At 48.1% G+C, this 288,358-nt stretch overlaps 1 long non-coding RNA gene and 1 pseudogene across 3 annotated transcripts; one reads left to right on the top strand and one right to left on the bottom strand.

Moving 5' to 3' along the window:
* The first annotated feature begins 79,721 nt into the window (after positions 1-79,721).
* LOC140596077 (uncharacterized) lies at positions 79,722-194,677 on the top strand. Of its 3 annotated transcripts, XR_011998110.1 has the most exons (7): positions 79,722-79,960; positions 85,748-85,905; positions 93,833-93,893; positions 173,349-173,427; positions 174,123-174,199; positions 192,591-192,782; positions 193,127-194,677. It is a non-coding gene; the product is annotated as an uncharacterized lncRNA (long non-coding RNA). The 3 variants fall into 3 exon arrangements; XR_011998111.1 differs by lacking the exon at positions 174,123-174,199; XR_011998109.1 differs by lacking the exons at positions 173,349-173,427; positions 174,123-174,199 and having other exon boundaries at positions 79,727-79,960.
* Positions 170,683-171,333, bottom strand: LOC112910723 (ferritin heavy chain pseudogene; annotated as a pseudogene).
* Positions 194,678-288,358: the final 93,681 nt, after the last annotated feature.

Raw genomic sequence — 288,358 nt, 5'->3', positions numbered from 1 at the left:
CTGTGGATTTGTCATATATGGTCTTTATTATGTTGAGGTATATTCCTGCAATAGCCACTTCATTAAGAGTTCTTATGAATGGATATGAATTTTGTGAAATGCTTTTTCTGCATCTATTGAGATGATTATTTGATTCTGTCCTACATTTTGTTAATGTGGTATGTCACCTTGATTGATTTGTGGATATTGAATCATTCTTGCATCCTTGAAATAAGTCCCATATGGTTATGATGAACTACCCTTATTTTAATGCATTGTTGTGTTCAGTGTGCTAATATTTTGTTGAGAATTTTTGCTTCTATATTCATCAGGGATATTTGCCTGCAATTTTCTTATTTAGTAGTATCTTTTTCTGGTTTTAGTATCAGGGTAATACTGACCTTGTAGAATGCATTTGGAATCATTCCTTCCTCTTCAGATTTTTTGAATAGTTTGAGAAGGCTAGGTATTACTCTTCTTTAAATGTTTGGTAGAATTCAGCTGTGAAGCCATCTGGTTCTGGACGTTTGTTGGGAATTTTTTTATTACTGAACCAATTTCATTGCTAATAATCTGTTCAAATTTTCTGTTTCATCCTGATTCAGTCTTGAAAGATTGTGTTTTTAGTGATTTATCCATTTCTTCCAGGTTGTCCAATTTGTTGGCATATAAGTTTTCATAGTAGTCTCTTATAATCCTTTATATTTCTGTGGTGTCAGTTGTACCTTCCCCTTCATTTCTGTTTTATTTGAGTTCTCTTTTTTTTGTTGATGAGTGTGACTAAAGCTATATCAGCTTTGTTTATCATTTTAAAGAATGAGCTCTTTGATATTTTCTATTGTTTCCTTAGTCCCTATTTCATTTATTTACACTCTGACCTTTATTATTTCTTTCCTTCTACCACCGTTGGGTTTTGATTATTCTTCTTTTAAAAGTTCCTTTAGGTGTAAGGTTGGATTGTTTATTTAAGATTTTTCTTGTTTCTTGAGGGAGGCTTGTATAGCTATAAGCTTCCTGCTTAGAAGCTTAGAACTCCTTTTGCTGCATCCCAAAGATTTCAGAGTGTTGTGTTTTCGTTTTCATTTGTCTCTTGGTGTTTTTCTATTTCCTTTTTGATTTATTTTTTGACTCATTGGTTGTTTAATACAATGTTGTTTAAACCTCAATGTGTTTGTGTTTATTCCAGTTTTTTTCCTTGTAATTGATTTCTAGTTTCATATTGTGGTCAGGAAAGATGCTTGATATGGTTCAGTCTTCTTAAATTTATTGAGACTTCTTTTGTGGCCAAATATGATCTGTCCTGGAGAATGTTCCATGTGCACTTAAGAAGAATGTGTATTCTGCTGTTTTTAGATGGAATATTCTGTATATATCTGTTAAGTTCATCTGGTCTAATATGTTATTCAAAGCCATTGTTTTCTTATTGATTTTCTGTCTGGATGATCTATTCATTGATATAAGTGGGGGTGGAAAATTCCCTACTATTATTACATTACTGTCAATTTCTCCTCTTGTGTATGTTAATATTTGCCTTAGGTTTAGGTGCCCTATGTTGTGTGCATTGATTTACTTAAAAATTTTATTTATTTTTTGATGAGAGACACACACGGAGAGAGAGAGAGAGAGAGAGAGAGACAGACAGAGAGAGAGAGAGAGAGGCAGACACACAGGCAGAGAGAGAAGCAGGCTCTATGCAGGGAGCCTGATGTGGGACTCAATTCCGGGTCTCCAGGATCAGGCCCTGGGCTGGAGGCAGTGCTAAACCACTGAGCCACTGGGGCTACCCCTTCTTTCTTTTACAGAGTTCTCCTTAATATTTCTTGCAGAGCTGGTTTGGTGGTCACATATTCTTTCAGTTTCTGCCTGTCTTGGAAGCTCTTTATCTCTCTTTCTATTCTGAATGAGAGCCTTGCTGGATAAAGTATTCTTGGCTGCAGGTGCTTCTCATTTAGGACCCTGAATATATTCTGCCAGCCCTTTCTGGCCTGCCAGGTCTCTGTGGAGAGGTCTGCTGTTAATCTAATACTTCTCCCCATATAGGTTAGGGATCTCTTGTCTCTTGCTGCTTTAAGGATTTTCTCTTTATCTTTGGAATTTGCAAGTTTCACTATTAAATGTCGGGGTGTTGAACGGTTTTTATTGATTTTAAGGGAGTATCTCTCTATCTCCTGGATCTGAATGCTTGTTTCCCTCCCCAAATTAGGGAAGTTCTCAACTATGATTTGTTCAAATACACTTTCTGGTCCTCTGTCCCTTTCGGCACCCTCTAGAACCCCAATTAAACGTAGAATTTTCCTTCTGAGGCTGTCATTTATTTCCCTTTACCTATCCTCATGGTCTCTTCATTGTTTGTCTCTTTTTTCCTCAGCTTCCTTCCTTGCCATCAACTTGTCTTGTGTGTCACTCACTCTTTCTTCTACCTCGTTAATCCTCATCTTAGGACCTCCAGTTTGGATTGTATCTCATTTAATTGATTTTCAATTTTGGCCTGATTAGATCTAAATTCTGTAGTCATGAAGTCCCTTGAATCCATTATGCTTTTTTCCAGAGCCACAAGTAGCTTTATAATTGTGCTTCTGAATTGGCTTTCAGACATCGAATTGTAATCGAAATTCTGTAACTCTGTGGGAGAGAGTACAGTTTCTGATTCTTTCTTTTGTAGGGAGTTCTTTCTAGTCATTTTGCTCAGTGCAGAGTGGCTAAAAAGGAGTTGTACTGGAAAAAGGGGAAAAAAATAGAAAAAAAGAAATAACAAACAAAACAAGGAGGGGTATCCTCTGGTTCTATATACTGTAAATCCCTCGCCTTCCCCTAGAGCTTTCCAGAGCTGCTTGGCCAAGAACTTTCTCTTCCCCTGTCCTTCCAGCTGGTCTTCTGGGGGAGGGGCTGCTGTGATGATTCTCAGGTGTGTGCACCTGGGGAGCTGCCCCCAACCTCCGCCAGGTGCCGGGCTCATTGGGAGCTGTTTATGCTGTGAGGCCTCTGTTCCCTGACGGCCCTGCCTTTCCCAGGCACAGGGGACACCAGGAGGGACAACCCCACTGGCAGCAGCCAGCTCTCCAGCCCTGGAGTCAGCTCCCACAGTAACTACCGCAGCTCCCAGTCCACACTGGTCTGGATGCTCCGGGGGGCAAAGGGTGCTGGTCTGCACAGCTGGGGGCACCCGGCGGCAGGAGTGTCCTCACTGTCCTGTGTCCTCCCGGCCTCCGCCTGTCCCGGGGGGAGCACAGGATCCTGGGCTGTGTACCCCGGTGCCCTGGGCTTGGGGGCCTGTGCCGCTGGAATCAGGCCCCCGGGGCCACACAGCCCCCTCCACAGGAGCCGCCACCTGAGTTGCTCCCAAGGCCCCACCGGGTGCGTGCCCCAGCCCTTTAGGGATCTCGGCCCATGGGGTGTGGTGCTCTCTCCCAGGCGCCCCTCCTCTGTTAGTGACCCGGAGAACCAGGAGGCTCCACTGCCCCTCCTGGGATCCTGCCCGAGTTTCCAGCTGAGCGCCTTTCCATGCAGGAAGAATCTGGTGCGGATTTTTTTTTTTAGATTTTATTTATTCATGAGAGGCATACAGAGACAGAGAGAGGCAGAGACACGGGGAGAAGCAGGCTCCATGCAGGGAGCATGATATGGGACTCGATCCCAGGTCTCCAGGATCACACCCCAGGCTGAAGGTGGGCGCTAAACCGCTGAGCCACCGGGGCTGCCCCCGGTGCGGATTTTTAAAGTTCCCTCCTCTCCCGGGCTGGGCTATCTTGTCCTAGAGGCTCTCGCTGCTCCACCTTAGCCCGGCTCCTCGCGGGGCCCCTCCCCCACTGGATGCTTTTTTATTTATTTATTTTTCCTGTCTTTCTACCTTGTTAGAAGCACAAACTCTTCTCTCTGTAGCATTCCAGCTGTTCTCCCTTTAAATCTCAGGTCGAATCCGTAGGTGTTCAGGATGATTTGAAAGTTAACTAGGTAAATTGGTGAGGCCGGGTGAGGTTAGGACCCTACTCCTCCACCATCTTGCCCGCCCCCCTTTATTGCCATTTTCTTAATTGTTTTCTGAATGTTTTTGTAACTCTTCTCTGTGCCTTTCTTCTCTTCTTCTCTTTCCTTGTGATCTGATGGCCTTCTTTAGTGTTATGCTTGGATCCCTTTCACTTTCTTTTTTAGTTTATCTAGTATAGATTTTGTTTTGTGAGTATCATAGGGTTCATATATAACATCCTATGTATATAGGAGTCTATTTTAGATGGTCATATTAGTTTAAATATATTGTAGGGACACCTGGGTGGCTCAGTGGTTGAGCATCTGCCTTTGGCTCAGGGCATGATCCCAGGATCCTGAGATTGAGTCCTATATCAGGATCCCTAAGGGGAGCCTGCTTCTCCCTCTGCCTATGTCTCTGCCTCTCTCTCTGGGTCTCTAATGAATAAATAAACAAAATCTTTTTAAAAAATAAAAAATAAATATATTGTAAAAGTGCTACACTTTTAGTCCCCCTTCCACATGTTATGTATTTGACAACATATTTTGCAACTTTTTATTTTGTGTACCCCTTAACTAATTATTGTAGGTATAATTGATTTGACTACTTCTGTCTTTTAACTTTCATACCAATTTTATAAGTGATTGATGTTCTAACTTTCCTATATATATATGCTGTTACTAGTAAATTTTTTCATAATATTCTTATTTGAACATAAGGCATTTTCTGCTTAAAGAAATCCCTTTAACATTTCTTAAAAGGCTGATTTAGTGGTAATGAACTCCTCCAACTTGTTTTATCTGGGAAATTCATTATTTCTCCTTCAGTTCTGAAAGATAACTTTCCCATATAGAGTACCTTTGGTTATATGTTTTTTTCCTTTCAGCACTTTGAATATATCATGCCACTGTCTTCTGGCTTGCAAACTTTCTGCTGAAAAATCAGCTGATAGTTTTATGGGTTGTCCCTTGTATGGAACTGGTTTTTTTTCTTTGTTGCTTTTAAGATTCCCTCTTTATCTTTAATTTCTGACATTTTAATTATGTCTTTTTTTAATTTTTTTTTATTTATTTATGATAGTCACACAGAGAGAGAGAGGCAGAGACACAGGCAGAGGGAGAAGCAGGCTCCATGCACCGGGAGCCTGACGTGGGACTCGATCCCGGGTCTCCAGGATCACGCCCTGGGCCAAAGGCAGGCGCCAAACCGCTGCGCCACCCAGGGATCCCCAATTATTATGTCTTAATGTGGACCTCTTGTGTTCATTCTGTTTGGAGCTATCTTTGCTTCCTAGACTTGGATATCTGTTTCCTTTCCCAGGTTAGAGAAGCTTTCAGGTATTATTTCTTCAAATACAATTTCTGCCCTTTTTTCTCTCTCCTCCTTCTGGGACCCCTATAATGTGACTATTAATATGCTTATTGCTGTTAATATGTAGAAGTCCCTTACCCTATCCTCATTTTTAAATTCTTTTTTCTTTTTGCTTTCTAGCTTAGATTATTTCTACTACCCTGTCTTCCAGATCACTGATCTACTCTACTGCATCCTCAAATCTGCTGTTGAGTCTCTCTACTGTATACTCCAATTCAGTTATTATATCTTTCAGCTCTGATAGTTTGTTTTATATCTTCTCTTTGTTGAAGTTCTCGTGAGTTCATCTACTCTTCTCTCATATCTAGTGAGCATCTTTATGACCATTACTTTGAACTCTTTATTAGGTAAATTGCTTACCTCTGTTTCATTTAGTTCTTAGGTTTTATCTTTTTGTTTTGAATTCTAAATATGTTTAGAACATATTCCTCTGTCTCTGCATTTTTTTTTTTACTCTCTGTGTTTGCTTCTATGTGATAGGTAGGTCAGTTACATCTCCTGGTTTTGAAGGTGGTGGCCTTAATGTAGAAAGAATTCTATGGAGCCCAGTAGCATAATCCCCATGGTCACCAGAACCAGGTGTTGCAGGTGTGTCCCCTGTGTGGTCTGCATGCACTCTCCTGTTCTAACTGGGCCACTCATACAGGTATGCTATTGGCGGGGCTGGCCTCCAATGCAGCTGGCTAAGAAGCCAGGCTACAGCTGCTGCAGATATGCTGGTTGGGTGGGTTATCCCCTCACCACAGCATGGTTGCCTGTGACTTTTGCAGGTGTTCCACAGTGACTTTTGCAGGTGCACTGCTGGCTGGGGCTGGCTCTCCCTTTTCCCTGGAGCAGTAGTCACTTTACAAGGGGTGCCTGGCCCAGCCAGAACAGCCAACAGATTGTGGTGGTACAGTAGTTATGTTATGGGAATGCCATTCCTGGCCAACGCTACCCACCAGGTGTGGAAAGGCAGGAATCACTTTAGAGGGACACCTGCCAGGGCAAATGAAACAAACAAGCAAAAACCTGAAATTAATAAAATATTTTTTAAGATTTTATTTATTTATTCATGAGAGACACACAGAGAGAGGCAGAGACACTGGCAGAGGGAGAAGCAGGCTCCCCCTAGGGAGCCCGATGTGGGACTCAATCCCAGGGCCCCAGGATCATGCCCTGAGCTGAAGACAGATGCTCAAACATTGAGCCACCCAGGCATCCTTAAAACTAATATAACATTGTATGTCCACTATAATTCAATTTTAAAAATAAATAAGTAAAAATTTAAGATTGAATTATATTTAAAAATAAGAAAAACACTTGTAAAGGGCTGAAATATCAACCCAGGATTCTATATTCAGTCAAAATATCATTCAGCAGTGAATGTAGGGGTACCTGTGTGGCTCAGTCAGTTAAGCATCTGCCTTTGGCTCAGGTCATGATCCCAGAGAGTCCTGGGATCAAGCCCCGAATCAGGCTCTCTGCTCAGTGGGGAACCTGCTTCTCCCTCTCCCTCTGCCTGCCACTCTGCCTACTTGTGTACCTTCTCTCTCTCTCAAATAAATAAAGTCTTTAAAGAAAAAGAAAAAAGGAAGTGAATGTAAAAATGAAGGCATTCTCAATAAAGGAAAACTAAGAATTTATTGCCAGAAGACATACTCTAAAAGAAAAGCTAAAGGAAGTTTAAGGCTGAAAGAAAATGATACCAAAAGGAAACTTGTAACCTCAGGAATGAAGAAAAAACAAGAAAAATAGTTAATATCTTGTTTAATATAGTAGCCTATTTTTTCCTCTTAAGTTCTTTACAATATGTATGACAGTTAAAAGGAGAGGTATAAAATTGTACTGTTTGGTCTTCAGTATACTTGGATATAACATTTTAAAATTATAACATAGGAGGTGGGTGGGGGGATGGAGTAACTGGATGATGGGCACTGAGGAGGGCACTTGATGGGATGAGCACTGAGTGTTATACTATATGTAGGCAAATTGAACTTAAAACAAATGTAAAATTAATTAATTAATTAAAATAAATAAACTAAGTTACTATTACCAAAATCTACTTGTCATATATAACAAAACTAATAAAAATCAATTTTTATACATCATTTAAAAAATAAAATTATAACATAAATGGGAGTGGGTGAGGGAACCTAGATAGTAAGATTTCTACATTTCACATAAAGAGATAAAATATTTTAAGTACACTATGATCAGTAACTTTAGAAAAGTATAAAAATATAGCCAAAATTCAATTAATAAACTAATGTGGAAACTAATAAATATTGTAATAATCCAAAAGAAACCAGAAAAAATTTAACAAAGGAACAAAAACCAAAAAAGATAAATAGAAAACAAATACTAAAATGATAGCCCTAAATACAAACATACCCATAATGATGTTAAATGTAAATGATTCCTAGATACCACTTAAAAGACAACATAGTCACATTAGATTTTAAAAGATTTTAAACTATCTATAAAACTCACTTGAAATATTATGATACAGAGAAGAGGAATAGGAAAGAAAAAAATGTACCTTGCAAAAGCAATCTTAAATGTATAAAGCACCTAAAAACAGGTCTTTAAAATAAATAAAGCAAAAACTGATGAAATGGAAAAGAAAAATAGAAAAATCCATAAATATAGTTGGAGAGATCATGCTGTTATATCATTAATTTATTAAACAAATGGAAAGAAAATCAGCAAGGACATAGATCTGACAAACACTATCAACCAATTTGACACAATTTACATTGATAGAATACTTGAAACCATAACTTAAGAGTAAACAGTATTTTCAAATACAAATGGATCATTCACTAAGGTAGACCATATTCTGGGCCATCAAAGCACTAAAAATTTAAAGGAATTAAAATCATATGAAGTATCTTCTTTCACTATAAATAAATTTTAATAAGAAATAACAGAAATATATCTAAAAACACTTCAAACATTTGGATATTAAGTAATACACTTCTAAATAAACCAGACATTAATAAAAAATACCTCAAGGAAAAATAAAAAATGCTTTTAGCTGAATGGACAAGAAAATTGGGATATACTAAATTTGTGCAATTTGCCTGAAGCAGTGATTAGATTGAAATATATAGCATTAAATGCTTATATTAGCTTATATTAGAAAAGAGGAAATGTCTCAAATCAATAATCTATAAAAATAAAATCAAATTCAATGCAAAGCAAGCAGATGTCAGAAAATTAGAGACAAAAGCAGAAGTTCATGAAGTTAAAAATGGAAAAACAAATAGAAAATCAATGAAACTGAAAGCTGGCTCTTTGAAAAGATCAATAAAATCAGTAAATGTCTATGCTGATCTAAACAAAAAGAGATAAGACACAAATTGCCAATAACAGGAATGAGAGGAGATAGCACTCTAGTTGTGACACACATTAAAAGCATAACAAAAGAATATTAACAGGAATACTATAGCCATAAATTGAACATCATAGGTAAAATCGACAATTCTTTACAAGAGACAAGGTACCAAACTCGTTCAGAAATAGATAAATTGAACATTTCTGTATCTGTCAAGGAAATTGAATTTATATTTTAAAACATTTCAACAAACAAAACTTTAGGCCAAGATGTTTTCACATGTGACTTCCAGAAAACCTTTAAGAAAGAAATAATACTAATTCTACACAAATTCTTTCATAGAATGGAAGAAGGAAGAAGTTTTAACAAATCATTTTATAAGCACAGATTAACTATAATATCAAAACCAGACAAAAACATAAGAAAAAAAACTAGAAACCAATAATCCTCATGAACATAGACACTAAATCAACAAAATATTAGCAAATAATAGTGGAGTGGAGTTTATTCTAGCAAAGTAAAGCCAATTTAATGTTCAAAAATAAACCAATTTGGGATGCCTGGGTGGCTCAGCAGTTAAGCACCTGCCTTCTGCCCAGGGCGTGATCCTGGAGTCCCGGGATTGAGTCCCACATCTCGCAGGGGATCCCTGCGAGAAGCCTGCTTCTCCCTCTGCCTATGTTTCTGCCTCTCTTTCTCTGTGTGTCTTTTATGAATAAGGAAATAAAATCTTAAAAATAAAAATAAACCAATTTAATGCACCATATTATCAGACCAACTTTAAAAAGATACAATCATCCTAATAGTTGCAAAAATAATATATGCAAATTCACCATCTATTCATAATAATGATTTTTAGCATACTCAAAGCAGATGAGAATTTCCTTAAATAGATAAAGGAAATAAAATTAAAACCCTATAGCTAACACCATACTTGTGCCTTTCCCCTAAGATCATTAACAATGAAAGGATGTGTACTCATACCACTCCCATTCTAAAGTTTACTGGGAAGGATAACACCAAAAAATGGTGAGTTAGGGAACTCTAAAATCCAAGCTTCTACAAAAGTAATAAATAAACTGGCAAAAACTGTCAGGATCAACTTTTTCAGAACTCTGGAATCTAATAAAAAATTGACAATTATCAGAGGATCACTTAATGAAGAAAGAAGATTCTGGATCTTGGCAAGAAAAGTGCTGTGAAATTTTAACTTGCCAATTAACCACCCTTCACTCCCCAGCTTAGTGGCACCCACAAAACTAGCAGCTGCATTACTGGTGAAAGTTGTTGATATCAGAGCAATAAAGATTTTATTCTCAAAGAATTGTGAGTGTATGTTTTGGCCTGTCCTGTGGCTCCCTGACGAATCCTTTGAAGGGCTTGCCTTTGGTTCACCAAAGGCATTCTGGGAATGCAGAGTGTTCCCAGGCCCGAGGAAGCTTCCTGGGGCATGTTTGCTGAAAACACATCTAAAGGCACACATCTTGGCCATAGCAACCTGAGACAAGAGACAATGTCAAGACAATAGACCAACTGAAAATCCTAAGAAATAAGAGGCTGGAAAATGACCTAAGTGCAGAATAAGGGGTACTAAAAGCCCCAGGGAATCAAGATATCCATGCACATATCCAGAGTTGGCAGTATACTTAGAAAAGCCCTGATGAGACTTTTGGGCTAAATGGAAACAGAAAGTAAATGCTAAAGCAGAGTTGTAAATAGTCTGGCTAGTGTTGAAGGAGTATCCCCAGCACAAAGCCAGTCCATAAAAACAGAGATAGTTTTTCTTGGCCCCACTTGTTTAAGGAAGATCTTTCAAAACACTCTGTGTACATTAATGGAACAAAACACAAACTTTAGCTGCCACACATGTCAAAGAATACATACTTTACAAAAATAGTTTAAAATTCCCCCAAAATAAATAACAGTAATCCAAATGAGCCATATCAACAAATGAGGAAGGAGATCTGATCTCCAGAGGATATTCATTGTAATATTCAAAATGTCTAGTTAGCAACAAAAAATTATGAGTCACATAAAGAAATAAGAAAAATATGGCCCATTCACAGTAAAATAGGAAACATTTTCAAAAATACAAGAGAGGTAAATACTTCCTAACCCATTCAATGAGATCAGTATTATCCTGTTACCAAAACCAGGCAAAGACATTACAGGTAAATAAACTATAGAACAATATATTTTATTTATGAATATAGGTGCAAAAATCCTCAACAAAGTATAAGCAAACCAAATCCAACAGCATATAAAATGATTATACACCATGACCAAGGGGGACTTTTCTCAGGAATGCAAGGTTAGTTCAACACATGAAAATTAATCAGTGTACTACACCATATGAATAGAATAAAGAAAAAAAGCATGCTCATCCCAGTAGACACAGAAAAAGTTTTTTACAAAATCCAACATCTTTCATAGTAAAAACACTCAGAACACTAGAAATAGAACAGATTTTCCTAAACCTGATAAAGGGCCTCTTTAAACCCACAGCTAATACTCTTAGAAAAAAACCTAAGTGTAAATCTTCATTAACTTGCATTGGCCAACAGTTTCTGAGACATGACATAAAAAAGCACAAAAATATACATAAATTGGACTTCACCAAAACCAAAATCTTTTGTGTGTCAAAGGACACTATCAAGAATGAAAGACAACACACAGATTGGGAGAAAATATTTGAAAATTCTATGTTTGGTAAAGGTCTATATCCATAATACATAAAGATCAACAGTAAAAAGACAAACATCACAGAAGTGGGTAAAAAATTTCCTTCTTTTTTAAAGCTGAATAATATTACATTGCATGTATATACCAGAGTTTCTTCATCCATTTGTCCATTGGTGGATATTTAGGTTGTTTCCATGTCTTGGCTATTATGAATGATGCTGCAATGAACATGGGAGTGGAAATACCTCTTTGAGAACTTGTCTTAAAAAAACGCAATACTGTCATTTGAGACAGCATGGATAAGCCACTAAGTAAAATAAGCTAAACACAGAAGGACAAGTATTACATGATACAATTTATATGAGGAATCTAAAATAGACTCAAAGAAGCAAAGAGTAGAATGGTGGTTCCCAGGGGCTGAGGAAGGGAGAAAAGGGGAGATGTTAGTCAAGAAGTACAAAGTTTCAGTTATGCAAAACAAATAAGTCCTGGAGATCTAATGTACAGCAACATGACTATAATTACCAAAACCATATTGTATCCTGAAAATTTTAAGAGTGTAGACCTTACGTTAAATGTTCTTATCACAAACATTAGAAAAAGACAAAAAATATCAAAAACATAAAAATATAAGAAAGAGGGCAGGAGAAAGCTTTTCAAGATCATAAATATGTTTACGGTATAGATTATGGTGATTGTATCATGGAGGTATACTTATCTCCAAACTAATCAAATTGTATACCTTAAATATGTACAGCTTTGTATGTCAAGCATACCTCAATAGTTTTTTTAAAGTGTGCCAAGAGGGGCACCTGGGTGGCTCAGGTGGTTGAGCATCTGCTTTCAGTTCAAGTTATGATCCCAGGGTCCTGGGATTGAGCCCTGCCCTGGGCTCTCTACTCAGTGGGGAGCCTGCTTCTCCCTCTCCCTCTGCCTGCCCTGCCACTCTGCCTATTTGTGCAGTCTTTCTCTGTCAAATAAATAATCAAATATTTAAAAAATAAATAAATAAAAATAAAGTGTGCCAAGGGACCCCCAATGTTTACAGCAGCAATGTCCACAATAGCCAAACTATGGAAAGAGCCCAGATATCCATTCACAGTTGAATGGATAAAGAAGATGTCGGGACACCTGGGTTGCTCAGTGGTTGAGCATCTGCCTTAGGCTCAGGGTGTGATCCCAGGATCCGGGATCAAGTCCCGCATTGGGCTCCTTGTGGGAGGCCTGCTTCTCCCTAAGCCTGTGTCTCTGCCTCTCTCTTTCTCTGTCTGTGTCTCTCATGAATAAATAAATAAATCCTTTTTAAAAAAAAAGATGTGGTATATTATATACATAATGAAATACTACTCAGCCATCAAAAAATGAAATCTTACCATTTCCAATGACATGGATGGAACTAGAGGATACTATGCTAAGTGAAATAAGTCAATCAGAGAAAGAAAATTATCATATGATTTCACTCATATGAGGAATTTAAGAAACAAAATGGAAGAGCATAGGGAAGTGAGGGAAAAATAAAATAAAACAAAATCAGAGAGGGAAACAAACCATAAGGATTCTTAAACATAGAGAACAAACTGAGGGTTGCCGGAAGAGAGTGGGGTGGGGAAATAGGGTAACTGGGTGAAGGGCATGAAGGAGGATATGGGATGGAATGAACACTGGGTGTGATATGCAACTGATGAATCACTGACCTCTACTTCTGAAACTAATAATAAACTATATGTTAATTAAATTAAAAAAATAATGTGCCAAGGGATTTAATAGTTCTCCAAAAACAATATAGAAATGGCTGATAACATAAAAAAACTCAATATCCTTAGTATTTTGTGAAATACAAATCAAAACCACAAAAAGATACCACTTTACACCTACTACAATGGCTATAATTAAAAGGAAAAAAACATAATAGCCAGTGCTGATGAGGTTGCAAAGCAAACAGAACTCTTACACATTGCTGGTGGGAATGTAAAATTGTATAATAACTCTAGAAGCTAGTTTGGTAATTTCTTAAAAGTTAGACATTCATATGTTCCAGCCACTCCACCCCTATATATTTATTTACCCAAGAGACATGAAAACTTATATTCACACACAAAAAAAAACCTTTATATGAATATTTATAACACCTTTATTCATATTCACTAAAATTGAAAACAGTCTAAATGTCCTTCACATGGTGAATAGGCTGACAGACTGTGGTATACCCATACAATGGACTACTACTCAGCAGTAAATAGGAGCAAGTTATTGATACACTCAAGAACAGGAATAAAAGGGCAGCCCAGGTGGCTCAGCGGTTTAGTGCCACCTTCAGCTTAGGGTGTGATCTTGGAGACCTGGGATCGAGTCCCACATTGGGCTCCCTGCATGGAGCCTGCTTCTCCCTCGGCCTGTGTCTCTGCCTCTGTGTGTGTGTGTATGTCTCTCATGAATAAATAAATTCTTCAAAAAAAAGAACAGGAATAAAAGCCAAATGTTCTGTGCTAAGTGAAAGAAACTGGACTAATAGGCTACATATTATAGCCCTTTATATGACATTCTAGAAAAGAAAATACTATAGGGACAGATTAGTTAGTGTTGGGGAAAAGGTTTGATTATGAATGAACTCCACAAGGAAATTAGGTGGGTGGGTTATAGAACTATTCTGTAGCTTGGCTGTGGTGGTAGTAACATAATTTTATTTTATAATACTCACAGAACTTTACATGAAAAGGAGAAAACTTTATCGTACATGGTTTTTTTTTTACTTTTTATTTTTTAAGAGAGACTTAGGGACCATAGCAACCAACTATAAAATAGCAACCTATTTTTGGATCCTGATTTAACCTAACTATACAAAAATTATGAGCTTGATGGAAAATGGGAAATATGAATACCTACTGGATATTGCCTGAAATTAAGGAATTGGTGCTACTTTTAAAAGTATGATTATGGTATTGTAGTTATGTTTTATTTTAGCTCTTACCTTTTAGAAGTACTGAAATTTATAGATTCAATATATTAAAGATGCACTTCAAAATAATGGAGGTATGGTGAGTGAGAGGAGTTCAAATGAAACAAGATTGATTGTAAGTCTACCTTTGTATCTATTTGAATTGTTCCATAGTAAAAACATGGTTTTTAGATTTTTACCTATTTATTTTAGAGAGAGAGAGAGCTAGTGAGGGTAGAGGCAGAGGGAGATGGAGAGAGAGAATCTCAAGCAGACTGCGCTAAATGCAGAGCCCAATAAAGGGTTCAATCTGTTTCCCTAAAATAAATAAATTTTGGGGCACCTGGGTGGCTCAATGGTAGAGCATCTGCCTTTGGCCCAGGTTGTGATCCTGGGGTCCTGGTATCAAGTTCTGCATCAGGCTCACCACAAGGAGCCTGCTTCCAACCTCTGCCTGTGTATCTGCCTCTCTCTGTGTGTCTCTCGTGAATAAATAAATAAAATCTTTTAAAAATAAATTAATTTTTTTGAATGAGAACCAGCAACTATAGCCACATTTTGCTTGAGCTGATAACAGGTAAATAATCAACATAGTTCTTTTTGCTGTGAAAGGAAGAGAGAAAATCTTCCAGTGGAGAAGTAAGGAAAAGCAAACTATTATTGTGTAATAACAGCTTGGCAAACTTAATTTGATCACCTGCTTGCAAGAAGGGGGACTAGGTAGCTGGCTAGGGGACAGAAGTTATAGAGAAATTTCACTGTATAGTCTCTTGTGCGCTTTGAACTTTGAACTCTAAGAAACCATTTCTTGTTCAAAATTAAATAAAATTTCAAAAATGAAGAGCAAAAATAAGTCAGAGGCAGAAAGCATTGCAATGAGGTAAATTAAATATGCTGACATCTTCATCTTATATAGAATATAATAGAAAACTTTTTATTCTTAAAATTGACACTTAAGAATTATAGCTACAAATATGGTGTTATTGTTTTAAATAGGAATGAGAGCCTTTTTTTTTTTTTGGAATGAGAGCTCTTAACATAGTGATATAAAGACCAAAAGGAAACAAAAATATTCAAAAATATTTAACACATAGTAGAAAACTAAGATTTTTTTTAAAGAGAGGAAACATTAAACAATATAAAATTTCAGAAGCAAGGCTAATTGTAATAATCATGACAATAAAAGCAACGAGAAATTATTTAAACTTCTTTATTAAAGTCAAAGAAACACAGATTGGATCAAAACCCAAACCCAATAAAAGGACTCGTAAAAGAGATACACATTAAATAAAGGGATTTAGAATAAAACTGTGTCTATATCGACATCTTTATCTACATTTACATCCAAATCTATATCTATCTACAACCATACATACATGAAAAGAAACCAAAAATGTTTAAACAAGCCAAATGAAATCTTTGTCATACACTAAATATTAAATGTGGGGGGGGGGGGGAATGTGTGTGGGTTATGTGGAGCATTTTTTCTTCTGTATCATTTTTCTGCCTATCTATTTTAACACCAGCATATATGTATCATTGTAGCTTTGGGAATTTTGATCGGAATTGAATTAAATATGTATATGTATATCTATATCTGTATCTTTTGGGAGAGAATGGGCATCAGCACAATATTATCTTCCCACCCAAAACACAGAATCTGCATTTACTCATGTATCTTTCAATGTACATTCACAAAGTCTAAGAGCTTTCTTTATAAAACTTCCTGCACATTTCTTGCTATATTTATTGCTCTTGTGAATAGAATTTTTCCCATTATATGTGCTTATTTATTATTGTAGGTAGATAATAAAACTTACATTTTGTCCTATATTTTGCAGTGGGAAGCATTACTGAATTCCCTTGTTTATTTTTCAATAATTTTTCAGATGATTCTCTTGGTTTTACTAGGGAGCAATTTTACAATTGTAAATAATGATAATTTTGTGTTCTTTTTTCTGACATACATACTTTTCTCTCCTTTTGTCACATTAGCTAAAACTTCCAGAATAATGAAGAGAGAAAATGAAATGATGATAGTGATAATAGATTTTAATGAAAATGTCTTTAATTTTTCACTATCAGATGTAAAGTTAGGTATTGACTAGAGAAAATGTTATCATATTACATAAATATACTTGCATTCCTAAGCCTAGAGTTTAGGTTTTTTTGCTTCATTAAAATCAGGAGCAGGGACGCCTGAGTGGCTCAGTGTTGAGCACCTGCCTTCAGCCCAGGGTGTGATCCTGGAGATCGAGTCCCATGTCGGGTTCCCTGCATGGAGCCTGCTTCTCCCTCTGCCTGTGTCTCTGCCTCTCTCTGTGTGTCTCTCATGAGTAAATGAGTAAAATATTTTTAAAAAACAATAATAAATAAAATCAGGAGCAGATGTAAATTTTCAGCTATCTTTTTAATACATTTTGATATAATTATGATAAATGTTATTAATAGATTTCCTAACTCAAATACCAATGCCCTTCATAAATACAATCTCCTCAGTCACATGTGTCATGCTCTTCAAGTAACACTGGAAACCATTCACTGATAAATCATTTGGGATTTTTCCATATATACTCAATAAATAAGATTGGTAAATTGTTTTGTTCTGCTATCTTTGTCAGCATAAATTAAGAAGCTTTGGCTCTTGTTCTTAACCCTGAAATCACCTATTTAAGACAAGAATTATTTGTTCCATGGAAGTTTACGAGGGTTAGGAGAAAGCCATAAACCTGTGTCAGTCTTTTATGAACATGGTAACTTGACAGCTTATCAGTATTGTCAACCTATCTACTGTTACAGAGACAGCAGTGAGCGTTTATATTTGTTTACAACATTTTTTGTTTCACCAAGATTTTCAATTTTAAAATCTTTTCAGAAATACTTACCTAGGGATGACTGGCTGGCTCAGTGGGTAGAGTGAGTCCCATGATAAGTGTTGAGCCTAGATTTTTAAAATTATTTTATTTATTTATTTGAGAGAGAGAGAGAGAGCATGAGAGAGCAGGAGCAGTGGGGAGGAGCAGAGGGAGAGGGAGAAGCAGACTCCCTGCTGAGCAGACAGCCCAACGTGGGACCCTGAGATCATGACCTGAGCCAAAGGCAGATGCTTAACTGACTGAGCCATCCAGGTGCTCTGTGGAGCAGAGCAGATTTTACTTTAAAAAAATCAGGGCAGCCCTGGTGGCTCAGCAGTTTAGCGTCACCTTCAGCCCAGGGTGTGATCCTGGGCTCCCTGCATAGAGCCTGCTTCTTCCTCTGCCTGTGTCTCTGCCTCTCTCTCTCTGTGTGTGTCTCTCATGAATAAATAAATAAAATCATTTTTAAAAAATCAATAAAAATTTTTTAAAAAGAGAAGTATTTACCTATATTGATATGCCAATGATAATTCCTAATCTTATAAATTTCTTTTTTTCTTGATTTGATCTAGTTAAACTTTGTATGAGTGTGTGTGCATGTGTTTCCCTGCAAATGACTTTTGGCTATTTCCTAATCTTTTTTCTAAATATCAAGATGTTTTTCCTTTTTTTAAAAGATTTTATTTATTTATTCATGAGAGACATAGAGAGAGAGGCAGAGACACTGGCAGAGGGAGAACCAGGCTCTATGCAGGGAGCCTGACGTGGGACTCGATCCCAGGACCCCGGGATCAGGCCCTGATCTGAAGGTAGACCCTTAACCGCTAAGCCACCCAAGCGCCCTTTTCTTAATCAATCTTAACACTTGTTTTCTAAATTATAATTTCAAAGTTTAACTTGTTAACATTCTTTCTCCTACATTCCATACATTTGTTTTGTTCATCTCACTTTATGAGTTGAGTGCTTTATTCATCTATTTTCTTTCCTTTTCTGATTGAATCATTTATAATGATGAATTTGAGTTTGGCTTTCATGTTTCCCATAAATTGTGACATGCTGCATTCTCATTATTGGTATTTTCTAATCACTGTAATCTGTGATTACAGTTATAATTTTCTCTGTAATTTGAGGTTTATATATAAATAAGCAGTTATCATGTCTAATTTGTTGGGCAATGGAAAAATAAAAAGGGAGATGTGAGTTATATAATTTATTGCACAGTGATCAGAGAATGTGGGGGGCATAAAGTGTGCTATTTAGAATGTGCAGGGGTTTATTTGAAACCTACTATATCATCTCACTTTGTAAATGTCCCACGGACATTTAAATATTAGATTTAGTCCATGTAGCATATTAATATCATTATACCACATTACTACAAAATCATGCACTGCATAATACCACACTAATTATAATATGGCATATTACATATATTAATCAGAACTTCTTTATTTGTATTTTATTTTACTGTCATCAAGGTAGATCCGGGCTGGATGGCTAGGAAAATAAACATAAATTGTAGGTCATCAGCATGTAGTTAGTAATCAAAACCACATAGGTAAAAGAAGATGTATATAAATATGGTGATTATAATATTTATTTATAATAGCAAAATACTGGAAACAACCTGAGTGACAAGAGTAGGGAAAATAGCTAAATATGCTATATTCAAATAGTCTGCTTAAATAAACCACAGCATTTCCATACTGATAAACTAAAACTACAGCATATTACTACATAGGGCTTATGAAGAATAAGATAGATCTATGTGTTCTAACATCAAAGTGCATATGACATAATTGGGAGAAAAAGAGTAATTTGCCTAATTATATATATACATACATATATTATGATACCAGTTATGTGTACATATATAATCATAATACTGTATATTTTCTATGGTGATACATATAAATATTGATAAGGATAATTGCCAAATTGATAAATGTCGTCACCTCTAGGGAGAGAGAACAGCATCAGATTTTAGGGTGATGCCAAAAGGACTTTAGCCTTATCTTTCATGTTTAAATTTTGCCTGATTTGTAAGATTAAAATTAATTTTTAATATTAAAATACATTGGTTAATAAATATTTTTAATTTTTAATTGAAGTATAGTTGATACATAATGTTATGTTAGTTTCAGGTGTACAACATAGTGATTTGACAAGTCTATACATTATGAAATGGTAACCATGATAACTGTAGTTATCATCTGTCACCACTGCAAAGTTTTTACAGCATTATTGACTATATCCCTTACAATGTATTTTTCATCCCATGACTTACTTATTTTTTAATTGGAAATTTGTACCTATTAAACCCCTTCGGGGCGCCTGGGTGGCCCAGTTGGTTAAGTGTCCAATTCAACCTCAGCTCAGGTCTTGATATCAGGGTCGTGAGTCCAAGCCCCACATAGGCTCCATGCTGGGCTGCCCATCCCTCCACCCCCCTTCCCTCTGGCAACCACCAATTTGTTCTCTGTATTTAAGTGTCTGTTTCTGTTTGTTTGTTCATTTGTTATGTTGTTTATATTTCACATATAAGTGAAATCATATGGTATTTGCCTTTGTCTGATTCATTTCACTTAGCATAATACCCTCTAGGTCCAACCATGTTGTTGCAAAGGGCAAGATATTATTTTTTTATGGCTGAGTAATATGCCATTGTGTGTAAATATACCACATTTTTTAAGATTTTATGTATTTATTTACTTATTTATTTATTTATGAGAGACACAGAGAGAGAGAAACAGAGACACACACAGAGGGTCCTCAAAGGGAGCCTGCTGCAGGACTTGATCCCCAAACCAGGATCATGCCCTGAGCCAAAGGCAGATGTTCAGCCACTGTGCCACCCAGGCATCCCTATACCACATCTTCTTTATTTATTATCTATTAAAGACACATAGGTTGCTTCCATATCTTGGCTATTGTAAATAATGCTGCAATAAACATAGGGGTTCATATATTTTTTTCAAATATGTGTTTTTTGAGCAGCCCAGGTGGCTCAGCAGTTTAGTGCCGCCTTCAGCCCAGGGTGTGATCCTGGAGACCTGGGATTGAGTCCCATGTCAGGCTCCCTGCATGGAGTCTGCTTCTCCCTTTGCCTGTGTCTCTGCCTCTCTGTGTGTGTGTGTCTCTCATGAATAAATAGATAAAGATGTTTTTAAATGTGTTTTCATTTTCTTTGGGTAGATACCGAAGAATTACTGGATTGCATGGTATTTCTATTTTTAATTTTTTGAGGATACTCCATACTGTTTTCCATAGTGGCTGCACCAGCTTACATTCCCACCAACAGTGCTAAAGGGTTTCCTTTTCTCTATATTCTTGCCAAAACTTGTTATTTCTTATCTGTTTGATATTAGGCATTCTCAATGGTGTGAGGTGATATCTCATTGTGGTGTGAATTTCCATTTCTCTGATGATTAGCAATGTCGAACATCTTTTCATGTGTCTGTTGGCCATCTGTATGTCTTTGGAAAAATGTCTATTCAGCTCCTCTGCCCATTTTTTAATTGGATTGTTTGTTTCTCCATGTGTGTTGAGTTGTATGAGCTCTTTATATATTGTGGATTTTAATCTCTTATTGGATATCTGATTTGCAAACATCTTCTAAAATTCAGTAGGTTGGGCAGCCCCGGTGGCCCAGAGGTTTAGTGCCGCCTTCAGCCCAGGGTGTGATCCTGGATACCCGGGATCGAGTCCCGCGTCAGGCTCCCTGCATAGAGCCTGGTTCTCCCTCTGCCTGTGTCTCTGCCTCTGTGTGTGTGTGTGTGTGTGTGTCTGTCATGAATAAATAAATAAAATCTTTTTTAAAAAGTGGATTTAAAAAATAATAATAATAAAATAAAATTCAGTAGATTGCCTTTTCATTGTGTTGATCATTTCCTTTCTTGTGCAGAAGCTTTTTAGTCTAGTGCGGTCCCAATTGTTGAATTTTGCTTTTATTGCCCTTCCCTGAAGAGACAGACCCCAAAAAATATTGCTGAGATTGATGTATAAGGGTATACTGCCAATGTTTTCTTTTAGGAGTTTTATGGCTTCAGTCTTACATTTAAGTCTTTAATCTATTTTGAGTTTATTTGTATGTATGCTATAAGAAAGCAGTCCAGTTCCATTCCTTTGCATGTAGCTGTCCAGTCTTCCCAACACCAATCATTGAAGAGACTTTTTTTTTTTTTGCTTCAAAGGATGCCATGAAGAAATTTATTTATTTTTATTTTTTAAAAAATTTTTATTGGAGTTCAATTTGCCAACATATAGCATAACACCCAGTGCTCATCCCACCAAGTGCCCCCCTCAGTACCCATCATTCAGTCACCCCAACCCCCTCGCCCACTTCCCCTTCCACTACCCCTTGTTCATTTCCGAGAGTTAGGGGTCTCTCATGTTTTGTCCCCCTCACTGATATTTTCACTCATTTTATCTCCTTTCCCTTTATTCCCTTTCACTAATTTTTATATTCCCCAAATGAATGAGACCATATAATGTTTGTCCTTTTCCGATTGACTTATTTCACTCAGCATAATACCCTCCAGGTCCCTCCACATCAAAGCAAATAGTGGGTATTTGTCGTTTCTAATGGCTGAGTAATATTCCATTGTATACATATACCATATCTTCTTTATCCATTCATCTTTTGAAAGAGACTTTTTTTCTACATTGTATATTCTTGCCTCCATTTTTGTAGATTATAGTCAATAAATATTTTTTTTAATTTTGACAAAAATTCAACACTTCTCACGATAACAATGCTTGCAAAACTAAAAATAGAAGAGACCTTCCTCAACCTGATGGACATCTATGAAAAACCACAGCTATTGTCATACTAAAAGGTAAAAGCCTGAAAACAAGTCAAGTAAACTCAAATTAATACCAATATTTTAGCTTATAGAATTAACATGATATTAAAGTATGATATCCTATTTTGTAAGGGCAAGGGATATACAGGCATTTTAATACCTTGCTGGAGGAATGGAAATCTATACAATCTTTCTCTTCTAATTATATCAATTAAAATAATCACACAGTTTGACACATCAATTCTATTTCTTGAATTACCAAAAATAAACAGTTATAGACATGTCTAAAAATATATGTACCTAGATATTTATCTCAGTTTTATTTATACTAATAAATTAAGAAACCATCAAATATCTAAACTTGTGGATAGGTTAAATAAAATATAGTACACAATATAATGTATCTGTATAGAGCCATTAGAAAATAATGTTTCTGAAACTTTTAAAATATTTTATTTATTTTGTCTCTTAATTAGAGACATAGAGAGGCAGAGAAATAGGCAGAGGGACAGCAGGCTCCCCACTGGGAGCCTGATCAGGACTCGATCCCAGGATCCTGGGATCATGACCTGAGCCAAAGGCAGACGCTCAACCACTGAGCCACCCAGGTGCCCCTCTGAAGTCTTTTTAATGACTTTAGAAATGTAGAAATGTAGAAATATTTATGATGTATTTAGTAAAAAGGGCTATAAAATAGTATGCATATTATCCCAAATTTATTTACATGAGAGGAGAAAAATACTAGAATAATACTGATTATCTTTAGAATTATATATATTAATTTCATTCTATTCTGTTTGCTCTTCTGTGTTTTCCAAATTGTCTATAATGAATATGTATTAACTTTCCAATGAAAACAAACATGTTAACTCTAAAAAACAATTTCACCTAGAAGAATAAAAACAAAAAGTCTTGAAAATGTTCATACACTTTGACCCAACTGACCCAGTAGTTGAACATCTAAGAATATACCCCAATCAGAATTTAGGATCTGCTTATCTAATCAGAGTAGACCACAGTGATTTATGGACAAGGTTGATTATTACAGCATATTTTATAATGGAAATTTAGGTCTAACAATTTAAAGTCTAACCATTTAATGTCTAAATTTAAAGTCTAACAATACAGTATTGATTAAATTAATTATATTTTATCTTATTCATAAATTGTTACAAGCCATGTTGTGGAAAATATTTAATGCCATTGAAAAATATTCCTCTCATATTAAGTGAAAAAGTAGGTTCTGAACAATATATATCAAGAACAAAATCATTAATGTTAAAAAAATAGTTGACATTCAGTAAAGTTAGGTGGCTACCTACAGATAAATGTGAATGTTTTCAAGCTAAAGCTACTTTTGGGAATACAAGAGAAATACCATCTTACTCCCAGAATTGCCTGGCACATAAGAAGTACTCTGTAATCTTTATCAAATTAGATTACTTTCCATTCTTCTCCTCCCATCCCCATGTGCTAGTCCTTATAGATATCTATTGTTGGGAGTTTCTCATTTATATTTTTCAGAGAGTTAATGGCCAAGTTGAGGGCAGCACTCCCTGAAGAGGTTTAACATGTAAGAGACTCATTGATCATGGAATAAGGATTTAGAGGGCAAATTTGAAAACATTGGGGCAGGGTCAGCAATAGAAAGTGAAATGTAGGGGGATAAGTACAGCATAGTGAAAAGAGAGCTGGATATTTGCATTTGGAACAATGGTGGAAGATAAGATGGACTGATTTAAGTTGTCTCAACAGGTGAGGATTGTCAAAGACCTAATGAGGTTGGTACATTGTCATCTTTGAACAGCATTCAACTGGGATGTCGCAAAGTTCTGGGTTTTCCTCAAGGTTAAGCAGCAACCCTACTACATAAGAGGCCTCAGTTGAAACCTAGTGGAACTTAGAAATTGGAACATTTGAAAAAGACACTAAGGATGAGATCTTGAAACATAAGAAGATGTATAAGAGAAGATAGTGTCACAAAGGACAAGAAGATCTTCAAGGGAAGAGTGGTCAACTCCGTCAAAAACCACAGAAGTGGACTTGAATTGGGGCTAAAACTAGGCCACAGAAATAAGGACAGTAAAACTAGTTAGTAATATAAAATAAAAATTCCGAACTCTAGAGAATAAGCTATCACATCTAAAATTCTACGAAAACAGTGAATTCCCAAGATATTGAAGTCAGGAAGATGTGTTTTGTGTTTTTATGATTTCCCTATCTGTTTGAACCAAAGGCCTATCCAAAAGAGCAAATACAATTGTCAACCTTTTTTTAGAGGTTTGAAATTATTTGTATTTTTAAATGTGCTTAGTCTCATTTTTTCACTGAAGGTCAAACAAATAAAAGTCAAGCACTGACAAGGTTGAATTGTCCCATCTTGTAAGCAAACCTTTGCCTGGAATTTTACTTTGGCAAGCCAGAAGGTCTTCTTTTGCAAAGTCGTGGGTCCCCTTTCTAAAGAAGAGAGGGTCATCCTGAGTATGTTTCTCCCACGGTCATTTATTTCCTCTCAAGCCAACTGGATGCTTCTCTGTCAGAGGGCTCTGTATTTCCATCCAAAGGAATTATAAACACATTTTAGGGGTAAAGCAGATGTTACTTTGTATAAATGCAGATGTTACTTAAAATCAATGTGCTTATAATAATTATAACTTTCATTTGCATTCTCAAATTCTGGATCACAATTATTGAAAGTCCCATCAGAGATCACTTTATTCCTTTTATCATGGCCTTTCTACTTCTGCTGTTAATTTTACTATTTCTCATCAAATGCTAAGATTTGGACCAATAGACTTTTTATATGAAAAAAAAGGATAACTCTAATCTTTAACTAACAAAGTTTAGCATCAACCTTGCAAATAATTATACACAGATTATATTATTAAGGATACAGATTGGCCCTCAGTCCTCACACGTCCTTTCCAAAGAGATCAATCTCCAATTCTTTAATGACTTTAATATCTGTGTTTTGTACAACATAAAATGTCCATCTTCATACAGCCACCCAGTTCTGACCTTTCTCTTTAGTCTGATCCTGGCATCTATTACACGAGCATCTTACATCTCTCTCAAATGAAGCTACTTAAAGCTCCACAAGTATGATATTATCTCTCATTCCTCTAAACTTTAAACCAACTACTTTCTCAACCACAAATGCTCTTTCACAAGGTCTTCACCTGACTAATCTATACTCTTTTACTAAAAGTCTGTCAAGGTATCTTGGGAAATCAATCTCTCTCTCTCTCTCTCTGTCTCCCTCCCTTCCTCCCTCCCTCCCTCCTCTCCCTCATCCCTTAAATTGAATTGTATCCCCATGTGCTCCTATTGCATGTGTCATACTGCATTGGCATTTTTTAACCCACCCTATTGAGGTATTATTTACAGAAAATAAAAGACACTTTTTAAATATACGGTTTGATGAGTTTTGACAAGTGTATATGTCTGTGTAATCAACACCTTGATCAAGACATAAAACATTTCCATCAGCAAAGAAAATTCTCTCATGCTCATGTCCCTCTGCAGCCAATCCCACCCACATGGGCAGACACTAATCTTATTTCTGTAAACATAGCTTTTATTATTCTAGAACTTAGTATAAATGAAATCACATAGTATGTGCTTTCTTTGACATTGGCTTCTTTTGCTTAGCACAATGTTTTTAAGACATTCATATTATTGTATGATTGATGGTTCATTCCTTCATATTGCTTCAGGGATATACCATGCTTTGCTTATCCATTCGCTTATTGATGGAAATTAGGATTGTTCCCAGTTTGAGGCTATTATAAAAAAAAACTGCTCTCAACATTTGCACACAAATCTTTGTATAGATTATGTTTTTGTTTCTCTAGAATAAATAACTAGGAATAGAATTGCTGTGTCATATGGTAGATATATTCTTCATTTTATAAGAAACTGCCAAACTGTTTTACAAAATGTGCTCCACACTGGGTGTTATGCTAAATGTTGGCAAATTGAAGTCCAATAAAAAAAAATTTTTAAATATGCTCCACTGTACATTTCCACCAGCAGAGTATGAGCGTTTTATATCTGAAACAATACTTGGGATGGTCAGATCTTTCATTTTTGCCATTCTAATTAGTACGAAGGGTTATTTCTCTGTGGTTTTAATTTTCCTTTCCTTGATAACTAACAACATTCAACATCTTTTCATCTGCATTGGAATGTTTGGAGAGTCAGCACATTGTCTCTGAAAAAAATCTGATTTTGGAACCAAAAATCCACATTTGAATTCCAGACCTGCCATTTGCAGTTGTTTAATCCCGGGCCATTATTCAACCAGTCTGAGCCACAGTCAATTTATCTGTAAAACAGGGATAATGCTATCACACAGGTAAATAATGTATGTGAGATGCCTAGCACAGTGCCTTTTATGTAATAGATCTTAATAAGTGGTAATTATGATTATTCTTCTGGAAACTGGTTTAGAACCCTTATCAGTTTTCTTCTTAGGACATAGTCAAAGCTGCAGGAGGTTATAAACCTTACCTATTCTCGTGTTTCTGTAATTCAGGGACTTGCTCTATAGTCCCTTATCCCTTGATTTCCTCTACAGTTTTCTAACTTCGAGTTTTTAATTATTTCCCCAGCTACTGTCCCACTGCCTCACTAAAATGTAAGTTCCCTGAGGAAAGTAATATACGTGTATTATATTCCTCTGTATTCTGAGCAACTAGAATAGTGCAGTAAGTACTTGCCTGATGAAGAAAGGAATGAATACCTGCATCCTCCCTCTCTGCCTCACTTCTATGCATTGATGCACACATTGGTTGATCTGCCTGGCTTTCAATTTCAATTTCTCTCAGAAGGCATAAGATGCTTTCTTTTGTAATTACCCATGGATAAGTCTGCCTCACCACCACCCAGCCTCAAAACTCTTAAATGCTGCATGCTAGCCTAAATCAACCTCCCAGTTTTATGCTTACCTGGAAGAAGGTAAGATCTGTAGCCGCAATTCTCTGATCACCCAGTTCACAGTATCTTTTGCTCATTCCTATCACTGGGCTGCTGACCATCCACAAGCTATAGTAAACTCATAAGCATAATTAACCCAAGTGCAATATAGCTTTGTGGTTTGTTTGTGTTTTTTTAATGTAGGCTATGGTATAGGACAAACCTATGAAAGAGACCAAACTCTACTGTTTATTTTCTATGTGACTTTTGGCAAGTTACTTAATCCCTCTAAGTTTCAAATGTCTCCTGTTCTATGTAGGTAAAATAATTAGGTGATGCATATAAATAGCTTAGCTAGTTCCCAGGTCCTAAGTAAGCTGTCAATGAGTGTCAGGGATGACTTCTCTTAAGAAGAAGTGTTAGAGCTGAGATTTCAAAGATGAAGAATAATGTTTGAGCTGAAATTTGGAAGATGAGTAGGAGTTAGCCAAGAAAAGAGTTGAGGAAGAGTACTACAGGCAGGGGGAACAGAATGTGCAACAGTAAGTTTGGGGTGACTCTTCACCAGTATAGTCTTTTACCAGTGCTAAGTAATATTTGACAACAGGTAGTTAGGTATGTTGCCTATCCTAAAAGAGTTTCTTCAAATTGAGATGATAATAGCCATAGTATCTGGCAACTTTGTGAAGCAAGCCCCCAAGCCAGTATACCTGAATCAATCCAGTTATAAGTATTAAACCCTTTGGGTGCCTGGCTGGCTCAGTCAATGGAGCATGTGACTCTTGATCTCCAGGTCATGAATTTGAGCCTCACGTTGGGTGTGAAGATTACTATTTTTTAAAAAAGTATTAGACATTTACTAATAATGTCAGTAGAGTCCAGTCCCCTGAGAACACTTTGGTAGAGTATGACTTGGTAGTACTTTAAAGAACCTGAAGCTATCCATTACAAATTGCCTCTATTCTTAATTCTAACCTCTTTTAGCCAGATACTTATAGTCACTTCCTGAAAAACCTACACCTTCCACTCATATCAGAAATCTGTTACTAGTATAAACAATATTTCACAAATGACACCAACATTCTTGCCATCGCTAGGGCAAGGCTCCTGGGATCTTGGTGATGTATTCTCATATGTGAAGGTCAGAGAGTATCCCTAAATCATATGTATGATCATAATATCTCTCTAGTGCAAGAGCCCACACATTTGCCAAATGGGCCTATTCCATAGAACTGATTTCATGGCCAAGGCCCTTCACTAGTATATAGACACCAACTGTTCACAAGAATCGTAATCATGCCATAGGAAGGTCATTTTCTTCCAATATTATCTAGATTATCATGAAGTTATTATTTGAGAATGACAGCACTTCAGATGATTTATTCCCTCGTGTACAGCACTTTTATGAGTCTCTACAAAATTAGACTTCTGAAGTGTCTAGCCTTGCCAATATCTGGAAAGATGGCAAGTAGGAAATGGTCTTCCACACACACTTTGGTAATGTGAATATTCTATAGTGCCATTTTACATGTGCAAAGTCCCAGTCTTCTTTCAGAAATTAATCAAAACATTCATGTACAATCTCCTGGTCCAAGCAGGAGTTCTATCAAAAGAAGTGAGCCCCTGAAGATTTTACAGTTTTACTCTCTGAAGATGGGAAAACCTTGCTCAGGGAACTCAATATAGGTTTGCCAAATGAATCAGTGAATACAGGGTGAATGAATACATGGATGGATGAATCAATGAATGGAAAAGAGGAAAAATAATTAGAGTATGACTATAACCTGAAATGTTTAAGCTATCCATAAATCAAATCTCAAGTTATTTTTGAGCACTTATTATATGCAGGCACTATTGCAAGTACTTTATATGTATTATCTCATTTAATCCTCACCACTACCAAATGAGCTTAATGCTGGTACTAGTTATATAGCTAAGGAAACTGAGGCTCAGAAAGTAATTTTCTCAGTCACACAGATATTAAGTGGCAGAACCAGCATATGATCCCAGGTACTTTGGCAATAGGCTTTAATCTCTTCATTTCTAGTTCAACCCCCACTAATGCATAATACATTTGCAAGCATGTATTAATTTAGTAGGAGGAGGTAGTGTATCTAAATATGATAGGGTGAAAGAGGTACTTAAATTTGAGGGGAAATGTTGAAGCAAGGAAAATTTTTAAAACATAAAATTATTCCTATGAAATGGTCTTTGGTGATGTTCAGGGCCTCAGACTTTAGGATCTTTACAAACTTGGGTTCAAATTCTGGTACTAACTTGGCTTTGCAACTATGAATAAATTAGCAATTCTCTCTGTGTTTCAGCATGTTCAACCGTAAAGTGTGGGTAACATTAGAACCCACATTATGTGGCAGTTGAGAAGATTAGATAACACAAACAAAGCCCATAATGTTGTGTCTAGGACATAGCAAGAACTCAATCATGTTAGCTAATACTGTTATCATCATCATTATTATTAATATCCTAATGGCCCAACTGTATAATACAAATGGAAATGGCAAATTACTTTGACATTTCAAGATATCGATCGTATTTGGCACGGTGTTGACACACCCTAAAATTCAGACCACATGAAAATGAATTCAATGGCAAGGAAGACAAAAAGCAAACTGTTTATGATGATCTAGTGAGGATGGAAATATTTTCATTCATAAGTAAATAGGCAATAACAGTGTGCTATTTCTGAAAACAAAACAAAAGTGGCAGATGAAAATTCAGCATATTTATCCAAAGCCCATTGATTTGTTAAGGGACCATCATTCCTTGAAGGTATGTCTTCTCATCCCTCAAGGACTACCTGCTTACAAAGAAGTCTGGGATGCAAACTATCATCTACAACAACACACAATACATACGTCCCACTGGAACTTAGAAGATGGCTCCTCACCTATGAATCCTTGTAACCAAGAATGCCCGCTATGTCCAGGCAAGTGCTGCTCTATCCCTTCACCAATCTTAACCGTGACTCTGGCATTGAACTAAAGTACAATTTGCTTCCTACATGGCAAGTTTAGTTTGAGATTTTTGACTTGTAACATCTAACAGGGAAAACCGGGGAGAATTTTTCGGCTTATATGGTTTCAGGTACCACAGAAAATCAGCAAATTCACGACACACCAGGCAGGAAGGCAGTTAGTGTCAGGCAGGCAGCCAGAGACAGGAATGGGTGGAGGGCAGGTCACGAGCCGATCAGGCGGCCTCTTAGGAGCAAGTGTGAGCATGATCAGGATAAGCAGTGAGTCACAGCAAAATAGGCAAATTGGAAGCCCTACGGGGTCAAGCAAATAGTCTCCTTCAGGAACCAGAGGAAGGAGGGGCGGGGGGGGGGGGGAGCGCCTGGGGGGGGGACGGGGGCGGGACAGGGGTAAATGCTTAAAACCAAAAGCAGAACAGGAACAAATTACAAATGGAGAATGCAGTCGCATTGCGTCAGAATCAAGTGGACTTTGGCAGCTAAGGCAGCTCCCTGTTCCAGCTTCAGCTGTGCTCCTTCTCCTCCTGCCACGTGAATCTGGCCTGGGGGTTTGCAGCAGAGGCCACGGACACAGCTGGCTAAGGGAAGAGCGTGGGGGTGAGGAGCTGAAAACAGTTCCTGCAAAGAAAGAGTGGGTTTTGCTTTATAAAGGAAATTAGAAATGTGCTAAAGGAGGTATTTGACTATGAATGAGGTATCTGGGTATTTAAATACCCCCAAAGAAAATCACTCAATAGCAAGAATGCCTAAGCTTAGAAAGATTTAACAGAACACAAGCACACACTTCAGTAAATGAGTTAATAAACCATATAGCTAAACATGCATGGCATTTTCGATTCATGCCTCATCTCCTACTCTTTTCAAAGGGCAGAGAGCTGTTTAACAACCCTTCAGTGTTCCAGGCAGCAAACAGGCTCTCAACTATTAATGGCAAAGCTGCCAGAAGCCAGACATACCTGGGAACAGATGAAAGGTTTCGTTTGTTCACCTTCAACATTACTCTAGTTCCCACTCAGGACTTCTGAGCACATTACTGGAAATTTTTTAAACACACAGTTACTGGTGTGAAGAGGTTTCTGAGAACATACAAAGCATACATTCAACAAGAAAGTCCACCTGAAAATCCTGTGAGGGCAGAACTGGATTGGAACATTACAGCATTGCCTGTTCCTTTTACAAAGACCAAAGCAAGTTCAAAGGCTCAGAGACTTTCTTGAAAATGATACAAATGTTATGGCTAATTAGGTTTTACCTTGCATGCCAAATCCAACAGATTGGTAGTTGCTTCCTGAAATCCTGTCGTATACCTGATAAAATTAGTAATAACTGCCGTGGCCTGGGGACAGGGGAGGGGGCGGGCGGGGTGGGGGGGTGGTAGATATTCACCATTGTTTAAAAGTCTGCTTTGCTTGGAGTCTCATTCCTTTCTTCTATCCTAGAGATGCAGACTGGCAGCTTGTACACTGGGTTCACACTAAAGATATGCTTTGGTGCTCACGGTATTTTTTAAAAATTAGTTGCCAATATTGGAAAATGAGAGATTTCACGTTTTTGAGAAAGCATTTGAAGTTTCTTTTCAAAATGGAAATGTCTAGCAATTTTAGGCCTATCTTTTCAAATGGCAACAATTCCTAGAGCTGAGTAGGGGCTGCTTCCTCTAGATGGCATGTGCTATCTTAAATTTGCCTTCTTTCACTCATAGACATTGCCTGTCTGGCCTCTGTAGGATAGATGTGTGCGACCCCCGCACACCTGTTCCTCTGTATTTCTGTTGCTTATCCAAGCTCCTCCACGTTCCTTAATGAGAACTTGGAGGTTCACTGTTGCCTTTTTTACTTCAATTCTGTCATGAAACCAGAATGACTCTCCTTGGCCTCACAGTTGCTGAACTTGCTCAGCCGCAAGATGTCTCACCTGCATCTTGGCAACCCACTCCCCAGAAACAGAAATATTCTACCTCCAAAAATTTGGAGGGGGGTGTTCCTGGCTAGCTCAGTTGGTAGAACACACGCCTCTTGATCTCAGGGTTGAGTTCAAGCCCCACATTGGAGGTAGAGATAACATTAAAAAATAAAATAAGGGGTGGGGACGCCTGGGTGGCTTGTGGTTATGCATCTGCCTTTGGCTCAGGTCATGATCTCCAGGTCCTGGGATCGAGCCCCACAACAGGCTCCCAGCTTGTGGGGAGTCTGCTTCTCCCTCTGCCTCCGTTCCTCCCCACCCACCCCCTGCTTGTGCTCTCTCTCTCTCTCAAATAAATAAATAGACTTAAAAAATAAATAAAATAAAATTGCAGTGCCAATATTCTGCTTTTTCTTATCATGTTTTGTTTTACCATACGCTCATATTTGTACAGATGTTTCTTTTTTTTTATTGGAGTTCAATTTGCCAACATATAGCATACACCCAGTGCTCATCCCAAGTGCCCCCCTCATTGCCTATCACCCAGTCACCCCAACCCGCTGCCCACTTCCCCTTCCACTACCCCTTGTGTACAGATGTTTCTACCTTTATTTCAAGAAATCTACCATCATTTCTCAGCCAGATATTTTTTTTGTTTATGTTTTTATTGGAGTTCGATTTGCCAACATATAGCATAACACCCAGTCTCAACCAAATATTTAGTCCCTTTACCTTTCCCATATTTTCCATATCTATCAGTCCCTTTCTGGTCTACTTTGTTTCTGTGGCCCATCCTGTCACTTCCTCTCTTGAAATTATTTTCATGTTTTTTCTGTTCCTTTGTTGTTCTCTTAAACTTGCTCATCAAACCACATCCCTGAATCCATCCCACCACTCAGCTTCTCCAGGATGATGAAGGCTGCTGGATAAAAATCACACTACAAAGTCATTATCTCTGGTCTCGGTGAACCTTATATCCCTAAATATCACCCTCTCCTAGTCTCATCAATGGCTATGTCATAGCTGCCAGTTCCCTCAAACTATAAAACTGCTTCCTCTTGACTCACTTTCAGAGGCAACTTTTGCTTTCTACTCTCTGAGAAAATCAAGGCTATCCAATGAGAGGTTCCTCCGCTTGCTCCTCTACCACCTGCGAAATTACTTGAGCTTCCATGCATTCTGACCTCATGTCTCAGGGACAGACATGTACATGTTCCTCCTCCATTTGAAGCTGATTCTTCTGCCCATCTCCTTGACATTAGCCCATTCTCCTATTCCTGAAGGCCTGACTTTATTCCATTATTTTACCCCTTCTCTCTCTTATCTTTGATAATTCTCTGTGCTGACTTACTCTTTCCTCTCAAAATATGAATGTGCTCAAGTGTTTCCCATCACAAAAACAATTCTCCCTCAACCTCAACTACCCCTCTAGCTGTAGTCCTGTTTACTGCTTCTCTTTTCCCACCAAATTTCTTGAAGAGCAATCTCTACTTCTCCTTGCTTTCCATTACTCCTCTATCTACTGATTTTTGGTTTATATCATTACCTCTTCATTGAACCTTTTTTAAAGGTCACCAGTAACCTCCATACTTCCAAATCGAGTAAGGATTTTTTTGCCCTTATTTTGTTTGATGTCTGAAGCACTTCCCCAGTGTTAACTGTTCCCTCTGCCTCCAAACTCTTTCTCCTTGCCATTGATGGTTTTGCTGCTACCTGAATGGCTATGTCCTATAACACTTTTGAAAGTGCTGCTTTTGCTTCTCAGCTAAATGTTGTCTTTACCCAGGACTTGGATCTCAGCTCTACGCTCTCCCATGTTATGTATACTCTCCCTTGTGATCCCATGTGCTTACATAAAACTTCAACTAGTATCTGTCAGCTGCAGCATCCAGTCCAGTCACTTCTCTCAAACTCAAAACCCACACATCCAAGTATATCCTGAATATTTCTATTTGGATCATCTAAAGGTACTGTGAATTCCACATGTCTCAAACTGAACTTCTCCCTCTCCTGATTTCCTTCTCTATTAATGACATTAATATCTACCCAGTATCTCAAGCCAAAAATTTCTGCATCTTTCAGAAGATCCATCCCCCTCTTTTTCATCCAATTCCTATAGTTATAGATTTTAAATGTTTTCTTTAAATATTTATTTATTCATTTTAGAAAGAGAGAGCATGAACAGGAAGAAGGGCAGAGGGAGAGGGAGAGAAACCCAAGCAGACTCATGCTGAGCATGAAGCCCTACACAGGGCTCAATCCTATGACCTGAACCAAAATCAAGAACCAGACCCTCAACTGACTGAGCCACCCAGGTGCCCCATAATGACATATTTTAAAGGTAAGCAGTACAAAGGAGAAACAGTGAAGACACCATCTTGATAATAAGAGAAACAAGATAATCCCATGAGACCCGATTATAGTTTGGACCTGGGGAATTTGTCCTTCCATAGAGCTCCTATTTGAAATTGCTGAAATACAAATCTGATAATATCACTTCCCTTCAATGACTCCCACAGATTTCAGAATAAAGGTAATGCACTAATTTAGAGCACAGGCCCTTCCTGAACCAATCCTTATCAACCTTGCTAGTCTCATTTCCTGCCTCTCCTCCATCTGCCCTATGCATTAGCCACACTGAACTGCTTGCACTTTCCTGAATGTATTACACAATTTCGTATCAGTATTTTATTCATGCTGTTCCCTCTGCCTAGAATTAGCCCACATTTCTAATCTTTCTCTTTTTTCCCTTGTCTGCTTAGCTAGCTTTAACCTTTCCTTCAAAACTTAACTTAAACATAAATTTCTTCAGGAAGCTTTCCCTGACTCTTGAGTAGGAGCAGAATTTGCCACACCAAAATATGCCTCTTTGGCATAAGGATTATTTTAGGCTGATTATTTTTAAGAAACAGCAGGCACAGTAAAAGCCTCTGAAAACTGAATAGAAGTTACCATTTTGTAAGAGAAATGAACATTTACAAGGGAAATCGCCATTTGGAAGGGTGCCTTCCTGACCGTACCAGAAAGAGGAGGATGGCTCTAAATCTCTAGAAACTCTTATCAATGGAGAAGACAAAGACAATAACCTAAATCTGCATAACAGCTATACCCTTGTTTACTGTGCTTTTCCTGGAAACTTCCCATAAATGGCCCCCATCATTATTTTTTTGTCTTTAGCTTGAGATGGTATATAAGGTGATGGCTTGAGCTATTTGGAGGAGTTACTCAGTTTTCCTGGCTATGTTCCATTTACATAGGAGGTATACATCTTATTGAACTTCTGTTTGTTAATCTCCTGTTAATCTTTTTATTACAGAGAGGTCTCAGCCAAAAACCTAGAAAGTTAAGGGGAAAATTACTTTTCCTCCCCTACACAATCCTTTCCTGCACCCCCAGTATTCAATGTGTATCTTTATCGTAGCACCTTATCACACTGACATGCATACCTATTTACTTGTGTAATTTTCCATCAAGCAATAAAGTCCAAAAAGCAGGGATTGATTGATTATGTATTTATTATTCTGTCTCTCTATTACATGATACATTGTTTAGTATGTAGTATATGCTAAATTAATATTTGATTTAAAAACCAATGAAGGAACAAATGAATGGAAAGTTAATTAGGGAACACAAGAGACTAAAAATCCATGCTGCTATGATTTCCTTTTTAACACTAAATTCAAATTTATATTTAAATTAGGGGCTTTCATTTCAGTTATGTATTTATGGGAGAGAATTCAGGATTTGTAAGAATTCATACTTCTGGTCACCTTTGTGTTACTTTATCATGAGTAAGTTAGACTGTACTTTGCATGATTGAAGTGCTACCTGGCTAGATGCTGGTGGGTCCTGTTAGGGTAAATAGGCTATATATTATGTCACCAAGGAGTTTTCTTTTACTTGCCAAACCTCTAGTGTCTTACAAAGAATGTCTATGCAAACCGTGCCCCAGCCACTATGCCCCTGGGACTCTTCTGCCACAGTTTTGCCTGCCTTGCCTCGTCTTACTCATACTTGCTGCTGTTTAACACTGCTACTTTAATAGAATAAGCCAACCAGGCTCCCCTAGCAAGGTGAGAAAATTTTCCCAGAAGAGCAAAATAATTGTTAAATCACAGGCTTTGTCGATCCAAATTGCTTCTAACCTCACTCAAAGCCTCCTTTTGTGCCTAGAACAAATTTAAATAGTTGTGCTTTTGCTCCCTTTACTACAAGCTCCCCTCATACTCCACCTCCAAAATCAACACCTTCTTGCCAATGAATAGCCTAATTCAGACCTCTCTTTCCTTTTCAATGAACGGGTCAGGAGGTATACTCTGTTCCCTTCCTGCCTGTTCCAAGGCTGGTATGCCCTGTCCAATTATGCCATGGGCCCTCCATAGGATGAGAATGTGCGAGAATGTGGTATCTGTCTAGGGAGGGAAGCTTACCACTACTATGCAGCCAGTAAGGACAATAATAAAGGAGCCTTGGACTACTCCTCTGAGCTATCCCTTGTGACACAGGTGAGCCTCATCAGCCCACAATAGGCACAAGCTACATGTCCCCAGTCTAGTGACTCAACCCTTCAAACTATCTTGGCTTATCATTTCTGCATTACCTTGGATGTGATACCTTCCTACATTTATTTATGTGTCTTTAACTGTAACACAAGTATTTTTAGAAGGTATTGCTCTCTCATTAAAAAAAAGTTAGGAATCCTGCTGTCCTATTAGTCATATCTACTATTTCCATTAATCTCATTAACAATTTTGCCTGTTCTTTTTTTTTTTTTTTTTTTTTTTTTTTGCCAGTACATTCTTCCATCTAACTCCCCTTTATAATCTTTGGTTAGACCACACTGTGTTGATATTCTTTTACTCTGGATTATATAATGCCTTCAAGATGTCAAGAGTTGCATCTGAGCAAAACATCCCTGTTGACGTACCATCATATTAATACGTTAAATGATCTTTTTAAACAAATCAAATTAATTACTCTGGTAATCATGAAATCTTTCTTTTTACATTTTCAAATCTGTTTCTCAAAACTTTTGAATTAATCTCTACTCAGATATTAATCTCTACTCAGACATTCCCCTGAGTCTTCAAAATTCTCAAATATCACCAGTGTCTTCACAAAGCCAATCAATTACATTGAAGCCATAGGGAAACTCTTTTTTTTTACGACTATCTGTAAACATTCTCTCAAATGTTCCTGAATATATTTAGATCTAGATAATTCAAACTGAAACATGCAGTCTATTAAAGCTCAATGCTTTTCATGTTAAATTTAGGCCATGACCAAATCACCAAGCTTGCTAATTAGATTTTACTGTGATTTGATCTGTATGTTGGCAAATTGAACACCAATAAAAAATAAATTTATTATTTAAAAAATCTTTAAAAAGCTAGAGAGTTCAAATCTTAATGCTAACTAAATTGTCAGAATCCATTCCCTTTTTAACAATTTGATTGATGTGAGAAATTTAAATCTGATCAGAAATATTAGTTCTGAAAACTCCATTTTATGTTTTTCCATGTTATAAAAATCACGTGTCTCCTCTTTAGGCAGAAGTAACTAAAGTGGCTGCCCAAGTCATCTGACCCCCAAGTTTACCTAAGCAAAGCTTTTGAAAGCTCCAGTTCCTGTAACTATGTCTGTACATTGGCTGGGCTGTGTCACTGGAAGAAAGGCATAGGAAAGGGATTGTCCTGAGCTGTTCCATGTCAACCACTGGGTCTGGCTCAGGACTTTATCGGCACCTTGCTGCCTTTCCAACTGGCAAATTAAGATGAATAGGAGGACATCTACACAGCCATGGCTTCCATTCTACCTGCTGCTGCTGACAGATTATTTATTAATGCCTTCAACTGGCATATTTGGTATTAGGGCTGAGATATGACAAGCTATCTCCTGCATGAAGATGACCAACTTCAGTTGAGTGACAAATATTTTATAATTTCTATATTTCTTTAAGAAATCACTAGGAAAATACCACCACTGCCCCCTCCCTCCAGAATTCTATTTTTATAATAAGATGCTTTCTTGGGTAAGGAAACTTAAACTATTTGAAAACTATCTGTGAGTAATTTAGGAACTCTTTATAAATGTTGGCTTCCAAGATTCAGTTGTATCACACAGTATTCATATCTGCAACAGAATGTATTTGAATGGACCCAAAGCAAACGGTATATAATTTAACCCATGGCCCATTTTTGTGCTACAAAATACCAGAGCTTGAGTAATTGCATAAATCATTAGTTAAAAGAGGCATTTCTCCCTTGTCAGTTATAAAAATGAGAACTTCCAGAGAGGCATTGAGAGCATATACTGCCTTCATAAGATCCCAGGAAGGAAGGCTAGAAACACCCTGAGAAGAGCAGAACCAGAGCCAAGAAAAATTGGGGCTTGGCACTGAACACAGCCACTGAATGTAGGGCAGTATATTACTATTACTCCTAGAAAAAAGGAAAAGGCATGGTCATCTTACAGGCTCTGAGTTTAGTTAGAGCAAATCATATTCTGTCCCCCTGCCCCCACACTCCTACTTCCATGTGCCTCCAAGTGAGATTGGACAGTTAAACACCAAGGCCAACTCAAAGGAAAGGCACTATCACGATCCATACCCTATAGAAATATGGAGAAGGCCTCTAATGACTGGTAGCCTCAGGACCTTGGGGGGGGAGGCTTAGAAATCTTCATCTGTCACAGATTCTAGATGATCCACATGTAGGGGTCCACAGGCCGTTCTTTAAGTAGCACTGCCTCAGAGAATAATAAAACTATCATCATCATAGAATCCTAGAGCTGGAAGGCCCCCAGAGACTATCAAATCATTTCCAACAGTCAAAGTCAGGCAAAAAAATGGTGTGGACCACCTCTGGGAGATAGTAAACTGCCCATCACTGAAGGCATTCCAGCAGAAACTCAATAAATCGTGAGCAGGAATATTGTAGTGGGACTTCAAACACCACACGGGGAAGTTAAACTAGGTGATCTTTAGGACAATTTCAAGTCTAAGATCATATTATCTCTAGCTCTGGGAAAAGACAGAAATCCCATTCCCAGAAGTAGAAATAATACTAAGTTCCAACTTATCAGATCATGGGAGCGATGTTTAAAAAAGCAGCTTAAATGCAAACTAAAACAATGCCAAATGTTCTGAGAAACAAAACTATGTGCTCAGAGTCCATGGAGAGTCTAGAGGGCAGAGGTCGCTTGGTCTAACGTGGAAGGGGCAAGAGGAGATAAGCTACTATGGATGAGTACTTCTGACCTAGATCTGACCAGCTTGCTATTACTGTTTGATATTTGTCCTTTCCTGCTTTCATCATGGGGCAGAGGTTAGAAAACAGGATGGCAGTGAGATAGAGAAGGAGGAGTGGGAGCAGGGAAGAATAACATCGTATTCACGGAGGGGTGAGCATGATAAGGAGCAAAATGTCTGAAAAGGCTCCCGGGGGGTGATAACCAAAAAAGGGTTGAGAAAGACTGATTTATATCTAGGAGTGAGATTGCAGTGTACATGTACATTCAACTTTATATATACTGCCAAAGACTTTTCCAGAATGGTTATATTTTTAAAAGTACCAGAGACTACTCAATGTATACCCAGGGCTGAAAACAACCCATTCTGCTCCACAGTTCATGGTAGGCAAACAAACAATATCACCAGTCTGAATATTCAGGTCAGTTAGGTTCTGTCTCTCCTATCCCTTGGTCACCACCACCTTCCCTAATCAGCAGCTTCTCCCTCAGGTTTTGGAACTAATTTTGTCAAGAATGATACAAAGAGCTCTAGGTGATTTCATCAGTAAATAAATATCTAGTTGTCCTAACTATACATTCTAACTCTGACTCTGTGCCCCAGTAATTAACAGCTGCTTTAAGACTCGTTAGGTTTTTTTGGTCCACCTTTTGGGGCCTATTTTGCTGAACCCATGCTTTCTGTGTCAACAGCTTGCCTCGATTACACATATCTGTCACTGTCTATTCTGCAAATCACACTCTTAGAAACTCAGCTAGGGAAAGAACAAGTCACATTCTGAACATTTCACATTCTCTGAAAGTGATGCTTTTTCAAAATGTTTAAGTTGCTGCATTGACATGACTCTTTTTAATACTTGAGGTAAAGGGAAAGTAGTCAATAAGGGTCTTTTAAAAAGAAGGGAGGATGCCTGGATGGCTCAGTGGTTGAGTGTCTGCCTATGGCTCAGGGCATGATCCCAGGGTTCTGGAATCGAGGCCCGCATCAGGCTCCCCATGGGGAGCCTGCTTCTCCCTCTGCCTTGTCTCTGCCTCACTCTGTGTGTCTCTCATGAATGAATAAATAAAATCTTTAAAATAAAAAATAAAGTAAAAATAATAAAAATTTAAAACGTGCAAAATCTTCTACCAGCCAATACCATAGCCACAATCATACAAGTCCACCCACCCTTTGGCTTCCTCCCTCTCAGGTTAAATATAAAGCAGTCCTCTGTACCTCCTCCTTCCCAGCCAGGCTTATTTTTATCACCTGAAGTTGGGTCTTCCCTCCAGCACCTGGCCCATTCCAGATGTCTCAGATTCTAGCTTCACCTAAGTGTAAGTTAAACCTGTTTGTGTCCCAAGGTTTCTCATTGGTAAAAAGATCAAAGGTCCCTACACTTCCTGAGTCTCAGACCAGTTATCTATGTAAAATACTGTCCCGTTACTGAATTGTAATTTATATTCTTAATCTAAAGGTTGTGAATATTTCTTTTGGATCTTCCTATTCTCCTTACTTTCTAGACATGCCTACATTTAGATAATCAAATAATACCCTCAAATATCACAATTGTAAAATCCTTATTTAAAAAAGGAATTGGTCTTTGCTTTCACATTGCATTTAGAAGACTACTGAACTCTGGCAGATGTTGAACTGAAACAGCATTTTTGGGGCAGTAACTGGAAAAAACAAATTTTCCTTCACTGCTGGCTGCCTCACTAAATCCAAGCTACAGAAATAATAGTGGGGGTTTGGGGGGAGCAGAAGGGGCCTCTGCAGCTCAGATAGCCAGCCAGATAGCACTTCCATTGCTACAAGCTTAGCAGGACTCTAGCTACAGCAAAGTCATTTAGCATCTCTGGTGACTCAACAATCTAGGAAGATATGTAAACTTTGTTAGCTTCCATTACGTCCTGGGGTGCAGATTAATCCTCTTAAATATATCTAGACTTCCAGAGCCCCTGGACCAAGTAGAAGGACAGTGATTCCCTGGAAAGAAAATATTGGCTTAGAGTAGGAAGAAGGGAAAAAACAGGTTCATTTCTTGAAGAAGTTGCAATTATGTATGTTCAATCGGGTAAAAATGAATATGAATCGTGATCTCCCTCTAGTGATCAAAAGGAGAGTAGCCACAAGACTATCTCCTTGAGTTCCTTTTTTTAAAATAAGACTTTATTTTTTGAGATCCCTGGGTAGCACAGTGGTTTAGCGCCTGCCTTTGGCCCGGGGTGTGATCCTGGAGACCTGGGGTTGAGTCCCATGTCGGGCTCCCGGTGCATGGAGCCTGCTTCTCCCTCTGCCTGTGTCTCTGCATCTCTCTCTCTGTGACTATCATTAAAAAAAAAAAGACTTTATTTTTTCATAAGCAACACAGAGAGAGAGGCAGAGACACAAGTAGAGGGAGAAGCAGGCTCCATGCAAGGAGCCCGATATGGGACTCGATCCCAGACCCTGGGATCATGTCCTGAGCTGAAAGCAGATGCTCAACCACGGAGCCACCCAGGCATCCCTTGAGGTTTCTTTTTTCTTTTCAACAGGCTGTTATTAAGTATAATATGTTCATATTTACCTTTAGCAATTAAACATACACACACAGAGATATATATATGTATACATATATTATGTATATATACATATATGTATATACATATGTATATATGTATATATACATATATTAATATATATACATATATTATGACCAGAGCATAAGCTGCTTAGAGCAAGGATCAGAACACAAATTGTGGATTATTTGGTTACCAACTACATATGCACTAATTGCTTTATAGATAAGCATAGCAACCTCATAAAACATTAAAATCTTGGGGACTAGAAAACTTCATGTTAAGGGACACCTGGGTGACTCAGTGGTTGAGCATCTGCCTTTGGCTCAGATCATGATTCTGGGGTCCTGGGATGGGGTCCCGCATCAGGCTCCCCACGGAGAATCTGCCTCTCCCTCTGCCAGTGTCTCTACCTCTCTTTCTGTGTCTCTTCTGAATTAATAAATAACATTGTTTTAAAAAAAGAAAACTTCATATTTAATAAACTGGTGTCTGAAAGAAGAGGAAACTTCACTTTCTTAAGGTTGGACTAAATGAATTTACATTGATGAATAAGCTTTTATGAAATGACTAGAATCAGATTATATCACAGATTTCCTTTTCATTTCTCCTGTATCCACTAAGTGCTTTCTATAACAGTGTTTTCTTCTCTCTATTGTTCTAAAATTTGTGATGTTTTTAGTGTTCTGAGGTGTTTGCCCTTAACTTAAGAATTACACTCATGGGCCAGCATTACCTTGATCCCAAAACCAAACAAAGACCCCACCAAAAAGGAGAATCACAGATCAATATCCCCGGTGAAAATGGAAGCAAAAATTCTCACCAAGATACTAGCCAATAGGACCCAACAATACATTAAAAGGATTATTTACCACAACCAAGTGGGATTTATTCCTGGGCTGCAAGGGTGGTTCAATATCCACAAATAAATTCAATGTGATACACCACATTAATAAAATAAATGACAAGAGGGGATCCCTGGGTGGTTTAGCACCTGCCTTTGGCCCAGGGCACAGTCCTGGAGTCCCAGGATAGAGTTCCACGTCAGGCTCCTGGCATGGGGCCTGCGTCTCCCTCTGCCTGTGTCTCTGCCTCTCTCTCTCTCTCTCTCTCTCTCTATGTCTATCATGAATAAATAAACAAAATAAAAACAAATCTCTGCAGTGTAGGGATAAAAGGAACATACTTCCATATCATGAAAGCCATATACGAAAACCCCACAGCAAATACCATCCTCAATGGGGAAAAACTGACAGCTTTTCCCCTAAGGTCAGGAGCACCACAGGGATGTTCACTCCCACCACTGTTCTTCAACATAGTACTGGAAGTCCTAGCCTCGGCAACCACACAACAAATAGAAATAAAAGGCATCCAAATTGGCAAAGAAGTCAAACTCTCACTCTTTGCAGATGACATGATATTCCAAATAGAAAACCCAAAAGATTCCACCCCAAAGTTGCTAGAACTGATATAGGAATTCAGCAAAGTCACAGGATATAAAATCAATGCACAGAAGTCAGTTGCATTTCTATACACTAACAATGAGGCAGAAGAAAGAGAAATCAAGGAATCTATCCCATTTACAATTGCACCAAAAACCAGAAGATACCTAGGAATAAACCTAACCAAAGACGTAAAGGATCTGTACTCTGAAAACTATAGAATACTTATGAAAGAAATTGGAGAAGACACAAAGAAATGGAAAAATATTCCATGCTCATGGATTCAAAGAACAAATATTGTTAAAATGTCTATGCTACCCAAAGCAACCTACACATTCAATGCAATCCTTATCAAAATACCATCAATGTTTTTCACAGAGCTGGAACAATCCTATAATCTATATGGAACCACAAAAGACCCCGAATAGCCAAAGGAATCTTAAGAAAGAAAATCATCAAGCTGTATTACAAAGCTATGATCATCAAGACAGTATGGTACTGGCCCAAAAACACATTGATCAATGGAACAGAATAGAGAATCCAGAAATGGACCCTCAACTCTCTGTCAACTAATCTTTGACAAAGCAGGAAAGACTATCCAATGGAAAAAGGACAATCCCTTCAACAACTGGTGTTGGAAAAATTGGACAGTCACATTCAGAAGAATGAAACTGGACCAATTTCTTACGCCATACACAAAAATAAACTCAAAATGGATGAAAGACCTAAATGTGAGACAGGAATCCATCGAAATCCTGGAAGAGAACACAGGCAGAATCTTCTTTGACCTTGGCTTGCAGCAACTTCTAGCTAGACACATCTCCAAAAGCAAGTGAAATAAAAGCAAAAATGAACTTTTGAAACCTCAACAAAAAAAGACACTTTTACACAGCAAAAGAAACAGTCTACAAGATTAAAAGGCAACCTACAGGCAGCCTGGGTGGCTCAGTGGTTTAGCGCTGCCTTCAGTCCAGGGCATGATCCTGGACACCCGGGATCAAGTCCCACATCGGGCTCCCTGCATGGAGCCTGCTTCTCCCTCTGTCTGTGTCTCTGCCTCTCTTTCTCTCTCTGTGTCTCTCATGAATAAATAAATAAATAATTTTTTTAAAGGCAACCTACAGGGGCACCTGGGTGGCTCATTGACTTAAGCGACTGCCTTTGGCTCAGATCATGTCACAGGGTCCTGGGATGAAACCCCTCATTGGGGGTCCCTGCTCAGCAGGGAGTCTGCTTCTCCCTCTTCCTGTGCTTGTGTTCTCCCTTCTTGTGCTCTCTTGTTCTGTCAAATAAATAAAATCTTTTTATAAAAAAGAAGAAGTTAAAAATAGAGCTACCTTATAACCCAGCAATTGCACTACTAGGTATTTATCCAGAGGATACAAACCTAGTGATTCAAAGGGGCACATGCACCCCAATGTTTATAGCAGCAATGTCTACAATAGTCAAAGTCTGGAAAGAGCCCAGATGTCCATCGATAGTAATTGATATATATCATGGAATATTACTCAGCCATCAAAAAGAAGGAAATCTTGCCATTTGCAACAACATGGATAGAACTAGAGGGTATTATGCCAAGCAAAATAAGTCAGTCAGAGAAAGACAAATACCATATGATTTCACTCATGTGGAAACAAAACCAATGAACATAGGGGAAGAGACGGAAAAATAAAATAAGATGAAAATTGAGAGGGAGGTAAGCCATTAGAGACTATTAACTCTAGGAAACAAAGTGAGGTTTGCTGGAGGGGAGGTTAGTGGAGGGATGGAGTAACTGGGTGATGGGCATTAAGGAGAGCACCTAAAAATTTAAAAAAATTAAAAGAAAGAAAGAAAGAAAGATGGGCACTTGATGGGATGAGCACTGGGCATTATATGCAACTGATGAATCACTAAATTCTACCTCTGAAACTAACTAAATAAATGAATATGTAAATACACAAGAATCATATTCCTGTGTTTTTACTGTTCTTAATTTCTTCAAGATATTAATATCTGTAGCGTCTCCCTAATAAAACTAGAAGTTCAGCATGCTCCTAAATTAATCTGGTCACCTGTCATCCCCATTATTTTAATATGGTCTGTAATTTTAGCTATCGATTTTTTAAAAGATTTTACTTATTCATGAGAGAGAGAGAGAGAGGCAGAGACACAGGCATAGGGAGAAGCAGGCTCCATGCGGGGAGCCTGACGTGGGACTTGATCCTGGGTCTCCAGGATCAGGCCCTGGGCTGAAGGCAGCACTAAACCGCTGAGACACCTGGGCTGCCCTTAGCTATGGATTTTGATGAATATATATTCACTGTTGCTTTTCTTTAGTCCTGAATTATTTTTATTTTATTTTTAAGGCATCAAAAACTTAGCAAAGAAATTTGATTATCCTAACTTCCTATATTTCTAGAACTATGATTTAGATTTGTTTCTATTTTCTTTTGAGTTCTTCTGTTCTAGTTTCAAAAGGGGGCTTGTGTAACAAACCCCCTAAGGCCTAGTATCACAAAAACTATTTTTGTTATTCCCTCACATTTGAATAACAATTTAGCTAGATAAAAAGTCTAGTCTCAACATTCTTTTCTTCAATATTAAAAAAAAAAATAATGGCTCCATTGCTTTCTTGAGTCCAGAATACTACTGAAAAGTTAGATATCAATCTAACCTTGATTCTTGTATTGTTTTTTTTAAAGATCTTATTTATTTATTCATGAGAGACACAGAGAGAGAGGCAGAGACATAGGCAGAGGGAGAAGTAGACTCCATGCAGGGAGCCCGATGTGGGACTTAATCCTGGGACCTCAGGATCACACCTTGAACCAAAGGCAGACGCTCAACCACTGAGCCAGCCAGGCATCCCGATTCTTTTCCTGTTGACTTATTCTTTCTTTCTGACTCATTTTTAACCTTGATTCTTTTATTGTTGGTCTTTGTTTCTGGCTCATTTTTAAGCTGGTTGACTTTAAAAAAAAATAAGTACACTTTACTTTTAAGAACAGTTTGTCAAAAATTGAGCAAGATGTACAGAGTTCTCATATATCTCAACACCCCCACTCACCCACCCACCAATATACACGCGCGCCCGCACACACACACAGTTTCCCCTACTATTAATATCTCGCAATAGTGTTTTACATGTGTTATAAGTGATGAGGCAATATTGATACATTATTATTAACTCAAGTTCACAGTTTACATTAGGGTTCACTCATCTTAAACATTCTATGGGTTTGGATATTATCTACCATTACAGTACTGTACAGAATAGTTTTACTGCCCTAAAAATCCCCAGTCCTCCACCTATTCTTCCCTCTTTCCCTCTCCCCATTGCCATCATCATCACTGTCACCATAATTATCAATATCATCATCCTTACCAGCATCACCATCTTCATCACCATAAACATCATCTTCATCATTATTACCATTACCTACACAATTATGAACATCCATCTACATAATCAAAAGAATCTTCAAAATAATCAAAATTATCATCTTTATCACCAGCAGCAGCAGATTACCATCATTATTCACATCATCAACCTCACCATCATTGTCATGATCATCAACATCATTGTCATCTTCATTATAACCATGGTCTTCCTCATCATCATCACCCCTCACCATCATCTTCATTATCATTGTCACCTTCTGTTATGAACTAAATTATGCCCCCCAATTCATGTGTTGAAACCCTAACCTCAAATGTGACTGTATTTGGAGATAGGGCCTTGAGGAGGTAAAGTTAAGTGAGGTCATTCATCATTTGGACTTGTGTCTTTATAAGAAGAGAAAGAGACAACCGAGCTCACTGTTCTCTGCTCATCCAAAAAGAAAAGGTCATGTGAGGACATAATGAGATATCCATCTGCAAGCTAAGGAGTGAGATCTTGCCAAAAACCAACCCTGCTGGCACTTTCATTTTAGACTACCAGTGTCCAGAACTGTTAGAAAATAAATTTCTGTATTTAAGCCACTCAGTGTGTAGTATTTTGTTATGGCAGCCCAAGCAAACTAATACACAATCATAACCATCTTTATCACCTAAAGCACCACAATTGTCACTTTCATCATCAGCACCATCACTGTTTTTACCTTCACCATAATCAAAATCACCCCATCATCAATCACCCTTCGCATCATCACCCCTCACCATCATCTTCATCACCATCATCTTCATCACTGGAATTATGACCATATTTTTCATCTGTGTTAATACTATTTTCAACATCATCATTATCAGTTACCATCATCATCATATTCATCTTCATCACTATCCTCATCTTCACCATTATTAGTATAGTCATTATTACAATTAGCATTATTTTCATCTCCATAATTATCACCATCATCACCATTATCATCAATATCATCAAAATCATCATCATTACCATCATCATCATCACATCACCATCTTCATACTGATCATAAGATTCAACATCATCAGATTCTTATCATCATCAAAATAATCATCAATATTATGATCTTTACCATAATCACCAAAATTATTTTCCCCATTTCTTACCATCATGGCTATCATCACCACCAATGTGTACATTGCCATCATTTCATCATCCTTGCCATCATCCTCATTATCTTCACTGTCCTTATCATCATTACCAATAAAATCACAATCATCAACAACAGCATTATCTCTATCACTGTGATTATTTTTTTAAAGATTTTATTTATTTATTCATGAGAGACACAGAGAGAGGCAGAGACATAGGTAGAGGGAGAAGCAGGTTCCCTATGGGAACCTGATGTGGGACTTGATCACAGGACCCTGGGATCTCAACATGAGCCAAAGGCAGATGCTCAACCACTGAGCCACTCAGGCACCCCTATCACTATGAATATTACCATGCCCACCACCATCGCCATGTTCAACATCATTGCCATTATCATCTTCCTCATCACCATCATCATAACATTAACCATCAATGTGATCATCACCATCATCCTCACCATTAACATTACCACCCTCAATGTCATTATCATCCTCATTATCACCATTCTCATCACAATTATCCACACCATCATCATCATCATCTATAATATCTTCATCATCATTGTTGTTGTCCTCATCACCAGGATAATGAAAATCATCATCACTTTCATCATTTCCATATTCTTCACATAATCATCATGATTATTTTCCTATTCAGCACTGCCATCATTTTCATCATCTTTGTAATCATCCCCATCATCATAATAGAATACAAATCATTATCTTTATCTGACCGTGATCATCAGCTTTATCTTCATCATCCTCTTAATTATCATTTGCACTATCCCCATAACTATGGCCATCACAATCATTGCTGTTATCATCATAATTGTCACGATTATCATCACCATCAAACTCAAAATCATATATTTTTTAAAAGATTTTATTTATTTATTCATGAGAGACCCAGAGAGAGAGAGAGGCAGAGACACAGGCAGAGGGAGAAGCAGGCTCCATGCAGGAAGCCTGATGTGGGACTTGATCCCGGGACTCCAGGATCTTGCCCTGGGCTGAAGGCAGGCACTAAAATGCTGAGCCACCCAGGGATTCCCCTCTCATAATCATTATAATAATCATTTTTATTACTACCACGATCATTTTCAAAGTTCTCATGACCACTAGCTTTACCATTGTCATTACCATCATCGCCATTATGAACATCATCATCATTTCTACCATCTTTATCTTCTTCATCATAGTCATCATTTTCATTATATTATCTTTACCATTGAAACCACTATCATCATCATCTTTATCATGAACATGTCATCTTCATATTCTTCATCAGTACCCTTATTTCTAGTATCTTCTTCATCACCATCATTATCTATATTATCACCATTATCACCACAATCATCATCACCATCTCATGACCATTATAATAATTATTACAGTTATCATCCATTATCTACATCACTACTGTTATCACATCATCTTCTTCGCAGTATCATCTTCATTCTCATCACTGTTCTCATTTTCATCACTACCATTGTCTTCAGGCAGCTTTGCATTCATCATCATCATCATCATCATTCTTAGTATTCTCTACATCATCACCATCATGATTGTCACCATCATCTTAATTATTTCTATCATCATCATCATCATTATGTCATTATTCTCACCATCATTATTTTCATTATCATTACAATTAACATTACCATCATCCTCATCTTCACCATCATCCTTCTTTTACCCTTTTCTTTACCATTATCATCACCATCATATCCATCATCCTCATATATATTATCATCGTCATCATCATCATCTTCAGTATCATATTGCCACCAGCACCACCTTTACCACAATTAGCATTATCATTGTCAACACTATCATTGTGATTATCTCCATCATTACCATATCCATTATTATCATCACCTTCATCATCACCATTATCACTCTCATCATCCTTAACAGCCTTGTCAGCATATTCATTAATATTCATTGCAGTCACCATTATTACCACCACCAGCAGCATCAACTTTTTCACCATTTTCTTTTTTTTTAATAAATTAATTTTTATTGGTGTTCAATTTACGAACATACAGAAAAACACCCAGTGCTCATCCCGTCAAGTGTCCCCCTCAGTGCCCGTCACCCATTCACCCCCACCCCCCGCCATCCTCCCCTTCCATCACCCCTAGTTCGTTTCCCAGAGTTAGGAGTCTTTATGTCCTGTCTCCCTTCCTGATATTTCCCACACATTTCTTCTCCCTTCCCTTATATTCTCTTTCACTATTATTTATATTCCCCAAATGAATGAGAACATACACTGTTTGTCCTTTTCCAATTGACTTACTTCACTCAGCATAATACCCTCCAGTTCCATCCATGTTGAAGCAAATGGTGGGTATTTGTCGTTTCTAATGGCTGAGTAATATTCCATTGTATACATAAACCACATCTTCTTTATCCATTCATCTTTCCATGGACACCGAGGCTCCTTCTACAGTTTGGCTATTGTGGACATTGCTGCTAGAAACATCGGGGTACTTCTTCATCATTTTCATCCCATCATAATCACCACCATAATCCTCACTATAATCTTTATCATTACCAGATACGCAGAAGATAAATCAAATACAGAGGAAAACTTGGCAGACAAAGGTACCAAAGTCAGAGTAGTTGCATAGGTTAATGGAACAAATTTTTCTTAGTTCTTTAAGATCTTGTACAAATCTATGTAGTTGGCAACCATCTTTATCAAATTTAATTTCCTTCTTTATTGGAAACAGGAGTATTGCATGGTAAGTGCCTTTTGAAAGTTATCTCTTCTTTTATTCTAATTCTTTTTTTAAAAGATTTTATTTATTTATTCCTGAGAGACACACAGAAAGAGGCAGAGATACAGGCAGAGGGAGAAGCAGGCTCCATGCAGGGAGCCAGATGTGGGACTTGATCCCAGGACCCTGGGATCACGCTCTGAGCCAAAGGCAGACACTCAACCACTGAGCCACCCAGGTGTCCCTTATTCTAATTTTTTTATAATTATTTTATTCCTTCCAATTGAGCTCTTGACAAGGGATATTATTTTACACATGGCTATGGCTTATCCTTTTGGTAAAATATTTTTATTGGCTCTGTAGTTTGGTTATAACAAATATCATTACTCCCTAAGGACCAAAACAATGCATTGATTTGTTTCAATTTACAATGCTTTTCTACCATGTTGTAAGACTGCCACTCTACCACATATCTCCTTTCTTTTGGTGGACACATAGTAACCAATTCTGATACTGCCTTCAGAGGAGCTCCACAGACACTCCATTTGGAGTACAGATATGGCAGCCTTTAAGTTGCACAGCTGGACTCTTACCAATAGGTGTACAGAAGAATCAGGAGAAAGTAAGAAAACATTCCCCAGCCAGAGGACCTGTCAATATGGGAACATGGATGAAATGGAACAAGTAAGAAAAGGTAAAAGTGAAAAGGCTGATCCAACCTACCAACATCCTATATCTATCACCAAATGGAATATGAGAAATTTCTGAGAAAATTGCAGAATAAGTAGCACCAGTATCTCCAGTTCCCAACTCAGATTCCATAAATCTGTCCATTTTAAGTCATTTACCAATTATTCCCTAGCTTTCTGGGCTTTTCTACTTATGTAACACCTGCATCCTCTAGAATCTCTTTCTATAATCCCCCTTCTAATATCCTGACTTCTGGCAATATTGATACACAGTTTCCCTTCCTCTTCTGTTCCTTTCATAGGTTGTTCAGAGTAAGGGTTATTCCCTTTAGTAAATAGTTCTAACTGAGCAAGTAACACAATAGTTTTTTAATTTTCTTCATTTTTTTTCTTTGTCTTCTCTGGAATTTACCAAAACTGAGTAGCTGCAGCTAAGATTTGAGTAAGTCTGCCCTTGCCTAACTATAGCATTTTCCCCAATATGAATTTAGAGAATAGCAAAGAGCCAAGACAAAGGTGATTAGGACCAGAGGGTGAATTGATCTGCCCTCAGATCCAGGCCTATAAACATAGAGAAAATGTCTTCAAATCACTTTAAATCAATGGGGGACTCACCCATCTTCTTTTGCCACTACTGCAACCTCTGTTGGCTTACCTTTAATGGAAAGGCTTCATATGCGATCATTATCAACCCTTCTTGATGGGTCTCCAAAGTCCTTAATTCTTTCATACTTGTGGGGTGACAATAAACATCTTCCCTTGTCACCATTAACACTGGATGCGATCTTCCAGACTCCAAAGTGTTTACTAGAACACATGAACAGCCTTCTGATAGCAAGATTCCATGCAGCTACCAATTGCAGAATTCTAGGAAGTAGACAGTGCACAACACCATGCACATGGTTGTAAACTGAAAACACTCTAATTCTGGGTTCTGGGGAAAAGATGACATGAGCAAGAAAGGAATGTGCATTACCTGGGTGTCTGGGTAGCTTCTCAATGACATCACCTTTGCTTCTGATCCAACTAGGAAGGCATGGGGTTTTTTAAAAAAATTTTTTTAGGTTTATTCATTTATTTGAGAGACTCTGTGTGAGCAGGAGGAGAGGCAGAGAAGGAGGGAGAGGGACAAGCAAACTCCACGCTGAGCACAGAGCCCAACAGAGGGCTCAATCCCACGACATAGGGATCACAATTTCAGCTGAAATCAAGAGTCAGACACTTAACTGACTAAGCCATCCAGGTGCCTCAAGCCTGGGGGTTTTTTTCACATTGACAAGAAAAATGTAAACTATATAGAACTCTGGTCTGCTTTCCTGTGTTGACATTCATCAGCTTAACACCTTCTTTGTTTGCCTTTTTCCAAGTAGCCAGTAAAACTACTGTTCATATTTATCCAAGTTCTCAATTACTTTCAGATCATGTCCCTTTTATCATATCTGCTTTTCTAACTGCATGGATGATAAGGGACTTTCTGAGGTGTAATCTGGGATAAGACATAATGTGGACATAGGGCCAAGTCTTGAGGCACACAAACATTTATCTTCAAATATCCACTGCTGTACAGAAAACTACAGTACAAAGTCAGCAGATTTCATCACTGATGAAGCCAACAGCTGGCACAGACACCACAGATATCCTGAAGACATTTTGCCACCTTTTTTTTTTTTGCATTCCAGATGCCTGTCATCCAAGACCCTCCCCCCAAACGCTCCAGGCTATGCACCTGTGTATGTCCAGCCCCGAGTACTAGCCTCCCCTGCTCTATGTATGCCCAGGGAAAGTGTGTAGCAATAGGAGCACATGCCAAAAGCCAGGGTCTCCACAGCTGCCAGTGAGCTCATAGTTGGCCATGGCTACTGCTGCCTGCCCTCAGCCCCATTACCACATGGGTGTCTGCAACTGGACCCTGCCACAACACAGGTATTTGCAGCTGGCCCCTGCAGCTGAATGTGCACATGCCATTGGCTCCAGCCACCACTGCTGCCTGTTCTGGTCCCTGGCCACCAGAAATGGAGGTGCTGCTGAAACAACAGCCCTTGCGGCCACTGCAGGCCCCGTGGTCCTTCAAAGGACCATTCAGTTGTTGATGCTATATTCCACAGCATTCTGAGCTAAAGAGACATCATACTTGATTAGACCTGGTGCTGCCACATGCCTCTGCACTAGGTGCCCCACACCTATAGACCAGGGGTCACAGTATATTCCAGCATATCCCATCCAAAGGCAAAAGGCTTCACTTATAGAAGTCAGTCCATAAAGTCTGGAAGAAGTAACTGCTTACTCAAATGCACAGACACCTATACAAAGCCACAGGGATGACAAAGGATCAGGGAAACACGTCTCCACCAAAGGAACACAGTAAACCTCCAGTAACTAAACCCACCCCCCAACAACTGGAAATCCAGCAATTGCCCTGTAAAAAATTCAAAATAATTGTTCTAAAGATGCTCCAAGATGTATAAGAGAACACAAACAAACAATGATATCAGGAAAACAGTACAGGAATAAAATAAGAAGTTCAACAAAGAGAAAACATAAAAAGGAAACACATTTATGAACTGAAGAATACAATAGCTAGACTGAAGAATTCAAAAGAGAGCTTCAACAACAGACTTGAATGAGCAGAAGAATCATTGAGCTAGAAGACAAATTAATTGAATTCATCCAATTAGAGGAACAAAAATAAAAAAGAATGAAAACACGAGAAGAAAGTCTATGGGACTTACAGAATACCATATACAGAAATATTATACACATCACTGGAGTCCCCATAAGAAGAAGAGAGGGGGAAAGGGATAGAAAGCTTATTTAAAGAAATAATGGCTGGGGCACCTGGGTGACTCAGTTGGTTAAGCATCTGCCTTCAGCTCAGGTCATGATCTCAGGGTCCTGGGATCAAGCGTCTCAGGCTCCCTGCTCAGCAGGGGTCTGATTCTCTCCCTCTCCCTCTCGCTCTCCCTCTCCCTCTGCCCCTCCCCCCATTAGTGCGTTTTCTCTCTCTCTATCTCTCTCTCAAATAAATAAATAAAATATTCAAGAAAAGAAAGAATGGCTGATATACCCAACATAAGAGCACTTAAATATTTAAAAAAAATATTAACAGACCTAAAGAGAGAAATAGAGAGCAATATAACCATAGTAGGGGACTTTAATACTCTTTCATCAATGGATAGATCATCCAGACAGAAAATCAATGAGGAAGCAGTGGCTTTGAATGACACATTAGGTCAGATGGACTTGACATATATAGACAATCCATCCTAAAGCAACAGAATACACAATATGCATTTTTCTCAAGCAGACATGGAACATGCCCCAGGATAGATTATATGTTAGGCCACAAAACAAGTCTTAATAAATATAAGAAGATTGAAATTATATCAAGCATGTTTTGTGGGATGCCTGGGTGGCTCAGCAGTTGAGTATCTGCCTTTTGCTTAGGCCGTGATCCCGGGGTCCTGGGATGGAGTCCTGCATCAGACTCCTTGTGGGGGGTCTGATTCTCCCTCTGGCTATGTCTCTGCCTCTCTCCTTGTGTCTCTCATGAATAAATAAGTAAAATCTATTTTTTTTTAAAAAAAAGCATGTTCTGTGACCACAACAGTATGGAACTAGAAATCAATTAAAAGAAGAAAACTGGAAAATTCACAAATACATGGAGATTAAACCACATGCTATTGAACAACTAATAGGTCAAAGAAGAAATCAAGAGAAATAAAAAATATCTTGAGACAAATGAAAATGGAAATAAAACATACCAAAACTTATTGGATGTGGTAAAAGTGGTTCTAAGAGAAAAGTTCATAGGAATAAATGCCTACATCAAAAACAAGAAAGATCTAAAGTAAACAAACTAACTTTATACCTCAAGACCTAGAAAAAGAAAAGTGAATGAAGCCCAAAGTTAGTAAATAGAAGGAAATAAGATCAGAGTGGAAATAAATGATATAGAGACTAAAAGTACAACAGAATAGATCAATGAAACAAAGAGCTACTGTTTTTGTTTTGTTTTGTTTTTACATAATGTGAATATCATCTTCTATCACATTCTATCATCTATTATATGTATCATCTTAACTCCTCTCCTGGAATGTAAGCTTCATGAATATTAATATCTTTGTTTTATTTACTTGTGTATCCCAAGCCCCCAAATTGGTCCTGGCACAGAGGAGACATGTAATACATATTTGTAGAACAAATGAATGGAAGTTCCAAAGAAGGGACACTCCCCCTGCCCATCAACCTAACTTGGAGTTCTGCATATTTCTTTAACTGGGAAAAGCTGTAACTGTACTGGATAAAGAGCTCAAGAATTTCAAATTTTCCAGTGAGTCTGCTCGGCTCATGGCATGCGTGCTAGGGATCCTGAATGTCATTCCACCAACAGCTCTGAGGGCTGGTAATACAGGAGCCCTTAGCAGTTAAAAATTCACAGCATGTTTGGGACAATCTGCAGTGTGGGCAGCAGCTGGTTTGTCCCACAGGCAAATCCTTCAGGACAGGACAGTTGCAGCCCACATCATTTTCAGAGGACTTCTGATTTGGTGAGAAAACCTGACAAGAGGTTTCCCTTTGCAGCTTGTTTATATTCCCTTTCAAGAGAAGAAAAGCAGGCACTTTTGTGGCTAAACTTGTGCTGTAACAAAAATCTTCGTGACATTCCGAGCGAAAATGAATGATAAAGTAGCAAAAGGGAGCATTTCTATCTCCTGGACAGGTAAGAGGAGATAGGACACTATGCACAAGACAAGGGGTGTCTTTTGTGGGTATCACAGCGTGTCCCTATGTGATCATTGGAAGGAGGGAGGTGCGAAAGTGATACAGCCACAGGAAGGAGGTAGGTGTGTCAGTGGGAAGATAAGGCGAAAAGATATGAGTCATTGTCTTGGAAAGTAGAAAAGTGAGTTCATAGGGAAACCCAGGAGGTGTGCCCTACTGGGTTCAAGGTCAATGCTGGTGCAAATTCCTCTGTGTAAAGTGTCTATTGCAGCAACTTTGTTTAAAAACAAAGAAATACAGTAATGCCTAGAAAGGAAAATAAAGATGCTAAAGGCTTAAAACATAGTCTTAATAAAAATAGTCTGTCCACCAATATTTAAAAAAAAAAGAAAAATAGAGCTGTTTTTTTTAATAATAAATTTATTTTTTATTGGTGTTCAATTTGCCAACATACAGAATAACACCCAGTGCTCATCCCGTCAAGTGCCCCCCTCAGTGCCCGTCACCCATTCACCCCCACCCCCCGCCCTCCTCCCCTTCCATCACCCCTAGTTCGTTTCCCAGAGTTAGGAGTCTTTATGTCCTGTCTCCCTTCCTGATATTTCCCACACATTTCTTCTCCCTTCCCTTATATTCCCTTTCACTATTATTTATATTCCCCAAATGAATGAGAACATACACTGTTTGTCCTTCTCCGATTGACTTACCTCACTCAGCATAATACCCTCCAGTTCCGTCCACGTTGAAGCAAATGGTGGGTATTTGTCGTTTCTAATGGCTGAGTAATATTCCATTGTATACATAAACCACATCTTCTTTATCCATACATCTTTCGATGGACACTGAGGCTCCTTCCACAGTTTGGCTATTGTGGACATTGCTGCTAGAAACATTGGGGTGCAGGTGTCCCGGCGTTTCATTGCATCTGAATCTTTGGGGTAAATCCCCAACAGTGCAATTGCTGGGTCGTAGGACAGGTCTATTTTTAACTCTTTGAGGAACCTGCACACAGTTTTCCAGAGTGGCTGCACCAGTTCACATTCCTACCAACAGTGTAAAAGAGTTCCCTTTTCTCCACATCCTCTCCAACATTTGTTGTTTCCTGTCTTGTTAATGTTCCCCATTCCCACTGATGTGAGGTGGTATCTCATTGTGGTTTTCATTTGTATTTCCCTGATGGCAAGTGATGCAGAGCATTTTCTCATGTGCATGTTGGCCATGTCTATGTCTTCCTCTGTGAGATTTCTCTTCATGTCTTTTGCCCATTTCATGATTGGATTGTTTGTTTCTTTGCTGTTGAGTTTAATAAGGTCTTTATAGATCTTGGAAACTAGCCCTTTATCTGATACGTCATTTGCAAATATCTTCTCCCATTCTGTAGGTTGTCTTTTAGGTGCTGTGCAAAAGCTTCTTATCTTGATGAAGTCCCAATAGTTCATTTTTGCTTTTGTTTCTTTTGCCTTCGTGGATGAATCTTGCAAGAAGTTACTGTGGCCGAGGTCAAAAAGGGTGTTGCCTGTGTTCTCCTCTAGGATTTTCATGGAATCTTGCCTCACATTTAGATCTTTCATCCATTTTGAGTTTATCTTTGTGTATGGTGAAAGAGAGTGGTCCAGTTTCATTCTTCTGCATGTGGCTGTCCAATTTTCCCAGCACCATTTATTGAAGAGACTGTCTTTCTTCCAGTGGATAGTCTTTCCTCCTTTAAGAATATTAGTTGACCATAAAGTTCAGGGTCTACTTCTGGGTTCTCTATTCTGTTCCATTGATCTATGTGTCTGTTTTTGTGCCAGTACCACACTGTCTTGATGACCACAGCTTTGTAGTACAACCTGAAATCTGGCATTGTGATGCCCCCAGCTATGGTTTTCTTTTTTAAAATTCCCCTGGCTATTCGGGGTCTCTTCTGATTCCACACAAATCTTTAAATAATTTGTTCTAACTCTCTGAAGAAAGTCCATGGTATTTTGATAGGGATTGCATTAAACGTGTAAATTGCCCTGGGTAACATTGACATTTTCACAATATTAATTCTGCCAATCCATGAGCATGGGATATTTTTCCATCTCTTTGTGTCTTCCTCAATTTCTTTCAGAAGTGTTCCATAGTTTTTAGGGTATAGATCCTTTACCTCCTTGGTTAGGTTTATTCCTAGGTATCTTATGCTTTTGGGTGCAATTGTAAATGGGATTGACTCCTTAATTTCTCTTTCTTCAGTCTCATTGTTAGTGTATAGAAATGCCATTCATTTCTGGGCACTGATTTTGTATCCTGCCATGCTACCAAATTGCTGTATGAGTTCTAGCAATCTTGGGGTGGTGGCTTTTGGGTTTTCTAGGTAGAGTGGTAGAGTATCATGTCATCGGTGAAGAGGGAGAGTTTGACTTCTTCTTTGCCAATTTGAATGCCTTTAATGTCTTTTTGTTGTCTGATTGTTGAGGCGAGGACTTCCAGTACTATGTTAAATAGCAGTGGTGAGAGTGGACATCCCTGTCTTGCTCCTGATCTTAGAGGAAAGGCTCCCAGTGCTTCCCTATTGAGGATGATATTTGCTGTGGGCTTTTCGTAGATGGCTTTTAAGATGTTGAGGAATGTTCCCTCTATCCCTACACTCTGAAGAGTTTTGATCAGGAATGGATGCTGTATTTTGTCAAATGTTTTCTCTGCATCTAATGAGAGGATCATATGGTTCTTGGTTTTTCTCTTGCTGATACAATGAATCACACTGATTGTTTTATGAGTGTTGAACCAGCCTTGTGTCCCGGGGATAAATCCTACTTGGTCATGGTGAATAATTTTCTTAATGTACTGTTGGATCCTATTGGCTAGTATCTTGTTGAGAATGTTTGCATCCATGTTCATCAGGGATATTGGTCTGTAATTCTCCTTTTTGGTGGGTCTTTGTCTGGTTTTGGAATTAAGGTGATGCTGGCCTCATAGAACGAATTTGGAAGTACTCCATCTCTTTCTATCTTTCCAAACAGCTTTAGTAGAATAGGTATGGTTTCTTCTTTAAACGTTTGATAGAATTCTCCTGGGAAGCCATCTGGCCCTGGACTTTTGTGTCTTGGGAGGTTTTTGATGACTGCTTCAATTTCCTCTCTGGTTATTGGCCTGTTCAGGTTTTCTATTTCTTCCTGTTCCAGTTTTGGTAGTTTGTGGTTTTCCAGGAATGCGTCCATTTCTTCTAGATTGCCTAATTTATTGGCGTATAGCTATTCATAATATGTTTTTAAAATTGTTTGTATTTCCTTGGTGTTGGTAGTGATCTCTCCTTTCTCATTCATGATTTTATTAATCTGAGTCTTCTCTCTCTTCTTTTTAATAAGGTTGGCTAATGGTTTATCTATCTTATTAATTCTTTCGAGGAACCAACTCCTGGTTTTGTTGATCTGTTCCAGAGATCTTTTGGTCTCGATTTCGTTGAGTTCTGCTCGAATCTTAATAAACTCTCTTCTTCTGCTGTGTGTAGGGTCCATCTGCTGTTTTTTCTCTAGCTCCTTTATGAGTAAGGTTAGCTTTTGTATTTGAGTTCTTTCCAGTTTTTGAATGGATGCTTGTATTGCGACGTTTTTCCCCCTAAGGACTGCTTTTGCTGTGTCCCAAAGATTTTGAACGGTTATATCTTCATTCTCATTAGTTTCCATTAATCTTTTTAATTCTTCCTTAATTTCCTGGTTGACCCTTTCATCTTTTAGCAGGATGGTCCTTAACCTCCACGTGTTTGAGGTCCTTCCAAACTTCTTGTTGTGATTTAGTTCTAATTTCAAGGCATAATGGTCTGAGAATATGCAGGGGACGATCCCAAACTTTTTGTATCAGTTCAGACCCAATTTGTGACCCAGTATGTGGTCTATTCTGGAGAAAGTTCCATGTGCACTTGAGAAGAATGTGTATTCAGTTGAGTTTGGATGTAAAGTTCTGTACATATCTGTGAAATCCATCTGGTCCAGTGTATCATTTAAAGCTCTCGTTTCTTTGGAGATGTTGTGCTTAGAAGACCTATCGAGGGTAGAAAGAGCTAGATTGAAGTCACCAAGTAGAAGTGTATTATTATCTAAGTATTTCTTCACTTTGGTTATTAATTGATTTAAATATTTGGGAGCTCCCACATTTGGGGCATATATATTGAAGATTGTTAAGTCCTCTTGTTGGATAGATCCTTTAAGTATGATATAGTGTCCCTCTTCATCTCTCACTACAGTCTTCGGGGTAAATTTTAGTTTATCTGATATGAGGATGGCTACCCCTGCTTTCTTTTGAGGACCATTTAAATGGTACATGGTTCTTCAACCTTTCATTTTCAGGCTGTAGGTGTCCTTATGTCTAAAATGAATCTCTTGTAGACAGAAAATAGATGGGTCCTGCTTTTTTATCCAGTCTGAAACCCTGCGCCTTTTGATGGGGTCATTAAGCCGATTCACGTTCAGAGTTACTATTGACAGATATGAGTTTAGTGTCATCAAGGTATCTATTCAGTCCTTGTTTTTGTGGATTGTTCCACTGAACTTCTTCTTAAAGGGGAATTTTAAGAGTCCCCCTTAAAATTTCTTGCAGAGCTGGTTTGGAGGTCACATATTCTTTCAGTTCCTGCCTGTCGTCTTGGAAGCTCTTTATCTCTCCTTCCATTTTGAATGAGAGCCTTGCTGGATAAAGTATTCTTGGTTGCATGTTCTTCTCATTTAGGACCCTGAATATATCCTGCCAGCCCTTTCTGGCCTGCCAGGTCTCTGTGGAGAGGTCTGCTGTTACCCTAATACTCCTCCACATTAAAGTCAGGGATTTCTTGTCTCTTGCTGCTTTAAGGATCTTCTCTTTATCTTTGGACTTCGCAAGCTTAACTATTAGATGTCGAGGTGTTGAACGGTTTTTATTGATTTGAGGGGGGGATCTCTCTATTTCCTGGATCTGAATGCCTGTTTCCCTTCCCAGATTAGGAAACTTTTCAGCTATGATTTGTTCAAATATATATTCTCGACCTCTGTCCCTTTCGGCGCCCTCGGGAACCCCAATTAAACGTAGGTTTTTCTTCCTCAGGCTGTCATTTATTTCCCTTAATCTATCCTCATGGTCTTTTAATTGTTTGTCTCTTTTTTCCTCAGTTTCCCTCTTTGCCATCAACTTGTCTTCTATGTCACTCACTCGTTCTTCCACCTCGTTAACCCTCGTCGTTAGGACTTCTAGCTTGGATTGCATCTCATTTAATTGATTTTTAATTTCTGCCTGATTGGATCTAAATTCTGCAGTCATGAAGTCTCTTGAGTCCTTTATGCTTTTTTCTAGAGCCACCAGTAGCTGTATAATAGTGCTTCTGAATTGGCTTTCTGACATTGAATTGTAATCCAGATTTTGTAACTGTGGGAGAGAGGACTGTTTCTGATTCTTTCTTTTGAGGTGAGGTTTTCCTTCTAGTCATTTTGCTCAGTGCAGAGTGGCCAAAAACAAGTTGTATTGGGAAAAGGCGAAAAGAGAGAGAGAAAGAAGGAAAGAAAAGAGAAAAAGAAAAAAGAAAAAAGGAAGAAAAAAAAGAGAAAGAAAAAAAAGAAAGGAAAAAAGGGCGGGGGAAAGCAAACAGAAATAAAAAAAAAAAAACCACGGGGGAGTATCTTCCGATTCTGTATACTTTACGTCCCTTGACTTCCCCTGGAACTTGTCCGTCTAGCTGGTCTTCTGGGGGAGGGGCCTGTTGTGCTGATTTTCAGGTGGTAGCACTTGGGGGAGCTGCTCTGCCCCCTGCCTGGTGCAGGGCTCAGTGGGGGTTGTTCACCCCGTGAGGCCCCGGGAGGAAGCCACAGTGGCGGGGCCAGGTCTGGGGCCCTGGATTCAGCTCCCGCAGTAACTCCGGGGCTCTCCGTCTGCAGGGCCTGGAGGCTCCGGGTCGGGGCCGCTGATCTGCTCAGCTCGGGGCAGGAGCGTCCTTGCTGTCCTTGGCCCTCCCGGCCTCTGCCTGTCCCGGGGGAGGCCGGATCCCGGGCTGTGTCCCCGGCGCCCTGTGCTCCGGGGCCTGCGCTGGTGGATTCGCGCTCCTGCCGCATAGCCGCCTCCGCGGAGCCGCTGCCCGAGCCCCTCCGAGCTGCTCCGGTTCCAGCCGTGCTCGCTGCAGTCTTTTAGGGAGCTCGGCCGCGGGGTGTGGCACGTTCTCCCCGGGGGCAGGTGTCTGTTAGTGTCCCAGGGAGCCCGAGGGCATCCCCTCCCTCCTGGGGTCCTGCTCTAACTCCCTGCGGGCACCTTTCCGCCCAGGAAGGTTGGTGCAGCTCCTGCTTCTCCAGGACGGAGCTTTCCTGTCCTGGGGACACTCGACCCGGCCTTAGCCCAGCTCCTCGCGGGGCCCCTCCCCCTTGGATGCCTTTTGTTTCTTTATTTCTTTTTCCCCGTCTTCCTACCTTGATAGAAGCACGAACTCTTCTCACTGTAGTATTCCAGCTGGTCTCTCTTTAAATCTCAGGCCGAATTCGTAGATTTTCAGGATGATTTGAATGTTTTCTAGGTAATTTGGTGGGGACAGGTGATTTGGGGACCCTACTCTTCAGCCATTTTGCCCCTCCTCTCTCTCAAGAGCTGGTTTTTTAAAAGATAAACAAAATTAACAAACCTTTAGCCAAACTCACCAAGCAGAAAAGACTCAAATAAGTAAAATCAGAAATGAAAGAGATGTTACAACTGATACCACAGAAGTACAGAAGACCATAGAAGACCACAATGGAAAATTAAATACCAACAAATTGGATAACCTAGAAAAAATGGATGAATTCATAGAAACATACAATCTACCAAGAGTAAATCATGAAGAAATAAAAATATCTGAACATACTGATGACTAATGAAGAAATTGAATCAGTAATCAAAAACCTTCCAACAAACAAAAGTCCAGGATCAGATGGCTCCACAGGTGAAATCTACTAAACATTTAAAGAGTTAATACCAATTCTTCTCAAACTCTTCCAAATAACCATAGAGGAGGGAACACTTTTAAACTCGTTTTACACGCCGGGACACCTGCACCCTGATGTTTATAGCAGCAATGTCCACAATAGCTAAACTTGGAAGGAGCCTCGGTGTCCATCGACAGATAAATGGATAAGGAAGATGTGGTCTATGTATACAATAGAATATTACTCAGCCATTAGAAACAACAAATACCCAGCATTTGCTTCGACATGGATAGAACTGTAGGGTATTATGCTGAGTGAAATAAGTCAATCGGAAAAGGACAAACATTATATGGTCTCATTCATTTGGGGAATATAAAAATTAGTGAAAGGGAATAAAGGGAAAGGAGAAAAATGAGTGAAAATATTAGTGAGGGGGACAAAACATGAGAGATACCTAACTCTGGGAAATGAACAAGGGGTAGTGGAAAGGGAGGTGGGCGGGAGGTTGGGGTGACTGGGTGTTAGGCACTGAGGGGGGCACTTGGCGGGATGAGCACTGGGTGTTATGCTAAATGTTGGCAAACTGAACTCCAATAAAAAAACTAAAAAAATTAAATAAATAAATAAATAAATAAATAAATAAACTCGTTTTACAAAGCCAACATTATCCTGATAACAAAACCAGACAAGGATACCACAAGCAAAGAAAATTACAGGCGAATATTCCTGATGTAAAAATCCTCAACATGTAAAAATCCTCAACAAAATATTAGCAAACCAAATTCAACAATATGCTGAAAGGATCATATACCATGAACAAGTGAAAGGAGGACATTGAGGACTCTGAGGTGCTTGGTCCTGGCCAGGCAGCTGCCTTTTGGCATTTCAGGTCAACATAGGATATCTTACAAAAGCCAAGCCTTCATCTGGGGGAGGGATTAATGCTGGGCCATAACTTCAATTAAACCTCCTTAATCCCTAGATCTAAGTATTATGACTATAGACCAGAGTGTAGTGAATTGGGACCAGTGATTCCACCTATCATAGGCATTGCCACAATTGTTTTCATTTCTGACTTACTCAAGCCTGCTTCCCTATGGCATGACATCATATCAGATGTTTTGATCACCTGTAATTTATTATTTGCCTCACATTTGCTTTCCCATCCCCTTTCATACATACCTTCCATTGCTGCCTCTTTTACCAAGGAAGGCTTTCTTCATATGCAGGTCAACACCTTGTTTATTTACCATGTCTCTCAGTTTATTCCTAAACATAGTGTTCATTACCCTGTGTTTTCCCATGTGCACTCACCACTGTGTACAGGTGAACAGAGGAATACTTTATCTTCTACTTTTATACGGTTCATATCTTTGACCATTTTCCCATGACCCAAGGACTGACTTCAGCAGGCTTTCAAAACAAAGGTAGTTACTGATAAAAGACTTTCTCTCCTTGACCAAACAGGCTGCCCTGAGCCCTCTTTCAACTAGGCCTTGACCTTGGCCCCAGTCCTACCTTTGGCCTGCCTAGCCCAATTTTAAAAGAATCCTGCTAAAACAGCTGAGATAAAATCCCCCACCCTGATCAACTTCATCATCCTCTACCTTTGATATATAAGTCCTTGGCCTGCCTTTAGCAATTCTTATTCTACTCTTGGGGCACCTGGCTGCTTCAGTGGGTAGAGTATGTGATTCTTGATCTTGGGGTTGTAAGTTCAAGCCCCACACTGGGTATAGAGACTACTTAAAAACTAAATTTTAAGGCTTCTTGGGGATGACATTTGAATAGAAGACGCTTGATCAGACAGAGCAATTCACTTGTGCTATGTTAATAGTATTTTTCACTTGAGATTTTTCTGGTTCTTTGTAGGACAAGTCATTTATGATTGTATCCTGGACATGTGGGTATTATGTTCTAAGTATCTGGATCATACTTACATCTTATACTTTAGCAAGCAGTTTAGATTTACCCCTCAGGTAGGTCATGGTGTATCTTTGTGGTCTGTGTTTTGAATAACAATTTGGTTTTCAGAGGCCTTGAAAAGCTATTCTGCTCTGCTTTATTTATGTGCTACTCACAGGCCAACCCAAAAATCTAGGCAGGATTTCAATTTCTTATACAGGTTATTTGGGGGGTTTTGCCCAGGATGTGATATATATTTAAAAATTCCTTTCTCCAACTCCTTCCTTGACTTTCTAGTTTGGAGGAGGAGAAACATCACCTCATCAAGCTTGCCCAGCTCTCTGTCCTAAATATCACCTCATTAGTGGAAGGGGAATGCTGCCTCCCAACTACCAACCAGGGCAAGGTATACTAGTAATTTTTAAATGGCAAGGAATTTAATGTTGAAAAACTTTCACTCTCTGTGATTCTCTAGTAGGAAAAAGACACAGATATTCATTCATCATCTTAGCAAAAAACACCGAAAAATCCAGATAAGATAGATTTATTGAGTGGAATCTGAGCAGGAAGGCAGAAATGTGTAAGTAAGGAGAATATCCTGAGATCTATGCTTTATTAGAACAGAGACCAGAAAGGCTATGTACAGAACCAAAATCAATGAAGAATGATAGCAAGGAAAAGGAATCTGTTCCTACTTCTGATTATACAATAAAGTTAAATAAACTGAGCCGTCAGCATATTGTGACATTCATTCACAAGATCTCCTTTTTGCTGAGTAAATATTCAATAAATAAACTAAATTCAAAAAATAATGACATGATTTTTTTATACACATAGATGAGTTATTTCCCCATATAGTGCTCTGGGTAAGTGCATTTTCATTAAAAACTTCATTCTTGGGGCACCTGGGTGGCTCAGTTGATAAGCATCTGCCTTCAGCTTAGGTCATGATCTCAAGGTCCTGAGATCAAGCCCCGTCTCAGGATCCCCACTCAGTGGGAAGTCTGCTTGTCCCTCTGCCTCTGCCCTTTCCCCTGCTCATTCTCTCTCTCTCTCTCAAATAAATAAATGCTTTTTAAAAATGAAGATTTGTTCCTAATTCATGGGTGTTGTGTAATTTTTGTTTTTTTTTTTTAAGATTTTATTTATTTATTCATGAGAGACACAGAGAAAGAGCGGCACAGACAGAGGCAGAGGGAGAAGCAGGGGCCATGCAGGGAGTCCGATGCAGGACTTGATCCCAGGTCTCCAGGACCACACCCTGGGCTGAAGGCGGTGCTAAACCGCTGAGCCACCTGGGCTGCCCTAATTTTTGTGATACACTTTTTATTTATTTTTATTTTTTATTTTTTTGGATTTTACTTATTTATTTGAGAGACAGAGAGAGCATGAGCAGGGGGATGGGCAGAAGGAGAAGTAGGCTCCCCACCAATCCCTGGGATCATGACCTGAGCCAAAGGCAGACACTTAACTGAGCCACCCAGGTACCCCATGTGATAAGTTTTTTAAAAAATACATTGTTTGGGGGCACCTGGGTGGCTCAGTCAGTTTAGCATCTGCCTTCGGCTCAGGTCACAATCCCAGGGTCCTGGGATGGAGCCCCACATCTGGCTCCCTGCTCAGCCTGCTTCTCCCTCTCCCTCTGTTTGCTGCTCCCCCTGCTTGTGCTCTCTCTCTATCAAATAAATAACATCTTTAAGATAAAAACATTGTTTGATGATTAAACAAAACAATAGTCAGGAAAAAGGCACTTTCCTATAACACACACACACACACACACACACACACACACACACACAAATGAGGTTATTATCACCACTGAATGTTGCTACCTATTCCACATGATAAAAAAATTTAAATCTCAATAGAAAACATTGTCTTAACAAAAATAACTAAGATAACCTGGGTCAATAATTTCTTTAAATATTTTATTTATTTATTCATGAGAGACAGACAGAGAGAGAGAGAGAGACAGAGAGAGAGGCAGAGACACAGGCAGAGGGAGAAGCAGGCTCCATGCAGGGAGCCCAATGTGGGACTCCATCCCGGGTCTCCAGGATCACGCCCTGGGCTGACGAGGGCGCTAAACCGCTGAGCCACCCAGGCTGCCCAGGTCAATAATTTTTTAAAAGCACTTATGTTTATATTTAGGAGAGTTATCATACTTAAAGATGACAAAAGATTCAAAATTGCTTTTCATTTAAGAATGTGTTTCCTAGGGACGCCTGGGTGGCTCAGTGGTTGAGCATATGCCTTTGGCTCAGGGTGTGATCCTGGGATCAAGTCCTGCATCCGGCTCCCTGCATGGAGCTTGCTTCTCCCTCTGCCTATGTCTCTGCTTCTCTCTCTGTGTGTCTCTCATGAATAAATAAATAAAATCTTTAAAAAAAGATTGTGTTTATTATATTACTGTAGTGAGACAAAAACATGTGCCCATGTCATAATCCCCAGAATCTATGACTACTTTATATAGCAAAAAATGGGATTAAGTTAAAGATCTTTTTTTTAAAGATTTTATTTATATATTCATGAGAGACACAGAAGGAGAGAGGCAGAAACATAGGCAGATATAGAAGCAGGGTCCATGCAGGGAGCCCAATGTGGGACTCAATCCCGGGACCGGGACCCCAGGACCCCAGGATCACGCCCTGGGCCGAAGGCAGGCGCTAAACTGCTGAGCCACTCAGGGATCCCCTAAGTTAAAGTTCTTAAGAGGAGGTACTTATTCTGGATTATCTAGGTGAGCTCTGAATGCAATTACTTTGTGAAAGAGACACAGAAGGAGTTTACAGACACAAAGCGGGGAAGACAACATAAAAATGTAACTGAGGGAGATGCTGCTGAAGAATGCCAAATAGCCAATATTAGAAGCTGGAAGAGTCAAAGAAGAGATTGTCTCCTAGAGCCTTCAGAGGGTTGGCTCTGCCAACGCTTTGATTTTAGACTTTTCGTACTCCAGAACTCTGAGGGAGAAGTTTTTGTTGCTTTAAGACACCTAGTTTATGGTAATTTCTTATGGTAGCCCTAGGAAACTAATACAATTATCCTTACACAACTTTGTTTCCTCTTTGCCTTCTACATGAATTTCATATTCTCTATGGAGTTTCCAATTATGGAGATACTGTCTGAAGAAGGAGCATATAATGGTGAGCTCACAAAGGAAAGCATAAGAGCCAGCAGTCTTGTTCACTAACATTGTACCTTACTCGGCTACAGCTATGCAGTATTTGCATGTTAATGATCGCCAGTGGCTAGAAGATGCCATAAACATTAGTCAAAGTTTTGCCCTTGACCATTTGATTCTCTTCATGAAGAATTGAGTCATAGGGTTAAGAATTGATCCATGAGGGACACCTGGGTGGCTCAGCAGTTGAGCATCTGCCTTTGGCTCAGGGCATGATCCCTGAGTCCCAGGATCAAGTCCCACATTGGGCTTCCTGCATGGAGCCTGTTTCTCCCTCTGCCTATGTCTCTGCCTCTCTCTCTCTGTCTCTCATGAATAAATAAATAAAATCTATCAAAAAAAAAGAATTGATCCATGAGGTTTAGTTTTATACATTTATTTCTGCTTCATTCTTTAAGTTAGAGCAAGTGATGATCCTGGAGCGAAAGGTCCCCCAACAAAGGTAGTGATGGAGGAGGAGGGCCTTGAACAAAAATGATTGTGGTGGTGATGATGGTTTACCATTTATTCCCGGTAAAGGAAGTGGAAGAGGAGGAACAACTCCTTCGCATAGAGGTGGCACTGGTAGAGATGATGGTGGGCATGGCCCTCTATCTGCCAGTAGATGCAGTGGAAGAGGTCCTGAAATTTATGAGTAACTTGACGACCAGTGTTCCTGTAATATAAATAATCTAATGTTCAAATGCTTGCAGTAGACATTTGTGGATTTTTTAGAGATTATATACTATTTATTAATTTATCAATCTTCAAAGACTTAGTACAGGCAAGAGACTTGTATAGATATTTAATAAGCATTTTTTAACTCTACACAATGAGTGTACTTTTGCTAACACTCTAATGCTAGAAGAGTTGGCATCCTCATCAAAAACTTTGTGAAACAGTACTCCAAAATAATGAAAAATTAGATTTCATGATGAACATATGCAAAGAAGTATTCTATCTGGCTTGGGCCTACTAAACTAGTTTGTTCAAATATGGATAATACAAGGTTATGGTTTGATCTCCTTGGGAGCTAATTAGCTATACACAAAGAGTCTTAGAGTGCCAGCGATCTTGCTATCTTCTAATAACATAAGTAACATCTATTTGTATAGTAATATATGCTTATCAAAGTTTTTACATCTATTATCTCTTTTGAGCCTTGTTATAACCCTGTAATATAGGTAGGGCAAGTAGTTTTATCTCACTGTTTATAGATGAGACACTGAGACTCTAAAAGCTTAAGTGATTGGTCAAAGATCACAAATTTAGCGTGAAACATGATTAGGATTTAAATGTAGTTCTTCATACACCTAATTAAGTTCCTTTTCTATTATAACAGATTACCTCCTCATGCCTGCAAGTCATTTGTCATGAGCTGAAGACAGAACCTAGGCAAATGCCCTAATTTGGGGAGTGAAAAAAGGAAGAGTAACCAACCCCAAAAAAGCAAAGTAGGATAGAAAAAAAAAGTCAAATATTACAGGTACAGTAAAGCAAAGTGAGACAAAGAAAAGGCCACCAGATTGGGTCACTTGGAGTTCACTGTTGAGTTTTTTGGTAAATTTTCAGTAGAATGGTAGAAAGAGACCAATTCAAACAACAAACACCTATTGAGGATTGGCTGTTAAGATACAATCTTCACATCCTGAATATTCCCTCCAAATATGAGTTGTCTTGAGGAGAGTACTCAATCAGTTGTAAAGTGCAGATCACCTAATAAAGATTTCAAGTATCATGAGAATTTTCCTCAAAGATAATATAGGTGGGAATATAAAGTTGACAGATTTTGAAATGATGGTAGTCAAGATTATAGAGGTCTCCAAAAGGTTTGGAGATCGTTAAAATAATTGAAGATTTTCTTCATGAAAGGAAATGTGGTCCTGATGGTTAATGTTATGTGTCAACATGACTGGGCAACCGGGTACCCAGATATCTGGTTAAACATTATTCTGGATGTTTCTGTGAGGGTGTTATTAGATGAAATTGACATTTGAACTGGTAAATTGAATAACACAGATTGCCTTCCCTAATGTGAGCAGGCCTAATCTAATCAACTGAAGGCCTAAATATAACAAAAATGCTGATCTTCCAACTAGTAGGAAAGAATTCTTACTGCCTAATTGCCTTTGAACTGGGACACTGGAATTTTTCCTGTATTAGAATTCAAACTCAAACATTGGCTCTTCCTAGGTTTCAATCATGCTGGCCTTCCAACCAGAACTACACCATTGGTTTTCATGATTCTAAGGCTTCTCTACTCAGACTAGATCTAAACCAATGGTTCTCCTATGCCTGAAGCTTGCCAACTCACCCTGCAGATCTTGGAACTTGCTGCTACCATGATCATATGAGCTATTTCTTTATATTATGTATATTATATTAAGTTATATATTATATATGTTAAATATAAAATATATGCATACATATGAAATATATGCATATTTACATATGAATGTTACACACATATATAAAATACATACAAATGTGTATACGTGTTTGTATACACACACATAATATAAATATAAAATCCCTGTTCTGTTGGTTTTATTTCTCTAGAACCCAGAGTCATATAAAAGTAGACCCAATTCTTCAAATAAGAATGAAAATTTTCTATCAAAAATAGTTTTTGCTTGTATAATATATGCTATCACAAAATATGTAGAGAAGCATAAGAAACTAATGTTTGAATCTTTTCCACACATGGAAATGATTTGTCTTGGGAAATCAAATTTGTAGAGTTATTTAAACTAAAATTTTAATTTATGAGAAAGTCTGTTTCTGTTCATATTTTCCTTCTGTTAAACTAGATATTTTCCAAATTGGAACTCATCTTGACATGATACAATATATATGTAGTTTCATTACCTGTGTTCAATTTTGCTGGAATTCTGTTCTAAGCTCTTTGATCTTTTCTTCTGGCATCTTGTTTTGAACTTGGGTTCAGGCTCTGAGTTCTTCATTTATCTACAATGAATATCACCATAAATGCACACTTAATAATATAGCTTCCAGAAAGCTTTTAAACAATATTATGTATTAAAGAAGTGGAATACCTTTTACTTCTTTAATTTCAGGGTCTTCACTCATGACTATTTTCATGACAATTAAATACCGCTATGTGGGGGGTTGGGCTGGTGTTGGTGGTGGTAGTGGTGGTAATGAAGAACTATGCTCTCAAATTAAGCAAACAAAAGCATTTTTACTCCAGAAATAAAATGCTATAAAAATTAATGCTATAGGGATCCCTGGGTGGCGCAGTGGTTTGGCGCCTGCCTTTGGCCCAGGGCGCGATCCTGGAGACCCCGGATCGAATCCCACGTCGGGCTCCTGGTGCATGGAGCCTGCTTCTCCCTCTGCCTGTGTCTCTGCCTCTCTCTCTCTCTGTGTGACTATCATAAAAAAAAAATTAATACTATAAAATACTATAAATAATATATATAATATAAACATAATACTATAAAATACTATAAAAATTAATACTATAAAAATATAAAAATACTATAAAATACTATAAAAATAAAATACTATAAAAATACTTTAAATGTGTGAGCCACATTTTTCTTCATACATCATGGGCATTTTTTTGTTTTGCTATTCAAAATCTTTATAATTTCATCCTCAATGGGGAAAAACTGAGAGCTTTTTTCCTCTACAGTTAGGAAGAAGACAGGGGTGTTCACTCTCCCCACTTTTATTCAACATAGCACTGGAAGTCGTAGCCATGACAATCAGACAACAAAAAGAAGTAAAAGGCATCCAAATTGGCCAGGAAGAAGTAAAACTTTCACTATTTGTGGATGACATGATACTCTATATAGAAAACCCAAAAGATTGCCAAAAAACTGCTAGAATTGATAAGCAAATTCAGTAAAGTCACAGGATACAAAATCAACATACAGAAATCTGTTGCACTTCTATACATCAATAACGAAGCAGCAGAAAGAGAAATTAAGAAAACAATCTCATTTACAATTGTACCAAAAACTAGGAGATTCCTAGGAATAAACCTAGCCAAAAAAGTGAAAGATCTGTACTCTGGAAACTATAAAACACCGATGAAAGAAATTAAAGATGACCCAAAGAAATGGAAAGACATCCATGCTCATGGATTCAAAGAACAAATGTTGTTAAAATGTCTATACTGCAAAGCAATTTATACATTTAATGCAATCCCCATCAAAATACCACCAGCATTTTTCACAAAGACAGAACAAACAATCCTAAAATTTGTACAGAACTATAGAAGACCTCAAGTAGCCAAAGTAATCATGATAAAGAAAAGCAAAGCTGGAGGCATCACAATTGCAGACTTTAAGTTATATTATAAAGCTGTAGTAATCAAAACAGCATGGTACTAGCACAAAAACAGACACATAGATCAATAGAACAGAATAGAAAACACAGAAATGAACCCACAATTATATGGTCAGATAATCTTCAACAAAGGAGGCAAGAATATGCCATGGGAAAAGGACAGTCTCTTCAACAAATGGTGTTGGGAAAACTGGACAGCTGTGTGCAAAAGAATGAAACTGGACCAATTTCTTACACCATACACAAATATAAATTCAAATTCAAAATGGATGAAAGACCTAAATGTGAGACAGGAATCCACTGAAATCCTGGAAGAGAACACACGCAGAAAACTCTTTGATATTGGCCATAGCAACTTCTTTCTGGGTATGACTCCTGAAGCTTGCTTTCCCTTGGGAAAGAAAAGCAAAAATAATTTATACTGTTTTTAAGCTGAGTTTTTAATTTATTGAAGTTTCATAAATTAGAAAATGAAGTATAAAAACAAGCTGTCAGAAGGACACCTGGGTGGCTCAGCGGTTTAGTGCCTGCCTTCAGCCCAGGGTGTGATCCTGGCATCCGGGGACCCAGTCCCACATTGGGCTCCCGCATGGAGCCTGCTTCACACTCTGTCTGTGTCTCTGCCTCTCTCTCTCTCTCTTTCTCTCTCTCTGTCTCTCATGAATAAATAAAATCTTTTTAAAAAACCAAGCTGTCAGATAGTTCTACTTCTTAAATATATTTCATCTTGAAATGAGATCACACTTCTAGAACATTCAAGTTGATTCACATTAATACAAATAAGAATCTTTCTATTGCATCTTTAATTGCTTGGCATTCTAAGAGATGTGCTCCACAAAATCAGACAGTAGAATGATACATGTCATAAAGGCATTCTCCTTGAGACAGTAAATCAAAACACTTGTATAAAATGTTGCGAGGGAATGTGAGAGGTTAAAATACAGTGCTAAGCCAGACAGACCATCTAAATGGTGGACATTCTGCTGTGTCCTTGCCACAGCTCTTACTTGCCTCTAAATAAGACCAAACAAACCTATCTAGTGTGGATGTTGCATGGTCCAGCTAAAGAGAGACCATATTTACATCTTATTTCACCTTTGTTGAAATGTCACTTCAAGTCATTTTAGAAGGCTATAAACAATGCTACTCCTGTTTCTCAAAGTGATATATCTTCTTGTCTGGAATTGTCTTTAGCTTAAATGGAACAATAAACACTTTTACTGTTAATCAATATGCATTCTCAGAGTATATTTGACCTTTAAAAATTATAAAAGGCATTCAGATCCAAGTCTGAAGGAAGAGTGGGCGAGCATTATGGACAATAATAATGGTTAGGGTCAAACCTAAAATACTACTTAATAGTTGTTCTCTCCATTGATATCTGAGTCCTAGAAAATGTCCCACAGTAGCTAATCTAAATCTCTAGTATCTTTAAATTTCAATCCCTCCCCAAAGACTTTGATCAATCAATCATCTGATAACTCTATATTTTTAAGTAATCTCTATATCCAGCATGGGGCTTAAACTCTTAACCTTGAGATCAAGAGTTACATGCTCTACCAACTGAGCCAGCCAGGCCCCTGGATCTGATATCCTGTTTTGTTGAAAGATATGAGCTTGTTTGACTTCACTACTATCCATGTTAAGGTTTCTTTGAATCCAGGCATACCTGGTTGTCTCAGTCTGAAGAGCATGGGAGTTCAAGCCCTATGTTGGAGAATAGAGATTACTAAAAAAAATAAACTTTAAGACTTTTCTGAATCCACACTCCCATACCCTCTCCTAAAATCAGCTTCTCCTTGTGTGCTTCTGAGCATGTGCCCACACAAGACAACATCCATAATTTCCTTCTGCAAATGGTTCATTACTACATTTGCAGAGAGGTATGTGATCTCTCTACTTGTAATTTAAAATTAACCACTTGTAGAATTCAAATCACACAAGTTTAAAGTGTGTGAGCAGGTAAGTGCCTTCTTAGAAGCCCACCAAAGAAGACATAGACATGGCCAACAAGCGCATGAGAAAATGCTCTGCATCACTGGCCATCAGGGAAATACAAATGAAAACCACAATGAGATACCACTTCATACCAGTGAGAATGGTGAAAATTAACAAGACAAGAAACAAATGTTGGAGAGGATGTGGAGAAAGGGGAACCCTCTTGCACTGTTGGTGGGAATGTGAACTGGTACAGCCACTCTGGAAAACTGTGTGGAGGTTCCTCAGAGAGTTAAAAATAGATCTGCCCTGTAACCCAGCAATTGCCCTGCTGGGGATTTGCCCCAAAGATACAGATGCAGTGAAAAGGGGAGACACCTGGACCTCAATGTTTATAGCAGCAATGTCCACAATAGCTAAACTGTGGAAGGAGCCTCGGTGTCCATCGAAAGATATGAATGGATAAAGATGTGGTCTATATATACAATGGACTATAACTCAGCCATTAGAAACGACGAATACCCACCATTTGCTTCGACTTGGATAAACTGGAGGGTATTATGTTGAGTGAAGTAAGACAATTGGAGAAGGACAAACATATGGTTTCATTCATTCGGGGAATATATAAAAAATAGTGAAAGGGAATAAAGGGGAAAGGAGAGACAATGAGTGGGAAATATCAGAGATGGTGATGGAACATGAGAGAACTCTGGGAAATGAAGAAGGGGTAGTGGAAGGGGAGGTAGGTGGGGGGATGGGGTGACTGGGTGATGGGCATTGAGGGGGGCACCTGATGGGATGAGCACTGGGTGTTATACTATATGTTGGCAAATTGAACTCCAATAAAAAAAACACATACACAAAAAAAAGAAAATGATAAAAAGAAAGAAAAGAAGTCCACTAATCTTATCCTCCGCTTCTAAAAATGAAGAAGCCAAGACCCAAGGAGTATGACTTAACGCTATAGCCAATTAGGAGCAAAGCTGAGATCTCATCTTATTGCTTATCATTCTACAAATGAGTTCATGGGTGTTAAAACTTACCAGATAGGTTAAGAGTTCTAGTTTGCCAGGTTAAATTCTCATGATCATCACGATGAACCATTAGGGAGCCCGAGCATACACGGCCACAGTGCTAACCAGATATATACAGAGGAAGTTCAGGGAGAGGCCTACTTTGAAAAAGGAGCCTATGGAAAGAAGAGGGTAGCACAGAATCCAAGTACAACTGAGCTAACTTACATATCAGAAGTATGAAATCAATGCCTGCTCTTTGTGCTTGAACTCTGCGTCCACACCCCTGGCAAGCACCTTAGATCACATTCTTTGGTTTTCTTCTAAAACTGTGACTTGAGGGGCAGCCCTGGTGGCTCAGGGGTTTAGCACCGCCTTCGGCCCAGGGCCTGATCCTGGAGACCTGGGATTGAGTCCCACATTGGGCTCCCTGCATGGAGCCTGCTTCTCCCTCTGCCTGTGTCTCTGCCTCTCTCGCTCTCTCTGTGTGACTATCATAAAAAAAAAAAAAAAAAAGAACAGTGTCTGGCACACAGTAGGTGATCAGCAAAAAATGAAAGTTACCTTTGGCCTAACGTTCATGCCATTCCTAGAGGTGACCCTGTATTGTATAGTGTGTATTTTTCAGGATTTTCTTCCACATATTTATATTCTCATATAAAAGCCTATTAAAAATAGATACTAATCACCTCAATTTAGCTTTGAATAGTTCTACAATATATTAAACAAAAATCACTTGTTTCCACTCCTAGTCGGATACAACTACAGCTTTGTAAACATAACCAAAATTAACTTAAAATTAGCTTAAACAATATTCAACATTTTGTTAGTTACAGGTTTTTTTTTTCTTTTCCTTTTGCTTCAGCATTTTATTTTTTTAAATTTTTAAAAAGATTTTATTTACTTATTCATGAGAGACACCGAGAGAGAGGCAGAGACACAGGCTGAGGAGAAGCAGGCTCCCTGCAAGGAGCCCGATGTGGGACTCGATCCCGGATCCTGGGATTATGCCCTGGGCCAAAAGCAGTTCCAGGTGTCCCAGCTTCAGCATTTCAAAACAGATATATGATCTCACACATAAATCTTAAGCTTTACAATCCACACACTCTACTATAACAAAACTCTAACAGATAAGGGCTTTAAAAGACCCAAATATTATCATTGCATCTAAGAAATTATAATTACACTCAACCCTTGAACCAAATAGGTTTGAACTGCATGGGTCCACTTATACACAGATTTTTTGGGAAACAGCACAGTACGTAAATATATTTTTTCTTCCTTATGACTTTCTTAATATGATTTTCTTTTCCCTTATTATAAGATTATAGCATATAATACATATACAAAATACGTATTTATGTTACTGGTAAGGCTTCTAGTCAACAGTAGGCTATTAGTAATTAAGTTTTGGGAGAGCCAGAAGTTATACTTGGATTTTTGACTGCATGAAGTGGTCAGTACCCCTAACTCCTCTCATTGTGCAGGGTCAACTGTATTCCCTAATACCACATGATAATATCCATGTCCAATATCCCTGTTTGACCTAAATATTCTCTCAAATTTGATTTGCCCTTGTTAGGATCCAAACAAGGATCATCCACAGAATTGGCCGAATTATGATATAATACTCTTTTCATCTATACATCCCCGTAAACCCTTTTTCTTTGCCATTTCTTTAATGACAATACTGTATTATTTGTCCTGTAGAATTACTCATATTCTGGATTTCTCTGGAGGCATCCTAACCCTGAACATATTCCATTATAATCAGAATATCTTGTAGTGAGATCTATAGACTTGGTTAGATTCAGGCTAAATTACCTTAGCAAGAATGTTTTATACTTGATGCTTTGTACTCCTATTACATCATATCAGAACACACACTGCTGATACAAAGATTGATCAGTGGATCATAGTATTCTTACCTTGATTCACCCACATAATAACATTTCCCATCATTCTTTTGCTTAAATTTTATTAAATTTATGTGTGGGCTTACCTTTTTATTATTGATATGAAATTCATACTCTATATAATTCATTGTAAAGTGTACAAGTAGGTGTGCTTGGGTGGCTCAGTCGGTTAAGTGCCTTCAGGTCAGGTAATGATCCCAGGGTCCTGGGATCAAGCCCCACCCTGCAAAGAGCCCCACATCAGGCTCCCTGCTCAGTGGGGATCCTCCCTCTCCTCTCCCTCTGCCTGCAGCTCACCCTGCTTGTGCTCTATTTCTGTCAAATAAAATCTTTAAAAAATAAAGTGTCACTTTTTTTAAGTATGTTCACAAAATTGTCCACCTATCATCACAATCATTTTTAGAATATTTTTATCATACCAAAAAGAAAGTCCATACCCATTAACAGTAATTCCCTATCCCCTAGCCCCCAGCCCTTGACAACTTCTAATTCATTTTTTCCTCTATGGATTTGCCTATTCTGGACATTTATTGTGAATAGGGTCATGCAATATGTATTCTTTTGTTTGCTTTCTTAAAAGTACTATATTTTCAGGGTTAATCCATATGATATCATGTATCCGTACTTCACTCCATGTAATGACTAAATAAAAATCCATGGTATGGATATAGCACATTTTGTTTAAATGTTCATCAGTTGAGAGACATTTGGCTGTTTCCCCTTTTTATCTTCATGAATAATGCTGTGATGAACACTCATGTACAAGTTTTTGTTTGAATATCTCTTTTCAGTTTTCTGTTATATATACCCAGGAGTAGAATTGCCAATCACCTGGTCACTGTGTAACTATTGGTGGAACTGCCAAATGGCTTTCCCAGGTGTCCATACCATTTTACATTCCCGCTAGCAGTGTATGTGAGATTCAATTCTTGACATCCTCATCGCAAATTGCTATTTTCCATTTTTAAAATTTATTTTTATTTTTATTTTTTTAAAGATTTTATTTATTCATTCATGAGAGATACAGAGAGAGAGAGAGAAGCAGAGACCCAGGCAGAGGGAGGAGCAGGCTCCATGCAGGGAGCCCAATGTGGGTCCCGGATCCGGGACCACAGGATCACACCCTGGGCCGAAGGCAGGCGCTAAACCGCTGAGCCACCCAGGGATCCCCTCCATTTTGTCTTTAATATAGCCGTCTTGGTAAGTAGGAAGTGGTATCTCCGTGTGGTTTTCAGTTTTATTTCCCTAATGACTAAATGATATTGGACATCTTTTCTTGTGCTTATTTGGCCATTAGCATGGAGGGACCAATAGATACGCAGCATGAGAGCCCCGTGTGTGAATACATCCTCTGCAACACTGGTTCACAATGGCAAAGCCATTTAGACCTCGGTTCCCTGGTACAATGAGTAGGTAATAGTTACTGAATCTGTGTCTGTCCAGGGAATGGGGACAGAAGAAAACGCTTTGACTTGTGCATCTGCGTGAGGAAATGGCCACCGCTCCCTAAAGTGAGGGACAAGAAACACTGGGAGGAATCCAGAGCGGCAGCTGAGATCCAGAGCCCAGGGGTAGGTCAGGTAATTCCACCGGGGGAGGAAGTGGAAGCTCTTTCACCTTCCACTCTACCTGGTGGGAAGGAGTGGCAGGGAATTAACTCCTCCCTGCACCCCCTGGGAGTGGAAGGCAGCTGGGTTTTATGAGATTTCCTGTTGACCTGAAATGCAAAAAGGCAGCTGCCCCACCAGGACAAAGACCCTCAGGGTCTTCATTGTCTTCCTTCCTTCTGCCTTAGAAATTCCCACCACTTCTGCCCCAACAACTGGGAAATGGGTGAGAAAAAGGGTCTGGGAGTCAGAGCCTGAGCCAGGCTGGGAGTAGCAGGTGATCTTTGAAGGGACAATACAGGTGTGGGCAGGGGTGCCTTCAGTTCTCCCTTAAAGTATGTCTGTATTCCTGTATTTGTGAAGATTTAAAAAAAAATAATAATCAAGAAAAGGCTGCATTTGTCAATGGAAATAAGAAGAGTCAACAAAAATATCTTCAGTCAACTGTTGAGTAACCAAATAGCTGGTGGTAACCCATAGGCCTAGGGAGCTCCTAAGACAATTGTTGGGTTTTTCTTATTTTAAGATTTTATTTGAGAGAGAGAGAGCACGTGTGCTCAAGGGGGGGGGGGGAGGAGCAAAAAAGGAGAGGAGAAGCAGGCTCCCAACTGAGCAGGGAGCCCTAGGGGGTCTTGATCTCAGAACTCTGGGATCATGACGTGAGCCCAAGGCAGATGCTTAACCCATCGTGCCACGCAGATGCCACTAGACAGTTGTTTTTATTTGCATTTCTCTCTCTCCTTAGATTAGAACTTGCTGGGAGGATACAGGACCAATTAATACCCCTCATCTCGAGTGGCAGCGTCACCTGTTAAGTTCCTTTTCCTCCCATAATCTACACGTGTCTCCATTATGGGAGCATTATTTTCCAGACCAACATGTTCCTCTTTCAACAGTTAGGAAGAAATCGTTACTGGCCAGGCAGGAGAAACCTGCCAGTCGCTGTGATTACTTCGGACCCAGGACATCCCTATCCACCTAGGCAGTGTGCAGTAGTTATGCAAGAGCGCCGACTCCCTAGCAGGTCCTCGGCAAAGAGCGGGAGGGAGGCGATGGGGAGGAAGGAGTGCCTGCATTTTTTCGGATCCCAACACTCATCTGGGGAGGAAGCAATAAAAGTTTTGATAACTTCATGCATATGAATGATGCAAACTTGTTAACAACGTTTGGAAGTGTATTTGTTTAAACTTCTTTTCCCTCTAAATAGTTTTGGGACCGTTGAACGGTAAATTTTGTTTCAGCACATTCACCATTTGGCCGGCACGGACCCTACAAGGACAAATTGATTTTCCAGAGCAAATGCAAAAGACGGCTTTCGGCTCTTACCTTCCCACGCCCACCTCTCTCCGCCCCTTCCAAGCGCGCGGGAACCTTCCTAAGCCTGCCCCTCCACTCCCTTGGGCGGGGCCAACGCCGAGGAACCCGGATTCTTACCCCTCCCCCCCCGGACCCCGGACCTCCATCCCCCACCCGCTCCCGGGAGTGGGAGCCGCTGGCGCTGGGGGAGGGACTGTGGCTTGCCCGGGCGACCAGGGCGCTGCTTTGCGGCAGAGGTGGCCCGGGGCCCAGTCTGACCGTGCGACCCCGCGCGAGCGTCCCAACTCCCGGGCTCTGTTCCTCCGGCGCGCGGCCTCCGCCAGGTGGGTCCTTCGGCCTCTGTCCCGCTGCCTTTCCTTCCCTTCCCTTCCTCGACCGCGAGGGGCCCCGGGGCTGGGGGCCGGGCTTGGGCGGCCCTTCCGAGTCCCGGGGCCTTCCCGGTCCCGCAGCGTGCTGGCAGCCTGTGCCCGGCGCGCGACCTCGGCCGGTGGTGGCGGCCGCGGGGACTGGCATTTCGGCGATGCGGGTCGGGTGTGGGCGCCGGGAACGGACCGCCGCCGCCTAAGTTCTAAGTTGTGCGCCCTGGCGCGGCCCGGGGAGAGCCCGGTAGCAGCTCCCCCGGACGGACGCCCCCCCCCCCCCCGCCCCGCCCCGCCCCGCCCCGCCCGGCCGAGGGCCCGGGAGCGTTTCCCTGTGGCTGCGGGGGGTCCCCCGGATCCCTTCTCTCTCCCCTGTCCTTCCTCCCCATTTGCGTGGCCGCGGGAGGTTCGGCTTGGTCGGTTTGGATGGAGGGCTCCTCGGAACGTATCCTGAGAGAAGTAACTTATCGTGTTATACTCTATGTTGGCAAGTCGAACTCCGATTAAAAAAAAAAACATAAAAATCGTATTAAGAAACATGCTGCTTCTAGGGAATGAGAGAGGAATAGATGTCCTTGTTGGCCGTGTTGGGCTCAATCCTCTCTACTCATTTCTGACAAACTTTCCTGAAAATCTTGCGAGAAACCCGGTGCCAGTGACTGGCCTGGGAAACTATTGCGTCCTGTAAGTTGTTTAAATCAGGGAGGGAGACAAACTATAAGAGACTCTTTTTTTTTTTAATTTTTTTATTGGAGTTCGATTTGCCAACATATAGTATAGTCATAGGAAACAAACTGAGGGTTGCTGGAGTGAAGGGGGATGGGATAATTGGGTGAGGTAACAAGCACTGGGTATTACGTGGTACTGATGAATCACTGACCTCTACTTTTGAAACTAAAAATATACTATGTGTTAATTGAATTTAAATAAAAAAAAAGTAAATAATTTAAGTAAAACCATTAGATTCACATAATAGGTCGCAAGAGAATATGAGGAGATGTCATCCATGATGGGACTTGGTGAGACCAGGGTTAATTTTCACAAGTAGTTTGTGCTCCTCCTGATGTATAACTTAGCAGGGGGGCTAAATTTGAAGAGGTAAAATGACCTAAGTGAAAGAATCTAGTCTCTTTTAATTTAAATTCAATTTCACTGACATAGTGTATTATTAGTTTCAGAGATGATTTTAGTGATTCTTGAGTTCTGTATAACATCCAGTACTTATTCAATCACATGCCCTCCTAATGCCCATCACCCAGTTACCCTAGATCCCCACTCACCTCCCCTCCAAGCAACCCTTAGTTTACTATAGTTAAGATCCTCTTATGGTTTGTCTCCCTATTTTTGTCTTCTTTTATTTTTCCTTCCCTTCCCCTATGTTTATATGTTTTGTTTTTTAAATTTCACATGAGTGAAATTATATGGTATTTGTCCTCCTCTGATTTATTAAGTGTACCCTCTAGTCCCATCCATGTTGCAGATGGCAAGATTTCATCCCTTTTGATGGCTGAGCAATATTCCATTTTCTTTACTCATCTGTCAAAAGACATCTGAGCTCTTTCTACAGTTTGCCTATTGTGGGCATTGCTGCTATAAACATTAGGGTGAGGGGCCCCTTCTAATCACTATGTTTGTATCCTTTGGGTAAATACCTGGTAGTGCAATTGTTGGGTTGTAAGGTAGCACTATTTTTAACTTCTTGGGGAACCTCCATACTGTTTTCCAGAGTGGCTGCACCAGTTTGCATTCCCACCAACAGTTCAAGAAGGTTCCCCTTTCTCTGCATCCTCGACAACATATGTTGTTCCCTGTCTTGTTAATTTTAGCCATTCTGACAGATGGGAGGTGGTATCATTGTAGTTTTGTTTTGTATTTTCTTTTTTATAAAAAAAAATTTATTTATTTATTTATTTGACAGAGATCTAGAGAACACAAGCAGGGGGAGCCCCAGGGGGCAAAGCAGGCTCCCCGCTGAGCAGGGAGCCCTGTGCAGCGCTCTATCCCAGGACCCTGGGATCATGACTTGAGCCAAAGGCAGATGCTTAATCTGAGCCACCCAGGCACCCGATTTGTAATTTCTGGATATTGAATGATGTTGAACATCTTCTCATGTGTCTGTTAACAATCTGGATGTTTTATTTGGAAAAATGTCTATTCGTGTTTTCTGCCCATTTCTTAACTAGATTATTTGTTTTGGAGTGTTGCATTTGATAAGTTCTTTATAGATTTTGGATACTAACCCTTTATCTAATAAGACATTTGTAAATATCTTCTCCCATTCTGTAGTTTGCTTTTTAGTTTTGTTGATTTCTTCACTGAGCGGAAGCTTTTATTTTGGTGAAGTCCCCATAGTTCATTTTTGCTTTGGTTTCCCTTGCCTTTGAAGATGAGTCTAGTGAGAAGTTGCTGAGGCCAAGGTCAAAGAAGTTTCTGCCTGTGTTCTCTTCCAGGATTTCGATGGATTCCTGTCTCACATTTAGGTCTTTCATCCATTTTGAGTTTATTTTTGTGTATGGCGTAAGAAATTGGTCCAGTTTCATTCTTCTGAATGTGACTGTCCAATTTTTCCAACACAAGTTGTTGAAGGGATTGTCCTTTTTCCATTGGATAGTCTTTCCTGCTTTGTCAGATTAGTTGACCAGAGAGTTGAGGGTCCATTTCTGGATTCTCTATTCTGTTCCATTGATCAATGTGTCTGATTTGGGGCCAGTACCATACTGTCTTGATCACAGCTTTGTAATATAGCTTGATGGTTTTCTTAAGATTCCTTTGGCTATTCGGGGTCTTTTGTGGTTCCATATAGATTATAGGATTGTTCCAGCTCTGTGAAAAACATTGATGGTATTTTGATAAGGATTGCATTGAATGTGTAGGTTGCTTTGGGTAGCATAGACATTTTAACAACATTTGTTCTTTGAATCCATGAGCATGGAATATTTTTCCATTTCTTTGTGTCTTCTCCGATTTCTTTCATAAGTATTCTATAGTTTTCAGAGTACAGATCCTTTACATCTTTGGTTAGGTTTATTCCTAGGTATCTTCTGGTTTTTGGTGCAATTGTAAATGGGATAGATTCCTTGATTTCTCTTTCTTCTGCCTCATTGTTAGTGTATAGAAATGCAACTGACTTCTGTGCATTGATTTTTATATCCTGCGACTTGCTGAATTCCTGTATCAGTTCTAGTAATTTTTGAGTGGAATCCAGCCTCTTATATTCCTGTATATTTAAAACTTTTAATAGCTTTCTGTTAGTTCTATGACCTTACTGTATTTCATTCATTAAATGATTCCTACTCTGTAGTATCAGAACTCCCACAAATCCATTCTGTCCATGTTTATTTATGACAGATGTCACACCTTATTCAGACCCTGGTGAAATCTGAAAAACAAAAAGGTTACATAATTATATTTATAGAAATGAAAGAAGGACAAAATTTGCTTTATACACATGTGTTTATGTGTCACATACCTATCCAGATACACGTATCTCATTGGCCATTCATGAACAAAAATAAAGCAGGTGGAAGAGCCATGCTGTTGATTGTGTTTTCTCCAAGGGAGTAGAATTTTGAGGAGGCTCTTTCAGACCATTTTCTAACCATATCGCTATTCTTTTTAAAGACAAAATAGAAATTTAAGTGATGTCTTTTTTTAAGGATTTTATTTATTCATGAGACACAGAGGCAGGCAGAGACCTAGGCAGAGGGAGAAGCAGGCTCCCTGCAGTGAACCTGATGTGGGACTTGATCCCAGGACCCCGGGATCAACGACTTGAGCCAAAGGCAGATGCTCAACCCCTGAGCCACCCAGGCATCCCTAAGTTATGATTTTTAAACACTATTTTTTGGAAAAGTTGATGATTATCAAACAGCACAGATGTTAGTAATGAATTTTTGACCTAAAATAATAGCTATTTCCACAAATGCATTTAACCAGGCCCCCAAATTTTAAGGGGCTTTCCTCAAGCAATACGATTACTGGTGGTTTACATTTTCATCTTTTTACAGTTTTCTGTGCAATAGGATGATATGAAAGAAACAAGCTTCTTAAGCAATTTCAGGTTATCAAAGATAATGAAGACTAATGGCAATACAGGTTTTTCCTATCAGAAATTAAAGAAATTCCTGTGAAACCTATCTTAAGCTGAAATGGCATTAAGAGGATCCCACACTTTCAAAAGTTTGACAGTTACTGTTAGGCCACATCCCTTTTAAGAACAATAGTAGTACCTGGTTTTGCTAATTGAAGAAAATCCAAGGTTTGTTACTTTTGCAAAGAAAGCTGTTATCGTACTGATGTTGGTTTTTCATAAAAGTGAAATGGTGTAACTCAAACTTTTGAGAAGCAGGGGACACTCAGAAAAAAAATACGTATGAAGTGAACCAATTAGATATAGACAGAAAAGTTTAGAAGGAAAGAAAACACATTTATGTTGGATATTTCTGGATGATAGTGTGTGCTTGTGTTTCTTGTTACTGATATTGAGGCAAATGTTTGGTCTTATTTCCAAAATTTAACACCTCACATAAGTTCTGCAAAGAAGATTTGATGGCATGAAATAGCAATTGAAATTTAAGAGTTAGGGACTTTCACATAAGGGACGGCACCCATTTTAAGTATTCAAAGAGATTGGCTCCACACTTTGTGTAAAAACATCATCCTGTGAAAAGGCATTTGACTCTCTGCACGTGTAGGACAAATCCTTGCAAGAAAATAACAAGTGATGACTTGAGACCATGTAAGATGAGCCAGATTTGGGGCCCCTGAGTCACACAATCAGTTAAGCATCCAACCCTTGGTTTCAGCTGAGTTCATGATCTTGTGGTCAGATTGAACCCCATGTTGGGCTCCATGCTCAGTGCAGAGTCTGTTTGAGCTTCTCTTTCCCTCTCCCCCTCCTGCTTGTGTTCTCAAATAAGTCTTTTAAAATTTATTTCAATTACTTTATTTTTAAATATTTATATATTTAAGAGAGAGAGCAAACAAGCACAAGCCAGAGGGAGCAGCAGAGAGAGAGGGAGAAGTAGGGTCTCCACTGAGCAGGGAGCCCAATGTAGCGGGCTTGATTCCAGGACCTTGAGATCATGACCTGAGCCAAAGGCAGATGCTTAACCAACTGAGCCACCCAGGCACCCCTAAATAAATCTTTAAAAAAAAAGATGAGCCAGATTCAACACAGGGACAAGAATATAGTTAATACATAAAAAGTTAATACAATAAACTGGTAATACAAGCCCCTCAGAGGGGCAGGTCACGAGTAGAAACTCTTGATGTGTAAGAAATTGTCTAACAGTGCAATTTTTGTTTGGATTTTCCTTGAGTTGGTAAGGAACCTTTTTGTATATTTAGGGTAGTTTTGTGTTTCTCTGTGGACTGTTAATATTTTACTATGGGTGGTACTGAAATTATTTCTAAAGCTTCCTCTGTTTTAGTAAGCCTACTGTGAGTTGGAAGTATTTTTTCCTATTTATCATTGCTCTTCTGACTTTATGAGGTTTTGTTTTAATATGGTGAATTTTATCTGTTCATATGTATCCTGTTTGATGGGTTTTGAGTGAAAGGTAGAAAGGTTTTTCCTACTGTACAATTACAACAGAATCAGCCCATGCTTTCTTTTAATAGTTATATGATTCTCTCATTGCACATTCAATTCTTGGATCCATATAGAGTTTATCCTGGCTTATTGTATGTAGAACCAAGAACCTTTTTTTTTAAAAAAAGATTTTGTTTATTTATTCATGACTGACACAGAGAGAAGCAAAGACACATAGGCAGAGGGAGAAGAAGCAGGCTCCATGCAGGAAGCCCGATGTGGGATTCGATCCTGGGACCCCGGGATCAAACCCTGAGCCAAAGGCAGACGCTGAAACGGCTGAGCCTCCCAGGCGTCCCCCAAGAACCTTTTCTAGGTAGGTACTCTTTGGCCCCAAATCTGTCTTTACTTCCACTGATCTAGGAGGCTTTTGTATGCTAAATCCCCTTTTTTCCCAAGATTTTGTTTATTTATTTGAGAGAGAGAGAGGGCACAAGTGTGGGGGCGGGGGAGGGGTGGAGACGAACAAGCAGCAGCCTCCCAGCCTAGTGTGGAGTCCAATGCAGGCTTGATCCTAGGCCCTGAGATCATGACCTTAAGCTGAAGTCAAATGCTTAACTAGCTGAGCCACCCAGGCGACCCCGTATGCTAAATTCTTTTATGCCTTTGGGTCTGTTCTTTTTTTTTTTTTTAATTGAAGTGTCTTTGACATACAGTATTAAGTTAGTTTTAGGTGGGAATACCTTGGCTGGCTCAGTCAGAAGAGCATGTGACTCTTGATCTTGGAGTTGTGAGTTTGAGCCCTACACTGGGTGTAGAGATTACTAAAAATAAATTCACTTTAAAAAAATAGCTTCAGCTGTGTAACATAGTGATTCAATTACATACATTATGACATGCTCACCACAATAAGTGTAGTTGCCATCTGTACTACAGTATTATTGACTATATACCCTATGCTGTACTTTTCATTCCCATAACTTATTTATTTTATAACTATAAATTTGTACTTGTTAATTCTCTTCACCTATTTTACCCATCACCTCACCCTCCTCCATTCTGGCAGCAATATGTTTGTTATCTGTACTTCTGAGAATATTTCTGTTTTTTGTCTTGTTTGCTTTGTTTTTTTAGATTCCACATGTAAGTGAAATCATGGTATTCATCTTCCTCTGACTTCACTTAGTTAATACTGTCTAAGTCCATTCATGTTGCTGCAAACGGCAAGATTTCATTTTTAATAGCTGAGTAATACTCCATCGTGTACATATGTACTACATTTTTAATACTCCATCGTGTACATATGTACCACATTTTTATCCGTTGATCTATCAGTGGCACTTCCATATGGATGCTTCCATATGTTGGATATTGTAGGTAAAGCTGCAGTAAACATAGGGTGCATATGTTTTTTTCTGAATTAGTGTTTTTGTTTTCTTCAGGTACTCAATAGTAGAATTATTGGATTGTATGGTATTTCTACTTATAATTTTTGGAGGTATCTCCTTGTTTTCCATAGTGGCTGCACCAGTTTACATTCCCATCAGTAGTGCACGAGTTCCCCTTTTTCCACATCCTCACAAACACTTGTTATTTCTTGTCTTTTTAATACTGGCCATTCCAACTGGTGTGAGGTGATATATCTCACTGTAGTTTTAATTTGCATTTCTCTGATGTTAGGTGATGTCAGTTATCTTTTCATACGTCTGTTGGCCGTCTGTATGTCTTTTGAAAAATAGTTGTTTGGGTCCTCTGGCCATTTTTTAATGGGATTATTTTTTGTTACTGAGTTGTAGGAGTTTTTAAATATATTTTGAGTATTAACCTGTTATTGAATATATGATTAGCAAATATCTTCTCCCGTTCAGTAGGGTGCTTTCTCATTTTTTGATGGTCTCCTTTGCTGTGCAAAAGTTTTTTAGTTTGCCATTGTGCCAATTGTTTATTTTTGCTTTTGTTGCCCTTGCCTTGGGATACATATCCAGAAAAATATTGCCCGGGCTGATGACTTAAGAGTTTACTGCCTCTGTGTATGTGTGTTTTAGGAGTTTTAAGGTTTCAGTTCTTACATTTAGGTCTTTAATCCATTTTGAGTTTATTTTTGTGTATGATGTAAGAAAGTAGCCCATTTTGGTGTCTATTCTTGGCCTTTTTGTTCTATATCTATATGGTAGAGCTAGTCATCCCACCACATGGCTATTCATTATCAGAACTCTCCTGATATTCCTGCCTGTTTATTTTGTTGTCCCTTATGAATAATGGAAAACAACAGGACCTTCTAAAGCCTTTTGGATTTTTCTTGGGATTAGAATAGATTAATTAACTGATGATGAACATACTTAAGAGGTTGAATCTTTTTATTCAAGAATATAATACATTTTTACTCTTGTTTAAGTGTGTTTTTCTGTCTTTCAGGACACTTTAAAGTTTATCTCATGTAAGTTTTTCATATTTTTGTTAGATTATTCCTAGGTATATGATCTTTAATTGTTGGTAATATAAATCTCTTTAGTAATGGAATATTTGTCCATGGAATCAGGCTGAAAAAAAATTGGTAAGGTCCTTGATTGTTAAGAATTTTGTTAACCTCAGTGAAGGTTATAAATATTTTCCATATTTGTTCTTTTTTTTTTTTTTTTTTTTTAAATTTTTATTTATTTATGATAGTCACACACAGAGAGAGAGAGAGGCAGAGACACAGGCAGAGGGAGAAGCAGGCTCCATGCACCGGGAGCCTGACGTGGGATTCGATCCCGGGTCTCCAGGATCGCGCCCTGGGCCAAAGGCAGGCGCCAAACCGCTGCGCCACCCAGGGATCCCTCCATATTTGTTCTTACCATCTCTAGGAAAGGTGAAAAAAATTTAAAGCATAGCTTCTGAGTTTTGGTTTTTCCAGCACTGGGTGGGTAAAAGTTGTGTGAAAAGTTACAAATCAATTCTCTGAAATATTTTGTTTTCTCTCTTAAGTGTAGTATTGCAAACAGAATTCAAATGTTACTGCTTTTTTTTAGTATCTCATTGGAAGGTGCTAAAACCTTTGGATTTCTCCTTTAACACATTTGCTGAAAATTCAAAGATTTTGGAAGTTAATTATGTGGGGAAGATGCTGACTGAGACCTTATTTGCTGAGCATAGGCCAAGACCCAAACAAACAGTCTCATGTGGTCTCTACCCCAGTACTGTGAGCATGGCGATCTCAGTGTACCCTTTTGACAAGGGTTCATGCTGACTTGAAGATAGAGTGAACCTCTTACTTGAGGTCTCAGGTATATTTCCAAACAAGAGGATCTTGGTAATCTTACTGGAAGCCAAGGAGCACAGGCTGGCTAGACCATTGCAGATAAGAAGTGTGGGCAACAGACATTAATCCAGTGATTCCAGAAGATGATATAGCTCTCAATTGATTAATTTGAAAAGGGTATTGACACCCTAGTGTACCTAACAAGATAGGCTAAGTTTAGAGTACTGTGGAGCCTATAAATCAGGTTTTTAAAAAGAATTTATTTATTTGTTTGTTTATTTATTGTAAGAGAATGAGAGAGAAAATGAGCAGGGGAAGGGGCAGAGGGAGAGAGAGAAGCAGACTCCCCACTGAACAGCCCAGATGCAGGGCTCCATCCCAGATCATGACCTGAGCCAAAGGCAGGTGCTTAACCCACTGAACCACCCAGGTACCCCCGTAAACCAGAATTTAAGAGGATCAGAATAAAACAGTTCTAAATATTGCATTGCTTTTCTTTTCAAGGCCTAGTTAAATATGACATACAGTGGTTCCCTTCAAACATAGGGAATACACAATGCTTAGTCATGTTCTTTAGGATCTTCCATTGTTCCTATTTGTGCTTTGAATGTACTTAGGCCCTTATTTGCTGATGAGAGCTAAAGTGAAATATCTGAAAATTGGAGAGTCTAGTTCAAAGCATGGCATGAAAGGGGGCTTTCCAAAACTGGTTGATGCCCAAGCGTCCATGAAGCCTTAGACTCCATATCAGTGTAAACCTACTTTAGTCAAGGAGACATAAGGAAACACATGGAGTGGAGGCAGGTATTTGCATATTCATCAGGATATACCTCTTACCTTTTATATTGACCTCAGTGAAGACGACTAGTCAGTTCTATTAGAATTGGAACATCTAATACTGGGCAGGATGCATTTTAGGTACTCCTCTTGGAAAACCATTTGGCAACATTGATCAAAAAATGAAAGTATATGAGAATTTTGGTTCATTCTGTTGCTTCTCTGAAAATAGGGGAGAATTATATTCACATATAAATGAGCAAAGGAGTGCATCCAAGAGAGTGTCTTTCACCCAGGATTTGTAGAATTGAGAAGTAGAAAGGGACCAAAAGGTCCCTCTGGAGGTAGAGTGGGATGTCCTGTTATTCATCCATGAGAGGGAATATACACTGCCTACCATAAAAAGAATGAGAATGTGGTCCTTGTGGGCCTGAACTCTTGGGAGAAGTGTGTTCTCTCTTGAGGGGAGAAAAGCAGAAAGGTTCCTGCAGGGTCAAAGTTTGGTGAGTCTCCTTTAATATAAAACCAGAACAAAATACCTGGGTGGAGACGGGTAAACCTCTATGTCAGTGCACGTGTAGACTGACATAAAAACAGACATCTTACCTTCCACCTAAACCGTTGTTTGCTATCCTGCATGGGACAGTCTTTTGAGGATGAAAAGGATAACCTAAGATTGTGACTTGCCTTTCTTTGGGGGTCTATGGCATGCAGTAGAGGCTCTTTAAAATTTTGCTTGATTTTCTCAATTGATTTAAAAGATTTCTAACAGCCTTCAGTCGCATCAGGCCTCTGGAGCAATACATTAATTTGTAGACCAAGAGACCCCCCCCCAAGAAAAGGAAACATGATTTGGCTGGATATACCTAGCCAAAATGAATATAGGCCAGATACAAGGACAGGTGTCTTTAGAATACCACATAGCTCTTGGGTTGAGAGACACTGCCCTCCACCCATATCCTCCACAGATCAAGCATGTCTCTCTAAGATAGGAACAAGGCACATACTGCTGGGAACACAGCAATTCATTTTATACTTCAGCTGTTGTGATAGTCTGCTTCCAGAATAACCTCTGGGGTAGCTCATGCTCTTTGCCTAGCTTTTACCTGCTTCTGGGAGCAAGTTTCCATGTTCAACTCTTCCCTCCACACACGATCCTTGATTTCACCCCTCCTGGAAGAGTGTGGAAACCCACTCCCTGCCCCTTCATTTTATACTTCTGGCCTTATGTAAGCATAGCCTATTGGTGTTGAACAATCTTTTGCTTAGTTCCCAGTGCCGGGTTCTGACTGACATGGTTTGACTGGTTCCTAGACCAGGATGGTCTCAGTGCACCCCTCTGGCCATGTATAGAACATGGACCCTTACAAGAAATCCCAGGAGAGTCCCCAAACAAGAGGACCCAGGTCATATGCCCATACACTGAAAGGGAGGTTGAGGAATAGGTTGCATTTGAGCTGTGACGTTTCCAACAAGTAGTGCAGAAAACAGACCTGGATCCCTTCATTCTGGAGGACGATGTTCCTTTCAGTATACTGATCCTGTTCTGTTTCATCCCATACCTACAACCTTTCTCATATGGGACAAGGAGGGCTTTCTGGGATACTTTGGGGCCTAAGACCCAGATTCTCTTTGTAGAGGGAGCCAAAGTAATCAAAACACAGCTCTAACTCAAACCTGCAGTGTACCTGCCTTACTCTTCCTTGTCTGGGTCTAGTACCAAATAATCAGGAAATTTTCCATCCTGTCTACAAGATGCTACCCCCATTGAGGGATGGCAGTTGAGCCTGGAGCCTCTGGTCCTGGGTTCCCCAGGGCCCTGAAACCCTAGGGGCCTCACTGCCTGAGCTTGTTATTGCACCAAGGGCAAGAATCCACAGGCCAGATTCCCTGGAATTGGAACTTCAGCTCTTTGTTTCTTAACAAGGCAGCAGCCAAGGCCACGCCCCCACTGCCTGGGGAGGCCTGCATCCCCTACTTGATGGTTGAGTCTGTCTCTATCCACCCTGTGTCAATTCTCCACTGATCCTGGGGGTGTTTTGGGTCTGGCCCAGAGAATCTTTTGGGTGCCACACTCCTACCCTTCATCCCCTCACAAGCCTTCCTCAGAAGACCCGAAGGTGCTGAAGGCTTTGCTTAAAAAGTATCTGCTTGATGGAACTGTTGCTCCAGAAATGCCATCCCTGCTTGCTTGTGAGGTTTCTGCCTCTGCCCTTTAAGGATCAAAAAAGGTGCCTGAGGACACTGAAGCCCCCAAATGGGGTTGACTGTCCTGTGGTATTGTGGGAAGTGGTATCTCATATATTTGGACTTCTTGATGGCAATGAGAATATACCTATAGTAACATCTGAAAGAATACATACATCTGTGGATTCATCCTACATCTCTCTTAAGAGTTTTAAATGTGGATATCCTGGCAACTGGGACCCTCTTTTCTTGGCACACTTTTGTATGGATACCCATATGGTTCTAGGGCAGAATCCTTGCTTTCTGAGGACATTGATTCCATAACAATAGCTGACACCAGGACCTGGATTTCACGCCTTCTCCTTGAGTTATTGGCTCCTTTTTGCATTCACCCAGCTACTTCATCCAGCTTAAGGGCTCAGGAGTAGGCCATTGTGGAGGAAGTGACAGGGGCCCTGTTATGTTAGAAGACAGGGAGGTAGATTGCCCATGCTCACCTCCGGGAGCCTCAGTCACTCTACCACAGAGTGCCCCAGGTGAGTTGTGGGGGTTGGGGGTAAGAGTGGTGGAGTCCATAGGACAGACGGAGAGCCCAGTGGCTTCATCCACACAGTCAGATGACCTGAGTGAGGACCATTGTTCAGCAGCCCCTCCTGGGAAGTTGTCTTTGAGAGTGTCTTTATAGTCTATCCTTAAACACCCACTCAATCATTCAGCATTCACTTTTTCATTAATAATAGACACACAGATATGTTTATGTGTCACATATGTGTATACATATATATATATAAATTTCCCCTCTTTTTTCCCCCCCATAACTGCTTTGGAGATGCCACATTGGATAGAAATTTTGCCCAGAGAAGAGCCCTTAGCATTGCATGGTGACGGCTCCCAAGGGGTGTCTCTGCCTTTGAACTCCCTACCTGCGGTGGCAACCACATGAAATTTTTCCTCATGTATGCTGCAGGGATTGCATGCAAATGAAAACTAACAGACACAGAGGGCATGCTACATTCCGTTCTCTGACCCCACACATCCTGCATAGTACTCCATACACTCTTTCATATTTGGCTGCTCCCAGCATATATAAGTATCCTGGTCTTGGCACATCTGTGCAGAGTAAATGTCCTGACCTGCTTGATCCTCTCCATTTCTTTTTTCATAGCTACCCAGTGTAGGGTACCTTCATCTCTGCCAAGGGGCTTAGAACATAGCTCATTTTACTTGTCCCTTCTCTTCAGACAGTGGGTTTCTCTTTTCTTCCTTTCTCCTTCTGTCTTCAACCAACATACTGAGTCATGGTTACTGAAATATGGGTGTGTGTGACCAGGATACATACTTTTGCGTCAGTGTCTATGCAGAAGAAAGAGGCTGGTAAATCATAACTTGCCACATCTTTAAAAGAAAATGTCCACATCCCAGGAAAGTAAATGTGGTGAATATCTCAGTGCAGCCAGAGAGGAGATACCTGGTACCTCTTTGAGTCAGATGAGCTGCTTCTCAGTAGAGGGTCTGTCGCTCAATTCCAGAGAAGGTTGCAGGCCTGACAAGGTACCTATTGATATCCTTCCATGGTCATTCAGGGCCAGAACTGAGGGGGAAAGCTATAAGTATAAATGCCAAGGTGATGGCTGTGGCTCAGGAAAGAGATCATGGGAGATATCTTCAGGTTTCACCTGGTACATTCTACATGAGCTGCTTTCTGAAACCCCTGAATGAAAATCCTTAGAATTTTTGAAGGATGAGTGAAGTTGATGTGCACATCATGCTGTATTCAGAAGTTTTGGTTGACCCCAGAGGTGTTAGGAATACTGACCTGAACTAGGGGTGGTGGAAGGGGAGGAGGGCAGGGGGTGGGGGTGAATGGGTGATGGGCACTGAGGGGGGCACTTGACGGGATGAGCACTGGGTGTTATTCTGTATGTTGGTAAATTGAACACCAATAAAAAATAAATTTATTTAAAAAACTAAACTAAACTAAAAAAAAAAAATACTGACCTGAAACACTGAAGGTGGACTAAGTGGGATGCATACAAAACCCTGTTACGCAGCACTATGGTGGTCCCATAACAAGCTCTCTCTCTCTCTCTCACTGCAGGGGAGACAGAATGAAAGGAAAGAAAGAAGTGAAAATGAAGAGGCCAGTGCTGATGTTCTGGGTGAGTGAGTGCTCTATTTTCTTCTTTTTCCTTTAACAAGAGAGTTCATTTTACTGCAGGAAGAACACAGATTGTGGTATTATTTCAGCAAAGTTCAAGAAGGAAAGAATCCCTAGGCAGATTCTTAATACCAGGACTCTTGTGTACTGTACCAGAATTTCACCTGTGGTAGAAAAGGCTCTCAAGGCAGTTCGTGATTGTGGAACAGGAAAAAGGAGATGCTTGCATGCGAATCTACAGACAATCAAAGATTAACGAAGGCCAAAGATGAGGTGGATTGCCATCTCACAAGCAGCATACGAAGCGATCCATGCTAAAATATGCGTACCACCATTGACTCCTGAATCCTAGAGAAACACCTGGGACACAGACAAATAAACTTTGAAACCTTCCATCCTCTAGTGACATATGCGCAACTTATGATTGACAACATAAACAGAGCCCATGGATTTGCACAAAGCCATCCATTTCCACAAATCACCATGTAACCACCCTAGTCAAAGGGACCTGAATGAGGGAGCCCTGGTGGAATGTGCCAGAAAGGGAAATTATCAGCTTGGGGTAACTGTGGCTCAAAGCTCAAGATCGCACCACTATATCTCCTGATGTGTCCTATAACCATCAGTCAGTATTAACCAAACATAGGAGGTTAATCAGCATCCATGTTGCTCCATACCATACCATACAATCCAATCCCAAAGTAGGCTCACAGATAAAGGAGGGAAGGAAGAAAAGCTCAACTCTGGTAATACTAGACAAGTGCTCCCCTAAAGCGAAAGCGGCCCAGACACAGGAGCCGCCATGTTGGAGCCCGGGTGGCCAGCGCTTGGCCTTTTTTCTTCGGCAAAGGGCGGAGGGAGAGGCCCTGGGGGAAGGGCCGGTTGGCATTGCTGGTGCAACACTGCCATCAAGCGGAACGCGTTGGCGATCCCCTGAGCCGCCGCCCGGCGGCTTCCAGGGGACGACTGGCCCCGGGGTGAAGTCCGAGTGTCCCGGCGGGACAGAAGGGGCCATTGGCAATCGCGAGGCGCCCGGCCCTTTTGGCAGGCGCTCCACGCTGGTCCGTTGATGACCAGCTCTGGAGCAAGCGTTGGCATTGGGACGCAGAGGCAGGATTCAGGCAGCCGTTCCTTGACTGTCCTTGTTGCCCTGAGGGCTGTGGTGGGACATTGGAGAAGGTGGCCCAGAAAGGGAAACGGGGCTAGCTCAGAGGCCTGGCCCGGGGCGGGACGGGGGTGTGGTGGCGGTGGCGGTGGTGGCGGTGGTGGCGGTGGCGGTGGTGGCGGGAGCGGCGGCAGCTTGGCCTCTACTTGGCTGAGAGAAATGGGGACACTGGGACCAGGCCTCCGCCAGAGAGGGGAAAGCCGCGCGCGGGACGTGGCAGTGCCGCTTCCCAGTAACCGTGTCAGGCAACAGCCTCTTGGTGGGCCCAGGCCGGGTTTGGGCAGGGGGCGCGGGGGGGGGGCGGCGGCGGAGGAGGAGGAGGAGGAGGAGGAGGAGGAGGAAGGGGGGGAGGCCCGCTGGTGCTGCTGCTGCCCCCACCAGGGGCCCGTCCCTCCGTCCCTCTGGGACTCTCTGCTCCTCCTGGTGAGCTCCGCCACCACCTCCTCCCCCGCCCCTACCCCACCGCCGCCTCCCAAAACCGCCTCACGCTCAAGGCCCCCCCCTTGACACCGGGTGGCCCGGCTCCACACCCGTTCCCCTTCCCGCGATCCGGACAGGGGACCCTGATGTCCCCCGCCTCCGTCCGCACCAGCAGTGGCGGCAGCCCTCCAGGATCCCGTGCGGGTCGTAGGCGGGGCTGCAGGGGGCTGGCGGCCAAAGGCCCCACGGATCCTGCTCTAGCTCCCGGGAGAAGGGGCACGCGGCCACGGGCCCGGCGCCCCCTGGCCCGGCCCGGGTGGCTGCGTCACCCCGCTCCAGTCCGGCCCAGACGTGCCTTGGGGCTTCCCGGGCCCGACCGGCCAGGCCCCCAGGCCCCCGGACCTGGGACCTCCCTCGCGCTCCATCCCGTCCGTCCGTCCGTCCCCGGACTCCCTCCACGTCACTCCCGGGGCCCCTCCACGCGGGACAGAGAGCATGGCGCCGGGCTCCCGGATCCCCCCCCTCCGAGGACTTTCCGCTTGATGGCAGTATTGCACCGCGAATGCCAGCCCGCCCTTCCCCCAGGGCCTCTCCCTCCGCCCTCTGCCAGAAGAAAAAAAGGCCACGCCAGAGGACTCGGGAGCCAAGCCCGTGTCCGTGTCCGCTGTCCCTCGCCCCAACATGGCGGGCGGGCGGCTCTCCTGTCAAGGGCCGGGGTGAGGGTGGAGGGGTGGCGGGTGGCGGGTTCGGCCGCGGGCCAACGGGCCCGCGCGGGCGAGCGAGCCAGCGAGCAAGCAAGCAAGCAAGCAAGCACCCCGGCTTCTGAGGCTCCCGGGAGCGGAGCCCCGTCCCCTGGGCTGGGGGGCCCAGCTCCGTTTGCCCCCGTGGGCCAATAGTCAGGCACGCATCTGCCAGTCCAGTGCCCCGAAGGAGGCTCCCGCTCTGGATCACGCGGACCGACCTCCGTGGAGGCCCCGGCTGTCCCGGTAGCCCACACACGGGTGGAAGAAGGTCCGGGATGGGTCGTGCCTTCCCGTCCACACGCGTCCACGAGCAGGCCCCGAGCGTCCGCGGGTGTCTCCCCGCGCCGCCGTCGCCGCGTGCCAGAGGCAGCGTGTTGCCCCTTCTCCTCACACCAGTCAGCTTCCCGGAAGGCCCCTTAGTTAGTGGGGGGCGGGGGTGGCACGAGGGGCCGTGCACGCTGTCCCCTTCCTTGGTCAAACCTGGCCCCGGGGCACCGAGGAGGCGGCCTGCATCTCCTGACCCCGGTCTCCCTCCGAGCTCCCCCCACCACCACCCCCCGCCGACGCCTGAGATCCAGGCGGTGTCCACGCGCCCTTTGGGTCCCGGCGCCCACAGCGGCACCCGCGGAGCTCGGGCACCTGCCCAGGGGCGAGGAACCGGGTCTCCCTGGCCCCGAGCCCGAGACCGAGGAGCAGGGAGGACTTCGCTGGCCTACTCTTGCTTGACAAGCCGGGTGGGCAAGGTGGGCGGCGTTGCGCTGACTCTGCGGGATGAGAGGTCCTGCAGGGCCGAGCGGTCCCCGGGCAGGGTACCCCCGCAGCCTCTGTCACCGGTCCCGCCCTGGGGTGCCGTGCGGCCCGTGCCCGGACTCTGATTGGCGAGCCGGGCGCGACGCCCAGCCCGACGCCGCCGAGCTAGGGGACGCCCGCGTGACCCTCCCTTGGCGCGGCCCCGTGTCCCCGCCATCGACCGTCGGGGCGGTAGACTCGTGTGGGAGCCGGACCCTTCCTTGCCCGGGCGGCGCGTGCCCCCTTCGGGGTCCTCGGTGGCTCCCGCCTGCTTGTGGAGGGTGTTCGGACCTGGGCTTCGTGGTCAGAAGGGAAGCCCCAGGGAGGCCGGTAGGCCTCGGGGAACGGACACTGGGTGGGGGGGTGGCGTGCGAACTGTCAGCCGGCTTGGAGGCCCGGGCAGTCAAGGGCGTCCGCGATGGCCCTTTGGAGCTGAGGCCCGCCCAGGCCTTCCTTGCAGGGGTCAGGAGAGGCTCACTGAGGGCGAGGGGGGGGCGGGGGGGGGGCGGGCGACGGCGACCCGAGACGGGCAGTGGAGGCCCGTCACCCTCACGCTCGGGCCGACCACCCGCCGCTTCTAGCTCCCGGATCCCGTGGGCCCCGGAGGCGGACGGGCCGACAAGAGTTGCCTGGACCCGTGCTTCGGACTTTGCCCGTGCGGCCTGCCTGCCTTGGGGGAAACGTGTCTCTTTGCGGGGCCTCTTGGCTCCAGGTTGAAAGATCACGCCCCCCCGCCGCACCCCCCCCCCCCCCCCCCCCGAGCGTCTTCTTGCTCCGTGTACCGCCGGCCCCAGCTCTGGGGACGTGAGTGGGATGTGTGTCCAGTAGGACGTCGTTCAGCCAGGCTTCCAGAACCGAAACGTGGGAAGCGCCACCAGAGGGACCCTGTGGAGGTGTTGGGGGGTGGGGGTCGTGTTGTATGCCACAGATGGGACCGGGACATCCCTCCCTGCCCTAGGAAGCATGAGGTCGTGGGCCTCTTGGGAGAAGCGGCCTCTCCCGTTTGCCAAAGGGCAGAAAGCAAAAGTGTTCCCCGAGGGTTGACGTTGGAGGAGCCTCGAGCCATTCGGGAGCGTGGAGAGGGTTCCGCGTGCATGACGTGCATGACGGGAGCACCGTCACACCCTTGGGCAGGGAATCGGGGTCGAGACCGACGCCTGTCGTCCACCCATACGGGTGCTTGGTGTGGGGTGTGTGGGCCACCTCCTGAGGTTTTGAGGAGGGTGACCTCCACGTGTGATCTCCCAGTGTTTGGGGTTGGTGGGGGTGGTGCGGGGAGAGTGAGCGTATCTGCCTGGAATATGTGTGTTCGCGTGAGTGAGCGTGAGCGCCTGTGAGTGAGAGACCGTGTGACCGTGTGCGGCGGGGGTGGCGGGGCGTCTGTGGTTCTCCTGGCTTCTACTGGGGCCCTGGCACAAGAGGCGGGTTGTCAGGGTGCACCTGTGATAGGGCCCTGAGGTGTTCTCCGTAGGATCTGGGCCGATTGATGGGCAAGAAGGGCAAAGAGCAGCAGCGTCCGGCGTGTGCTGGCCTGAGCCCGCTAGGCCGCGACGGGCACGGGTCCCCGGGACCCCGGGACCCCGGGCACACGTGGGTGTGTTTCCCCCTCGCTGGGCTTCCTCCCCTCCCTTGGGAGCTGTCCAGAGGGCGCGCCTGCACCGGGCACGGGGCCGCTTTGGCGTCTGTGCTGCGGCTCCGGGCCGCCCTCCACACTGACCCGAGTGGGCCTGGATCCACGCCTCAATTCCCGTGGCGGTTGGGGGCGGGGCGCATCACGGGCGAAGGGCCGAGGTCCTCGGGACCCCTCCGTCCCCTGGCCGCGGGACGTGGACCTCACTGTCGACCCCACGGCCAGAGCCGACCTTTGGGTCCGGGTCCGGCCGCTGGAGGCCTGAGGGGTCGGGCCGGCCTCTCGGGGAGTCCTGATCCCGGGATCGGGCGCCCGCTGAGCCGGGGCCGGGCCGGGCCGGGCCTGGCAGGGCCGGGCAGGGCTCTGGCCCCACCACCAGACCGGTGTGTCTCCCGAGGGCCCCCGGAGGCCTGCGGGGGTCCTGAGGGCGGCTGGCGCCTCGCAGGATCCCGTGGCCGCCGCCGCCGGAGGCCCACGGCGGGCCCGGCCGGGCCCCGCCCGACCGTTGTGATCCCCAAAGCCGGCCGAGGGCACCGAGGCTCCGCTGGGCTCCGCTCCAGGGGGCCTCAGATGCCTCAGAAGCCTAGGAAGCCTCAGAAGCCTTAGGCGCGCTCCCCTAAAGCGAAAGCGGCCCAGCCACGGGAGCCGCCATGTTGGAGCCCGGGTGGCCAGCGCTTGGCCTTTTTTCTTCGGCAAAGGGCGGAGGGAGAGGCCCTGGGGGAAGGGCCGGTTGGCATTGCTGGTGCAACACTGCCATCAAGCGGAACGCGTTGGCGATCCCCTGAGCCGCCGCCCGGCGGCTTCCAGGGGACGACTGGCCCCGGGGTGAAGTCCGAGTGTCCCGGCGGGACAGAAGGGGCCATTGGCAATCGCGAGGCGCCCGGCCCTTTTGGCAGGCGCTCCACGCTGGTCCGTTGATGACCAGCTCTGGAGCAAGCGTTGGCATTGGGACGCAGAGGCAGGATTCAGGCAGCCGTTCCTTGACTGTCCTTGTTGCCCTGAGGGCTGTGGTGGGACGTTGGAGAAGGTGGCCCAGAAAGGGAAACGGGGCTAGCTCAGAGGCCTGGCCCGGGGCGGGACGGGGGTGTGGTGGCGGTGGCGGTGGTGGCGGTGGTGGCGGTGGCGGTGGTGGCGGGAGCGGCGGCAGCTTGGCCTCTACTTGGCTGAGAGAAATGGGGACACTGGGACCAGGCCTCCGCCAGAGAGGGGAAAGCCGCGCGCGGGACGTGGCAGTGCCGCTTCCCAGTAACCGTGTCAGGCAACAGCCTCTTGGTGGGCCCAGGCCGGGTTTGGGCAGGGGGCGCGGGGGGGGCGGAGGAGGAGGAGGAGGAGGAGGAGGAGGAGGAGGAGGAGGAAGGGGGGGAGGCCCGCTGGTGCTGCTGCTGCCCCCACCAGGGGCCCGTCCCTCCGTCCCTCTGGGACTCTCTGCTCCTCCTGGTGAGCTCCGCCACCACCTCCTCCCCCGCCCCTACCCCACCGCCGCCTCCCAAAACCGCCTCACGCTCAAGGCCCCCCCCTTGACACCGGGTGGCCCGGCTCCACACCCGTTCCCCTTCCCGCGATCCGGACACGGGGACCCTGATGTCCCCCGCCTCCGTCCGCACCAGCAGTGGCGGCAGCCCTCCAGGTTCCCGTGCGGGTCGTAGGCGGGGCTGCAGGGGGCTGGCGGCCAAAGGCCCCACGGATCCTGCTCTAGCTCCCGGGAGAAGGGGCACGCGGCCACGGGCCCGGCGCCCCCTGGCCCGGCCCGGGTGGCTGCGTCACCCCGCTCCAGTCCGGCCCAGACGTGGCTTGGGGCTTCCCGGGCCCGACCGGCCAGGCCCCCAGGCCCCCGGACCTGGGACCTCCCTCGCGCTCCATCCCGTCCGTCCGTCCGTCCGTCCCCGGACTCCCTCCACGTCACTCCCGGGGCCCCTCCACGCGGGACAGAGAGCATGGCGCCGGGCTCCCGGATCCCCCCCCCTCCGAGGACTTTCCGCTTGATGGCAGTATTGCACCGCGAATGCCAGCCCGCCCTTCCCCCAGGGCCTCTCCCTCCGCCCTCTGCCAGAAGAAAAAAAGGCCACGCCAGAGGACTCGGGAGCCAAGCCCGTGTCCGTGTCCGCTGTCCCTCGCCCCAACATGGCGGGCGGGCGGCTCTCCTGTCAAGGGCCGGGGTGAGGGTGGAGGGGTGGCGGGTGGCGGGTTCGGCCGCGGGCCAACGGGCCCGCGCGGGCGAGCGAGCCAGCGAGCAAGCAAGCAAGCAAGCAAGCAAGCACCCCGGCTTCTGAGGCTCCCGGGAGCGGAGCCCCGTCCCCTGGGCTGGGGGGCCCAGCTCCGTTTGCCCCCGTGGGCCAATAGTCAGGCACGCATCTGCCAGTCCAGTGCCCCGAAGGAGGCTCCCGCTCTGGATCACGCGGACCGACCTCCGTGGAGGCCCCGGCTGTCCCGGTAGCCCACACACGGGTGGAAGAAGGTCCGGGATGGGTCGTGCCTTCCCGTCCACACGCGTCCACGAGCAGGCCCCGAGCGTCCGCGGGTGTCTCCCCGCGCCGCCGTCGCCGCGTGCCAGAGGCAGCGTGTTGCCCCTTCTCCTCACACCAGTCAGCTTCCCGGAAGGCCCCTTAGTTAGTGGGGGGCGGGGGTGGCACGAGGGGCCGTGCACGCTGTCCCCTTCCTTGGTCAAACCTGGCCCCGGGGCACCGAGGAGGCGGCCTGCATCTCCTGACCCCGGTCTCCCTCCGAGCTCCCCCTACCACCACCCCCCGCCGACGCCTGAGATCCAGGCGGTGTCCACGCGCCCTTTGGGTCCCGGCGCCCACAGCGGCACCCGCGGAGCTCGGGCACCTGCCCAGGGGCGAGGAACCGGGTCTCCCTGGCCCCGAGCCCGAGACCGAGGAGCAGGGAGGACTTCGCTGGCCTACTCTTGCTTGACAAGCCGGGTGGGCAAGGTGGGCGGCGTTGCGCTGACTCTGCGGGATGAGAGGTCCTGCAGGGCCGAGCGGTCCCCGGGCAGGGTACCCCCGCAGCCTCTGTCACCGGTCCCGCCCTGGGGTGCCGTGCGGCCCGTGCCCGGACTCTGATTGGCGAGCCGGGCGCGACGCCCAGCCCGACGCCGCCGAGCTAGGGGACGCCCGCGTGACCCTCCCTTGGCGCGGCCCCGTGTCCCCGCCATCGACCGTCGGGGCGGTAGACTCGTGTGGGAGCCGGACCCTTCCTTGCCCGGGCGGCGCGTGCCCCCTTCGGGGTCCTCGGTGGCTCCCGCCTGCTTGTGGAGGGTGTTCGGACCTGGGCTTCGTGGTCAGAAGGGAAGCCCCAGGGAGGCCGGTAGGCCTCGGGGAACGGACACTGGGTGGGGGGGGTGGCGTGCGAACTGTCAGCCGGCTTGGAGGCCCGGGCAGTCAAGGGCGTCCGCGATGGCCCTTTGGAGCTGAGGCCCGCCCAGGCCTTCCTTGCAGGGGTCAGGAGAGGCTCACTGAGGGCGAGGGGGGGGCGGGGGGGGGCGGGCGACGGCGACCCGAGACGGGCAGTGGAGGCCCGTCACCCTCACGCTCGGGCCGACCACCCGCCGCTTCTAGCTCCCGGATCCCGTGGGCCCCGGAGGCGGACGGGCCGACAAGAGTTGCCTGGACCCGTGCTTCGGACTTTGCCCGTGCGGCCTGCCTGCCTTGGGGGAAACGTGTCTCTTTGCGGGGCCTCTTGGCTCCAGGTTGAAAGATCACGCCCCCCCGCCGCACCCCCCCCCCCCCCCCCCCCGAGCGTCTTCTTGCTCCGTGTACCGCCGGCCCCAGCTCTGGGGACGTGAGTGGGATGTGTGTCCAGTAGGACGTCGTTCAGCCAGGCTTCCAGAACCGAAACGTGGGAAGCGCCACCAGAGGGACCCTGTGGAGGTGTTGGGGGGTGGGGGTCGTGTTGTATGCCACAGATGGGACCGGGACATCCCTCCCTGCCCTAGGAAGCATGAGGTCGTGGGCCTCTTGGGAGAAGCGGCCTCTCCCGTTTGCCAAAGGGCAGAAAGCAAAAGTGTTCCCCGAGGGTTGACGTTGGAGGAGCCTCGAGCCATTCGGGAGCGTGGAGAGGGTTCCGCGTGCATGACGTGCATGACGGGAGCACCGTCACACCCTTGGGCAGGGAATCGGGGTCGAGACCGACGCCTGTCGTCCACCCATACGGGTGCTTGGTGTGGGGTGTGTGGGCCACCTCCTGAGGTTTTGAGGAGGGTGACCTCCACGTGTGATCTCCCAGTGTTTGGGGTTGGTGGGGGTGGTGCGGGGAGAGTGAGCGTATCTGCCTGGAATATGTGTGTTCGCGTGAGTGAGCGTGAGCGCCTGTGAGTGAGAGACCGTGTGACCGTGTGCGGCGGGGGTGGCGGGGCGTCTGTGGTTCTCCTGGCTTCTACTGGGGCCCTGGCACAAGAGGCGGGTTGTCAGGGTGCACCTGTGATAGGGCCCTGAGGTGTTCTCCGTAGGATCTGGGCCGATTGATGGGCAAGAAGGGCAAAGAGCAGCAGCGTCCGGCGTGTGCTGGCCTGAGCCCGCTAGGCCGCGACGGGCACGGGTCCCCGGGACCCCGGGACCCCGGGCACACGTGGGTGTGTTTCCCCCTCGCTGGGCTTCCTCCCCTCCCTTGGGAGCTGTCCAGAGGGCGCGCCTGCACCGGGCACGGGGCCGCTTTGGCGTCTGTGCTGCGGCTCCGGGCCGCCCTCCACACTGACCCGAGTGGGCCTGGATCCACGCCTCAATTCCCGTGGCGGTTGGGGGCGGGGCGCATCACGGGCGAAGGGCCGAGGTCCTCGGGACCCCTCCGTCCCCTGGCCGCGGGACGTGGACCTCACTGTCGACCCCACGGCCAGAGCCGACCTTTGGGTCCGGGTCCGGCCGCTGGAGGCCTGAGGGGTCGGGCCGGCCTCTCGGGGAGTCCTGATCCCGGGATCGGGCGCCCGCTGAGCCGGGGCCGGGCCGGGCCGGGCCTGGCAGGGCCGGGCAGGGCTCTGGCCCCACCACCAGACCGGTGTGTCTCCCGAGGGCCCCCGGAGGCCTGCGGGGGTCCTGAGGGCGGCTGGCGCCTCGCAGGATCCCGTGGCCGCCGCCGCCGGAGGCCCACGGCGGGCCCGGCCGGGCCCCGCCCGACCGTTGTGATCCCCAAAGCCGGCCGAGGGCACCGAGGCTCCGCTGGGCTCCGCTCCAGGGGGCCTCAGATGCCTCAGAAGCCTAGGAAGCCTCAGAAGCCTTAGGCGCGCTCCCCTAAAGCGAAAGCGGCCCAGCCACGGGAGCCGCCATGTTGGAGCCCGGGTGGCCAGCGCTTGGCCTTTTTTCTTCGGCAAAGGGCGGAGGGAGAGGCCCTGGGGGAAGGGCCGGTTGGCATTGCTGGTGCAACACTGCCATCAAGCGGAACGCGTTGGCGATCCCCTGAGCCGCCGCCCGGCGGCTTCCAGGGGACGACTGGCCCCGGGGTGAAGTCCGAGTGTCCCGGCGGGACAGAAGGGGCCATTGGCAATCGCGAGGCGCCCGGCCCTTTTGGCAGGCGCTCCACGCTGGTCCGTTGATGACCAGCTCTGGAGCAAGCGTTGGCATTGGGACGCAGAGGCAGGATTCAGGCAGCCGTTCCTTGACTGTCCTTGTTGCCCTGAGGGCTGTGGTGGGACGTTGGAGAAGGTGGCCCAGAAAGGGAAACGGGGCTAGCTCAGAGGCCTGGCCCGGGGCGGGACGGGGGTGTGGTGGCGGTGGCGGTGGTGGCGGTGGTGGCGGTGGCGGTGGCGGTGGTGGCGGGAGCGGCGGCAGCTTGGCCTCTACTTGGCTGAGAGAAATGGGGACACTGGGACCAGGCCTCCGCCAGAGAGGGGAAAGCCGCGCGCGGGACGTGGCAGTGCCGCTTCCCAGTAACCGTGTCAGGCAACAGCCTCTTGGTGGGCCCAGGCCGGGTTTGGGCAGGGGGCGCGGGGGGGGCGGAGGAGGAGGAGGAGGAGGAGGAGGAGGAGGAGGAGGAAGGGGGGGAGGCCCGCTGGTGCTGCTGCTGCCCCCACCAGGGGCCCGTCCCTCCGTCCCTCTGGGACTCTCTGCTCCTCCTGGTGAGCTCCGCCACCACCTCCTCCCCCGCCCCTACCCCACCGCCGCCTCCCAAAACCGCCTCACGCTCAAGGCCCCCCCCTTGACACCGGGTGGCCCGGCTCCACACCCGTTCCCCTTCCCGCGATCCGGACACGGGGACCCTGATGTCCCCCGCCTCCGTCCGCACCAGCAGTGGCGGCAGCCCTCCAGGTTCCCGTGCGGGTCGTAGGCGGGGCTGCAGGGGGCTGGCGGCCAAAGGCCCCACGGATCCTGCTCTAGCTCCCGGGAGAAGGGGCACGCGGCCACGGGCCCGGCGCCCCCTGGCCCGGCCCGGGTGGCTGCGTCACCCCGCTCCAGTCCGGCCCAGACGTGGCTTGGGGCTTCCCGGGCCCGACCGGCCAGGCCCCCAGGCCCCCGGACCTGGGACCTCCCTCGCGCTCCATCCCGTCCGTCCGTCCGTCCGTCCCCGGACTCCCTCCACGTCACTCCCGGGGCCCCTCCACGCGGGACAGAGAGCATGGCGCCGGGCTCCCGGATCCCCCCCCCTCCGAGGACTTTCCGCTTGATGGCAGTATTGCACCGCGAATGCCAGCCCGCCCTTCCCCCAGGGCCTCTCCCTCCGCCCTCTGCCAGAAGAAAAAAAGGCCACGCCAGAGGACTCGGGAGCCAAGCCCGTGTCCGTGTCCGCTGTCCCTCGCCCCAACATGGCGGGCGGGCGGCTCTCCTGTCAAGGGCCGGGGTGAGGGTGGAGGGGTGGCGGGTGGCGGGTTCGGCCGCGGGCCAACGGGCCCGCGCGGGCGAGCGAGCCAGCGAGCAAGCAAGCAAGCAAGCAAGCAAGCACCCCGGCTTCTGAGGCTCCCGGGAGCGGAGCCCCGTCCCCTGGGCTGGGGGGCCCAGCTCCGTTTGCCCCCGTGGGCCAATAGTCAGGCACGCATCTGCCAGTCCAGTGCCCCGAAGGAGGCTCCCGCTCTGGATCACGCGGACCGACCTCCGTGGAGGCCCCGGCTGTCCCGGTAGCCCACACACGGGTGGAAGAAGGTCCGGGATGGGTCGTGCCTTCCCGTCCACACGCGTCCACGAGCAGGCCCCGAGCGTCCGCGGGTGTCTCCCCGCGCCGCCGTCGCCGCGTGCCAGAGGCAGCGTGTTGCCCCTTCTCCTCACACCAGTCAGCTTCCCGGAAGGCCCCTTAGTTAGTGGGGGGCGGGGGTGGCACGAGGGGCCGTGCACGCTGTCCCCTTCCTTGGTCAAACCTGGCCCCGGGGCACCGAGGAGGCGGCCTGCATCTCCTGACCCCGGTCTCCCTCCGAGCTCCCCCTACCACCACCCCCCGCCGACGCCTGAGATCCAGGCGGTGTCCACGCGCCCTTTGGGTCCCGGCGCCCACAGCGGCACCCGCGGAGCTCGGGCACCTGCCCAGGGGCGAGGAACCGGGTCTCCCTGGCCCCGAGCCCGAGACCGAGGAGCAGGGAGGACTTCGCTGGCCTACTCTTGCTTGACAAGCCGGGTGGGCAAGGTGGGCGGCGTTGCGCTGACTCTGCGGGATGAGAGGTCCTGCAGGGCCGAGCGGTCCCCGGGCAGGGTACCCCCGCAGCCTCTGTCACCGGTCCCGCCCTGGGGTGCCGTGCGGCCCGTGCCCGGACTCTGATTGGCGAGCCGGGCGCGACGCCCAGCCCGACGCCGCCGAGCTAGGGGACGCCCGCGTGACCCTCCCTTGGCGCGGCCCCGTGTCCCCGCCATCGACCGTCGGGGCGGTAGACTCGTGTGGGAGCCGGACCCTTCCTTGCCCGGGCGGCGCGTGCCCCCTTCGGGGTCCTCGGTGGCTCCCGCCTGCTTGTGGAGGGTGTTCGGACCTGGGCTTCGTGGTCAGAAGGGAAGCCCCAGGGAGGCCGGTAGGCCTCGGGGAACGGACACTGGGTGGGGGGGGTGGCGTGCGAACTGTCAGCCGGCTTGGAGGCCCGGGCAGTCAAGGGCGTCCGCGATGGCCCTTTGGAGCTGAGGCCCGCCCAGGCCTTCCTTGCAGGGGTCAGGAGAGGCTCACTGAGGGCGAGGGGGGGGCGGGGGGGGGGCGGGCGACGGCGACCCGAGACGGGCAGTGGAGGCCCGTCACCCTCACGCTCGGGCCGACCACCCGCCGCTTCTAGCTCCCGGATCCCGTGGGCCCCGGAGGCGGACGGGCCGACAAGAGTTGCCTGGACCCGTGCTTCGGACTTTGCCCGTGCGGCCTGCCTGCCTTGGGGGAAACGTGTCTCTTTGCGGGGCCTCTTGGCTCCAGGTTGAAAGATCACGCCCCCCCGCCGCACCCCCCCCCCCCCCCCCCCCCGAGCGTCTTCTTGCTCCGTGTACCGCCGGCCCCAGCTCTGGGGACGTGAGTGGGATGTGTGTCCAGTAGGACGTCGTTCAGCCAGGCTTCCAGAACCGAAACGTGGGAAGCGCCACCAGAGGGACCCTGTGGAGGTGTTGGGGGGTGGGGGTCGTGTTGTATGCCACAGATGGGACCGGGACATCCCTCCCTGCCCTAGGAAGCATGAGGTCGTGGGCCTCTTGGGAGAAGCGGCCTCTCCCGTTTGCCAAAGGGCAGAAAGCAAAAGTGTTCCCCGAGGGTTGACGTTGGAGGAGCCTCGAGCCATTCGGGAGCGTGGAGAGGGTTCCGCGTGCATGACGTGCATGACGGGAGCACCGTCACACCCTTGGGCAGGGAATCGGGGTCGAGACCGACGCCTGTCGTCCACCCATACGGGTGCTTGGTGTGGGGTGTGTGGGCCACCTCCTGAGGTTTTGAGGAGGGTGACCTCCACGTGTGATCTCCCAGTGTTTGGGGTTGGTGGGGGTGGTGCGGGGAGAGTGAGCGTATCTGCCTGGAATATGTGTGTTCGCGTGAGTGAGCGTGAGCGCCTGTGAGTGAGAGACCGTGTGACCGTGTGCGGCGGGGGTGGCGGGGCGTCTGTGGTTCTCCTGGCTTCTACTGGGGCCCTGGCACAAGAGGCGGGTTGTCAGGGTGCACCTGTGATAGGGCCCTGAGGTGTTCTCCGTAGGATCTGGGCCGATTGATGGGCAAGAAGGGCAAAGAGCAGCAGCGTCCGGCGTGTGCTGGCCTGAGCCCGCTAGGCCGCGACGGGCACGGGTCCCCGGGACCCCGGGACCCCGGGCACACGTGGGTGTGTTTCCCCCTCGCTGGGCTTCCTCCCCTCCCTTGGGAGCTGTCCAGAGGGCGCGCCTGCACCGGGCACGGGGCCGCTTTGGCGTCTGTGCTGCGGCTCCGGGCCGCCCTCCACACTGACCCGAGTGGGCCTGGATCCACGCCTCAATTCCCGTGGCGGTTGGGGGCGGGGCGCATCACGGGCGAAGGGCCGAGGTCCTCGGGACCCCTCCGTCCCCTGGCCGCGGGACGTGGACCTCACTGTCGACCCCACGGCCAGAGCCGACCTTTGGGTCCGGGTCCGGCCGCTGGAGGCCTGAGGGGTCGGGCCGGCCTCTCGGGGAGTCCTGATCCCGGGATCGGGCGCCCGCTGAGCCGGGGCCGGGCCTGGCAGGGCCGGGCAGGGCTCTGGCCCCACCACCAGACCGGTGTGTCTCCCGAGGGCCCCCGGAGGCCTGCGGGGGTCCTGAGGGCGGCTGGCGCCTCGCAGGATCCCGTGGCCGCCGCCGCCGGAGGCCCACGGCGGGCCCGGCCGGGCCCCGCCCGACCGTTGTGATCCCCAAAGCCGGCCGAGGGCACCGAGGCTCCGCTGGGCTCCGCTCCAGGGGGCCTCAGATGCCTCAGAAGCCTAGGAAGCCTCAGAAGCCTTAGGCGCGCTCCCCTAAAGCGAAAGCGGCCCAGCCACGGGAGCCGCCATGTTGGAGCCCGGGTGGCCAGCGCTTGGCCTTTTTTCTTCGGCAAAGGGCGGAGGGAGAGGCCCTGGGGGAAGGGCCGGTTGGCATTGCTGGTGCAACACTGCCATCAAGCGGAACGCGTTGGCGATCCCCTGAGCCGCCGCCCGGCGGCTTCCAGGGGACGACTGGCCCCGGGGTGAAGTCCGAGTGTCCCGGCGGGACAGAAGGGGCCATTGGCAATCGCGAGGCGCCCGGCCCTTTTGGCAGGCGCTCCACGCTGGTCCGTTGATGACCAGCTCTGGAGCAAGTGTTGGCATTGGGACGCAGAGGCAGGATTCAGGCAGCCGTTCCTTGACTGTCCTTGTTGCCCTGAGGGCTGTGGTGGGACGTTGGAGAAGGTGGCCCAGAAAGGGAAACGGGGCTAGCTCAGAGGCCTGGCCCGGGGCGGGACGGGGGTGTGGTGGCGGTGGCGGTGGTGGCGGTGGTGGCGGTGGCGGTGGTGGCGGGAGCGGCGGCAGCTTGGCCTCTACTTGGCTGAGAGAAATGGGGACACTGGGACCAGGCCTCCGCCAGAGAGGGGAAAGCCGCGCGCGGGACGTGGCAGTGCCGCTTCCCAGTAACCGTGTCAGGCAACAGCCTCTTGGTGGGCCCAGGCCGGGTTTGGGCAGGGGGCGCGGGGGGGGCGGAGGAGGAGGAGGAGGAGGAGGAGGAGGAGGAGGAGGAGGAGGAGGAGGAGGAAGGGGGGGAGGCCCGCTGGTGCTGCTGCTGCCCCCACCAGGGGCCCGTCCCTCCGTCCCTCTGGGACTCTCTGCTCCTCCTGGTGAGCTCCGCCACCACCTCCTCCCCCGCCCCTACCCCACCGCCGCCTCCCAAAACCGCCTCACGCTCAAGGCCCCCCCCTTGACACCGGGTGGCCCGGCTCCACACCCGTTCCCCTTCCCGCGATCCGGACACGGGGACCCTGATGTCCCCCGCCTCCGTCCGCACCAGCAGTGGCGGCAGCCCTCCAGGTTCCCGTGCGGGTCGTAGGCGGGGCTGCAGGGGGCTGGCGGCCAAAGGCCCCACGGATCCTGCTCTAGCTCCCGGGAGAAGGGGCACGCGGCCACGGGCCCGGCGCCCCCTGGCCCGGCCCGGGTGGCTGCGTCACCCCGCTCCAGTCCGGCCCAGACGTGGCTTGGGGCTTCCCGGGCCCGACCGGCCAGGCCCCCAGGCCCCCGGACCTGGGACCTCCCTCGCGCTCCATCCCGTCCGTCCGTCCGTCCGTCCCCGGACTCCCTCCACGTCACTCCCGGGGCCCCTCCACGCGGGACAGAGAGCATGGCGCCGGGCTCCCGGATCCCCCCCCCTCCGAGGACTTTCCGCTTGATGGCAGTATTGCACCGCGAATGCCAGCCCGCCCTTCCCCCAGGGCCTCTCCCTCCGCCCTCTGCCAGAAGAAAAAAAGGCCACGCCAGAGGACTCGGGAGCCAAGCCCGTGTCCGTGTCCGCTGTCCCTCGCCCCAACATGGCGGGCGGGCGGCTCTCCTGTCAAGGGCCGGGGTGAGGGTGGAGGGGTGGCGGGTGGCGGGTTCGGCCGCGGGCCAACGGGCCCGCGCGGGCGAGCGAGCCAGCGAGCAAGCAAGCAAGCAAGCAAGCACCCCGGCTTCTGAGGCTCCCGGGAGCGGAGCCCCGTCCCCTGGGCTGGGGGGCCCAGCTCCGTTTGCCCCCGTGGGCCAATAGTCAGGCACGCATCTGCCAGTCCAGTGCCCCGAAGGAGGCTCCCGCTCTGGATCACGCGGACCGACCTCCGTGGAGGCCCCGGCTGTCCCGGTAGCCCACACACGGGTGGAAGAAGGTCCGGGATGGGTCGTGCCTTCCCGTCCACACGCGTCCACGAGCAGGCCCCGAGCGTCCGCGGGTGTCTCCCCGCGCCGCCGTCGCCGCGTGCCAGAGGCAGCGTGTTGCCCCTTCTCCTCACACCAGTCAGCTTCCCGGAAGGCCCCTTAGTTAGTGGGGGGCGGGGGTGGCACGAGGGGCCGTGCACGCTGTCCCCTTCCTTGGTCAAACCTGGCCCCGGGGCACCGAGGAGGCGGCCTGCATCTCCTGACCCCGGTCTCCCTCCGAGCTCCCCCTACCACCACCCCCCGCCGACGCCTGAGATCCAGGCGGTGTCCACGCGCCCTTTGGGTCCCGGCGCCCACAGCGGCACCCGCGGAGCTCGGGCACCTGCCCAGGGGCGAGGAACCGGGTCTCCCTGGCCCCGAGCCCGAGACCGAGGAGCAGGGAGGACTTCGCTGGCCTACTCTTGCTTGACAAGCCGGGTGGGCAAGGTGGGCGGCGTTGCGCTGACTCTGCGGGATGAGAGGTCCTGCAGGGCCGAGCGGTCCCCGGGCAGGGTACCCCCGCAGCCTCTGTCACCGGTCCCGCCCTGGGGTGCCGTGCGGCCCGTGCCCGGACTCTGATTGGCGAGCCGGGCGCGACGCCCAGCCCGACGCCGCCGAGCTAGGGGACGCCCGCGTGACCCTCCCTTGGCGCGGCCCCGTGTCCCCGCCATCGACCGTCGGGGCGGTAGACTCGTGTGGGAGCCGGACCCTTCCTTGCCCGGGCGGCGCGTGCCCCCTTCGGGGTCCTCGGTGGCTCCCGCCTGCTTGTGGAGGGTGTTCGGACCTGGGCTTCGTGGTCAGAAGGGAAGCCCCAGGGAGGCCGGTAGGCCTCGGGGAACGGACACTGGGTGGGGGGGGTGGCGTGCGAACTGTCAGCCGGCTTGGAGGCCCGGGCAGTCAAGGGCGTCCGCGATGGCCCTTTGGAGCTGAGGCCCGCCCAGGCCTTCCTTGCAGGGGTCAGGAGAGGCTCACTGAGGGCGAGGGGGGGGGCGGGGGGGGGGCGGGCGACGGCGACCCGAGACGGGCAGTGGAGGCCCGTCACCCTCACGCTCGGGCCGACCACCCGCCGCTTCTAGCTCCCGGATCCCGTGGGCCCCGGAGGCGGACGGGCCGACAAGAGTTGCCTGGACCCGTGCTTCGGACTTTGCCCGTGCGGCCTGCCTGCCTTGGGGGAAACGTGTCTCTTTGCGGGGCCTCTTGGCTCCAGGTTGAAAGATCACGCCCCCCCGCCGCACCCCCCCCCCCCCCCCCCCCCGAGCGTCTTCTTGCTCCGTGTACCGCCGGCCCCAGCTCTGGGGACGTGAGTGGGATGTGTGTCCAGTAGGACGTCGTTCAGCCAGGCTTCCAGAACCGAAACGTGGGAAGCGCCACCAGAGGGACCCTGTGGAGGTGTTGGGGGGTGGGGGTCGTGTTGTATGCCACAGATGGGACCGGGACATCCCTCCCTGCCCTAGGAAGCATGAGGTCGTGGGCCTCTTGGGAGAAGCGGCCTCTCCCGTTTGCCAAAGGGCAGAAAGCAAAAGTGTTCCCCGAGGGTTGACGTTGGAGGAGCCTCGAGCCATTCGGGAGCGTGGAGAGGGTTCCGCGTGCATGACGTGCATGACGGGAGCACCGTCACACCCTTGGGCAGGGAATCGGGGTCGAGACCGACGCCTGTCGTCCACCCATACGGGTGCTTGGTGTGGGGTGTGTGGGCCACCTCCTGAGGTTTTGAGGAGGGTGACCTCCACGTGTGATCTCCCAGTGTTTGGGGTTGGTGGGGGTGGTGCGGGGAGAGTGAGCGTATCTGCCTGGAATATGTGTGTTCGCGTGAGTGAGCGTGAGCGCCTGTGAGTGAGAGACCGTGTGACCGTGTGCGGCGGGGGTGGCGGGGCGTCTGTGGTTCTCCTGGCTTCTACTGGGGCCCTGGCACAAGAGGCGGGTTGTCAGGGTGCACCTGTGATAGGGCCCTGAGGTGTTCTCCGTAGGATCTGGGCCGATTGATGGGCAAGAAGGGCAAAGAGCAGCAGCGTCCGGCGTGTGCTGGCCTGAGCCCGCTAGGCCGCGACGGGCACGGGTCCCCGGGACCCCGGGACCCCGGGCACACGTGGGTGTGTTTCCCCCTCGCTGGGCTTCCTCCCCTCCCTTGGGAGCTGTCCAGAGGGCGCGCCTGCACCGGGCACGGGGCCGCTTTGGCGTCTGTGCTGCGGCTCCGGGCCGCCCTCCACACTGACCCGAGTGGGCCTGGATCCACGCCTCAATTCCCGTGGCGGTTGGGGGCGGGGCGCATCACGGGCGAAGGGCCGAGGTCCTCGGGACCCCTCCGTCCCCTGGCCGCGGGACGTGGACCTCACTGTCGACCCCACGGCCAGAGCCGACCTTTGGGTCCGGGTCCGGCCGCTGGAGGCCTGAGGGGTCGGGCCGGCCTCTCGGGGAGTCCTGATCCCGGGATCGGGCGCCCGCTGAGCCGGGGCCGGGCCTGGCAGGGCCGGGCAGGGCTCTGGCCCCACCACCAGACCGGTGTGTCTCCCGAGGGCCCCCGGAGGCCTGCGGGGGTCCTGAGGGCGGCTGGCGCCTCGCAGGATCCCGTGGCCGCCGCCGCCGGAGGCCCACGGCGGGCCCGGCCGGGCCCCGCCCGACCGTTGTGATCCCCAAAGCCGGCCGAGGGCACCGAGGCTCCGCTGGGCTCCGCTCCAGGGGGCCTCAGATGCCTCAGAAGCCTAGGAAGCCTCAGAAGCCTTAGGCGCGCTCCCCTAAAGCGAAAGCGGCCCAGCCACGGGAGCCGCCATGTTGGAGCCCGGGTGGCCAGCGCTTGGCCTTTTTTCTTCGGCAAAGGGCGGAGGGAGAGGCCCTGGGGGAAGGGCCGGTTGGCATTGCTGGTGCAACACTGCCATCAAGCGGAACGCGTTGGCGATCCCCTGAGCCGCCGCCCGGCGGCTTCCAGGGGACGACTGGCCCCGGGGTGAAGTCCGAGTGTCCCGGCGGGACAGAAGGGGCCATTGGCAATCGCGAGGCGCCCGGCCCTTTTGGCAGGCGCTCCACGCTGGTCCGTTGATGACCAGCTCTGGAGCAAGCGTTGGCATTGGGACGCAGAGGCAGGATTCAGGCAGCCGTTCCTTGACTGTCCTTGTTGCCCTGAGGGCTGTGGTGGGACGTTGGAGAAGGTGGCCCAGAAAGGGAAACGGGGCTAGCTCAGAGGCCTGGCCCGGGGCGGGACGGGGGTGTGGTGGCGGTGGCGGTGGTGGCGGTGGTGGCGGTGGCGGTGGTGGCGGGAGCGGCGGCAGCTTGGCCTCTACTTGGCTGAGAGAAATGGGGACACTGGGACCAGGCCTCCGCCAGAGAGGGGAAAGCCGCGCGCGGGACGTGGCAGTGCCGCTTCCCAGTAACCGTGTCAGGCAACAGCCTCTTGGTGGGCCCAGGCCGGGTTTGGGCAGGGGGCGCGGGGGGGGCGGAGGAGGAGGAGGAGGAGGAGGAGGAGGAGGAGGAGGAGGAAGGGGGGGAGGCCCGCTGGTGCTGCTGCTGCCCCCACCAGGGGCCCGTCCCTCCGTCCCTCTGGGACTCTCTGCTCCTCCTGGTGAGCTCCGCCACCACCTCCTCCCCCGCCCCTACCCCACCGCCGCCTCCCAAAACCGCCTCACGCTCAAGGCCCCCCCCTTGACACCGGGTGGCCCGGCTCCACACCCGTTCCCCTTCCCGCGATCCGGACACGGGGACCCTGATGTCCCCCGCCTCCGTCCGCACCAGCAGTGGCGGCAGCCCTCCAGGTTCCCGTGCGGGTCGTAGGCGGGGCTGCAGGGGGCTGGCGGCCAAAGGCCCCACGGATCCTGCTCTAGCTCCCGGGAGAAGGGGCACGCGGCCACGGGCCCGGCGCCCCCTGGCCCGGCCCGGGTGGCTGCGTCACCCCGCTCCAGTCCGGCCCAGACGTGGCTTGGGGCTTCCCGGGCCCGACCGGCCAGGCCCCCAGGCCCCCGGACCTGGGACCTCCCTCGCGCTCCATCCCGTCCGTCCGTCCGTCCGTCCCCGGACTCCCTCCACGTCACTCCCGGGGCCCCTCCACGCGGGACAGAGAGCATGGCGCCGGGCTCCCGGATCCCCCCCCCTCCGAGGACTTTCCGCTTGATGGCAGTATTGCACCGCGAATGCCAGCCCGCCCTTCCCCCAGGGCCTCTCCCTCCGCCCTCTGCCAGAAGAAAAAAAGGCCACGCCAGAGGACTCGGGAGCCAAGCCCGTGTCCGTGTCCGCTGTCCCTCGCCCCAACATGGCGGGCGGGCGGCTCTCCTGTCAAGGGCCGGGGTGAGGGTGGAGGGGTGGCGGGTGGCGGGTTCGGCCGCGGGCCAACGGGCCCGCGCGGGCGAGCGAGCCAGCGAGCAAGCAAGCAAGCAAGCAAGCAAGCACCCCGGCTTCTGAGGCTCCCGGGAGCGGAGCCCCGTCCCCTGGGCTGGGGGGCCCAGCTCCGTTTGCCCCCGTGGGCCAATAGTCAGGCACGCATCTGCCAGTCCAGTGCCCCGAAGGAGGCTCCCGCTCTGGATCACGCGGACCGACCTCCGTGGAGGCCCCGGCTGTCCCGGTAGCCCACACACGGGTGGAAGAAGGTCCGGGATGGGTCGTGCCTTCCCGTCCACACGCGTCCACGAGCAGGCCCCGAGCGTCCGCGGGTGTCTCCCCGCGCCGCCGTCGCCGCGTGCCAGAGGCAGCGTGTTGCCCCTTCTCCTCACACCAGTCAGCTTCCCGGAAGGCCCCTTAGTTAGTGGGGGGCGGGGGTGGCACGAGGGGCCGTGCACGCTGTCCCCTTCCTTGGTCAAACCTGGCCCCGGGGCACCGAGGAGGCGGCCTGCATCTCCTGACCCCGGTCTCCCTCCGAGCTCCCCCTACCACCACCCCCCGCCGACGCCTGAGATCCAGGCGGTGTCCACGCGCCCTTTGGGTCCCGGCGCCCACAGCGGCACCCGCGGAGCTCGGGCACCTGCCCAGGGGCGAGGAACCGGGTCTCCCTGGCCCCGAGCCCGAGACCGAGGAGCAGGGAGGACTTCGCTGGCCTACTCTTGCTTGACAAGCCGGGTGGGCAAGGTGGGCGGCGTTGCGCTGACTCTGCGGGATGAGAGGTCCTGCAGGGCCGAGCGGTCCCCGGGCAGGGTACCCCCGCAGCCTCTGTCACCGGTCCCGCCCTGGGGTGCCGTGCGGCCCGTGCCCGGACTCTGATTGGCGAGCCGGGCGCGACGCCCAGCCCGACGCCGCCGAGCTAGGGGACGCCCGCGTGACCCTCCCTTGGCGCGGCCCCGTGTCCCCGCCATCGACCGTCGGGGCGGTAGACTCGTGTGGGAGCCGGACCCTTCCTTGCCCGGGCGGCGCGTGCCCCCTTCGGGGTCCTCGGTGGCTCCCGCCTGCTTGTGGAGGGTGTTCGGACCTGGGCTTCGTGGTCAGAAGGGAAGCCCCAGGGAGGCCGGTAGGCCTCGGGGAACGGACACTGGGTGGGGGGGGGTGGCGTGCGAACTGTCAGCCGGCTTGGAGGCCCGGGCAGTCAAGGGCGTCCGCGATGGCCCTTTGGAGCTGAGGCCCGCCCAGGCCTTCCTTGCAGGGGTCAGGAGAGGCTCACTGAGGGCGAGGGGGGGGGCGGGGGGGGGGCGGGCGACGGCGACCCGAGACGGGCAGTGGAGGCCCGTCACCCTCACGCTCGGGCCGACCACCCGCCGCTTCTAGCTCCCGGATCCCGTGGGCCCCGGAGGCGGACGGGCCGACAAGAGTTGCCTGGACCCGTGCTTCGGACTTTGCCCGTGCGGCCTGCCTGCCTTGGGGGAAACGTGTCTCTTTGCGGGGCCTCTTGGCTCCAGGTTGAAAGATCACGCCCCCCCGCCGCACCCCCCCCCCCCCCCCCCCCCGAGCGTCTTCTTGCTCCGTGTACCGCCGGCCCCAGCTCTGGGGACGTGAGTGGGATGTGTGTCCAGTAGGACGTCGTTCAGCCAGGCTTCCAGAACCGAAACGTGGGAAGCGCCACCAGAGGGACCCTGTGGAGGTGTTGGGGGGTGGGGGTCGTGTTGTATGCCACAGATGGGACCGGGACATCCCTCCCTGCCCTAGGAAGCATGAGGTCGTGGGCCTCTTGGGAGAAGCGGCCTCTCCCGTTTGCCAAAGGGCAGAAAGCAAAAGTGTTCCCCGAGGGTTGACGTTGGAGGAGCCTCGAGCCATTCGGGAGCGTGGAGAGGGTTCCGCGTGCATGACGTGCATGACGGGAGCACCGTCACACCCTTGGGCAGGGAATCGGGGTCGAGACCGACGCCTGTCGTCCACCCATACGGGTGCTTGGTGTGGGGTGTGTGGGCCACCTCCTGAGGTTTTGAGGAGGGTGACCTCCACGTGTGATCTCCCAGTGTTTGGGGTTGGTGGGGGTGGTGCGGGGAGAGTGAGCGTATCTGCCTGGAATATGTGTGTTCGCGTGAGTGAGCGTGAGCGCCTGTGAGTGAGAGACCGTGTGACCGTGTGCGGCGGGGGTGGCGGGGCGTCTGTGGTTCTCCTGGCTTCTACTGGGGCCCTGGCACAAGAGGCGGGTTGTCAGGGTGCACCTGTGATAGGGCCCTGAGGTGTTCTCCGTAGGATCTGGGCCGATTGATGGGCAAGAAGGGCAAAGAGCAGCAGCGTCCGGCGTGTGCTGGCCTGAGCCCGCTAGGCCGCGACGGGCACGGGTCCCCGGGACCCCGGGACCCCGGGCACACGTGGGTGTGTTTCCCCCTCGCTGGGCTTCCTCCCCTCCCTTGGGAGCTGTCCAGAGGGCGCGCCTGCACCGGGCACGGGGCCGCTTTGGCGTCTGTGCTGCGGCTCCGGGCCGCCCTCCACACTGACCCGAGTGGGCCTGGATCCACGCCTCAATTCCCGTGGCGGTTGGGGGCGGGGCGCATCACGGGCGAAGGGCCGAGGTCCTCGGGACCCCTCCGTCCCCTGGCCGCGGGACATGGACTCACTGTCGACCCCACGGCCAGAGCCGACCTTTGTTTTTTTTTTTGTTTTTTTTTTGTTTTTTTTTTAATTAATTTTATTGGTGTTCAATTTACCAACATACAGAAAAACACCCAGTGCTCATCCCGTCAAGTGTCCACCTCAGTGCCCGTCACCCATTCCCCTCCAACACCCGCCCTCCTCCCCCTCCACCACCCCTAGTTCGTTTCCCCGAGTTAGGAGACTTTACGTTCTGTCTCCCTTCCTGATATTTCCCAACATTTCTTCTCCCTTCCTTTATATTCCCTTTCACTATTATTCATATTCCCCAAATGAATGAGAACATACACTGTTTGTCCTTCTCCGACTGACTTATTTCACTCAGCATAATACCCTCTAGTTCCATCCACGTTGAAGCAAATGGTGGGTATTTGTCGTTTCTAATGGCTGAGTAATATTCCATTGTATACATAAACCACATCTTCTTTATCCATTCATCTTTCGATGGACACCGAGGCTCCTTCAGAGCCGACCTTTGGGTCCGGGTCCGGCCGCTGGAGGCCTGAGGGGTCGGGCCGGCCTCTCGGGGAGTCCTGATCCCGGGATCGGGCGCCCGCTGAGCCGGGGCCGGGCCGGGCCGGGCCTGGCAGGGCCGGGCAGGGCTCTGGCCCCACCACCAGACCGGTGTGTCTCCCGAGGGCCCCCGGAGGCCTGCGGGGGTCCTGAGGGCGGCTGGCGCCTCGCAGGATCCCGTGGCCGCCGCCGCCGGAGGCCCACGGCGGGCCCGGCCGGGCCCCGCCCGACCGTTGTGATCCCCAAAGCCGGCCGAGGGCACCGAGGCTCCGCTGGGCTCCGCTCCAGGGGGCCTCAGATGCCTCAGAAGCCTAGGAAGCCTCAGAAGCCTTAGGCGCGCTCCCCTAAAGCGAAAGCGGCCCAGCCACGGGAGCCGCCATGTTGGAGCCCGGGTGGCCAGCGCTTGGCCTTTTTTCTTCGGCAAAGGGCGGAGGGAGAGGCCCTGGGGGAAGGGCCGGTTGGCATTGCTGGTGCAACACTGCCATCAAGCGGAACGCGTTGGCGATCCCCTGAGCCGCCGCCCGGCGGCTTCCAGGGGACGACTGGCCCCGGGGTGAAGTCCGAGTGTCCCGGCGGGACAGAAGGGGCCATTGGCAATCGCGAGGCGCCCGGCCCTTTTGGCAGGCGCTCCACGCTGGTCCGTTGATGACCAGCTCTGGAGCAAGCGTTGGCATTGGGACGCAGAGGCAGGATTCAGGCAGCCGTTCCTTGACTGTCCTTGTTGCCCTGAGGGCTGTGGTGGGACGTTGGAGAAGGTGGCCCAGAAAGGGAAACGGGGCTAGCTCAGAGGCCTGGCCCGGGGCGGGACGGGGGTGTGGTGGCGGTGGCGGTGGTGGCGGTGGTGGCGGTGGCGGTGGTGGCGGGAGCGGCGGCAGCTTGGCCTCTACTTGGCTGAGAGAAATGGGGACACTGGGACCAGGCCTCCGCCAGAGAGGGGAAAGCCGCGCGCGGGACGTGGCAGTGCCGCTTCCCAGTAACCGTGTCAGGCAACAGCCTCTTGGTGGGCCCAGGCCGGGTTTGGGCAGGGGGCGCGGGGGGGGGGGCGGAGGAGGAGGAGGAGGAGGAGGAGGAGGAGGAGGAGGAGGAGGAGGAGGAAGGGGGGGAGGCCCGCTGGTGCTGCTGCTGCCCCCACCAGGGGCCCGTCCCTCCGTCCCTCTGGGACTCTCTGCTCCTCCTGGTGAGCTCCGCCACCACCTCCTCCCCCGCCCCTACCCCACCGCCGCCTCCCAAAACCGCCTCACGCTCAAGGCCCCCCCCTTGACACCGGGTGGCCCGGCTCCACACCCGTTCCCCTTCCCGCGATCCGGACACGGGGACCCTGATGTCCCCCGCCTCCGTCCGCACCAGCAGTGGCGGCAGCCCTCCAGGTTCCCGTGCGGGTCGTAGGCGGGGCTGCAGGGGGCTGGCGGCCAAAGGCCCCACGGATCCTGCTCTAGCTCCCGGGAGAAGGGGCACGCGGCCACGGGCCCGGCGCCCCCTGGCCCGGCCCGGGTGGCTGCGTCACCCCGCTCCAGTCCGGCCCAGACGTGGCTTGGGGCTTCCCGGGCCCGACCGGCCAGGCCCCCAGGCCCCCGGACCTGGGACCTCCCTCGCGCTCCATCCCGTCCGTCCGTCCGTCCGTCCCCGGACTCCCTCCACGTCACTCCCGGGGCCCCTCCACGCGGGACAGAGAGCATGGCGCCGGGCTCCCGGATCCCCCCCCCTCCGAGGACTTTCCGCTTGATGGCAGTATTGCACCGCGAATGCCAGCCCGCCCTTCCCCCAGGGCCTCTCCCTCCGCCCTCTGCCAGAAGAAAAAAAGGCCACGCCAGAGGACTCGGGAGCCAAGCCCGTGTCCGTGTCCGCTGTCCCTCGCCCCAACATGGCGGGCGGGCGGCTCTCCTGTCAAGGGCCGGGGTGAGGGTGGAGGGGTGGCGGGTGGCGGGTTCGGCCGCGGGCCAACGGGCCCGCGCGGGCGAGCGAGCCAGCGAGCAAGCAAGCAAGCAAGCAAGCAAGCACCCCGGCTTCTGAGGCTCCCGGGAGCGGAGCCCCGTCCCCTGGGCTGGGGGGCCCAGCTCCGTTTGCCCCCGTGGGCCAATAGTCAGGCACGCATCTGCCAGTCCAGTGCCCCGAAGGAGGCTCCCGCTCTGGATCACGCGGACCGACCTCCGTGGAGGCCCCGGCTGTCCCGGTAGCCCACACACGGGTGGAAGAAGGTCCGGGATGGGTCGTGCCTTCCCGTCCACACGCGTCCACGAGCAGGCCCCGAGCGTCCGCGGGTGTCTCCCCGCGCCGCCGTCGCCGCGTGCCAGAGGCAGCGTGTTGCCCCTTCTCCTCACACCAGTCAGCTTCCCGGAAGGCCCCTTAGTTAGTGGGGGGCGGGGGTGGCACGAGGGGCCGTGCACGCTGTCCCCTTCCTTGGTCAAACCTGGCCCCGGGGCACCGAGGAGGCGGCCTGCATCTCCTGACCCCGGTCTCCCTCCGAGCTCCCCCTACCACCACCCCCCGCCGACGCCTGAGATCCAGGCGGTGTCCACGCGCCCTTTGGGTCCCGGCGCCCACAGCGGCACCCGCGGAGCTCGGGCACCTGCCCAGGGGCGAGGAACCGGGTCTCCCTGGCCCCGAGCCCGAGACCGAGGAGCAGGGAGGACTTCGCTGGCCTACTCTTGCTTGACAAGCCGGGTGGGCAAGGTGGGCGGCGTTGCGCTGACTCTGCGGGATGAGAGGTCCTGCAGGGCCGAGCGGTCCCCGGGCAGGGTACCCCCGCAGCCTCTGTCACCGGTCCCGCCCTGGGGTGCCGTGCGGCCCGTGCCCGGACTCTGATTGGCGAGCCGGGCGCGACGCCCAGCCCGACGCCGCCGAGCTAGGGGACGCCCGCGTGACCCTCCCTTGGCGCGGCCCCGTGTCCCCGCCATCGACCGTCGGGGCGGTAGACTCGTGTGGGAGCCGGACCCTTCCTTGCCCGGGCGGCGCGTGCCCCCTTCGGGGTCCTCGGTGGCTCCCGCCTGCTTGTGGAGGGTGTTCGGACCTGGGCTTCGTGGTCAGAAGGGAAGCCCCAGGGAGGCCGGTAGGCCTCGGGGAACGGACACTGGGTGGGGGGGGTGGCGTGCGAACTGTCAGCCGGCTTGGAGGCCCGGGCAGTCAAGGGCGTCCGCGATGGCCCTTTGGAGCTGAGGCCCGCCCAGGCCTTCCTTGCAGGGGTCAGGAGAGGCTCACTGAGGGCGAGGGGGGGGGCGGGGGGGGGGCGGGCGACGGCGACCCGAGACGGGCAGTGGAGGCCCGTCACCCTCACGCTCGGGCCGACCACCCGCCGCTTCTAGCTCCCGGATCCCGTGGGCCCCGGAGGCGGACGGGCCGACAAGAGTTGCCTGGACCCGTGCTTCGGACTTTGCCCGTGCGGCCTGCCTGCCTTGGGGGAAACGTGTCTCTTTGCGGGGCCTCTTGGCTCCAGGTTGAAAGATCACGCCCCCCCGCCGCACCCCCCCCCCCCCCCCCCCCCGAGCGTCTTCTTGCTCCGTGTACCGCCGGCCCCAGCTCTGGGGACGTGAGTGGGATGTGTGTCCAGTAGGACGTCGTTCAGCCAGGCTTCCAGAACCGAAACGTGGGAAGCGCCACCAGAGGGACCCTGTGGAGGTGTTGGGGGGTGGGGGTCGTGTTGTATGCCACAGATGGGACCGGGACATCCCTCCCTGCCCTAGGAAGCATGAGGTCGTGGGCCTCTTGGGAGAAGCGGCCTCTCCCGTTTGCCAAAGGGCAGAAAGCAAAAGTGTTCCCCGAGGGTTGACGTTGGAGGAGCCTCGAGCCATTCGGGAGCGTGGAGAGGGTTCCGCGTGCATGACGTGCATGACGGGAGCACCGTCACACCCTTGGGCAGGGAATCGGGGTCGAGACCGACGCCTGTCGTCCACCCATACGGGTGCTTGGTGTGGGGTGTGTGGGCCACCTCCTGAGGTTTTGAGGAGGGTGACCTCCACGTGTGATCTCCCAGTGTTTGGGGTTGGTGGGGGTGGTGCGGGGAGAGTGAGCGTATCTGCCTGGAATATGTGTGTTCGCGTGAGTGAGCGTGAGCGCCTGTGAGTGAGAGACCGTGTGACCGTGTGCGGCGGGGGTGGCGGGGCGTCTGTGGTTCTCCTGGCTTCTACTGGGGCCCTGGCACAAGAGGCGGGTTGTCAGGGTGCACCTGTGATAGGGCCCTGAGGTGTTCTCCGTAGGATCTGGGCCGATTGATGGGCAAGAAGGGCAAAGAGCAGCAGCGTCCGGCGTGTGCTGGCCTGAGCCCGCTAGGCCGCGACGGGCACGGGTCCCCGGGACCCCGGGACCCCGGGCACACGTGGGTGTGTTTCCCCCTCGCTGGGCTTCCTCCCCTCCCTTGGGAGCTGTCCAGAGGGCGCGCCTGCACCGGGCACGGGGCCGCTTTGGCGTCTGTGCTGCGGCTCCGGGCCGCCCTCCACACTGACCCGAGTGGGCCTGGATCCACGCCTCAATTCCCGTGGCGGTTGGGGGCGGGGCGCATCACGGGCGAAGGGCCGAGGTCCTCGGGACCCCTCCGTCCCCTGGCCGCGGGACGTGGACCTCACTGTCGACCCCACGGCCAGAGCCGACCTTTGGGTCCGGGTCCGGCCGCTGGAGGCCTGAGGGGTCGGGCCGGCCTCTCGGGGAGTCCTGATCCCGGGATCGGGCGCCCGCTGAGCCGGGGCCGGGCCGGGCCGGGCCGGGCCGGGCCGGGCCGGGCCTGGCAGGGCCGGGCAGGGCTCTGGCCCCACCACCAGACCGGTGTGTCTCCCGAGGGCCCCCGGAGGCCTGCGGGGGTCCTGAGGGCGGCTGGCGCCTCGCAGGATCCCGTGGCCGCCGCCGCCGGAGGCCCACGGCGGGCCCGGCCGGGCCCCGCCCGACCGTTGTGATCCCCAAAGCCGGCCGAGGGCACCGAGGCTCCGCTGGGCTCCGCTCCAGGGGGCCTCAGATGCCTCAGAAGCCTAGGAAGCCTCAGAAGCCTTAGGCGCGCTCCCCTAAAGCGAAAGCGGCCCAGCCACGGGAGCCGCCATGTTGGAGCCCGGGTGGCCAGCGCTTGGCCTTTTTTCTTCGGCAAAGGGCGGAGGGAGAGGCCCTGGGGGAAGGGCCGGTTGGCATTGCTGGTGCAACACTGCCATCAAGCGGAACGCGTTGGCGATCCCCTGAGCCGCCGCCCGGCGGCTTCCAGGGGACGACTGGCCCCGGGGTGAAGTCCGAGTGTCCCGGCGGGACAGAAGGGGCCATTGGCAATCGCGAGGCGCCCGGCCCTTTTGGCAGGCGCTCCACGCTGGTCCGTTGATGACCAGCTCTGGAGCAAGCGTTGGCATTGGGACGCAGAGGCAGGATTCAGGCAGCCGTTCCTTGACTGTCCTTGTTGCCCTGAGGGCTGTGGTGGGACGTTGGAGAAGGTGGCCCAGAAAGGGAAACGGGGCTAGCTCAGAGGCCTGGCCCGGGGCGGGACGGGGGTGTGGTGGCGGTGGCGGTGGTGGCGGTGGTGGCGGTGGCGGTGGTGGCGGGAGCGGCGGCAGCTTGGCCTCTACTTGGCTGAGAGAAATGGGGACACTGGGACCAGGCCTCCGCCAGAGAGGGGAAAGCCGCGCGCGGGACGTGGCAGTGCCGCTTCCCAGTAACCGTGTCAGGCAACAGCCTCTTGGTGGGCCCAGGCCGGGTTTGGGCAGGGGGCGCGGGGGGGGCGGAGGAGGAGGAGGAGGAGGAGGAGGAGGAGGAGGAGGAAGGGGGGGAGGCCCGCTGGTGCTGCTGCTGCCCCCACCAGGGGCCCGTCCCTCCGTCCCTCTGGGACTCTCTGCTCCTCCTGGTGAGCTCCGCCACCACCTCCTCCCCCGCCCCTACCCCACCGCCGCCTCCCAAAACCGCCTCACGCTCAAGGCCCCCCCCTTGACACCGGGTGGCCCGGCTCCACACCCGTTCCCCTTCCCGCGATCCGGACACGGGGACCCTGATGTCCCCCGCCTCCGTCCGCACCAGCAGTGGCGGCAGCCCTCCAGGTTCCCGTGCGGGTCGTAGGCGGGGCTGCAGGGGGCTGGCGGCCAAAGGCCCCACGGATCCTGCTCTAGCTCCCGGGAGAAGGGGCACGCGGCCACGGGCCCGGCGCCCCCTGGCCCGGCCCGGGTGGCTGCGTCACCCCGCTCCAGTCCGGCCCAGACGTGGCTTGGGGCTTCCCGGGCCCGACCGGCCAGGCCCCCAGGCCCCCGGACCTGGGACCTCCCTCGCGCTCCATCCCGTCCGTCCGTCCGTCCGTCCGTCCCCGGACTCCCTCCACGTCACTCCCGGGGCCCCTCCACGCGGGACAGAGAGCATGGCGCCGGGCTCCCGGATCCCCCCCCCTCCGAGGACTTTCCGCTTGATGGCAGTATTGCACCGCGAATGCCAGCCCGCCCTTCCCCCAGGGCCTCTCCCTCCGCCCTCTGCCAGAAGAAAAAAAGGCCACGCCAGAGGACTCGGGAGCCAAGCCCGTGTCCGTGTCCGCTGTCCCTCGCCCCAACATGGCGGGCGGGCGGCTCTCCTGTCAAGGGCCGGGGTGAGGGTGGAGGGGTGGCGGGTGGCGGGTTCGGCCGCGGGCCAACGGGCCCGCGCGGGCGAGCGAGCCAGCGAGCAAGCAAGCAAGCAAGCAAGCAAGCACCCCGGCTTCTGAGGCTCCCGGGAGCGGAGCCCCGTCCCCTGGGCTGGGGGGCCCAGCTCCGTTTGCCCCCGTGGGCCAATAGTCAGGCACGCATCTGCCAGTCCAGTGCCCCGAAGGAGGCTCCCGCTCTGGATCACGCGGACCGACCTCCGTGGAGGCCCCGGCTGTCCCGGTAGCCCACACACGGGTGGAAGAAGGTCCGGGATGGGTCGTGCCTTCCCGTCCACACGCGTCCACGAGCAGGCCCCGAGCGTCCGCGGGTGTCTCCCCGCGCCGCCGCCGCCGCGTGCCAGAGGCAGCGTGTTGCCCCTTCTCCTCACACCAGTCAGCTTCCCGGAAGGCCCCTTAGTTAGTGGGGGGCGGGGGTGGCACGAGGGGCCGTGCACGCTGTCCCCTTCCTTGGTCAAACCTGGCCCCGGGGCACCGAGGAGGCGGCCTGCATCTCCTGACCCCGGTCTCCCTCCGAGCTCCCCCTACCACCACCCCCCGCCGACGCCTGAGATCCAGGCGGTGTCCACGCGCCCTTTGGGTCCCGGCGCCCACAGCGGCACCCGCGGAGCTCGGGCACCTGCCCAGGGGCGAGGAACCGGGTCTCCCTGGCCCCGAGCCCGAGACCGAGGAGCAGGGAGGACTTCGCTGGCCTACTCTTGCTTGACAAGCCGGGTGGGCAAGGTGGGCGGCGTTGCGCTGACTCTGCGGGATGAGAGGTCCTGCAGGGCCGAGCGGTCCCCGGGCAGGGTACCCCCGCAGCCTCTGTCACCGGTCCCGCCCTGGGGTGCCGTGCGGCCCGTGCCCGGACTCTGATTGGCGAGCCGGGCGCGACGCCCAGCCCGACGCCGCCGAGCTAGGGGACGCCCGCGTGACCCTCCCTTGGCGCGGCCCCGTGTCCCCGCCATCGACCGTCGGGGCGGTAGACTCGTGTGGGAGCCGGACCCTTCCTTGCCCGGGCGGCGCGTGCCCCCTTCGGGGTCCTCGGTGGCTCCCGCCTGCTTGTGGAGGGTGTTCGGACCTGGGCTTCGTGGTCAGAAGGGAAGCCCCAGGGAGGCCGGTAGGCCTCGGGGAACGGACACTGGGTGGGGGGGGGTGGCGTGCGAACTGTCAGCCGGCTTGGAGGCCCGGGCAGTCAAGGGCGTCCGCGATGGCCCTTTGGAGCTGAGGCCCGCCCAGGCCTTCCTTGCAGGGGTCAGGAGAGGCTCACTGAGGGCGAGGGGGGGGGCGGGGGGGGGGGCGGGCGACGGCGACCCGAGACGGGCAGTGGAGGCCCGTCACCCTCACGCTCGGGCCGACCACCCGCCGCTTCTAGCTCCCGGATCCCGTGGGCCCCGGAGGCGGACGGGCCGACAAGAGTTGCCTGGACCCGTGCTTCGGACTTTGCCCGTGCGGCCTGCCTGCCTTGGGGGAAACGTGTCTCTTTGCGGGGCCTCTTGGCTCCAGGTTGAAAGATCACGCCCCCCCGCCGCACCCCCCCCCCCCCCCCCCGAGCGTCTTCTTGCTCCGTGTACCGCCGGCCCCAGCTCTGGGGACGTGAGTGGGATGTGTGTCCAGTAGGACGTCGTTCAGCCAGGCTTCCAGAACCGAAACGTGGGAAGCGCCACCAGAGGGACCCTGTGGAGGTGTTGGGGGGTGGGGGTCGTGTTGTATGCCACAGATGGGACCGGGACATCCCTCCCTGCCCTAGGAAGCATGAGGTCGTGGGCCTCTTGGGAGAAGCGGCCTCTCCCGTTTGCCAAAGGGCAGAAAGCAAAAGTGTTCCCCGAGGGTTGACGTTGGAGGAGCCTCGAGCCATTCGGGAGCGTGGAGAGGGTTCCGCGTGCATGACGTGCATGACGGGAGCACCGTCACACCCTTGGGCAGGGAATCGGGGTCGAGACCGACGCCTGTCGTCCACCCATACGGGTGCTTGGTGTGGGGTGTGTGGGCCACCTCCTGAGGTTTTGAGGAGGGTGACCTCCACGTGTGATCTCCCAGTGTTTGGGGTTGGTGGGGGTGGTGCGGGGAGAGTGAGCGTATCTGCCTGGAATATGTGTGTTCGCGTGAGTGAGCGTGAGCGCCTGTGAGTGAGAGACCGTGTGACCGTGTGCGGCGGGGGTGGCGGGGCGTCTGTGGTTCTCCTGGCTTCTACTGGGGCCCTGGCACAAGAGGCGGGTTGTCAGGGTGCACCTGTGATAGGGCCCTGAGGTGTTCTCCGTAGGATCTGGGCCGATTGATGGGCAAGAAGGGCAAAGAGCAGCAGCGTCCGGCGTGTGCTGGCCTGAGCCCGCTAGGCCGCGACGGGCACGGGTCCCCGGGACCCCGGGACCCCGGGCACACGTGGGTGTGTTTCCCCCTCGCTGGGCTTCCTCCCCTCCCTTGGGAGCTGTCCAGAGGGCGCGCCTGCACCGGGCACGGGGCCGCTTTGGCGTCTGTGCTGCGGCTCCGGGCCGCCCTCCACACTGACCCGAGTGGGCCTGGATCCACGCCTCAATTCCCGTGGCGGTTGGGGGCGGGGCGCATCACGGGCGAAGGGCCGAGGTCCTCGGGACCCCTCCGTCCCCTGGCCGCGGGACGTGGACCTCACTGTCGACCCCACGGCCAGAGCCGACCTTTGGGTCCGGGTCCGGCCGCTGGAGGCCTGAGGGGTCGGGCCGGCCTCTCGGGGAGTCCTGATCCCGGGATCGGGCGCCCGCTGAGCCGGGGCCGGGCCTGGCAGGGCCGGGCAGGGCTCTGGCCCCACCACCAGACCGGTGTGTCTCCCGAGGGCCCCCGGAGGCCTGCGGGGGTCCTGAGGGCGGCTGGCGCCTCGCAGGATCCCGTGGCCGCCGCCGCCGGAGGCCCACGGCGGGCCCGGCCGGGCCCCGCCCGACCGTTGTGATCCCCAAAGCCGGCCGAGGGCACCGAGGCTCCGCTGGGCTCCGCTCCAGGGGGCCTCAGATGCCTCAGAAGCCTAGGAAGCCTCAGAAGCCTTAGGCGCGCTCCCCTAAAGCGAAAGCGGCCCAGCCACGGGAGCCGCCATGTTGGAGCCCGGGTGGCCAGCGCTTGGCCTTTTTTCTTCGGCAAAGGGCGGAGGGAGAGGCCCTGGGGGAAGGGCCGGTTGGCATTGCTGGTGCAACACTGCCATCAAGCGGAACGCGTTGGCGATCCCCTGAGCCGCCGCCCGGCGGCTTCCAGGGGACGACTGGCCCCGGGGTGAAGTCCGAGTGTCCCGGCGGGACAGAAGGGGCCATTGGCAATCGCGAGGCGCCCGGCCCTTTTGGCAGGCGCTCCACGCTGGTCCGTTGATGACCAGCTCTGGAGCAAGCGTTGGCATTGGGACGCAGAGGCAGGATTCAGGCAGCCGTTCCTTGACTGTCCTTGTTGCCCTGAGGGCTGTGGTGGGACGTTGGAGAAGGTGGCCCAGAAAGGGAAACGGGGCTAGCTCAGAGGCCTGGCCCGGGGCGGGACGGGGGTGTGGTGGCGGTGGCGGTGGTGGCGGTGGTGGCGGTGGCGGTGGTGGCGGGAGCGGCGGCAGCTTGGCCTCTACTTGGCTGAGAGAAATGGGGACACTGGGACCAGGCCTCCGCCAGAGAGGGGAAAGCCGCGCGCGGGACGTGGCAGTGCCGCTTCCCAGTAACCGTGTCAGGCAACAGCCTCTTGGTGGGCCCAGGCCGGGTTTGGGCAGGGGGCGCGGGGGGGGCGGAGGAGGAGGAGGAGGAGGAGGAGGAGGAGGAGGAGGAAGGGGGGGAGGCCCGCTGGTGCTGCTGCTGCCCCCACCAGGGGCCCGTCCCTCCGTCCCTCTGGGACTCTCTGCTCCTCCTGGTGAGCTCCGCCACCACCTCCTCCCCCGCCCCTACCCCACCGCCGCCTCCCAAAACCGCCTCACGCTCAAGGCCCCCCCCTTGACACCGGGTGGCCCGGCTCCACACCCGTTCCCCTTCCCGCGATCCGGACACGGGGACCCTGATGTCCCCCGCCTCCGTCCGCACCAGCAGTGGCGGCAGCCCTCCAGGTTCCCGTGCGGGTCGTAGGCGGGGCTGCAGGGGGCTGGCGGCCAAAGGCCCCACGGATCCTGCTCTAGCTCCCGGGAGAAGGGGCACGCGGCCACGGGCCCGGCGCCCCCTGGCCCGGCCCGGGTGGCTGCGTCACCCCGCTCCAGTCCGGCCCAGACGTGGCTTGGGGCTTCCCGGGCCCGACCGGCCAGGCCCCCAGGCCCCCGGACCTGGGACCTCCCTCGCGCTCCATCCCGTCCGTCCGTCCGTCCGTCCGTCCCCGGACTCCCTCCACGTCACTCCCGGGGCCCCTCCACGCGGGACAGAGAGCATGGCGCCGGGCTCCCGGATCCCCCCCCCTCCGAGGACTTTCCGCTTGATGGCAGTATTGCACCGCGAATGCCAGCCCGCCCTTCCCCCAGGGCCTCTCCCTCCGCCCTCTGCCAGAAGAAAAAAAGGCCACGCCAGAGGACTCGGGAGCCAAGCCCGTGTCCGTGTCCGCTGTCCCTCGCCCCAACATGGCGGGCGGGCGGCTCTCCTGTCAAGGGCCGGGGTGAGGGTGGAGGGGTGGCGGGTGGCGGGTTCGGCCGCGGGCCAACGGGCCCGCGCGGGCGAGCGAGCCAGCGAGCAAGCAAGCAAGCAAGCAAGCAAGCACCCCGGCTTCTGAGGCTCCCGGGAGCGGAGCCCCGTCCCCTGGGCTGGGGGGCCCAGCTCCGTTTGCCCCCGTGGGCCAATAGTCAGGCACGCATCTGCCAGTCCAGTGCCCCGAAGGAGGCTCCCGCTCTGGATCACGCGGACCGACCTCCGTGGAGGCCCCGGCTGTCCCGGTAGCCCACACACGGGTGGAAGAAGGTCCGGGATGGGTCGTGCCTTCCCGTCCACACGCGTCCACGAGCAGGCCCCGAGCGTCCGCGGGTGTCTCCCCGCGCCGCCGCCGCCGCGTGCCAGAGGCAGCGTGTTGCCCCTTCTCCTCACACCAGTCAGCTTCCCGGAAGGCCCCTTAGTTAGTGGGGGGCGGGGGTGGCACGAGGGGCCGTGCACGCTGTCCCCTTCCTTGGTCAAACCTGGCCCCGGGGCACCGAGGAGGCGGCCTGCATCTCCTGACCCCGGTCTCCCTCCGAGCTCCCCCTACCACCACCCCCCGCCGACGCCTGAGATCCAGGCGGTGTCCACGCGCCCTTTGGGTCCCGGCGCCCACAGCGGCACCCGCGGAGCTCGGGCACCTGCCCAGGGGCGAGGAACCGGGTCTCCCTGGCCCCGAGCCCGAGACCGAGGAGCAGGGAGGACTTCGCTGGCCTACTCTTGCTTGACAAGCCGGGTGGGCAAGGTGGGCGGCGTTGCGCTGACTCTGCGGGATGAGAGGTCCTGCAGGGCCGAGCGGTCCCCGGGCAGGGTACCCCCGCAGCCTCTGTCACCGGTCCCGCCCTGGGGTGCCGTGCGGCCCGTGCCCGGACTCTGATTGGCGAGCCGGGCGCGACGCCCAGCCCGACGCCGCCGAGCTAGGGGACGCCCGCGTGACCCTCCCTTGGCGCGGCCCCGTGTCCCCGCCATCGACCGTCGGGGCGGTAGACTCGTGTGGGAGCCGGACCCTTCCTTGCCCGGGCGGCGCGTGCCCCCTTCGGGGTCCTCGGTGGCTCCCGCCTGCTTGTGGAGGGTGTTCGGACCTGGGCTTCGTGGTCAGAAGGGAAGCCCCAGGGAGGCCGGTAGGCCTCGGGGAACGGACACTGGGTGGGGGGGGTGGCGTGCGAACTGTCAGCCGGCTTGGAGGCCCGGGCAGTCAAGGGCGTCCGCGATGGCCCTTTGGAGCTGAGGCCCGCCCAGGCCTTCCTTGCAGGGGTCAGGAGAGGCTCACTGAGGGCGAGGGGGGGGGCGGGGGGGGGGGCGGGCGACGGCGACCCGAGACGGGCAGTGGAGGCCCGTCACCCTCACGCTCGGGCCGACCACCCGCCGCTTCTAGCTCCCGGATCCCGTGGGCCCCGGAGGCGGACGGGCCGACAAGAGTTGCCTGGACCCGTGCTTCGGACTTTGCCCGTGCGGCCTGCCTGCCTTGGGGGAAACGTGTCTCTTTGCGGGGCCTCTTGGCTCCAGGTTGAAAGATCACGCCCCCCCGCCGCACCCCCCCCCCCCCCCCCCGAGCGTCTTCTTGCTCCGTGTACCGCCGGCCCCAGCTCTGGGGACGTGAGTGGGATGTGTGTCCAGTAGGACGTCGTTCAGCCAGGCTTCCAGAACCGAAACGTGGGAAGCGCCACCAGAGGGACCCTGTGGAGGTGTTGGGGGGTGGGGGTCGTGTTGTATGCCACAGATGGGACCGGGACATCCCTCCCTGCCCTAGGAAGCATGAGGTCGTGGGCCTCTTGGGAGAAGCGGCCTCTCCCGTTTGCCAAAGGGCAGAAAGCAAAAGTGTTCCCCGAGGGTTGACGTTGGAGGAGCCTCGAGCCATTCGGGAGCGTGGAGAGGGTTCCGCGTGCATGACGTGCATGACGGGAGCACCGTCACACCCTTGGGCAGGGAATCGGGGTCGAGACCGACGCCTGTCGTCCACCCATACGGGTGCTTGGTGTGGGGTGTGTGGGCCACCTCCTGAGGTTTTGAGGAGGGTGACCTCCACGTGTGATCTCCCAGTGTTTGGGGTTGGTGGGGGTGGTGCGGGGAGAGTGAGCGTATCTGCCTGGAATATGTGTGTTCGCGTGAGTGAGCGTGAGCGCCTGTGAGTGAGAGACCGTGTGACCGTGTGCGGCGGGGGTGGCGGGGCGTCTGTGGTTCTCCTGGCTTCTACTGGGGCCCTGGCACAAGAGGCGGGTTGTCAGGGTGCACCTGTGATAGGGCCCTGAGGTGTTCTCCGTAGGATCTGGGCCGATTGATGGGCAAGAAGGGCAAAGAGCAGCAGCGTCCGGCGTGTGCTGGCCTGAGCCCGCTAGGCCGCGACGGGCACGGGTCCCCGGGACCCCGGGACCCCGGGCACACGTGGGTGTGTTTCCCCCTCGCTGGGCTTCCTCCCCTCCCTTGGGAGCTGTCCAGAGGGCGCGCCTGCACCGGGCACGGGGCCGCTTTGGCGTCTGTGCTGCGGCTCCGGGCCGCCCTCCACACTGACCCGAGTGGGCCTGGATCCACGCCTCAATTCCCGTGGCGGTTGGGGGCGGGGCGCATCACGGGCGAAGGGCCGAGGTCCTCGGGACCCCTCCGTCCCCTGGCCGCGGGACGTGGACCTCACTGTCGACCCCACGGCCAGAGCCGACCTTTGGGTCCGGGTCCGGCCGCTGGAGGCCTGAGGGGTCGGGCCGGCCTCTCGGGGAGTCCTGATCCCGGGATCGGGCGCCCGCTGAGCCGGGGCCGGGCCTGGCAGGGCCGGGCAGGGCTCTGGCCCCACCACCAGACCGGTGTGTCTCCCGAGGGCCCCCGGAGGCCTGCGGGGGTCCTGAGGGCGGCTGGCGCCTCGCAGGATCCCGTGGCCGCCGCCGCCGGAGGCCCACGGCGGGCCCGGCCGGGCCCCGCCCGACCGTTGTGATCCCCAAAGCCGGCCGAGGGCACCGAGGCTCCGCTGGGCTCCGCTCCAGGGGGCCTCAGATGCCTCAGAAGCCTAGGAAGCCTCAGAAGCCTTAGGCGCGCTCCCCTAAAGCGAAAGCGGCCCAGCCACGGGAGCCGCCATGTTGGAGCCCGGGTGGCCAGCGCTTGGCCTTTTTTCTTCGGCAAAGGGCGGAGGGAGAGGCCCTGGGGGAAGGGCCGGTTGGCATTGCTGGTGCAACACTGCCATCAAGCGGAACGCGTTGGCGATCCCCTGAGCCGCCGCCCGGCGGCTTCCAGGGGACGACTGGCCCCGGGGTGAAGTCCGAGTGTCCCGGCGGGACAGAAGGGGCCATTGGCAATCGCGAGGCGCCCGGCCCTTTTGGCAGGCGCTCCACGCTGGTCCGTTGATGACCAGCTCTGGAGCAAGCGTTGGCATTGGGACGCAGAGGCAGGATTCAGGCAGCCGTTCCTTGACTGTCCTTGTTGCCCTGAGGGCTGTGGTGGGACGTTGGAGAAGGTGGCCCAGAAAGGGAAACGGGGCTAGCTCAGAGGCCTGGCCCGGGGCGGGACGGGGGTGTGGTGGCGGTGGCGGTGGTGGCGGTGGTGGCGGTGGCGGTGGTGGCGGGAGCGGCGGCAGCTTGGCCTCTACTTGGCTGAGAGAAATGGGGACACTGGGACCAGGCCTCCGCCAGAGAGGGGAAAGCCGCGCGCGGGACGTGGCAGTGCCGCTTCCCAGTAACCGTGTCAGGCAACAGCCTCTTGGTGGGCCCAGGCCGGGTTTGGGCAGGGGGCGCGGGGGGGGGGGCGGAGGAGGAGGAGGAGGAGGAGGAGGAGGAGGAGGAGGAGGAGGAGGAGGAAGGGGGGGAGGCCCGCTGGTGCTGCTGCTGCCCCCACCAGGGGCCCGTCCCTCCGTCCCTCTGGGACTCTCTGCTCCTCCTGGTGAGCTCCGCCACCACCTCCTCCCCCGCCCCTACCCCACCGCCGCCTCCCAAAACCGCCTCACGCTCAAGGCCCCCCCCTTGACACCGGGTGGCCCGGCTCCACACCCGTTCCCCTTCCCGCGATCCGGACACGGGGACCCTGATGTCCCCCGCCTCCGTCCGCACCAGCAGTGGCGGCAGCCCTCCAGGTTCCCGTGCGGGTCGTAGGCGGGGCTGCAGGGGGCTGGCGGCCAAAGGCCCCACGGATCCTGCTCTAGCTCCCGGGAGAAGGGGCACGCGGCCACGGGCCCGGCGCCCCCTGGCCCGGCCCGGGTGGCTGCGTCACCCCGCTCCAGTCCGGCCCAGACGTGGCTTGGGGCTTCCCGGGCCCGACCGGCCAGGCCCCCAGGCCCCCGGACCTGGGACCTCCCTCGCGCTCCATCCCGTCCGTCCGTCCGTCCGTCCGTCCCCGGACTCCCTCCACGTCACTCCCGGGGCCCCTCCACGCGGGACAGAGAGCATGGCGCCGGGCTCCCGGATCCCCCCCCCTCCGAGGACTTTCCGCTTGATGGCAGTATTGCACCGCGAATGCCAGCCCGCCCTTCCCCCAGGGCCTCTCCCTCCGCCCTCTGCCAGAAGAAAAAAAGGCCACGCCAGAGGACTCGGGAGCCAAGCCCGTGTCCGTGTCCGCTGTCCCTCGCCCCAACATGGCGGGCGGGCGGCTCTCCTGTCAAGGGCCGGGGTGAGGGTGGAGGGGTGGCGGGTGGCGGGTTCGGCCGCGGGCCAACGGGCCCGCGCGGGCGAGCGAGCCAGCGAGCAAGCAAGCAAGCAAGCAAGCAAGCACCCCGGCTTCTGAGGCTCCCGGGAGCGGAGCCCCGTCCCCTGGGCTGGGGGGCCCAGCTCCGTTTGCCCCCGTGGGCCAATAGTCAGGCACGCATCTGCCAGTCCAGTGCCCCGAAGGAGGCTCCCGCTCTGGATCACGCGGACCGACCTCCGTGGAGGCCCCGGCTGTCCCGGTAGCCCACACACGGGTGGAAGAAGGTCCGGGATGGGTCGTGCCTTCCCGTCCACACGCGTCCACGAGCAGGCCCCGAGCGTCCGCGGGTGTCTCCCCGCGCCGCCGCCGCCGCGTGCCAGAGGCAGCGTGTTGCCCCTTCTCCTCACACCAGTCAGCTTCCCGGAAGGCCCCTTAGTTAGTGGGGGGCGGGGGTGGCACGAGGGGCCGTGCACGCTGTCCCCTTCCTTGGTCAAACCTGGCCCCGGGGCACCGAGGAGGCGGCCTGCATCTCCTGACCCCGGTCTCCCTCCGAGCTCCCCCTACCACCACCCCCCGCCGACGCCTGAGATCCAGGCGGTGTCCACGCGCCCTTTGGGTCCCGGCGCCCACAGCGGCACCCGCGGAGCTCGGGCACCTGCCCAGGGGCGAGGAACCGGGTCTCCCTGGCCCCGAGCCCGAGACCGAGGAGCAGGGAGGACTTCGCTGGCCTACTCTTGCTTGACAAGCCGGGTGGGCAAGGTGGGCGGCGTTGCGCTGACTCTGCGGGATGAGAGGTCCTGCAGGGCCGAGCGGTCCCCGGGCAGGGTACCCCCGCAGCCTCTGTCACCGGTCCCGCCCTGGGGTGCCGTGCGGCCCGTGCCCGGACTCTGATTGGCGAGCCGGGCGCGACGCCCAGCCCGACGCCGCCGAGCTAGGGGACGCCCGCGTGACCCTCCCTTGGCGCGGCCCCGTGTCCCCGCCATCGACCGTCGGGGCGGTAGACTCGTGTGGGAGCCGGACCCTTCCTTGCCCGGGCGGCGCGTGCCCCCTTCGGGGTCCTCGGTGGCTCCCGCCTGCTTGTGGAGGGTGTTCGGACCTGGGCTTCGTGGTCAGAAGGGAAGCCCCAGGGAGGCCGGTAGGCCTCGGGGAACGGACACTGGGTGGGGGGGGTGGCGTGCGAACTGTCAGCCGGCTTGGAGGCCCGGGCAGTCAAGGGCGTCCGCGATGGCCCTTTGGAGCTGAGGCCCGCCCAGGCCTTCCTTGCAGGGGTCAGGAGAGGCTCACTGAGGGCGAGGGGGGGGGCGGGGGGGGGGCGGGCGACGGCGACCCGAGACGGGCAGTGGAGGCCCGTCACCCTCACGCTCGGGCCGACCACCCGCCGCTTCTAGCTCCCGGATCCCGTGGGCCCCGGAGGCGGACGGGCCGACAAGAGTTGCCTGGACCCGTGCTTCGGACTTTGCCCGTGCGGCCTGCCTGCCTTGGGGGAAACGTGTCTCTTTGCGGGGCCTCTTGGCTCCAGGTTGAAAGATCACGCCCCCCCGCCGCACCCCCCCCCCCCCCCCCCGAGCGTCTTCTTGCTCCGTGTACCGCCGGCCCCAGCTCTGGGGACGTGAGTGGGATGTGTGTCCAGTAGGACGTCGTTCAGCCAGGCTTCCAGAACCGAAACGTGGGAAGCGCCACCAGAGGGACCCTGTGGAGGTGTTGGGGGGTGGGGGTCGTGTTGTATGCCACAGATGGGACCGGGACATCCCTCCCTGCCCTAGGAAGCATGAGGTCGTGGGCCTCTTGGGAGAAGCGGCCTCTCCCGTTTGCCAAAGGGCAGAAAGCAAAAGTGTTCCCCGAGGGTTGACGTTGGAGGAGCCTCGAGCCATTCGGGAGCGTGGAGAGGGTTCCGCGTGCATGACGTGCATGACGGGAGCACCGTCACACCCTTGGGCAGGGAATCGGGGTCGAGACCGACGCCTGTCGTCCACCCATACGGGTGCTTGGTGTGGGGTGTGTGGGCCACCTCCTGAGGTTTTGAGGAGGGTGACCTCCACGTGTGATCTCCCAGTGTTTGGGGTTGGTGGGGGTGGTGCGGGGAGAGTGAGCGTATCTGCCTGGAATATGTGTGTTCGCGTGAGTGAGCGTGAGCGCCTGTGAGTGAGAGACCGTGTGACCGTGTGCGGCGGGGGTGGCGGGGCGTCTGTGGTTCTCCTGGCTTCTACTGGGGCCCTGGCACAAGAGGCGGGTTGTCAGGGTGCACCTGTGATAGGGCCCTGAGGTGTTCTCCGTAGGATCTGGGCCGATTGATGGGCAAGAAGGGCAAAGAGCAGCAGCGTCCGGCGTGTGCTGGCCTGAGCCCGCTAGGCCGCGACGGGCACGGGTCCCCGGGACCCCGGGACCCCGGGCACACGTGGGTGTGTTTCCCCCTCGCTGGGCTTCCTCCCCTCCCTTGGGAGCTGTCCAGAGGGCGCGCCTGCACCGGGCACGGGGCCGCTTTGGCGTCTGTGCTGCGGCTCCGGGCCGCCCTCCACACTGACCCGAGTGGGCCTGGATCCACGCCTCAATTCCCGTGGCGGTTGGGGGCGGGGCGCATCACGGGCGAAGGGCCGAGGTCCTCGGGACCCCTCCGTCCCCTGGCCGCGGGACGTGGACCTCACTGTCGACCCCACGGCCAGAGCCGACCTTTGGGTCCGGGTCCGGCCGCTGGAGGCCTGAGGGGTCGGGCCGGCCTCTCGGGGAGTCCTGATCCCGGGATCGGGCGCCCGCTGAGCCGGGGCCGGGCCGGGCCGGGCCGGGCCGGGCCGGGCCGGGCCTGGCAGGGCCGGGCAGGGCTCTGGCCCCACCACCAGACCGGTGTGTCTCCCGAGGGCCCCCGGAGGCCTGCGGGGGTCCTGAGGGCGGCTGGCGCCTCGCAGGATCCCGTGGCCGCCGCCGCCGGAGGCCCACGGCGGGCCCGGCCGGGCCCCGCCCGACCGTTGTGATCCCCAAAGCCGGCCGAGGGCACCGAGGCTCCGCTGGGCTCCGCTCCAGGGGGCCTCAGATGCCTCAGAAGCCTAGGAAGCCTCAGAAGCCTTAGGCGCGCTCCCCTAAAGCGAAAGCGGCCCAGCCACGGGAGCCGCCATGTTGGAGCCCGGGTGGCCAGCGCTTGGCCTTTTTTCTTCGGCAAAGGGCGGAGGGAGAGGCCCTGGGGGAAGGGCCGGTTGGCATTGCTGGTGCAACACTGCCATCAAGCGGAACGCGTTGGCGATCCCCTGAGCCGCCGCCCGGCGGCTTCCAGGGGACGACTGGCCCCGGGGTGAAGTCCGAGTGTCCCGGCGGGACAGAAGGGGCCATTGGCAATCGCGAGGCGCCCGGCCCTTTTGGCAGGCGCTCCACGCTGGTCCGTTGATGACCAGCTCTGGAGCAAGCGTTGGCATTGGGACGCAGAGGCAGGATTCAGGCAGCCGTTCCTTGACTGTCCTTGTTGCCCTGAGGGCTGTGGTGGGACGTTGGAGAAGGTGGCCCAGAAAGGGAAACGGGGCTAGCTCAGAGGCCTGGCCCGGGGCGGGACGGGGGTGTGGTGGCGGTGGCGGTGGTGGCGGTGGTGGCGGTGGCGGTGGTGGCGGGAGCGGCGGCAGCTTGGCCTCTACTTGGCTGAGAGAAATGGGGACACTGGGACCAGGCCTCCGCCAGAGAGGGGAAAGCCGCGCGCGGGACGTGGCAGTGCCGCTTCCCAGTAACCGTGTCAGGCAACAGCCTCTTGGTGGGCCCAGGCCGGGTTTGGGCAGGGGGCGCGGGGGGGGGGGGCGGAGGAGGAGGAGGAGGAGGAGGAGGAGGAGGAGGAGGAGGAGGAGGAGGAAGGGGGGGAGGCCCGCTGGTGCTGCTGCTGCCCCCACCAGGGGCCCGTCCCTCCGTCCCTCTGGGACTCTCTGCTCCTCCTGGTGAGCTCCGCCACCACCTCCTCCCCCGCCCCTACCCCACCGCCGCCTCCCAAAACCGCCTCACGCTCAAGGCCCCCCCCTTGACACCGGGTGGCCCGGCTCCACACCCGTTCCCCTTCCCGCGATCCGGACACGGGGACCCTGATGTCCCCCGCCTCCGTCCGCACCAGCAGTGGCGGCAGCCCTCCAGGTTCCCGTGCGGGTCGTAGGCGGGGCTGCAGGGGGCTGGCGGCCAAAGGCCCCACGGATCCTGCTCTAGCTCCCGGGAGAAGGGGCACGCGGCCACGGGCCCGGCGCCCCCTGGCCCGGCCCGGGTGGCTGCGTCACCCCGCTCCAGTCCGGCCCAGACGTGGCTTGGGGCTTCCCGGGCCCGACCGGCCAGGCCCCCAGGCCCCCGGACCTGGGACCTCCCTCGCGCTCCATCCCGTCCGTCCGTCCGTCCGTCCCCGGACTCCCTCCACGTCACTCCCGGGGCCCCTCCACGCGGGACAGAGAGCATGGCGCCGGGCTCCCGGATCCCCCCCCCTCCGAGGACTTTCCGCTTGATGGCAGTATTGCACCGCGAATGCCAGCCCGCCCTTCCCCCAGGGCCTCTCCCTCCGCCCTCTGCCAGAAGAAAAAAAGGCCACGCCAGAGGACTCGGGAGCCAAGCCCGTGTCCCTGTCCGCTGTCCCTCGCCCCAACATGGCGGGCGGGCGGCTCTCCTGTCAAGGGCCGGGGTGAGGGTGGAGGGGTGGCGGGTGGCGGGTTCGGCCGCGGGCCAACGGGCCCGCGCGGGCGAGCGAGCCAGCGAGCAAGCAAGCAAGCAAGCAAGCAAGCACCCCGGCTTCTGAGGCTCCCGGGAGCGGAGCCCCGTCCCCTGGGCTGGGGGGCCCAGCTCCGTTTGCCCCCGTGGGCCAATAGTCAGGCACGCATCTGCCAGTCCAGTGCCCCGAAGGAGGCTCCCGCTCTGGATCACGCGGACCGACCTCCGTGGAGGCCCCGGCTGTCCCGGTAGCCCACACACGGGTGGAAGAAGGTCCGGGATGGGTCGTGCCTTCCCGTCCACACGCGTCCACGAGCAGGCCCCGAGCGTCCGCGGGTGTCTCCCCGCGCCGCCGTCGCCGCGTGCCAGAGGCAGCGTGTTGCCCCTTCTCCTCACACCAGTCAGCTTCCCGGAAGGCCCCTTAGTTAGTGGGGGGCGGGGGTGGCACGAGGGGCCGTGCACGCTGTCCCCTTCCTTGGTCAAACCTGGCCCCGGGGCACCGAGGAGGCGGCCTGCATCTCCTGACCCCGGTCTCCCTCCGAGCTCCCCCTACCACCACCCCCCGCCGACGCCTGAGATCCAGGCGGTGTCCACGCGCCCTTTGGGTCCCGGCGCCCACAGCGGCACCCGCGGAGCTCGGGCACCTGCCCAGGGGCGAGGAACCGGGTCTCCCTGGCCCCGAGACCGAGGAGCAGGGAGGACTTCGCTGGCCTACTCTTGCTTGACAAGCCGGGTGGGCAAGGTGGGCGGCGTTGCGCTGACTCTGCGGGATGAGAGGTCCTGCAGGGCCGAGCGGTCCCCGGGCAGGGTACCCCCGCAGCCTCTGTCACCGGTCCCGCCCTGGGGTGCCGTGCGGCCCGTGCCCGGACTCTGATTGGCGAGCCGGGCGCGACGCCCAGCCCGACGCCGCCGAGCTAGGGGACGCCCGCGTGACCCTCCCTTGGCGCGGCCCCGTGTCCCCGCCATCGACCGTCGGGGCGGTAGACTCGTGTGGGAGCCGGACCCTTCCTTGCCCGGGCGGCGCGTGCCCCCTTCGGGGTCCTCGGTGGCTCCCGCCTGCTTGTGGAGGGTGTTCGGACCTGGGCTTCGTGGTCAGAAGGGAAGCCCCAGGGAGGCCGGTAGGCCTCGGGGAACGGACACTGGGTGGGGGGGGGTGGCGTGCGAACTGTCAGCCGGCTTGGAGGCCCGGGCAGTCAAGGGCGTCCGCGATGGCCCTTTGGAGCTGAGGCCCGCCCAGGCCTTCCTTGCAGGGGTCAGGAGAGGCTCACTGAGGGCGAGGGGGGGGCGGGGGGGGGGCGGGCGACGGCGACCCGAGACGGGCAGTGGAGGCCCGTCACCCTCACGCTCGGGCCGACCACCCGCCGCTTCTAGCTCCCGGATCCCGTGGGCCCCGGAGGCGGACGGGCCGACAAGAGTTGCCTGGACCCGTGCTTCGGACTTTGCCCGTGCGGCCTGCCTGCCTTGGGGGAAACGTGTCTCTTTGCGGGGCCTCTTGGCTCCAGGTTGAAAGATCACGCCCCCCCGCCGCACCCCCCCCCCCCCCCCCCGAGCGTCTTCTTGCTCCGTGTACCGCCGGCCCCAGCTCTGGGGACGTGAGTGGGATGTGTGTCCAGTAGGACGTCGTTCAGCCAGGCTTCCAGAACCGAAACGTGGGAAGCGCCACCAGAGGGACCCTGTGGAGGTGTTGGGGGGTGGGGGTCGTGTTGTATGCCACAGATGGGACCGGGACATCCCTCCCTGCCCTAGGAAGCATGAGGTCGTGGGCCTCTTGGGAGAAGCGGCCTCTCCCGTTTGCCAAAGGGCAGAAAGCAAAAGTGTTCCCCGAGGGTTGACGTTGGAGGAGCCTCGAGCCATTCGGGAGCGTGGAGAGGGTTCCGCGTGCATGACGTGCATGACGGGAGCACCGTCACACCCTTGGGCAGGGAATCGGGGTCGAGACCGACGCCTGTCGTCCACCCATACGGGTGCTTGGTGTGGGGTGTGTGGGCCACCTCCTGAGGTTTTGAGGAGGGTGACCTCCACGTGTGATCTCCCAGTGTTTGGGGTTGGTGGGGGTGGTGCGGGGAGAGTGAGCGTATCTGCCTGGAATATGTGTGTTCGCGTGAGTGAGCGTGAGCGCCTGTGAGTGAGAGACCGTGTGACCGTGTGCGGCGGGGGTGGCGGGGCGTCTGTGGTTCTCCTGGCTTCTACTGGGGCCCTGGCACAAGAGGCGGGTTGTCAGGGTGCACCTGTGATAGGGCCCTGAGGTGTTCTCCGTAGGATCTGGGCCGATTGATGGGCAAGAAGGGCAAAGAGCAGCAGCGTCCGGCGTGTGCTGGCCTGAGCCCGCTAGGCCGCGACGGGCACGGGTCCCCGGGACCCCGGGACCCCGGGCACACGTGGGTGTGTTTCCCCCTCGCTGGGCTTCCTCCCCTCCCTTGGGAGCTGTCCAGAGGGCGCGCCTGCACCGGGCACGGGGCCGCTTTGGCGTCTGTGCTGCGGCTCCGGGCCGCCCTCCACACTGACCCGAGTGGGCCTGGATCCACGCCTCAATTCCCGTGGCGGTTGGGGGCGGGGCGCATCACGGGCGAAGGGCCGAGGTCCTCGGGACCCCTCCGTCCCCTGGCCGCGGGACGTGGACCTCACTGTCGACCCCACGGCCAGAGCCGACCTTTGGGTCCGGGTCCGGCCGCTGGAGGCCTGAGGGGTCGGGCCGGCCTCTCGGGGAGTCCTGATCCCGGGATCGGGCGCCCGCTGAGCCGGGGCCGGGCCGGGCCGGGCCGGGCCGGGCCGGGCCGGGCCTGGCAGGGCCGGGCAGGGCTCTGGCCCCACCACCAGACCGGTGTGTCTCCCGAGGGCCCCCGGAGGCCTGCGGGGGTCCTGAGGGCGGCTGGCGCCTCGCAGGATCCCGTGGCCGCCGCCGCCGGAGGCCCACGGCGGGCCCGGCCGGGCCCCGCCCGACCGTTGTGATCCCCAAAGCCGGCCGAGGGCACCGAGGCTCCGCTGGGCTCCGCTCCAGGGGGCCTCAGATGCCTCAGAAGCCTAGGAAGCCTCAGAAGCCTTAGGCGCGCTCCCCTAAAGCGAAAGCGGCCCAGCCACGGGAGCCGCCATGTTGGAGCCCGGGTGGCCAGCGCTTGGCCTTTTTTCTTCGGCAAAGGGCGGAGGGAGAGGCCCTGGGGGAAGGGCCGGTTGGCATTGCTGGTGCAACACTGCCATCAAGCGGAACGCGTTGGCGATCCCCTGAGCCGCCGCCCGGCGGCTTCCAGGGGACGACTGGCCCCGGGGTGAAGTCCGAGTGTCCCGGCGGGACAGAAGGGGCCATTGGCAATCGCGAGGCGCCCGGCCCTTTTGGCAGGCGCTCCACGCTGGTCCGTTGATGACCAGCTCTGGAGCAAGCGTTGGCATTGGGACGCAGAGGCAGGATTCAGGCAGCCGTTCCTTGACTGTCCTTGTTGCCCTGAGGGCTGTGGTGGGACGTTGGAGAAGGTGGCCCAGAAAGGGAAACGGGGCTAGCTCAGAGGCCTGGCCCGGGGCGGGACGGGGGTGTGGTGGCGGTGGCGGTGGTGGCGGTGGTGGCGGTGGCGGTGGCGGTGGTGGCGGGAGCGGCGGCAGCTTGGCCTCTACTTGGCTGAGAGAAATGGGGACACTGGGACCAGGCCTCCGCCAGAGAGGGGAAAGCCGCGCGCGGGACGTGGCAGTGCCGCTTCCCAGTAACCGTGTCAGGCAACAGCCTCTTGGTGGGCCCAGGCCGGGTTTGGGCAGGGGGCGCGGGGGGGGGCGGAGGAGGAGGAGGAGGAGGAGGAGGAGGAGGAGGAGGAGGAGGAGGGGAGGAGGCCCGCTGGTGCTGCTGCTGCCCCCACCAGGGGCCCGTCCCTCCGTCCCTCTGGGACTCTCTGCTCCTCCTGGTGAGCTCCGCCACCACCTCCTCCCCCGCCCCTACCCCACCGCCGCCTCCCAAAACCGCCTCACGCTCAAGGCCCCCCCCTTGACACCGGGTGGCCCGGCTCCACACCCGTTCCCCTTCCCGCGATCCGGACACGGGGACCCTGATGTCCCCCGCCTCCGTCCGCACCAGCAGTGGCGGCAGCCCTCCAGGTTCCCGTGCGGGTCGTAGGCGGGGCTGCAGGGGGCTGGCGGCCAAAGGCCCCACGGATCCTGCTCTAGCTCCCGGGAGAAGGGGCACGCGGCCACGGGCCCGGCGCCCCCTGGCCCGGCCCGGGTGGCTGCGTCACCCCGCTCCAGTCCGGCCCAGACGTGGCTTGGGGCTTCCCGGGCCCGACCGGCCAGGCCCCCAGGCCCCCGGACCTGGGACCTCCCTCGCGCTCCATCCCGTCCGTCCGTCCGTCCGTCCCCGGACTCCCTCCACGTCACTCCCGGGGCCCCTCCACGCGGGACAGAGAGCATGGCGCCGGGCTCCCGGATCCCCCCCCCTCCGAGGACTTTCCGCTTGATGGCAGTATTGCACCGCGAATGCCAGCCCGCCCTTCCCCCAGGGCCTCTCCCTCCGCCCTCTGCCAGAAGAAAAAAAGGCCACGCCAGAGGACTCGGGAGCCAAGCCCGTGTCCCTGTCCGCTGTCCCTCGCCCCAACATGGCGGGCGGGCGGCTCTCCTGTCAAGGGCCGGGGTGAGGGTGGAGGGGTGGCGGGTGGCGGGTTCGGCCGCGGGCCAACGGGCCCGCGCGGGCGAGCGAGCCAGCGAGCAAGCAAGCAAGCAAGCAAGCAAGCACCCCGGCTTCTGAGGCTCCCGGGAGCGGAGCCCCGTCCCCTGGGCTGGGGGGCCCAGCTCCGTTTGCCCCCGTGGGCCAATAGTCAGGCACGCATCTGCCAGTCCAGTGCCCCGAAGGAGGCTCCCGCTCTGGATCACGCGGACCGACCTCCGTGGAGGCCCCGGCTGTCCCGGTAGCCCACACACGGGTGGAAGAAGGTCCGGGATGGGTCGTGCCTTCCCGTCCACACGCGTCCACGAGCAGGCCCCGAGCGTCCGCGGGTGTCTCCCCGCGCCGCCGTCGCCGCGTGCCAGAGGCAGCGTGTTGCCCCTTCTCCTCACACCAGTCAGCTTCCCGGAAGGCCCCTTAGTTAGTGGGGGGCGGGGGTGGCACGAGGGGCCGTGCACGCTGTCCCCTTCCTTGGTCAAACCTGGCCCCGGGGCACCGAGGAGGCGGCCTGCATCTCCTGACCCCGGTCTCCCTCCGAGCTCCCCCTACCACCACCCCCCGCCGACGCCTGAGATCCAGGCGGTGTCCACGCGCCCTTTGGGTCCCGGCGCCCACAGCGGCACCCGCGGAGCTCGGGCACCTGCCCAGGGGCGAGGAACCGGGTCTCCCTGGCCCCGAGCCCGAGACCGAGGAGCAGGGAGGACTTCGCTGGCCTACTCTTGCTTGACAAGCCGGGTGGGCAAGGTGGGCGGCGTTGCGCTGACTCTGCGGGATGAGAGGTCCTGCAGGGCCGAGCGGTCCCCGGGCAGGGTACCCCCGCAGCCTCTGTCACCGGTCCCGCCCTGGGGTGCCGTGCGGCCCGTGCCCGGACTCTGATTGGCGAGCCGGGCGCGACGCCCAGCCCGACGCCGCCGAGCTAGGGGACGCCCGCGTGACCCTCCCTTGGCGCGGCCCCGTGTCCCCGCCATCGACCGTCGGGGCGGTAGACTCGTGTGGGAGCCGGACCCTTCCTTGCCCGGGCGGCGCGTGCCCCCTTCGGGGTCCTCGGTGGCTCCCGCCTGCTTGTGGAGGGTGTTCGGACCTGGGCTTCGTGGTCAGAAGGGAAGCCCCAGGGAGGCCGGTAGGCCTCGGGGAACGGACACTGGGTGGGGGGGGTGGCGTGCGAACTGTCAGCCGGCTTGGAGGCCCGGGCAGTCAAGGGCGTCCGCGATGGCCCTTTGGAGCTGAGGCCCGCCCAGGCCTTCCTTGCAGGGGTCAGGAGAGGCTCACTGAGGGCGAGGGGGGGGGCGGGGGGGGGGCGGGCGACGGCGACCCGAGACGGGCAGTGGAGGCCCGTCACCCTCACGCTCGGGCCGACCACCCGCCGCTTCTAGCTCCCGGATCCCGTGGGCCCCGGAGGCGGACGGGCCGACAAGAGTTGCCTGGACCCGTGCTTCGGACTTTGCCCGTGCGGCCTGCCTGCCTTGGGGGAAACGTGTCTCTTTGCGGGGCCTCTTGGCTCCAGGTCACGCCCCCCCGCCGCACCCCCCCCCCCCCCCCGAGCGTCTTCTTGCTCCGTGTACCGCCGGCCCCAGCTCTGGGGACGTGAGTGGGATGTGTGTCCAGTAGGACGTCGTTCAGCCAGGCTTCCAGAACCGAAACGTGGGAAGCGCCACCAGAGGGACCCTGTGGAGGTGTTGGGGGGTGGGGGTCGTGTTGTATGCCACAGATGGGACCGGGACATCCCTCCCTGCCCTAGGAAGCATGAGGTCGTGGGCCTCTTGGGAGAAGCGGCCTCTCCCGTTTGCCAAAGGGCAGAAAGCAAAAGTGTTCCCCGAGGGTTGACGTTGGAGGAGCCTCGAGCCATTCGGGAGCGTGGAGAGGGTTCCGCGTGCATGACGTGCATGACGGGAGCACCGTCACACCCTTGGGCAGGGAATCGGGGTCGAGACCGACGCCTGTCGTCCACCCATACGGGTGCTTGGTGTGGGGTGTGTGGGCCACCTCCTGAGGTTTTGAGGAGGGTGACCTCCACGTGTGATCTCCCAGTGTTTGGGGTTGGTGGGGGTGGTGCGGGGAGAGTGAGCGTATCTGCCTGGAATATGTGTGTTCGCGTGAGTGAGCGTGAGCGCCTGTGAGTGAGAGACCGTGTGACCGTGTGCGGCGGGGGTGGCGGGGCGTCTGTGGTTCTCCTGGCTTCTACTGGGGCCCTGGCACAAGAGGCGGGTTGTCAGGGTGCACCTGTGATAGGGCCCTGAGGTGTTCTCCGTAGGATCTGGGCCGATTGATGGGCAAGAAGGGCAAAGAGCAGCAGCGTCCGGCGTGTGCTGGCCTGAGCCCGCTAGGCCGCGACGGGCACGGGTCCCCGGGACCCCGGGACCCCGGGCACACGTGGGTGTGTTTCCCCCTCGCTGGGCTTCCTCCCCTCCCTTGGGAGCTGTCCAGAGGGCGCGCCTGCACCGGGCACGGGGCCGCTTTGGCGTCTGTGCTGCGGCTCCGGGCCGCCCTCCACACTGACCCGAGTGGGCCTGGATCCACGCCTCAATTCCCGTGGCGGTTGGGGGCGGGGCGCATCACGGGCGAAGGGCCGAGGTCCTCGGGACCCCTCCGTCCCCTGGCCGCGGGACGTGGACCTCACTGTCGACCCCACGGCCAGAGCCGACCTTTGGGTCCGGGTCCGGCCGCTGGAGGCCTGAGGGGTCGGGCCGGCCTCTCGGGGAGTCCTGATCCCGGGATCGGGCGCCCGCTGAGCCGGGGCCGGGCCGGGCCGGGCCGGGCCGGGCCGGGCCGGGCCGGGCCGGGCCTGGCAGGGCCGGGCAGGGCTCTGGCCCCACCACCAGACCGGTGTGTCTCCCGAGGGCCCCCGGAGGCCTGCGGGGGTCCTGAGGGCGGCTGGCGCCTCGCAGGATCCCGTGGCCGCCGCCGCCGGAGGCCCACGGCGGGCCCGGCCGGGCCCCGCCCGACCGTTGTGATCCCCAAAGCCGGCCGAGGGCACCGAGGCTCCGCTGGGCTCCGCTCCAGGGGGCCTCAGATGCCTCAGAAGCCTAGGAAGCCTCAGAAGCCTTAGGCGCGCTCCCCTAAAGCGAAAGCGGCCCAGCCACGGGAGCCGCCATGTTGGAGCCCGGGTGGCCAGCGCTTGGCCTTTTTTCTTCGGCAAAGGGCGGAGGGAGAGGCCCTGGGGGAAGGGCCGGTTGGCATTGCTGGTGCAACACTGCCATCAAGCGGAACGCGTTGGCGATCCCCTGAGCCGCCGCCCGGCGGCTTCCAGGGGACGACTGGCCCCGGGGTGAAGTCCGAGTGTCCCGGCGGGACAGAAGGGGCCATTGGCAATCGCGAGGCGCCCGGCCCTTTTGGCAGGCGCTCCACGCTGGTCCGTTGATGACCAGCTCTGGAGCAAGCGTTGGCATTGGGACGCAGAGGCAGGATTCAGGCAGCCGTTCCTTGACTGTCCTTGTTGCCCTGAGGGCTGTGGTGGGACGTTGGAGAAGGTGGCCCAGAAAGGGAAACGGGGCTAGCTCAGAGGCCTGGCCCGGGGCGGGACGGGGGTGTGGTGGCGGTGGCGGTGGTGGCGGTGGTGGCGGTGGCGGTGGTGGCGGGAGCGGCGGCAGCTTGGCCTCTACTTGGCTGAGAGAAATGAGGACACTGGGACCAGGCCTCCGCCAGAGAGGGGAAAGCCGCGCGCGGGACGTGGCAGTGCCGCTTCCCAGTAACCGTGTCAGGCAACAGCCTCTTGGTGGGCCCAGGCCGGGTTTGGGCAGGGGGCGCGGGGGGGGCGGAGGAGGAGGAGGAGGAGGAGGAGGAGGAGGAGGAGGAAGGGGGGGAGGCCCGCTGGTGCTGCTGCTGCCCCCACCAGGGGCCCGTCCCTCCGTCCCTCTGGGACTCTCTGCTCCTCCTGGTGAGCTCCGCCACCACCTCCTCCCCCGCCCCTACCCCACCGCCGCCTCCCAAAACCGCCTCACGCTCAAGGCCCCCCCCTTGACACCGGGTGGCCCGGCTCCACACCCGTTCCCCTTCCCGCGATCCGGACACGGGGACCCTGATGTCCCCCGCCTCCGTCCGCACCAGCAGTGGCGGCAGCCCTCCAGGTTCCCGTGCGGGTCGTAGGCGGGGCTGCAGGGGGCTGGCGGCCAAAGGCCCCACGGATCCTGCTCTAGCTCCCGGGAGAAGGGGCACGCGGCCACGGGCCCGGCGCCCCCTGGCCCGGCCCGGGTGGCTGCGTCACCCCGCTCCAGTCCGGCCCAGACGTGGCTTGGGGCTTCCCGGGCCCGACCGGCCAGGCCCCCAGGCCCCCGGACCTGGGACCTCCCTCGCGCTCCATCCCGTCCGTCCGTCCGTCCGTCCCCGGACTCCCTCCACGTCACTCCCGGGGCCCCTCCACGCGGGACAGAGAGCATGGCGCCGGGCTCCCGGATCCCCCCCCCTCCGAGGACTTTCCGCTTGATGGCAGTATTGCACCGCGAATGCCAGCCCGCCCTTCCCCCAGGGCCTCTCCCTCCGCCCTCTGCCAGAAGAAAAAAAGGCCACGCCAGAGGACTCGGGAGCCAAGCCCGTGTCCGTGTCCGCTGTCCCTCGCCCCAACATGGCGGGCGGGCGGCTCTCCTGTCAAGGGCCGGGGTGAGGGTGGAGGGGTGGCGGGTGGCGGGTTCGGCCGCGGGCCAACGGGCCCGCGCGGGCGAGCGAGCCAGCGAGCAAGCAAGCAAGCAAGCAAGCAAGCACCCCGGCTTCTGAGGCTCCCGGGAGCGGAGCCCCGTCCCCTGGGCTGGGGGGCCCAGCTCCGTTTGCCCCCGTGGGCCAATAGTCAGGCACGCATCTGCCAGTCCAGTGCCCCGAAGGAGGCTCCCGCTCTGGATCACGCGGACCGACCTCCGTGGAGGCCCCGGCTGTCCCGGTAGCCCACACACGGGTGGAAGAAGGTCCGGGATGGGTCGTGCCTTCCCGTCCACACGCGTCCACGAGCAGGCCCCGAGCGTCCGCGGGTGTCTCCCCGCGCCGCCGCCGCCGCGTGCCAGAGGCAGCGTGTTGCCCCTTCTCCTCACACCAGTCAGCTTCCCGGAAGGCCCCTTAGTTAGTGGGGGGCGGGGGTGGCACGAGGGGCCGTGCACGCTGTCCCCTTCCTTGGTCAAACCTGGCCCCGGGGCACCGAGGAGGCGGCCTGCATCTCCTGACCCCGGTCTCCCTCCGAGCTCCCCCTACCACCACCCCCCGCCGACGCCTGAGATCCAGGCAGTGTCCACGCGCCCTTTGGGTCCCGGCGCCCACAGCGGCACCCGCGGAGCTCGGGCACCTGCCCAGGGGCGAGGAACCGGGTCTCCCTGGCCCCGAGCCCGAGACCGAGGAGCAGGGAGGACTTCGCTGGCCTACTCTTGCTTGACAAGCCGGGTGGGCAAGGTGGGCGGCGTTGCGCTGACTCTGCGGGATGAGAGGTCCTGCAGGGCCGAGCGGTCCCCGGGCAGGGTACCCCCGCAGCCTCTGTCACCGGTCCCGCCCTGGGGTGCCGTGCGGCCCGTGCCCGGACTCTGATTGGCGAGCCGGGCGCGACGCCCAGCCCGACGCCGCCGAGCTAGGGGACGCCCGCGTGACCCTCCCTTGGCGCGGCCCCGTGTCCCCGCCATCGACCGTCGGGGCGGTAGACTCGTGTGGGAGCCGGACCCTTCCTTGCCCGGGCGGCGCGTGCCCCCTTCGGGGTCCTCGGTGGCTCCCGCCTGCTTGTGGAGGGTGTTCGGACCTGGGCTTCGTGGTCAGAAGGGAAGCCCCAGGGAGGCCGGTAGGCCTCGGGGAACGGACACTGGGTGGGGGGGTGGCGTGCGAACTGTCAGCCGGCTTGGAGGCCCGGGCAGTCAAGGGCGTCCGCGATGGCCCTTTGGAGCTGAGGCCCGCCCAGGCCTTCCTTGCAGGGGTCAGGAGAGGCTCACTGAGGGCGAGGGGGGGGGCGGGGGGGGGGCGGGCGACGGCGACCCGAGACGGGCAGTGGAGGCCCGTCACCCTCACGCTCGGGCCGACCACCCGCCGCTTCTAGCTCCCGGATCCCGTGGGCCCCGGAGGCGGACGGGCCGACAAGAGTTGCCTGGACCCGTGCTTCGGACTTTGCCCGTGCGGCCTGCCTGCCTTGGGGGAAACGTGTCTCTTTGCGGGGCCTCTTGGCTCCAGGTTGAAAGATCACGCCCCCCCGCCGCACCCCCCCCCCCCCCCCCCCCCCCGAGCGTCTTCTTGCTCCGTGTACCGCCGGCCCCAGCTCTGGGGACGTGAGTGGGATGTGTGTCCAGTAGGACGTCGTTCAGCCAGGCTTCCAGAACCGAAACGTGGGAAGCGCCACCAGAGGGACCCTGTGGAGGTGTTGGGGGGTGGGGGTCGTGTTGTATGCCACAGATGGGACCGGGACATCCCTCCCTGCCCTAGGAAGCATGAGGTCGTGGGCCTCTTGGGAGAAGCGGCCTCTCCTGTTTGCCAAAGGGCAGAAAGCAAAAGTGTTCCCCGAGGGTTGACGTTGGAGGAGCCTCGAGCCATTCGGGAGCGTGGAGAGGGTTCCGCGTGCATGACGTGCATGACGGGAGCACCGTCACACCCTTGGGCAGGGAATCGGGGTCGAGACCGACGCCTGTCGTCCACCCATACGGGTGCTTGGTGTGGGGTGTGTGGGCCACCTCCTGAGGTTTTGAGGAGGGTGACCTCCACGTGTGATCTCCCAGTGTTTGGGGTTGGTGGGGGTGGTGCGGGGAGAGTGAGCGTATCTGCCTGGAATATGTGTGTTCGCGTGAGTGAGCGTGAGCGCCTGTGAGTGAGAGACCGTGTGACCGTGTGCGGCGGGGGTGGCGGGGCGTCTGTGGTTCTCCTGGCTTCTACTGGGGCCCTGGCACAAGAGGCGGGTTGTCAGGGTGCACCTGTGATAGGGCCCTGAGGTGTTCTCCGTAGGATCTGGGCCGATTGATGGGCAAGAAGGGCAAAGAGCAGCAGCGTCCGGCGTGTGCTGGCCTGAGCCCGCTAGGCCGCGACGGGCACGGGTCCCCGGGACCCCGGGACCCCGGGCACACGTGGGTGTGTTTCCCCCTCGCTGGGCTTCCTCCCCTCCCTTGGGAGCTGTCCAGAGGGCGCGCCTGCACCGGGCACGGGGCCGCTTTGGCGTCTGTGCTGCGGCTCCGGGCCGCCCTCCACACTGACCCGAGTGGGCCTGGATCCACGCCTCAATTCCCGTGGCGGTTGGGGGCGGGGCGCATCACGGGCGAAGGGCCGAGGTCCTCGGGACCCCTCCGTCCCCTGGCCGCGGGACGTGGACCTCACTGTCGACCCCACGGCCAGAGCCGACCTTTGGGTCCGGGTCCGGCCGCTGGAGGCCTGAGGGGTCGGGCCGGCCTCTCGGGGAGTCCTGATCCCGGGATCGGGCGCCCGCTGAGCCGGGGCCGGGCCGGGCCGGGCCGGGCCGGGCCGGGCCTGGCAGGGCCGGGCAGGGCTCTGGCCCCACCACCAGACCGGTGTGTCTCCCGAGGGCCCCCGGAGGCCTGCGGGGGTCCTGAGGGCGGCTGGCGCCTCGCAGGATCCCGTGGCCGCCGCCGCCGGAGGCCCACGGCGGGCCCGGCCGGGCCCCGCCCGACCGTTGTGATCCCCAAAGCCGGCCGAGGGCACCGAGGCTCCGCTGGGCTCCGCTCCAGGGGGCCTCAGATGCCTCAGAAGCCTAGGAAGCCTCAGAAGCCTTAGGCGCGCTCCCCTAAAGCGAAAGCGGCCCAGCCACGGGAGCCGCCATGTTGGAGCCCGGGTGGCCAGCGCTTGGCCTTTTTTCTTCGGCAAAGGGCAGAGGGAGAGGCCCTGGGGGAAGGGCCGGTTGGCATTGCTGGTGCAACACTGCCATCAAGCGGAACGCGTTGGCGATCCCCTGAGCCTCGCGCTTGCTGTCCCTGGGAGTAGGCCGTTGGAGATCCAGGGGATGGCAGTTGGACCCCCTCAAGTTCCCCTCGGCGTGGAGCTCCCTCAGGGAAGGTGGGAGGCTCCAGAAACTGCTAGTGGGACGGAGTGGGATGCTCAGGTGCCCTGCAGCTGGGGACCGGAAGCTCAGGCTTCGCCCCCTGGCGGCAGCCACGTCTGGGCGGGACTAGAGCTCTGGAAGGCCTGGTTAGTGTCAGTTGGCCGTTGGGTGTTTGGCCTGGGGCTCCTTCCCGTAGGAGCTAGAGCAGCATAGGAGGCCTGGACTGGCCCCAGCCCGGGTCCTGAAGCCCGGATTAGGACCGCCGCGGGTAGGGACTGCGGCACATGGAGGGTTGGCTGCTGCCTTTGTTGTGGGTGTGATGGGGGACCCCGATGATGTTCCTGTGTCGGGTGCGCACCTTGGCCACTGGGCCAAGTGGCCCTGAGGTAGTCTCGGGAGGAGGGAGGGGCGGGGCGGGCCGGTGGGGCTCGTTTCTGCGCGCAGAGCCAAGTGCAGAAGGGACAGTGCCCTCCTGGGATGAGCCACAGTGGAAGCATCAGTAGCAGCAGCCACCTCTGCCTCCTCCTCCTGCTCCTCCTGCTGCTTCCGCACTCCCCAGGCTGCTCACCCTCACCCCCCACCCTATTACCACCATCACAACCCGGGACCAGCCTAAGAAACGATGGCCTGACACAAAACAGGGCAGGCAATGGTATCGCGGTGTAATCTCTTGGGGGCTTCCCCCTTTCTGGCAGACAGTGGCCCCAGTACTCCCCCACGCAAGTCTAGTAGGCAGAGTCGTCCCTCCACTGCGGCCTCTGTGTTTGCAAACTTGACTTTCTGGGGTACCTTCTCTAACATCCCAACAGTGTGTTCAGGGCAATGACAATGAATGGCTCTTGGCTCTGGGTCCCAATGCCTCGGCTACTTTGGAGCTGGTCATCAACAGACTAGTGTGGGAAGTCTGCCAGAAGGCTCAGGCACCTGATATGTTGTGGCCCCTCGGCAGCGTGGCCAGCGCCCTTGGACCCCATGCACCAATAGTCAGGTGTCCGGGTGCTGATGCCCCAAAGGCGGCTCAGGTTCTGGCTCACTGGGCCCGCCTTAGTGTGGAGGCCCCAGCTGTTCCTGTAGCCCACACCCGGGTGGAAGAAGGTCCTGGTTGGGTTGAGCCTTCCCCTCCAGGCGTGTGCCCGTATGTCCAGCCTCCCGCCCCTCATTTCCACCCCCCTCCCCTCCTCTGCCACCCCCGCACACACCACTACCCACGCCCCCATCCCAGTGCTGAAGGTAGCCACGTGCCCCTTGTCCTCACATCAAGTCAGCCTCCAGAAAGCTCTGTGGGGATCCTGTGATCCCGTTGGGGAGGAGCCTGGGCTGGGGGTGTGCTGGGTTGGTGGGTCTGTGGGTCCTGGAGCAAGACGCCTGAGCTCCCTCACTTTCTTCATGGCCAACGCCATCCCACCCCCCACCCCCGCCTCGCCCTTGTCACTGAGGTGTTGACCGCCCGGATCTCTTTGTCCCCTCACCCGTTTCCCCGGGAGCCAGGCGGTGTCCTCAAGCCCTTCGGGCCCCTGGTACCGTGGACAGCCCCACTTGCCGTCTCCGTGCCTGCCCAGAGGGTTGCACCGGGTCACCCTGGCCCCGAGGCCGAGGAACAGGAGGGCTTCGCTGGCCTCCTCGTGTTTCTGGGTCTAGTGTATGGGTGGGGTGCAGCGTGTGGGTAGTTTTATTGAACAGGTTTTTGTAGGTTGGTCGCATATACTAATCCGTTTTAAAAAAAACTAAGGTTTTTATATTTTTGGTCTTTAAAGTTCCAAAATTTTGTGTTGTTGTGACATCATTTATAAGATTAGGAAATAGGATATTTCCTGCATTTCTTCCTGAATACCTGATAGTCTTATTGAAGTAATGCCATTTTCCAGCAGTGATTTGTCAAGCAATTGAAGTTGTGCCATGTGAATAGTGTGTTTCAGAACAAGGTTCTGGTGTTAAATTACCATCTATAGTTTAAATGGTCTTGTCAGCTCTCACACATAATGGGAGATATTGGTTATTCGTGGATCATGGACACCATCTTTTGTGAATTGTCTGCGTTGTCTTTGTCATGTGGTCGTATCACAAAAACAATAGGGTCATTTCTGGGTACCAATTCTCACACATCATTGGGAATGAAAAAGAAGGGTTAATTTTTATTAATCGAAATGGGATGTTATCTCACACTTGGTTTTTAATTTCCTTCAAATGTTCTTGAGGCCAGTAGCTGCTTCAACACTCAGTTTGTGTAACAGGTGAACCGTGCGGTCACAAAAGTAGTAAAAGTTTCTGGGGTTCATGTCTGGGGGTGCACCTCATTCAGGCCAGTCTTCTGTGGTGGCTATGAAGTAACGCACACAGCTTGGTTCAGGGTAGTCTGTCAGCATCAGGAGAGTCTGGTGAGCCATGTGCAATCACTCTTCCCCAGGGTCCCATCCATTCTTTTTTAAAATTTTTTTATTTTTTTAATTGGAGTTCGATTTGCCAACATATAGCATATCACCCAGTGCTCATTCCGTCAAGTGCCCCCCTCAGTGCCCGTCACCCAGTCACCCCAACCCCCCGCCCACCTCCCCTTCCACCACCCCTAGTTCCTTTCCCAGAATTAGGTGTCTCTCATGTTCTGTCATTCTCTCTGATATTTCCCACTCATCTTCTCTCTCCTGGTCCCATGCATTCTTAACACAGGCTTGTATTTGTTACAGTTTAGTAGCCTACATGTCTTCCCTACTTTGATGGTCTCCAGACTCAGTCTTCATCATTTATTCTTGCTTCCTGCCCCAAGTATGGGCCACTTCGGCACCCTTAAATGGTTTCTATTCTACTGTAAGTATAGCTGGTTTTGCTTCCTGAGAATTCATAAGACTCATAACTTCATTGGGTGAACATGCCATCAAATCTTCACTACAGAAAATGATAGTTGAATTTTAAATTTTAGGGAAAAAAATGAAACTTTTCATCAGTGAATTTAAAAAGAAGGATTGTTCTTGTACCCACACAACCTTAATCTTGTCATTAAGTATCATTATTGTTTTTTTTTCTCTCTGGAGTTTCTTTTTCTGAATTCTTTTTTTTAAATATTTTATTTATTTATTTATAGAGATGCAGAGAGAGAGAGAGGCAGAGACACAGGCAGAGGGAGAAGCAGGCTCCATGCAGAGAGCCTGATGTGGGACTGGATCCAGGGTCTCCAGGATCATGCCCTGGGCTGCTCCAGGATCATGCCTTGGGCTGCAGGCGGCGCTAAACCGCTGCGCCACTGGGGCTGCCCCTCCTTTTCTGAATTCTAATTAGTTTACCTACAACATGTCTCTCTTTTCTCTCCTCTCCCATGTCCATTTGCCATTCTGCTTTGGTTTTTTTGTGTGTGTGAAGTTAACCACTTTAATTTGCCATATACATATGGAATCAGCAGGATTTTTTTGTTTATTTTTAAGAATAACTATGTTAATGTGTATAAGATAGTATCTGAGTTTGGTTTTGATTTATTCTCTTTTTTTAAAGATGTTATTTATTTATTCATGAGACACACAGATAGAGGCAGAGACAAAGGCAGAGGGAGAAGCAGGCCCCCCATGCAGGGAGCCTGATGTGGGACTGGATCCTGGGACTCCAGGATCACACTGTGACCCAAAGGCAGATGCTCAACCTCTGAGCCACCAGGGTGTCCCATTCCTTAATTTATTCTCTAAAGTTTAGTAATGTTAACCATCTTTTTATATTTTGGTTGGCCATTTGTATGTCATCTTGAGAGAAATGTACTTTGAAAATTTTACTCATTTGTTCATCAGGGTTTTTTTTTTTTTTGTTTTAATGTAGGAGTTCTTTACATATTTTAGGTATTATCACCTTATCAAGTATTTGTTCTGCAAGTATTTTCTGCCATTCTGTACATTGTATCTTCACTCTTGTTTATATCCTTTGACTCAAAACGGTTTTTAGATTGTAGTATCACTTTTTGTTTTTTTGCCTTTTGTTTTTCATGTCATATCCAAGAAATCACTGCCAAATCCAGTATCAAAAATATTTTAACCATGTTTTCTTCTAGCTATTTTATAGTTTTGCATTTTGCATCTATGTCTTAAACATAATTTGCTTTAATTTTTGTATATGGTGTAATATAACTGTCCAACTTCTTCCTTTTGTATGTGGATATCCAGTTGGCCAAACACTATTTGTTGAAGAGACTATGTTTCACCATTGGGAGGTATTGACATCTTTGTTGAAAATAACTTGATCATCATATACATGATGATTTGTTTCTGGCTCTCTAGTCTTCTCCACTGGTATATGTATCTGTCTTCATGGTGATGCCATGCTGTTCTGATGAGTGTGCAGCAATTTTCTAGCAAATTTTGAAATCAGGGTGTGAGTTCTCCACTTTCGTTGTTTTGCAGATTGTTCTGAGTTTTTGGTGGACTTTGAAATTCCTTTGAGTTTTAGGATGATGTTTTCTACTTTTGCAAGAAACATCATTGGTATTTTAATAGGGTTTGCACTGAATCTGAAGATAGCTTTGGGTACTGCTGACATCTTACCATGGTATGTCTTTCCGTACATCTGTATATTCTTTGGTTTTCATCAATATTTTCTATTTTTTGGTTTATGCGTTTTCACTTCCTTGGTTAAGGTTTATTCATCAGTGTTTTATTCATTTTCATTGTATTGTACATAGAATTCTCTTCATAATTTCCTTCAGAGATTCTTTCTTTAGCTTAACGTTTAATTTCTTTAGCAAGCTTCACTGTTTCATTAATTTATAAAGGGCATCCTCATTTCAGATCTTCCTATTTCATGGAGCTGTAAAAAGATGGAAACATAAACCACTATTATTGTCGTTATTTGTGGAAAGACCCAGAGAATTCCAAAGTTTTCTTTTTTTTTCTTTAATTTTTATTTATTTACGGTTGTCACAGAGAGATAGAGAGAGAGGCAGAGACATAGGCAGAGGGAGAAGCAGGCTCCATGCACCGGGAGCCCGACATGGGATTCGATCCCGGGGCTCCAGGATCGCGCCCTGGGCCAAAGGCAAGTGCAAAATCGCTGCGCCACCCAGGGATCCCTCCAAGGTTTTCATATGTTGTTGCTACACATGGGAAGGAAGCTATTATTATTATTATTAGTAGTAGTAGTAGTAGTAGTAGTATTTTATTTTTAAAAGATTTTTATTTATTTATTTGAGAGATAGCACAACAAGGGAGGAGCAGAGGGAGAAGCAGGGTTTCCACTGAGCAGGGAACCCAATGTGGTGCTTGATTCCAGGGCCCCAGGATCATGACCTGAGCCGAAGTCTGATGCTTAATACACTGAGCCACACAGGTACCTCGCTATAATAATTTTTTTCTTTTTCTTTTTTTAAAAAAGATTTTATTTATTTATTCATGAGAGACAGAGAGATGCAGAGACAAGGCAGAGGGGGAAGCAGGTTCCCTGCAGGGGGCCTGATGCAGAATTGGATCCAGGACCCGGGATTATGACCTGAGCCAAAGGGGGACACTCAACCACTGAGCCACCCAGGTACCCCTATAATTATTTTTAATCAAATATTCATTTCTATGCTATACGGTATTAGGCAACCATCAATCTTTTGAAAGAATACTACATTTAAAAGTCATGTTTGAAATTCTCCATTTGTCTACCAAAAAAAAGTATTCCAGTACAGAGATGATTGCAAGAGCTTCCTCAAAATCCCATTGTCCAGCAGTAGTCATAATGCAGTCTCTTCATTTAAGCTTTTTTTTAAATCATGTGTAAATGAACAACAGAACATAGGTATCAGGTATATATGTAGGAAAGAAATATATGCATATATAGTAGTCTTTTGTCCTTTGTTTATTCATACAAATGTAATGATGTAACCTGTATTTTCTTCAGATTTGTTCAGGGTTTGAAGTGAACATGTAATTTCTCATACAGAACCAAATATACACAGAATGGATTTGTAGTCAAGGGCAGCAGAACATGCAGCCGCAAAATGTGACAGTTTGGCATAAAGACTATTGAGTTGAATGCAATTAAATAGAAGCCTATACAAGCAAAGCTCCCAGCCTAAAAGCAGGGCATAAATTTTAAAAGATGTCCTCTATCTTTATCAGGAGAAAAAGGTATTCCCTGGAGAAAACATTAGTCCCCTAACCTGGAAGAGGGTACTAGAGAGATCTATATAACAGATTTTACTAGCTAACCCGAATCTACCATTAGTTTCCCATATATTTGCCTCCTCACAATTTATTGCCCTGGAGACTCCAGGTGTTTTTCTTTTGTCATGTAATTCTAAAAGTTTACTGTTTCGCTGCTAAAATACTACATAAACTAAAGTTGGAATCAAACTTTTGTGTTGCTTACTGTGTCATAGCGAGGATACACAGGTTAACTTCTGTTTACTCCTGTTAATCAGTCTTTTGTGGGCAGTCCCAGTGGCCCAGCGGTTTAGCACTGCCTTCAGCCCAGGGTGTGATCCTGGAGACCCGGGATCAAGTCCCGCATCGAGCTCCACCTTGGGAGCCTGCTTTTCCCTCTGCTTGTGTCTCTGCCTCTCTCTCTGTGTCTGTCATGAATAAATAAAATCTTTTGTAAAAATCAGTCTTTTGTATAGTGGCCCTTGCAAGAACTTAGAACAGTGAGAAGAAAATTATTTTCCTTCCTTATAGTGGACAAATAATGTCTGTCATAGAACAATAAAGTGGGAAATTTAATATTGACAATTTACAAAACTTTTTACAATTGAATGAATTGTTTAAACAAATAGTGTCAAAAATATTAAGTGTGCATCATTCATAAGCGTGAAGTTATGATAGCCTTAGTTGCTCCCTTCCCAGATGAGAGACAGAGGTTTCCAAGAACAGGCACTTCTTGAACCATATCACCTCGTGCACTTTGCTAAGGACCTGCTCCGGGTCCAGTGCTTCTTCCAGGGCTTTCCTGGGCCTGCTGCAAGTGGCATCCATAATGCCTAGGTGAGTAGGGATGTGCTGAGTCACAGTGAATTTATTTAAAATATTTCTTTATTAGGAAATAAAAAAACATGTTTTTATAAAGTAAGGTGTGCATAAACAGGCAATGTAGTGTAGAGAGGAAAGGAAGACAACCACTTATTCCATCACTCAGAGATGAAGAGTGTTAATTTGGGTTATGTATTCTTCATGCATTTTGTTCCCTAAAAGAGATGCAGATAAGATTCTTTAAAAACAACAGTCTTCGGGTACCTGGGTGATATAGTGCAGATCAGTAAGCATCCTGACCCTTGGTTTCAGTTTACCTGGTGATCTCCCGGTGGTGAGATAGAGCCCTACATAAGGAGTTTGCTTTGATTCTCTCTTTCTCTGCCCCTCCTCCTCACTCTTTGTTTCTTTCTCTCTCAAATAAATAAATCTTTTTAAAAATTAAAAAATAAAAACAATAGCTTAAGGAGCTTCCTAGGTTCATGGGTAACTTCCAGCTATTGTAACTAAACAATTGACTGTGAAGATAGGTTTGTTGCCTCTTTTATTCTATTGATAAGTGTAATCCTTACTTCATTATTTTTAAGAAAAAAAAATCCTCACAAATACTGAAATGTTTCAAGGGAAAACTAAAGTAACCCCTGCCATATCCACTCCCAGTGTAATTATCCTTAAAATAAACTTTTTTTTTTACAGATTTTATTTATTTATTCATGAGAGACACAGAGAGTCAGAGACACAGGCAGAGGAAGAAGCAGGCTCCATGCAGGGAGCTTGATGTGGGACTCGATCCCGGGTCTCCAGGATCACGCCCTGAGCCAAAGGCAGATGCTTAACTGCTGAGCCACGCTGGTGTCCCTAAAATAAACTCTTTAAAAGGAATCCATAGAGAAATTTTAAAAGATACTCTTTCAGGTGCCTGGGTTAAGCATCTGCCTTTGGCTCAGGTCATGATCATGGTATCCCAGGATCAAGCTCCCCGCTCAGTGAGGGGTCTGCTTCTCCTTCTGCCCCCTCACCCTGCCTGTGCTCTCTCTCTCTCTCTCTCAAATAAATAAATAATTTTTTTAAAAAAATAAAGATATTCTTTCCAAAATTATCCATAGCTAAGAAGGAAAGAATTATTGAAAACAAAGCTGGAGGTATCACAGTCCCATATTTGAAGCTATGATATAAAGCTCTTATTTTATTTATGGTACTGGCATAAAAATTGATCAGTGGAACAGAATAGAGAGCCCAGAGATAAATCCATGCTTATATAGTCCATTAGCCTATGACCACGGAGGCAAGAATATACTGTGGGGAAAAGACCGTCTCTTCAATAAATGACGTTGGGATGGACCAATTTTACACCAAAAACAAATATAAACTGTAAATGAATTAAGGATCTAAATGTGAACTCTGACCCCATAAAACTCCTAGAAGAAAACATAGACAGTAGTTTCTTGGACATTTGTGGTAGAAGCATTTTCCTAGATATGTTTCCTTAGGCAAGAGAAATAAGCACAAATAAAATCTTGAGACTGTACTTGAAAAAAAAAAAGCTTCTGGGCACTGGGCTGTTAGAGCATAAAACTCTTGATCTCAGGGTCGTGAATTTGAGCCTAATGTTGGGGTAGAGTTTACTTAAAAATCAAAGAAACCAACAAAATGACATGGCAACATACTGAATGGGAGAAGATATTTTCAAATGATATATCTGATAAAGCGTTAATATCTAAAATGTATAAAGAACTTCCACAATAACACCAAAAACCCAAATAATCTGATTAATAATTAAGACCTGACTAGACATTTTTCCAAAGAAGACATATAAATGGCTTATAGACCCATGAAACAATGATGAACATTACTCATAATCAGGGAAATGCAAATCAAAATCACAATGAAATATCACCATAAACCTGTAAGAATGGCTACAGTTAAAAACACAACAAATGACAAGTGCTGTTGAGGATATGGAGAAAAAGGAACCCTGTTGCACTCTTGGTGGGAATGCAAACTGGTGTACCCACTGTAGAGTGTGCTTAAAAAATTAAATCTAGAAATACTATATGACCCAATAACACCACTACTGGGTATTTACCCAGAGGAAACAAAAACACTAACTTGAAAATATATGTACAATGCTATATTTATTGCAGCATTACTTATAAAAGCCATGATATGGAAGCAACCCACATGTCCATCCACAGACAAATGAATACAGAAAATGTGGCATATATATTCAATGTAATATTAGCCATAAAAAATGAGATCTTGCAATTTGGACCAAAATATATAGGCCTAGAGGATACAATATTAAGTGAAATAAGTTAGAGAAAGAGAAATACCGTATGATTTCCCTCATGTAGTATGTAATGTGGTATTTAAGAAACAAATGAAAAAGTGAGGGACACCTGGATGGCTCAGCGGTTGAGTATCTGCCTTTGGCCCAGGGCATGATCCTAGAGACCTAGGATCAAGTCCCACATCGGGCTCATTGCATGGAGCCTGCTTCTCTCTCAGCCTGTGTCTCTGCCTCTCTCTCTCTCTGAGTCTCTCATGAGTAAATAAATAAAAATAAAATCTTTAAAAAAAAAGAAAAAGAAAAAAGTGAAACCAAAAAACAGACTTTAAACATAAACATCAAACAGGTGGTTGCCAAGGGGGTGAGTGGGGGGATGGGTGAAATAGAAAAAAGGGATTAAAAGAGATAGATGGACACAGAGTAGGAGGACCCTAGGCTTGCTTTATTCCATGAACACATAGATAACTATCAAATCATCCTAAATAACCCAGAAAGCAACCTGAAGACTGACAGAACAAACTGCACCTGAAGGGAGAGAAGAGGCCATGTTGAAGAAGGTAGGAAGTACAAAGACATGTTTTTAGGGGAAGAAACAGATCCTGGCTACTGTGGAGGGGAGGGAGCTGTGGTTGTGGAAAAGGGCAAGAGAGAGGAATACACGGAGGAATGCACAAGGAGAACGATACCCCAAAGCCTTTGGCTTGGAAAATAAAGGAGACTGAACTTCGTGAGTTCTTGAAACCAGTGTGACTTAAAGCTTGTTGTTATAAAGGTCAGTGGGGTTGGCTAGGTTAGAGCCCAGACTGCAGTATGCTGCTCTTTGAGAGAAGGCAGGCAAACAACCCAGGGGCACACAGTGTGGAAACAGTGATCTGAGGAGTGTCTGGGGCACACAGTGGGGAGGTTATTTCCTCTTCTCTGAGCGTGTCCCTGATAGTGTTCACAAAGACACCTCTCCTGGAACAAAGCTGGCTGGTGCCATTTCCTTCCTCTGTCTCTCAGCATAAACACAGAGCCTCAAGTGGGAAGCAGTGCAACAGGGACAGTGGCTGCCTAACAGGCTTACACTAAGCTCTACCTTCCTGCAGTCAGGCAGGACTGTCCCTCTCAGACATGCTTACCCAGCATGGCAGGCTCTTCCCTCAGAAAACCAGAACAGGCCACTGCCCACACAATGTCTCCCAACCAGAGAGTTCTGCAGGGCCTCAGTTCTGGTGGGGGTAGTGGCAGGCCTCATTTCACAAGCAGACCAGAGCACATCTAGCTAAAACTTGACACATTTAGGACAGGGACCAAAGACTGCCCCCACCAGGTAAGGAAAGCACCAGCAGATGACTGGCCTGAAGAATAGAGCAGCCTGAACACAAAAGCAGGGAAGCCTGGGTGGCTCAGTATTTGAGCATCTGCCTTTGCCTCAGGACATGATCCTGGAGTCTCAGGATTGAGTCCCATATCGGGCTCCCTTGCAGGGAGCCTACTTCTCCCTCTGCCTGTGTCTCTGCCTCTCTCTGTGTCTATCCTGAATAAATAAATAGAATCTTAAAAAAAAAAACACACAAAAGCAGCACATGCAAAACATTACTGGAAACGCTACCTGAAGCACCAGGCCCCAGGCACTACATGACCTCTTCTTTATAAGGCCATTACTTTCAGAAGCAGAAGACATGACTGGCTTTTCTAACACAGAGAAGGAAGCAGAGACTTGAGAGAGAGAGAGAGAGAGAGAGAGAGAGAGAAGGATTTATCCCAAATGAAAGAACAAGATAAGGCCATGGCCAGACATCTGAGCAAAACAGATATAAGTAACATGCCTCATGGAGAATTTAAAACAATGATCATAAGGAACTTGAGAAAAGAATGGAAGACATTACCATAGACAAAGGAGTTAAGAATCAGTCACAGATGAAGAGTGCAGTAAACAAGATTAGAAACAGGCTTGGAAATGACAAATACCATTTGATTCGACGTGGATAGAACTGGAGGGTATTATGCTGAGTGAAATAAGTCAATAAGAGAAGGACAAACATTGTATGGTCTTATTCATTTGGGGAATATAAAGGATAGTGAAAGAGAATAAAGGGGAAAGGAGAAAAGATGAGTGGGAAATATCAGAAAGGGAGACAGAAAATGAGAGACTCCTAACTGGGAAACGAACTAGGGATGGTGGAAGGGGAGGTGGGCGGGGGGTGGGGGTGAATGGGTGACTGGGTGACGGGCACTTGATGGGATGAGCACTGGGTGTTATTCTATATGTTGGCAAATTGAACGCCAATAAAAAATAAATTTATATATATATATAAAAAGAAACAGGCTTGATGCAATGAACAGGTCAATGACCTAGAAGATAATGTAAGGGAAAGCAATGAAGCTGGACAAAAGAGGAAAAAAAGCATTATACAAAATGAGAATAGACTTAGGGAACTCAGGGACTCCATCAAACATAAAAAAATTTGTACTGTAGGAGTCCCAGAGAAGAGAGAAAAGAAGGGAGAAAATTTATTTGAAGAAATAATAGCTGAAAACTTCCCTAACCTGCAGAAGGAAACAGATACTCAGATCCTGGAGGCACAGAGAATTCCCATCAAAATCAACAAGAGCAGGCCCACAGCAAGACATTGTAATTAAATTCACAAAACATAATGATACAGAAAAAAAAATCTTTTTTTAATAAAGAAAAAAAAATTAAAGTAGGAAGATGAAATAAGTCCGTAACTTACAAGGGAAAACCCATAAGGCTAGCAGATTTTGTTTTTTTTTTTTTTTTGTACATTTTTTTATTGGAGTTCAATTTGCCAACAGATAGTGTAACACCCAGTGCTCATCCTGTCAAGTGGCCACCTCAGTGCCCATCACCCAGTCATCCTGTCACCCTGTCCCCCTGCCCACCTTTCCTTCCACTACCCCTTATTCGTTCCCCAGTGGAGTCTCTCATGTTCTGTCAAACTCTCCGATTTTTCCCACTCCTTTTCTCTCCTTTCCCCATTAATCCCTTTCACTAATTTTTTCTATTCCCCAAATGGATCAAACCATATAATGTTTGGCCTTCTCTGATTGACTTACCTCACTCAGCTTAATACCCTTCCAGTTCTATCCACGTCGAAGCCAGTGGTGGGTATTCATCGTTTCTAAAGGCTGAGTAATATTCCATTGTATATATAGACCACATCTTTATCCATTCATCTTTCAATGGGCACCGAGGCTCCTTCCACAGTTTGGCTATTGTGCGTATTGCTGCTATAAACATTAGAGTGCAGGTATTTTGGTTTTTCACTGCATCTATATCTTTGGGGTAAATCCCCAGTAGTGCGATTGCTGGGTCATAGGGTAGTTCTATTTTTAACTCTTTGAGGAACCTCCACACAGTTTTCCAGAGTGGCTGTACCAGTTCACATTCCCACCAACAGTGCAAGACGGTTCCCAATTAGGAGATTTTTAAAACAAATTTTGGGGATCCCTGGGTGGCGCAGCAGTTTGGCGCCTGCCTTTGGCCCAGGGCGCGATCCTGGAGACCCGGGATCGAATCCCACATCGGGCTCCCGGTGCATGGAGCCTGCTTCTCCCTCTGCCTGTGTCTCTGCCTCTCTCTCTCTCTCTGTGACTATCATAAATAAATAAAAATTAAAAAAAATTAAAAAAAAATTTTGCAAGCCACAAAGCAGTGCCATGACATATTCAAAGTGCTGAATGGGAAAAATCTGCAGCTAAGAATACTACCTCAGCAAAGCTATCATTGAGAATAAAAGGTCAGATAAAGAGTTTCCCAGATAAATAAAAACTAAAGGAGTTTGTGATCACTAAGCTAGCCCTGCAAGAAATTTTAAAGGGTAATCTTTGAGTGGAAAGGAGACCAAATAGGACAGTATAAATGTAAGAAATACAAATGCAGTAAAAAATGAACATTTCTGTTAAAAATCAAGTCAAGGAACCCACAAAAAAGGATATAAAATATAACTTATACCTAAAACATGGGGAAGAGGAGAAAAGAATGGGTTCAAACTTAAACCATCATCAACTTAATAGATTACCATATGTAGAAAAGGTTATATACAAACCTAAAGTTAACCATATACCAAATACTACCAAAAGACATGCAAAGAATAGAGAAAAAAATCCAAATAGATTACTACAGAAGATCAGCAAAAGAGAAAACACAAAAAAGGATCAGAGAAAATATTGAGAAACAGCTAGTAATAAAATGGCAATAAATACATATATATCAATAATATTGAATGTAAATGGATTAAACACTCCAATCAAAGACAATGGGTGAAAAGACAATGGGTGTCAGAATAGATAAACAAGACCCATCTATATGCTGCCTACAAGAGACTAATTTTAGAACTAAAGACACCTGTAGATTGAAAGGGGATGGATGGAGAAACATGAGTCATGCAAATAAATGTCAAAAAAAAAAAATCCAGAGTAGCAATGCTTACATGGGACAAACTAGACTTACATGGGACAAAGACTGTAGCAAGAGACAAGGAAGGGCATTATATAATAAGGGGGGCAGTCCACCTAGAAGATAGAACAATTGTAAACATGTAAAACAATAATAAACATAAAGGAACTTAGAACTCAGTGATAATGCCATAATAGTAGAGGACTTTACTACCCCACTTATATCAATGGACATATCATCTAAGCAGAAAATCTACAAGGAAACAATGCCTTTGAGTAACACACTGGATCAGATGGACTTAACATATATTTAGACCATTATATCCTAAAACATCAGAATACACATTCTTTTTAAGTGTACATGGAACATCCACTAGAATAGATCACATATTAGGTCACAAAACAGGTCTCAACAAATACAAAAAGACTGACATCATTCCATGCACCTTTTCTGACCACAACACTATGAAACTAGAAATCAACCACAAAAAATCTGGAAAGACCAAAAATACATGCAGGTTAAACAACATGCTACTAAACAATGAATTGGTCAGCCAGGAAATCAAAGAAAAAAAATTATGAAACACAGAAGTAAGTGAAATTGAAAACATAATGGACCAAAACTATGGAGATGCAGGAAAAGCCGTCCTAAGAGGAGAGTATATGGTAATACAAGCCTTATGTCAAGAAGCAAGAAAAATCTCAACCTGTTTGTACACCTAGAAAAAGAACAACAAATGAAGCCTAAAGCCCATAGAAGGAAGGATGTACAATAAAGATTAGAGCAGAAATAAATGATACAGAAAAAAAAAACAATAGGAATAGATCAATGAAACCAGGAACTGGTTCTTTGAAAAAATTAATAAAATTTTGAAAAATAAAATAAAAACAAATACAAAATTCTAAGAGTATTATGAAAAGCTGTATGACAACAAATTGGACCACCTAAAAGAAATGGATAAATTCCTAGAAATACATAAATCACCAAAACTGAAACAGGAAGAAGTAGAAAATGTAAACAGACTGAGAACCAGTAAAGAAATTGAATCAGTAATCAAAATCTCCCCACAAACAAAGGTCCTGAGCCAGATGGCTTCACAGGCAAATTCTAGAAACATTTAAAGAAGAGTTAATACCGGGCAGCCTGGGTGGCTCAGCAGTTTAGCATCGCCTTCAGCCCAGGGCATGATCCTGGAGACCTGGGATCGAGTTCTGCATCGGGCTCCCTGCATGGAGCCTGCTTCTCTTGCTGCCTATGTCTCTGCCTCTCTCTCTCTCTCTCTCTCTCTCTCTCTGTCTCTCATGAATAAATAAAATCTTAAAAAAACAACAACAGGTTTTGGCAAGGATATGGAGAAAGGGGATCCCTCTTGCACTGTTGGTAGGATTGCAAACTGGTGCAGCCACTCTGGAAAACAGTATGGAGGTTCCTCAGAAAGTTAAAAATAGAAATACCCTATGATCCAGCAGTTGCACTACTAGGTATTTACCCAACGAATACAGAACTACTAATTCAAAGGTATACACACATTCTAATATTTATAGCAGCATTACCTACAAGAGCCAAGTTATGGAAACAGCCCAAGTGTCCACTGACTGATGAGTGAATAAAGAATAAGTGGTATATATACATCATGGAATATTACTCAGCCATAAAAACTAATGAAATCTTTCCATTTGCATTGACATGGATGGAGCTAGAGAGTGTTATGCTAAATGAAATAAATCAACAGAGAAAGACAAATACCACATGTGGTATTTGAGAAAACAAATGAGCTGGGGGTTCCCTGGGTGGCTCAGCGGTTTAATGCCTGCCTTTGACCCAGGGCATGATCTTGGAGTCCCTCGATGGAGTCTCACATCGGGCTCCCTGCATGGAGCCTGCTTCTCCCTCTGCCTGTGTCTCTGCTTTCTCTCTCTGTGTCTCATGAATAAATAAAATCTTAAAAAAAAAAAAGAAAAAAAAAAGAACAAATGAGCGATGGGGAAAAAAGAAAGGGAAACCAAGAAACACACTTTTTTTAAAAAAAATTTATTTATGATAGTCACACACAGAGAGAGAGGCAGAGACACAGGCAGAGGGAGAAGCAGGCTCCATGCACCGGGAGCCCGATGTGGGATTCGATCCCGGATCTCCAGGATCACGCCCTGGGCCAAAGGCAGGCGCCAAACCGCCCCACCCAGGGATCCCCACTTTTTTTTTTTTTTAGAGTTTACTTATTCATGAGAGACAGAGAGAGGCAGAAACACAGGCAGAGGGAGAAGCAGACCCCCCACAGGGAGCCAGATGCCTGGGCTCCATCCCAGGACCAGGATCATGACCTGAGCCAAAGGCAGACGCTTAACCACTGAGTCACCCAGGTGCCCCAAAAGACTTAACTGTAGAGAACAAACTAATGGTTAACAGAGGGGAGGTGGGTAGTGGTTGGGTGAAATAGGCGATGGGCTGCCCAGGTGGCTCAGCGGTTTAACGCCGCCTTGAGCCCAGGGCGCGTGACCCTGGAGACCCGGGATCGTGTCCCATGTTGGACTCCCTGTGTGGAGCCTGCTTCTCCCTCTGCCTGTGTCTCTGCCTCTCTCTGTATGTCTCTCATGAATAAGTAAATAAAATCTTAAAAATATATAGGTGATGGGGATTAAGGAGTTCATTTGTTGTGATGAACACGGGGTGTTGTATGGAATTGTTGAATCATAGTATTATACACCTGAAACCTAAAAACTAAAAAAAGGGATTAAGAGTACATTTATCTTGATGATCACTGAGTAATGTATAAAGTTGCTGAATCATTATATATTGTATACCTAAAACTAATAAGAGGTACGTTAATTAAACTTCAATTTAAAAGAAAAAGGAATTCACAGATGGCATCAACCCCAGGGCAACACAACTGCCCTTTTGGCCACCTCTAATATCCCTGAATCTCCTACCTCCATACCACTCTTACAGAGGACCTGTATAGGTCAGCACCCCCACCCCGACCAGGGACATTGGGCTACCCAGCCTTGCCTGTAGCCCTGATTCACAGCCCTTTTTTTATACCCATTCCCTTGTTTGAGCACAGTTGGGTGGGAATTTCTGGGGCAGCAGGGAGAGCCAACTAGGACCCTAAGAGGTTTTTCCTGGTCAGACTATTGAAATTTTTCCATTTCAGGTCAACACAGAAAATCTCATAAAACCCCCCGGATACCTTCTGAAAAGATAAAATAATTGATAGACCTTTAGCCAGACTTATAAAGATAGGAGGTGTTTTGGCGGGCTACCAGTCCTAGCCAAGGCTGCCCGCCAGATGTGTCGGAGTGGCAGCTGCATTGAGGGGGCTGCTTCTCCCAGACATGCTACTGATGAGTTTGATGGAGCAGGAGCTGCTTGGAAAGGGCTGCTTTAGGTAGAGTGAGTGGTTTTAACAAGATAGATGGAGAGTGACAGAACTGATGTTCCCTCATGTCGGGCCAGCTAGGCAGGGGGGCAAGAAAAATAGCACCCACCAATGCTCCCATTATTGGAGAAAGTTCCTATAGATCCCAACCCCTTCTGCACATACCCTAACATTATGTAATAAATCTTCACATATGGGGGATCCCTGGGTGGCTTAGCGGTTTCGTGCCTGCCTTTGGCCGAGGGTGCAGTCCTGGAGTCCCGGGATTGAGTCCTGCGTCGGGCTCCCGGCATGGAGCTTGCTTCTCCCTCTGCCTGTGTCTCTGCCTCTCTCTATGTCTATCATAAATAAATAAAAATAAATATTAAAAAAATCTTCACATATGACCCAGGCACTTTTCAAAGTGTTGGGGTCTCAGAGCAAGTCAGTTTGTGCATCTGCCTTTTAAAAGCAGACTCTCGGTTTCCCATCGCCCCCTGGCTCTCCCAGAGTGAAGTCCCATGCCTGGACTTAAGCACAGCTGATTTCAAAGACAGACACTATGGGGCTTTATCTTTTTGGTGCAAGTCCCCAGGGTTGGGGGCATGCCTGATGTGGACCTTAATACCCTTGTTCCTCAGGGAAGGTCATGTGCATCAGTTATTTCCCACTCAGTGATAAGGAGCGTAGGTCCTGAAAAGACTGCATTTCACCTCTCCCAACCTTCTTGATGTGGCTTCTTCTATATATGTTTAGGTCTGAATAGTTCTGCTAGTATTCAGGTTGTTTTCAGAGAGATGCCCTATATGTAGTTGTAGCCTTGGTGGTGTATCCACAGGAAGAAGTAAGTGCAGGATCTTCCTACTCTACCATCTTGATTGAGATTCCCAACCAAAATTGACCAAAGAAATCACGTTTGAGTATCTGAGAAATATGGGAGAAAATACAAAAACCAAGAGTTGATTATAGTTAGATTTATAGAGCTGTAGTTGCTTCTATCTTTAGCTAGAACTGGAAGCAGGTAATTATTTGTATAACATGTTGAAGACATTCAGAATCTTTTTTAAGACTTTATTTGAGAGAGAGAGAGAGAGAGAGAGTGTGTGTGTGTGTGAGAGAGAGAGAGAGAGAGAATGAGCAGGGAGAGGGACAGAGGGAGAAGCAGACTCCCTGCTGAGCAGGGAGCCTGATCTCAGAACTGTAGGATCATGACCTGAGCCTAAGGCAGATGCTTAACTGACTGAGCCACCCAGGCACCCAAGAAATATTGAAAATCTTAATTAAAGTGAATGTATCTATATTTAATGGACTTTTTGTAGGAGGTTGCAAATATAGGGTAGGATATCTTGAAAGGTGTAGACTACACAATTAACAGGATCAACTCTGGGAATGGCAGGAAGTTTAGGACTCCTGGTCATAAGTGAATCGTTATTTGCTAATCTAATGTGTGCCAGACACTGTTTTTTTTTTTAAGATTTATTTATTTATTAGAGAGAGAGACAGACAGACAGACAGGCAGAGGGAGAGGCAGGCTCCATGCAGGGAGCCTGATGTGGGACTCGATCCCGGGTCTCCAGGATCAAACCCCGGGCTGAAGGCGCTAAACCACTAAGCCACTGGGGCTGCCCGACACTGTTCTTAATAACGGAAACACAGCCTTTAAAGATACAAAAATTATCTCTGCTCACATGGGGCTCACATTTTGGTGGGGGAAATTGAAAAAATAAGATTGATGAGACAGTTATATACCATAATGGATAATGATCCGTCCTATGCAGCACACAAAGGCAGGGGACAGGAGTCAGCCTCAGGGAGGCTGGGGGACCTGCACTTTCAGTAGGTTGTACAGTGAAGGCCTGAGAAGGTGACATAATACCTGAAGGAAGTAGGGGGAGAGCCCCGTGGAGATCTGGGGATGAAAGTTGCAACAAGAGGGAATATCCTGTACCTCTTCCTGCTGTTACTCTGTCAAATCTTTTAGCCACTGACCAACAGTCATTTTCCCTCCATTTTTGATGCAACAGGTGCTATGTTATACTTTGGTAGGATGCAAGTGGTCAGGTTTAGGGCAGGATTGATTACCCTGATGGTTTATATCATTAGGATATGGTTGAAAACCTTTTCCACTTTTAATAATTTGAGGCTTTAGTGAGAGACACTAAGTGTGTATGCTTCTATAAAATGGATCACTTTGGAATACATATAAAAATTGTTCCTTTCTTAACATCTGTGGCTTTTTTTTTTTAAAGTAAGTTCTAGGAGCAATGCAGGCCTTGAACTCACGACCCTGATATTGAGTCACATGCTCTACTGACTGAGCCAGCCAGGTGTCCCCCAAACTTGCTTACCATCTTAAGAGGCTCAGTCCACTTTTGTAAGGTGTTACCTGAGTCACAGTGCTTGTACAAAATCCAAAGTGTCCCTTGCCACGTAGTGCTAGGATACTCATCTCTCATTAGAATTATTAAGCTACAAGTGGAAAAACATTTCTACATTCATTGATATAGGGCTAGTAAGTGATTCAATTCAATGCAGGGACAGTAGTTTAAGTAAGCAGAAATGGCTGATCAGTATGTTTGTCCATAAGCCTGAATCCTACCAAATTAGTGTGAAGTCACTAAATGGTCACAGTTGATTACATCACAATGGATTTGCAGCATATAAAGCCCAGACCATCTTTAGGCCTAGGCTTATTTCTCCTAACGGTGTGTGGTGGCAGGAAGGATTTCTATTACAGAGCTAGTAAAACATGTAGTTTTCTCTCTCTCTCTCTCTTTGAGTACCAAATTACTTTATTTGAAGGAATGATACAAATGAAAGAAGTAGATGTTTTGGTACAACTTATAGAAAAGGTAAAGGTAACCCCAACATGCATGCACTGCCTCGGTGACCAGGGAAGTCCCCCTTGTGGCTATGGGAAGACAGCCTAAGGCTTAGCTCTCACTATCAGTGTTTCCCAAGGTGTGCTTGTCAAAGAGATCTCTGCCATGCCAGATTCGGGAGCCTCCATCTTGCGCAGGTTGGTTACATGGTCACCCAACGCTTTGATGGATTTCACCTGCTCGTTCAGGTAAAGAGTCTCAATGAAGTCACACAAGTGGGGGTCATTTTTATCAGTGGCCAGTTTGTACAGTTCCAGTAGTGACTGATTCACGCTCTTTTCCAAATGTAACGCACACTCCATTGCATTCAGCCCGTTCGCCCAATTGTCATGGCCTGGTTTCTTAATATCCTCGACCACCTCGTTGGTTCTGCAGCTTCATCAGTTTCTCAGCATGTTCCCTCTCCTCATGAGATTGGTGAAGAAAATATTTGGCAAAGTTCTTCAAAGCCACATCATTGCGATCAAAGTAATAAGACATGGACAAGTAGACGTAGGACGCATAGAGCTCCGGGTTGATCTGGCGGTGGATGGCGGCCTCTGAGTCCTGGTGGTAGTTGGGGCGCACCTGCGAGGGGGACGCGGTCGTCAGGGCAGCGGCTGCGCGGCGCTGGAGCGGTCCGAGAGCGCTGCCTGGGGATGGCAGAGGGCTGGCTCCAGGCGGCCGGGGCGGGAACGAGCGCTGGCTCTGTCCAAGCACCATAGAAGCAGAGTTCAAGCACAAAGGGCAGGCATTGATTTCATACTTCTGATAGGTAAGTTAGCTCAGTTGTACTTGGATTCTGTGCTACCCTCTTCTGTCCATAGGCTCCTTTTTCAAAGTAGGCCTCTCCCTGAACTTCCTCTGTATATATCTGGTTAGCACTGTGGCCGTGTATGCTCGGGCTCCCTAATGGTTCATCATGATGATCATGAGAGCTCCGCCTCGGGGATTGGAAATAGTATGATCCCTTCTGGTAATTTCAAACTCAAAGCCCAGAAAAGGCCATGATTTGACTAGAGTTGATTTCGTGCGTCTGATAGGTGTGCAATGTAAGTTGCACCTTGTGTTTTATCCCCTTGATATTTACATGCATGACTTTCTGCAATGTTTTTTTTTTAATTTTTATTTATTTATGATAGTCACAGAGAGAGAGAGAGAGGCAGAGACATAGGCAGAGGGAGAAGCAGGCTCCAAGCACCGGGAGCCCGACGTGGGATTCGATCCGGGGTCTCCAGGATCGCGCCCTGGGCCAAAGGCAGGCGCCAAACCGCTGCGCCACCCAGGGATCCCTGCAATGTTTTAATCCAGTTTATACTGGTGCCGTGGAGGTTTTCTAGAAATCACGTGTACATTAGACTTCCAGTAATAGTATAGCTAGGTTTTTAGTGCTCAAGATTGAGCAAAGAAAGGCAGTATCATTTCAGTAACTTGAGACCTTTTATTTTTATTTCATTTTTTTAAAAGATTTTATTTATTTATTCATGAGAGACAGAGAGAGAGAGGCAGAGACACAGGCAGAGGGAGAAGCAGGCTTCATGCAGGGAGCCTGATGTGGGACTCGATCCTGGGTCTCCAGGATTGCGCCCTGGGCTGAAAGCAGGCGCTAAACCGCTGAGCCACCCCGGGATGCCAACTTGAGTTCTTTTAGCTTTAAGAGTAGAGTAGCCTGATTGTTTGATTAACCTGAGAACTAGGAAAGATTTGAGATGATCCTGTTAGTCTCCCTAGACTGGTGAGGAACAGAACTTGTTACTGTATGTTGGATCTAAATGATGATGCTGGGGATCCCTGGGTGGCTCAGTGGTTTAGCGCCTGCCTTTGGCCCAGGGCGCCGTCCTGCAGTCCCGGGATTGAGTCCCGCGTCGGGCTCCCTGCATGGAGCCTGCTTCTCCCTCCTCCTGTGTCTCTGCCTCTCTCTCTCTCTCTCTCTCTATGTCTATCATAAATAAATAAATAAATCTTTAAAAAAAAAAAACGATGGTGCTGAAACTTCCCTTGTGAAATGTAGTGTGCTAGAGGGCCTTCTACTTAGCCGTTTTGTTTATACATAATCAGAATCTCTGTTGGGGAGGATCAAGCATGAACTTTCTTGTCATTTCTTTGTAAGACGAAAACTACACTTGTCAAATGCCAATTCTACGTTATTCTTTTGGTCTGTGGCACAGGGCAGGCTCAGAATAATAGTGAAAGACGAACAGCTTATTTTAATGATGTATTCTTTTATGATTTTAACAGTAACACACATAAGTGATTTTCAACGTTAAAGAAGTTTTCTTTTGAAGAATTTATTTATTTGAGAGACAGAGAGCACCAGCAAGGGGAAGGGCAGAGGGAGAGGGATCAGTAGGCTCCCTGCTGAGTAGAGAACCCACTCCATCCTAGGACCCTGGGATCATGACCTCTGGCAAAGGCAAATGCTTAACTGAGTCACCAGGGTACCCCTTGATATACAGGTTTGATGAAGGAGTCCTAAGAGACTCTTTTCTAATGGTTATACTGGCTTATTACCTCTATGGACCATACCCTTGGCACACTCCCTCCTGTTGACATGGTTAGTGGGCCAAGGTTTAGGAGACACTGGCTTCGTGTACTGCGTGCCAGCTCCTAAGTTCTGTGAATCAGTGGTTAGAGTAGGGAAAGAGGAGAGCAGGTAGAGAGGGTAGGCAGTACCAAAACACCCCTGTGATCTCATCAACCTGCTATCTGATTTTGAACAGATCTCTTTTCTTCTTTAGGTTTTGGTCTTCAACTAATACGTGGGTCAGTTAAGTGAAAATTTCTTAAAAATGCCTGGTCAACGACGTTTTCAAGAAGGTGATGTATAGTGTGGAAATTAATTTTTATTTTTATTTATTTATATTTACTTATTTTTAAAAAGATTATTTATTTATTTATTTATTCATTCAAGACACAGAGAGGGAGAGAGAGAGGCAGAGACACAGGCAGAGGGAGAAGCAGGCTCCATGCAGGAGCCCGATGTGGGACTCGATCCCGGGTCTCCAGGATCAGGCCCTGGGCTGAAGGTGATGCTAAACCGCTGAGCCACCTGGGCTGCCTGGAAATTAATTTTTAAAAATGAACATGTGCAGAATTTAGTAGATACCACAGGAAGTATACAGAAAACTCTACATCTCTTTAAGAAATTTTTTATTGTATAATTAAAATACAGTGTTGTATTAACCTCAGGTACACAATATAGTGATTCAACAATTTTATACATTACTCAGTGCTCAGCATAGTGAAGTCACCATCTTCACCAATTATTATTTAACTCTTAGTGATTACATCCTCTATGCTGTACTTTCATTGCTATGACTTAGTTATTTAGAAGTTTATCCCTCTTAATCCCCCTTATCTGTTTCTCCCACCCCCCACTCAACTCCCTTATTGCAATCACCAGTTTTTTTTTTTCTCTTAAGAGTCTGTTTTTTTTTCTTCTTTCATTTGTTGTTTCTTAAATTATACATATGATTAAAAATCATATGGTATTTGTCTTTGTCTTATCTCAGCATAATACCCTCTAGGTCCATCAATGTTGCTACAAATGGATTGATCCCATTTTATAATGGCTGGATAATAATTCATGGTATGTATATATACATACACCACATCTTTATCCTTTCATCTATATATGGACACTTGGTTTGTTTCCATATCGTGGCTACTACAAATAATGCTGCAATAAACATAGCAGTGCATATATCTTTTCAAATTACTGTTTTTGTTTTCTCTGGGTAAATACCCAGTAGTGGTATTATTGGATCCTATGGTATTTGTATTTTTAATTTTTTGAGAAAACTCCATACTGTTTTCCACAGTAGGTACACCTATTTGCATTCTCATCGATAGTGCAAAAGGATTCTTTTTCTCTATCGCCTCGACAGTACTTTGTCATGTCATTTGTTGTGTTTTTGATCGTAGGCATTCTGACAAGTGTAGGGTGTTATTTCATTGTGATTTTGATTTGCCTTTCCCTGATAAGTGATGGTGAGCATCTTTTTATGTGTCTGTTGGCTATTTGTATGTCTTCTTTGGAAAAATGTCTTTTCAGAGCTTCTGTCCATTTTTTAATTGGATTACTTGTGGGGTTTTTTTTGGTGCTGTTAGTTCTTTATATATTTTAGATATTAACCCTTTATCAGATATATCATTTGCAAATATCTCCTCCCAGTCTGTAGGTCATCTTTTCATTTTGTTGATGGTTTCCTTGGTCATGCAAAAGTTTTTTGTTTGTCTTAAGTCTAGTCCCAAGAGTTTATTTTTGCTTATTTTCCTTGTCTTAGGAGATATATCTGGAAAAATGTTTCTACCTCTGATGTCAAAGAAATTACCGACTATATTTTCTTCTAGGAGTTTTATGGTTTCAGGTTTAAAATTTAGGTCTTTAATCCAGTTTGAGTTTATGTTTATGCTGTAAGAAAGTGGTAAAGTTTCATTCTTTAGCACATAGCTGTCCAGTTTTCTCAACACCATTAGTTTGAAGAGACTATCTTTTCACCATTTGTGGGGAACCAGCTGTGGAGCTTATCTGAGAACTGAATCTGAGTCCTTGGCACACTGGGGATATGTGAGGTCCTGAGTTGGCAGATGGACTCTTGACCACATTGTTCTCCAGATACAGCTCCTCTGCTTCCCTTCCTTGAGTTAATAGCCTATTCTTTTACCTTTGAAGTAAACATGTTTTTCTCTGCCTCCCAAAGTTAATCATTCCTATAGCCAATCTGCTAGCTCTCTTAATAAAAGCTGAGTGAGACAGCCAATGAGACTGAGACCAAGTCCCAGCCCTGCCCCCCTGTCCCCTATATTCAGTGAGATTCCAGTCTTTCTTCATATCGTGGCCTCCAACTATCCTGGCTCTGTGGCAACCATTGTACATTTTGCCTCCTTTATTAGGTTGTTTGGCCACATATGCATGGGTTTATTTCTGAGCTCTCTATTATGTTCCATTGGTCTATGTGTCTGTTTTTGTGCCAGTACCATAGTGTTTTGGCTAGCAAAGCTTTGTAATAAATCTTGAAATCTGGGATGTTGATATCTTTAGCTTTATACCTCATTAAGATTGCTTTGGCTATTCAAGGTCTTTTGTTGTTCCATACAAATTTTCGTATTATTTGTAATAGTTCTGTGGAAAATGCTGTTGGTAATTTGATAGCGATTGCATTAAATCTGTAGATTCCTTTGGGTAGGATGGACATTTCGACAATACTGGTTCTTAAAATCCACAAGCATGGTATACCTTTATGTTTGTTTCTGTCGTCTTCAATTCCTTTCTTTGATACAGTTTTCGAAGTACAGGATTTTCTCCTCTTAAGTTTGCTCCTAGGTATTTCATTCTTTGTAGTACAACTATAAGTGGGATTATTTTCTCAATTTTTCTTTCTGCTGCTTCATTTTTAGCATATAGAAATCCTACCATTTTCTGGGTATTCATTTTTTTTAATCCAGCAAATTTACTGGATTATTACTTCTAGTATTTTTTTGGGTGAGTCTTTAGGATTTTCTGTGTATATTATCATGTTGTTTGCAAATAGTGGCACTTTTTTTGGTTTGTTTTACCAGTATGGATGCCTACTTCTTTTTGTCTGATTTCTTCAGCTAGTACTATGTTGAATAAAAGTAGCTAGGTGGACATCCTTGTCTTATTCCTGATATTAGTGGAAAATCTCTGTTTTTCTCTGTTGAGTATGATGTTAGCTGTGAGTTTTTCATATATAGCCTTTATCATGTTGAGGTATGTTCCCTCTAACCCCACTTTGTTGAGTTTTATTATGAATGGATGATGAACTTTGTCAAGTGCTTTTCTGCATCTATTGATGATTTTTAGTCTTCATTTTATTGATGTATCATGTTGATTGACTTGTGAATATTGAACCATCTGTGCATTCCTGAAATAAATCCTAATTGATCGTGGTGAATGATCCTTTTAATGTAGTGTATGCAATTTGCTAATATTGAGCATTTTTCCATCTATGTTCATCAGAGATATTGGCCTATAGTTTTCTTTTTTGTAGCGTCTGTCTATGCTTTTAGTATCACAGCAATGCTGGCCTTGTATAATGAATTTGGAAGCTTTCTTTCCTATTCTCACTTATGAAATTGTTTACAAAGAATAGGTGTTAACTCTTCTTTAAATGTATGGAAGAATTCACATGTGAATCAATGTGATCGTGGGCTTTTATTTTTTGTTAAGGCTTTTTTTTTTTAAAGATTTTATTGGGGGATCCCTGGGTGGTCCTGAAGATTTTATTTATTTATTCATGAGAGACACAAGGAGAGAGAGAGGCAGAGACACAGGCAGAGGGAGAAGCGGACTCCATGCAGGAGCCCGCTGTGGGACTTGATCCCGGGACTCCAGGATCACACCCTGGGCTGAAGGCAGGCGCTAAACTGCTGAGCCACCCCGGGATCCCAAATTTTTTGTAAGGCATTTGATTACCAATTCAGTTTCATTACTTGTAATCAGTATGCTCAGATTTTCTTATTCCTGGCTCAATTTTGGAGATTTTATGTTTTCAGGAATTTATTCATTTATTCTAGGTTTTCAATTTGCTGTTATTTAATTTTTTATAATATGCTAATTCTGTGTTCCTATGGTGTCAGTTGTTACTTCTCTCTTGCTTCTGATTTTACTTATTTGGGTCTTTTATCCTTCTTTCCTAGTAAATCTGGCTAAAGGTTTGTCAATTTTGCTTACCGTTTCAAAGAACCAGTTGTGGTTTCATTGATATGTTCTATTGTTTTTTTTAGTCTCTCTGTACTTTATTTCTGCTGTGATCTTTATTTCCTTTCTTTTTCATTTTTTTTAAAATTTATTTTCTTATCTGGGAATTTGTTCATTCTTTTTCTAGTTCCTTTAGCTGTAAGAGTAGATTGTTTATTTGAGCTTTTTCCAGTTTCTTGAGGTAGGCCTATATTGTTATGTGCTTCATTTACACAGGTCCCAAAGACATTGGACCACTATTTTTTTCATTGTCTCCATGTATGTGTTTATTTTTTTTAAAAGATTTTATTTATTTATTCATGAGAGACACAGAGAGAGAGAGGGAGACAGACAGAGAGAGAGGCAGAGACACAGGCAGAGGGAGAAGCAGGCTTCATGCAGGGAGACCAACATGGGACTGGATCCTGGGTCTCCAGGCTCACGCCTTGGGCTGAAGGCTGCGCTAAACCGCTGAGCCACCTGGGCTGCCCCTGTGTTTTTAAAATTTCTTTGATTGCATCACTGGTCTTTTGGTTATTTAGTTTCATGTTATTTAGTCTACATATGTTTATTTCTTACAATTTTTTCCTTGTAATTTCTTGTTTTAATACTGCTGTGATCAGAAAAAAATGCATGGTATGATTTCAATCTTCTTAACTTTACTGAGGATTGTTTTGTGGCCTCATACTTGATCCATTCTGGATTATGTGCACTTGGAAAGAAAGTGTATTCTGTTGTTTCTGGATGGAATGTTCTGTATGTCTGTTAGGTTCTTTTGGACCAAGGTGTCCTTAATAGACATTGATTATTGATTTTCTGCCTGAATGATTTATCTAGTGATGTAAGTGTAGTGTTACATTGTATTACCGTCAATTTCTTTATGTCTATTAGGTAATTAGGTATTTAAGTGTTCTGGGGTTGAGTGTATAGATAACTGTTATATCCTCATGTTGGGTTGATACTTTTATCATTATGTAATGCCCTTCTTTGTCTCCTGTTATGGAATTTGTTTTATTTTTTTTTTTTTTTATTTTTTATTTATTTATGATAGTCACAGAGAGAGAGAGAGAGGCAGAGACACAGGCGGAGGGAGAAGCAGGCTCCATGCACCGGGAGCCCGACGTGGGACTCGATCCCGGGTCTCCAGGATCGCGCCCCGGGCCAAAGGCAGGCGCCAAACCGCTGCGCCACCCAGGGATCCCTGGAATTTGTTTTAAAGTACATTTTGTCTGATACAAGCATTGCTACCCAGCTTTTTGTTTCCATCTGCATGATGAATATTTTTCCATCTCTTGAATTTCAGTCTGTATGCATCTTTAGGTCTGAGGTGAGCCTCCTGTAGGCTGTATATAGATGGGTCGTGTTTTTTCTTCCATTCACACCACCCTTTGTTTTTTGATTGGAGTATTTAGGTAATTTCACTTAAAGGTCGTTATGTACTTATTGCCATTTTGTTACTTGTTTTCTGGCTGTAGTTCTTCTTTGTTCTCTTCATGATTGATGGGTTCTATAGTGTTGTTTGGCTTTTTTGTGTGTTTCTATTACAGAATTTGGTTTGTGGCTACCATGAGGCTCCTATATAACATCATAAGCACACTGGAGTCCATATTAATTTGAAGGTCATTTAAATACATTCTTGGTTGGAACAGCTCTGGTGGCTCAGCGGTTTAGCACCGCCTTCAGCCCAGGGCCTGATCCTGGAGACCCGGAATCGAGTCCCCCGTAGGTCTCCCTGCATGGAGCTTGCTTCTTCCTCTGCCTGTGTCTCTGCTGCACTCTTTCACTCTCTCTCTGTATCTCTCATTAATAAATAAATAAAATCTTTAAAAAAATAAAAAAAATAAAAACATTCTTGGGGCAGCCCGGGTGGCTCAGCGGTTTAGCCCTGCCTTCAACCCAGGGCGTGATCCTGGAGACCCGGGATTGAGTCCCATGTCGGGCTCCCTGCATGGAGTCTGCTTCTCCCTCTGCCTGTGTCCCTGCCTCTCTCTCTCTCTCTCTCTGTGTCTCTCATGAATAAATAGGTCTTTAAAAAAAATTCTTAAAACAAACCAAAGAATCTTTTATTTTTCCCCTTCCTCTTGTTTTTACTCCTTCCTTCACATTTTATATACATGTTGTAATATTTTATATTTTTATTCACCATTTTCTCGTGTCTAATTATGGCTATTTATTTTCCACTTAAAGAAGTCCCTTTAGAAAAATCAATTTAGATGAAATCAGAGGGGGAAGGTATTTGATAGAATGAGCACTGGGTGTTATATGCAACTGATGAATCACTAAATCCTACCTCTGAGACTAATAATACACTGTATGTTGATTTAATTGAATTTATTTATTTTTAAAGAATTTATTTATTTATTTATTTATTAATTATAGACACAGAGAGAGAGAGGCAGAGACACAGGCAGAGGGAGAAGCAGGCTCCATGCAGGAGCCCGACGTGGGACTCGATCCCAGGTCTCCAGGATCAGGCCCTGGGCTCTGCAGCGGCGCTAAACTGCTGCCCACCAGGGCTATGCGATTTAATTGAATTTAAATAAAAAATACCAAAAAAGAAGTCCCTTTAACACCCCTAAAGCTGGTTTAGTGGCGTTTATCTTTGGTCTGGGAAACACTATCTCTCCTTTAAATCTGAATGATTACCTTGCTTGTAGAGTATTCCTGTTGTAGTTCTTTTCCTTTTAGTACTTTGAATATATCCTGCTACTGCCTTCTGGTCTGCAAAGTTTCTGGTGAAAAATCAGTTGGCAGCATTCTGGGATTTCTCTTGTATGTAATTTGTTTTCTTTTGCTGCTTTTAAAATTCTCTAGCATTACTTTTTGTCATTTTATGTGTCATGATGTGGACCTCTTTAGACTCATTTTGTTTGGAACTATCTGTGCTTCTTGGATTTGGATGTCTATTGCCTTCCCCTGGGTTATGGAGGTTTTCAGTTATTTCTTCAAATACATTTTTTACACCTTCCTCTCTTTTCGTGGGATACCTATAATGCAGTTTATGGTGTCCAAGAGATCTCTTAATCTATCCTCATTTAAAAATTTGTTTTCCTCTTTGCTGTTGAACTAGTGTGCTTTCCATTGCCTACCTTCCAAATGGCTGATAACATTCTTCTGCAGTAGCTAATCTATTGTTGATTCTTTCCAGTGTTTTTTTGTTTTTCTATGCTTAAACCCTGAATGGTGCATTTTTGTATTTTCTACCTATTTTGAGGGTCTCAGTTCATCCACTCTTTTCTCCAGTCCAGTATCTTTACAATCATTACTTTAAAATTTTTTTTAAGATTTATTTATTTATTCATGAGACACAGAGACAGAGGCAGAGGGAGAATAGGCTCCATGCATGGAGCCTGATGTGGGACTAGATCCTGGGACTCCGGGATTGGGCCCTGAGCCAAAGGCAGATGCTCAACCACTGAGCCACCCAGGTGTCCCTACTTTAAATTCTTTTTATCAGGTATATTACTTATCTCTGCTTCATTTAGTTCTTTTCTGAGATTTTTCTTTTTTGTTTTAGAGCATATTCCTCTGTCTCCCCATTTTGCTTGACTTTATGTATTTGTACAGATTACATGGAACAGCTATTTCTCCTAAAATTGAAGGAATGGTCTTTTTTTTTTTTTTTAAAGATTTTATTTATGAGAGAAAGAGAGAAAGACGGGCAGAGACATAGGCAAAGGGAGAAGCAGGCTCCCCATTGGGAGCTCGATGCGGGACTCAATCCCAGGACACAAGGATCATGACCTGAGCCCAAGGCAGACACTCAACCACTGAGCCACCCAAGTGTCCCTGAAGGAATAGTCTCGAATGGACACAGCCTGGTGAATTTTGCTGGCTGACTGGAATTGTGGCTATATATGCTAGTTGTTCTAAACCACAGCTTCTTACTGAAAGTAATTATAATAAAAATACAATTTGAGAAAAAAATGAAAAAAGTAAAGACAAAAAATAAGAGAAATGAAAACGAGAAATTAAAAAAACTGTGGCCTACTTTCAGTACCCCAGCACTATAGGGCCTAGTGTGGGCTTGTGGACTGTGGACTCACTGAGGTCGCAAGCTCCTTGCCAGCCAGGTCCTGTTCTGGTCTCCGGTTTTAAGGTAGAGGGGAAGAAAGTGTTCCTGCAGCTCTTCAGGCCTTTTATTTATTTTTAAGTTTTTATTTATTTGTCCAAGAGAGATCACAAGCAGAGGGAGGAGCAGGGAGAGGAGAATAGGCTCAATCCCAGGTCCTGGGATCACCACCTGAGCTGAAGGTAGACGCTTAACCAAGTGAGCCACCCAGGCACCCCTTTTTCAGGCCGTTTAAAAATTGTAGCTTTTTTGCGCGTGTGTCCCAGCGTGACTGGGACTGGCGTTTGGCTTATGAACCAAGACTTGCCGAGATCACAAAATCACTGTACTAGATCTTCCTGTTTTGGCATCTGGACCCTGTTCCTGTCTGGGCTTTTAAGGCGGAGGGGTAGAGTATGTTTTATGTCTCTTTGTTTAAGGTCTCACCGAGATCCTCCACGCTCAAGTCCAGTATGTTTATGACCCTTACACTTGGAATTCTTTATTAGGCACACTGCTTATCTCCATTTCAGAATTTAGTTCTGCTGTGATTCTGTCTCCCTCTTTCATTTGGGACATATTCTTCTGTCTCCTTATTTTGTATGTTTTTGTTTCTATATATTAGGAATATCTGCTGTCTCCTGATCCTGAGAGTAGCAACCTTATGAAGAAGTGGTCCTGTGGTGCCCTGTAGCACAATGCCCATGGTCACCAGAGCCAGGTGCTCCATTGGGGTCTCTTACGTGGGTTGAGTGTGCCCTATTGTTGTGGCTGAGCCATGTTTGCAATTTGTGGAGCTGGCTGCAATGGCCTGCTTTGCACACTATGGGTGCACCTGGCAGGGTTGTCCAATGCTGTTGAGGGGCCTGAGGCTACCACAGGCTTGTGATCTTGCAGTGTCAGCATTCATGTTAGCTCTCTGCACTTAAATCCTTGTGCTACAGTTGAATGCACACTGAAATGCAGTGTACTCCCCCTAAGCTGCTTCTGTTGGTGGGCGTGGCCAGACCAGGTAACTTACCCCAGTCCTTTTGCTGGGGCTGTAGTTGCACCTAAAAGCAGGGCACTCTCCTTGTGCTGTCAGCTAAAAGACTTGGCTGTTGGAACTCATGGCATGCTGGTTTGTGAGGTTATCTTTCCCCCTTACCCAGGACAGGAGTCACTTTTGGAGTGGCTTTAGTTCCTGCAGAAGCTGCATGTAGGGTGTCCCCAAGTAGAAGCCTATTTGGAAAGATGCCCGAGAATTTGGGTGGATTTTAGTGGGGCTGGTCCGCAAGGGAACATGGGGACAGGGTGTGTAGTCCTAAGATAGGTAGAGTATTTGTGCTGGTTTGAAAGAATCCAGCTATCTAGGATGGGGTAAGGGAAGAGAAATGGTGTCTGCCAGAAGTTTTGTTCTTGGAGAAGTCTCCTAAAGATTCCTGTCCCTCTAGCACATTTTAGTAAATAAATATTCAACAGGTATACTCCAAGTGTATTTTAAAAGATTTTATGTATTTATTTGAAAGCAAGTGAGCAAGCATGAGTAGGGGGAAAGGCAGAGGGAGAGGGAGAAACAGACTCCCTGCTGAGCAGGAAGCCTGACACAGTGCTTGATTCCAGGACAGTGCTCGATTCCAGGACTCTGAGATCATGATCTGAGCTGAAGGCAGATGCTTAACCAACTGAGCCACCTCTCCAAGTGCTTTTCGAACTCCTGCTTCAAGGTATGTCTTGGTCGTGTTGTTAAAGGTGGCTCTTTGAGGGAAGGGACTGTTTCCTTTCGCCCTCTGGCTAAGAGCTAAGCCCGATAATTAAAACACATGGATTAAAATAGGTTAAGGCCCCCTGATTTTCAAAGCCCAATGTTATAAGGACTTGTCTTCCCAGCTTGGGTCCGTCATGCCTGGGGCACTTGTGTGGGGTCCCATCCTCACTCTTCTGTGCTCATGGTGTCCCTCTCATTTGTGGTCAGTCTTACCAGTGCTCTGGGTTCCTATGTCTCTGCCCTCCTACCCTGTTTTGATGTGGGCTCCTATGATTGACTGTGGAAGATCTGTTGTGCCAGTCTTCAGGTTGTTCTCACATAATCTGCTGTTATCTCAATTTGTCATGGGGTGAGGTGAGCTCATCCTTTGCACCTTGGACATCTCTAGAGCACTTGTACCTTCTGTGCTTGATTTCTCTTCCAATTTTACAGACATGTGATTCTCATGTCTTCCATCACTCAAATCGTAAAGGTCCCTGCCTGAAACTCTGCAACAATTTCACACTGAAATTAGAATAACAGTAACACCTAAGCATAGTCAGCAATGAACAGGATCTGGCTGACGGGGAACTTGTGACCTCAGTGAGCCCACAATCCACAAATCCACACCAGCCCTTGTAGTGCTGGGGTATAGAAAGTAAGCCATAATTGTTTTTTTTTAATTTGTCTTTGCCCTGACCACTTGCTAGTTGGTTGCTTTGCCCCAGACACATAGGTTCTGGGCTTTTATTTTAAATATTATCAAAAGGCATATCATTCACAAAACATAAACTGCTCCATTTATTTAATTTTTTTGAAAGATTTTATTTATTTATTCATGAGAAACAGAGAGAGGCAGAGACACAGGCAGAGGGAGAAGCAGGCTCCATGCAGGGAGACCGATGTGGGACTCGATCCGGGGTCTCCAGGATCACGCCCTGGGCTGAAGGTAGTGCTAAACTGCTGAGCCACCCAGGCTGCCTGAAACTGCTCCATTTAAATGTACAATTGAGAAATACTGACATTACACTTGAGAAATGATCACTGCAATCAAAATAAGGAGCACATCCAGGACACAGGAGCCTTCTGTAAGGAAATAAAGATGTGAAGAAATGGTTAGAGCTGTGTATATATTTTTTAGAGCTGTGTATTTTTATGCAGGGTTTATAAAAAATATGATATTACAGGTCAAAGAGCATGAGTTATTTGTAATAAACGGGTAATTTTAGCAAGGCCTGTTTGTTCAGATTCTTTTCCGCATCCCTTCTTATTTAGAGTTAAGGATGCTTTTCTTCTCCAGCTAGAGGGAGGGCACCTATCAATCACATGGTAGTTTTACAACGTGTTTCAGGGAAGTAAGGCAAGGGATGTGGGGGAGGTCAGAGACCAACCTGTTTCTGCCATTTTCTCAAACTCTTTCAGCCTCAAATATTCAACATGCTAGGATTCCATATTTTGGGGTAACATGTTTTGTTTTAAACTCCATCAGTATACTGTACTACAATAAAGTAATATCCTGCATAGCAGAATATGGGATGGAGGCTACCTAATGCATGGAATCTGATGTGATTGTAATCACTTTTGTTTAATTTAGATCAATTCTTGTGTGGACTAGGCAAAAGGTAAATAGTAGCAGTTGGAATTTCAAGAGTGACAAGGCTTATTAAATGTCAGATAAAATAGCTTTAATCACATATCTTCTTTCTCTTTTGCAAAATCTTTTCAATATTGTTTCTATTATAATAAGCTTACTATAATAATCTACCATTCCTTCCTCATCACCTCTAATACATATGGAAGAAAAACACTGGCCCACTAATGAAATTAGGTTGCAGGAGGGATCTGGCTAGAAGCAATGAACTTCAGTAAATCCCCACTGCCTTCCTTCAGCCTTTACTTCCTGGTAGCAGGGCACTAGTTCTATGCTTTATGGTCTCTAAAGTCAGTCTTCTTGATAGCAACAAAAACCAAGTAGCAATTACACACGTTCTCTGCTTAGAGTGAGCTTTAATTAGTTTCTTTGAATTTTCTACCTCACTTTTTAAAAATGATACTCCTTCTTCATAGAGGCTTGGTGAAACAGGAGATTGACTTTGCATACTGTGTTAATGTCTTAGATAAATGCCTTTGAGGAAATGCCAGCTTTATGAGTATCTTAATGTTACTTACATTTAGATTGTCGCTTGCTTGTTTCACATAAGCTGCAATTAGGTAAGTTTCATTCTTTTGCATTGTATATTCTATAACACTTTGGTATAGTTATTTCTTTTCTGTTGGTGGGGAGGGATGAAGGATTGAAGCACAAATCAAAACTCTAGTTTTTTTTAGTCTTATGACAGGAAGAAGATAAAGTACTTATATACTTACATACAGAGAGTTCAAGTGTTATCTCTTCAAAATGAACTTTTCATGGAGATGAGATAATCACCTTTCCTATGTCACTTCTTACATTACAGAGCATCACAGAAATTACTTCAGGGCTTCTATAGAAATGTCTTAGCTCTTCCTGTTACTGGAATAGATTCTAAGACCTTGAACATAAAATGTTTGTGGGGAGCTGTCACTTTCATTGGTGGAAAAAATGTGTATCTAATGTTCTTGTTGTAAGCAGTAGCACATTCAAAATTTCCTTCGAGAATTCAGAATCCACTTAATTTTGGGCTGGCATTTTCACCAGATAATCACAATTTGATCCACTTGTATGTATCTATCCACCAAAGCTTTCTATAAACATATTTTGTCAAAAGCAACACTAAAAATAATAAAGACATTTCAGTACCCCCCTCACCAACATTTAGAATGTGTTGATCAGTGAAGGGGAAAACCACAGTCTACGAAATAAGATGTGTCTGTTCTATTTGGGGGTTTTGGGGATTCCAATTTGGGAGAGACAGAGTCAACTGAAATCAAGAGTGTGCTCTGGAGAGACCCAGGAGGTCAGGGTTCTTAAAGCAAAAAAGTTTTTAAGTTGTTTTAAACAAAATGTGACTGGTGCTGCTATAGCTACAGTTAGAATATATTCTGATTGGTTGTTAGAACTAGTGCTAGGCAGAAAGTCCCCTTATGACCATTCTACCATGTTGTGGATACCTTGGCTTTTAGCTGAGGACAGCAACAATTCTGAGAATTTGAGACCGGAGACATAAATCCTACTTCCTCAATGTCCTCCTGGTTCCATTATTAAATAACCCTCTTATCAATGCTTGCTCCTAATTTATTCTCTTCATTATCATTCCCCCCTTCTAATCAAGATCTTTCTCTATAATCAACCTTGGCTTTGTAGTCCCAATGTGATGCCTGAGTGGCCAACAGCCTCCTCCAGGTCCATCAAGTCCCGGGGTGGAGTGGGGGTGGGGAGGGCAGTGAGAGTGGAGAGAGTCTCCTGGTTGGTAGATCTTTGTGTGAGTCTTAAGGCTACATCTGAGCAACAAGGAGGTTTAAGGAAGTGGATCTTAGGCTATGTCAACTGAAGTTTCACTTGTCACTGTCAGTGAGTAGGCCTGATGAATATTTTCAAATCTTTTAGCAACCGTTATGTTGACATTTTGAGTAGAAGAACACTGGGAAATGTATGACATAATTTGAAAATAATAAGTAGGGTACAAATTAAAATAACAATAATACAATTTATAGACTTATTCTAATTAAATTCTACAATGTGATCTTATGTTGGAAAGCCCCAACCAAGCCCCAGCCAGAAAAAGAAACCGCAAAGGAGAGACAGTAGTCACTGATAATTGACAGAAAACCCTGCAGGGCAGCTATTATCTTCATAATCAGAAGGATCTTCATCATTATGGATAAGTCCCTTTTTTTCATGTGATGGGAGATCAGATGAGATCTGAGAATTTTAAGGGGGGAAATAAAGGGGGGAAATAAGGTGGCCCAAAAGGCCTTGGCTACTGATTCTCCAGCTATCTAAACAATTAAATGTCCGAAGAATACTGGTATATGCACAAAGATATATACTGTGGGGGTGCATGGAATACCAAGCTCTCAGTTTTATAAAGGAGAAGGGGGATAGCATCTAAGCAGGGATCAGAGAGCTTTGAATGTCCAGTTGTTTGGTTAAAGGAATATATTTCTTGTAAAAGAGCACCACTGAGTTGTTGAAAGATAGTATCAGGTTTGATGCATGATGGGTTGTTACATTCAAGTAGTGATATCCAAAAGACTTGGCATAATGGAGATGGACAGGTGAAAAGATTTCTATGTTAGAGCAGGTGGGAGATACACAATTTGTATAGAGGAAATCACAGGAAGGGAAGGAGTGGATTTCCATTTTTTGCTAATCGAAGTTCCGTTGACCCAGGAGGTGGTCTTTAATTTAGGGGGAGTGAGCATAAAACATCGAAGGTTTTCTTAAGGCAAGAATATCTTGACATGAAAAGTGATGGAGGAAGGTGTTTTGCTATAACTAATGGAAATATTTGGGACCATGGAGAAATTGTATATAGGTAACATTATGGGGTCATTATTATCAATAAAGGACCCAGTAGGAGTATGGTGACAAATCCAATAGAAAGGTTTCCAAAAGTAGCAAGGGACTGTGATAATTAAATTACAGCATTGCTTTCCCAATCAAAAGTGAAAATGAAAGGGAAGAGAAATAAGCCTCATAAGAATTGATATGAAGTATCTTATGAACATAATAGTGACCTGACCCTGAATCTTGTGAGGGTAGTGTACACAGATGTCATCTGCTTCCTTTTCCAAGAAAGGGTTAGTTTGAGGTCTCTGGTAGGTTTGGTGGTCCAGTTAGATGCTGAAGCCTTTTTAAACTGAGAAATATGAATCAATGAGTACATGCCTTCTAATTTAGCAGCACCATGACTGGTCAATAATATTTGGCGTGCTCCCCTCTAGCAATGCTGGAATGAATCTGGAGGTCTTTTCCAATCAACCATGTCTCCAGGTTGAAGGCCATGATGTTTGAGGTCTTTATCTCCTAGGAAAAGGCCGTGATGTTTGAGGTCTTTATCTCCTAGGAACACAGTGTGAAAAGACTGTTGTACCAATTTCTCATTTCTCTGAAGGGTCTATATCAATCCCTTACAACAAGTCATCACCTTACCTTTAAAAGCTGGGTTCGTATGCACCTTGATCTAATCTCATTGGTCTTCCAGTTACTATATCAAAGGGCGAGAATATCTCCCATTGGGAGTGAATCTAAGATTTAGTAGTACAGCCACTCTGGAAAACTGTGTGGAGGTTCCTCAGAGTTAAAAATAGAACTAGCTGAGTGAAATAAGTCAATCGGAGAAGGACAAACAGTGTATGTTCTCATTCATTTGGGGAATATGAATAATAGAGAAAGGGAATATAAAGGAAGGGAAAAGAAATGTTGGGAAATATCAAGAAGGGAGACAGAACATAAAGACTCCTAACTCGGGGAAACAAACTAGGGGTGGTGGAAGGGGAGGAGGGCGGGTGTTGGAGGGGAATGGGTGACGGGCACTGAGGTGGACACTTGACGGGATGAGCACTGGGTGTTTTTCTGTATGTTGGTAAATTGAACACCAATAAAAATTAATTAAAAAAAATAAAATAAAATAAAAAATAAAAATAGAACTACCCTACAACCCAGCAATTGCACTACTGGGGATTTACCCCAAAGATACAGTTGCAGTGAAAACTTAAATACCTGCACCCCAATGTTTATAGCAGTCATGTCCACAATAGCCAAACTGTGGAAGGAGCCTCAGTGCCAATCGAAATATGCATGGATAAAGATGTGGTCTATATATATAATGGAATATTACTCAGCCATTAGAAACGACAAATATAATATCAGAAAGGGAGACAGAACATGAGACTCCTAACTCTGGGAAACGAACTAGGGGGGGTGGAAGGGGAGGTGGGTAGGGGTTGGGGGTGACTGGGTGATGGGCACTGAGGGGGGCACTTGATGGGATGAGCACTGGGTGTTATTCTATATGTTGGCAAATTGAACACCAATAAAAAATAAATTTATATCAAAAAGAAAAGTTAAAAAAAAAGAAACGACAAATATGGGCAGCCTGGGTGGCTCAGCAGTTTGGCACCGCCTTCGGCCCAGGGCATGAACCTGGAGACCCGGGATCGAGTCTCACCTCAGGCTCCCTGCATGGAGCCTGCTTCTCCCTCTGCCTGTGTCTGCCCCCCTCTCTCTCTGTGTCTCTCATGAATAAATACATTAAAAAATCTATATATATATAAAAAGAAACGACAAATACTCACCATTTGCTTTGATGTGGATGGAACTAGAGGGTATTATGCCGAGTGAAATAAATCAGTCTGAGAAGGACAAACATTATATGGTCTCATTCATTTGGGGAATATAAAAAATAGTGAAAGGGAATAAAGGGGAGAGAAAATGAGTGGGAAATATCAGTGAGGGTAACAGAACAGGAGAGACTCCTAACTCTGGGAAACAAACAAGGGCTGGTGGAAAGGGAAGTGGGCGGGGGGTTGGGGTGACTGGGTGATGGTCACTGAGGGGGGCACTTAACGGGATGAGCACTGGGTGTTATGCTATATGTTGGCAAATCGAACTCCAATAAAAAATATATACAAAAAAAATACAACAGTAATAGAGTGATTGTTATTATACAGTTCAAGTATTTTGAGGAGAAGGGGACAGAAGACACTGGTTGGGTCTAAAACTGATAAGCAAAGCCTGAACAGAGACACACGGGATTTTTTCTTCCCTCCAAACCAATACTTTGGGGGAAACTGATCAAATCATAGAGGGTGGAAATGAAGTTGCTTCTATAAGCCCTCAGAGCAGCTCTACTGTTGAGATGGGTGAAAGAATCCTTTCACTGGGGTACTTGAAATGGAGACTGGGAAGGTTGACTTAACCCTCGTCTTGGGTCAGTCTTCTTAGTTTTAGGCAATCTTTTTTAAATGTCCCAGCTTTTTATAGTAATGACAGGTGCCTCTTGGAATAGTGCCATAACCCTGAAATGGGGATTTATGTTGGTTAGCTCTTAACTGTTGAAGGTTCATAATCTAGGTGGCTTTCTTTTTATTAGACTCTGATTAAGTTCAAGCTAGTGGACTAGCAGATTAAAGAGATCAGCATAGCCTGCCAATTTTAAATGAGTTCTCTTTATGAGTAATGATAGTTCTTCAAATAAGCCATCAATAAAGATGGAATTAAAAATGGCAATAGCAGAAAGGGCAGAGTTTTTGGCAAAGACTGTCTCTAGTTGTACTAGTTATAATAATTGAGAACAGATTCAATGAGTTTTTGGGAAAAAAATTCAACAATGTAGTCCATCTATGGATTTTGGGAAAGTCTTAGGAATAGTTTGAGTCTCAGTTTAAGGACATTAGTTCTGCAGTAGCTCTCCATTTGGAGAAATCATCTAATATTATCCCAATGGGCTAGATGCGTGTAGTTCCTAGCCTGTCCTTTATCAACTACCATTATGATTGGTTGATATAAACCAGAAAAAAAAAACAGGCTCATATGTTTGGATCACAATGGCAAATTCCTCAGCGTAAAATTTATGAAGGTCTTCAGTGGCTTTAGGGAATTCTTTAGCTATGGGGTGTAATTCAGCCTTTGACCAGGGAGTGAAGGAAGTCTAGGCAACTCTTGCTTCCCCAGGCTTAACCCTCCCCACCTTCTTGTCCCACTGAAGGTTAAGGGAGCTTTAGGTCTTGTAGGATCTGAAGAGGGTTGAGGGTCTGCAGCATAGGAGGAGAGCTGAGCTAAGGATGGATATAGAGGAAAAGGAGATGGACTAGTGGGGTGAGTGAACGAAGGGCAAGTTTGTGAATATTTGGCCTAGTTTTTTTTTTCTTTTTTTTTTTTTTAAATTTTTATTTATTTATGATAGTCACAGAGAGAGAGAGAGAGGCAGAGACGTAGGCAGAGGGAGAAGCAGGCTCCATGCACCGGGAGCCCGATGTGGGATTCGATCCCGGGTCTCCAGGATCGCGCCCTGGGCCAAAGGCAGGCGCCAAACCGCTGCGCCACCCAGGGATCCCTAGTTTTTTTTTTCTTGATAGTCTATCATAAGTTTTATTTTATTTTATATAAATTTATTTTTTATTGGTGTTCAATTTGCCAACATATAGAATAACACCCAGTGCTCATCCCATCAAGTGCCCCCCCTCAGTGCCCGTCACCCAGTCACCCCCACCCACCTCCCCTTCCACCACCCCTAGTTCGTTTCCCAGAGTTAGGAGTCTCTCATGTTCTGTCTCCCTTTCTGATATTTCCCACTTATTTTTTCTCCTTTCCCCTTTATTCCCTTTCACTATTTTTTATATTCTCCAAATGAATGAGACCATATAATGTTTGTCCTTCTCCGATTGACTTATTTCACTTAGCATAATACCCTCCAGTTCCATCCCCGTCGAAGCAAATGGGGGTATTTGTCCTTTTGTAATGGCTGAGTAATATTCCATTGTATGCATAAACCACATCTTCTTTATCTATTCATCTTTCGATGGACACCGAGGCTCCTTCCACAGTTTGGCTACTGTGGACATTGCTGCTATAAACATTGGGGTGCAGGTGTCCTGGTGTTTCACTGCATCTGTATCTTTGGGGTAAATCCCCAGCAGTGGAATTGCTGGGTCGTAGGGCAGATCTATTTTTAACTCTTTGGAAATGAGGAACCTCCACAGAGTTTTCCAGAGTGGCTGCACCAGTTGACATTCCCACCAACAGTGCAGGAGAGTTCCCCTTTCTCCACATCCTCTCCAACATTTGTGGTTTCCTGCCTTGTTAATTTTCCCCATTCTCACTGGTGTGAGGTGGTATCTCATAGTGCTTTTGCTTTGTATTTCCCTGATGGCAAGTGATGCAGAGCATTTTTTCATGTGCTTGTTGGCCATGTCCATGTCTTCCTCTGTGAGATTTCTCTTCATGTCTTTTGCCCATTTCAGGATTGGATTGTTTGTTTCTTTGCTGTTGAGTTTAGTAAGTTCTTTATAGATCTTGGATACTAGCCCTTTATCTGATAGGTCATTTGCAAATATCTTCTCCCATTCTGTAGGTTGTCTTTTAGTTTTGTTGACTGTTTCTTTTGTTGTGCAGAAGCTTCATATCTTGATGAAGTCCCAATAGTTCATTTTTGCTTTTGTTTCTCTTGCCTTCATGGATGTATCTTGCAAGAAGTTACTGTGGCCAAGTTCAAAAAGGGTGTTGCCTGTGTTCTCCTCTAGGATTTTGATGGAATCTTGTCTCATTTAGATCTTTCATCCATTTTGAGTTTATCTTTGTGTATGGTGAAAGGGAGTGGTCTAGTTTCATTCTTCTGCATGTGGATGTCCAATTTTCCCAGCACCATTTATTGAAGAGACTGTCTTTTTTCCAGTGGAGAGTCTTTCCTCCTTTGTCGAATATTAGTTGACCATAAAGTTGAGGGTCCACTTCTGGGTTCTCTATTCTGTTCCATTGATCTATGTGTCTGTTTCTGTTTGGCCTAGTTTTCTAATTCTGAAAGCCTCTTGGAAAGATCTGAATTAACTCTAAACTTTTGTTTTTTTCTTTTTTAAAGATTTTTATATTCATGAGAGAGAGAGAGAGAGCAGAGACACAGGCAGAGGGAGAAGCAGGCTCCCCACAGGGAGCCCGATGTGGGACTCAATCCTGGACCCTAGCATCCTGCCCTGAGTCAAAGGCAGGCACTCAACCACTGAGCCACCCAGGCGTCCCTAACTCAAAACTTTTGGAAGCTAACCGGCTACAGGTAAGCAAACTTCTCAGTTTTTTTTTTTTTTTTTTGAGGCCTCTAAGATACCGATTAAAAGAAGCTTTCCACTGGCTTTGTTTGGTTTTACAGCCTTTTTTCCAATTGTGTACAGAAGTGAACTAATTTTTGCCCCATCACAGCCAGTGGAGTTTTCAATCATCCCAGGTAATAGGAGTCCAACAGGGCAAAAATTTACAGCAGCAAGGACCATATTCTTTAAACAGAAAACTGCAGGAGTCCCAGAAGAGGGGGTGGCACATGGGAAATTCTGCTTCTAAGAAGGGTTCTTATGTGTTCCCAAGAATTAGTACTCAGACTACTAAACTAGAATCTTCCACTAGGAAACATGAAGACCGAATCCTCTCCTTGAATATGAGGACAGAAGCCAGCAAGACAGAACACCCAACTATAGGCCGAGATGACTTAACTGCCATGACCCAAAGCCACTCTTGCAATACCTTACTCAAATCCATGGCAGTGCTGGAGATGGCAGCAAGTGCTGGAGATGACTGCTGGTCACTTTGGATCCCACTCCTGACACCATGTAATATTGAAAGGCAGAACTGCAATCTGTAAAATAAAATTTGTACGTTTATTGTGGGTCTTAGGGTTTGCAATCTGGAAGACATAGAGTCACTAATATCAGGTGTGCTCTGGAGAGACAAAGGGAATTTTCATAAGTTGTTTTGAATGAAATGTGATTGGTTGCTAGTAGTGCTAGGTGGAAAGTCCATTTATGTTAAATTCTTCTTAAAAAGATTTTATTTATTTATTTATTTTATAGAGTGTGTGTACAACTGTGTGTAGGGATGGGGGTGGAGTTAGAGGAAGAGAGATTTTTTAAAAGATTTTATTTATTTATTCAGAGAGAGAGAGAGAGAGAAAATGGCATAATAGTACCTATCTGAAAGGGCAAGGCTGAGGATGAAGAGCATCTAGTCCCGTTCCTTTTTTGAGAGAGAGGCAGAGACTCAGGCAGAGGGAGAAGCAGGCTCCATGCAGAGAGCCTGACATGGGACTCGATCCAGGGTCTCCAGGATCATGCCCTGGGCTGCAGGCGGCACTAAACCGCTGCGCCACCGGGGCTGCCCTCTAGTCCCGTTCCTGGCATCTAGTAAACTCTATATAAATGGCAACTTCCATGGTTACTCACACTGGGGTATCCATGAACAGAACATCTTAACTTTGAAATTTTTTTTTTCAAAGATTTCATTTATTTATTCATGAGAGACACAGTCAGAGGGAGAAGCAAGCTCCATGCAGGGATCCTGACGTGGGACTTGATCCTGGGTCTCCAGGATCTGGCCCTGGGGTGAAGGCGGCACTAAACCACTGAGCCACCTGGGCTGCCCAGAAGAGAGATTCTTAAGTAGACTCCCCGCTAAGGGCAGGGCTCAATCTTAGAACCCTGAGATCATGACCTGAGCTGAAATCAAGAGCCAGACACTTAACGATTGAGGCCAGCAATAATTCTGAGAATTTGAGACAGGAAACATTAAGTCCCACTTTTCAATGTCCTCCTGGCTCCATTTTAAATAATCCTCTTAGCAATGTTTACTGTATTTTATTTTCTGTTATCAAATCAAAGAACTTCTGGTTCTTCTAGTGACCATCTGTATTCCTTCTCTTATTCTGAGTCCTTTTAAGCGGCAATCTAAACTAGTAAAAAAGAAGTCATAAAATGATGGGAATTCATTGTAAGATCTGATCCACCAATTTGGTTGTGGTTTTAAAAGTCACTTATATTTCTTGGATCTTAGCTTCATTAAGAAGAGGGGATAAGACTGGTGGACTTTTAAGAAGACCTCTTCTCACATACCTCGAATCTGACCGTGTGATTAATTTTAAATTACAAGTAGATTACACACCTCCTTGCAAATAAACCATTTACAGAAGGAAATTGTGGACAGTATTCTTGTGTGGGCACTACGCTCAAAAAGCACAGGAGAAGCTAATTTTAGGAGGGGAGATGGGAATATGATATGGATTTAGAGAAATCTTAATACAGATAACTGAAGCTGCTGAACAAGCTCACATCTTCTTCACTGACCATGAAGACCTCATAGTGCTTGAAATTTAAATATACTAGAGAAGATTTGGATAAACCAAAGTGGGATATTTTCCAGGGACTCAAATACGAATGGATGAAACAATTATATTTTAGGTTTGACTCCCAACCATTATTATTATCCATATTGCTCACCCAATCTTTCTTTAGAGTTGGATCTAAATGACTTTTCATAATTATAGACTCTACAGACAATTCGACCTACAAAGATGTATCACTTTTAGAAACAGAAATCACATCACTGGCATGTGTGTATAGCCTTCCAAAATGACCCAGGGTGACGTCTAACACAAAGGGGAAAAAGATGGAAGAATTCTATTTATATAGCCAGGCTTAGGGTGTGTTCACTCTAAGTTTTCAGGCTTCTTTGAACCTATTTTGAAGCCTGATGAGGAAGGGTTGGGATAGGATGCAACAGATCAATCAATGTCCCTGGTGGAGGAAAATCTTAAGACAAAAACAAATAGGACTTTGTTAACATGTTCACTGCATGTGTAACATGTAATAACATAAGTGCACATTGGGAATACCCAGCAATGAGTAACCCAAAGGGGTGGTTCAAATTTGGGCTTAGAAACCACCCTAGGCTAAACAAGGAAAAGGAATTTTGAGTTTCTGGTGAGGGGCAAAGGAGTGGAGGCAAGGTATGGGTAGGTAACCAGGAAAAGTATGGTAAACAAGGGTTGTTTAGTAAAGTTTTTTAATAGAGATTTAAGTCATGCTGTCTGCATTGATAAAAGCTGATAAAAGATGTCTATTAAGTGTTGGCAAGGATGTAGAGAAAAGAGACCCCTTACATGTTGTTGGTGGGAACGTAAATTGGTACAGCCACTAGGGAAAACAGTATGGAAGTTCCTCAAAAAATTAAAAATAAAGCTACCATAGGATTCAGTGCTCCTACTGGGCATTTATCTGAATAAAATAAAATCACTATCTTGAAGAGATTATTCACAATAGCGAAAGCATGGGAACAACTTAGGTGTCCAATATAGAGGAATCGATAAAAAAAAATGTGATCTGGATATCACAATTGGATGGCACTGATAGAATACTCAAATGAATGGACATTAATGCAAATTAGAATCTTCTATAGCCTTCATTTTCTAATATCCAAAGAGGTGCTTCTTAGCGTAAAATGTGATATATATGTATACTATACCCACAATGGAATATTATTCAATCCTAGAAAAGAACAAAATGTGACCACTTAAAACATGGATGAAGTTTGAAGGCATTTTGCTAAGTGAAATAAGTCCGAGAAAGACAAATACCATATGACCTTTCTTATATGTGGATTCTAAAAAACTAATTCAGGGCAGCTCCGGTGGCGCAGCGGTTTGGTGCCGCCTGCAGCCTGAGTGGAGCCTGCTTCTCCCTCTGCCTGTGTCTCTGCCTCTCTCTCTGTGTGTGTGTCTCTCATGAATAAATAAATAAAATCTTTAAAAAATAAAAATAAAAAACTAATTCAAAGAAACAGAGTAGACTGGTGATTACCAGGGGCAGGGGTGGGGGAAATAAGTAAAGGTGGTCCAAGGGTACAAACTTACAATTATATAATGAGTAAGTTCTAGAGATCTAATGTACAGCATGGTGACTATAAGTTGATGGTAGTTGTCAAAAGATCTTAAAAGTTCTCACCATACACAAAACAGCTAACTACATGGCAGTGACTGACTGATGTGTTAACTAACCTTACTGTGGTAATCATTTCATGAGATGTTACATTTATCTTTGATATAGGTATATTAAATCATGTGGTACACCTTAAAGTTACACTATGTTAAATGTCAAGTATATCTCAATAAAGCTGGGGAAAAATATAGTAATAGCCCTCCTCTTCCTGGAAAGGGAAAGAGAGATTGATTGACTATTTATTTATTTATTTGAGACACACAGAGAGAGGGGGCAGAGACACAGGCAGAGGGAGAAGCAGGCTCCATGCAGGGAGCTTGATGTGGGACTCGATCCGGGGTCTCCAGGATCAGGCCCTGGGCTGTAGGCGGTGCTAAACCGCTGGGCCACCTGGGCTGCCCCCTCGAGAGACACTTTTTAACCAATGGAAATTTCCTATAAGAAGGAAAGCTCGTGCTGTTTTTGGAACCTTTCTTATGTTGGCTGGTTCACAATGGCCTTTAGCTTAAAACAGTCCCTGATCCAAAGAGGCATACTTTGGGGTGGTATATTCTGGAATCAGTCACTCCCATCACATGGTCTCTCTGGCTTATTAGTATTATAGTATTATACTTTAACCTTCCACCTTTATTCTTATAACATTTTATACAAGTGGTTTGCTTTAGCCATCTGAGAAGACGCTATTTTACACTAAGAAGCACCTGTTTTTGGATTAATGCCCATTCATTTAAGCATTTTATCAGTACAATCTCTTTTCAAAGCTATACAGTTAAGAAATTGAACTGCTTGAAAGCTTTTTAAAAAATTAAATTTTCTGAGTAGTTTTAGGTTTACAAAGAAATGACTAGAAAGTACCAAATTCACATATCATCTCTCGCCTACTCCCTCCTTTTTTCTATTACTAACACTTTGCATTACTTTGGTACACTTGTTACAATTGGTAATGAGGTCCATAGTTTACATTCAAGTTCAACATTTGTATTGTATTTCTATGGGTTTCACATCACAAATACATAAAGATATGTATCCACCATTACATTACCATACAGTACTACTGCCCTAAAAAAAAAAAAAATTACCTGTGTTCCACCTATTCATCTCATCCCTCCTGTGGAATCCCTGGAAACTACTGATTTTTTTTTTTTTTTTTTTTACTATCCACACAGTTTTTGCCTACTTGCCAATGGCATATAGTTGGAATCCTACAATATGCATTTTATTTTTTAACACCGGCTTCTTTCACTTAGCAACATGCATGTAAGGGTTGGGTTTTCCATGTCTTTTTGTAGGTTGACGGTTCATTTCTTTTATTCCAAACATTCCATTGTCTGGAGGTACCACCATTCATTTATCCATTCATCTACTGAGACATCTTGGTTGCTTCCATGTTTTGGCAATTACAAATGAAGCTGCTGTAAACATTCATGTGTACGAACATGTTTTCAACTCACTTTGGCAAATACCAACAAGGGCAACTGCTGAATCTTATGTTAACAGTATGTTTACTTTTGTATGAAAGTGCTAAACTATCTCCTAAAGTGACATTTTGCATTGCCCCTGAGAATGAATGAGAGTTCCTGCTGTGATTTGGCATTAATGGGTTATTATGAGGATTCAGTTTCTAATTGATTGTACTTCTAAGACTTAACTTTCAACAGCAAAACAAAAAATGTGTTTGTGATATATTAAGAAAAACTACTGTCCTCTCATTTTTTTGTTTTTATTTTCCAGAAGTGAGAAGTATTTTTTTTTTACCTTAGGTCAGGGGCATATTTCATCATGCTACCACTGTCTCCACAGAGAACTTAACTGTTACGAAAATAATCAAGAATTCTGAACTTCTGAGTGTTGAGAATTCAGCAAGCAAAAAAAAATTCTACACTTATTTAATATATAATATTATCTGACGCTTTCCTGAAACTACGTGTACATTCATAGTAGTGATTTTTGCAGAGAAATGAAGAATTCAGAACCTGGCCACAAGTTCAAGATGAGCTTCAAGGAATAAAAATTCAAAGATGTTAGAACAGAATTCTAGCATCACCAGACCAAGGTAATGAAGCTACATAGATTTTTTTGTCCTGTCACATTGAGTTCAAGGGTAGAAAATAATCTATGGGTGCCTGAGTGGCTCAGAAGGTCAAGCATCTGACTTGGTTTCGGCTTTGGTCATGATCTCAGGGTCATTGAGATGGAGTAGGGGCTATGCACTCAGCATGGAGTCTGAGATTCTTGTGCACCCATGTGCTTTCTCTCACTCTAAAAATAAATCTCTAAAGAAAAAGATCTTGTCAGATGGAAGGAAAATGTGACCACAAACAGACTTAGTGGCAATTACACATTTTACGGACGATAAATCTACAAATAAGATTTTTCAAAACAACATATCTTTTTCAGGTGGGGAAAAAGCTCATTAAATTGCTCTAGATGTTGTGACAGAATATGTTACAGAAGCAAAACTCCTGAGAGGAAATTTTGATGATTTGAAAAATTGGGTCCATGGTCTTTCCTTACAAAAAGGAATTCTTCAGTAATTTTAATAATTCCAGAAGCTTTTTACACCTCTTTAAATCTTGACTACCATCATTTCAAAAAAGAAAAGATAGGTGGATCTGTGAAGTTATCTATGCCAAAAGATCCCATTACACTTAAAATCTTTATTAGGAGCTCTAAGCTTTAGAACTGATTAAGTCCAAGACATTTTATCAGCCACTTAAATTTCTGGAGTCTGGTAACTCTTCTGTAAGTAGTGAGATGAAACTACCTTACCCTGACCATGTTGTGGGTTTCTTTTTTTTTTTTTTTAATTTTTTTTTTTATTTATTTATTTATGATAGTCACAGAGAGAGAGAGAGAGAGAGAGAGAGAGAGAGAGAGGCAGAGACACAGGCAGAGGGAGAAGCAGGCTCCATGCACCGGGAGCCTGATGTGGGATTCGATCCCGGGTCTCCAGGATCGCGCCCTGGGCCAAAGGCAGGCGCCAAACCGCTGCGCCACCCAGGGATCCCCATGTTGTGGGTTTCTAATGAGAATCAAAAGTGAGGAAAAATTTTTGATAAGCACTGTTCTTATGCAAATGGATATCACTTATTATTAGTTACTGGTATTGGAAAACAGTTCAGACTCTGCTGCTTGGTGGACCCGGAATCTTGGTGCTCGTCTCCCTTAGGGATCAACCCATGACTTTGTATTATCCATATGGAACCAACTAGTCTAAGGGTCCAAACTAGATAGAGGAATCTCCTTTGCATAGGTTTATCATGAAATCTAGGTTTTCATTATTTTGGACTACTATTTCACAAGGTCTCTAATAAAGATGCCTAGTCTCCTAGTATCTGAGTGTTAGCAGAAATAGTCATTGTATACTGTTTAAAGTGCTCATCAAATATCTAATCAAGTCCTTTGCACATACTGTTCCATCACTGAACACTGATAAATAAGCAGTATATAATCTATAAAAAGTCACAAGTGTCTATTGCTATGCATTCTGAGCTGCATATTCTGTATTTATATTATGGGAACATGGACTCGGATTTGCAGGTTGCTCATAAATTCCAGGACTGCTCCACCACATCCATAGGCAGATAGAGGGCCATCCCCAGCACCAGCTCTACCCATAGGATTTGCTCCTCTTCCAACTACTTGACCTCTACTAAATGGTATCCTATATCCACCACCATTATCTTTGTTCGAGGATCTCCTGCTCCATAATCATATTATCTGCTCTAAATTATGAAATGAAGCAGAAATAAATGTATAAACCTGAGCCCTATGTATTGGTTCTTGAATAGCAGTACTACATTCTCCACAGAAAGTCAAATAATCCAAGGCAGAAACCCTAACTAGGGGTTTCTGGCATCTTCTAGCCACTGGTAGTCATTAATGTGCAAATAACTGCATAACTCTGTACAAGTACAGTATTAGAGAATATGATTGCTGACTCTTTCCCTTTCCTTTGTGAACTCACCATTTTATGTTTCTATTTCAGTACAGTATCTAAATAATTGGAAACTCCACAAAGATTATGAAATTGACGTAGAAGGTAAAAGGGAATTAAAGTGGTGTAAGGATAATTGTCTTAGTTCCTTAAGGCTGCCATAACAAATTACCACAAACTGAGTGGTTTGTAATAATAAAAATTTCTCACAGTTCCAGAGGGCAGAAGTCCACAATCAAGGAGTTGGTAGGGCCACACTCCCTAGAGGCTATAGGAGACAATTTCTTATGCACCTTCCAGAACTTTTGGCATCCCTTGGTTCATTGCCACGTATCTCTGTTCTGTCTTTGCACTGCCTTCTTTTCCTAGTGTCTGTGTGTAAACTTCCCTCTGCCACAAGTAGATACAAGTGGTTGCATTTATGGCCAGCACAACTGATGTTTGCATATTGATTTTATGCTCTGCACCTTTGCCAAATTCATTTTTTATTTATTTATTTTTTCAAATTCATTTTTTAGCTCTAGTTTATGTTGTGTATTCTTGGGGTACTCCATGTTCTTAGAATCATATCATCTGCAAAAAGACTCCAATTTGGATGGCTTTTATTTTTCTCACCTAATTTTGCTATGGCTAAAATTTCCAGTAAAATTTTGAAGTGGCAATAATGGGCATCTTTCTGTTCCTCATGGGAAAGATTTCAGTCTTTCACCATTAAGTATGACATTGGCTGTGGGGTTTTCACAGGCAGAGGGAGAAGCAGGCTCCATGGAGGGAACCTGACATAGGACTCGATCCTGGGTCTCCAGGATCATGCCCTGGGCTGAAGGCGGCGCTAAACTGCTGAGCCACCGGGGCTGCCCTACATATGTCCTTTATCATGCTGAGGAAGTTCCTATCTTATTGTTATAAAAGGGTTTGTTAAGTGGTTATTCTGCACCAATTGAGATGATCATGTAGTTTATCACCTTCATTCTATTTATGTGAATATTACATTGGTCAATTTCCTTATGTTCATCCCCCCCTTGCATCCCTGGAGTAAAATTCACTTGTTCCTGGTGTATAATTTTAAAATATATGCTTGGATTATGTTTGCTAGTATCTTGCTGGGGATTTTAATGTGTATAGTCGTATAAGATATTGGTCTGTAATTTTGTGTTACTTTTGCCTGGCCAATTTGGTATCAGAATAATGCTGGTCTCAAGGAATGACATAGGATGTTATGATGTTATGACAGTTAATCTTATGTGTGTCAACATGGCTAAGCCGTGGCACCTAGACATTTGGTCAAACACCAGTCTAAATGTTTAAGTGAAGGCATTTTTAGATGAGATTAACATTTCAGCAATTAAATCAGATTACTATCTTTAAAACAGGTAGGCTTAATCCAATCTGTTTAAGGCCATCTGAGAAAAATGATAGAAGTCCCACAAGGAAGAGGGACTTCTATCTGCACACTGCTGTAACACTCCATCTCATGGATCTCAAGCATGCCAGCCTACTATGTAGAGTTTGTACTTCTCAGCCTCAATTATCACATGAGCCAATTTCATAAAACAAGTATCTCCTCCTCTGTATATGGTTCCTTTTCTCTGGGGAACTCTGATACAGATGTGTTCCCAATTTATTAGTAAAGATTTGAGGATTAGTGCCAATTCCTCTTTAAGTGGTAAAACTTACCAATGATGATATCTCGTCCTGGAATTGTATGTGCTAGATTTTAATTACTTAATCAAAACTTGTAATTACTATAGGTCTGTAGGTCTGTTAAGGTCATCTCTATCTGGGGACACCTGGGTGGCTCAGTGGTTGAGCACCTGCCTTCGGCCCAAGGTGTAATCTTGGAGTCTCAGGATGGAGTCCCACATCGGGCTCCCTGCATGGAGCCTGCTTCTCTCTCTGTGTGTCTCTCACGAATAAATAAATAAAATCTTTAAAAAAAAAGATCATCTATATCTTCTTGAGTCATCTATGGTAACTGGTGTGTTTCTAATAATTTTACTTTATTGTTTAATTGTTGGGTATAGTTGTTCAGAACACAATTCAATCACCCATCTCATTTCTCAAATAGTTCATGTCTTCCTGCCTTATATTTTTTTTGCCTTGCCTTATATTTTTAACTTCAGTTATTTCTATTTTCTCTATTCAGTCTAGCTAAGAATTTAATTGATCTTTTCAAAGAACTCTTATTAGTCTTCTTCTATTTTGTATTTCCTTTATCCCTGCCTTAATTATTTCCTTTCTGCTTTTGTTTTGTGTTAGTTTGCTGATCTTCTGATTTCTAAGGTTAGAAATCAACAATTAGGTTGATTTAAGGTCTCCTCTTTTTAACAATACATGTTCATGCAATTACAATTCCCTCTGAGTGCTGTTTTCACTAAGTATATACCATATAATTCACTTCTTTAAAGTGAAAAATTCAACGGTTTCTAGCATATTCAGAGTTGTGTAGACATCAGCAAAATCAATTTTAGAACATTTTCATCATGACAGAAAGAAATGCCTCGCCCCTCTCCAGACTCTCCAGATTACCAAGTTTTCCCGTTTCCTACCAACCCAATTTTATCACAAACGATATGGACATTTCAAGCACCAAACACTGGCTCGTAATGATGAGGGCCATTTTCCTTTGGAACCAGCTTGCAAGCTCCATCTCAGCTGAAGGCTTATCTTTTTCTAGGTACCAGTCTACAAGCTTAAGTAAGCTAGGCAGAGAAACAAAACAAGACCTACCCTCCTACCCCCCTATCAGTGGTGTATCCTTAGGGATCCTCCTCTACAAATGTAGTGACAGATCCTCAACCTACCAGCAGCTCATGTGACACGTGGGTAAGTGGGCACCAACTTTGGCTCCAAACAGAACCACCACACTGACTTTCTGGTGATAAAGGCATTTACTCTGATGTGGCTGAGTTACAGTTTGACCAACTGATTTCCTCTACTTGGCACTGACACTGGAAAATGTATCCCCGTTATACACCCTCGAACTCTGGTAAATAGAAATGTATACACCGCCTCAGAGCCACTCCTGTCACAGAAGAGGAAGAAAAGAGAAATCTAATGTCCAAAGAGAAGAGACACATGAAATAATCTATGTTCCTGGCCTCTGTCAGGCAGAGACACAGGCACCCTACCCAGGGTAGTAGGAAGAAAAGAAACGGACAATTTTAAGCAGGACAGGACATTTACTCTGGCTGGTACAGATGTGCCAAGGCCACCTATTAGGCTGGGAAAGCAGCCAAAGACAAAAGAATGTTTATTATTCTGTGAGCACTGTGGGGACAAAGGTAGGTAAAATGTAGATGGCCCTCTGGGTTGCACTGCTTTCAATCGTTGTTTGCATTCAACACTAGCCAATACACAATGAAAAACCAAAACAGGTTCCCAATGCAATAGAGGGATTAGAAGATAGATGGACAACCTGGAGCAATCACTGAGCAATGGTGAGAGCTTTTGCTTTCATTGGGAGAAATTTCTACCCACAGTAGCATCTCCAAGGCAGTTACAGAGAAGTATAGGAATTTGGAAATAGATATTTCCATATACACATGACACAAGTATTAGTGCTTGAACGTACATATGTACAAATGAATGAATGACTGGGGGTCTATCTGAGGGTAGAATACAGACGTTCTCTGAAGAACAGCTTCTTAGAAAAGGCTGCTGAACAAATGCTCCTCATCAAGGTCAACTGTGTAGATGGAGCCATGGGGCCACTGTCTCATGGACTTCAGCACCCCCCATCCACCCACAACCATCCTGGGGCACACAACAGCAGAGTGACTGCCTGAAACTCCCAGAGGTGAGCCTGGGCAATCCACTTCCCTTCTAACCAGACCTGGATTCTATCAATTCCTCTTGCTGTCATAATTGCCTACTCCCTCCAGGGCTGGCTTCTGAGCCCTCAATTAAGGTAGACGTCGTACCTGGGCGAGCAAATAACAGAGGCAATACCTCGAGAAGAACAGGGTACCATCCAGTTCATTGTGACACCCATTACTATAAATTAATCTTTGGAAAACTAGGATTCTGCCCTAGAAGACCCATACGTAATTACACAAGAATGCACAGACAACAGGGTCCCTGTTGCCAGGAAATGCAGACTTAAAACTGAGATGTGGTGATGGATGTATTTTTTGGGTGTCTATATGTACATTCCTACTGCCAGCAAGAAACCCAAAAGAAAAAAACATGCCACAACAGCCCAATAGAATCAACCCCACTTGAAGAGCATGGATGACTCAAACCTCTGAGACCTCCCAAGACTGAGACCACACTTGGAAGCTTGTGTTGGCATTTCTGGAGCAACAATGCCATCAAGTGGATAGTTTTTAAAGCAAAGTCTGCAGAAGCTGTCTGTGGATCCCCTGATGAGAAGGAGGAGGGACTAGGGCAACCAGAATATTCTGGACCAGATCCAGCAGCCTGGCAACCTCCAGTATCAGTGAGGAAACAACACAGGATGGATGGAGCCCAGCTGTGACTGCAAGAATGCTAGCTTCCCCAGGCTGTGGGGCGTGGTCCCAGTAGCATCTGTGTTGGGAGCCAAGGATCCTACCTTCAGTCCAAGTAGGTTCAGCCAGTGGAGTTCCTAGGATCTCTGGGCAACAAGGAACCCAGGACTGGAGTGTCCAGGCCAAGCCACCACAGGAGTAGGAGAAAAGGGAGGCGATGGCCACCTTGTCAGAGCAGCATTTTGCAGACAGGGTAAAGAATTTCCCGATTATTTGGCACTAGACCCAGATGAGGAAGAGTACTGCTGGTGCACCACAAGTTAGAGTAGGGGTTGTTTTGTTTACTTTGGTTCATGCTAAAAAGAATCTAAGTCCCAGGGCCCACAGTATCCCAGACAGCTCTACCTGTCTCATGACAAGGGGTATGGATACATACTGAGGATGGGAGGGAACGGGAGCAGACATGACCAGGATTAGTACCTTAAGGTGGACACTGTCCCCCAGAGTGAAAGAATCCAAGCTATTTTCCTCACACACCTCAGAAACTTTGCAGCCCAGGAACATGGTATTCCATGGCAACCTCCCAATATATGGGTGTATGAACTGGATCCTTTTCTTTGTGAAGACTCCTGGGATTTTCCATACGAGGTATATGTTCTGTGGTGTAGCCATTGGCCTGCCATAGGAGCAGAGAATCTTTAAAAAATTTATTTTTTAGAGGGACACCCGGGTGGCTCAGCGGTTGAGCGTCTGCCTTTGGGCATGATCCCAGGGTCCAGGATCGAGTCCCATATCAGGCTCCCTGTGAGGAGCCTGCTTCTCCCTCTGCCTGTGTCTCTGCCTCTCTCTGTGTGTCTCTCATGGATGAATAAATCTAAAAAAAAAATTTTTTTTTTTTAGAGAGAGCATGAGAGAAAGAACAGGAATGGGGTGGGGAGGGGGCAGAGGGAGAGAATCTTAAGCTGGCTCCACACCCAGCACAGAGCCCAATGCGGGGCTTGATCCCACAACGCCAAGATCGTGACCTGAGCCGAAATCGAGAGTTGGATGCTTAACTGACTGAGCCACCTAGGTGCCCCAGATGGAGACCACTTTAAGGTAGGGAGAAATCAGACCATATAGATTAGTTAGGCTCTGGCCCCAAGGTGAGGAGAAAAGGTTGAGAACAAAAAGTTCAATCCCCTAGGCCTACCTAGGTCAAATGTGCTCTCTCATCTAATGGAAGGGACATGTGGCCATGTGACCAAATACCCCCAGCCCCCTGGCCTGGCTTTTTTAGAGCCAATTTTTCTAGCCCTGTCCAGACATGGCAGCCACCAGGGTTCTAAAAACCTTCACTCCCAGTCAGACCTCCAGGCTTGGAGACCAAGATCCTGTATTTGTGCCTGTCTCCGATGCTTCCGTGGCCCGACTCAACTTTGTGTCATGCTTACCCCTGTGCCTAGTGGGCATCTTAACCTCCCTGGGACACTGTTCTCCCACACTTCACTCCTTTGTCACTCCTCTCCAGGAAGTGATGGTACAAGGTTTGCAAGATTTACAAAAGCATTTCTTCTTGATGGCGGTATTGCACCAGAAATGTGGATCTGCCCCTCCAATCCCAGTCCCCTCCCTCTGCCCTTTGCTAACAGAAAAACTGGCAACATGTGTTCAGCCTAACACAAGGTGGCTCACCATCTTGCCCATTTTGGGGTAAAGGGGCACAAGCTTCAAAGTCCAGCACTCCATCCTGCAAGGCTTGCTCCCTCAAGCATCCTCCTAGACTGTCTTCATGACATAAAAGCAATGACTCCCCACCTAGGCACCCTAGCAGTAGATCTGAAAGGTATCCATGGCTATTTCCTTAGCACTCCATGTTTGTCTCCAACATCTGGAAACACAATGAGGGTAGGAAGAGAGGCACAGCCAGTGCCTAACAGAGCACATACTTTCAGGACATTCTCCCCAGTCACTGAGGAGGCAGTCTAAATGGGAGACACCTAGCAGCCAGACACAAAGCCCACTGTCAGTGGAGTCAAGAGAGACAATGGGCAAGGCCTAAGGACCTAGCTCTTCTCCAGTGATGCCCTCCAGGTTCTGGAGTGGACGGTGACAAATGCAGGTCAGATGGGAGGGCAGCTTGACCCTGTACCACAGATGCCAAAGCTCCAGGCTGAAGAGAGAAGAAAGAAAAGAGAATCTAGCATCCAAAGAGAAAGGACAACTGAAATAGCCTATGCCTCTGCCCCTAGGAAGAATCCAAGGCACCTGAGACTGGGTATTATTATATAAGAAATATAAAGGATCAAGCATAACAGGACATTTACTGTGTATGGATATGCCAAGGCTAGGGGACTTATGGGCTGTGAGAGCAGTCAGATGTAAAAGAGTGTTATTACTACAGGAGCCTTATGGTGTCAGAGCAGAGGAAATGGAGAATGCCCTCTGAGTCCACTGGGTTTTATTGTCATTGAACCCAAAAAAATTCATGAAAAAAATTACATGTGGTCCCCACTGTGGGAAGGAGGATGAAAGAGAGACAACTTGGGGGCGGTCCTCACACATAGATAAGGATTTTTGCTTTGATTGGAGAAATTTCTTTCCACACTAGCATCTCCAAGACAGAAGGAAAAGTACAGAAGGGGAATTTTAAATGCAGTTGACCGCTGAATAACACGGGGGTTGGAAGCCAACAAGCCCCCCGCTTAGTTGAAAATCCATGTACAACTTTTCATAACAATGGTTGACCAGAAGTCTTTCCAATTACATAAACAATTAAACCTTATTTTGTAGCAATCTGTGTCACTTATGGATTGTTAGAATAAAGTAAGCTGGAAAGAAACATTTTAAGAAAAGCCTACGGAAAACACATTTACAGTGCTGTATTGCATTTGTTGAAACATATCTGCATACTTAAGTGTCATACAATTCAGATCAATGTAGTTCAAAGCCATGTTCTTCAATGATCAACTATATACAGTTGTAACACACACACCCACTTCTGTGTGGATGTATGTATTTATGAATGAACAAATGAAGGGTAAATGAATGTGGGTTTTGTGAGTGGAATACAGACATACTCCAAAGGATGGCTTCTCAGCAGGGTCTCCTGGCCCTCACCCAGGTCATCTGACTGTGTGGATGGAGTCACTGGGCTCTTCCACCTGTCCTGTGGACCCCAACACCCTGCACTGGCCCACAACCATCCTGGGGCACACAACAGGAGAGTGACTGCCTAAGGTGAGCCTGGGCAACCCACCTCCCTTCTAACCAGACCCGGACCCTGTCATTTCTTCCTGCTGCCACAATGGCCTGTAACCTCTAGAGCCTGCTTTGAGCCCTTAAGCTGGATGAAGTAGCATGAGCTACTGCCAACAAGTAGCTCAAAAGGAAGAAATACCACCTCCCCCAATACCCCAGAAGAGCCAACTGCACTTGGGGGCTTAGATGGCTATTGGGCCTTCATAAGCCTTTTTTGATCCACAGAAGCTGAGGGAAGGCCCCAAAAGCAAGCATGGTTGGCATTTCTGGAGCCCAAAACAGTGCCATCAAGAGAAACTCCTATTAGCAAAGCCTGCAGTGCCTATCTGGGGCACCCACAAGATTCTGGACTGGACATAGGGAATGGGCAAACCTCCAGAATTGGCGGTAAAGTGACACAGGGTGGATGGAAATGGTTTCCACCAACCAGTAACAGTAGGCTGCTGGGATGCAGGCCTTTCTAGGCTGCAGGGGTCACTGAGGCCCCAACTTCAGGGGCCTTCATAACTGTGGATCCTTGCCCTTGGTGCAGAGGCAAGTTTGGTCAGTGGGGTTGCTGGGGTCTTAGGGCCACTAGGAACCAAGAACCACAGGCTCCAAGGTGCCGAGCCACCAAAGAAATGGGAAAGGGAAGGTGGTGGCCACCCTCTCAGAGTCATTTTTCAGGCAAGATGGAGAGTTTCCTGATTATGTGGTACCAGACCCAGACATGGAAGAGCAATTCAGGTGCAATGCAGGTTAGAGCGAGTTATGTTTTTTTGTACTTTGGCTCCCACTTAAAAGAGCCTGGATGCCAGGTCCCACAGTGCCCCCCCCTCCAAAAAAAGCCCTACAAATCCTATATGACAGAGGGTATGGTTACCCACTCAGGATAGGACAGAAGGTGGAACAAGGATCAGTATGTTGAAATGGGTATCATCTTCCAGATGGAGAAGATATAGGTCAGGTTTCCTCACTACTTGTCAGGTATGTTGCAGCAGCCCAGAAATGCTACTCCTTGGCCACCCTCCCAGTATAGAGGTGTAGGACTTGGATCCTTTTCGATTTCCCCCACAGGATCCATGTTCTATGGGTGCAGCCTTTGGCTCTGGCCACAAGCACAAACCTTGACCGCCTTAACAATGGAGACTAATGAGATCATGAAAGTCGGGACCTGGGACCTGAACGCTGGGCTGGCAAGGACAGCTGACCGCAACGGGTGAGCCCGCTTGATAAACTTTCGGGCAACTCACAAGTATGTAATTAAGGGGCAGGGAGCAGGTTTCAGCAAGCTTTCAAGAGGGGTGAAAGCAAAGGGTGTTTGTGGAGAGAGAAGCTGAGCCTAGAGACTTGTTCCCCTGTTGATGGCCAACAGGTAAGAGCTAGGCAACGGGCACAGGCCACCCCAGAGGATCTTCCAGAAGTGGGCTATAGGGACGGACATTCAGGGTCTAGAAGAAAAGGAAGAATGTGTGCCGGGAAGAATGCACCTCAATCTGTCCTTGGCAGACATGCTTGATTTTTGACCATTTTGGGGGAGAGAAGGGTTGGGTTCCTTCAAACTAACAGCTCTGTGTTTTAGGCAGTGTCTTTAGACCTCTTGTTGATTTTCTGGCTGTGGGGGCAGGCATGGGGTTCCAATCTGTAGCACTAGGCTTGAATGGAAGCCAGGGCCATTCCTTCCCATTGCAGAAGTCAGTTTCAGGGACTCTTGAGGAAAGTGGCCAAGAAAGTTGAAGTATGCAAATGAATGGCCAGGGTGTCTGCATTGTTCTGCTCAGCAATGTTCCTCTCTGCTGCTGGTGAGGTAGGTTCAGAAGCCCTGGAGACAGGCCTGTGCCTGAGTCCTTTGGGACCCCAGGAGATAGCCCCATAGCTGGTTTCATCTTAGGCTCTGGAGAAGGTCTCTTTCAACCCTCACACCATTGTCCCAGTGAGGGCAGTTCTCTTCTGGAATCTGTGTGCTGTCACTGGGCAGCCAGATTCCACATCCTATTTCTAAGCTGGTCAGAGGACTGTCATTCAACCAGTCTCTAAGGCTGCCAATGGCAGCAGGACTCCAGTGGTGGGCTGTGGTTGTGTGTCACCATACCCAATAAGGCTTCCAGGACCCTGGGCCCAAGCAGATCAAACCTGATTTCTCTAGGAGTCATTGGGACACGTAGCCAAATGCCCATAGCCTCCTGGCCTAGGATCTTTTATAGTAAATTCCTCTAGCCCTGCTCAGACATGGTGGCCACCAGAGTTCCAAACCCTGGCTTCCTGTGCTAGACCCACTAGGCTCTTAGACCATGATCCTTGAATTAGTGCCTGTCTCTGGAACTTCCATAAGGCCCTACTCAGCCTTATGCCATGCTTACCTCTGTGACTAGTCAATCTCCTGACCTCCCTGGAATACTATCTCTTGTCTACTCAACTCTTCCCCAGGAAGTGATGATACACAGTTCATGGAATCTGTAAAGTATTCCCTCTTGATGGCAGTATTGCACCAGAAATGTCAACCTACTCCTCTACCCCTCCACACTCTCCTAAAGAAAAACCACCAATCTTTGTCTAACCTGGCTCACAGAGGTAGTTTAGCATCTTGAACACATGGGATTGGAGTCACACTTGAAAGTCAGGTGCTCCATCCAGCAGAGCCTGGTGTCTACCATCTTCTTAGCCTGTCTTTGTGACCAAAAAGCAGTGACTGCCCATCTAAGCACCCTAGCAGAGGACCTGAAAGTATCCATAGCTACATCCTTAGCACTCCATGATTGCCTTAGACTTTGGGAAACACTGAGCATGTGTGCAGAGGCAGATCCATTTCCCACCTGTGCCCAGCAGGGTCTATGTTTCCTGGACATTCTTCCTGGTCACTGGAGAGGTAACTCTGAATGCGGAAACCTCAAGCAGGCAGACACAAAGGTCTGTGGCAGACCAGTGGCATTGGCAATGGAGTCAAGAGGAGGTGAGTCACCTACCCTGAGACAGATGATATACAGAACCTGAGGATCTAGCTCTTCTCAAGTGGTAGACCCCAGTTCAGGTGTAGACAGTGGTATACATGGGAGATGGGAGGGTAGCCAAGCCTTCTATCACAGATGTCAAAATTCCAAGTTGAATAGAAGAGAACCTAGTCTCCAAAGAGAAGGGACAAGTGAAATAATGGAGACCTGTGCCCGCAGGAGGAAACCAGGGTGCCCACACTGGGTACTTGTCAAGAGAAAAAAGGAGAAGATGAAACAGAATATTTACTCTGTACAAATGTGTCAAAGCCAGGGGATTTACGGGGCTGTGAGAGCAACCAAATGCAGAAGAGTGTTACTACCACAGGAGCCTTATGGGATCAGAGCAGGGGAAATGGAGAATGCCATGTACATTTGTTAGATTTCATTTGTTGTATTCAACCCCCAAACCACACGACAAATATTACATGTGGTTCCCACTGTGCAGAGGAATTTGGAAGGCAGAGAAGACAAGTTGAGAGTGGTCATCATTCAATGGTAAGGGCTTCTGGTTTGACTGGGAGAAATTTCCTTCCACAATGGTATTTCCAAAGCGATTAGAGTGTATAATACAGAACAAAAATTTTATATATAGTTGACTGTTGAATAACTTCAGGGTTAGGGGCACAGACCCATCTCCCCACTGCTGGAGTTGAAACTCCAGATATGACTTTTTACTTCCTTAAAAACCTTACTAACAACAATTGTTGACTAGAAATCTCTCCAATTACATAAACAATAAGTTAACACATATTCTGTACATGTGTTACTTACAATAGACTAGAAAAAAATTTTTTTTGGAAAAAAATGTTTTAAGAAAATCATGGAGAAGGACAAACATTATGTTTTCATTCATTTGGGGAATATAAATAATAGTGAAAGGGAATAGAAGGGAAGGGAGAAGAAATGGGCAGGAAATATCAGAAAGGGAGACAAAACATAAAGACTCCTAACTCTGGGAAACGAACTAGGGGTGGTGGAAGGGGAGGAGGGCGGGGGGTGGGGGTGAATGGGTGACGGGCACTGAGGGGGGCACTTGATGGGCTGAGCACTGGGTGTTATTCTATATGTTGGCAAATTGAACACCAATAAAAAATAAATTTATTATTAAAAAAAAGAAAATCATAAGGAATTGACACAAATGGAAAGATATTCCATCTCACAGAATGGGAAATATTATTAAAATGTCCATACTACCCAAAACATTCTACAAATTTAATATAATCCCTATCAAAATATCAACAGCATTTAAAAAAATTATTTTAAAGATTTTATTTATTTATTCATGAGAGACAGAGAGAGAGAGAGAGAGAGAGAGAGAGAGAGAGAGGCAGACTCCATGCAGGGAGCCTGACGCGGGACTTGATCCTGGGATTCCAGGACCACACCCTGGGCAAAAGGCAGGTGCTATACCGCTGAGCCACCCAGGTATCCCCCAACAGCATTTTACACAGAGCTAACAAATAATCCTAAAATTTGTGAACCACAAAAGACCTCAAATAGCCAAAGTAATCTTGAAAAAAATTGAACAAAACTGGAAATATCAAAATCCCAGGTTTTAAGATATATTACAAAAAGCTGCAGTAATCCAGTGTGGTACTGGGGTGCCTGGGTGGCTCAGTTGGTTAAATGGCTGAGGTCATGATCCCAGGATTGTGAGATTGAGCCCTGCGTCAGGCTCCACACTGGGGCCAGGAGCCTGCTTAAGATTCTCTCTTCCCCTTCCTCCTCTCTAAAACAAACAAAAACAATAACAATAAAAGTATGGTACTGGCACAAAAATATACACATAGATCCCTAGAACAGAATAGAGAGCACAGAAATAAATGATTATATGGTCAATTGATCTTTGACAATAGAAGCAAGAATATGCAGTGGGAAAAAGACAGTAAGTCTCTTCAACAAATGGTGTTGGGAAAATTGGACCACCATCTTACACCATAAACAAAAATAAACTCAAAGTGGATTAACAACTTAAATGTGAGACCTGAAACCATAAAAACCCTAGAAGATAGCACAGGCAGTAATCTCTCCAATATCCACTGTAGCAACATTTTTTTTTTGATATGTCTCCGGAGGCAAGGGAAACAAAAGCAAAATTAATGAGACCACTTCAAAATAAAAAGCTTCTGCACAGGGGGATCCCTGGGTGGCGCAGCGGTTTGGCACCTGCCTTTGGCCCAGGGCGCGATCCTGGAGACCCGGGATCGAATCCCACATCAGGCTCCCGGTGCATGGAGCCTGCTTCTCCCTCCGCCTGTGTCTCTGCCTCTCTCTCTCTCTCTCTCTGTGACTATCATAAATAAATAAAAAATTAAAAAAAAAAAAAGCTTCTGCACAGCAAAGTAAGCAGTCAATAAAACTAAAAGACAACCTACTGAATGTGAGAAGATACTTGCAAATGACACACCTGATAAAGGGTTAGTATTTTAAAAATATAAAAAACTTATACAACATAAAACCCCTAAATAAAAAAAAAAACCCTAAATAATCCAACTTAAAAATGGCCAGAAGACATGATCAGACATTTCTCAAAAAAAGCCATACAGATGTCCAACAGATAGATGAAAAGATGCTCAACATCACTCATCATCAGGGAAATGCAAATCAAAACCACAATGAGGTATCACCTTGCACAAGTAAGAATGGCTAAAAACAAAAATACAGGGGAAAAAAAAGTGAGGATGTGGAGGAAAAGGAACCCTTAAGCACTGCTGGTGGGAATGCAAACAGGTGCAGCCACTGTGGAAGACAGTGTGGAGGCTAATAATTTACACATAGATTTAAAATTAATCTATTAATCTAATTTAAAATTAATTACAAATAAATTTTAAAAAAATCCTAATAATTTACAAATAGAATTACCATATGATCTGGTAATTCTACTGCTAGGTATTTACCCAAAATAGAGAAAACCACGAAATCGAACAGATATGTGCACCCCTATGTTTACTGCAGCATTATTTACAATAGGCAAATTACAGAAGCAGCCCAAGTGTCCACTGATAAAATGAATAGATAAAGAAGAGGTGGTGCATGCGCGCACGCACGCACGCACACACACACACACACACACAAACACACACCCTGGAATATTACTCAGCCATAAAAAAGAATGAAATCTTGCCATGTGCAACATCATGGATGGATCTAGAAGGTACAGTGCTAAGTAAAATATATTAGTGAAAGATAATATGATCTTACTCATCTGTGAAATTTAGGAAACAAAACAAAGAAAAAAAACCCAGACACTTAACTATAGACAACTGATGGTTACCAGAAGGGAAGTAGGTGGAGGGATGGGCAAAATAGGTGGAGGGGATTAAAAGCACACTTATCACTTATATTACTGAGTAATATATAGAATTGTCCAATCACCCTACTGCACACCTAAGACTAATATAATGCTGTATGTAAATTATACTGGAATTAATGTTTAAAAAATTAAAAAAAAATCACAGGGAAAACACATACAGTACTGGACTGTATTTATTTATTTATTTATTTATTTATTTATTTAAATATTTATTTACTTATGATAGAGAGAGAGAGAGAGGCAGAGACACAGGAGGAGGGAGAAGCAGGCTCCATGCCGGGAGCCCGACGCGGGACTCCATCCCGGGACTCCAGGATCGCGCCCTGGGCCAAAGGCAGGCACTAAACCGCTGAGCCATCCAGGGATCCCCCCCGGACTGTATTTATTTAAAACAATCTGTATATTTAAGTGGGGCCCTACAATTCAGTTTCAATGCAGTTCAAACTCAGGTTCTTCAAGGGTCAAATGTATACATATATACATATATATTAATGAATGAATGGTGAGTATGAATACTGAGAGTGAAATACCCACTACCAAGGATGGCTTCCCAGCAGGGTCTACTGAAAAATGCCCCTCTCATCCGGGTGATCTGACTATGTGGATGGAGTCACTGGGCTTTCCACCTGTCTCATGGACCCCAATACCCAGCACTTGCCCATAACCATCCTGGCACACACAATGACAGGGTGACTGCCCGAGGCTCCTGGAGGTAAGTCTGTGCAATCCACCTCCCTTCTTCCAACCAGACCTGGACCCTGTCAGTTCCTCTTGCTGCCACAATAGCCTCCTCCCTCTAGGGCCTGCTCCTGAGCCCTTAAGCTGGATGCAGTACCTGGATAAGCACCAGAAAAGAGGCAATACCTTAAGGAGAACAAGGGACCATCCAGGTCCCTACTGCTATAAATCAATGTCCTTGGAAAGTGGGGATTCTGTCTACATTCATCCATTTACAAGTCCATCTGCAAGCGTATTGAGAAAAACAAGCCCCAAGACCCTGCTCCCAGGAAACGCGCATATAAAACTAGAGAGATGTGGAACTGGATCTACACACATGCAGATTCCTCTGGCCGTCATTATAGGTACATTCCTACTACCAATAAGCCCAAAAGGAAAAGACACCACCTCCCAACACCCCAGTACAGCAACCATAATTAGGGTTAGATGGCTTTTGGGTTTCCATGAACCCTTTTTGTAAATTTAAAGAGGGGAGGGAAGGCCCCAAAGCAACCAGGGATGGAATTTCTGGAGCAACAGTGCCATCAGGTGGAATCTTTTTGAACAAAGCTTGCAGCATCAGTCTATGTTTCTGCTCAGAAAGGCCCGTGATGGGAGGAAGGATGGGTCTGGGGCACCCACAAGATTCTGGGCTAGACACAGGGAATGGGCACACCTCCAGAATTGGTGGTGAAGCAACACAGGGTAGATGGAGCTGGGCTCACCTAACTAGGAGCCCGTGCTCCAGGCTGTCTACCTCAGGCCTCTAGTCTTCACCAGGCAGTGGGGACGTGGCCTCAAGAGCTGCCATGTTAAGAGAACAGAGTTGAGGCTCCTACTTCAGGACATGAAGCCCGTGGAGCCTTGCCTTTGATGCAGAGGTGAGCACGTCAGTGTGGGGTCTCAGGGCCATGGGAAACCTAGGACAGGAAGCTTCAGGCTCAAAAACACATTAACTGGGGAAAGGGTAGCAGGTGGCCACCCTCTCAGGGGCAGCATTTTGCAGACCAGATGGAAAAGTTTATTATTTGGTATTAGAACCAGACAAGGAAGAGCAATTCAGATTGCAGGTTAGAGCTAGAGTTATATTTTTTGTCTTTTGTCTCCTGATTTAAAATAGCCTGGGTGCCATGCTCCATAGTACCTGAGAATGCCTAACTTGTCATACGTGACACAGGGTGTAGATACTCAGGATATGATGGAATGGGAGAGGAGTAGATGGGACAAGTTTTAGTATATCATTTCCTTGACTGGGTGGATCCAGATTTCTTTTCTGCACTAGTTGTCAGAAATGCTGTAGCCCAGAAACACCCTATTCCTTGGCCTCCCTCCCAGAGTATGGGTATATGACTCAGGTCCTCTTCCTTGAAAAGACTCCTGAGACTTCCCACACATGGTCCACGTTTTGTGGGTGCAGCCATTGGCCCTGTCCAGAGGAGCTCACTAAGGACATTTTCCTCCCCCCCGCCCCTGGCCCTAAGCTCTGCACCCAAGGTGGGGCTCAAAATCACAACCCTGAAATCAAGGGTTGCATAATCTACTGACTGACCTAGCCAGGCTCCCCAAGACCACTTTAAATTGGGGACCAATCAGATCAAAAGCTGAGACGTAGACGCAAGGCGTGGCAAAGAAGGTTGATTCCAAAAGCACAAGCCCACATAAGCGCAACTAGACAAACATTCAACTGACTTGCAAGCATAAAATGAAGAGGCAAGGAGGTTTCAGCACACTTCCAGCAGGGGTGAAAACAAGAAGTATGTGTGGAGGGAGAAGTAGTACCTGGAGACTTGCTCCCCTACTGACATCGAACAGGTAAGAGCTAAAAGTAAAGGGCATGAACCACCTCAGAGTTTCTTCCCGAAGTGGACTGTAAGGACAATCAGGGTTTAGAAGAAAAGGCTGTGTGTCTGGGAGTATGAGCCTCGATTGTGTCCTGGGCAGACATGCTTGATCTGTGGCCCACTGCGGGGAGAGGAGGATTGGGTTCTCTCAATCCAATAGCTCTGAGTTATAGGCAGTGTCTTAGGACCTCTTGTTGATTCTCCAGCTGTGAGGGCAAGCATAGGGTTTAGGCCTGGAGAGCTAGGGTGAATGGAAGCCAGGGCCATTTTTTCCCATTCCACAGTGAGACTCAGGACTTCTTGGGGAAGGTGGCTAAGAAAAGCAAAGAATGCAAATGACCAGCCAGGGTGTCCTCATTACTCTGCTCCTTTTCTGTTTTCTGTTCCTAGGGAGGTGGCTCCAGGACCCTGGAGCCAGGCCCATACTAGAAGGCTTGGAGACCCCAGGTGATGATATATCAGTGTTGATTCCATTTTAGGCTCAGCAAAAGGATGCCTTCAACCCCGAATCCTTACTCCTGAGGGAAGTTTTATTCTGGCCTCTGAGGGCCCTCATTCTATATCAGGTCCCTTTGGCACTGGGAAGTTAGGCTCCATATCTAATCCTGAGTTCAAAAAACGTTTGTCAATTGGCCTGTCTCTACACTGGCAACGGAAGTCGCACTGTACAGCACTCTGTACATTTTGGCTTGGCGTTCAAGTTCCAAGAGAGACATCCAACACACTGTGCCCACACAGGCCAAAGTTGCTTTTGCACTGACGGATAGGTGAATGTGACCAAAGATGCTGGCCAGGGCTCCGTCTGAGAGAATTCCTCTAGACTGGCATACACATGGCACCCCCAAGGGTCCTGAAGCCTGGCTTCCCATGTGATGGTAGCCAGGAACCCACGCTCTGATTTTCATTGTGCCGGTCTCTGGAGGTCCCATGGCCTTGGGTTTCGCTTTCCCCAGTGCCTAGTAGAGTTCTTGGTATCCTGGGGACTCTCTTCATTGGCCCACACTTCATTCTTATCACTGCTCCCCAGGAGCAAGGTTATTGTGATATCCAATTCTTTCTATTGGGAGAGGTATTGCAACAGAAATGCCAAACTATCTCTCCACTCAAAGCCCTCTCACTCTACCTATAACTAAAAAAAAAAAAAAAAAAAAAAAAAATCACCTAGCCTCCCTTCATGAAAAAAATGCAATTACTCCACATTGAGACACCGTGGAAATCTACAAGAACAGAACTAGAGAAAAATCTTTACATTCTAGGTTTCCTAAGACCTCAAGAAAAAATGCTGACTGTAAGCACAGTATTGTAGTTACCACCAAACCTAGTAGAGGACTATGAACAAGGGAAACTATAAGAAGTCACTGAAAGGCCAGTCTGATCACAAAGCCTCAAAAAAGCAGGCACAAGTACTTTGGGGACCAATGGAAACAGGAGTGTAAACAAGAAGTCCAACAACCCTATGAAGAAGACGAATGACCAGAAAGACATGCCGTTAGTCTCATGAGGGCTCCAAGGTTCAGGAATAAGTAACGGCACACAAGACACAGTCTGGACACAAAAAGGGAGTACCGAAAAAATTGAATAATTGACTACATACCTCGAGAAAGTGAACACTCTAGACACAGAGCAAAGAAAATCAACCATGGGGAAAGAATAAAGGAAACATATGATTCAAAGAAAATAAGTTTTTCTAACTCCAACTAACTTGTTGACAAAAGGCAGATAATATCTACAAACATTCTGTGATGAACAAAATAATCTTTGAAGCGCCGTGAAAACTACAAGGCCAAAATGTTGTGCACCAAAGGAAGGTGCAGATTACAAAAACGGAGTAAAATTCAGAGCCGGAAGGAAGTGCCAATTACACCAATTCCAGACCCAGGAAAACAGAAAAACATGAATATTCTAGCTATTTTAAAATTAAGGACAATAAAGACTAATGTAAAACAAAACAAAAATCAAACATTAATTATAAGGAGAAAAAAAGGCCAGATAATGAGCAAAAAAGCCAGGGAAAGTAGACTCAGACATACAAGAAGCTGAAATGTGTGAGAGGGGGCAACACGCTGCCTCTGGCACGCGGCGGCGGCGGCGGCGACGGCGGCGCGGGGAGACACCCGCGGACGCTCGGGGCCTGCTCGTGGACGCGTGTGGACGGGAAGGCACGACCCATCCCGGACCTTCTTCCACCCGTGTGTGGGCTACCGGGACAGCCGGGGCCTCCACGGAGGTCGGTCCGCGTGATCCAGAGCGGGAGCCTCCTTCGGGGCACTGGACTGGCAGATGCGTGCCTGACTATTGGCCCACGGGGGCAAACGGAGCTGGGCCCCCCAGCCCAGGGGACGGGGCTCCGCTCCCGGGAGCCTCAGAAGCCGGGGTGCTTGCTTGCTTGCTTGCTTGCTTGCTCGCTGGCTCGCTCGCCCGCGCGGGCCCGTTGGCCCGCGGCCGAACCCGCCACCCGCCACCCCTCCACCCTCACCCCGGCCCTTGACAGGAGAGCCGCCCGCCCGCCATGTTGGGGCGAGGGACAGCGGACACGGACACGGGCTTGGCTCCCGAGTCCTCTGGCGTGGCCTTTTTTTCTTCTGGCAGAGGGCGGAGGGAGAGGCCCTGGGGGAAGGGCGGGCTGGCATTCGCGGTGCAATACTGCCATCAAGCGGAAAGTCCTCGGAGGGGGGGGGATCCGGGAGCCCGGCGCCATGCTCTCTGTCCCGCGTGGAGGGGCCCCGGGAGTGACGTGGAGGGAGTCCGGGGACGGACGGACGGACGGACGGGATGGAGCGCGAGGGAGGTCCCAGGTCCGGGGGCCTGGGGGCCTGGCCGGTCGGGCCCGGGAAGCCCCAAGCCACGTCTGGGCCGGACTGGAGCGGGGTGACGCAGCCACCCGGGCCGGGCCAGGGGGCGCCGGGCCCGTGGCCGCGTGCCCCTTCTCCCGGGAGCTAGAGCAGGATCCGTGGGGCCTTTGGCCGCCAGCCCCCTGCAGCCCCGCCTACGACCCGCACGGGAACCTGGAGGGCTGCCGCCACTGCTGGTGCGGACGGAGGCGGGGGACATCAGGGTCCCCGTGTCCGGATCGCGGGAAGGGGAACGGGTGTGGAGCCGGGCCACCCGGTGTCAAGGGGGGGGCCTTGAGCGTGAGGCGGTTTTGGGAGGCGGCGGTGGGGTAGGGGCGGGGGAGGAGGTGGTGGCGGAGCTCACCAGGAGGAGCAGAGAGTCCCAGAGGGACGGAGGGACGGGCCCCTGGTGGGGGCAGCAGCAGCACCAGCGGGCCTCCCCCCCTTCCTCCTCCTCCTCCTCCTCCTCCTCCTCCTCCTCCTCCTCCGCCCCCCCCGCGCCCCCTGCCCAAACCCGGCCTGGGCCCACCAAGAGGCTGTTGCCTGACACGGTTACTGGGAAGCGGCACTGCCACGTCCCGCGCGCGGCTTTCCCCTCTCTGGCGGAGGCCTGGTCCCAGTGTCCCCATTTCTCTCAGCCAAGTAGAGGCCAAGCTGCCGCCGCTCCCGCCACCACCGCCACCGCCACCGCCACCACCGCCACCACCGCCACCGCCACCACACCCCCGTCCCGCCCCGGGCCAGGCCTCTGAGCTAGCCCCGTTTCCCTTTCTGGGCCACCTTCTCCAACGTCCCACCACAGCCCTCAGGGCAACAAGGACAGTCAAGGAACGGCTGCCTGAATCCTGCCTCTGCGTCCCAATGCCAACGCTTGCTCCAGAGCTGGTCATCAACGGACCAGCGTGGAGCGCCTGCCAAAAGGGCCGGGCGCCTCGCGATTGCCAATGGCCCCTTCTGTCCCGCCGGGACACTCGGACTTCACCCCGGGGCCAGTCGTCCCCTGGAAGCCGCCGGGCGGCGGCTCAGGGGATCGCCAACGCGTTCCGCTTGATGGCAGTGTTGCACCAGCAATGCCAACCGGCCCTTCCCCCAGGGCCTCTCCCTCCGCCCTTTGCCGAAGAAAAAAGGCCAAGCGCTGGCCACCCGGGCTCCAACATGGCGGCTCCCGTGGCTGGGCCGCTTTCGCTTTAGGGGAGCGCGCCTAAGGCTTCTGAGGCTTCCTAGGCTTCTGAGGCATCTGAGGCCCCCTGGAGCGGAGCCCAGCGGAGCCTCGGTGCCCTCGGCCGGCTTTGGGGATCACAACGGTCGGGCGGGGCCCGGCCGGGCCCGCCGTGGGCCTCCGGCGGCGGCGGCCACGGGATCCTGCGAGGCGCCAGCCGCCCTCAGGACCCCCGCAGGCCTCCGGGGGCCCTCGGGAGACACACCGGTCTGGTGGTGGGGCCAGAGCCCTGCCCGGCCCTGCCAGGCCCGGCCCGGCCCGGCCCGGCCCGGCCCGGCCCCGGCTCAGCGGGCGCCCGATCCCGGGATCAGGACTCCCCGAGAGGCCGGCCCGACCCCTCAGGCCTCCAGCGGCCGGACCCGGACCCAAAGGTCGGCTCTGAAGGAGCCTCGGTGTCCATCGAAAGATGAATGGATAAAGAAGATGTGGTTTATGTATACAATGGAATATTACTCAGCAATTAGAAACGACAAATACCCACCATTTGCTTCAACGTGGATGGAACTAGAGGGTATTATGCTGAGTGAAATAAGTCAGTCGGAGAAGGACAAACAGTGTATGTTCTCATTCATTTGGGGAATATGAATAATAGTGAAAGGGAATATAAAGGAAGGGAGAAGAAATGTTGGGAAATATCAGGAAGGGAGACAGAACGTAAAGTCTCCTAACTCGGGGAAACGAACTAGGGGTGGTGGAGGGGGAGGAGGGCGGGTGTTGGAGGGGAATGGGTGACGGGCACTGAGGTGGACACTTGACGGGATGAGCACTGGGTGTTTTTCTGTATGTTGGTAAATTGAACACCAATAAAATTAATTAAAAAAAAAAAAAAAAAAAAAACAAAAAAAAAAAACAAAGGTCGGCTCTGGCCGTGGGGTCGACAGTGAGTCCATGTCCCGCGGCCAGGGGACGGAGGGGTCCCGAGGACCTCGGCCCTTCGCCCGTGATGCGCCCCGCCCCCAACCGCCACGGGAATTGAGGCGTGGATCCAGGCCCACTCGGGTCAGTGTGGAGGGCGGCCCGGAGCCGCAGCACAGACGCCAAAGCGGCCCCGTGCCCGGTGCAGGCGCGCCCTCTGGACAGCTCCCAAGGGAGGGGAGGAAGCCCAGCGAGGGGGAAACACACCCACGTGTGCCCGGGGTCCCGGGGTCCCGGGGACCCGTGCCCGTCGCGGCCTAGCGGGCTCAGGCCAGCACACGCCGGACGCTGCTGCTCTTTGCCCTTCTTGCCCATCAATCGGCCCAGATCCTACGGAGAACACCTCAGGGCCCTATCACAGGTGCACCCTGACAACCCGCCTCTTGTGCCAGGGCCCCAGTAGAAGCCAGGAGAACCACAGACGCCCCGCCACCCCCGCCGCACACGGTCACACGGTCTCTCACTCACAGGCGCTCACGCTCACTCACGCGAACACACATATTCCAGGCAGATACGCTCACTCTCCCCGCACCACCCCCACCAACCCCAAACACTGGGAGATCACACGTGGAGGTCACCCTCCTCAAAACCTCAGGAGGTGGCCCACACACCCCACACCAAGCACCCGTATGGGTGGACGACAGGCGTCGGTCTCGACCCCGATTCCCTGCCCAAGGGTGTGACGGTGCTCCCGTCATGCACGTCATGCACGCGGAACCCTCTCCACGCTCCCGAATGGCTCGAGGCTCCTCCAACGTCAACCCTCGGGGAACACTTTTGCTTTCTGCCCTTTGGCAAACGGGAGAGGCCGCTTCTCCCAAGAGGCCCACGACCTCATGCTTCCTAGGGCAGGGAGGGATGTCCCGGTCCCATCTGTGGCATACAACACGACCCCCACCCCCCAACACCTCCACAGGGTCCCTCTGGTGGCGCTTCCCACGTTTCGGTTCTGGAAGCCTGGCTGAACGACGTCCTACTGGACACACATCCCACTCACGTCCCCAGAGCTGGGGCCGGCGGTACACGGAGCAAGAAGACGCTCGGGGGGGGGGGGGGGGGGGGGGGGGTGCGGCGGGGGGGCGTGATCTTTCAACCTGGAGCCAAGAGGCCCCGCAAAGAGACACGTTTCCCCCAAGGCAGGCAGGCCGCACGGGCAAAGTCCGAAGCACGGGTCCAGGCAACTCTTGTCGGCCCGTCCGCCTCCGGGGCCCACGGGATCCGGGAGCTAGAAGCGGCGGGTGGTCGGCCCGAGCGTGAGGGTGACGGGCCTCCACTGCCCGTCTCGGGTCGCCGTCGCCCGCCCCCCCCCCGCCCCCCCCCTCGCCCTCAGTGAGCCTCTCCTGACCCCTGCAAGGAAGGCCTGGGCGGGCCTCAGCTCCAAAGGGCCATCGCGGACGCCCTTGACTGCCCGGGCCTCCAAGCCGGCTGACAGTTCGCACGCCACCCCCCCACCCAGTGTCCGTTCCCCGAGGCCTACCGGCCTCCCTGGGGCTTCCCTTCTGACCACGAAGCCCAGGTCCGAACACCCTCCACAAGCAGGCGGGAGCCACCGAGGACCCCGAAGGGGGCACGCGCCGCCCGGGCAAGGAAGGGTCCGGCTCCCACACGAGTCTACCGCCCCGACGGTCGATGGCGGGGACACGGGGCCGCGCCAAGGGAGGGTCACGCGGGCGTCCCCTAGCTCGGCGGCGTCGGGCTGGGCGTCGCGCCCGGCTCGCCAATCAGAGTCCGGGCACGGGCCGCACGGCACCCCAGGGCGGGACCGGTGACAGAGGCTGCGGGGGTACCCTGCCCGGGGACCGCTCGGCCCTGCAGGACCTCTCATCCCGCAGAGTCAGCACAACGCCGCCCACCTTGCCCACCCGGCTTGTCAAGCAAGAGTAGGCCAGCGAAGTCCTCCCTGCTCCTCGGTCTCGGGCTCGGGGCCAGGGAGACCCGGTTCCTCGCCCCTGGGCAGGTGCCCGAGCTCCGCGGGTGCCGCTGTGGGCGCGGGACCCAAAGGGCGCGTGGACACCGCCTGGATCTCAGGCGTCGGCGGGGGGTGGTGGTAGGGGGAGCTCGGAGGGAGACCGGGGTCAGGAGATGCAGGCCGCCTCCTCGGTGCCCCGGGGCCAGGTTTGACCAAGGAAGGGGACAGCGTGCACGGCCCCTCGTGCCACCCCCGCCCCCCACTAACTAAGGGGCCTTCCGGGAAGCTGACTGGTGTGAGGAGAAGGGGCAACACGCTGCCTCTGGCACGCGGCGGCGGCGGCGGCGACGGCGGCGCGGGGAGACACCCGCGGACGCTCGGGGCCTGCTCGTGGACACGTGTGGACGGGAAGGCACGACCCATCCCGGACCTTCTTCCACCCGTGTGTGGGCTACCGGGACAGCCGGGGCCTCCACGGAGGTCGGTCCGCGTGATCCAGAGCGGGAGCCTCCTTCGGGGCACTGGACTGGCAGATGCGTGCCTGACTATTGGCCCACGGGGGCAAACGGAGCTGGGCCCCCCAGCCCAGGGGACGGGGCTCCGCTCCCGGGAGCCTCAGAAGCCGGGGTGCTTGCTTGCTTGCTTGCTTGCTTGCTCGCTGGCTCGCTCGCCCGCGCGGGCCCGTTGGCCCGCGGCCGAACCCGCCACCCGCCACCCCTCCACCCTCACCCCGGCCCTTGACAGGAGAGCCGCCCGCCCGCCATGTTGGGGCGAGGGACAGCGGACACGGACACGGGCTTGGCTCCCGAGTCCTCTGGCGTGGCCTTTTTTTCTTCTGGCAGAGGGCGGAGGGAGAGGCCCTGGGGGAAGGGCGGGCTGGCATTCGCGGTGCAATACTGCCATCAAGCGGAAAGTCCTCGGAGGGGGGGGGATCCGGGAGCCCGGCGCCATGCTCTCTGTCCCGCGTGGAGGGGCCCCGGGAGTGACGTGGAGGGAGTCCGGGGACGGACGGACGGACGGACGGGATGGAGCGCGAGGGAGGTCCCAGGTCCGGGGGCCTGGGGGCCTGGCCGGTCGGGCCCGGGAAGCCCCAAGCCACGTCTGGGCCGGACTGGAGCGGGGTGACGCAGCCACCCGGGCCGGGCCAGGGGGCGCCGGGCCCGTGGCCGCGTGCCCCTTCTCCCGGGAGCTAGAGCAGGATCCGTGGGGCCTTTGGCCGCCAGCCCCCTGCAGCCCCGCCTACGACCCGCACGGGAACCTGGAGGGCTGCCGCCACTGCTGGTGCGGACGGAGGCGGGGGACATCAGGGTCCCCGTGTCCGGATCGCGGGAAGGGGAACGGGTGTGGAGCCGGGCCACCCGGTGTCAAGGGGGGGGCCTTGAGCGTGAGGCGGTTTTGGGAGGCGGCGGTGGGGTAGGGGCGGGGGAGGAGGTGGTGGCGGAGCTCACCAGGAGGAGCAGAGAGTCCCAGAGGGACGGAGGGACGGGCCCCTGGTGGGGGCAGCAGCAGCACCAGCGGGCCTCCCCCCCTTCCTCCTCCTCCTCCTCCTCCTCCTCCTCCTCCTCCTCCTCCGCCCCCCCCCGCGCCCCCTGCCCAAACCCGGCCTGGGCCCACCAAGAGGCTGTTGCCTGACACGGTTACTGGGAAGCGGCACTGCCACGTCCCGCGCGCGGCTTTCCCCTCTCTGGCGGAGGCCTGGTCCCAGTGTCCCCATTTCTCTCAGCCAAGTAGAGGTCAAGCTGCCGCCGCTCCCGCCACCACCGCCACCGCCACCACACCCCCGTCCCGCCCCGGGCCAGGCCTCTGAGCTAGCCCCGTTTCCCTTTCTGGGCCACCTTCTCCAACGTCCCACCACAGCCCTCAGGGCAACAAGGACAGTCAAGGAACGGCTGCCTGAATCCTGCCTCTGCGTCCCAATGCCAACGCTTGCTCCAGAGCTGGTCATCAACGGACCAGCGTGGAGCGCCTGCCAAAAGGGCCGGGCGCCTCGCGATTGCCAATGGCCCCTTCTGTCCCGCCGGGACACTCGGACTTCACCCCGGGGCCAGTCGTCCCCTGGAAGCCGCCGGGCGGCGGCTCAGGGGATCGCCAACGCGTTCCGCTTGATGGCAGTGTTGCACCAGCAATGCCAACCGGCCCTTCCCCCAGGGCCTCTCCCTCCGCCCTTTGCCGAAGAAAAAAGGCCAAGCGCTGGCCACCCGGGCTCCAACATGGCGGCTCCCGTGGCTGGGCCGCTTTCGCTTTAGGGGAGCGCGCCTAAGGCTTCTGAGGCTTCCTAGGCTTCTGAGGCATCTGAGGCCCCCTGGAGCGGAGCCCAGCGGAGCCTCGGTGCCCTCGGCCGGCTTTGGGGATCACAACGGTCGGGCGGGGCCCGGCCGGGCCCGCCGTGGGCCTCCGGCGGCGGCGGCCACGGGATCCTGCGAGGCGCCAGCCGCCCTCAGGACCCCCGCAGGCCTCCGGGGGCCCTCGGGAGACACACCGGTCTGGTGGTGGGGCCAGAGCCCTGCCCGGCCCTGCCAGGCCCGGCCCGGCCCGGCCCCGGCTCAGCGGGCGCCCGATCCCGGGATCAGGACTCCCCGAGAGGCCGGCCCGACCCCTCAGGCATCCAGCGGCCGGACCCGGACCCAAAGGTCGGCTCTGAAGGAGCCTCGGTGTCCATCGAAAGATGAATGGATAAAGAAGACGTGGTTTATGTATACAATGGAATATTACTCAGCAATTAGAAACGACAAATACCCACCATTTGCTTCTACGTGGATGGAACTAGAGGGTATTATGCTGAGTGAAATAAGTCAGTCGGAGAAGGACAAACAGTGTATGTTCTCATTCATTTGGGGAATATGAATAATAGTGAAAGGGAATATAAAGGAAGGGAGAAGAAATGTTGGGAAATATCAGGAAGGGAGACAGAACGTAAAGTCTCCTAACTCGGGGAAACGAACTAGGGGTGGTGGAGGGGGAGGAGGGCGGGTGTTGGAGGGGAATGGGTGACGGGCACTGAGGTGGACACTTGACGGGATGAGCACTGGGTGTTTTTCTGTATGTTGGTAAATTGAACACCAATAAAATTAATTAAAAAAAAAAAAAAAACAAAAAACAAAAAAAAAAACAAAGGTCGGCTCTGGCCGTGGGGTCGACAGTGAGTCCATGTCCCGCGGCCAGGGGACGGAGGGGTCCCGAGGACCTCGGCCCTTCGCCCGTGATGCGCCCCGCCCCCAACCGCCACGGGAATTGAGGCGTGGATCCAGGCCCACTCGGGTCAGTGTGGAGGGCGGCCCGGAGCCGCAGCACAGACGCCAAAGCGGCCCCGTGCCCGGTGCAGGCGCGCCCTCTGGACAGCTCCCAAGGGAGGGGAGGAAGCCCAGCGAGGGGGAAACACACCCACGTGTGCCCGGGGTCCCGGGGACCCGTGCCCGTCGCGGCCTAGCGGGCTCAGGCCAGCACACGCCAGACGCTGCTGCTCTTTGCCCTTCTTGCCCATCAATCGGCCCAGATCCTACGGAGAACACCTCAGGGCCCTATCACAGGTGCACCCTGACAACCCGCCTCTTGTGCCAGGGCCCCAGTAGAAGCCAGGAGAACCACAGACGCCCCGCCACCCCCGCCGCACACGGTCACACGGTCTCTCACTCACAGGCGCTCACGCTCACTCACGCGAACACACATATTCCAGGCAGATACGCTCACTCTCCCCGCACCACCCCCACCAACCCCAAACACTGGGAGATCACACGTGGAGGTCACCCTCCTCAAAACCTCAGGAGGTGGCCCACACACCCCACACCAAGCACCCGTATGGGTGGACGACAGGCGTCGGTCTCGACCCCGATTCCCTGCCCAAGGGTGTGACGGTGCTCCCGTCATGCACGTCATGCACGCGGAACCCTCTCCACGCTCCCGAATGGCTCGAGGCTCCTCCAACGTCAACCCTCGGGGAACACTTTTGCTTTCTGCCCTTTGGCAAACGGGAGAGGCCGCTTCTCCCAAGAGGCCCACGACCTCATGCTTCCTAGGGCAGGGAGGGATGTCCCGGTCCCATCTGTGGCATACAACACGACCCCCACCCCCCAACACCTCCACAGGGTCCCTCTGGTGGCGCTTCCCACGTTTCGGTTCTGGAAGCCTGGCTGAACGACGTCCTACTGGACACACATCCCACTCACGTCCCCAGAGCTGGGGCCGGCGGTACACGGAGCAAGAAGACGCTCGGGGGGGGGGGGGGGGGGGGGGGTGCGGCGGGGGGGCGTGATCTTTCAACCTGGAGCCAAGAGGCCCCGCAAAGAGACACGTTTCCCCCAAGGCAGGCAGGCCGCACGGGCAAAGTCCGAAGCACGGGTCCAGGCAACTCTTGTCGGCCCGTCCGCCTCCGGGGCCCACGGGATCCGGGAGCTAGAAGCGGCGGGTGGTCGGCCCGAGCGTGAGGGTGACGGGCCTCCACTGCCCGTCTCGGGTCGCCGTCGCCCGCCCCCCCCCCGCCCCCCCCCTCGCCCTCAGTGAGCCTCTCCTGACCCCTGCAAGGAAGGCCTGGGCGGGCCTCAGCTCCAAAGGGCCATCGCGGACGCCCTTGACTGCCCGGGCCTCCAAGCCGGCTGACAGTTCGCACGCCACCCCCCCCCACCCAGTGTCCGTTCCCCGAGGCCTACCGGCCTCCCTGGGGCTTCCCTTCTGACCACGAAGCCCAGGTCCGAACACCCTCCACAAGCAGGCGGGAGCCACCGAGGACCCCGAAGGGGGCACGCGCCGCCCGGGCAAGGAAGGGTCCGGCTCCCACACGAGTCTACCGCCCCGACGGTCGATGGCGGGGACACGGGGCCGCGCCAAGGGAGGGTCACGCGGGCGTCCCCTAGCTCGGCGGCGTCGGGCTGGGCGTCGCGCCCGGCTCGCCAATCAGAGTCCGGGCACGGGCCGCACGGCACCCCAGGGCGGGACCGGTGACAGAGGCTGCGGGGGTACCCTGCCCGGGGACCGCTCGGCCCTGCAGGACCTCTCATCCCGCAGAGTCAGCGCAACGCCGCCCACCTTGCCCACCCGGCTTGTCAAGCAAGAGTAGGCCAGCGAAGTCCTCCCTGCTCCTCGGTCTCGGGCTCGGGGCCAGGGAGACCCGGTTCCTCGCCCCTGGGCAGGTGCCCGAGCTCCGCGGGTGCCGCTGTGGGCGCCGGGACCCAAAGGGCGCGTGGACACCGCCTGGATCTCAGGCGTCGGCGGGGGGTGGTGGTAGGGGGAGCTCGGAGGGAGACCGGGGTCAGGAGATGCAGGCCGCCTCCTCGGTGCCCCGGGGCCAGGTTTGACCAAGGAAGGGGACAGCGTGCACGGCCCCTCGTGCCACCCCCGCCCCCCACTAACTAAGGGGCCTTCCGGGAAGCTGACTGGTGTGAGGAGAAGGGGCAACACGCTGCCTCTGGCACGCGGCGACGGCGGCGCGGGGAGACACCCGCGGACGCTCGGGGCCTGCTCGTGGACGCGTGTGGACGGGAAGGCACGACCCATCCCGGACCTTCTTCCACCCGTGTGTGGGCTACCGGGACAGCCGGGGCCTCCACGGAGGTCGGTCCGCGTGATCCAGAGCGGGAGCCTCCTTCGGGGCACTGGACTGGCAGATGCGTGCCTGACTATTGGCCCACGGGGGCAAACGGAGCTGGGCCCCCCAGCCCAGGGGACGGGGCTCCGCTCCCGGGAGCCTCAGAAGCCGGGGTGCTTGCTTGCTTGCTTGCTTGCTTGCTCGCTGGCTCGCTCGCCCGCGCGGGCCCGTTGGCCCGCGGCCGAACCCGCCACCCGCCACCCCTCCACCCTCACCCCGGCCCTTGACAGGAGAGCCGCCCGCCCGCCATGTTGGGGCGAGGGACAGCGGACACGGACACGGGCTTGGCTCCCGAGTCCTCTGGCGTGGCCTTTTTTTCTTCTGGCAGAGGGCGGAGGGAGAGGCCCTGGGGGAAGGGCGGGCTGGCATTCGCGGTGCAATACTGCCATCAAGCGGAAAGTCCTCGGAGGGGGGGGATCCGGGAGCCCGGCGCCATGCTCTCTGTCCCGCGTGGAGGGGCCCCGGGAGTGACGTGGAGGGAGTCCGGGGACGGACGGACGGACGGACGGGATGGAGCGCGAGGGAGGTCCCAGGTCCGGGGGCCTGGGGGCCTGGCCGGTCGGGCCCGGGAAGCCCCAAGCCACGTCTGGGCCGGACTGGAGCGGGGTGACGCAGCCACCCGGGCCGGGCCAGGGGGCGCCGGGCCCGTGGCCGCGTGCCCCTTCTCCCGGGAGCTAGAGCAGGATCCGTGGGGCCTTTGGCCGCCAGCCCCCTGCAGCCCCGCCTACGACCCGCACGGGAACCTGGAGGGCTGCCGCCACTGCTGGTGCGGACGGAGGCGGGGGACATCAGGGTCCCCGTGTCCGGATCGCGGGAAGGGGAACGGGTGTGGAGCCGGGCCACCCGGTGTCAAGGGGGGGGCCTTGAGCGTGAGGCGGTTTTGGGAGGCGGCGGTGGGGTAGGGGCGGGGGAGGAGGTGGTGGCGGAGCTCACCAGGAGGAGCAGAGAGTCCCAGAGGGACGGAGGGACGGGCCCCTGGTGGGGGCAGCAGCAGCACCAGCGGGCCTCCCCCCCTTCCTCCTCCTCCTCCTCCTCCTCCTCCTCCTCCTCCTCCGCCCCCCCCGCGCCCCCTGCCCAAACCCGGCCTGGGCCCACCAAGAGGCTGTTGCCTGACACGGTTACTGGGAAGCGGCACTGCCACGTCCCGCGCGCGGCTTTCCCCTCTCTGGCGGAGGCCTGGTCCCAGTGTCCCCATTTCTCTCAGCCAAGTAGAGGCCAAGCTGCCGCCGCTCCCGCCACCACCGCCACCGCCACCACCGCCACCACCGCCACCGCCACCACACCCCCGTCCCGCCCCGGGCCAGGCCTCTGAGCTAGCCCCGTTTCCCTTTCTGGGCCACCTTCTCCAACGTCCCACCACAGCCCTCAGGGCAACAAGGACAGTCAAGGAACGGCTGCCTGAATCCTGCCTCTGCGTCCCAATGCCAACGCTTGCTCCAGAGCTGGTCATCAACGGACCAGCGTGGAGCGCCTGCCAAAAGGGCCGGGCGCCTCGCGATTGCCAATGGCCCCTTCTGTCCCGCCGGGACACTCGGACTTCACCCCGGGGCCAGTCGTCCCCTGGAAGCCGCCGGGCGGCGGCTCAGGGGATCGCCAACGCGTTCCGCTTGATGGCAGTGTTGCACCAGCAATGCCAACCGGCCCTTCCCCCAGGGCCTCTCCCTCCGCCCTTTGCCGAAGAAAAAAGGCCAAGCGCTGGCCACCCGGGCTCCAACATGGCGGCTCCCGTGGCTGGGCCGCTTTCGCTTTAGGGGAGCGCGCCTAAGGCTTCTGAGGCTTCCTAGGCTTCTGAGGCATCTGAGGCCCCCTGGAGCGGAGCCCAGCGGAGCCTCGGTGCCCTCGGCCGGCTTTGGGGATCACAACGGTCGGGCGGGGCCCGGCCGGGCCCGCCGTGGGCCTCCGGCGGCGGCGGCCACGGGATCCTGCGAGGCGCCAGCCGCCCTCAGGACCCCCGCAGGCCTCCGGGGGCCCTCGGGAGACACACCGGTGTGGTTTCTGGCACACTGCTGTGGCCACTCCCAGTGGATCATTGCTTGGCCTAAGCTTTCACAACCAGGTAGAATTTTCTGTCCCTGTCCATGAACCTATTATGCGTTTATCTTCAGATATAAGTTCTGGTGGAGCCGTCAGCTGTTACATATTGGTGAGGGTGATGTAGCCATTCCTCATTCTCTGTACTGTTGTTGAATCTTCTTAAAGGCTTTGGAAAGTTACCGATGGTCATTTGCAGTTTGTATGGAGAGTTCTATCAGGAGTCATTTATTTATCTATCAGAGATATAATTGATTTTGCTTAGTTAACATTCATTGTGCATTCTTCATTTTACCCAAGGTTAGGTTTAATATATGCACCTCATTTCATGGCTCAAGAGCTTATTTTTGGCCACATTAAAAGTGCTCCTCTCCTTAAAAGATATAGATAGATACATAGATAGATTTATATACATATAAATAGAAATATATACCTCACAATATTCTTCAAGTATTTATTTTTAATACTAGTTAAATGTTTATCATCATACTGTCAATAATACCATTTGAAAACAACAGAATATTTAGTAGTAGTTTCCTTTTTATAATAGACAATACATGCCTTTAATTAGTCCATGAATTATAATCATAATAGCAGTGTAGTAGGTTTTTTTTTTAAGATTTTATTTATTTATTCATGACAGACACAGAGAGAGAGAGAGAGAGAGAGAGAGAGGCAGAGACACAGGCAGAGGGAGAAGCAGGCTCCATGCAGGGAGCCCAATGTGGGACTGGATCCCAGGTCTCCAGGATCACGCAGTGGGCTGAAGGCAGGTGCTAAACCCTTGAGCCAAGGGCTGCCCCTAAGGCTCGTTTTTAATGATCGCTTTTAGTAATGGATAGATCATACATTCCATTTTCCAATGGGTCTTGTTATGTTAATAAGGGGAGCCACATTCTTTCAATTTTTTTTCTTTTTCTTTCCATTCTTTCAATTTGAATTGATATATTTACCTTCTGCACTGTTTGAATTGAAGTCTTTCACCACATTTCTTTTTCAGAATATTCTATTTAGCGCCTCTTTCCGTGGTTCCAATCTGTTTCAAATTCCTCCTGTTTAGAATTTACCTGGGAACTTGATTATGTGGTCTACATTGTCTATCTTCAAAATACTCTTAATTTTGGTGAAAGGACATATTGACAATATCTTGCTCACTGAGTTAGGTAGATATTATGAGTTCATTTGCTTCAAGATTTATTTGAGAGAGGAATCCCTGGGTGGGTCAGTGGTTTAGCGCCTGCCTTTTGCCCAGGGCGTGGTCCTGGAGACCACACTGAATCCCACATCTGGCTCCCTGCATGGAGCCTGCTTTTCCCTCTGCCTGTGTCTCTGTCTCTGTCTCTGTCTCTCTCTCTCTCGGTCTCTCATGAATAAATAAGTAAAATCTTTTTAAAAAAATATTATTTGAGAGAGAGACAGACTGAGTGCAAGTGCAGGAGGAGGGTGGAGGAAGAGCGAAGTCGAGTCTTCGCTGAGCAGAGAGCCTGATGAAAGCCTAGATCCCAGGACTCTGGGATCAAGAGCTGAGCCAAAGGCCCTGATGAAAGGAACACAGATTCTTAACTGACTGAGTTACCCAGGTGCCCAGGGTCAGGAATTTATTGCTCATTTAATAAATAAGGTCGTAGCATCCTTCTCTACTTATATTTCAAAATTTTTACGATCACGAAGGATGTAAAAACCAATATATTCAGAGTTTTCAGTACACCTCCAATGAGGTATTAATAATGTAGTGATATTTCAACTACACAATAATGAATAGTATAAGACCAAACATTTAAGACATTGATTTATGACTTTTTTTCACCAACTTTACCCATCCAATGCTCAAAAATCTGATAATCAGAGAGGTATGCTTCAAAATGTTTTAACCTTTTGAAGAGTTGATTATATTATGGAGAATACACCATTTACTGATACTGAGAAATTTAACCATTATCTTGGTAAACAATGGATTTACTAATTTTTTTTTTTAAGATTTTATTTATTTATTCATGAGAGACACACACAGAGAGGTAGAGACACAGGCAGAGGGAGAAGCAGGCTCCATGCAAGGAGCTCAACGTGGGACTTGATCCGGGGTCTCCAGGATCACACCCTGCAGCACTAAACCACTGCGCCACCAGGGCTGCCCCGATTTACTAATTTTTAAAAGCAACTTCCATAAATAAATGTCGTTAAAAATAAAATGGACAGGATTTTAATGTACCAATAATCAAAGATTACATGCTTAGGCATAAACTAAAAGTTACATGAAAATCTCCGCAAGGGCAACCTTAAAATTCCTGACTGAGAGAAAAGTAGACTTTAAGTAAATTTGTATTTTATTTTTGAATAAATAGATTTTACCTGATGAACATTTCCATTCTTCATCAGGTAGTTATCAATCTATTCTAATCCTAAGGAAAATGCAAAAGACTCTTGAATGCTTTGTTGTTATTTTCCATTGTTTGTAAGGGAAAATAAACAGGCAGGAATATTTGGGAGAGTTAGGACTAACAGTCATGTTGTGTGAGAACTGGTCTTACTACACATGTGAATATATATAACAGAACACAAAATCCATGAATAGACATGAAGTCACACGAGAATTTAGTATACAATGACGGGTATCCCTGGGTGGCTCAGCAGTTTAGTGCCTGCCTTTGGCCCAAGGTGTGATCCTGGGGTCCCGGGATCCAATCTGTTTCAAATTCCTCCTGTTTAGAATTTACAGCCTGCTTCTCCCTCTGCCTGTGTCTCTGCCTCTCTCTGTTTCTCATGAATAATAAATAAAAATAATAAATAAAAATCTTAAAAAAAAAAAGAAAGAAAGAAAAGCACTGATAGACAGGAAACAACATTATCCATTCACATTAGTAGTCTACCTAATATTTAGTGTAAGCTTCTAGCTATTGTTTAAGAGAATGATTAGCAACTAAGCAAATAGAAAGACGTTAACAGTTCACTGAAAGACAGGGCTCCTAAATATACAAAACGATTCTTCAGGCACTCATATAAGGGAAATACAAACAAAAACTACAATTCTGTATAATTTCTTACATATTATGAGTTCCCGGCCGAGACCTGCCCATCTGAGGGGGCTGTATTACCTGCCATTTCCGGACCTCCCATGCGTCTGCATGGTTTCAAGTGGTCCCAAAGTCCCTTTTACCCAGGAAATTGTTATAATCCCCACGTAAACAAAGCCGTGTCCTGACCTTCCTGATCTGTCCTGACCAAAGTATGCCCTGACCTTCCCATCTCGATTGCCCTCTCTTGCCGTCACAATTTCTCTGCAGAAGGTATCTTAATTTTTCAATTTTGGAAATAAAGACAATCCTCTGCCTCACTATCACCAACAAGAAACAAGTGTGTGCCCATGCACATACACACACATACCCCCCAACTGTATCAGGGCGGTCTAAAAGTAGGTTGATTGTTTTGCTTTTGGACTTTTAAAATCCACATGTAACTTGTTTGCCTTACTCAGAATTTATATATTACAATTGCCTTTTATTATCTTTACTAACATGAAACTGTTTCTTTGTAAAGCTTCACTATTTCCTTAATAGAAGGCATTCTCCTTTCGGATAACCCCTACTTCTCGAAACTGTAACTGGATGAAGAAACTCCCGGATTTCTATCACTTGGGGAGAACTCCTGAAAACTTGAGAGCTTTTTTCTTCCAAATGGTTAAATGCAAACGTGGAAATAGAGCTGTATTTTCTTTTAGGTCAAAAACTCATTCAAGGAAATGCTACTTCTCTCAAGATACGTTCCGAGGAGCCCTCCATCCAAACCGACCAAGCCGAACCTCCCGCGGCCACGCAAATGGGGAGGAAGGACAGGGGAGAGAGAAGGGATCCGGGGGACCCCCCGCAGCCACAGGGAAACGCTCCCGGGCCCTCGGCCGGGCGGGGCGGGGCGGGGGGGGGGCGTCCGTCCGGGGGAGCTGCTACCGGGCTCTCCCCGGGCCGCGCCAGGGCGCACAACTTAGAACTTAGGCGGCGGCGGTCCGTTCCCGGCGCCCACACCCGACCCGCATCGCCGAAATGCCAGTCCCCGCGGCCGCCACCACCGGCCGAGGTCGCGCGCCGGGCACAGGCTGCCAGCACGCTGCGGGACCGGGAAGGCCCCGGGACTCGGAAGGGCCGCCCAAGCCCGGCCCCCAGCCCCGGGGCCCCTCGCGGTCGAGGAAGGGAAGGGAAGGAAAGGCAGCGGGACAGAGGCCGAAGGACCCACCTGGCGGAGGCTGCGCGCCGGAGGGACAGACCCAGTCACCCTCCATCGTGCAGTCTTGGGGCACCTCGGGGCCACCGCGGCACCTCACATCCGGAATAGGCAGCCACCACTTGCCTTCAAGCCCGAGCTTCACCTCATTGTTCCTGGGGGGTGGGAGGGGGGAGTTGAAACAATCAGGCTGCAGGAGGAGTAAGACAAATCTAGTGTCCACGCTGCCGGCTCCGCCCAAGGGAGAGGTGGGACCTCCTGAGAAGGTCCCCATAGGAGAAGGAGCGGAGAGAGGCAGGGGAGAAAGGGGAAACCTGCCTAAATGCCATTTGCAAAGGAGAACCGGTTTTGTCCCCCTTGTAGTATCCCTGCCAGCAGGACAGTAAGTGCTGAATGCGCTGGTACAATAAAACCGAAAATTTAGGGCAGCTCTGGTGGCTCAGCGGTTTAGCGCCGCCTTTGGCCAAGGGCGTGACCCTGGAGACTTGGGATCGAGTCCCATGTCGGGCTCCTTGCATGGAGCCTGCTTCTCTCTCTGCCTGTGTCTCTGCCTCTCTTTCTCTCTCTGTGTGTCTCTCATGAATAAATAAATAAAATTTTTTTTTAAAAAAAAACGAAAATTTACCATCCTGGGGGGGAGGGTAGTTTAAATAAATACACTTTTTTTTTTAATAAATACACTTTCAAACGAGCTTAGATGTTTGCATCATTCATGTGCCTGAGGTTATAAAGACTTTAATTGCTCCCTCCCCAGGTGCGAGTCAGGATCCAAAAAGCAGGCACTCCTGGCGCCCCATCACCTCGCTCCGGCTCTTTGCCAAGGACCTGCCAGGGAACCAGCGCTCCTTGCATGGCCTTTACGGGGCTGCTGCAGGTGATGTCCACACCGCTTGGGTGGATGGGGATGTGCTGGGTCCAAAGGAATCTCACAGTGCCTGGCAGGTTGCTCCTGCCTGACCAGTGTCTTGATTTATTTCTTGCTAACTATTGAAAGAGGAACACATCGCTCTTGCAAAACTAATGCTCCCACAATGGAGACACGGGTAGATTACCAGAAGAAAACCAACCTAACAGGTGATGCAGCCACTCAGAGATGACGGGTGTTAATTTGGTGTGTGTATCCTCCAAGAGTAATCTAAGGAGACAGAAAGATCCATGCAAATACAGATCTTTTAAGTCTTCTAAGTGGGGACGCCCAGATGGCTCAGGGCGTCATTTTGGGGTCCTGGGATGGAGTCCCACGTAGGGCTCCGTAGAGGGAGCCTGCTTCTCCCTCTGCCTATGTCTCTGCCTCTCTCTGTGTGTCTCTCAAAATAAATTAATAAAATCTTGAAAAAAAAGGGGGGGGCAGCCCCTGTGGCGCAGCAGTTTGGCGCCGCCTGCAGTCTGGGGTGTGATCTTGGAGACTGGGGATCGAGTCCCACATCCGGCTCCCTGCATGGAGCCTGCTTCTCCCTCTGCCTGTGTCTCTGCCTCTGTGTGTGTGTGTGTCTATGAATAAATAAATAAATAAAATCTTTTTAAAAAATAAATAAAAGTCTTCTAAGGAGCTCCCTAGGTTCATGGGTAACCTTAGCTATTTGGTGACTAAACAATGAAATTTGTGGACTCTTGTTTCCATTGACAAATGCAATCTTTGCTTTTATTATATATATTTTTAAGTATCTTCATGAATACAATTTCAGAGGAGAACTGAAGTCACCCCTGCCCACACCTGTATTGTCCCCTCAAAGATCACCTGCTGTCCTGCTAAACCCAGCCTGGCTCAGGCTCTGACTCCCAGACCCTTTTTCTCACCCATTTCCTAGTTGTTGGGACAGAAATGGTGGGAATTTCTAAGGCAGAAGGAAGACAATGAGGACCCTGAGGGTCTTTGTCCTGGTTGGGGCAGCTGCCTTTTTGCATTTCAGGTCAACAGGAAATCTCACAAAACCCAGCTGCCTTCCACTCCCAGGGGGTGCAGGGAGGGGTAAATTCCCTGCCACTCCTTCCCCACCAGGTAGAGTGGAAGGTGAAAGCTTCCACTTCCTCCTCTGGTGGAATTACCTGACCTACCCCGGGGCTCTGGATCTCAGCTACCCCTCCGCATTCCTCCCTGTGTTTCTTGTTCTTCACTTTAGGGAGCAGTGGCCATTTCCTCACGCAGATGCACAAGTCAAAGCGTTTTCTTCTGTCCCCATTCCCTGGACGGACACAGATTCAGTAACTATTACCTACTCATTGTACCAGGGAACCAAGGTCTAAATGGCTTTGCCATCGTGGACAAGGGTTGCACAGTATAATTCACACACACACGGGGCTCTCATGCTGCAAAATCCATTGCTCTCTCCTTGCAAATGGCCAAAACACATGTAAAAAAGATTCTCAGCATCATTAGGGAAATCAAAATCATAGGCGATATCACTTCACACCTACCAGGACAGCTATAATGAAAAACTGGAAAATAACAAGGGTAATAAAGATGTGGAGAAATTGGGACCCTCATACACTGCTGGTGAGAATATAAAACTGTACAGAGACTGTGAAAAGCACCTCCACCAAAAGTTACATGTGGAGTGACCACATGATCAGCACTCCTAGTTATATGTAACAGAGAACTGAAAACAGATATTCAAACAAAAACTTGTACACGAATGTTTATGGCTACATTTTTCATAAAGCCAAAAGAGGGAAACAACCCAAATGTCCATCAACTGATGAATGTTTAAACAAAATGTGCTATATCCATATGGGTTTTTTTTTTATTATTTATTTATTTATTTATTTGAGAGTAGGGAGGGGGAGAGCAGGAGCAGGAGCAGAGGGAGAGGGAGAAGCTGACTCCTCACTGAACAGGGGGCCCAATTTGGGGTTTGATCCCAGGACCTCAGGATCATGATCTGAGCCAAAGGCAGATGCTTAACCCACTGATCCACCCGGGTATCCCCATACCATGCATTTTTGTTTAGCCATAATATGAAATGAAGTACTGATACATGCTAAAACATAGATGAACCTTGAAAACATTATGATACATGAAAAAAGATAGACATCAAAGAATATACATTGTAAGATCTCATTCACTAGAAATGTCTAGAACAGGCATATCTAGAGATAGAAAGTCATTATTGGTTGCCAAGGGCTAATGGGAGGGAGATGTTGGAAGAAAAACTTTTATTCTACCATTTTAGCTCAGTAACGGGGGCCTGCGAATTTACAGTAAATGAATAAGAGAAACGTTGGGAGAAGAGAGACGGAAGAGTTCCAATGAATTCACTCAGGTTTCTCTTTGAAGGTCAGAGAATTGCTGATAATCACATTCCAAAAGAACTGGGAAGGGAGGAAGAAGACGTTATTGAAGTTTGTCAGGAACAAACAGGGGGTCATTCAACGATTTAGATATTCTTTTTATTTTTTTCTTTACCCTCAATCCTTTTTTATTTTTAAAAATAGTTTTTTTGTAATGTAGTGTTCAAAACAGAATTGAAAACTGGCACCCCATCTCTTTAAAACATCTGGTAGGGCAGCCCAGGTGGCTCAGCAGTTTAGCACCACCTTCGGTTCAGGGCCTGACATTGGAGACCGGGGACTGAGTCCCACATCGGGCTCCCTGCATGGAGCCTGCTTCTCCCTCTGCCTGTGTGTGTCTCTGCCTCTGTGTGTGTGTGTGTCTCTATGAATAAATAAATAAAATCTTTTAAAAAATAAAAATAAATAAAACATCTGGTAATTTGAATTCTAGTGCCCATTATTCAATATCACTTGTTTTCATTGTGCTGATTTTTGGTGATCAAACCTCAGCCCCCTTCATATTGCCCTTTCCTTTTTAAAAATTACATGTGTGCACAGAGAGGCCACCTTTTCCAGGACTGTGCATTTTCAGGCTTGTGATAAATAAGATCAACCAATACAAGTGTTCATGATGACTTTCCAATTAGCCCTGAAGTATTAGCATGTGATTGCTTCACTCCTGGACTATGACTTTCAGTGGGAGATGGAAGTTTTTCAGAGAACTGAACTATAGAAAAATGACCTTTCCTTAACTTGAAGCTTCTTTTAAAATTTGAGCGTCTAAGGTGCCTCGTTAGCGCAGTAGGAAGTGCATCAGTCTCATAAAATTTGAGCATCTGGACCAAAAGAAGAGAAATATCAGGCTGGAGTTGAGAAGACAGAGATGGTGAGAATAAATGACTAACTCCAAAGATGGCTTCACTGAAGAGAAAGCATTTTAAGATAAAAGTCTTGTCAGAAGCTCCCAGAAAAGTTATAATTTTCGTTAGCAGTTAATAAAGTTATTCATGCAGAAGTGAATTCAACAGAACACTGCTCTTTTTTATTTTCTTTGTACTTTTTGGCCTGGGATATGGGTTTTAAATTTTTTTTTAATTTTTTATTTATTTATGATAGTTATAGAGAGAGAGAGAGAGAGGCAGAGACACAGGCGGAGGGAGAAGCAGGCTCCATGTACCGGGAGCCTGATGTGGGATTCGATTCCGGGTCTCCAGGATCGCGCCCTGGGCCAAAGGCAGGCGCCAAACCGCTGTGCCACCCAGGGATCCCCGGGATATGGGTTTTAAATGGACGTTGTCTATACCAGCTTCATTAAAATAAACTGTGGGCGACCCCGAACTAGCTGGAGTAACTGAACCAAACCAGGCCCGGACTTGCGTCCCTCATTCACTCAAAAGGCTCGGGAGCCTAAAGGGTGGATAGTTGGTAGACGCTTGAGAAAGGGCTTGAGCAATGGTTCTCAGGGCTCGCTTGTACGTGATCGCCCACATAACACAATAGATACAACTTATTCTGACGTGGTCATAAATGTAAATAAGGGTCTGGATGTCCTTGCTGGTCTGTTTACCATACCTAATATTCCTTTGAAGTATGCACATCTGGAGCAACAAGCTTATCTATTTACCAAGGTCTTCTGGTACCCGTGAGTCTGTCTTGCATGCTGAGAAAGGGGAACTTTGGAGAGTTTCACAAATTTGCTAAAAATAAACATCTGGGCAGCCCCGGTGGCGCAGCGGTTTAGCGCCGTCTGCAGCCCAGGGTGTGATCCTGGAGACCCTGGATCGAGTCCTGTGTCGGGCTCCCTGCATGGAGCCTGCTTCTCCCTCTGCCTGTGTCTCTGCCTCTCTCTCTCTCCCTCTCTGTCTCTATGAATAAATAAAATCTTTAAAAATAAATAAATAAAAATAAACACCTTCTTGGCTTTGTTTTGCTCATGCTATAAAATGTTGTAAAACCTTGAATAAAGCTGGCGCTGCTTGGACATCATCCACTGTGTCCCTCCTGTCCCCATCTCTTTACTTTTATTTTCCTCATCCCCTTATCCTCAGGACCCTGATCGTGTTGCCGCAGAGCGCGCAACAATAAACAAAATATTTGTAAAAACTGTAAAAAAAAAAAAAAAAAAAAAAAAACAAGAGAAACGTTTATTGGAGATCGCTGGGTGGCTCAGCGGTTTAGCGCCTGCCTTCGGCCCAGGGCGTGATCCTGGAGTCCAGGTATTGAGTCCCATGTAGGGGGCTTCCTGCATGGAGCCTGCTTCTCCCTCTTAAAATATTTAAAAAAGAAATGTTTATTTACTATGTGGGAGCTTTTAGATGAAGAGGCTCCCTAAAGAATTTGAGATAAGGGTTTATATACCAACTTCACAAGGGAGGGGTGCACTTCAAAAGATGGCAAATTCTTATGAGGTTTGCTTATGCAATCTTTTGGAAGGTTCTAATGCTCAAGATCAGGCCTCCCTAATTAGAGAACCCCATAAATGGGGGAGGGGAGGTTGTGGCAGCTATCCCTTATAAAACTCTGCTTTAGCCAGATAAGATGAATTTATTTATTTATTTTTTCAGATAAGAGGAATTTTTTTTAAGATTTTATTTATGCACGAGAGACAAAGAGAGAGAGAGAGAGGCAGAGACACAGGCAGAGGGAGAAGCGGGCTCCATGCAGGGAGCCCGATGTGGGACTTGATCCCCTGGTCTCCAGGGTCAGGCCCTGGGCTGAAGGCGGTGCTAAACCGCTGAACCTCCCCGCCCCCCTGCTGCCCAGATAAGAGGAATTTAGATAAGGCTTCTGCAACTCTTGTATCTCAGGTGTTTGCACTTTGAAGCTATCTTTATACCATTCAGGTGGCTTAGCAGTCCCATCAAGAGAATGAGGAATGAATGCTACTAAGTATGGACTTTCCTTTTGGGGTGATGAAAATGTCCTAAAATTTATTATGATGATTGCTGCACAATTTTCTGTGTATTCTAAAAAACAGTGACTGGTACACTTTAATGTGGCAAATTACATGTTATGCAAATGGCATATCAATAAAAAAAATGCAAATCAGGGGATCCCTGGGTGGCTCAGCAGTTGAGCATCTGCCTTTGGCCCAGGGTGTGATCCTGGAGTTTCAGGATCGAGTCCCACATTGGGCTTGCTGCATGGAGCCTGCTTCTCCCTCTGCCTGAGTCTCTGCCTCTGTGTGTCTCTCATGAATAAATAAATAAATAAATAAAATCTTTAAAAAAAATGTAAACCAGCACATAAACTCAATAAGATATAGGTGAAAGATTGGTGGAAAATTTTACAGTGTGGGTGAATTAAGATAAGAATACTGCAACCACTGATCAGTGTTCACATCACCAAAAATGTGAGCAACAGATATCATGTGTGTTGTGATATAATGTAGTAGTAGTACAAAGTGTTGACTATAATAAAATGTTCTTGCTAAAGTAATTGAGCCTAAATCTAACCAAGTTCATAGATGTCACTACAGGAAATTCTATTTCTCATGGAACATGGCCAGCACAAAAATGTATACAGAAAAATCTAGAATATGAGTAATTCTATAGGACAAATAATTCAGTCTTTTCATCAAACGCATGGCAAGAAAACAAAGGGGTGGGGGTGGTTATCCATTTAAAAAGAGGATTAAACCATATTTCAGCTAATGCCATGTATGACCGTTGTTTGCATCCCAGTAAGAACAAATCAAATTTAAAAGACACATTCAGGTCCAACGGGTTCATTGCAGATGGATGTTTTCATGTAGCATCAGAGAGTAACTGTAATTTTTGTTAGATATAATGATGGTATTTTGGTTATGTTTTTATAAAGCCCTATTTGTTAGAGTTTGTGGTCAGAGGAAATACCTTCCTTGAATTTATGCATGAAGACATATGAATCTGGAATATGCTTTAAAATATGTGAGCAAAAAATTAAATAAAACATAATTGGCAAAATATTCGTGTTTGTTGAAGCTGGTTGATACGTACAATATTTGTTATATTGCTATATCTGCTTTGTTTGAAATGATCCATTTTTTTTAAAGATTTTATTTATTTGGGGGACGCCTGGGTGGCTCAGTTATTGAGTGTCTGCCTTTGGCTCAGGGCCTGATCCCAGGGTCCCAGGATGGAGTCCCCGCAACGGGATCCCTGCATGGAGCCTGCTTCTCCCTCTGCCTGTGTCTCTGCCTCTCTCTGTGTGTCTCTCATGAATAAATAAATAAAATGTTAAAAAATAAAGCTAAAAGGTATACAAATACAACTATACCAACCAAAACTGCTGAATCATCATATTTTGAGTATGTCATTGAGATATATGGATAAAATACCGAAATGAAAATGTTGATTATGGTTATATTTACAGATCTGTAATTGGCTACATTTCTAGTTAGGACTGAAGACAGGTGATTTTTTTTAAATTTGTTTTTAAGTTTTTAGTAAACTCCACTCTACACATGGGACTTGAACTCACAACCTCAAGATCAAGAGTCACATGGTCCACTGAGCCAGTCAGGCACCCCCAGATGATTTTAAGTAAAGTAGTCCCTTATTATCAACAATTTCATTTTCCACAGTTTGTTACCCACAGACAATTGTAGTTCAGAAGCAGATGTTCCTTCTGACATAGTGTAAGAAGATCAATAGTAGCCTAACGCTATGTCACAATGCCTACTGTCATTCCTCACACTTCATCTTATCAGGTAGGCATTTTATCATCTCACAACATCATAGGAAGAGGAAGAATGAGTATAGTACAATAAGGTATTTTGAGAGAGACCGCATTCACATAACTTTTATTACAGTACATTTTTATAATGGTTCTATTTAATTCTTTTCTGTTTTGTTTTGCTTTTTTTGTTGTTCTATTTAATTCTTATTGTTAATCATCTCCTACTGTAACTAGTTTACAAATTAAACTTTCTCATAGATATGTATGTCCGGGAAAAAAACATGGCATATACAGGATTTGGTACTATCCATGGTTTCAAGCATCGACTGGGGGTCCTGGATCATGTCTCCTGCAGATAAGGGAGGGGGGACTACTCTATTATGGAAATATTCAAGGGCTTAATTGAAGTGAATGGTATCTAATGGACCCTTGTATTAAAATGTAAATATATGGAAGGAAATTCTGAAGAACACACACTATATTGTTAACAGTTCACCACTAGGAATGGCATGAACAGTAGGGCAGAAGGTCAAGATGACTCATTTTTGCTGAGCATATACTATGTGCCAGACACTGTTCTTAATGCTTGAAATACAGCCATGAAAGAGACAAAGGAAAAAAGTTCCAGCTCACATGGGGCTCACATTCTAGTGGGAGAGAATGAAAAAATAAGATTGATGAGACTCATATATATATATATACCATGACGGATAATGATCCGTCCTATGCAGCACACAAAGGCAGGGGACGGGAGTCAGCCACAGGGAGGCTGGGGGACCTGCACTTTCGGTAGGTTGTACAGTGAAGGCCTCACTGAGAAGGTGACATAATACCTGAAGGAAGTAGGGGGAGAGCCCCGTGGAGATCTGGGGATGAAAGTTGCAACAAGAGGGAATATCCTGTACCTCTTTCTACTGTTACTCTGTTAAATCTTTTCAGCCACTGGCCCACAGTCATTTTCCCACCAGTTTTGACGCAACAGGTGCCGTGTTGTACTTTGGCAGGATGCAAGCAGTCAGGTTTAGGGCCAGGATTACCTTGATGGTTTACATAATCAAGATATGGTTCAAGACCTTTGCCACTTTGAATAAATGGAGGCTCTAGCCACGTGTACTAAGCATGTATGCTTCCGTAAATTGGATCTTGAATACATGTATAAATTGTTCCTTGCTTAGCATCTTAAGGGACTCAGTCCACTTTTATACAGGCTGTTCACAGCTGCTTGAGTGACAGTGCTGTACAAAATCCAAACTGTCTCTTGCCACCTAGCTCCAGGATACTCATCCCTCATTGGAATCATTAAGTAGTGACTGGGGAACATTTCTATATCCATGGATGTAGAGCTAACAGGGTATTTCTTTCATTAACCTCAGGGACAGTAGCTTAAATAAGCAGAAAGGCTGATCAGTATCTTTGGCCACTGAATCCCAGCAAATCACAGTGTGAAGTCACTAAATGGTCACAGTTGATTACATCACAATGGGTTTGCAGCATATAAAGCCCAGACCATCTTTAGGCCTAGGCTCATTTCTCCTAAGGGTATGTAGTGGCAGGAAGGATTTCTGTTATGGAGCAGCTAGTCAACCTGGTATAGTTTTCTCTTTTTCATGGAGAATCTTACTTAGAGAAATTGATTTGTATCCACGGCAAGGGTAATAAAAAATGCTTTCTTTCCTTCTCAGCCCACAGTTTTAGAAGAAAGCCGAAGAGTGTGATCTACGGAGCATGCTGCGCTTGCCAGGGGTGTGGACGCAGAGTTCAAGCACAAAGGGCAGGCATTGATTTCATACTTCTGATAGGTAAGTTAGCTCAGTTGTACTTGGATTCTGTGCTACCCTCTTCTGTCCATAGGCTCCTTTTTCAAAGTAGGCCTCTCCCTGAACTTCCTCTGTATATATCTGGTTAGCACTGTGGCCGTGTATGCTCGGTCTCCCTAATGGTTCATCATGATGATCATGAGAGCTCCGCCTCGGGGATTGGAAATAGTATGATCCCTTCTGGTAATTTCAAACTCAAAGCCCAGAAAAGGCCATGATTTGACTAGAGTTGATTTCGTGCGTCTGATAGGTGTGCAATGTAAGTTGCACCTTGTGTTTTATCCCCTTGATATTTACATGCATGACTTTCTGCAATGTTTTAATCCAGTTTATACTGGTGCCGTGGAGGTTTTCTAGAAATCACGTGTACATTAGACTTCCAGTAATAGTATAGCTAGGTTTTTAGTGCTCAAGATTGAGCAAAGAAAGGCAGTATTATTTCAGTAACTTGAGACCTTTTAAAGCCGTCAGAGTAGCCTGATCGTTTGATTAACCTGAGAACTAGGAAAGATTTGAGGTGATCCTGTTGGTCTCCCTAGACTGCTGAGGAACAGAACTTGTTACTGTATGTTGGATCTGAAGGATAATGCTGAAACTTCCCTTGTGAAATGTAGTCTGCTAGAGGGCCTTCTACTTAGCTGTTTTGTTTATACATAATCAGAATCTCTGTTGGGGAGGATCAAGCAAGAAGTTGCTTGTCATTTCTTTGTAAGACGAAAACTACACTTGTCAAATGCCAATTCTACGTTATTCTTTTGGTCTGTGGCACAGGGCAGGCTTAGAATAATAGTGAAAGACGAATAGCTTATTTTGATGATGTATTCTTTTGTGATTTAAAAAAAAATAAGATTTTATTAATTCCATCAATAGATGAATGGATAAAGAATATGTGGTGTCTGTGTGTGTACACACACAAACACTGGAATATTACTCTTAAAAAATAATGAGATCTTGCCATTTGCAACGACTTGGACGGACCTAGAAGGTATTGTGCTAAGTGAAATTAGTGGGGAAAGATAAATACCATATGATTTTACTTATATGTGGAATCCAGGGAAAAAAATGAATAAACAAAAAGATAGACTTACATACAGAGACAATAAACTGGTGGTCGCCAGAGGGGAGGTGGTTGACAGGATAGGCAAAATAGAAGGGGATGAAAAGCTGCAGACTTCCAGTTACTAAATAAATAAGGCACAGTGATAAAAAGTACAGCATAGAAAGTGTAGTCAATAATATCATATTAAGGGACGCCTGGGTGGCTCGGCGGTTGGGCACCTGCCTTCGGCTCAGGTCGTGATCCCGGGATCTGGGATCGAGTCCCACATTGGGTTCCCTGCGTGGGACCTGCTTCTCCCTTTGCTTGTGTCTCTGCCTCTCTGTCTGTGTCTCTCATGAATAAATAATCTTTTAAAAAATAATATTGTATTAATGTTGTATAGTGACAGTAACTAATCATCACGAGCACTGAATAACGTATAGAATTGTCCAATCAATATATTGTACACCAGAAACTAATATAACATCATATGTCAATTATACTTTAATAAAAAATTAAAATACACATGTACATATACATACACAAATTAGTTGGGGCACCTGGGTGGCCCAGTCCATTAAGCATCTGCCTTCTGCTCAGGTCATGATCTCAGGGTCCTAGGATCCAGCCCCTGTCAGGCTCCCTGCTCAGTGGGAAATCTGCTTCTCACTCTCCCTCTGCCTGCTGCTCCCCCTGCTCATTCTCTCTCTCTCTGTATCAAATAAAAATCTTTAAAAGAAAAAAAGCAAATTAGCAGATATTTCAGGAACTTTAAGGAAACCTTTAAGGGTAATAAAAAATGCTTTCTTTCCTTCTCAGCCCACAGTTTTAGAAGAAAGCCGAAGAGTGTGATCTACGGAGCATGCTGCGCTTGCCATTATTGACATTATTATTTTAAAGATTTATTTTAAAGATTATTTTTTTAAAGATTTTATTTATTTATTCACGAGAGACACAGAGAGAGAGAGACATTATTATTTTAAAGATTTATTTTAAAGATTATTTTTTTAAAGATTTATTTATTTATTCACAAGAGACACACAGAGAGAGAGAGGCAGAGACACAGGCAGAGGGAGAAGCAGGCTCCATGCAGGGAGCCCGACGTGGGACTGGATCCTGGGTCTCCAGGATCAGGCCCTGGGCTGAAGGCGGCGCTAAACCGCTGAGCCACCCGGGCTGTGCAACCTTTGACATTCTTTTTTTTTTTTTTTTTTTTTTTTTTTATGATAGTCACACAGAGAGAGAGAGAGAGAGAGAGAGGCAGAGACACAGGCAGAGGGAGAAGCAAGCTCCATGCACCGGCCCGATGTGGGATTCGATCCCGGGTCTCCAGGATCGCGCCCTGGGCCAAAGGCAGGCGCCAAACCGCTGCGCCACCCAGGGATCCCAACCTTTGACATTCTTAAGAGCACCTGGACTTAGGGAGTTCCATGGCTCTTCCAATATCATTCATCTGTGATTCTAGTGGCTTCCATCACTCAAATCATATAGGCTCCTGCCTGAAACTCTCAAATGAATTGCCATTAGAATCAGCATAGGGATGCTTGGGTGGCTCAGCGGTTGAGCCTTGGCTCAGGGCCTGATCCGGGTCCAGGGATCAAGTCCCACATCGGGCTCCCCACAAGGAGCCTGCTTCTCCCTCTGCCTGTGTTCTGCCGCTCTCTGTGTGTCTCTCATGAATAACTAAATAAAATCTTTTTTATAAAAGGAATCAGTATAAAAATAATTCCCAAGCATGGCCAGCAAAACACTGGATTGGACCACTCTTTGCCCTGATTATTTAACCACATTTTTCCTTGGTTGCTTTGCCCAAACACACAACATTTTTTAAAAAAAGATTTTATCTATTCATGAGAGACACAGAGAGACAGAGACATAAGCAGAAGGAGAAGCAGGTTCCCCGTGGGGAGCTCCATGCAGGACTTGATCCCAGGACCCCAGGATCATGACCTGAGCCAAATGCAGATAGATGCTCATCCACTGAGCCACCCAGGTGTCCCTTGGTTTGTTTTTTTCTTTTTCTTTTTTTTTTTTTTTTATAAGATTTGGCTTGGCCTAGGTTTAATACTTTTTAAAAAAATTTTTTATTTATTTATGATAGTCACAGAGAGAGAGAGAGAGAGAGAGAGAGAGGCAGAGACACAGGCAGAGAGAGAAGCAGGCTCCATGCACCAGGAGCCTGATGTGGGATTCGATCCCGGGTCTCCAGGATCGCGCCCTGGGCCAAAGGCAGGCGCTAAACCGCTGCGTCACCCAGGGATCCCGGTTTGTTTTTTTCAAAAGCTTTATCAATAGAAATATAACTGAGAACACAAACTGCCCCACTTAAAGTGTACAATTTATAAATTCAATATATGTCATACCTGAGAAATGATCACCACAATCAAAATAATGAACACATCCATTACATCATGTTTCATCATCCTTTGGAACATAGAGTAATGAGAACTATGTTGTTGCTCTAAAGAGGTTATTTAGATACTTATTTCTTGCTTTACTAGTGATAATTTATCATTAACGCAATTATATATATATATATTATTTTTTTATATATATATATTTTAAATATGCACCTGGTGTATTTGTACCTGAGAAATTTCTTTTCTTATGGATTTGATACTTTCTTCCCAGATTAAATGCTACTTAAGTAAAATCTGTCATAGGAATCCTGAATTAATGAGTGTTATTGTATGTCTTATCACTGCTTTTGGTTTAAGGGTATTTTGAGACTTAATCATTGTAAATATGGAGTCTTTGGCACAGTTCCAACTATAAGAAATTATGAAAGTTTATAGAATTCTATACTCATAAAAGTTAAAAATATTTGGAATTCCTTAAAAATGGTGAGAATGGGGTCAAATTATGTTCATGGATTCTTGGTTAGGGTCCTCGAGAAGCCTAGTATTGAACCCAGTAAGTTAGCTAAGGAAACAGTATGTGGTAGCTTTGTGTTATGTGTGGTATAGGTTAATTTCTCTTTAATGACAATTGACATATAAATGACAGTCTGAATAGAACTATAGACTGACAGCCACTTTTTGCCTAAGGGCTCTGATACAACAATTTCTAATAGCTTGTGTTTAACCTTAATAGATTCTTTGTGGACTAGGCAAAAGTTGAAGAAAGTGATCAGCAACAGCAGGGGAAATTTTCAAAAAGGTAAGGCTTACTAAATATTTGATATCATTGTTTTACTTAATAATTTAACTACATTACATATACTCTCTTTTCTGTTTTGTGACACTTTTAGAATGTCTTTTTTTAAGATTTTATTTATTTATTCATGAGAGACACACACACACACACACACAGAGGCAGAGACACAGGCAGAGGGAGAAGCAGGCTCCATGCAGGGAGCCCAACATGGGACTCAATCCCCGGTTTCCAGGATCGTGCCCCAGGCCGAAGGCAGGCGCTAAACTGCTGAGCCACCCAGGGATCCCCTGACACTTTAAAAATGTTATTGTAGTCATACAGTGCTTAAGATTTCTGGATTTAAAACAACTCCAGGTGGGGGGGCGGGGGGTGCGCCTGCGTGGCTCAGTCCTTTAAGTGTCTGCCTTCAGCCCAGGTCATGATCTTGGAGTCCCTGGGATCCAGTCTGGCTCCCTGCTCAGCGGAGAGTCTGCTTGTCCCTCCCCCTGCTTATGCTCTCACTCCCAAATGAATAGATTAAATCTTTAAAAAACACCCAAACACAACCACAGATACTGATTTTTTTTTTTTTTTTTGGTAGCATGATAGTGAAGCACTGTAAATAAGTAAAATACCTGTCAACTGACAAGTGATTAAAGAAATATATGATTCAATCTTCTCAACCATGAAGTATGAAGTTATTTGTACATAGCTTTATAATTAGAAATTATAAATATTAATGTCATGAAAATGACATATATACTTTAATGAATTTTGATGTATATGCATATCTGTGATAACATGACCAAAGCAACATAAGGAACATAGTCACTATCCTCTGAAATTACCTTTTCCCCTTTGTCATCTTTCCCTCACACACCTCTGTCCCTACCATCTCCTAAAAGTCATTGATCTGCTGTATATCACCATACAAAATTTTACATTATCTGGAGTTTTATATAAATGAAATCATGGAGTATATACTCTTTTTTTCTTTTCTTGGCCTTTTAAACTCAGAATAGTTGTTGTGAGATTCATCCATACTCTTTGTATCAATGGTTCATTCTTTTTGTTGCTGAATTGCAGGGGGTTCCATTGTATGGATATGCCATAGTATGTCCATTCATCTGTTGATGGTCATTTGGAGTGTTTCCAGCTTTTGACCATTATATATTTTTTTATTTTTATTTATTTATGATAGTCACACAGAGAGAGAGAGAGAGAGAGAGAGGCAGAGACACAGGCAGAGGGAGAAGCAGGCTCCACGCACCGGGAGCCCGACATGGGATTCGATCCCGGGTCTCCAGGATCGCGCCCTGGGCCAAAGGCAGGCGCCAAACCACTGCGCGCCACCAGGGATCCCAGCTTTTGACCATTATAAATAAAGTTAGGTACCTATGCATGTAGGTCTCTGTGTGAACTTTCATTTCATATGCCTTCGTTTCTATTGAGGCATAATTTACCTATTGTAAAATTCACTTTCAAAGTGTACAAAATTGTACAAGTTTTGACAGAGGTATATAACCATGTACCCACTATCAAAATCAAGATATGAAATACTTCTATGACTCCAGAAAGCTTTCTGAGGTTCCTCTGTAATCTGTGATATCATTTTACTTCCAGTCCTTGGCAACTACTGATCTAATTTCTGTCCATATAATTCTGTCTTCTTTTAAAGTCATATACATGGAACCATAGAGCAATAATCCTTTTGTTTCTGGCTTCTTTCACATAGCACAACGCTTTCCAGATTCATCCATGGTGTATTCTCATGAATGAATTCATTCATTTTTATCATTGAGTATTTCATCATATGGATATATTTTATTTATTCACCTGTTGCTGGACATTCAAATTGTTTCCAGAATTTAAGAGTTTCTGAAAAGCCTTATGGGAGAACTTTTAGATCTTGTGTGTTTGAGTTACAGTCTAGAATCCTTTTATTTCAGCCTAAAGGATTTCTTTTTGTATTTCTTGCAGGGCAGATTTAGTGGTAGTGAATTCCCATCAGCTTTTATTTATCTGAATTTCTCATTCCATTTAGCTCTTTTACTATGATTCTGTCCTTTTCTTTCATTTGGGACATATTTATCTGTCTCCTCATTTTGTCTGTTTCTATGTATGAGGAAAATCAGCTACATCTCCTGATCTTGAAAGTAATGGCCTTGTGAAGTAGAGGTCCTGTAATACCTTATAGTGCAATGTCCCTTGTTCACCAGAAGAAGGGCACTCCAGGGGTGTCGCCTATGTGTGTTATGTGTGCCTTGCTGTTGAGGCTAAACTGCATTGCATTCCTGCAGGTTTCACTTCCTTTCAATAGGTGGTTCTTTATAGAACTATAAGATAGTATGGGACGCCTGGGTGGCTCAGTGGTTGAGCATCTGCCTTTGGCCCAGGGTGTGATCCTGGGATCTGGGATGGAGTCCCACATCTAGCTCCTGGCATGGATCCTGCTTCTCCCTCGGCCTGTCTCTGCCTCTCTCTGTGTGTCTCTCATGAATAAATAAAACCTTTTTTTTTTTTTTAAAGATTTTACCTATTTATTCATGAGAGAGAAAGAGAGAGAGAGAGGCAGAGACACAGGCAGAGGAAGAAGCAGGCTCCATGCAGGGACCCCGACATGGGACTCCATCCTGGGTCTCCAGGATCACACCCCCGGCTGCAGGTGGCGCTAAATCGCTGAGCCACCTGGGCTGCCCAAATAAAATCTTAAAAAAAAAAAAAAAAAAAGAACTATAAGATAGTAATATAGTTCTGTCTGCCATGGTTTCTAATGTCACTCTTCTTGATAGCAACAAAATAATATAATCTCTCCTCCTTTGTCTCTGTGTTTGGAGTGACCTTAGTTGGTTTTCTTGAAGTATTTAATTTAAAAATTTTAGGAACCCCTGGGTGGCTCAGCAGTTGGGCATCTGCCTTTGGCTCAGGGTGTAATTCAGGATCCAGGATCGAGTCCCGCATTCGGCTCCTTGCAGGGAACCTGCTTCTCCCTCTGCCTGTGTCTCTGCCTCTCTCTCTCTCTCTCTGTCTCTCATGAATAAATAAATAAAATCTTAGAAAGTATATTTAGGGAATCTGGGTGGCTCCATAGGTTAAGCAACTGACTCTTGATTTTGGCTCACGTCATGATGTTGGGGTCCTGAGATCAAGCCCTGTGTCTGGCTCCACACTTGACATTCTCCCTCTCTCCTTCTCCTCCCCTTGCTCGCATTCTCTCTCTTTAGATAAATAACTAAATAAAATCTTTTTTTAAAAAACTCTTTTTTAGGAGTGCCTGGGTGGCTCAGTCAGTTAAGCATCTGCCTTCGGCTTAGGTCATGATCCCAGAATCCTGGGATCGAGCCCCATGTCAGGCTCTCTGCTACCCAGGAGCCTGCTTCTCCCTTTCCCTCTGCCTGCCACTCCCCTTGCTTGTACTCTGTCTCTCAAATAAATAAAATTAAACATCTTGATTTTCAGTTGATTAAGAGTCTGCCTTTGGCTCAGGTCATGATCTTGGGGTCCTAGGATCCAGTCCTGTGTCCTCTCTGCTCAGCAGGGAGTCTGCTTCTGCCTTTCCCCCTGCTCGTGCTTTCTCTTAAATAAATAAATAAATAAAATCTTCAGGCAAAAAAGATTTCATTTCTTTTTCTCCTAGATCCTATGAAACTTCAGTATAGTATTTCTCTCTTGTTGGTGTAAGAAAGGAGCAAAGTATAAAAGATTTGTAGTTTTCAGCCTCTAATAGCAACATAAAGGGCTTAGATGGTCTCTCTTTTGAGAGTTTGGCTTATCTTGGAGGTAATCAAGTTTTCTATCAACAGGAATTAAAGTATCATTGAAGTTACTTCCAGATTTCTTTGCTTTTCTGCTGGAAGACTAGATTTGAAGAGCTTGAGTTAAAAAGTGAATTTGTAAGTTCTATTGGTGAAAGAAATTAGATTTTTTATTAGAACTTTAGCATCTGGGGGGATCCCTGGGTGGCGCAGCGGTTTAGCGCCTGCCTTTGGCCCAGGGCGCGATCCTGGAGACCCAGGATCGAATCCCACGTCGGGCTCCCGGTGCATGGAGCCTGCTTCTGCCTCTGCCTGTGTCTCTGCCTCTCTCTCTCTCTGTTTGTCTGACTATCATAAATAAATAAAAAATTAAAAAAAAAAAAGAACTTTAGCATCTGGGACTCTTGGGTGGCTCAGTGGTTTAGCGCCTGTCTTTGGCCCAGAGCGTGATCCTGGAGTCCCATGTTGGGCTCCCTGCATTGAGCCTGCTCCTCCCTCTGCCAGTGTCTCTGCCTCTCTCTTTTTATGTCTCTCATGAATAAATAAATAAAATCTTAAAAAAAAAGAACTTTATGCATCTAATGTTATTATTTGAAGAAGCACAGTCAAAATTCCTTTTGAGAATCTTAGAATCAACTTAATTTTGAGCTGGCGTTGTCACCAAGTACCACAAGAATGAAGCAAATGATGATTATTTACCTGGCACAGCTTTTTTTTTTTTCTCTTTTTTTTTTTAATTTTTATTTATTTATGATAGTCACAGAGAGAGAGAGAGAGGCAGAGACACAGGCGGAGGAAGAAGCAGGCTCCATGCACTGGGAGCCTGATGTGGGTGCTGTTTAGCGCCGCCTTCAGCCCAGGGCCTGCTTCTGGAGACCCAGGATCTAGTCCCACATTGGGCTCCCTGCATGGAGCCTGCTTCTCCCTCTGCCTGTGTCTCTGCCTCTCTCTCTCTCTCTCATTAATAAACAAATAAGTCTTAAAAAAAGACTAGTTTTAAAAAATAATAATTTAAAAAAATAAAAAGTAATAAATTACAGGACACCTGGTTGCTCAGCAGTTGAGCATCTGCTTTCTGCTCAGGGCTGATCCTGGTCCCGTGATCAAGTTCCATATCAGATTCCCTGTGAGGAGCCTGCTTCTCCCTCTGCCTGTGTCTATCTCTGCCTCTCTCTATGCATCTCTCATGAATAAATAAATAAAATCTTTAAAATAATAGTAATAATAAGTTATAAGCAGAAAGATTCAGTGCCTTTCTGAAAATGTACAAATGAATCATTTACATAAAAAAGGAAATTTTGTGGACAGTGTGTGTGTGTATAGGCACCAAGCTAGCGGGGGGAAAGAAACACAGGGTGGGGAGAAGATAACTTCTGAGGGGAGATGAGAGTGTGGATTCAGAGAAATCTTATTTTTTTTGTAGATTTTTTTTATTGGAGTTCGACTTGCCAACATGTTGCATAACACCCAGTGCTCATCCTGTCAAGTGTCCCCCTCAGTGCCCATCACCCAGTTACCCCATCCCCCTGCCCACCTCCCTTTCCACTACCCCTTGTTCGTTTCCCAGAGTTAGGAGTCTCTCATGTTTTGTCACCCTCTCTGATTTTCAGAGAAATCCTACTGGAAGTCCTCCACCTTCTGAGAAGTTCATTTCCTGTCCATGAAGGCCTTTGGGTGGATTTGAAATTTAAATAAACTAGAAAAGTTTTGAATTAGCCAGTGTGGGACATTTTCCAGGACTCAGGTAGGGATGAATAATACAATTAAAACAGTAAAGATATCCATGATAAATCATGCAAAACTCCTTTTCTTCTCCAGAAGTGAAAATGAGTTTGTTTGCCTTTGCTTGGAGACCTCTTTCTTTATCACTTCCACTACAGGCACCAGGAGCAGCAGCACTAACCACATCCCCACATTGGTCCTTAATGTCGTGAAAATAATCATGACTAACGATCTGAAATGTAATGCTGTACTTCACACATAATATTATTTGAAACTAAAAAAAAAAATATTATTTGAAACTATATTATCAAGTGGACATTTATGCTGGGTATCATTGCAGGTAAATGAAGAATTCAGAGCCTAAACCCAAGTTTAAGACAAGATGCAAAAAAAGGAAAAAAAAATCAAAGAGCTTGGAACAGAATTCTGGCAGCAGTAAACCTGGGTAATAAAAGTAGATAATATTGTGTCATGTCAGTGAGTTCTATGGCAGGCGATTATTTTATTAGGTGAAAGGAACATGTGACCAGAAGCAGACTTTCTGGTGAATTAACATTTTCATTTATATAACTATACAGGTTTGATTTTCTAAGAACCATGTTCATGTGTGGAAAAGACTCAGGTATCAGTTTCTTAAACCACACTAAATGTTTTGTGACAATATATTACGCAAGCAAAACTGCTTTCGGGAGGAAATTTTCATGATGACTTGAATAACTGGGTCTACCAGAACTCCCTGCAAAAGGAAAATCCTCAATTTAATGATTACCCAAGCCCTCTTTAGACCTTTTGACCATCATTTATTAATAACCCATGGACTTATCTACCCACCTTGACAAAAGCTTCTATGTATACTTAACATCTTCCTAAGAGTGTCTAAACTCCTGAGCTCACTAGGTGTTTGTTTTTTAAATTTGTCTCTTGTTACCATTCTACTAAAAAGTTATGTCAAAAGTTGCCAGTGAACTCCAAATGACCCAATCTAGTGGCCTTTTCCCAGCTCTATTCTGCTTCATTGTAATATTTTATAATTCTCCACTACATTTATTTTTCCTATCCCTCTTCTTCCTTTTTCACATCTCTGAGAAGTCAGTTACTCTCTCTTTTTTCACCCCGAGGGGGCTGTTCCCCAGGGTTCTGTCCTCAGCTCCTGACAAATGACATGCATTCTTAGGAGATAATCTGCTACTGTACTAGGAAGGGAGCTGACAGGCACCTAGGTTGCTCAGTCAGTTAAGCCTTCAAATCTTGCTTTGGGCTCAGGTAGTGATCTCATGGGTCATGAGATCGAGCCTGGGTCAGGCTCTGCACCTCAGTGGGGAGTCTGCTTGAGATCCTCTCCCTCTCTGCCCCTCCCTCTCCCTCTCTGCCCCTCCCCCTCCCTTCTCTCTCTCAAATAAATAAAATCTTTATTTTTTATAAAATAAAATCACGAGAGACAGAGAGAGGCAGAGAAATAGGCAGAGGGAGAAGTCAGCTCCCTATGGGGAGCCTAATGCAGGACTCGATCCCAGGATCCCAGGATTATGACCTGAGCCCAAGGCAGACGCTCAACCACTGAGCCACCCAGGGTCCCGGTAAATAAATCTTTAAAAAAAAAGAAAGAGAGCTAAATTAGGTGTGTGAAAACCTGCACTCAAGTCCTAATCATGTGTCATAGTAACAGCATGAACATTGTTTAGTCACTTAAATCTTGGGAGTCTCAGTTTCTGCATCCAGAAGAAGTGAGAGGAAACTTGCCCTACCTACGGTACAAAGTTATAATGAGGATCAAGAGGGATAATTGATGTAAAAAGTTTGATAAGCATAGTACTATGCAAATGGATATTACTTGCATTATTAGAAGACAGCTAGGGTAGCCCGGGTGGCTCAGCAGTTTAGTGCTGCCTTTAGCCCAGGGCAAGATCCTGGATCCAGTCCCACAGTCAGGCTCCCTTCATGGAGCCTGCTTCTCCCTCTGCCTGTGTCTCTGCCTCTCTCTCTCTCTCTCTGTCTCTCATGAATAAATAAATAAAATCTTAAAAAAAAAAAGAAGAAGACAACTAGGTCATTGGCACTGTGAGACAGACTGTTTGAAGCTAATTGGCTCCCAAGGGGATCAAACCATGACCTTATACGAATCACCTATATTTTGAGACCCTATATTAATTATCCATATATTTTTAAAAGATTATATTTATTTATTCATTAGAGATACAGAGGGAGAGGCAGGCTCATTACAGGAAGCCTGATGGCAGGACTCGATCCCAGGACCCCAGGATCACCACCTAAGCCAAAGGCAGACGCTCAACCACTGAGCCACCCAGGTTCCCCTAATAATCCATATTTGAACCAACTAGTCTAACAGGCCCAGGCTGTGTAGGTTAATTCTTCTGTATATTCATTCATCATGAAATCTAAGTTTGCATTATTTGGGAGTACTGCTTCATAGAGCTTTTGATGAGAGTGCCAAATCTTCTAGTATTAGTGTTAGCAGAAGCAGTCATTGTGCAGAGCTTAAAATGCTGATCAAATATCTGTAAAGTCTTGTGCATATACTAAATCCTTGAGTGGTGGTAAATACCAAAAAACATGATAAAATGCTTTAATCACCTTGAATGTATAAGAAAATATAAATGTCTACTGTTATGAATTATTTGCTACATTTAATATTGCCAGCATTTAAACACTGGATTCTTTATATTACAGGAACATGAGCCCACAGGTTGCCCTTAAATTTCAGGAGCTCTTTCACCGCATTCACAGGCAGATGGAGGGCCATGCCCACCACCATCTCTACCCACGCCCTCTCTACTCAGAGGAGTTGTTCCTCCTTCTCCAACTTCTTTACCTAGAATAAGTGGTAAACCATCACCACCACTATCACCTTTGTGGGAGGACCTCCTTCTCCAAAATCACCACTTGCTGTCTCTTATGGAATAAAGCAGAAATAAAAGTATGCAAGTATTAATTCTTTTTTAAAAAGATTTTATTTATTCATTCATGAGAGAGAGAGAGAGAGAGAGAGACATAGGCAGAAGGAGAAGCAGGCTCCACGCAGGGAGCCCGATGTGGGACTCGATTCTGGGACCGCAGGATCATGCCCTGAGCCAAAGGCACACACCCAACCGCTGAGACACCCAGGTGTCCCCCATGCATTAATTCTTAAACTGCATGACTTGACTCTCCTTTGTAAGAATCAACTCATCAAAGGGAAAACTTTGCAGAATGTTCTTGAGCATCTACTGGTTAACAATGTATGAAAACTGCATACCTGTGGGTATTATATAAGGTTAGAGAATAAGACTACTGACTCTTGATATCCCTCTTGAGCTCATCATCTTATATTTCTCCATCAGACAGTATCTCAATTGGAAACTCTATGGAGTTAACTCCATAGAGATATAAAATTCATATAGAAAGGAAAGGAGAGGGCAGCCCGGGTGGCTCAGCAGTTTAGTGCTGCCTTCAGCCCAGGGCGTGATCCTGGAGACCCGGGATAGAGTCCCACGTCGGGCTCCCTGCATGGAGCCTGCTTCTCCCTCTGCCTGTGTCTCTGCCTCTCTCTCTCTCTCTCTGTGTGTGTCTCTCATGAATAAATACATTTAAAAAAAAAAAGAAAGAAAGGAAAGGAGAATTAATAAAGTGGTCTAAGGATAAATGCATTAATTTCCTAAGGCAGCCATAATAAATACCTACAAACAGGATAGCTTCTTCTTTTTAACATTTTTTTATTTATTCATGAGAGACACAGAGAGAGAAAGAGGCAGAGACACAGGCAGAGGGAGAAGCAGGCTCCATGCAGGGAGCCCGACGTGGGACTCTATCCCAGGTCTCCAGGATCATGCCCTGTGCTGAAGGCAACACTAAACTGCTGAGCCACTCGGGCTGCCCAGCAGAATGGCTTCTAAAAACAAAATCTTTTATGTCAATTTTAAAGGCCAAAAGTCCAAAATCAAGGTGTTGGCAGGGCCATGCTCCCCCTGGAGGCTCTAGGAGACAATTTCTTTCTTGCCTCCTATAGTTTCTGGTGGCTCTTAGCATTCCTTGTCTTGTGGACATGTCTTTCTCTGCTCCATGTTCACATGGCCATTCCTTCTGTGTCTGTTTGTAAACTTCTCCTTCCTCTCAGGAGAGGCAGAGACACAGGCAGAGGGAGAAGCAGGCTCCACGCAGGGAGCCTGATGCAGGACTCGATCCAGGACTCCAGGATCACTCCCCAAGCCAAAGGCAGACGCTCAACCACTGAGCCACCCAGGCGTCCCAAGATGAGTGTACTCTTGATCCCTGTCACCTATTGCACACATTGCCCTACCCACCTCCCCTCTAGTAAAATATGCATTTTCCAAAATGAACTTTAAATATTCTATCACAATGTGCAATCTCCTCAACACTGTATGAAATTTGCCATTTGCCTCAATACCCCAGAAATTGACCTAAAGACTGAGAACAAACTCCACAACTAAAGGTAGAGAAGAGGCCAAATGGAAGAAGGTAGGAAGTGTGGAGACATGATTTGGGAGAGAAATGGATCATGGTCACTGTGGTAGTGAGAAGCTGTGTTCATGGAGAAGGATGAGAGGCAGACTAACATACAGGGGAGCATGGAAAAAATGAATCCCCATAGCAACTGGCTTGGAAAGCAGGCAAGGCCACATTTTAGGACTTCTAGCAACCAGTGGGGCTTGAAGCCTGGGTTTTTATTTTTTAAGATTTTATTTATTTCAGAGAACAAGCTACACAGAGAGAAAGAGAGAGAGAGAGCACACAAGTGGGGTGGGGGCAGAGAGAGAGGGAGAAGCAGCCTCTCCACTGAGCTGGGACCCCAGTGCGGGGCTCAGTCCCAGAATCCGGGGATCATGACCAAAGCTGAAAGCAGATATTTAACTGACTGAGACACCCAGGTGCTCCAAGCCTGGTTTAAATGGTCAGCAAGCTTGGCTGGGATAGAACCCAGAGGGCACTTCACTACTCTTGGAGAGAAGGCAGGCAAACAACCTATGGACATACAGCATGGAAATAAGGATCTTAAGAGTCATAGGGTACCCACTGGAGAGGTTATTTGCTCACTTTGGAGCATGTCCCAGAGAGGCAGCATTCATAGAGAGACCCTTCCAGTAACAAAGGAACTGGCCAGCATCATTTTCCTCCCCAACTCTTCAGCATAAACCCAGGTCCACCCATGGGAACCAACACAGCATTCAGTCACTACCTAACTTGCTTGCACCAAGCCCTACTTCCCTGCACTCTGATGGAACTGCCCTTCCCAGTCTTTCTTGGCTCTGTCCCAGTGCTACATTCTCCCCCCTCTAGAAGACCAGCCCAAACCCCTGCTCATAGCACATTTCCCAACCTGGGAGTTTTGCAAAGCCTCCGTTCTAGTGGCAATGGTGACAGGTCTCATTTCATAAGCAGACAAAAGCACACCTAGTTAAAATGCACCACATTCAGGCCAGAAACCAAACACTGCCCACAAAAGGCAAAGAAAGCCTCTGTAGACAACTGGCCCATAGGATAAAGGGACCAGGACAAAAGAGCACACACAGCACACATTGGAGACAATCCCAGAAGCACCAGGCCCTGGGGAGCAGTGGACACTACATGGCAGGGCACTATAGGATCTCTTCTTCATAAGACTGTTACCCTAGGAGATGTAGCTAAATTTGCTAACATACAGAAATAGGTATAGAGACTTAGACAAAATTAGAAGACAGAAATTTATCCCAAATGAAAGAATAGGACAAGACCACAGCCAGAGATCTAAGTGAAAGAGATACAAGTAACATGCCTGATGGCATATTGAAAGTAATGATTATAAATATACTCGCTGGACTTGAGAAAAGGGTGGAAGACATGAATGAGACCTTTAACACAGAAATAAAGAATAGCATAACAGAGGCAAAGGGCTGAATAAATGAAATGAGAAACACACTTAATGGAATGAACAACAGGCTAGAAGAATCAGAGGAATGAATTAATGGCCTAGAGGACTGAGTAATGGAAGGTCATCAAGCTGAACAAAAGAGAGAAAAAAGAATTATACAAAATGAGAATATATTTAGGGAACTCAGTGACTCCACCAAATGTTATAATAACATACATATTATAGGAGTCCCAGAAGAAGAAGAGAAAAAAGGGGGCAAAAATTTTATTTGAAGAAATAATAGCTGAAAACTTTCAAAATCTGTAGAAGGAAACACATATCCAGATCCAGGAGGTACAGAGAACCCCCAACAAAATCAACAAAAGTAGACCCAGGGGATCCCTGGGTGGCGCAGCGGTTTGGCACCTGCCTTTGGCCCAGGGCACGATCCTGGAGGCCCGGGATCGAATCCCGCGTCAGGCTCCCGGTGCATGGAGCCTGCTTCTCCCTCTGTCTGTGTCTCTGCCTCTCTCTCTCTCTCTGTGTGACTGTCATAAATCAATAATAAAAAAAAAGTAGACCCAAATCAAGATATATCATAATTATATGGGATGCCTGGTGGCTCAGTGGTTGAGCATCTGCCTTTGGCTCAGGTCATGATCCCAGGATCTGGGATCTAGTCCCATGTCAGGCTCCCTGTGGAGCCTGCTTTTCCCTCTGCCTATGTCTCTGCAATTCTCTCCGTGTGTCTCATGAATGCATAAATAAACTTTTTTTAAAAAGATATATTATAATTATATTGGTAAAATACAGGGATAAAGAAAAAAATCTGAAAACATCAAGACAAAAAAAAGACCTTTAACTTACAAGAGAAAACCCACAAGGCTAGCAGGGGATATCTTTTAGTAGAAACTTTCCAAGCCAAAAGGGAGTGGCATTATAAATATTCAAAATAGTGAATGGGTAAAATCTTCAGCCAAGAATCCTCTATCCAGCAAGGTATCACTCAGAATAGAAGTAGATATAAATAGTTTCCCAGGCAAACAAGAACTAAAGGAGTTTATGACCACTAACCCAGCCCTGCAAGAAATATTAGAGGGGACACTTTAAGTGGAAAGGAGAGAACAAAAGAGACAGTATGAAGGTACAAAACACAAAAGCAGTAAATTTGAATATTTCTGTAAAAAATTGAGGACTCACAAAATGATATAAAATATAACATATACCTAATGTGTTGGGAGGGGACGAATAAAGAATGAATTCAAACTTAAACTACAATCAACACAGACTACTATATGCAGAAAAGATTATACATAGACCTACTGGTAACCATATTAATAAATATGCAAAGAATAAGAATAAAGAAATCCAAATATATCAGTAAAAAGAACCAGCAAACCATGAACGAGAGAAAACCAAAAAAAATCAGAGAAAATCTTCAGAAACAACCACAAAACAAACAATAACATGACAATAAATACATGTCTATCAATAATTACTTTGAATGTAAATGGACTAAATGCTCCAATCAAAAGACATAGGGTGACAGAATGGGTAAAAAAACAAGACCCATCTATATGCTGCCTACAGGAGACTCATTTTAGACCTAAGGACATCTTCAGATTGAAAGTGAGGGGATGGCGAAACATCTATCATGCAAATGGATGTCAAAAGGAAGCCAGAGTAGCAATACTATATTGGAAACGCTAGACATTAAAACAAAGACCAGGGCAGCCCGGGCGGTACAGTGGTTTGGTGCCAACTTTAGCCCAGGGCCTGATCCTGGAGACCCAGGATCGAGTCCCATGTCAGGCTCCCTGCGTGGGGCCTGCTTCTCCCTCTGCCTGTGCCTCTGCCTCTCTCTCTCTGTCTCTCATGAATAAATAAATAAAATACTAAAAAACAAAACAAAACAAAAACAAAGACCATTACAAGAGACAAACAAGGACACAATGTAAATAAAGGGGATAATCCAATAAGAAGATATGACAATTATAAATATTTATGTACCCAATATAGGAACCCAAATACATAAAACAATAACAAACATAAGGGAACTAATCAGTAATAATACAATAATCGTAGAGGACTTTAACACCCTACTTACATAAATGGACTAATAGTCCAAATAGAAAATCAACAAGGAAACAATGGCTTTGAATGACACACTGGACCATATGGATTTACTAGATATATGCAGAACATTCCACCCTAAAACAGCAGAATACAGTTCTTCTCAAGGGCACATGGAATATTCTCCAGACTAGATCACATACTAGGCCACAAAACAAGTCTCAACAAATTAAAAAAGATCAGAGTCATACCATCCATCTTTTCTGACCACAATGCTATGAAACTAGAAGTCAACCACAAGACAAAATCTAAAAAGACCACAAAACACATGGTTAAAGAACATCTTACTAAACAATGAATGGGTCAACCAGGAAAAGAAAAGAAGACATAAAAAAATCTACATCAAAAAAATGAAAATGAAAACACGACTGTCCAAAACCTTTAAGACGCACTATATGAGGGAAGTATGTAACTATATTAGGCCTAGCTCAAAAAGCAAGAAAAACCTCAAATAAACAACCTAAGCTTAAACCTAAAGGTGCTAGAAAGAAAATAATAAACAAAACTTAGTACCAGCACAAGAATAGAAAAAATAAAGATTAGAGCAGAAGTGAATGATACAGAAACTAAAAAAAAAAAAAAAAAAAAAAAAAAAAATCAATAGAATAGGTCAATGAAATCAGGAGCTGATTCTTTGAAAAAAAAAATCAGTATAATTGATAAATGTCTAGCCAGACTAATCAGGAAAAAAAGAGAAAGGACTCAAATAAAATCATAAACAAGAGAGGATATTTAACAACCAACACCACAGAGATACAAACAATGATAAGAGAATATTATGAAAAATTGTATGTCAACAAATTGGACAACCTGGAAGAAATGGACAAATTCCTGGAAACATATAAACTATCAAAACTGAAACAGGAAGAAATAGAAAATTTGAACAGACTAATAGCCAGAAAATACATTGAATCAGTAATCAAAACACTCCCAACAAACAAAAGCCCAGGGCCACATGGCTTCCCAGGTGAATTCTATGAAGAATAGGTATTACTATTCTCAGATTATTCAATGAAGAAGAAGGAAAACTTCCAAATTCATTCTATGAGGCCAGCATTACCCTGATACCAAAACCAAATAAAGACACCACTAAAAAAGAGAACTTCAGGCCAATATCCCTGATGAATATAGAAGCAGAACTCAATAAAATACTAGCAAAACAAAACAAACAAACAAAATACTAGCAAAACAAATCCAACAATACATTAAAAAAATCATTCCCTGTGATCGAGTAAGATTTATTCCTGTGTTGCAAGAGTATTTCAACATTTGGAAATCAATGTGGTACATCACATCAACAAGAGAAAGGGTAACAACTATATGATCATTTCAATAGATACAGGAAAAGCATTTAACAAAATACAATATCCATTCATGATTAAAAACCCTCAACAAAATAGGTTTAGAGGGAACACACTGTAACATAATAATGGCAATATATGAAAAACCCACAGCTAACAAATTTTTTTTTAAGATTTTATTTATTTATTCATGAGAGTCACAGAGAGGCAGAGACATAGGCAGAAGGAGAAGCAGGCTCCCTGCGAGGATCCCGATGTGGGACTCGATCCTGGATCCCGGAGTCACGTCCTGAGCTGACGGCAGACACTCAACCACTGAGCCACCCAGGTGTCCCACTAACATCATTTTTTAAAAAGATTTTATTTACTTACTCATGAGAGACACAAGAGAGAGAGAGAGAGGCAGAGACAGAGGCAGAGGGAGAAGCAGGCTCCATGGAGGGAGCTGACGTGGGACTTGAACCTGGGTCTCCAGGATCACACCCTGGGCTGAAGGAAGCGCTAAAGTGCTGAGCCACCAGGGCTGCCCCACTAACATCATTTTTTTTTTCTAACATTTTTTAATGGGGAAAAACTGATAACTTTTCCTTTAAGTTCAGAAAAAAAAGATAAGGATGTCTGCTCTCACCACTTTTATTCAATATAGTACTAGAAGTCCTAGCCATAGTAAGCAGACAACAAAAAGAAATAAAAGGCATCCAAATTGGCAAGGAAGAAGTTCAACTTTTGTGATACTATATACAGAAACCCTGGGTGGCTCGGTGGTTGAGTGTCTGCCTCGGTGGTTGAGTGTCTGCCTTCAGCTCAGGTCATGATCCCGGGGCCCTGGGATTGAGTCCTGCATTAGTCTCCCTGCGTGAAGCCTGCTTCTCCCTCTGCCTATGTCTCTGCCTCTCTCTGTCTTTCTTGAATAAATAAATGAAATCTTTAAAAAAAAAAAAAAACGGAAAGACTCTACCAAATAAGTGGTAGAACTGATACATGAACTCAGTTAAGTCACAGAATAAAAATGAGTGTACAGGAATCTCTTGCATTCTTATATACTAATAGTGAAACAGCAGAAAGGCAATTTAGAAAATAATCCCATTTACAACTGCACACAAACAATAAGATACCTAGGAATAAACCTAAGCAAAGAGGTGAAAGACCTGTACTCTGAAAACTATAAAATGCTGATGAAAGAAATTGAAGATGACACAAAGAAATAGAAAGACACTGGGGCACCTGTATGGCTCAGTGGTTGAGCATCTGCCTTCAGCTCAGGTCATGATCTTAGGGTCCTGGGATCGAGTCCCGCATTGGGCTCCCTGCATGGAGCCTGCTTCTCCCTCTGCCTATGTGCCTGCCTCTCTCTCTGTCTCTCATTAATAAATAAATAAATTTTTTTAAAAAACTCATTCCATGCTCACGGACTGGAAGTACAAACATTGTTAAAATGTCTATGCTACCCAAAACAATCTACACATTTAATGCAATCTCTATCAAAATACCAAGAGCATTTTTCACAGAACTAGCACAAAAAAATCCTCAAATGTGTATGGAGCCACAAAAGATCCCAATTAGCCTAAGCTATCTTGAAAAGCAGAGCAAAGCCAGAGGTATCACAATTCTGGATTTTGAGTTATTTTACAATGCTGTAGTAATCAAAACAGTATGCTGCTAGAACAAAAATAGACACACGTATCAGTAGAACAGAATAGAAAGCCCATGAATAAATCCCCTATTATACACTCAATTAATCTGCCACAAAGCAGGCAAGAATATCCAGTGGGAAAAAGACAGTCTCCTCAACAAATGGTGTTGGGAAAACTGGACAGCAACATGGTAAAGAAGGAAACTGGACCACTTTCTTCTACCATATGCAAAAATAAACTCAAAATGGATTTAAGACCTAAATGTAAGACCTGAAACCATAAAAATCCTAGAGAATAAAGGCAGTAGCCTCTTTGACATCAGCTGTAGTAACATTTTTCTTGCCTTCTGAGGCAAAGGGACACAAAAGCAAAACAAACCATAGGGATTACATAAAAATAAGCTTCTGCACAGTGAAGAAAACAATCAAGAAAACCAAAAGGCAACCTATGGAGTGGGAGAGGATATTTGCAAATGTCATATCAAATAAAGGATTTGTGGGATCCCTGGGTGGCGCAGAGGTTTGGCGCCTGCCTTTGGCCCAGGGCGCGATCCTGGAGACCCGGGATCGAATCCCACGTCGGGCTCCCGGTGCATGGAGCCTGCTTCTCCCTCTGCCTGTGTCTCTGCATCTCTCTCTCTCTCTCTGTGTGACTATCATAAATAAATAAAAATTTAAAAAAAATAAATCTTCTTAAAAAAAAAGGATTTGTATCCATGATATATAAAGAACTTATACAACTCAATACCTCAAAAACAAATAATCCAATAAAAAAATGGGTAGAAGACATGAACAGACATTTTTCCAAATAAGACATACAGGTGGCCAACAGACCCATGAAAAGATGTTCATCATAACTTACTATCAGGAAAACGCAAATCAAAACTACAATGAGATATCACCTCACATCTGACAGAATGGCTGACATCAACAACACAAGAAACAACAGATGTTGGGAAGGATGTGGAGAAAAAAGGAACACTTGTACACTGTTGGTGGGAATACAAACTGGTGATGCTCTGTGGAAAATAGCATGGAGTTTCCTCAAAAAGTTAGATATAGAACTACCTAAGATCCAGCAATTTTACTACCTAGTATTTACCCAAAGCATACAGAAACACTAGTTCAAAGGTTACATGCATCCTCTGTTTATATTAGCATAATTTAGAATAGCCAAATTATGGAAGCAGCCCAAGTGTCTATTGACAGATGAATGGATAAAGAAGAGGTGGTATATATGGAATATTATTCAGCCATAAAAACGAATGAAATCTTGCCATATGTGACTGCAAAGATGGAGTTAGAGAGTATAATGCTAAAATAAGTCATTCAGAGAAAGATAAATACCATATTATTTCCCTCACATGTGGAATTTAAGAAACAAATGAGAAAAGGGAAGAGAGAAATCAAGAAAAAGACTCTTGGGGTACCTGGGTGGCTCACTTGGTTGAGTATCTGATTCCTGATTTTGGCTCAGGTCACGATCTCATGGGTCGTGGGGTCAGGCCCTGTGAAAGGCTCCATGTTCAGCATAGAGTTGGCTTGGGATTCTCTTTCCCTTTCCCTCTGCCCCTTCCCTCCATTCGTACTCGTGCCCTGTCTCTAAAAATAAATACATAAATCTTTTTGTTTTTAAAAGAAGCAGACTCTACTTTTTAAAAAGATTTTATTTATTTATTCATGAGAGACACAGAACAGGAGAGAGAGGGGCAGAGACACAGGCAGAGGGAGAAGCAGGCTCTCTGCAGGGAGCCCGAAGGGGAACTTGATCTTGGGACTCCAGGACCACGCCCCGGAACCATGCCCGGAGCTGAAGGCGCCACTCAACCACTGAGCCACCCAGGCGTCCCCAACAGACTCTTAATTATAGATGATAAACTGATGGTTTCCAGAGGAGAGGTGGTGGAGGGGATGGGTGAAATAGGTGATGGGGATTAAGAGGTGCACTTGTCCTGATGAGCACCAGGTGACGTACAGAATTGTCGAATCACTATATTGTACGCCTGAAACTAATAAAACACTGTATGTTAAAGAGTAACTTCTTTCATTTGCAAAAAAAGTTCCCATTTGCAGCCTCACAACAGTAAGAATGATCTGTTTTAACCTTTGCCAGTCTGATAGGGAACAGCCACATATCAGTGTTGGTATGTATGTATGTATGTATGTATGTATGTATGTATGTATTCATGAGAGACACAGAGAGAAAGACAGAGACATAGGCAGAGGGAGAAGCAGGCCCCTTGCAGGGAGCCTGAGGTGGGACTCAGTCCCAGGACCCTGGGATCAGGCCCTGAGCCTAAGGCAGACGCTCAACCCCTGAGCCACCCAGGCGTCCCTCAAGTTTTATTTATCAGTGCATCAGTTGATGGACACTTGGTTGTTTCCACTTTTTGGCTCTTATGAGTAATGATGCTATGACCATTCCTGTACAAGTTTCTGTGCAGATATATTTTCAATTTTCTTTTTCCTTTCTGATATTTTATTTATTTATTCATGAGAGACACAGAGAGAGGGCACCTGGGTGGCTCAGCAGTGGAGTGTCTGCCTTGGGCTCAGGTCGTGATCCTGGAGACCCAGGATCTAGTCCCACATCAGGCTCCCAGGGAGCCTGCTTCTCCCTCTGCCTCTCTCTCTGTTCATGTCTCATGAATAAATAAAATCTTTTAAAAAAAGAGAGAGACACAGAGAGAGAGGCAGAGATAGAGGCAGAGGGAGAACCAAGCTCTCCATGGAGAGCCCGGTGCAGGACTCGATTCCAGGACCCTGGGATGACCACCTGAGTTGAAGGTAGACACTCGACCACTGAGTCATCCAGGGGCCCCAAAAAGGTGGTTATATTAAAGCAGGGGGACAGGACCCCTGGGCTGCTGCCCTGGGAAATTGAGGAGCAACTGATTATATACTTTGGGTTGGGGGAGGTAAAGATAAGAGAAGTTTCAAAAGCACTTTCATATGCTAAAGAAGACCCACAGGATACCAGAGGCCTTGCTATTGTCAGATTAAGGTTGTTTTTCCCTCTAGCAAGACATTAACATTAAGACAGTTGGGAGCATCCTGGGGGAATGTTATAGTCGGCCTGCCTCAAGTATTTGTCAATGGGCTACAGGTTACTAAGGACATTTACATTTAATCTATATTTCCTTCTGCCTTCCTTTCCCACATCAATAGAATTCACCTGTGAAGCCATCTGCTCCTGGGCTTTTATGGCAGGATTTGTTTGTTGGGAGTTTTTAGATTACTGATTCAATTTCCTTGCTGATAATTGCTCTGTTTGAATTTTCTACTTCTTCCTGATTGTTTTGGAGGTTGTACGTTTCTAAAAATTTATCTTTTTCTTATAGATTGTCCAGTTTGTTGGCATACAGTTTTTCATAGCATTCCCTATGCTATGAAGCATAGAAGAAGCATTCCCTTCTTTACGTTAGGGAGCGGTGGCCATTTCCTCACGCAGATGCACAAGTCAAAGCGTTTTCCCTGCGTGGAGCCTGCTTCTCCCTCTGCCTGTGTCTCTGCCCTCTCTCTCTCTCTGTGTCTCTCATGAATAAATAAATTTAGAAATCTATATATATATATAAAAAAAAACGACAAATACCCACCATTTGCTTCGACATGGATGGAACTAGAGGGTATTATGCTGAGTGAAATAAATCAGTCTGAGAAGGACAAACATTATATGGTCTCATTCATTTGGGGAATATAAAAAATAGTGAAAGGGAATAAAAGGGAAAGGAGAAAAAATGAGTGAGAAATATCAGAAAGGGAGACAGAACATGAGAGACTCCTAACTCTGGGAAATGAACTAGGGGGGGTGGAAGGGGAGATGGGCGGGAGGTGGGGGTGACTGGGTGACGGGCACTGAGGGGGGCACTTGACAGGATGAGCACTGGGTGTTATTCTATATGTTGGCAAATTGAACACCAATAAAAAAAAGAAAAAGAAAAAAGAAACCCAGCTGTAACCCACTTCAGGGTCCAAGCCCCTGCTCCGCTGCCTTGGGTATACTGGACCCAAGCTCGAGCTTGTAAATAAACCCTCGTGTACTTGCATCGGTGTCGGCTCCTTGGTGGTTTCTCGGATTCGCAATCTTGGGCACAACATTAGGGGGCTCGTCCGGGATCCAAGAAACCTCCAGGACCCCATCCGGAGGGTCCCACGCGTGGTGAGTGCACTCAACTTTTTCCATCTTTTGTGCGCATATTTTCTGAGAGCTCTAAACTGTACTTTTACCTGTAGGAATTCCGATCTGGATTGGGTCGACATTGGCTTAGGTGGACGCGCTGGCAGGCCATCGACCGGGGGTCTTGAGGAGACGTCCCTTGTCCCCGCCTGGAGGACGGGGTCCTCATCTGTAAGGAGGGCCCACTGCCAGCCCTTCGGGTTACTTTCTGTTTTGTCTCTGTGGCTGCACTGGAACGTTTGTCTGTGTCACTGTGTTCACTGTCAACTGTTTTGCGTTTGACCGTGTTCTTTGTTAACTGTCATAACTGCCTGTGCCTTGGTGTGGATGGGGGACATAATGGGGCAGACACAAACCACACCCCGTCCCTTATGCTCTCCCACTTCTCGGACATTAAGAAAAGGGTTCATAATTTGAGCACAGACATACAGAAAGGGAAATTTCAGACTTACTGCATGTCAGAATGGCCAACCTTTGGCGTGGGATGGCCCCGAGAAGGAACTGTCCACCTACCTATTATCTTACAGGTTAAGGCCGTGATCTTCAGGGACAAACCGGACGGCCACCTGACCAGGTGCCCTACATCCTGGCCTGGCAGGACATGATCGAGAGTCCCCCTCCTTGGCTAAAACCATTTTTACCCCCCAAAGCAGGACCTACCAAGATTCTAGCCCTGCGGAAAGGCTGAGAAGGAGACTGACTGTAAGACAAAAGTGCCTCTTTATCCAGTTTTACAGGACTCCTCTCCGGAGGACCTGATCCTCCCGCTGCCCTACTGGGCACCCCCTCACCCTTCTGCCCCTCCATTGGAGGCACCGGGGGCTGCAGAAGGGGTGCCATCCCTCCCTGATGAGGGAGTCCCTGTGCGCCGGCCAGCAGCGGGGATGTGCTGATGGACCCACCAGGCGGCCTCACACCCTAACGCAGGGCCGTGGACTCCACCGCCCCTCCCCTCCAGGCCATGGGACCCCCCCGACGAGACTGGTGGATAGCTAATGTTGTACTGGCCATTCTCCACCAGTGATTTATATAATTGGAAAACCCAAAATGCCAAGTTCTCTGATAATCCGAGAGATCTAATCGGGCTTTTAGATACTGTTCTCTTTACCCACCAGCCTACTTGGGATGACTGCCAACAGCTCTTGCAGGTTCTCTTCACCACCGAGGAGAGAGAACGAATTCAGGTGGAAGCCCGGAAGTCTATCCTGGGAGAGGACAGACAGCCGACTCAAAACCCAGACTCATAAATGCTGCCTTCCCCTTATTCCACCCCACCTGGGACTACAACTCGGCTGAAGGTAAGGAGAGACTCTGGGTCCACCGCCAGACTCTAGGGGCAGGTCTCAAGGCTGCCCCGGGCAAGCCTCCCAATCTGGCCAAGGTCTATGGTGTAAGACAGGGTAAGGATGAGAGTCCAGCGGCCTTCTTAGAGTCATGGGGGCTTTTAGGCAGTACACCCTATGAACCCAGAAGCCCCGGAAACAAAGGCTGCAATTATCATGGCTTTTGTTAATCAGGCCATTCTGAACATTAAAAAGAAATTGCAAAAAAATAAAAAAATAAAAAAATAAAAAAGAAATTGCAAAGAGTAGAGAAACTAGGAGAGAAGAGCTTGCAGGACTTAGTAATAGTAGAACAAGTCTATAATAATAGAGAAAGTCCGGAAGAACAACAAACCAAACTAAGTGACCAGCAGACCCGAAACCTGGCCAAGATCCTGCTGGCCATAACCATGGACGACCCACGGGAAAGACGGAGGCACCTCAAGAAGCTGGCTTCAGGGACAGGTAAGGAGGATGGCCCTGGTCCCCATCTGGAGCGCCCTAAACTGAACAAAAACCAATGTGCCATTGCAAGGAAGAGGGCCACTGGGTGAAAGACAAAAGACCTAAGGCCCCTGCCAAGATCTTAGAGATGGAGGACCTGGATGACTAGGGGAGTCAGGGTTCGGCACCCCTCCCCGAGCCCAGGGTAACTCTCAGAGTGGAGGGGCAACCTGTTGAATTCCTAGTGGACACTGGGGCACAACACTCGGTTTTATTACAGACCCAAAGGAAATTGGCAAGCAAGACTTCATGGGTGCAAGGGGCCACGGGCACCAGACAGTACTCAGGGACTACCCGAAGAACTGTGGATCTCGGCATGGGCCGGGTATCCCATTCCTTCATGGTCATCCCTGAGTGTCCCTAGCCGTTGTTGGGTCGGGACTTGCTCACCAAGATGGGGGCACAAATTTGCTTCCACCCCGAAGGGGCAAAAATCCTAAACAAGGAAGGGCACCCAATTCAGGTGCTTGTCCTGAGTTTAGAAGACGAATAGCAAGAAGACCACCAATTACTTAACACTGCCCCCTCCAGATTCCCCCACCAGTGTCTCAGATAAAAATTGACGATGGGGAGCAAATTGATTGACTTTAAATGGATCCAGATGGGACATAGCAAATAGGTCTTGAAAATTATCACTACTAAGCCTGAAACTTTTATTCTATTGAGGTTTACTGAAGGTCACATAAGTTCTGTTATCTTTCTGCAATTTGTTAGTAAAAAATTGGCTAAATTGATGGTTAATTGTCTGTTTCCAAGTTTTCGTAAGTAATTATTAAGATACCTTTCAAAGTCCTTGGTAACCTGAAATCTTAGTTACACTTTGATGATAAATGGAATTAAATTCATCGGACATCTAGGTATTTTCCAAACGGGAAAAAGTGCTGAAACGCTGATTTGAATCTGTTGGTGAACATGCTTTGTACTTAACTGTTTCATAAATTTGCTGTCTAAAGAGTTCTGGTGTTCAAAAATCGGTTACTCCTTAGTTTTCACTGGAGACTAAGGTTCCTAAGAATGGAAAAACTCTGCTAAAATAAGACTGATGACTGATAAAGAAAGCAACTCTGTATGTAGAAAAGGAGATATGTAAGAAAAATGTAAGGAATGGGAATATATTTTTGTTCAAGGTAAAAGAAAGTAATTTTGTCCCAGAGGAGCCTGACTGGAAAGAAATGGCTTGGGACAAATTCTGAATGCAGAGGAAGGTGTAAAAGGGTTGTGAAGGGAAATCCTTGGAAAGGAATTTTAGATGTGTTCAGGACAGACTAAGATCAAAGTAAATGGCTTTTAAAGTACAAGAGTATAAAATTAAAAGTCTACTTTCTGTTCAAAAGTTTCCTTGATTTGTTGGTTTGCTCTTGATAAGAGCAGCAGTTTTGTCCGAGAAGGAGTCAGGTACGTGGGGGCAGCCGTAACCACGGAGCCGTGGACCGTCTGGGCAGGGCCATTGGCAGCCGGACCAGCGGCTCAAAGGGCAGAAGTGATGCCCTGACCAAGGCGCTGACCATGGGGGAAGGTGAACGAATCAACATCCACGCCGACAGCAGGTCCGCCCTCGCCACCGCTCGCATCCACGGAGCCCTTTACAGGGAGAGAGGGCTCCTGACAGCAGAGGGAAAGACTGTTAAAAGCAAAACAGATCCTTGAACTCCTGAGGGCCCTCTGGCTGCCCAAGGCCCTGGCCATCATCCACTGTCCGGGCACCAGAGAGCAGACACACCAGTAGCGGGGAAGCCGGGGAGCCCACTCAGAAGCTAAGGAGGCGGCCCTTCGGGTGACCCAGGTTTTAACAACCACACTACCTGATCCGGGGGCACCGACCCTGCCCGACACCCCCGACTACACTGACACTGACTTACACTGGATCAAACGCTTGCCTCTGACCCAGGGCTTGCGCGGCTGGTGGAGGGCCGCAGACTCCAGCATCGTCCTGCCAGAGGAACTAGGACGGCGTGGCCTGTCTGTCCAACGCGTCGGAGCACTCATATGGGAACAAGGAAGATGGAAGACCTCAGACGACATGCAAAGATCACTATTAAAGACTCTCGAGCAAAGATGGAGCAGATTGTGGCAGGCTGCCACGCATGCCAGTTAACTAATGCCACCGCCCATGGATCTAACCCGGGCACCCGGCTCCGAGGGGACCGCCCAGGAGCCCACTGAGGTAAAACCTGGGAAATACGGGTACAAGTATTTACTAGTGTTTGTAGATGCCTTTTCAGGATGGACAGAGGCATTTCCCACATGAAACAGCACAGACCATGACACAGAAACTGCTGGAAGACATCTTACCGAGGTATGGTTTTCCTGTTAAGATTGGGTCAGACAATGGACCAGGATTTATCTCTAAGGTAACACGGGGAGTGGCACTAGTACTTGGGGCAGATTGGAAATTACATTGTGCACATAGGCCCCAGAGCTCAGGACAGGTAGACAGGATGAACAGAACGTTAAAGGAGACCTTAACTAAATTAGCCCTGGAGACTGGCGGAGACTGGGTGACTCTCCTCCCCTTCGCCCTATATAGGGTGAGGACCTCCCCATATAAGATGGGACTGACCCCCTACGAGATCATGTTCGGTCTTCCTCCACCTATTATCCCCAATTTAAAACCTGAGGTGCTGCTGAATTTGATGATCACCAACTCCTTTTCTCCCTCCAAATGTTACAACGAACCCATGAACAGGTGTGGCCTAAGCTGAGGGCCCTCTGAGACTGGGCCACCCCCGGACCCCCATCGATACCGGCCAGGTGACTAGGTGTACGTGCGGAGATACCAACACCAGACACTTCAGCCTCGCTGGAAGGGACCCTACATCGTGATCCTGACCACTCCCACCACTCTCAAGGTCGAAGGGATTACTCCCTGGGTCCACTACACCCACGTCCAGCCAGCTGACCCACATGCCATTCTCAGGGACTTTGTTCCAGAATGGAAAGACCAACCAGACAAGGACAATCCCCTAAAGCTAAGACTGCGTTGTTCTCACTTACCCCACTAATGTTGCTTATGCTCTGTCCTCTTCGTGCCAGAACCAATCCCCATTAGCCATTTAAAAATATGCACCTAGGGACACCTGGGTGGCTCAGTGGTTGGGCATCTGCCTTTGGCTCAGGGCGTGATCTTGGAGTCTGGGGATTGAGTCCTATATCATGCTCCTCACAGGGAGTCTGCTTCTCCCTCTGCCTGTGTCTCTGCCTCTCTCTCTGTCTCTCATGAATAAATAAATAAAATTTTTTAAAAAATGTGCACCTAAAAAAAAAAGTGCACCTAATTCAGCCTTGCTTTTAAAGTCTTTTAAGGTTTAAAAAGATAGGAGCATCTTAACTGTAGAGAGGCTTTTGCAAGCAAGGGGGGTTATGCCTGCCCCAAATGAGGAGTGTTGCTTCTTTACTGACCACTCAGGAAGAGTCCCGGAATCTATGGCAAAAGTCAGAAAAGGTTTGGCTAGAGGTAAATGGGAGCGAGAACAGCAACAAGGTTGGTTTGAATCATGATTTAATCATTCCCACTGGCTCACTCTGAGACCAGCCTGGACCCATGATTGGGTCCTTCCTTAGGTTCCTCTGAGAAGGAGAAATGTGGAGGCCGAGAAAAATTAAGGCCATCCCACCTATAGTTTAGCATTAGCACAAGTACAGCCATCTTAGGCCCCTGGGAATAAGAACTGAGCTTTATGGGAAAAACTGCAGATTGTCCTAGGCAGGGAATCCCGTATCGGAAAGACAATAAAGCTCAGAATGCCCTCGGCAGAGAATCCCATATCAGATTTTAAGAAACTCCCCCACCCTTTCCCCCATATTGGAATGGAAAAAATTCCTCCACCCTTTTGAAGATACCCTAGACCAGCCCATAAGAAACCCAGCTGTCACCCACTTCGGGGTCCAAGCCCCTGCTCTGCTGTGTGTATACTCGGACCCAAACTCGAGCTTGTAAATAAACCCTCGTGTACTTGCATCGGTGTCAGCTCCTTGGTGGTTTCTCGGATTCGCAATCTTGGGCACAACAGTCAGAACCATCCTGACCTGGTGCTGATTTGCTCCTGTTTGCTCTGGTTTTGCCTCTGCTCGGGTCCCTAAGGATTCGTTCACTTGGGTGCCCCGGCTCCTGGTTTGTGTGATGAGGACAAGAAAGGCAAGAGAAATGCAGCTAAATATAAATCCCCTTGCAACTTGCAACCTCCAGACAAACACCTGAGATGTGAGTCCTCAGGATAGGATCCCCCAGAGAACTCATGGCTGCCATGTAGAGGCCTTTTTTTTTTTTTTTTTTAAGATTTTATTTTTTCACGAGACACACACGGAGGCAGAGACATAAGCAGAGGGAGAGGAGAAATGAACAAGGGGTGGTGGAAAGGGAGGTGGGTGGGGGGTTGGAGTGACTGGGTGACGGGCACTGAGGGGGGCACTTGATGGGATGAGCACTGGGTGTTATGCTATATGTTGGCAAATCGAACTCCAATAAAAAATTAAAAAAAATAATAATAAATTAAAAAAAATAAGCAGAGGGAGAAGCAGGCTCCATGCAGAAAGCCTGATGCGAGACTCCATCCCTGGACCTGGGATCATGCCCTGAGCCAAAGGCAGACGCTCAACCGCTGAGCCACCCAGGCATCCCATGTCCTTTCTTTAAATCTTGCAATCCAGGGATGCCTGGGTGGCACAGCGGTTGAGCGTCTGCCTTCAGCTCAGGTCATGATCTTGGGGTCTTGGGATGGAGCCCCACATGCTCAGTGGGGAGCCTGCTTCTCCCCCTCCCTCTGTTCTCTCTCTCAAATAAAATCTTTAAAAAAATTTTTTGTCTCAAAGTTTTCATGGGTAATTGTTAAAAAAAATACAAGTAGGTTGAATAAATAAAACAGTTGAATGGATTTTTAAAGTACACTGGTATAAAATTCAACTTCTGCATTCCTTTCTGTTAAAAAGACAAGGTTGTCTTGGGTTGTTGGTCTGCTCTTGATAAGAAAATGTAAATAAAGGGTCTTTTATTCCCCCTCTATTATCTGCCCAAGAAAACCAAGCATCTCTGTTTGTCTTTATCAGGTCTTTGATTACTTTAGAAAGTTAAAACTTCTCAATGTTAAAAGGAGCTAAGTTTTCCTAACAACTATATAGGTTTCTGTAGAATCCCTTATTGCCACCTTGGTAAATGTAAATATTCATAATAATCTGTAATCCTATTTAGGCATGTGCTTTAAAACTTTCTGAGGGGGGCAGCCCCGGTGGCTCAGCGGTTTAGCGCCACCTTCAGCCCAGGGCCTGATCCTGGAGACCCCGGATCGAGTCCCATGTCGGGCTCCCTGCATGGGGCCTGCTTCTCCCTCTGCCTGTGTCTCTGCACCTCTCTCTGTCTCTCATGAATAAATAAATAAAACCTTTAAAAAAATTAAAAAAAATAAAACTTTCTGAAGGTTTTGAGAAACCTCCCTGAGAGATGAATTATAAATAAAATCTTTTTGGACTCATTAGGCATGTTACGTTACTCTGGAAGCACTGTCAAACAACTAATGATAACCCTTATGTTGTGTTTTTTGGATAAATGCTATAACTATTCTAGAAATTATATGATATTCCTAAAGTTTATTTTATTTTGTTATTTCAATTTTTTTCAATTTCATTTTATTTTAAGATTTTATTTGTTTAATTCATGAGAGACACAGAGAGAGGGGCAGAGACATAGGCAGAGGGAGAAGCAGGCTCCCTGCGGGGAGCCCCATGTGGGATCTGATCCCAGGGGGATCATGCCCTGAGCTGAAGGCAGACGCTCAACCACTGAGCAGCCCAGTCATCCCCCTAAATTTTTTTTTTAAGATTTTATTTTTAAGTAATCTCTACATCCAACATGGGGCTTGAACTCACAACCCGGAGATCAAGAGTTGCATGCTCCACCCACTGAGCCAGTCAGGTGCACCAAAATTCCTAAAGTTTTTGTATGTTCTGGTATAACGTTGTTACCTGACATTCTAATTACTGAAGTGTCATGTGTCACATAAATAACCAGATTTCCTTGTTGGCTATATTATATTAAACTCAGATTTTTAAAAAAAAAGATTTTATTTATTTGAGAGAGAGAGAGTGGTGGGGTGGGGCAGAGGGAGAGGGAGAAGCAGGCTCCCCACTGAACAGGGAGCCTGATGTGGGGCTCGATCTTGGGACCCTGAGATCATAACCTGAGCTTAGAAGGCAGATGCTTAACCAACTGAGCCACCGAGGTGCCTCTCATATTAGATTTTTAACTGTGACCATTTTTAAAAAAATCTTTTGTCATTTCTAGTTATTGTTCTGCTGCCCTTGCAAAATGTGTTTTGTCCTCAAGGAGAATCATGAAAAGGACTTTTGACAAATACAAGTTTATGTTTTTTTTTTTTTTCTTTTAAAGATTTTATTTATTTATTCATGAGAGAGAGAGACAGACACAGGCAGAGGGAGAAGCAGGTTCCATACAGGGAGCCTGACCGGGGTCTCCAGGATCAGGCCCTGGGCCAAAGGCGGCGCTAAACCGCTGAGCCACCCTGTCTGCCCTAGAAATTTCTTTTTAAAAGTTCCAGCAAAGGGCAGCCCTTGTGGCTCAGCGCGTGATCCTGGGGACCCTGGATTGACTCCCACATCAGACTCCCTGCAGGGAGCCTGCTTCTGCCTGTGTCTCTGCCTCTCTTTCTCTCTGTGTCTCTCACGAATAAATAACAAACAAATGAAGCAATTGAAAAAAAAAAAATAAATAAAAGTTCCAGCAAAGCTGATTTTAAGAGATCTAGCTGGGGCAGCCCGGGTGGCTCAGCGGTTTAGCGCTGCCTTTCGCCCGGGGCGTGATCCTGGAGACCCGGGATTGAGTCCCACATCGGGCTCCCTGCATGGAGCCTGCTTCTCCTTCTGCCTGTGTCTCTGCCCGCGCCCCCCCTCCCCGTGTCTCTTGTGAATAAATGAATAAAATCTTTAAGAAAAAAAAAGAGAGATCTAGCTGGCCAATCACTATTGTTTCTGAGTTTCTATATATAATTAGGCCAAGTTTGTTAAAGCTGGGCCCGATTCATGAACAAACGAGTCTTGGTTCAGCTATCATTGATGAAAATGAGAGCAGTTACAGAGGGACAATGTGTTTTGGTAAACATCTTTGTAGATATTAGATTTTAATGCTATTTTTTATACACCAGACTAGATTCTGAATTCTCCTGGCTTCCTCAAATATCTGGTCATGGTCTCCAAACTCATGTTTCCAGTCTTCTTCCATTCTCTAGACTTAAAGCCATTAAAAACTAAAACTGCCCTTTTCTCTAAAGCCCTGAAAACTAATGCCAGACAGCTGGAGGTCAGCTTCTGAGAAATTGCCATAAAATTCCTGTGTAGACTGTTGCTCTATGGGCCATTCAGAAGGATCACCAGAGGGAGACATTTGAATTACAAACCAGACAAATCCATCTGATTCCAGCTGCTTGTTCCCACTCCATCTGAGGATGCTTCAAGGCCTGACATCTAAAAAAATCTTCTTACTGGCAGGACTCGAGAATCAGACACGGGGTTTGTAGTTTGCTCCAAACGTTAACCTATATTTTTCTTTTGTTTCCATGAAAGTGCTTCTGATTGTTACCTGAGTGCTCACTCAACAAAATAGAGTCTATATGATGGTGTTTAGCACCAATTTTTTAAAATCATAATCATAAAAATGTAACAGGATTGCTAAAAGATATGAATGCTCACATTGGTGCTAAACTGTCTTTCCCTCTCTTTTAATGATCAGGACTGGAGGAGGATTTTGGTGAACTGTTGAGAATCTTTCTACTGGGCTTCTTTTTCTTATAATAATATTAATCTTATTTTGTTGTGTCTGATGCCTCTGTGCCTGCTGTGGAGACTCCTTCACTGCCATAACTTCAAGCCAACAGACGATCCATTCTACTCCAGGAGATTCACATACATTATTTACCTTGGACTTGGCTGCCTCTGCCTCTCATAACTCCTACATCCTCAACTGACCAATGTTGACCCACACGGAGGGACATTTCTACACCTCTATTCAGCAGGAAGAAGTTATACAACATAAGACCTTCCACTGTCAGCAACCTTAAAGACTAAAGGGTCAAAATTGTTCAGGGGAGAAAATGAGAACAAAAGCAAGAGAAACATAGCTTAAATCTCCTTACAACTTGTAGCTCACTGATAAATACCTGAGACATTCAGAGAGTGAATGGAACTCATATCTGCCTTAATGTTGATATTTAAAAAGTTTTTAAAAAGATTTTATTTAGAGATAGGGAGAGAGAGAGAGCGTGCATGAGCAAGTAGGGGGGAGGAGCAGAGGGAAGAGGTATAAGCAGACTCTGCACTGAGGACAGATCCCAACTGGGGGGCTTGATCCAACAACCCTAAGATCCTGACCTGAGCCGAAATCAAGAGTCGGATGATTAACCAACTGAGCCACCCAAGCGTCCTATGTTGATGTTTTATTAGAGACTAAAAACAACCATATCTTGGGGTGCCTGGGTGGCTTAGTGGTTCAGTGTCTGCCTTTGGCTCAGGGCATGATCCTGGGGTCGAGTCCCATATTGGGCTCCCTGCAGGGAGTCTGCTTCTGCCTCTGCTTATGTCTCTGCCTCTCTGTGTCTCTTATGAAAAAATAAAATCTTAAAACCACAACCATATCTTAATAGCCCAATCTCCAAGGTTCTGCACACCTCTTGTTCAGCATAGAGAAATTCCTTAGAAATTAATATTACTTCTAACCCCCTCCCTCCACACACTTAAATGTATACAGTCACTCCTCCCGATCACAAGGCAGCTCTTTCTGCCCATGGGCCCTGTCCCCGTGCTATAATAAAAGCACCTTTTTGTACCATAAAACATCTCAAGAATTTTTCTTGACCATTGCACTTGGTAACCCTGCGCCATGTGGACAGATTTTGGTTTTCAAATTCAATACTCAGTGTGCCAAGCTCACTTCCCCAGCCCCTGCATCCCCTTTAACTCCACAATTCTGTCTGGCCTTTTGGGATACAGATCCTGCCCCCCACTCCTTGGTTGCACCCTTGGGGTGGGTAGGAGAGGCTAGTGTGGCAGACTGTGCCTGAAATCTGCATGCCCACCTGTTGTGCTTTCAGAATTCGGTTGCCTGAATGTATCCCATTGTGATTTCAGGACAAATACCCACACATATAGTCATGCATGGTTGGGGTCAAAGGAATCTCAGCCTCAAGGTCAAATCACAATTTTTTCCAGATGAAGACTTTTGTTTTCCCATTACAGGCAGACTATTTCTAAAATTTTATTTATTTTTTAAAAGATTTTATTTATTCATTCATGAGACACACACACACACACACACACACAGAGAGAGAGAGAGAGAGAGAGAGAGAGAGAGAGAGAGGGGCAGAGACACAGGCAGAGGGAGAAGCAGGCTCCATGTAGGGAGCCTGATGTGGGACTTGATCCTGGGACTGCAGGATCACGCCCTGGGCCGAAGGCAGGTGCTAAACCACGGAGCCACCCAGGAATCCCCTATTTCCAAAATTTTAAAGTGTTCATTGCATCTTGAAGTAGAGGAGGCTTTGTTGTTATTTCATCCAAGCACCAGGAGTATGGTGAACTTGGTGGGCTCTGTGAAACGATCTGTCAATTTTAGATAAGCAAGTAGCACCGTGCAATTTGGCCACTAGATGGCAGGAGTGTTCAATATGAGCATAACAAGAAACTGGCTCAGAACACCCCCAAGTGGTCGCTCTGGCGAGTCCCAGGCCAAGCAAGAGGAATTGACCTAGGTTTAGTGAAAGGAATTCTTCATGTATGGGTCCTCCCACGTCTATCCTTACCTTGATAATGGCGTTAGCAGGTGTAATTCTGATCCAGATGGTTCCCACACTGGTAAGTCTATCCTGTCTACATCCCATCTCCACATTTAAGAACCTCCTCTAAGGAAAACCACTTTAATTAGCAAAGGAAATCGCAGATTTTTTTTTTTTTTTAATAGAAACATAAGGCAAAGACAGAAACTCTACTTTTGTGGAAAAATGTTTTTCAAAAGAAGTCTCTAGGAATCCTCAAGCAAATTTCCTGAGCTCATGTGATTTCAAACATGAAGAACTGATCCAAAGTTTATTCACAGCAATTATGCATGGTTTGTTTTTAAATCAGATAACCTATTCTCAATCATTCATTCATGTACTCTCCACACCCAACATGGGCTCAAAGTCACAACCCCAAGATCAAAAGTCACGTGCTCTGCTGACTGAGGCAGCCTGGAAAGATTTCTTTGCAGGGGCAGATGTCCTATGGTTTTTCTAGACTAACTTGTGCCTGCTGAGATTTTGATGTGCCTTTGGTCAAAACAGTCTGAATTTCTTGTCCAAATTCATTTCCTCAAGTCCCCCAGCAGTTTATGCTGTGGACTTACCTCAAGGCTTTGTGAATCCCCTAATGGTTGCCATCTTGCTCTTAGATTGAAGGATACCTATTGTTTTCCCTTGTTGAAATAATCCTTCCTATTTCAATCAGACTTAACTGTTTCCTGACACTTGTGCACAATTCCTGAGACTTATAAGGACCTTCCAAAGCTCCTTACTTTGTAGATGAGCTCAGCCACAAACTCAAATGTTGTGGCCCACAAAGTCCCACCTGGGAAATATCTGGAGTCTCTCATACACCCAATTTTTCATACCCTGTGAAACATCTGGAGTCTCTCACACCCCAATCTTCCACCGAGCAGGATGAGGACAAACTAGAGGAGCTCAGAATGCAGAATAAGCAGAGTTTCATCTGAGAGAAGCTTACCAGAGATCCCAGAGTCAGCAAACTAAAAGGGCTCCATGGGTACCTTCACCCGGCATCTAGGTGCAGACTCCTAGAAGCAGGCTCCATGCAGGGAGTCGGATGTGGGACTCCATCCCAGGTCTCCAGGATCACACCCTGGGCTGAAGGTGGCGCTAAAGCGCTGAGCCACCCAGGGATCCCCCAGTGCACTACTTTAAAGGATTTTAGGGGCACCTGGGTGGCTCAGTGGTTGAGCATCTGCCTTTGGCTCAGGTTGTAATTGAGTCCTACATCGGGCTCCCCATAGGGAGCCCACTTCTCCCTCTGCCCATGTCTCTGCCTCTCTGTGTCTCTCATGAATAAATAGAATTTTAAAAATATTTAATATTTTAAAATGGCAATACCAGCAAAATGTGCATGTGTCTCTGTCAACAGAGTGTTGTGGCCAAATCCTCTCTGCCATTGAGGATGATCTCATGGAGCATTTTTGGTGAAATCCATTTTTATCATGGTTATCTTCTTAGACAATGGCAACACATCTCAAGGTCTTTTAACTCACCAGGTTCCTGGAGAGGTCAGGACATCTCTTTCTTTCTAAGCCATCATGGACTAACCTGAAGTCACCTATTTACTATTGATGTAAAATATCCTGTTTTATTTATTTTTTAAAGATTTTATTTAATTATTCATGAGAGACACAGAGAGAGGCAGAGGGAGAAGCAGGCTCCCTGCGGGGAGCCTGATGCAAAACTTGATCCCAAGATCCCAGGATCACAACCTGAGCCAAAGGCAGATGCCCAACCACTGAGCCACTGAAGCATCCCAATATCCTGTTTTATATTTTGTCAGATGGTAAGTGCAGGCAAGGGCAATTCATTTAGCCATCTGAACCGATTTAAGTTCCACGAGAAGCTTATATTTGAAGGAGAAATTTAAATCTCTGATCACATATCCTGTTTAGCAATTCTTAGTTTTCCCTTTTGTGTTTGAACCATTAACAAATAGAACTACAGCAGAGTTATTTGCGAGTCTTTAGAAGGCCCGTCCAGAGCACAGGTGATTTCCTAAAAGAGATAAGCAATCAAGGGGTTTTCCTGTTTCAGGTAAAGGAAAAAGCATAACTGGGTTTGGAGCATTGCTAGCATTGACGGTGTTGTGCCAAGTAGAAGGCAGTAGTATTTCTTAGGGGGCCAGGTGACTAGCCGAAAGCTAGTGAGCACTTTTCTTCCATTGAGGATGTTATACAGCACCAAGAAGTATTACATTTAGTGCAGATTTTAGAAGCTTACTAAAGTTTGACATATTTTGCTATTGCTGTCATAGTTGACAAAGTGGCTACATCCTGGTGGCTGGATCTAAGCAATAGGCCCCTGGTGAGTCCTGTGTGCCTGAATCCATACCCACAATGCCTCTCTGTGCATATTTGGAGCAAAAAAGAAGAGCTGATTTTGAATCCAGCATCCTGGAAACATTTCTGGCAGACAGTCACCGCATCAGTCTTTGTGCTGAAATTGAGTATGTTTTAACGTGAAATGTATTTGGTCAGTGAAAGATAGAACCACCATATTCTAGGGGCGCCTGGGTGGTTCAGTGGGTTAAGCGTCTGCCTTCAGCTCAGGTCACGATCCTGGGGTCCTGGGATTGAGTTGGGCTTGGGGCTCCCTGCTCAGTGGGGAGCCTGCGTCTCCCTCTCCCTCTGCCCCTGCCCCTGTTCTTGCTCTCTGTTTCTCTCAAATACAATCTTTGAAGTAAAAAGAACTGTCATATTCTATTTATGCATAACTCACACAGGACGTGAAACTCTTTTGTCACATTTCTCATCATCATTACGACATTTGACAGGAAAAAGCTCTTACAGGGGTTTTGACTTAATTAAAAGTCAGAAAAATGTATTCTTATTGTCTTTTTTTTTTTTTTTAAAGATTTCATTTATTCATGAGAGACACACACAGAGAGGGGCAGAGACACAGGCAGAGGGAGAAGCAGGCTCCATGCGGGGAGCCCGATGTGGGACTCGATCCCGGGTCTCCAGGATCACACCGCGGGCCGAAGGCGGCGCTCACCGCTGGGCTACCGGGGCTGCCCACAAAGGACATCTTAAAAATGTATTATGTATTCTGAATCTGGAGCCCGGGTTTGGGAAAGGCAAAATCAAGAATCGCTGTTGGAGACAAGGTTTAAGTACCTAAAGACAGGAAATGTTTCGCCAACCCTGCGCAGCCGGCCTAGAGGGTAGCGAGGTGGAAAGCGGCGGGGGCGAAAGCGGCAGCAGCGTCGCATATTCGCCAGGAGAGGGAGACGTTGGTTCACTTCAGGATGCGGCCCGCCGTCCAGCGCCGTCCACGCGTTGGCCCAAGCTCGCGGAGAGCAAGGCTTAGCCCGGAGAGCCAGGCCAGCTCCCATAGGTGAGGGGCTATTTCCGTTTCTCATCAGTGATATTGGACTGAGAAGACTGTATTGTAAGTCTAAGCTGCCAAGCCTTACAAGGGGCCCCTTCCATGAAATCTAATGAACGCAGCACAGTTTTTTATTTTTTAAGATTTTTATTTATTTGAGAGAGGGAGGGCGAGCGTGCAGAAGTAGGGGGGGAGAGGGAGAAGCATATTCCCCATTGAGCAGGGAGCCCCATGTGGGGCTCAATCCCAGGGCCCCGGGATCATGACCTGAGCTGAAGGAAGACGCTTAACAAACTGAGCCACCCAGGTGCCCCCGCTGCACAGTTTTGAAATAGGACTTTGAAACCAGGAAATAAGGATGGGTCACATCTGTACCTCAAAAAGGAATACGCAGGATTTTTTTTTTTTTTAACACCTACCTGGCCCTTTTATCTCCAAACTTGTCAGAAACTAATCATCATTTCACATTGGGGATTTTTTAAAAATATTTATTTATTTATTCTTGAGAGACACAGAGAGAGAGAGAGAGAGAGAGAGAGAGGGAGAGACACAGGCAGAGGAAGAAGCCGGCTCCATGCAGGGAGCCCAATGCAGGACTCAATCTCAGGTCTCCAGGATCATGCCCTGCACTAAAGGTGGCGTGCGCTAACCGCTCAGCCACCTGGGCTGCCCACATTGGGGATTTTGCTATGACCACCACCACCACCTGTAACTTGTACACGTTCTGTCTACCACTGTCAAAATGCACACTTTCTGACTTTGTGCTCCTACCTGATACAAACTCCTGCTGTTATATTTTACTTTGTGTTAAGTGTTTGTGTCCCTGATACACAACTAGAGTGCTCAAGAAAAAGTATGTGTTTCATTCATCTTATACAAGCCTTAGAGTGGGTCTCTATATTGTTTATTAATGAAAAATAGTTTAACAGTAGCCTGAACAGAAAATACAACTTTGAAAATTTTTCCATCCTCGGTAAGTACATTGAATAAAAAGTGGTGAAAGAGGAAGACTAAAGTCCTAGGTTCTTCACTGAGGGACATTTCATAAAGTGAACAAGATCTGAAAAATTTGGGGTGCTTAGGTGGCTCAGTTGGTTAACCTTTGGACTCTTGGTTTCTGCTCAGGTCATGATCTTAGGGTCATGAGATCAAGCCCTGCAGCAGGCTGCACGCTCAGCAGAGAGTCTGCTTGAGATTCTCTCTCCCCCTTTCCCTTTGCCTTCTGCTCCCACTTTCATGTGTGCATGCTCTCTCAAAATAAATAAATCTTTAAAAAAAAAAATCTGAACAATTCCTGCTGAGTCACTGCAGTTCCTAACACCTGGTGTTGAATGGTTTTATACAAAAAATCTTGCGCAAATACTGTTTCCCAGTATGTGGTTGTCGTCTGCATTCTTAATTTTTTAAAATGATTTTATTTATTTATTCATGAGAGACACACAGAGGCAGAGACACAGGCAGAGGGAGAAGCAGGCTCCATGCAGGGAGCCCGGTGTGGGACTCGATCCCGGGACTCCAGGATCAAACCCTGGGCTGAAGGCGGTGCTAAACCACTGGGCCACCTGGGCTGTCCGAGATCTACCCTCTTAATAAATTTTTAGATTGGAAGAAAACATTTGCAGATGACATACGTGATTGTAGAAAATCCCAAAGAATTTACCAAAAAACCTCACTCCAAAGCAAAGGAAATATTTAGGTATAAACTTTAAGTGTATGGACTTGGGGCACCTGGGTGGCTCAGTGGTTGAGAGTCTTCCTTCGGCCCAGGGCGTGATCCTGGGGTTCTGGGATTGAGTCCCACATCGGGCTCCCCACGGGAAGCCTGCTTCTCCCTCTGCCTGTCCTGTGTCTCTGCCTCTCTCTCTGTGTAGAGACACAGAGAATAAATGAATAATCTTTTTTTTAAAAAAAAGGCTACTAAAAAAAAGACAAGAAAAGCAGTTCTTGGTTTCAATTGCATAACCCTCAATTTGAGAATCAGCATTCCCTTTTAATGTTCATTGGCTAATCAGTTTTTGAATTGGATAATCAATTCTTTTGCCCATTTTTCTTTTTAATATTTTCTTTTTAAGTTATCTTGACACCCAGAGTGGAGCTCGAACTCACAACCCGAGATCGATGGGATCCCTGGGTGGCTCAGGGGTTGAGCGTCTGCCTTCGGCTCAGGATGTGATCCTGGAGTTCCAGGATCGAGTCCCACAGCAGGCTCCCTCCATGGAGCCTGCCTCTCTCTCTGTGTCTCTCATGAATAAATAATAAAATCTTAAAAAAAAAATAAAGAAAAAACCCAACCCAAGATCGAAAGTTGCACACTCTACTGACTGAGCCAGCCAGGCACCCCTACCCATTTTCTAATTAAATCTTTTCTTTAGCAGAAGACAGGTCTTAAGCGGGGTTTATCCTTACCAGGTACTCTGGTATATGTTTGCAGAAGACTTGCCTTTTATTTATTCATTAAAGCTGTTTTTATATTAAGAAAATTAACCTATCATATGGGCAGTATGGACCAAATGTTTGTCTCCCCCAAATCTTATCTCCCAGGTGATAGTATTAGGAGGTGGGGCTCTTAGGAGGTGCTTAGGTCATGAGAGTGCAGCAGCCCTCGTGAATGGGATTAGTGCCCTTCTTAGAGACCCCACAGAGCTCTCTCACCAACCCCATGTGACGTTACAAGCTAGAAGATGCCTTCTATGAACCAGGAGACAGGCCCTTACCACGCTGCCAATCTGCTGGCACCTCAATCTTGGCCTTCCCAGATTGCACAACTGTGAGAAATAAATTCGTGGTCTATAGGCTATCTAGTCTGTATTTTGTTTTAGCAGCCCAAAGGGACTAAGGCAATGGGACCAAACTGCCCCCCTCCACCTGGTCATCTATATTTTGACTGTGCTTATTGTATTTATTTGTACAAGTTTTTTTTTTTTTTTTTTTGCAAAAGCAGAATTGTCACATTTTTATTTTTTTAAAAAGATTTGATTTATTCATGAGATTCAGAGAGAGAGAGAGGCAGAGACACAGGCAGAGGGAAAAGCAGGCTCCATGCAGGGAGCCTGACGTGGGACTCGATCCGGGGACTACAGGATCATGCCCTGGGCCAAAGGCAGGCGCTCAATAGCTGAGCCACCCAGGTGTCCCACATTTTTTATTCTTTTATGTCTTTGGGGTTTGTATTATACTCAGAAAAATCTTTCTTACTTGAGCTATACAGTATTTTACACTATCACCATGCAGTTCATCAAAGGACTGTATCACACATTACTCATTTACA

The sequence above is a fragment of the Vulpes vulpes genome, chromosome X (genome assembly GCF_048418805.1).
Source record: "Vulpes vulpes isolate BD-2025 chromosome X, VulVul3, whole genome shotgun sequence".
In the NCBI taxonomy this organism is placed as follows: Eukaryota; Metazoa; Chordata; class Mammalia; order Carnivora; family Canidae; genus Vulpes; species Vulpes vulpes.
Note: the sequence above shows the minus strand (reverse complement) of the source record. Positions and strands in the feature narration are given on the sequence as shown.